Below are 207,871 nucleotides of genomic sequence, written 5' to 3' on the forward strand. Positions count from 1 at the left end.
GGAAAGAAGCTGAATCCCAGTTTTAATTACAGTCAGCAGGTTGAGGCATAATTCAAGGCTTGACAATACCTTCAATCCATAATAAAACTCCTCCTGCTATCAGTAAGAAGTTTATACCAAGACCAAGGAGAATTCATGACCTCCTTGCAGCAACTAAACCCTGAACATCAGTATCCCACTGTAAAATCTTGAACCCCTTGATATTGAAAGTATCTATTCCTTCAAAAGGCATCAATAGGAGCTGAACTAGTCAAACTGCTCTGATGATCAGAGTGAGAAAGATGTGCCATTGCAGCTTTCATCAAAGGTTCCTTCGGCTCAAATTAGTTTTGGGGAAAAAAAAAAAAAAGGAAAAAGAAACCACCGAGCTGGAATTGTGTGGGTGAACCCAGGTAAGTTGTATGGGCCACCCCAGGTCTCACAAGGTAAGGCTTTATCTGCAATCTCTTTCATGAGCAACAGCAAGTTTATTGAGCTCAGAGTTTAAGTTCATTATGTGCCTGAATAGCACCACGTACACCAATGCCCTGACCCAAACCCGAGTCTTTGAGGCCTTATGCTGATACATATAATAAAGAATCATATTCAACTACTCTATCTATTAATGATTCTGGGAGGGAGGAAGCAGGATGTGCGTGCTGGTGTGCTGAACTCAGCTGCTGGGGGCTGCTGCTCATAGGGAGGCAGAGGATTCATTGAAAGCCAGCAGGCAGAGCCTTTGAAGCAGAAGCTAATGATGCCTTATTATGTGGGAAAACACAGCTCTGGAGTCATGGGGGCAGCCACCACGTAGGGTTGAGGAGGAAGGTCACTGGAAAGGACACAGAGAGGCAGAGCTGCTGGGAGATGGAGGTTTTCTGAGCAAGGGAAGTGCTCGCTGCCTTTAGTGTGCTCAGGGAAACACAGTCTTGGAAAGCAAACTCCTTCATGTCAGAGGATTCCAAGACACCTGCCCTGTGCCATTCCTCAGCTGTGGCAGAGCAGCCCTGAACACCAGCCCAAAGGAGAAAAGGGCTCGTGGGGGAATGATCTTCCACTGGGTACCAAGAGCTAGGAACTGCCTGGCACCAGAGGAGTTACTTGAGGAGTTACACAGAGCTGGAATAAACTACAGGAATAAACCAAAACCACTGGAAGCACTAACTTTTAAAATAGCTGTATTTGTGCTGATGTAACCCACACATACAGATAAGCTCTATGTCATTACCAAAGATGGCCCCCACCAATGGCATTTGCAGCTCTCAGTACACAACACCTATGTCCTCACAGCTCCCCTGGCAGACAGGGCAAGGCCACGAGCCCCTTCTCACCAGCAGGGAACCTGTCAAACCTGAGGGACTTTGGCATGGTCACCCTGGAAGTCTGTTGCTGAGCAAGGAGTGGAGTGTGGGCTTTCCTCTGCAGCCGGGGGCTGCTCTTTGGTCAAACACCCTGCACTGCCAACAGCTCCTCTGCTCCATCACAGCCATTTCTGCTGTAAGCAAACAGCCACGAGCAGCGGGTGATGTCATCTAAGTCCTCACAGGCATTACAGTGATCACAAAACAAGAAATGGGAGGAAAAGAACCTGTGGAAAGACCAATCTGATTTGTAACCAAGTGCCAGTCTCAAATGCCTACCATATTCCTAGTTACAAATTAAGTGCATAAAAAAAAGAAAGTACTTTAAGAAAATGGGACTGTTTCATCCCCACCATCCCAGAATCACAGAAAACAGGGTTAGAAGAACCCTGAGGGGCTGCCAGGTCTTTTCCCAGGTTTTATGATCCCGTGTGGTTGGGTGCCCTCAATAGATGGAGCTTATGGTGCTCGCTTGGCTACTTGTGTCAGAGCTGTCCACTGTCACATCAGGACCCGTGTCTGCGCCATCAGGATCCTCTTGATCTTTAGCAAAGTTGATGAAAACCTGGAATTTCAAAGGAAAACACTCAGTCCGTGACAGCATAAATAATTTATAATATGAATGAATATGAAAAAGGATTGGCTGTTCATTTGACTGTGAGCCTGGAGAGCGTGCTTCACGCTGGATTTGAGAATTGCAAATGTTGGTCTTCCATGGGCTAATGTAAATAAATGGATGCACATTCCTGTACTGCTGAATCGACACCCGGGATGCAAAGGCAGACATTCCTGCATGAAGCCTAATTGTCCTGCAGCTCAGGTTCCAGCAGTGCCAACGAGGTAATACCCGTGTGGAGACTCCTTTCGATCACACGGTAACACAGTCCCATCATTGCTTTATAAACCCCTCTGTCTGTGTGTAATTGACATCTGTGCACACACAACTGCAGAGTGCAGAGATGGGTGTCTACAATCGCTCCTACAGTCTTCCTTTGAACAGTATCGAATGCATACACTAAGTATTCTTACTGGAACACTGCCTGCAATCACATTTGCATATTCACAAATCCAAGCTGCCATCCCACAAAACTTGGGGCTTCCTGCGTTTTGTCCGCCCGTTTCTCTCGCAGCCACTGCCCCCTATTACACCAACACTGAGGAACTTCCCCCAGATCACTGTGCCACAGTCCATAGGACTACAGGGCTGCTCCTCTCTCTGACACAAACCTAGTATTTCAGGTGCTGATGTGCAACAGGATAGTCCTTGTGGCATCCCTACAGCTGATGTGCTTCCTGCAAGATTTTGGTGCCAGTGGGAATGTTCTTCCAAGGGAAAACGGAAAGGACTTAACCACGAAGTTAAGTCTGGAGTAATGCTAAATGAACTTACAAACCAAAGAGTGAAACTAAGCAAATTTCCAGGACTGGTGGCAAGCCTAGCCCTGGACTCGGGAGTGATTCATAATCCTGCCCTTCATCCAAACCCACGAGGCTGCTGAAATCAGCAGTGACAGAGAGAAGAACAGATCCTTTATGCTACGGGCAGCTTTCCGTGTGCATTTTCCTCGCGCCAGCACAGGTACCTGGAGGCAGTAGTACTGATAAAGTACCCCCAGGAGGAATATAGATGGAAATCCCTTTCAAAATGTAGTCTATTGTGTGCAGCAGTCCATTATGTGTAACCATCAGTCTGCTCCCCTGTTGGCAGTTTCAAATGGATGGTCACACATTTTAATTCCTTACCTCCTCTAATGTCGTCTGGCTCACAGAGAAGTGCCTGATATTGAAGGCTGCTTTGCTGCCTTCCAGGAGATCAAATATATTTGCTACGCCTCCTGCAGAGACTGGAACGTGATACTCCACCATGTTGAAATGCCGATCCTGTGGGAACAGGAATGATGGGGTAACGTGAAGAGGTTGCTCCCTTCAAAGAGCCAACAGATTTGATGGACCATGGGATAATGAAGGGGCAGGAGGTGTCTTCTAGTATTGATCAGTGTTTCCCCATTGGAAGTTTCTCTGGGTTCTGTGGCTGGGAGAGGATAACTAAGCCCCAAAGCTGGAAGCTCCAGGGTGGCCATAGCGTTTTCCAGCTCCAAGTGAGCCATTTTGTTAGGGACAAGGGATGAGATTCGTGACTGAGTTAATCTGGTTCTACAGTTACTCAGTTACTGGAAGCACCTGACCATCTCATTACCCACTGAACCTGAAGTGGGTCTCCAAGCACGCCAGGCATCTCACATCCCTGGGGCAGCTGCCTTACAGGATCACTGCAGCTGTTTGGCTGATGTTATTTAAGCCACCAAGGAAGTGGAGTGCTCCAGCCCTTGGACTGTGTAGCTGACAGCAGTGGCAAGTGTGACCCTGAGGGCACAGGTCCATGTGCACCGTATGTTACAAGGTGTCCATCTTGCAAGATCCTCTTGGTTAATTTGAAGAGATTTTGAAGGCCTCTCCAGAAAGCACTTGTCCTGCTTACCTTCAGGCACGTGTTTGGAAAGTGTGACTTCATGAACTCTGTCAGCATCTCAGTGCAAACTGTGTTGCTATTTAGGTGCATCTTCACAGTGAATCCTCTTCCAAATCTAGAGGAAAAAGTAAATCACAATTAACAGTGTAGAAAAGAGAAACAGATAAAGAAAATCCTCTGAGAGTTCTTGCATGGCCTCTTTGGGGAAATCTAATCCAGGCAGAGTACAACTTGAATGGGGTCAGGGTTGTTAACCTGGAGTGAAACTTAATAAGAAGCCAAGCTATTGTTAGAACTAATAAAATAAAAGTTCAACCCTCATATGCATTTCACATTTGCAGCAGTGAACTGATTACTTTGGGGGACAAATTTCTGGGAAGAAAGGCTGTGAGAGAGAAGAAAGTGCATTAGTTAACAAAGAATTTCAATGGTGCAGTAAGAAACATAAACCAGAAAATGTCATTATTTTGATGCCCTGTTAACACAGGTCTCATGTTCTGAGCCCTCAAAGCTGTAGGTCAGTAACTCCATACATGGTTCAGCAAAAGTGAAATAGGTCCATTTTACTGACCTGCTCTTGATGTGCTGCAAAGAGCCAATGCATTGGAAACTCCCGTTCACCATGATAGCCAGCCTGGTACAGAGGGCTTCACACTCTTCCATGCTGGAAAACCAACCCAGAAACTCCAGTAAGTCATTGAGAAGGTATAAAAAAAATGGTTGTTTTAGTAATCAGAGAACATGACTGTTCTTCCCTAAAGTATTGTGAGTTTCTGTGGGCACCCACATTCAGCCACAACAAACCCTCAAATCTGTCACAGCTCTGGAATTGTGCAAGGACCAACAGGGAGTGCAAGGGATGGGCCTCTCCATACCTCCTGCCAACCCCAAAATGGGGGCAGAGCCACCCCAGCCCTACCTGTGGGATGTGAGTATCACCGAACACTTGTTCTGCACTTCCTCACTGATGATTTTCCAAAGGTGGCGTTTAGCATTCGGATCCATTCCAGAGCTCGGTTCATCCTATTGGGAAAGACAGGACTGAATGTAAATTCGCACTCAAAATCTGACCTCCCCAACACTTGTGCTGTTTCCAGGTTCATCCTCAGTGTTATATTTGCTATAAGGATGCACAGGAGAGCCTACGCTGGTACAGAGTTGGGACAAGGATTATCCTCAATTGCATTATGGATTTGACTGAGATACCCCACACCCCCCTCAAGCAGGAGCAGGTCAGCTTGACTGAGCTTCCCCTCCTTGCTGCCCTGTGGAGCTGCACAGCTCTCCTGGCGATTGGAGAAACTCGCAGCCTCCACTGGACACAAGGAACTGATGGGCTGTGACAGCTCCACCTTAGATCAACCCCTCTGTGCTTTTTACACCACAGTGTTTGAAACACCCAAAGCCCACAGCCACCACCCCAGATAAGGAGATAACAACAGACACGTGCCTCTTTATCCTATGCTGGTGAAGCACATGTTGCATTTCTCCACTTAGAGAGACAGCAAGTGAGAGATGACAGAGGATATACCATCTCCTGTCTTAGGCACTGCTGATGAAATTGTCAGCCAGTTCCTGATTGACAAGCTGCTATTGTTGAGGACAACAGCTTACAAGAGGCAGAAATAAACCAGCTCGGGTTCAGGGAGCAGGCAGTACAGAGGGAATTTCCCCACTGCCTATTTTTATTCAAATCTTTTATCTCACAAAAGCAGTAAGAGCACCAGTGTGTGGTCAGAAGCAAAGGCAGCAGTGCTGGGCTCAATACAAGTTGGGCCGAGGGAGATTTATGTCCACCAGGTATCAGACTTAACGTCGGGAATCCTGCTCACAGAGCTCTGCACACATTCAATACACAGCAAGTGGGACAACTGCACAAAAAGGTATGTTTTAGCAAGGGCATAGTTCACGGAAGAACTGGCATGCTCAAAGACAAAAGGGGAAGCCAAACCTAGAAAAAGTTTTATGTTCTAATCCTGAGGGAAGTTGCTCCTTTGCTCTCCTACAGGGGGCTCTGCTACACTGGCACAGTTCCCCTGCCAGCCCAAAGACGTGCTCCTCCTGCCCCCAGCAAGGCACTCATTCCTCACCAGCAGCAGGATCGATGGATTCCCAATGAGAGCCAGAGCAGTTGACAACTTTCTGTTGGTGCCATAACTGCACATGGAAGTGACTCTGTCCTTGTAGGCCATCAGATTCAGCCGGTGGAGAAGCTGGAGTACAACCTATGGAGCAAGAGTACTGCTTCCATAACATGTCCAGGTGTGAATTACCACATACACTTCTACTGAAAGACTAATGTAAAGGCTCTCAATAATGACAAATGCTGCAAGTCAAGCCCCAGTGTTACTCACTCCCTTGATGTCCCTCTCTGGGATGCCGTGCAGCCTGGCATAGTAATACATGTGCTCCTCCACCGTCAGCAAGTCATCCAAGGCATCTTCTTGAGGACAGTAGCCAAAGAGTGACCAGTGTGCCTCACTAATGTCATTCAAGGACCTGTGTAAGGAAGTTGGCAAGTCACTGTATGTGGACTGAACTGCCAATGCACTCTGGAATCAAACAGGAGTGAGAAAACCCCTTTCTCCAGCTTCCTACCCCCTTTCCCAACCCTTGAAGGAAAATGCTATGAATCTGCAGACCTCCAGCTTTCAGGCCCTCAGTTCTAGTATATAGCTCTCCAATTACTGCAGCACCTCAGGTGGCACAGCTGCCACCACACCTACGCCTGCTAAAGTGCGCTTTGAGGTGAGTCCTACTGGTCTCCAGGTCTAGATCAGAAGTGGGATCACACTCCGAGGATCTGAGCCTGATCCCGTTTGCAATGGAATGAAGTGGAAGAAACACCTCTGAAAACAGCACAGGCACGGCAGCAAAATGCAACCCCCTAGGAAGCAACCATACCACTTTCAAAGGATGAATTCCCTGCCTTATTTATTTTTGCTCTGTTTCGAATGTTTTCTTTTGTTTCAGACTTTCACATTTCCTTTCCTTTACCACCCAGCCTTAAAAACTGCTCAGGTTGATTTGCTTGTGTGCCTTCCCCAGAAATCACGTCTTCCATACCCAGAATGATCCTGGACCCGCAACCTTCCGCTGGATGCTCCGATATCACCCGTCAGCATCTTGAAGATCGTCGTCTTTCCAGCTCCGTTCACACCAAGCAAGCCAAAGCACTGGGTTGTGGGAAAGAGAAGCCGAAATGTAAGTGTGCTGTATTTCCAATGCAGAAATCCTGCTCTGAGAGGAGTGCTCAGTGCACCTTGTCTCCTCTTTCTCCAGCCCCCTGAGCAAGATGGATTGCGGGAGAGGCAGAGGAACTTGGCGCATACCAATGTTATAATGGAGGTTGTTTATGGTGCAATATTCCGAGCCTTATATTAGGACCGTTTGTTTAATATGGTGAAGAAGCAGGGATGTGTCTCTAATAGAGTCATTCCTTTTCCTGCAAGGTGCATTTCTGCAGGAGCAAATCCTGATTAACTCATTTGTGCAAAGCCTCCCCTTGACAGGAACAGAGCTGCTCATGGGAATGAGGCGAGTGAGGTTTGGGCTGTCACTGGTAAAACCTTAATGTGACACAAGATTTTTGTCAAATAATCTCAGTAATGCACTGCATTAATAAGATTAAGAACTGGCTCCCTGTAGTGCAGTTCCAGTATCTCATGGTAAAATTCACGTTTTATTACTAAGGTTGGGTAAATGCAGTTATGTGTTGCATAAGCCATCACCATTGTGCTGATAATTACTATTATTTTGATATCATTAGTACAAACCATCTGATGTGAAAGTTCTTATGTGCTGGGCCCAGTGCAGATGCACAGCATCGACCCAAGGCTCTTCCCCACCTCGAGGTTTATGCAGAGACAGTATCTGTGCACGGTCTGTGGGCAGGGCCAGGGCTTCTGCTGACAGGTGGGGAATGGCGCCCTAAATCCCACCAGCAGCAGGTGAATTTTGCCAGAAGTCAGAGAACTTGTAGGAGAGTGGAGGAATGGCTGACTGGCTCCAAACAATCAGGTGGGAAGTGAGAGGGGAACAGGGCGAGCTGTGCAGAGGTGGAACAGGCACTGCTCTGGCACCCACCCCTTTTCGCCTCAGTGAGCTTTTGGCCCACACCAAAATGGTGACGGCACCGCATCGGCTGCCCCAAAATGGTGGACCATGGATGAGTTAAAAAGTTTGCTAAGTTAACATTTGTAAAGTGCCTTACTTTGTCTGGATGTTGTTTTAAAATTTGCCAAGTACCTTATTCTACCTCTGTGTCCTAATGTTTGTAATAAAAGTTTGTTATTGAACCTCCTGATAATTTTGTTGTTCCTCTGCTGCACCACAGAGTGAACCCAACTGCCTTCCCCCCAAACCCACCGAGCGGGACGGGCCATTACAGACCTCGGTGCCAGTTGTGGCTTAGAAAAAGTCCTCTGCCAGAAAGACCAGAGCCTCAGTCTTCACGTGAGGCTGCTGTCCTGCCCAGCGCCCTACATCCTTTTATCTCAGTGGGATCCAGGCAATTAAAATCAATCAGGTACCAAGGGTTAATGCCAAGCTTCCCCACAGGTCAGCTGCACAGCCTGAGGTAGAATCTGGTCTCCTCTTTCCTCTGGATGTCAGAGGTGCTCTGTGAGCTCCTATCTTTTCACTTCTCAGGCAGGTAACTGCGCTGACATGACCAAAGAATCATTTTTTCTTTAGTTTTAAGTCCTGATTCATGAAAATGTGTGTTCAGCTGAAGTGATTTGTCTTTCCCGATGGGAAAACACGATGGGCTGACTCACAATCTCCCACGCAGTTCAGGTGAATAATTTCAGCTGGACACATTCTGCTGTCTTCATTTACCACCTGGTGACCCCCAGTGACCCCACAAGATGTGCTGTGCTGGGTACTGTGCAAACACAGCGTGCAGACATTTTGCTCCATCAATTCCCATCGACTTCCTCTCTTTCTAGGGCCTTCAAACTGCCACTTAGTGTCCCAAATCCACAAAGAGCCTTTCATCACTACTGTAACCCCAAGAATGAGGCAAAGGGATGAAGAGGTCAGAGCAGGACAAACCATTACAGCTGTTCTGGGACAGCAGCAAGGGCTGGGAGAGAAGACAACAGTGACACTGGAAGGTGCCCACAGCCTTTTCCCCTCGCTCACCTCTCCAGCGGGAATCCCGAGGCTGATGTTTTTCACAGCCACGATGCGTTTGTGAGGAAGGTGGTAGATCTTTGTGAGGTTCTGGAGCTGCACCACGTCGAAGTCAGCCTTGCCAGCCTCCACCCGGCTCCTCTCCGCCTGGACGTCCCCGTCCTCCTCCACAGGGGGCAGGAGTGACGCTTTGCCGTGCACTCTGTCGAACAGGAACCTACGGGGAGGGCAGGGGGACCTTTCCCTCAGCAAGCAGACAGCAGAGGCCTCTGTGCTTGGGAGAGATCCTAAGAAGCCCTCCTGTGAGGTCCAGGGCATGCACAAAATACTCAGACAGGTTCTGTTCTTTCCTGATATTTGCTCCATTTAGGGAATTAAAAAGCCCAGCATTCTCTTTCTGCCTAATTTTTTTTTCCTCTTTTTCAGCAAATATTCTGAGCTGGAGCAAGTCCTGCCTTGTGGACACAGTGCTATTGCAGGTGACAGGAATGTTCTCACTCCTCTTTGAGAAGAGGGGGAGATTCAAAGAGAGGTTGTCAATGGACTGGCTGCTCTTACCAACCATTCACTGAACTACTGAACATCCACCCACCAACCCCAGAGCCCTGCAGTCCCAGCCAGCACAGAATGCCAAGGGACTCTGGTAACCTGCACCTCTGTTAGTTAATATTCCACTTACTGGGACTGCTGCCAGAGGAAACTTACTCCATGTTTGCAAAGTGTCTTGGAAATTTATGGGCTTCATAATTGACAATGATGGTGTGAGAGCCCAGAATGAAACCACTGAGCTCTGGCTTGGTCTGTTTTCATTGCGGGGCTCCAGATGTTACTTACTCCAGTATGTTGCTCCAGACTCTCTGAATCATCCTGTCGTGAACTGTAAGGCGAATGGCAAAAAACACGGTGCCCTGGATAAACATGGCAAACAGCTTGGATGTGGTCTTGTCCAGCTCAAAGGTTTTGTCAGGGTAATCCACTCCATAGGCTTTTAAGAAGCCCAGCAGTGCCTGATCCTGCGACAGTTCAATCAAGCCATAGCCAAAGCAAAATTGTGGGAACAGAAGGAACGCATGCCTTAAATTTTCAGCAAGATCACGCAAGCCCTGGTAAAAAACAAAGAGCAGCACAGTCAGTCACTGCTTTTATTCATGGAATAAATTCATAGGTTTTACTGTGGGACTGAAGTGTAACAATTACACTGGGATTTGCTTGTGTCTCAGAGCAGAGATAAATTGAGAGCAAAGAGCTCTGGAGACAGCTCGTTTCACAGGCACAAGGTCATAAAAGTCAACAGGCAGCTCTGAGGTTGTGATCACCCATAGTAAACAGCAGCCAGTTCCCAGTGTGGTCCCTCACTGCTGCTCCAGCCACCCGGAACCCACCCATGGGCCAGAGCTGAACCCTGCCACTGAGCTGCACTGTGCCCCCCAAAACTGTACGGCACAGCTCCCCTGCAGCACTGTCTGCTTCCCTGGAGCACTGTCCTATCTGTTTTCCTTGGACAAACATCTCCATAAAACAGATTTGTCTTTACTAGATCTAGAAGGGTTTTTCCAGCTAATTCATGGCAAAGCAGCCCAGTGCACAGTCCCACAGTAAAGGTTTGGTACATCTCTAGCAGAAGAAAGGATTAGTGCACACAGCAAAGTGGAGAGGCAGTAAATTAGCTTGGAAAGAGACCGACTCCCTGCCATTGGGGCACAGAGGGATGAAAGGTGATCATAACTGCATGTCCCTAAAGTCCAGGGAGTTGCTGAATAAGCTCTGTCCAGCTAGAGAGAAAAATCCAACCCAGCTATTGTTCTACAAAGTAATTGCCCTCGATAAAAAAGGAACCTAAGTGTAAGATGTACATTTTATCCCAGGGATATCTCAGTTTAAGAGAAGGCTTTACTTTAGGGAGTCATCACCATCTCTAAGTCATTTTTCATTCTTGCAGGGAGAAGATGACTGCATTACAGATCTAGATGACAGAGAGCTGGTGCTGGGCTTAATGTAGCACATCAGGCCCAGGGCAGTGACATTTAGTTGTCACTCCCCACAGTTTGTGCTGCAAGAACTCAGCAATGCTTTGAAGTGTCCATCAAAGATCTCCACCCAGCTCCTGCCCTTCATTTTCCATCACCAGGATAGCTAGAAAAAGGGTCCCCAGTTTTCTACCTCTCCTTTTGCGTTCTCCCCTCTGTCATCACCATTTTCTTCCCTGCTGGGGGTGCAGATTTACAGACAAGCAGAATCCGTATGTGACTTGTGTCCTGTCTGTAGGGAACCCCATCAAGTCCCGTGATTAACGTCCAGCTGCGAAGGACCTGATCAAAGCCACCAAACCCACAAGAAGCCTCCTGCTGTTTCACCAGGGGTTTAGTATCAGTAGGGTTCCTACCTGGTCCGTGGCCTTTTCCTGGGAGAGCAGAAATACAACCGAGTGCGTGATAATGGTATTGATGCCGAAGAACAAGTTGACACAGACATACACGATGAAGGCCATCCCTGTTTCCTTGAAGAACCCAGCCAGCAGGTACATCCACGAAAACGATGCGTACCTAGAAATTACCAGCAGTGCAGAGAACACCACAGTAACTCAAAAAGCTACTTGGAAAGCAAACAACTGAAGACATTAGACAATCATAGAAGGTTTGGGTTGGAAGGGACCTTAAAGACCGTACAGTCCCACCCCCCTCTCAGGGTCAGGGACACCTTCCACTAGACCAGGTTGCTCCAAGCCCCATACAACTTGGCCTTGAACTCTTCCAGGGATGGAACATAACAGTTCTGTTTCGGCATGCGACTAGATTTCCACATTACAGAGTTTAAAGAAGGAAAAATGACTTCGTGTCTGTTAGAATTTGGAGAAAAGGTTTACGATACATACTTTGAACATGGAACTCCACCTGAAAACAAACAGACTGGGCCTGGAGGATTCAAAGGCAGGGGGACAGTTTGACTAAGTCTTCCTGAATTGTGCTGCTGTTTATTTTGGTCTCTGATATTGAAATGTCTCTATCTCTTGAACTTTGCCATAGTTCAGTAAGCATTTGCTTACAGCTTGGGCTGTCACTGGGACCTTGAATATTTCCATATCCTCACATAGGGTTTGCTTTGAATAAAGCAGGCAGCAATGGTTCACCTCCCTGCTCCTGCAAGGAGTAACTTGTCACTGTTTGTAAAGTGTCAAAGGAAAAAGCCCATGTATTCCCCCCTTGGATTTCAAGCTGCAGCAGCCTGCAATATCCAGTTCCTCATTCTGTGCAGAGATACTTAAATAACTGAACTCCACACTTACCCAAACAGTAACAGCAGAAGAAATACTGCCAGTAAGTTACTGTTGTTGCAGAAAGCTGGGATCTGGAAGGCTGAAATAACTCCTACTGAGAGTCCAATAGGGACCATAAAAAGTACCTGCAAAATGATATTAAAAAGATGTTACTGGGACAACAGTTCTTAAACATTTCCCTAGAACAATGCAGAAGCAACAAAGCCAAGACTGAATTTGGTCCCACAAGTGCAGCTTGGGCGTCCTAAGGGAAACCAAACACAGGTGGGTCTCAGTCCTCCCCAGGCTTGCAAGTGAATTCCCACAAAGCCGCTTTGAATAGGCAAAGCCTCAACACTGAGGACCGCAGGCAGAAAATACCTTAAAAAAAGGTTGTGAATAAAAAATACTCCTTTGGGTTTTCTGTTAGCCTTGCAGTCAGACCACTTCATTGTGCCCTGTAAATCTAGTCTTTATAATGTTGAGCCAAGCCAGAGAGCTACCAAACGTCTGCCTTGAGAGCTTCCTCTCTTCCTCAGCTTTGGGATTTAGCAGAATTTACTGGCAGGGATTCACTGAGAAATATCAAGTTGCCGAGAGTGCTGGATTAGTTTCAGCCCACTGAATACTGATTGTGCAGGGACTCCAGGGATTTTTCCACAGGTTGATATACAAATATGCAGTGCTGGAGCGAGTGCCTGGATCAGGGAGGCAGGCACAGGCCTGCTCCATCCTCCCTGCTGTGCTGCCAAGCCAGGCTGCAGCCACGCTGCCTTCGGACCCTTTTTCAGCCCCTCCTTGTGCTGCTGACTAACCATACCAGCCCCTCCAGGCAGGCAGTTGTGATGCTTTGGTCACTGTCTGGTTGGTGTGTGTTGGTGTTACCAGAACACCCAGAAGCTTTGGCTGTGCTCTGCAGAAAGAGTCAAGGCTCCCATTCCCCACGGGATTTCAGCCCTTAGCCCTCCCTGCACCAAAAGGGGCTGGACACCCAAATGCCCCTGAAGATTCCCTATTTTCAGGAAGTGATGATATCACTGGGATTTTAGGCACTAGCAGAACTGCCTCAGTAGAAATTTGCTGGACACATGGAGCTGATCCCCATTACAGCACAGCTGGCAATGCCAAGGCTCATGAGCTGAGTTTGTCTGCGCTGGCTGTTCTCTGAGGGAGGGTCTGACCCCACATACAGGGGGCAACTCATAAGACATTCAGTCTCCAGACACTGTGCACATCCACCCTCTTAGCTAAGCAATGCTTTCCAGCAGGGCTATTAACCCACTGTACCAGGAGGAAATTGAACTTCAGGGAGAACAAGGGCATGCCCACACCCTGGAATGCAGCGCAGTTCTGGGCAGCTCAACAAGGAACAAACTGGTAAATCTACACAGCACCATGAAAAGGAACTTGCCCAGGTCCTGGAAGGCGTATACCTGCATTTGGATTAAAAACCTTTATAATACATAATCTTAAAGAGATCATTCCACCCAGAAATGGATTTTTGCCCAAGAGAGTTGTGTCAGCTGTAGGATGTGTGCTAATGCCCCACGCTGTACACCCAGAGTTCCCAAACACAGCTGTAGCCTTGAGCCCCAAAGCCTCACCCCAGATGTGTGGGGCCTGTGGGACAGCGGATCCAGCCCTGCAACTGGCAGAAGAGCAGCTGGCTGCTTCCATGTCAAATGGGAACCAAGCTCCAGCCTGTTCCATGCTGCTCTCCAACAAATGTGCAGTGCTTTGCACACACTCCAGAGAGAAGGAATGCCTTCGCTTGGCAGAACCCAGTGTTGTGGTTCGCACTTAATAGTCTTCAGAGCCCTGGAGAACAATCACTATGTAACACTCTGGGTAGTAATAATAATAAGTCTAGGAAATGAACTTTAAATAACGAACTTTCCCCCAGCGCCCCCTGCTGTGTAGTGCTACTCCTGGTGTATTTAGGAATGTGAATTATTTACCAGATCATAAACGAAGTTAGTCACCCAGTAGGTTGTCATCCCAATGCCTGAAATATGCTGCAGTTGTTTGGCTTTGGTTTGATGCTCTTTGACCATGTAGAGCACAAAGCTGGCTGTCGTGATAGAGTAGCCAACCAGAACAGACATGGACACTATGATGTCGAGTAAACTGTTGAGCCTGGGGAGAAAGTGGAGAAGGATGTATGTGGTGAGTCAGGGCGGCAGATTTCCCTCTCTGAAGAGGGTTGTTCAGAGCTCAGAAGCAACAAGGTCCTGTCTCTGAGCCAGCATCCTTTACAATCACGGAACGGTTCGGGTTGGAAAGGATCTCAAAGACCATCCCATTCCACCCCCCTGCCATGGGCAGAGACACCTTCCACTATCCCAGGCTGCTCCAAGCCCTGTCCAACCTGGCCTTGGACACTTCTAGGGATGGGGCAGCCACAGCTTCTCTGGGCAACCTGTGCCAGGGCCTCACCACCCTCACAGGGAAGAATTCCTTCCTTTCTTTCTTTCCTCTCTTTGCTGATGTTAATGAGGCCTAGAAAAAGGACTCACAGCACTGAGTCACAATGCTGTACCACAGCATGTAGTGGAAGGGCCCAAAGGAAATGATGGCATTATTATTATTATTATTATTATTATTGTGCCAAAGCACACAAATCTGGGATGCTGTAACTGCGGCCTCCAGATCTATATGGGATCCTGCAAAGAAACCCTCATGGGAATCAGCTCTGGTGGCAAGCAAGACACTATTCATGAATAGAGGGAACAAGAGAGAACAGTTTCATCATTTAGAGAAAGATATTCAGTAATTTAGGTTGGTTTATGGTTTCCAGGAAGCTGATTTGCTCCTTTTGAAGCTGAAGAATTCAGGCATCAGCCAAATGGATTCTCTTACATTACTTGCTCTTGACTCTGTCCTCCAGGATATGGATGAGCTGATAAGAAAATACCTACCAAGAAAAAAGAAAAACACAATAAGAAAAGAAATTGAAAATGTGTCCAATTTAAAGCTTTCTTCATCAGCTCCTGATATCGACAATAATATTGACAGTAATACAGAAAACTGTGAGTAGAGAAGAGAAGCAGATCAAAAGTGCTGCTCTGTCATCTCAGTGTGATCTTGGGCAGAATCTTGAGCACTCACATTTTTCCTATGACTTCCCTTTGCTGCACAGCAGATCTGAAATTCAAACCCTAGGCCTTGTTTGTGCATCTGTCTGGGAGACAGCATCATTCCCTTCAGCACTCCCACACCTAAAATTAGGCACATGCTTGTTTCAGGTTAGATTTTCAACACTGACACCTTCAAAACTGATGGATATGTTTTGTTTTAAAGCTGCTGTTTGATGATCTCCCCTCATTCCATTTGTTCTTTTATCATCAGAAACAAATCTTTCCTTACTGCCTTTCTTCACAACTATTACCTTCCTGTGACATATGTCTTCCTCAATATGGGAACTATGGAGATGTGAGCATAAACCCAAGTAAGGTACAGACACTTTTGTCCCCAGTGTGGCAGTGAGTAATTCTGAACTATTCTTTTTCTTAAGAAAAACAAAAAAAAGAGCACTTTGTTCAAAGGAACTAGTAAAATCTAGTTACTGCATTGGTAAGTCCCTGGGATTTGGTGTTGTGGTTTTTTTTTTTTAATCCTTTAAAATGGGTTTGTATCAGGCACAAACTGCAAGAGAGAAATTCTCTGCTGGTGTGCAGGTATCTTCAGATTTGGTGTAAGTACGTCTTTACAAGGAGAACACTGAGCCCAAAATATACTAACATTGTTCATCACAGTGATTTTGCTGTGTTTGGAGGCAACCTGTGCCTATAAAACCAAAGGAAGAACATAGTGGGGCTCTGGTGGGCCAGTTCCATCCTTCAGTGCAGGTCTCTGCTGTGGTCTCTAAGACTCCTGCACCTGAGAAAGGGTTTAGATGTTTGTGTGCCTAAAAATGAAGTTCTCAATTCATATTTAGGCACTTCAGTAAATGCTCTGGTTCTCAGGGAGAGCTGCTAGACAGATTTTCTAGAACATCCCACCTCTGGAGTTTAAGCTCCTTACAGCCAGGTGCCAGACGAGGAATTAGGTGATGAACAATTATTCTGGGTTATTTTCCCTAGGAATGAGCACTCTGACATGAGGATCAGGAAGCAGGAGCCCGTGGGTTTAGCTGACCAAATGCCATACTAAGCAAATGAATTTGAAAGGAGGATTTCATAAGAAATTAATTTTGGAGGAAAAAAAACTCCAAAAAACAAACCTCAGTCTTGTCATCAGGGAGAGAGATGGAATTAAAATCTTGGACTGCTGATAAAGACTCACAGACAGGAAATGTTTCCCTTCTCCAAAAGGGAGAGAGAGAAAGAAAGATACTGTCTGTCTAATCTGTTAATACTTCACTATAAAGCCATTTTCCTTTACTGAAGCTTAGGCTAGAAGTCAAAATTTCCATTTCAATGCTTTCTCTTTTTTGTTGGTGGGGATTGAGAGAAGAGAAAGCACAATATACATAAGTCAAAAGCTATTATGACTTGCTTAGTGACAGGGTAAAAAGCTTTTCATACATTTTTTTTTAAAAATATACACAATCTAAGTCAAACCTCCAAAGCAAGACTGGCACCTCTTTCCAGCTGTTGAAGTGACAACACACTTTTATCTGGCCATTTCAGTGGTTCTTAAACCATCATTTATTTGTCACAACAACAAATGGACTGAGCTGCCAGGACCGCACCCCGCAGAACGTCTGTTCAATTGTATTTCAAACTGGATTTACTCTACCTCGGGGGAGCCATCCTCATCCATTCACTTTATTTCTCCCATTCTATGGCCTGGATGATTAGTGGGATGCAGAGAATTATCTGTCTGGTCATTTACTACCAAGCATTTCTTTCCAAAAACACATAAGGAGCAGGACAGATGGAATAAAAACTGCTGCTATTCTTTCCCACTGAAAATCGTTATTTTGCTGGTGTAAAACTTTCCCTGTGCAAACTTCCTGGCTGTTCACACGAGCTTCCTGCCTTTGCTCTTGCTACAGCCTGTGTTGGGAATACCGAGACAGAGCAAGAAGCTTCTCTGCTTAATAATTCAGCTGCTCTGGGATGATCCCGCTGCTGGAAGAGCCTGGCTCGGCTCTCCTCTCTTCACAGCCAGGCAGGGGCTGCAGCTCTGGGATATCTGACCTGGGGGGCTCACTGCAAACTCAGAGGGGTGTTTTGGGATGGTGAGAGGGACCAGGCGTTGGTTCCACTTGTGAGGGGACCCTTGGTGCATTGGTGTGTGAGGTGGGAAGCAGGACATGCTGGTTTGGCTTGCAATCAGCATCTGCTGTTTCTTTAATTCATGGTGTGACACTCAAAGCTTCAGACCCGTGCCTGTTCCATTCTAGCTCAGTCCAGACATGTCAGTGAGGAACAGTCCTGTGAGCCAGGAAACACTGTCACCTATCTGTGTGTCCCCTGGGATGGCAGGACACTGAGGTGAGAGGGGGGCTGGGCTTGACCAGGACACAGCTGGAAGGGCACCATTTGTCCAAGAAAGCCAATCAGGAAGGCATTTCTGCACACAAATGCTTCCCTTAGCAGAGCAGAGTCCAAAAATTCCTGCATAAGATTTCTCAAATTGGCATCAGCATAAGTCTCTCTCTTGTCCCTGCAGCCCCTTCATGTCTGGAGACAGGCATGCACACACAGACAGGCTTTGCCCATGCTGGAAAGGGAAAGACAGGGTGCCCTGCTTTATCAGCAGGAATTTGGGTTGCTGCAGTACATTACCAAGCTACGAGAAGAGATAACCCCAAATGGGCTACTAACGCTCCTTGGGTCTGTGTATGTCGTGTCAGAGGAAAAATACAGCCGAAAATGATATTTCTCACTTAATCTCACTCTCCCCACTCTCATTCAGACACAAGTACACACATACCCACACCCCCTGAGCTGCTCTCAGCAGAAGAGTGACATATTAAAATTTCCTAATCTAAACCACCCCCGGAGATGACCTGAAGTAGCTTTTCTATGCATAACTAATGGGCACATATCAAGGACAGCTATTCCAGTGCCATGAGGAGAAGCAATAAATCAAAGAGCGACCACTGGCATTTCTTGGATGAAGTGTTTTATGTGGGAGCTGGGGTCCTCCCTGTCCAGCTCCCCTGAGTCTCTGACTAAGACAAATGAACTATGTGATCTATTCATGCTTTTCAATTCTGTTTTTAAAGGAATTGCAGAATTGTGAATAAAGAAATGGCCTCATTGAAGTCAAGGTAAATGTTGTCATTGATTTCAACAGAACCAGAATATCCCCCTCAAAGGGGAGAATTTATCTGCTCGTGTAAAGGAACACTTACCATATTTGGATGTCTCATTTTTTGGCAAGTTAGCTCGAAGAATGAAGTTGTTCAAGCTGTTGAGATAGGCTGGGAGGCTGTGATAACCTTCAGGATTGTACCACACCTGCACACAATTGAGAAATTGAAACAATTTGGGAGAGATGTTCCTGATAACATTTGGTTTGTTCTGCTTGCACACGTGAATCATTCCATGGTTGCTATCTAAAGTCATAAGCTCTGCAGGTTAAAGACCAATGATTAAACCATGTCAAGGAATAAAATAAAAGCAGAACTTCTCTTTCAGCACAAGGAGGCCCATCAGCTTCACCTGCCTTCTGGGAGAGAAGCAGCACCAACTCGAGATGTGACCACATGTACAGAAATTGGTTCCCTCTCTGTAATACGTTACTGAGATTTGATGAACATCAGCATGAAGGCAGCTGAGCAGCCCAGTGTCTAACACCCCTCAAAAACCAGGGGGAAAAAATTGCTTTAGGGAAAAAAAATAGCCAATTGTCACCTTCTCATTCAGCAACAGCCCTTCCCTTCCCCAAGACAACCTTTCTCACCTACAATAAACCCCTTTGTTGGAGCCCTCTCTGCAAACAGCTCTGCTTCTGCAGGGACACTCTCCTGGCAGCTGGGTTTTGCAGTGAGGGCACAGGATATTGTCAGCTCTCTTGCATTTCCCTGCTACCTCAGCCTTGGTGCTTTACAACATTTCATTGAGCAGAACCAGAGGAATGGGCATATCAGAATGCACCAGCCAGCCCTCGCTACAGTACATACATCCCCTCATGAGATAAAGGTGCTACTAATTGATCTTTTCACCTCTGTGTAATAAAATTATGACAGCAGAAAAATGCCTCCTGCTAGCAAGAGAAGTCAGACCAATAAAGAAGAATGGGGAAAGAAAAGGAAATGAATTGCAAGTCATCTCTGTCATGCCAAGCTGTGGATTTCAGGAGGTTTCTCTTTCTTTTCTGCAATATCCATGAATTCAACATCACTTCCCCTGGATCCCATGCTTCCATGACAGGAAGAGAGATGGAGATGTTACCCTTGGTCAGTGTTCTGTTGGGGGGCACTGGCTTGATATCAAACTGGAGATCTGATGTCAAAGGCAGCCCAAAGCTCCAGCCACCATACCTGGGTGAAAACCAGACGGAAATGCATTGCTACTCTTATCTAAACACTTTAATACCCTTGGCTGGTGCATGCCAACACGGCACTGCCACCCCAGGGAATTCCAGCTTGACTTCAAAGAACTTATCCCAGTGTAGGGCCAAGCCACCACTGCTGCAGGAACCCTTTTTTGGGGGGGGGAAGAGAAACAAACTTGGCAACACAATCACAAAACTGTGCTGAAAGCCTCCCTTTGAGAAAGATTCTGGAACTGTGTGGACTCCTAACCTGCATGCCTGCCACACTGGAGTAAGATGACTGCCTTCTTACCCAGGAGGTGTACAGCTCAGTTTGTCAGTGGCAGATGAACACACTCCTTGACAACCTTAGTGACAGGTTACTTTTGCCCTGCTGTGCAGCTGTGTGGCAGAGTCCAGACACACTAAGAGCTCCAACAGCCCCGTGGCACAAGGCAACATTCAGCCTTTGCTTTCACTGGAATGGCTGTGCCTGTTCAAGTGAGGCACACACCGAGGCTCTTCAGAGACTCAAACTTGGAGAAAAGTCTCTCCCAGGGTTTACTTCATGACAAGCTGAGTCAGATTTTCCTCTTTTTAAAGATTTCTGAGTCAGACAAAGCCTTGTCTGCAGATCCAGCCCCAACATATCCAGTGATTGACACGTTATCCCTGGGCTACCTCTGCTATGATCAAGCAGAGCACTTGCCTTTAATTCCTTGATTACAGGACACTTTTCCTCCCTTCACCAGATTCCCAGAGAGGCCCTTCTAACACCCACTGCACTGTCACCTCTCCAAGCACAGGGACATGACAGGTGTAAGAGGCTGCTCCCAGTGCAGTTCAGAGAGGGACTGGAGGTTTGTGCCGTACCGTTTCTGCAGGAAGTCTTTGGTGGTTGCCAGGATATAGGTCTCCACATTGTGCCCTGTAAGGTTGTAAAGTGTCCGTGTGGAGAAGGTCCTTCTGTGAGGGGGAGTGTAGTTCATCTGTGGACATGTCTGAGCAGAGACAAATGAAGAAAAATGTTAGTGTTTGCGTTTTAACTAAAAATTACCATATCAGGACAGGATTGAGAGCAGGCAATGGCAACAATCTGGTCCTGAGACCGATTCCTACAGAAGCTGATCCTTCAGAAAGCAGTGTGCACACACAGTACACATCCCTGCATACTGTCCCCAGCATATTTAGGGAGGTGCTTATAAACAACCTTGGTTTAAATCTACACTTCAGTTCTACTGACATCAGTGAGACCTTGAAATGTACTTCATGCTATGCACGAAGATTCTGGCTGAATTAAAGCTGATCCTACTTAGCAGAGTGACTGCACAGACAACTGCAGAGGGCAAAACAACTCACAGAGCAGAAAACTGTGGTGGCCTCAAACTCTCATCTTCCATTTCACAGCAGCTACACTGTACATTTCTGCTTTAATGTCAGTCACTGGGAAGGTTTTCCTGGGCTTCAGAGAAACCTTGAATTAGTTCTGAATATATAATTTAATATGGTGAGGGTCAAAGTCACATGGACTGTTTCATGAGGTTGAAGTGTCCTACCAGACAGCACGCTGGCTGCTTCCTTCAGTTCATCCATAACAAAAGCTCTGCACTCCCCCATTGTGCATGTGTTCATCAGAATACATAGAACAGTTTCCCCCATGCTGAGGAACACCTGCCTGTGCCCACTGGAGGTGAGAATCAGATTTGAATATTATCCTGACTTACTGGAGAAATTATGCCAATACTTTAATGATGTGAAATTAAGTGTACGTCCAGAAAACTGCAGAAAATAGCTGCATTTTAAAGAATGACGAAGAATGTCAACTAAGTACATCCTTTATCTACAAATAGCTTCACACTGTGCCACAAGTCTGATTTTCTACTAGAAAAAAGCTGAAGACAGGTGAACAGCACTAGAGGGAGGAGAGCTCAACCCCAAACTGAACTGTAAAACTGTAACACCCTTGGGGCAGAATCTGCCTCTTCCCCACTAAGCCAGCAGTGCCCTTATCTGGCTCTGTATGTACCATCATAATGCAAATAATTAATATTATTAATCATAATTTTTTATAACAAGAAGCAGATCAAGACTTTGCATAAAGTTAAATTCTGAAGAGCAAGCAGCAATAATAGCTGTGCTTTTATATAATGACAGTGCTTGTATAAGATGAAATTTTCCTCTTGAATACACACTCACCTCTGCTAAATGGGACAATCAAACGACATTCAAAACACCATTAACCTTTTTCCACCATGGGGAGTGAGGCAGGTACATTAGAGTGTGAATCTTATGAGGATGCCACTTCCTTTTCCTGGCCCCAAGCTGGTGCAGACAGTGGTTATCCAGTGTACAAAATCAAAAAGGCCAAAGAGAGACAGGAGGATTCTGAACGCTGAGTCACCCTTAGCATCATGCCTGCCCATAAAACCACTCCCAACATACAAGGCCCCCCAAAAATCCCCCCAAGCCCCCTCACTTTGGGTTTATCCAAATTACCTGGATGCCATTTGTGCAGTTGCAGGCAGAATACTTAGTTCCCTGGTCTCCACTGGTAATCCCACTGGCCAAGCATGTCCTCTGTCAAACACTGCCTGAAAACGAACACATTTTCCTCTGAGGCTCTCCATGCTCAGGTGTGCAAACGAAGCTAATTGCTGTCATGTTTAATGACAGCGAGGCTGCCGTTGAGCAGCTTCAGCAGAAAAGCAGACCTCCTTGTCAGCTCTGGGCACTCAGGGAATACCCCTCCTTCTGCTGCCATGCCTCTCGGCAGAGAGCCCTCCGCTGCTCCCTGTGCCTGGACTCGCTCAGTTGCTCAGAAAGAATCCAGACACCACTTTTCCACAGTAGACAGTGCAAGGAGTTTGGCACACAAAGGCCAAAAGCATCTTAAAAGAGCCCAGAAATAAGGGCTGTTGTCCTGGCAATAGCTGGGCAGTTCTGTGATGGACTCTATTGCCCAGGGTGTCACTGTAAATTCCCAGGATAAATATTTGCCAGCAGATACATGGCACACACAGGCATGCAAGTCTGCCCAGGATCTTACTACCAGTTCCTTGAGAATTTATCTGCAGAGCCAAAATGAACAGCCCTCATGGCACAGCTTTTTAGCTATGAGGTAACCAAAGCTCTGCTCAGAACTTGCTGTTTGGGCTCACGAATAAAGTGGTATTATTGGGACAGCTAGGACCACTTCCCCAGAGATGAGCATTGCTTGATTCATCTGCATCCTGCCACCACCATAGCTGCTTCCTCACTATTCATAGCAATAAAGGAGTCCACTTGTGGTGGGTGGAATACTTGAGGCAAGCAAAGAACACCAGTGTCAGGGTCCTGGGGCCATGTGGAACTCCTAAGCACAGTGTAGTTTTCCTGTCTTTAAGAAACATCTACAGTTCTGGGCTTGGCAGACTCAAGCCTTCACTCCAAGCTCTCAGCAGGGCTGAGGCCTGCTTTACACCAACCAGGTCTACAATAGCTCCCTTGCTCACAGCTCACTCACATCCCACAGCCCCAGCCTGTGAGAGCACAAGCAATATGGCCAGTGAGCACCTCTCAAGGAGGTGAAAGAGTCTGCAAGCCAAGCTGGAGGACAGGCAGAGCCTTTCCTCTGCAGGTGGCACCAATGCATGAAAATTCTGAAGATGATCAAAGATGGGTTATTAAGGTCTAATGGCTAATAATGTCATGCAATTACCTCGCAGATTTGGAGTTTAAGTGGGAAAAAGCCCAACAACTACTTACGAATGCTTTCGTTCATGCACGTGTATCGTTTCCAGGGAAAGCAAGCATCGAACAAGTCGAAGCAACTAAAGCACCTGTGGTCTCATTAAATTCCTAAGATTTTGACAAAGAAAAAGAAACAGGAAAAGGTTCAAAGAGCTTCCACTATTACTAAGCAGAGGAAAATTGTTTGAATGAAACAGGATTATTTAGGTGTTCAATAAATATTTTGTGGAAACATCACTGAAAATACATGCAGTACCTGAGGACAGTCACACTGGTTAAAGGATTGCCCAACACCTGGAGCTACTCCAGTGCCTTTAGATCAAGCAAGATACTGATGAACTTGTGGACAATCAAGATTCTATTTCCAGGGAACAATGCAACTACTGCAATTTGCATGCACTTACTTCCAGCCTTGTCTCATCAGCTCTCTCCTCTGTGACACCCATTTGGCTTTGGTCATTCATGAAGCTCCTTGGTTTCTGCCCCAGCTCTCCAGCAATGATCCATCAGGAAAAGCTGGGAACATTAGAACAGAAGACTCGGACATGCAGCTCTGGCTCACTCCCCATCTAGCATGATTGAAGTAGAAAGGCATGAGCAGTCCTGAGAAAGGACACCTAGAGCAGGCCACACTGCTTTAGAGCTAAATTTTATATTTCTGACTTAGAGCTGAGAACCACTGGAGAAAGAAAGAAGTTCACAACACAAAAACAGGATGATACAAAATATAATCATTTTGGTAATAGGATTTTTAAGCACAATGAAGTAATTCAATGGTGACATCTTAATCACTCTGGAGAACCACATGCTCTTCAAACTGCCTGGTGGCTTGGTCTAGCAGGGCCTAGGCAGGAAAGCACGTTCTGTACTGACAGAGAGGAGGGTGATGCAGACAGCTCACAGCATGGATAGAATTTTAATCCCAGAGTTGTAATGTGTGGAGACAACTGACGCAGGGACCTCCATTTCTCATTGGGGCAAGAGTGTGTATATATTAAGACAATCCCTATGGCTATCAAAGGGCCAGAGGACTCCAATGGAAAACACCAAGAATATTCCTCACACATTTCATAGTTAATTCCAACTGAGAGGTTGTTTCTCCTGGAGCTTTTTAATTGCTGGGTCTGAACCAGCCATCTGCCCCAGAGATCCCTTAGGACAGGATTTCTACATAACTGCATAACATAACTACACTAACACTTCTCCACTGGCTATGATTAGAAATAATCCTGAAGGCAAATCTGTCTCATTATAATGCAATGGGTTTAGGAGTCACCAAGACCACCACTCACCCAAAGAAGTCTGCCTGGTCAGATGTGCCATACAGAGAGGGGGACAGCAGGAGCTCGGATATTCGGTCCTCCTTGGTTCTCAGTGTCCCAAGTCCCATGGCATCCACCACGAAGAGGACTGGGAGGATGACCTGAGCGATGAAGCCTCTGCCATCCCGCCGGGGTGTGGTGGAATCTCTTGATGAACAAAGCTGAAGTCTTCTTCAGCAGCAGTGGCAAACCCTGCAGGGCTTTTGGATCTGATCAGGAGCTGATCTGGGTACAAAGGAAGGCGTTTTGTCATGGATCAGTATTTGTGCAGTGCAGGGAACTGATGGTTATAGTACTCTGGGAGTACATTTCCCTTCCTGCACACCTTTAAAGATGAAAAATCAAAACTACTAATCTGGAACATGCACAGGGTCAGGCTTGGACAGGACTCAGATTCTGGCTTGAGTCTTAAGCTCATGTAACACCAGTCTTTTTTATTTCATTTCAATGTGTACATGTACTGGATTTTCAGTTTGGGATCTTGCAAGAGAAATACAGGCTTCCAGATGCTCTAAGTTATCTACATCCTTCCTACCCAGCTACAACTTACAGGGGAAGCATATTATTCTTGGATTTTACAAACTGAAATTTTTCATCATTTAAAAAACAAGTCCTCAGACAAATCTATAACAGAATTAATCCTGAAATAAGAAACCAGCACAACCACTTGACCTTGTGCATGGACAGATTGTGTGGTATACTGAAAGTAGAGCCAATCCTGTGCAACCTATTCCTCTTCATGAAATATTAACTATATAATACAACATGAAGCAAACCCTTCAATCTTCTGTTTAAGGGTGACACAAAACACTTCTCTACACCTGTGAATGACTGTTTACAGTAACATTTACAGTGCAGGTCAGCTTTGAGAACTGAGTACAAAAAACCCTTTGGATGCCTCCCTAACTACAATGATGTTAAGTAAAAAAAAATGTTTCTACCCCAAGAAAGCATTCAACCAGGTATTTGGCCATTCTGGGGGTTGTGCCACCTTTAGCAGCTCTCAGGCCCTCAGGGACAGTGGTGTAGCTTGATCCTCTTCTGAATGTGAATTTATTGCACTGTCTGGTCCTTTGGGCTCCTTTACCATACAGCAACATCTGGGACAGCAAAAAGTAGCAAGAAGGAGCCAGCTCAGAGCTGTGCTGCTTTTCCAACAGACTAAGGGGTTTCCACAAAGTTTCTTTCCAATTCTGCTAGTTATGGAGAAATAATCCGCTACATCTATTACAGCAATTACTTTCAGAGGTACACATTTACTCTTTCACCCACACGCTGTATTTGATTAGCTTAAAACCTGGATCAATTTAAAGAAAGGCAGACGCAAACAAACCCCTCTGTAATTTATCCTGTGATTCAGACCTGTTCCAAACAGGGGATCTAAAGAACTGATGAGTGCTGTATTTCCAGTGATTTATTGGTTTTCTGATTCCTGGTTGGATGAAATGTGGTTTTCAACAAAGAAAGAAGACAGGGAGCTCAAATCAGTCCATCTGTCACTGTTTGCATCTGTGATAGATCTGGAATAAACCCCGGAGGTAATTGAGTACCGTCTCTGTCTGTGAAGGTGTCTGTGCTCACAGACATTCCGTCACTGCCACTGTGACCATTGGCTCCAGGCAGCTGGTGGGGCAGTGCAGCATATTCCTGCTGGTCCTTTACCAGCTCTTTTGTCAGATTGAGAAACACCTAGAGCAAGAAAATATAAAGGAAAATTCGTCCAAATGACTCCATATACCAAAACAATAACCAGAATCCACTCTTCTGCTTCATAGCTGTAGTTGGTGTAGCGATTGTGCATTACAATCCTCTTTCTATTCCATTTGTGCTCTGTTTTTATCAGTGTAAAATTGTTGTTGTCCAGCTCCCTGTCACCTCCTGTCTCTCTCTTCTGCTGCAGCAGTGGAAACTCAAACCTTTGCAGCTGCCCCCTGAACTCACCTTGTCCTAGAACCACCTGCTCTGTGGCCAGTGAGTAGGTGTGAACAAGGCTACACTTCATCTCAGGCCCTACATAACCCTACTCCCTCCACACCCACACAGTGAGCAGCACACAGAAGTTCTCTGCATGGCACCAGGGAAGAAACAGGGAGAGCTGTTTCCATGGAATATTTTCCCCTCTAGCCTCTAACAGCCCCACTGCCTCCTGGCTGGGGACTGCGCAGCCATGGCACCCAAGCTGCACATGATGTATACTTATTCTTGCTGCCTAGGGAAAACACCTGAAAAGCAAGAAAACCATTTCTGAGTAGAAACAATAACAATCTCCCTTCTTCCTTTCTGCAAGACAAGGGTCATCACTGCTCATAATTTACTTTTTGTTTCTGATGCAATTAAATGTGTTTATTTGACCAAAGATTTCCCATGGGAAGAAAGGTGCCTATGCTAAGATGCCCCAGGTGACTCACTTGTACAACACAGTGATTTCAGCATTCATGCCTAAGTCCAGCATTTAGATGGTTTGCTGACTCCTTCCCATCTCCAGACGCATGCAGGCCAGGAGAATACTTCCAGGGGAAACACATCATTGCCCTCTCTCCTTAGTCTAACTCCAGTATCTCATTTTCTGAGCTGTTAGCAAGGTGAGACAGTGGCAAACTTTGTGCATTAGTATATGTATAGATTTATGGATACACCTACACACTCATGTGTTCCTAAGTGTAACTTGCTGTACAACCAAACCATTTCTTCCCTGCCTGAAACTCCCACATCCAAAACGTGCCACCATCTAGCCCAGGAAGCAGAGCTACAGCAGAGCTGTGAAATTAATCTCCATAACATTTCCTTACATCCAGTGGATCCTGAGCTCATACCTCTTCCACAGTCCGTGTTGAAATCCCGTAGCAGCCAAGGTGCAGATCATCAAGCTGCTGTCCAGGGCTCTGAGAAGTGCCTGGTAGGCCCCGAGACTGTGGACTTGAAGGGGGGAAGCACATACACGAGCTCTCCACCAATATCCTCCTTGAGATAAGCCTCTGGAAGATGGGACTGGATCAAGGAGGGTCACTGCTGAGGTGTCATACTCCTCTATCATGTTCTGAAAAAGGAGGAAAACAATCTGTGGTCACTGAGAGGGCTATGAGGTCAAACTTCCTCCTGCAGGATGTAGCCCAAATCCTGTCCCAGAGCATAACCCAGAAGTGATCTCAGACCAGGTACTCAACACTCCAAGGTAAATAGCAAAAGCAGATGAAAGGGGGTTTCTGTCCCTTGAAAAGGGACGTGTGGCACTGAGCCCATCTTGGTCCATCCAAAACCTTGCTCTGCCTACAGGGATTGAGGTTGGGCTCAATCAACCACTCTGCACTGGCTCGAGCGTTTGTGGTACAACAGAGAAAAAGCCTGGCCACCAGGGAGCTGCCACCTGAGCTTGGCTGCCAGCATACACACACTCTCTTTCCCAAGAAAAACAAGGCTTGCACATGGGTCTTTCTTCCTTTTCCCTATCTCTACTGCCAGCAATTTGGAAGAGGGACTGGTCTCCCATGGTATCTGCTCATTATTCTGTGTGCTGGGCCCACCAACAGCACTGTAATGAACACTGTCAAGAGCAAAGTTCCTCACTTCTTGCAAGCAGAACACTTTGCCTCAGGCCAGACAGTGTGGATGGACTCTTTCCATCTGCTTTATTCCTCTGAACTCCAGAGTTCACAGTCTGCATCCAGCCTTGTCTTTAACATTCAAGGAGACACTGTTCTTTTCAACAAAGCAGAGCACTGACATTCCTGTTTCCAAGAGCCATGGAGGCTGTTCCGGTGGCCTTGCTGGAGAGCCTCCCTCTGCTTTGAGGAAAGCAGGGACACATGTTCTGTGGGCATCTCTCACTGAGAAGCAGCATGCCCACATCCAGATCCTCAACAGTTCTTTGGTACTGCTATCCTTGGATCTGTCACTCAGCTGCTGTCAGTACAGCTCTAAGTGCCTACATCCCTCAACAAGCCTGGATGGCTCCCTCAGAGACAGAACTCCAGCTCTAAGACCAGCTCAGACACAAACCTTCTTTTTGGTGAGTGTCAGATGGTATCCATCACCAAAGGTTTCCTTGAGGTAGAAAGGTGAACCACAGCATTTAAGCCCTCCATGCTCTAGGAAGGCGATTCGGTCGCTTAGAACTTCGGCTTCATCCAAGTGATGTGTTGAGAGAATGATGGTTCTGCCTGAAAAACACAAGGCTGATGTCAGCCACCACAGAATGAACACATGTGGTCACCTGAGACAGGTGGAAGCCTTGAGAGTGAGGGGACACTGAGTATCAGGTGAAAATCAACTGCATTTTTTTGTAATTATTAGTCATATTGGATGAAAGGCGACAGCAGAGAAAAGCTGAAAGGTACTGTATTGTAAATTGTGTGTTATGGTAAAGTTACTTTTCAAATGACACTGAATTTACAGAAACCAACCAGGATGCACCCTCCAGACCTGCAAAATCCCAATCTCCCACAGTTCTTTCTCTGTGCCCTCCAAAACCCACAGTTCAAAGCCACTGATCCCGTATTTGCAAAAGTGACACAAAGTCCCTTCACCACTGGGCAGCATCTCATTTAATCAAGGTACCTTTTTTATTCTTGGAGATAATTTCCCAAATACTCCTCCGGGAGCATGGATCAACCCCTGTGGTTGGTTCATCAAGTATCACCACCCTTGATCCACCCAGGAGAGCAATGGCTATGGATAACTTCCTCTTCATCCCCCGGACAGAGTGCCAGCCAGCTTGTGACGGTGGCTGTATAGCCCAGTCTCTTCAAGGTCCTTGAAAACAAAGGAAAAACAACCCCGAAAGGTTGTCCTTCAGGTATCTTTTGAAAGCAGGGAATCTGAAAATACCCAAAAAACCCCCATAACTGCAAATGAAAAACTGCTCAAGTGTAGTCTACTCTACTGAGTGATCCAGAGCAGGGAGACGAGTCACCCTGTAGCTCAATCATCGGGATTTTAATTTAAAACATTTTTTAGGATGTTTTCAAAGTTTCCATCTGACAAGTCAAGGTTAAAGGCTCAACCCCATCAACTGAGACATCAAGATTCAAACTCCCTGGGATGTTCTGGCTGCTTCACTTCTCTGCAGAACCAATAAAGCCAACATCATCTTTCTGACTGGTTGATTAAATCTTTTTTCAGAGGAAAACTGTAAAGCAGCAAGGACTAGACCCTTACCCCTATAAATTCATCTCCAAAGATTACCACAGAAGCTTGTAAACCTCCTGGAGAGGAGACACTGTTTTCTTACAGCCACAGGTATCAATATATTCCTGTAGTCAGACCAAGGTATCATTTGAACCTTAAAACTGGATCTGCAACTCTCCTCAAATCCATTAATTGTGCTTTGCAGTGACACTGACACTACAACACAACAATTTCTCTCTCTTCTCCAACTCTGCTGTTTTTATACCTCTTCACTTCTGGTAGAGCTCCTCTTTACTCCAGTGAGGGACTTTGATGTACCCGTAGAGCAGCAGGTGTTCCTTCGTGGTGAGGTAGTTAAAGAGCCACGTTGTTGCTGCATACACACCCCATGTTCTTCCTGATGACCTCCTGGTCAGTCCTGATGTCTTTGCCACACACAAATGATAGTACCTGACGACGTAGGGAACAATCCAGTCAAAATAGATCTGAAGGAAAAACAAAGAGAGAGGGGGAGTTAGAAAAAGGAGAAAATCATAGGTAATTTTTTCACGTGTCCTGCACCTGTCATCACTGTTCAAGGTTCCTTGTACACCATCCCACTCTCCTTCCAGCCAGAGGCCACTGCCCACTGTGTCTCCTGCTGCCTCACCATACTCTGGCAGAGTGGTGGCCCATTAACATCCATGGACATCCCTGTATCCTTCTGTGGAAATGTGAGCGCAAGCACCAAGCTCACCCGCTGAACCCTGGCCACTTCTATCTTCTTCAGCCTTCCTCTCCCTACTCAACCACGCATATTCCATGCACCAACACTCACGAATGCCCCTCAACTTCCAGTGTAATTACTGAGAATTCACACAATGCAGTTACACTCCATTCTTTGAGGTTTGCCTGCAGCACCCAGACAGCCTTATACTGTAACCACAACTGAGACTGAAACCCACCTCTTCATTTACTAACCACGTCAGAGATGGAAGACTGGTTTCACTGCCATTACTAATGAGAAATGGGAGAGGACTTCCAGACAAGACACCTCACAGTGGGCAGCACTTTCATCTAGTTCAACCAAATAATTACCCACTGAGAAGTGGCCAACAGACCTGAGTCAAACACCCTCTGCTCAGAATAGCTACTTGCACATTACAGCTCATTTTTGGAGCTGTCCTGGAGGGACTACAGGGATGAGATGCATGTCAGACTGCCCTTCACCTTCCCAGAGCTTCTCTCTCTCCTGGGACTTTTAACCATCATTAAAAAGCAGTAACTTGTGACCTTACTTGGGATTTGAAGCCTGCACTAAGTTTCAAGAAGGTTTTATACTTTTCTGCATATCACCTTTGCCTACACTTTGCAAACAGAATATGAGATGAATTGATAATAAGCTGAGATGAAGCACACATCTGTCTTAGTGGTTTTGGCTCTTCTGAGGCTTCTATTTATCAGCTTAATGTTGCTTTCAGAGATATGCACATATATATCAGTGGAGAAATCAAGTTCTACAGGTCTGTTTCAGTGCTGTTATCTAACAAGTCAAATAATAATTTATAAACAGCAAGGCTGAAAGGCCAATGCATTAATCCCCTGCCATTCCAGCCCAGCCAACACATGAGCCTCTACAACTGAAGTGTATCTTTATTAAGTTTTCTTGCTAGTATCACTTCAGCTTTGCTACCCACAGCATCCAGAACAGCCTAACCCCAGGCACCAAAGTGCCATGGAACAAAACACCTGAGTAGTTGCTGTGCTGGGTATTACAGGTGTCTCACGAGATTAAAAAGCGTGTCCCTAAGGAGCAAAGAATCTTTTAGAATCTGAAGAATTCAAACAGATACAGGAACTCCCGAGGTCATCCACGAACCAGATAAAACTACATGAGTGATTTGGCCTAATACAGTAACTTTCTCAGTCTCCCATCACTGCCCAGCCCCACTTGCTCTCTCCTTCACCCACTCACACCCCCCAGTATAGAAAAGAGCTGCTTTAAAGGGCACGCACATGGTTGTAGTTTTCCCAGCTCCATTGTGACCCAGCAGGGGAAGTGATATTCCCTTCATAGAAGTTGAGGCTGAGGTTGTCCACTGCATGCTTTGGATCCATAAACCTTGGTTATGCCATGGAGAGAGACTCCCAAGGGGAGATCAGTGGGCTCCGGTTCCATGTGAGGGTGGGGGGCACCTTTGACATCGAAGAGAAGGGGCAGAGGTCAGTTACTGCACTGCAGCAGCTCTTTGTGCTACTTTTCTCACCTCAGAGATAAGCAGGGCTTTTAAAACCAAAATACAGCCAAGGCAGGTGCCTTTCATCCAGGAACATTGAGAACATGTCACCGGATCTGTATCATTTGAGCTCTCTGGCATTTCTCCTTTTTACTTCTGCAGCTTCTAATCGCTTCTGACAATAGGCATTAATCACTTCTGAAAAGGTCTCATATCTAGTGTTTCAGAGCACCTAACTTAATTTACACTAAGCAAGCACAGAAATTAGAGACATACAGCAAAACCGCTGAGGTATTTTCAGCTGGGTACAATCAGCAAGCTTTTCTGTGCGAACTCACAATATTTTACAGGCTAACATTTAAGAGATGAACAAAGAAGCAAACGTCCCATTTGCCAAGTGGAAACCCATATTTGCTTGCACAAACAAAAGTGTATTTCTACACAGAGTGTTGTAGACAGAGATAAGCGTGTAAGGTAACTGCCCAACTACAACATACATGAATATGCATGGGACAAGCAGTACTGGATCTCCACACCAAATAGGAAGAAAAAAATATAATTTAAAAGCCAAATCTCCATTCATGTAAGTATCAGCTTCCAATTTTTCCTGTGCTACAAAATAAGGATCAACAGACAAATGTGTTTTCTGAGTATGGTGCCCCCTTAGAAATTCATCTCTGTTTACCTAAAATATAAGTTATTATTGCTACCCCATGTAGTATCCACATACATATCTTATTGTTGAGGGTGACTTCTTTCCTTAACATCAGCTTGGAGAAGAGAAGGCCTCTCTGTTTCTCATTCCAGAAGGGGAGGTAACCGTTGTATTCGATCCAGTAAGATGGAAGCAATGGGAAATACCAGGGAGCAGCCATGCCATATCTACCTGCAGGAAGAGGAGTCTCATCCAGGTGTCTGTTCCCCAGAAAGTATCACTATTTGGGGTGCACTCAAAATAGCCAAAATGAACTTCACAGAGATCTCTCTCCCCTCTTATGTGCTCGTGTGCTACTGAGACTTGGTAGAGAGTTGCCTGATTGGCACAGCAGGGAAGCACTCCCTATTTTGCTATTCTGAGTAACTCCATAGCTGGAGGGCAGGAGTACTATACGTTTTCCACTGGGTAGACTTCCTTATGCCAGTGGACTGCTTCATTAGGTGGGGAAGAAAAGCAGAAGACAAATGTACTGGCTCTTGCCCAAGGCAGGAATCACTTTTTGAAATCAAATGATGTAAGTAACACAACTCAAAAATCACTCAGCTGACAAATACAGGCCAATGTGCTCTGTTCTCATTCTCACCCACCAGACTGCAAATGCATCCTCCTGTGTCCTTGGCTTCAGCTTCTCAGGAGACCCACCTACCCATGTGATAAGCTAAGGAACCCTAATTCTCCCCTGCTCTGCTCTGCCTCAGTGTCATTAACAGCTCAGACATCCACTAAGTCATGCTCTCTTTGATCTAGGACAGAGGTATCCTGTGTGTGCAGACTGTCTCACTGCCTGAACCACTGAATCAGCCATTGCTGTGTGTATTGTTTTCCAAAAGAGATGGTACAGCACCACCCTCAATGCTTTTTATCCTTACCTGGGAAAACATTCCTTATATACCACCCCAGGATGAAGTAAATGAACGAGTCTATCAGAATGAGCCAGCACATCCAGCCAAAGGAAGTGTTGTCTCCAATCATGGGGGACTTATACATGTTGTCCCACTGCAGACCTGCAGAAAGGAATTGGGAAATACAGTCAGAATCCGTGTTAGCCAATGAAATGTCCCCACAAGGGGAGCTCAAGGTCTAGTTTTATCTACAATAAGCATACCTATGCCCTGTGCCTCGTAGCGAGCAATGTATTGACTTGCATAACTGAAGGCAGTTGGGACAACAGGCTCTGGGAATAAACAAAATTGAAAACAAAGAACTTATGAATTAGTCTCAAAGATAAGTCAAGTCATTAATCAATCAGGTCCCTCATTAGCCAGGAAAATGAGTAGAATTGTTTCCCAACAGTCACAAAGAGCGCTGGACCAGCCTTATGATAAGTACTACTGGTGACAGGCTGTACCTCTCCTTAGAGTCTGACCTTCTTTTGCTTCCATATTCAGGACCCAACTTCCTCCCTCATGCAGGGCTTTACTTTTGGCTTTTGAAATAGAGCACTGCTTGAGAATTACCTTCTGGTGCCATGTGGTTAATTATTCCACCGCTTGCATTAATAGATGACCTTTCCTGAATCTGGTGACTCAGAGAAAACAAGTCTAACTTCTGAAACCCAATACCTAGCTATACTGACCCTTGGTAAGAAACAAGGCTTTACATCTACTTCCATGGCTAGGAACGTTATGGAAAAGCAGAACTTACCAGGAGGCTCTTCACAGAGAAGCTCAAGTGATTCTCGATGACGAGCAGCACGATGAAGGGAAAGAAGGTGAGGATGTACACGAGGCTGCCCACCAAGGCTGCTATGTTGGTGTTATTGAAGAAAACACTGATGAAGTAGCTCATGGCTATGATGGACAGGCTGTAGTCCATGAGGTACAGGAACAGGAGTGTTGTGTTTGTTTTGGGTAGGATGTCACCCACTTTTAGAACAATAATGAGGAAGGTGACAGTGATCAGAAGGAAGATGGCACACTCCACGAACCAGGCGATGAAATGGCTGCTGGCATTAACACCCATCATCTTCATGTACTACAGAGAGAAAGGTGGAAAAAACAACCACAAAAGACATTTGGGAGAAATGAAGATATCTTTCTGCTGACATTAAATGATTTGCTTTTTCAGCAACCAGACCATGCTCTTTCCCACTGTGCCATCTCAGTGTGTTTCTATCCAGGGAGAAACCACACACTCACATTCCTGGAATGCCCAAGGTTTGCAAAGCAGTCTATTGCAAAAGAACAGCACAGACAGGATCTGCAAGTATCAACTGTCACAGCTCACAAGCTCCAAAGCAGCTTCTGGCCTCAGTTTGTAACTTTTCTAAGGCATTTTGGTTATTTTTTTTAAATTATCCTAATTGGTCCAGTGGCTTGAGTGTAAAAGTTCTCACCAAACCATTTCTTATACAACCCCAATTCAACAAATAATAGCTGAATTACCATGGTTACAAGGAAGCAATACTAAGTTATTAAATTAGCTGATGATCAAGTCCCCAGGACTTGCATAAAACTGCAAATTTGTATTGATAAATCCAAAAGAATGTACAGGTGCTAGTGTCTTCTTGTAGATTATTACAAAGCTAAAAAGATGACTGACACCCTGGTCCTTAGAGACGGGGAAAATGGTTCCCTAAACTTGAGTAAGGGGTTGCCAGGGAGTCCCTGGGATTCACTCATTTTCCATCTCATCACAGGTCACAGAGTGCCCTTTTTGGGAAATGTTTTTGGTGAATCAGCATTTGTTTCCATGGTGTCGGATAAAACCCAAATCTGCTTGAGCTTTTGTTGCTTGCTGAAGCTTAGTTTTACTAAAGTTCTCTGCTGTTCATCTCTGTTGACAGTGATCACACTGAAAACCTGAGTTAATTTAATAAATTCCCTATGCCTCAATGTCAATTCTTTTCCAATAGGCAACCTGAAGAACTTCATTTCAGAGGAGCTGATGTCATATGTAGCACCTTCTGAAATATTAAGAATAATAACTTTAAGGATAGGAAATAAAGTCACTTTTCATGTCTTTGTCTCCAGTAGGTATGACTCCAAAGTCATTTTTAGAGAGCTTTAAAATCTTCAGAAAACTTGTAATTTTTGTGAGCTGCTCATGTTTCCACTGTTCAGAACTGCAAAGCAATATTCCCTCCACTTGAAGGGAGTTTCTGTGGCTTTGAGCTTGGTTACAATGTCAGAATTCAAACACTGCAGGTCAAACAATAGGTATTTGGACTATTTTCCTTAATGCTTGTTTTGCTCCATTTAATACTGAACATGAGACACAGTAGCCACTAATGAAGAAAATCGTTTATAATTTTGCACGCCCTAGAAAGTTTCACTGTACCTCATAAAGCCTCAGATCTTTCTCTTGAACAAGTGTTTTAACAAAATCAGCTATAAACAGCACCCAGGCAGCCATCAGAGCAAATGGAAGAGAGTAGGTCACGCTGGTTAAGAACCTGTAAAAGGCAAATGCAGGCTTTAGCTGAATACCAAATGTTCTGGGGATTAAGGCTTTATACAGAATATATTTTCAGAACAATACTTTGGCACAGGAAAAGACATGCTTAGATTTCAAAACATGGAGTAAAATTAATAATTACCAAAAAAAAAAAGACTCCTTTGCCATTACACCTGGATTTCTATTCATGAAACCCCTTACTGCTCAAAATCTTTTTTTTTTTTTTTTTTTTTTTTAAATTTCAGAGGGATTTCCTGATGCAGTCTGGAAGTTTAGCTCAGCAGCACCACTGGCAGGAGCAGAAAGTGCCACAGGCAGTGGCATCTCCTGGCTCTCTGATGGGCTGTATCCCATCTGGAAAGATCACAGCAACCAGCCCTAACTCCCAGTTCTGTACACAGATATAATGGCCAAATGTTGTTGTCAGGCCATATTTCCTGGTATAGATTCTTCCCTTCAAAGTGTCTGTTCTACTATCCCAAAGAACAGGTTTTGAGGACCCAGGTCACATTTCTTGGCTCCTCACTTCAATTAAAACCTTCTTCCAGTGCCAAATGTGTGCAGAAAAAACCAGACAACAATGGCCAACAATAAATTTGTCCTTTTGTGATGGAAAGCAAGTTTTTAGAGCAGGAAATTCCCTTCATTGCATCTGCAGGGCCTATGTTTCCTCCTTAATTTCTAAACCTGGCTTAAAAAACACAATCAGTGTCATTACTGAAAAAAGCTTAATGTACAATAACAGTATAAAATTAACACTACATTGGTTTTTAATTCTTTTTTTTACCTGTGAAGCTGAAAATTTCCTACGAACCAGTGCTTCCAGAAATGCTTCCATGCAAATGAAGCCTTATTTTTAAAGAACCATGAAAAGGCACTTCAGTAGTTCTACTGGCTCTTTGTTGTTTGGGTTTCTTTTTTTGCTACCACCTTCTGCATAATCTCTAGTTATTAAAAATTCAGCATTTCCCAGCACCTTCTGTGTACTGGTATATTTATATTTCCTCCTTTTCCCTACAGGATGGTAACTGTGCAATAACAATTGATAAGCAGGCATTTTATGATGACTTCTACTGGATGCAAATCCAAAGCCTTTAGGTATTTTAATAATTGAGCAAACTCATGTCCCTCTGAACCTGGGGTGGGGAGGGAAACCCGAAGGCAAGAGGTTTTCCCAGCAGGCCAAGAACAAGGAAAAGGAGCAGACAGCACTGTAGCAAGTGCTTCCAGCAGCCAGTTAATCATTGTACAAAACTTTCTCTCAGCAATAATCCAGGTATTTGCTGCAAAACTTGGTTTGGATGCTCCCTGCCTGCACTTGTGGGCACTTTGCTTGTAACTACCCCGCAAAGAGGTTATAGGCCTCCAGCTCTCCTAAGTGACAGCTGGGACAGAATATTCATGGCTCTGCTAGAGCTCCTAAATGGCACCTTATAGCTCTCAAACAATCTTTTGGCTCATGCAGCTGACATGGAGGCTTTTCAGTACACACTGCTCGTAGGTCCAGTCTGTACTTCTGGTCCAAGCACAGGGCACAGCAACCACCCAACCTTCTGATACAGCTTGCCGAACATCCTTCAGTGCTCTCTGACAGACACTGAAATCCCTTCCCTGAGTGTTTTCCACCCAGTTTGGCCACCAGCAGTGGTCAGGGTAATAACTCTGAGGCAGTGCCATGTTGCCAGCTTTCCCACACAGACCAGAACTGCCTTGCCAGAGGGGCAGCTCCTCAGCTGTGAGAGATTCACTTCTCTCTGCTGCATTGGCAGAGATGCTGTTCATACTGGCTGCAGATCTGGCTCAAGCTGAAGAAAAAGGAAGATGATCCAAAACTTTTTGACCTGCTTCACCATCCAAAACTTATTCTGGTCCTTACACTGCTCTGTTAACAGGCTGTTAACCCAGGCAACTCGTTGCAGCAAAAGCCTCTCTGTCCTCCCTCATTCCTGCAGAGATGAATGGTACAATCTTATCTTCCCTCTTATTCTCCTTAAAGCATCTGAGCGCCACCTGATTGAGAGTTACTCAGTGTACACTGAACATTATCCAGAATCACTGGAATTAATAACAAATACCACAGCTGGACAGCAATCTCTAGGAACAAAGCTTACAAACCTAGGGATGCTTTTTTCCCAATAAATCCATTTTCTAAGTTCTGCTGCATTATCTGCATGTAAACACCTGCAGAACAAGCCAATGTTCATATTTAACCCAAGTCCTGTCAACTCTCAGTTCCACCGTGGGTAGTAAAACAGGAACAGGAAATGTTACCTCCTGTAAAACCTATAGTTACCATGACAATTCAGGTACATACAGAGCACTGAAAACAAAAGATTAGGCAAGCCAAACATAGACCATTTATACTAAAGACCAAAATTCCCTCTTTTGTTCAAACCTCTGGGGAAAAAAAAAAGCCCCACCAACCAAAAAACAAAACCAAAAATCATTTTTATAGGTCAGACAAGATGAGCTTACAAGAAGCATGAAGACAAAAGCCACCCAAACTTACATATCCTTGTTGTAGCAGGGGTAAGGCATGGCCTGGACTTGAACAGCTATCTCCTCTGGTTTCTTGCCAGTCTGTAATTCAATCATGGCCCTTTCAATGCTGTCCTGGATATAAATAAAGGCCCGGCTGTAGATCTGGCTCTGGGAGGTGGAATTGTGTGGGCCCACGGTCCAGATGCGCTCCCGTATCCTGTTGGTGGTCTGTGTGATCCTGCTGCTCATTCGGATCGTGTAGTTGAGCACAGGAGGGAGGGTCAAGGCCCCAGAAATTGAGGATCCAGGGCTGCTATGGCTCGAAGGCAGCCTGAAAATGATACCTTGGAAGAGAAAGGGAAAAGGCTTTCCTTTGGAGTTGACAGCACAGGAGCAGTACACACAGATACGTAGGAATTCCTCATTTTTGTAAGCCTTTTCTACATTTCACTTCTTTGCTGCACAAATAATGCTCAGATGGGCTGGCACTTGTCATGACCACGCCCAAAGGTGCTCCCTTATCAATACAGCTCATGTCTGGATGCTGTAACATAAAAGCCTTAGGAACCCAGTGCCGACAATTGTTGATGACCTACACACATATTTTTGGGCCCAAACAAATTCCTGCAAAGCTGAGAGGTCTAAGACTATAAAATCTTTGCACGTTCCTGTTTGGAAATTGCATTTATGTACAGCTTGACAGACAGGAAATTTTTTGCCTTTAAAATGTCTGTTTGAGTAGAGCCAACACCACAGAAGTTTTTCTCTCCACAATACCTTTCCTGATTATTCCATACATAAAACATATGATGGGATGGAATGGATGACAAAGGGGGAAGAAAACTGCTTTTATGGGAACAGACAAATATTATTAGGGTTTGAAGTTTCAAGAAAAGCAAGTTTCTATCTATTCCTCAGTTATGAAGTATAAAACCAAACAGGTCACAGGAATTATAAGTAAATCCTAATTGAGGAGATATTGGCCATTGTTTAAAAATTAATATATATTTATATTATTCAAATTAATGTAAGTTCCTATTCCCTGTTCCCTCCACTGCTCTCTGCAGTCTGCTCTGAAGCTGCAATCCAATCTAACAAATGTGAAGTGTGACTGAGAAGACCCAATATAACATTATGGTGCTTGGCTGGAATATCTCAAGCACTTTATGACTTCCTAATAAATTGAACTGTCTCATATTTGGACTTGATGATCTTAAAGGTCTTTTCCAGCCTCAATGATTCTGTGATATCTTTCTCAATTAAAGCATCTTTTTCCAGGAAACCTTGAAATAAATTAGTTTCATGAAGATCTCCTTAGGGCAGCGGAATTTTGTTCAAACTGAGAATTAACAAAGAGAAGCCACCAGTTGGCCAAGCAGAGGTGTAAGAGGAGTTATAAAAAGGAGAGTGTAAAACATTCCATAAGGAGGTCTCAGGGTGCAGGCCCCACACACAGGCTGGCTCAAAATCAATTGCTGTGCAGTGGGAGCTGTGACCATAACAGTTTGTGGAGAAAAGTCAGATTTCTTACGCTGCACTCCCACCCTCTATCAGGCTGAAATTAATTTACAGGGGGATTTGAGACTGTCACATACTTGCAAATAGCTCGTTCTTCAGAAAGAGCTCCTTAGCCACCCTTTCCATTTCCTCTAAGTCCTTGACTGCCTGCACACGATTAAACGAGACGCAGGAGGACACGTTTACAGCAAGGGTAGCAAGAGTGTTCAGCTGATCAACAATGTCAGTGTTGTTCTGTAATTCCAGCCGAATATCATCTGGAAAAAAACCCCACAGACAAAACCATCAGCATCACTACAATAGCAAAAAATCCATAACATCATTTCACCCTTTACACTAACGATGACACCAGAAAGGAAGAATAAACTCCCCATCATAGTAAACATTAAGTGTAAAATACATTTCTTCATTCAGCAATGCAATGAAGGCATGTTGTTGACCCAGTTTTTATGTTAATCATTTGTAATATGCTCGTGAGTTTGTCTTTGGGAGGATGCCAGCAGTGGGATGTGACAGCCATCCCAAATCAGAAGTCCCTCCTAAGCTGCTGGAGTTTCAGACTCACACACGATGCTCACCATTCCTTCCACACCTTATGGTTCTGGGTAATCACCTCACCTGTTGAGCTGCTGTGTCTCAGGGGAGCACAAGCCCATCAAGGCAGAGCTGTGTGTTTTGTGCTGATGTGTGGACTGAGCCTGATAATGCAGTTAATGAAGACACTGCTGTTTGCTGCCAGGTTCCAAAGGTGACTGTGTAACACAGGGAACTAATAGGGAACAGCTGCTGCTGGCACCACAGCTTTTGGGGAGTTAAGACAGGAATCGTTACTTATGGATTAATGCAGGGGTCATCATGATGTAAATGCCCTTCTGACTGCAAGAGACCACAACCACTCTTGGCTGCTGCTGGTTTTGCTGGCATAGCCCAGATTTATGTTGAGACGTACAGTCACCCATTGAAAGAGCAGGAAGGGACAGTAGGACAGGGAGAAAGGGACTGGGATCCCCGTGCTGTGCACTCTCAGGAGGTGATGTATCCACCACCACTGTTAGCTGGTGAGTCTCACAGCGCACATCAGCAACTCCCACATTGAAGGACCATGCGAGACCACATGAGAACAGCAAATTCCAGCACAGCTTCTCCTCTGGCTCCATCAGCCTGGGTACCTTTATTTGATCCCTTGCTGTTCTGCTCTGGAGAACTTTTAATTTGAACCTTGTTGCAATGCAAGTGAGCTGTCCTCAACATTCTCCAGCAGTCCCAGGTAACTCATTTGAAGTCCTAATTACGGCTAAACAGTGTCCTCCAGTGGCCACACACAGAGGCAGAATCTCCCATCCCACTCTCCCTTCAACACCCAGGAGAAACATCTCTTCACAAAGCCTCGTGCTTTCTAAGAGTCTTTTCCCACAGACCACAAGATTCCTGGATCAGAGCTGAGATTGCCTTGCACTAGAGCATCCAACACTGGCCAGAGAAGAAAAGTACTATGGGATGGCTGCAGTTTGGTGCCTCAAGCTCCCAGACTTGAAGCACAAGGAAGAAAGAGGGCAGCACATATGAACACACACTTACCCAGTTCATTTATCTGACTCAGCAGTTCAGCTGCATCCAAATCCACCATCATCTTGATAAAAACCTGCACAAAGGGATTCTGCAGAGCGTTCTATCAACAAGGAAAAAAAAAGAAGTCTCTTGAGCTTATTCAGTGTATTTCTAAAATGTAGCAGACTTCATTGAGCATTTGTACAACCCCCTCCTACTCCTTTCCTGACCTTCCATATTTCACTCAGTGTATCAGGATGGAGAAATGCTAGCAACAAAAATGTCATACAGAGCTCTTTGAGTTCAAGTTAGTGCTTCTTGGAGTCAAGAGAGGACACCTACTGAGTCTCCCCCAGGTACCAGTCCCGTGAAAAAAAACCTATATTGTTCTAGAAGCGCAGTAAACATCCCTCGGGTATGTTTTAAGTCCTGTGAACACAGCCAGAGCACAATGGGTAGGCAACCAAAACTAAACTTGGAGATCAGCACAGATTTTCGTTTGGTTGAATATTTCATTATTCTACCAATGAGTGCAATCAGCAGGGGATATTTAATTTCACTTTTGCATATTCCACTCTGGATTTTTGTCTTGGTACCATGGAAATTAGAACGAATTCCAGCCCCTGAAATTAACTTCTAATGCTTTAGGTTTTCAGGGGTCTCATTTTCTTAGTTTGTAAGAAAAGGAGACAATTTTTACTAGAGAATGGGAAACAAGTGTGTGCAACATTACAGTCTACTGCTTTCTCTATCCAAGCAAGGCTAGGCTCCTTAGGAGGGGAAAAAGAAATTTTATTTACATTCAGTGAGGTACAAAACATCTTCCAGTTCTTATGTGTGTACCCAGAGCAACATGCTTATTATAGATACTGTTTCATTTTCTGAAAAAGTCATTCTGCCTGGTCTTGGCTGGCTGGATCACTCCATCAGCAGAAAGTTAATTTACAAACTGAAGAGCATTCCCTGCTCATCTCAGCCCTCCAGCAGGCCCCAGCATGGCCAGTGTCAGGGAGCATATTACAAACAGATCATTTGAGACAGAGGATGTGCATGGCAAGGTGAGTCAGGAGTGTTTCTGTTAAGGGAACAGGCAGGCACAGGAACTGGGAAGTCCAGGACAGAAACCTGAGAAGGGCCTCCCCACATGACTTCAGATGTCTATGGAACTGCAGTTCATTTCAGTGAGTAAATCCATCCTCCCAATTCCCTCCTGGCAAGAGAGATAAGGGAGGCAGGATCTCATACCTTGATCATTGGAACTGTCTGGTTTAACTTAGCCAGGGAATTAATGATGATAGGAGACTTGTCCAGCCACTCTTGGGACTTCAGGGCTAGATCAGCCATCTGCTCCAGGGTTGCATTAGACTATAAAAGAAGCCCATAACATAAAGGATTAATTTATTCATTATCTTACAGATTTTAATCAATAAATATATCAATAAAACAGCTGAGACCAAATTTGGTTTCCTCAGGATTTTTCTTAGCATCCTATCCCTGTTTGGCAAAATGCCCTTTAACACACTGAATTTGATGCAAGTACTTAAAATACAGCCCTATAAGTGCCATTTAGAACATGTCTTGGATATCAGCTTTCCTTCTACTGGTCTGCTTGTGAACAAGCACTGGTTAGAGCATTTGTTTTGGGAGACATACCTCTCTTACTGGGTGAAAATATGGGGGTGAAACTTCCTAAACTGGAGGCCTTATAAAAATTGTATTATAAATATTAGACCAACAGCAATTTTCTGGAGGTAAGATGCATTCAAAGACAAAAGATGACTCATATATCAGCAAGGAAACCAGAAAAAGAAAGTTGGATTAACACACCAAACAGTGAGAAGAAAGCAGGCCTGTGCTTCTCAGAGAAACAAGCCCATGCCAGATAAATTACAACCCTTTGGAGTGGCTGTACCCTGATGTCCTGGAACAGAGCCATACCTTTCTCATGATTGCTCGAGTTGCTGGGGTATCTGGTGTAAAAAGGATCTTCCCAAGCACCATTGGTTTTAAAAAAGACCAAATTAAAGCTCCAGTCGGGGTCTTGACCAGGTCCAGGTAAAAGGATAAGCAAAATGGTGCTGCAAGGGGAGAAAAGCAAACAAAATTGCACAGAGAACAAATAGACCAGACACAAGAAAGCTACCAGTGTATTTTTCCCCATCTATCCAGTTTGTTGCTGTGTCCAGAGACTGACTTCAGGGCCCTCTTCACTGACTGATCTAATGCATCTTGACAAAAGCAATACACCCCCAAGATCTCCTATTGCTGAACTCAAGACAACAAGAGTCTCACTGTTTAAGCCAAGATTATCTGCTCGAAGGTTAAATGGAGTTTTGTGAACTCAGAGGAGCTAATAATGTCAGTACAGTCAGAAAAACTACATATCAAGAAAAAGCAGTGACCTGTCGAGCCCTAAGACCAGATCATCAACAAATGGGAGACAGTGCAGTGTCAAGCACTGCTCTGCTGTACAGGCAGTTTTCCTTTGAACATTTATGGAAATAAAGCTCCAATAATTAGGGCAGTGCAGATCTTCAGCTAGCATAAATAATGAGTGCTTGCAGCCCTCAGAGACACATAGGAGAACAGCTCAGCACTATGTCTCTCTGGAAATAGCAGAGAAATGGTTTTGCCCTAGGGAAAAGCCAGACTTACTGGAGTCTTGAGGAATCCCATATTTCCTCATCAGCTTTTGGACATAGACATCCTCCGTGTAAGAACTGTTGTTTGTGGGGTCTCCAAAATCTGGAAGCAAGGACTCAAAGAACAGGGGTGTGATCTCCTGGTTGCAGAGAACTTTTGACATGGACTTAAATGAGCCCCGTGTTATCCTAAATGTGGCTGGTTTAAATAATGCCTGCAGAAAAGACAAAATGCAAATAAATCCTGCACACTGAAAGGACCCCACTCTGAGAGAAAAGAGAAATAACAGAATGAGAAGGCAAGGATTGAACATGTTTACACTGCTTTCTTAGGAGAAGTTTGTTTCTACAAAAAAAGGAATTGTCCATGGAAATAATGCATTTTTTGGCTAACCTCTGCTATGACAGTGGTGGCAAATTCATTTCCAGGTGTGAGAGCCAATGTAGGAAGTGCCTACAATGTGTGCAGAGGAATTCCCTATTATTGACACAGATAGGCCCTGGGTTACAATACAGAATTTGTCACACAGATGTGCACATTCCCTAGCCCCACCTAGTCCATGAATGCACGTGGCTCTACAGTGTGCAGGCAAAGTGATGACCAGGAGCGATTCCTTGATCTGTGTTCTCACTGACTATGGATCTGAGAGGGACTGGACATGGTGCTGGATGAAGGTAGTGCGTGCTGAAGTTACTGCAGCTGCCAGAGCAGTAATATGTTTGTACTGAATGTTTCGTGCAGGCTCGAGGCTTTGGGTGTGATCTAATGCACAGTAAAGCCAGAGCAATGTTTTGCTGTTAACTTACCGGATTTGCCTTTACTCGGCAGTTCCCCAGAGGTTTTCACCAGCTGACCCTTCCAGTATTTTGCTGGAAGTCCTCCCTCCTTCAAGACAGTTGTTCATCCCCTGTATTTTTGTTCCAAGTGTCCCTCCCACAGCATGTGTTCCTTGTATCCCCCTGTCATGAGCACATGATGGTCCCACTGCTCCAAATCAAAGCTTTCCCAGGAAGGCAGCACACCATCACAGAATGGTTTGGGTTTGAAGGGACCTTAAAGATCACCTAGTTCCACCCTTCTGCCATGGGCAGGGACACCTTCCACTAGACCAAGTTGTTCAATACACCACCCAACCAGGCCTTGGACAAGTTTGATAGAGATTTTTCTTGTTTTAATGTGGTTTAATGTGGTTTCCAGGGTAAGAAATTACTGTGGAAACTGTTCCAGTGGTGTTTTGCCTCCGAAGCCCATGCAGACTACACGTACCTTAGTCAGTGGCATTTTCCTAGACTGCCGGAGCTTTTTCAGGGAATGAATAGCTTGTAGCAATGGATCAACACCAGATTCAACCTGGTGTCTGAAGTATTTCATTTTTGTCAGAAGGCCTAACATCTTGTCCATGGGTTGCTGAAGTTCCTTAGGGAAAAACATCTACAAGAAGCAGGAAGGAAGTCAATTACGATTAGCAGGAATCTGTGTGCACGTGCATGTTCACACCTACATTGTGTTACTTCAAAGATAAGGAGTGTGGGATTTCCAAAACTGTTAGGAGGCTTAAAGGATGGATGTCCTATGGGAAATGAATGGGATTTGTATTTCTAAATCCCCAAGTGCTTTTGCAAACCACTCCCCTGAATTTTACATAATCTGAACAGTGCACATTTCCAAACACCCACAGTTGGGAAATGTGTGTCAGCTACTGGTTGGGATATAATCAGGTCTCTAAGTGGTAGCATTTCACAAAGCATAGGTGTCAAACACTACGAGTAACTTTTGACCTGAGCCCAACTTCATTGGCATTCTCATTTAATAAGCATTTTTAAATATGTACTCATTTATCTGTGGATGTTCTCTTCCCTGCTCTTTCTACAGCTGTGTCTGTGGGATATTTGAATCATTTAATAACTTTGTAGTTCCAAATAGATAGGAAAAAGATATTGTATGAGACTTTTTCCAGGGCTTTCCTCTTCAAGGAATAAAACTACTCAGCCCAGTGCCTTATTTTTGGGTCAGTTGGGAATGTTCAAGAGGTTGTGACAGCACATAAATGATACTAGCAGATAGGGAGGCATTTAGAGTAGGTCCAGTGCCTTTAAATGAGGTTTGCTGGTTTACACCAGCTGGGATTCTCATTTATATCCACACTGTCACAGCATGGATATGCAATAAAAATTACTGCATGAGCAAAGCCTGATCTTTGGCTTGTGTAAATCCTCATAGCTTCTGGCCACTGCAATGATATTTTATGACCTTTCAGCCACTGCGTGCAGCAAAGACTACAGAAATCACTCTACAAAGCCAGCACTAACCTTGTACAAGAAATTGTAAACGTCTAAGTGCCGTAACAGCGTGACCCCCAGGATGTAGGTCCCACGAGTCCTCTCTGAGAGAGAGAGTTTGCACAACTCCTCTGCCACCGTTCGCAGCTGCGGGTCAGCGGGACCGACACTACAGGACTCCAGCTGTAGGAGCTGAGAAATGAGCTGTGTTTGCACAGAGGGAAGATGGATTTGTTAGGGGTGGACTGCATGCTCCACTATGCACGGATTAATCTTGCTGTGCTGTTGTTCTTTCCACAGTGTCATATTTCAACCCCGAGAACCAGGAAATGTCTACCCATTACTCCCTCTCCCAGGGACAAATCCTAAGGCCTGTGTTTTACCACCCAGCTTGCACAATAGTAAAATCTTTTGTGGCTTCAATTTCTCATTGACTGATGCATGTGAAGCTTGGAAAAGAGCTCGCTCTTTGGGGCTCAGTCCAGAGAAGATGGCTGGGAAGGAAAAGCATCTGGAGCTCTGCTTGCACAGGAGGCTGAGGAAGGCAAGCTCATCTCTCATTCTGGGAGGCTATTTTTGGACCCCGAGTACTCCCATGAGATGTGGTTACAAGTGTATTTTCCATCTGGACTGCGACAACTTCTGAGCACTGAGGACCCCACCGAAGGCGCTGCCCAGCCCTCATTAGTCTGTCCCAGTGAACCACATCCTGCCACGGATCAGAGCCATCCCTCTCCAGTCAGGGCCCGGCTGTGCACCAGCCACTGCTGACAGCCAGAGGGACCATATGGCTCCTGGTCCCCAGTGGAGGGACTGACATCAGTGACTGCTCCGGCCACATTCCTGGTGGTGATTCCAATCCATAATGTGCTCTGCTGTCTATCCCTACAGGATCACCCACCCCTCTCCATGCTGTCACACATGCAGTGATCTGCTCAGCTGCATTCACTAACTAATTCTGGTGTTAATGGCCTGAGAAGTAGAAAGCAACAAGATCTCCCAACAGGATGACAGCAAACTTACCTGACTGCTGTTTTCTGGGAGAGGTGTTTCCAGAAGAGCATCAATACTGGCTGCAGACATTCCTGTTGCGTTTTTGAGATCCTCCTTGAGCTGGTCCACATTTTTAAACACATCTCTTAACTTTTCTGTAAAGAACAAAGAAAAATTGACATAACAGCTTTCTCCAGACACACAGCAATCTAAAGCATACAGAGAGGACTTCAGGTGAAGTATGGAAGTGTGGTACCCCAGATAAAGGATCCCAAGGGTCATGGGACATGGGGCATTGTTATTTCATTAATATCACTTCTTCCTGACAGTTAGGCAATTCTTTGGACTTCCAGCAGAAAGTATGGTACCAGTGATGGTGTACCAACACTGTAAACACAGAAAAGTACCTTGCTTGCTAGAGTTTTTTAAACTCTCAGTGATGTTAAACATGGAATTCAAAGTCGCCATATATTGAGGAATCTCTTGAAAGAAAGCAATTTCTGGTACATTTTCTTGAAGCCTACATTGGAAAAAACAAAACAACAAACAAAACTGAGAACATGAAAAGAAGGCAAGAAGTCGTTTCCTAAACAGAATACTAAAGCAGTCTAACTCTGGGAAGAGCCTCACCAATTCAGCTGTGTCTGCATGTTCATGGCATCCCCAATGAGTACATTCTGAAGCTCTCGGGAGATTCTCCTGTGATTCAGGACATCGGTCACCACGTGACTGCCCAGCTCCACAGCGCGAAGGAGCTGCTCGTGGGATTGGCCTTGCTCACACAGCTCTCCAAAGCCAACCTCGGGGAGGTGGCAGAGCTGCTGGACTGACTTGAAGCTCTCATAGTCACACAGAAGGGTTGTCAGATCCCGTAGGCGAGAGATCTTCAAAGGAGGTTTTGACGAAAGAAGACAAATGCACAAATACCAGTTAGATGACAGAATTGTAAAAGGCAAGTTTTAAAGAGTCCAGCTGTCCCTTTCTGTTTCTCCTTAGGATTAAGATTTTAATATATATATTTTTAGGTTCATTCAAAAGATCTTCAATAGGAGAGTTCATAACAATTGTTCCTACATGAGTTTGTAGCAGACCTGGCTGGATCTAATAAACCTTGCAAGCCCTAACATATCATTTCCCCCACCCCACACACACGCATAGCAATACTCCATCTGGACTTACCCATTTACCAGTTAATCTTCCCAGAGACCAAATAAATCTACCTTGCCCAACAGGTTCAGTCTTTCGGATACCACCTGGTCATCTACTACAGCACAGCAAGGAGACTTGGCCACAAGTCAGGATTTCCACATCTGCCAACCCGTGTAAAATTATAATCCTTTGCCTACTCTGCTATTATGGGCTTCCCTCTTGTCTGACATCATTATTTACATTATCAGGCTCTTATGGGAAGAATTATTTTCAGGTTTATGCCTCTGAGTACCTGTCACACTGAGGTTCATCATATTATTATTACAGATATATTGCACAGCAACAGCATTGTATACTGTTATATTTTTTAAAAGGACTCTTTAATACTATTTCTCATATGGAGCAATAGACTAAAGTGCATGAATGCTATTAGTGCAATCATGTGTGCATGGGGTAAGAAGTGTTTTATTCAAATGAGGCATTGCCAAACCCAAAGCTGGTGAGGGAACTCCATCAGTAAATACTTGTGCTTAATCTCAGAACGCATTCTGGTGTTGTGAGACATGTAGGGCTAAGGGAGCATGTGGGGACTTGACTCCAGCCATGCTGGTGTTGGCACAGCTCCTTAGGCACAGCGGTAACCAAGTCAGTCATGCTTATAACTGTCAATTAGGGATGCACAATTCCCTGATCTTCAGCAGGGCAGAGATGTCTAATCCCTACTTGTGCCTTTGAGAACTCCTCCCTACCCACTTCTCAGCTGAAGCAGAGGCATCCCAGAATGATCGCAGCTCTGCAAGGTGCTTCGCTAAGTCTCAATGAACTTTAAAACCAATGGTGCACTGAGCAATATGCTGCCACTGGCAATCTATGCAGCACCCACCCTTTTGGGATGGCTGGTGGAAAACAGAGCCATTCTATCCAACAGGCTAGGAGGACAGGAACACCTTTACCTTCTCTGAAAAACAGGTATACACTCACTAACGACTGATACAAGAACAAGTTCCTCAACCCAGTTTACTGGTGACCTTCAAATATAGGCAGAACACAGAGTTTCCGTCCTAGTTTTTATCAGCTGTTCTTTTCAGAAACTTTTTTCCATGTGCTGTTTTTCTAAACTACCATTGCACATTCATGTATCACTGCGGGATGTCCTTCAAGTCAGCATTTTAAGCAGACTCACTTTTAGCTTCAGGAGCTCTGGTATGGATGAATGTTTCTCAGAGGTATTATTTTGCATAAAAGAGTTCTTTTTCAGATGAGTTTGCTTCAAAAGCAGGGTGATGTTTTCTGTGCAGAGAAAAAAACAATAGTTACTCCAGACAAAAATGCCAGACTTGCAGAAACTTCACAGGTAGGAACATCAGCACTTTTATTCAGAGGCCTACTGAGCATTGCTATTTTCCACCAAATTCACATGGCCAAGAACCTGTGAAATCCCAGAGGAAGGCTTAGGTGGTAATCTGAATTATAATGCATCCAGTCCCAGTAGGTGCTCTGTTCCTAGGGAAATCCATCCCACCCTGGTAACAGGATTCTGGCAGTGCCCTTCAGAGTACATGTGGTATCCCCACTCTGTGAGCAGGTAAAGCCTCAGGTGTTACAATAACCTCATATGATCAGTATCTATGTGAAATAACAGCTTAACTCTCAAAAATAACTGCTGTCATCCAGGTACAAAGAGCTGTGAAGGGAAACGGGTTTCTATTTGTAAGATTTCTTTATCTGAGTGTCAGCAACCTGTCATCACATAGTGAAGAGTAGATGTGCCTTCTGGATAGAGTGGGATAGAAACTTATAATCACAATGTGACATAACTCAAACATAAAAAGGAGTCTGGCTTCCCAAGGTCTCACAGCCCCAGTTAATTACCAGCAGATGAAAACATGCAGCACCATTCCTTCCTACCACTAGACAAAACACTTTGAAAAGACAGGCATGACACATTCCAGCCGAGGTCCCACAGCATTAATGAAATCATGATCACCTGTCAATTCTCTGTCCTCAGCTTCAGCAGCATTTATTAAACACTTCAGGTAAGGGTTACAGCTGTTATTCATTGTCACCTGCAAGAGCGTGTTTTCAAATTCCAAAAACAGAAATCTGAAAAATAAGATAGGAATTTAAATCAGCTTCTCTTTCAGAAACAAGATACTTCAGCAAGCAACCTGTCAGCTGTGTAGATGCTGTTCCTTGACAGTGTAAATAAGAATTCCAGATAAAAGCCATCTCTCCTAAGTGGGTACCCTCCCAGTTTTATTTCATCAATTCTTTTTGCTGTTATCTCCCAAAGCTGTCATTCACTCTCAAACCTTATGTATAAGAAAACATACTTGAAATGTTCACCGTGGATGCACGATATAGAGGGAAAGGCACACCCAGGGGAGACTGAGGATCAAACCACAAAAAAGTTGTTTCCAAAGAGCCTACCACTGGTGGCAAGACTCCTTAAGGACTCTGCTTCCACTGTGAGCTGATACATGCCAACAGAAGATTTTTGGAAGTCTGACTTTCAGCTGTATGTTCAACTCAAGGAGAAGTCTTCTTTTTTTCAATTTAACCCACATTGCACCTCATGTCCTAAATTGTGGTGATTGCAGGCTTAGGTTGCTCCACGGAAGAAAATTACATACTTCTCATGTAGAATGAGAATGGTGGTCACTACCCATAAATGCAATTACAATCCCCAAAACCCAAACTCACCGTGTGATCAAACTGGTTGGTGACAGAGTGTGGTCACCCTGAGACCAAGGAAGGGTCTTGTTGTAGAGGGTTTCTGCCACAACTACGAAGTGATGAGAGATGATATCAATCACACTGCCAAAACTAGTTTTGTTGGAGTGAAAAGCTGAGCCAGAACTTATATTGAATTCATTTAGCAGATCAGAGAAGTTCAGCCCCTTGAGAATGTAGAGGCTGGCTTCTGCGATTTCCTGAGCTGACATCTCGTTGGCAGAGTTGTTTGCCACTGCTCTCAACAACTTTCCAAAGGCAGCTCCTTCAGTTAGATTCCTTTTGGTGTTGAGGAACCTGTCAACCACCTCCCAGACACTTGTGTAATAACTCCATTTGGGAAGGCTGAAGGCGCCGTGCAGTCTCTGCAGCAGGTTGTTCATGTGGAGCTCATCCTGTGCCACACTGAAGAGCATGGACAGGTTATTCCAGCTTGCTACAGTGTCAGGGAAATTTAGGGAGTCCAGCACTGTTTCATTCAGCATGGCAGGAATCAGCAGGCTCAAAAGCTGAGATGGGAGCATATCGTGGACTGGGATGGGGCAGGAGACATTACTCTGCAGCAGCCCCTCTGTGACAGCAGTCAGAGCTCTCGCCTTCTCCTGCACCCAAGAGTTTTCCAGCTCAGACACAAGGTTTAATTTGGAAAGGAAACTCAGGGAAAAATGCAGAGATTGGGTGATGCACGACAGTTCCTTGGAGAAGCGTTCACTGCTGTTCTTGTAGAGAGCAGAAAACTGTGGAGACAGTTTCAGGTTTCTTATGGCAAGCTGGAACACTTTGGCAAAGCTGTCATTGTGCACTGTTCCACCCTCCATGCCCATGGAATCAAAGAGGGCCTTGCAGGGGCTCCTGGCTAAGGACTCCCTTAGAGTGGCATTTTCAAACAGCATCTCAAGTGCTACGTGGAGCACGTTTTCAAAAGAGCAATTCTGGAGGGTCCCGTCACCATTGTTGCTGTTCTCAAGGAAAGGACTCAAGGCTGAATGCAAGAACTCCCAAATTTTTGCCTCTAGAGAAGCATTGGGCTGTAGGGAAGACTGGCTGAACTCCTGCAGCAGCAAGTGTGAGAAATCATAGACAATGTCCATTTTTTCTGCAAATGTTTTGTTTGAGTTGGTGTCATGCAGAACTTTCATCCCTGCTCTCCCTATTTCAATCAGTCTCTGGGTATAGTTACTGTAAGTATCAAATAATAGGATGATAATTTCAAGCTCACTGATATTATACCTTTTCTGCAAACCTTTTAAAATTGAGATACTCCTTTGCATGGCCTGCAAGTACTTGGAGATGTTGGTTCCTCTGGAGTGTTCTTCCCCATACAGCTCAAGCATGGAGGATGTAAAGTTTAGCAGCTCCTTCAGTTCCTCACCAAAGGGAAGACTGGAGTACTTTTCCACAATACTGAACTGATTTTGCAGCATGTCCAGAAGTGACCGGGGAGTGAGACTGTCTGTACTATTCCAGTTGACAGACTGGAGACCTTCAGCAATTTCCCAGAAAGCCTGCAGTTCATTTCTCTGCCTTAAATGAGGGAAATCCAGGAGTTTCTGCATTAGCTTAGACAAAGAAGAGATCAGCAGATAATGATCACTGGTATTCACCTCTGCCACGACACCAAGAAGTTGCTCAAGGGACAAGAGGTGTTCTGCAAAATTTTCAGACTTTCCAGAGGCCAACAAGAAGTCAGAAAATAATGATAACACTTTTTCATCTGTGCTGAGATAATTTTCAATGTCTTCAAGCGAGATTGCATCAAGTGCAATCATTTTGATAACCTCCCATGCATCCTCTGTATTAAAATGAGTCCTGTTCGAAATTATCTCATTCCAAATCACTGCAGCCATAGTCAGAACATCCTGATTTTCTTTTCCATAGGGATTAGAGTACAAGAATTCTTCACCACCACCTTCATACAGAGGAAGTATTTCCTGAAATATTCTTTCAAAGTCCAGCGTGCTATCCATGGAAGAAGTTGAATTGAAAAAGAGTTTTGATGAACCATACAAATCATTCAGATCTGAGGATTTCATTCCTTCACTGGAATGATGAAAGATCTGACGTACTAATGTTGTTCCAGGAGCTACCCCAAAGTCCACAAGGATTAGAGCTTTCTTCATAACTTCCAGGAGTTTCACATATTCACCCACTTCTGTTAGGTTCCATTTGGAGGTCAGCACGTTGCCAGTGACGCGCCACAGCCGCGAGAAATGTCCCCACTCGGACTGCATGGAGGCATCTCTGCCCACCCGGAGCAGTTCATACACGCTGCTGTTCCTCATGGAAGCAGCAGGTAACAGATGGGAGAACACAGGCAGCCTATGCCAGTCTGCTGAGCTGTCAGAGAAATTTAGGGAGTCCAGCACTGTTTCACTCAGCATGGTAGGAATCAGCAGGCTCAAAAGCTGAGATGGGAGCACATCTTGGACTGGGATGGGGCAGGAGACATTACTCTGCAGCAGTCCCTCTGTGACAGCAGTCAGAGCTCTTGCCTTCTCCTGCACCCAAGAGTTTTCCAGCTCAGACACAAGGTTTAATTTGGAAAGGAAACTCAGGGAAAAATGCAGAGATTGGGTGATGCACGACAGCTCCTGGGAGAAGCGTTCACTGCTGTTCTTGTAGAGAGCAGAAAACTGTGGAGACAGTTTCAGGTTTCTTATGGCAAGCTGGAACACTTTGGCAAAGCTGTCATTGTGCACTGTTCCACCCTCCATGCCCATAGAATCAAAGAGGGCCTTGCAGGGGCTCCTGGCTAAGAACTCCCTTAGAGTGGCATTTTCAAACAGCATCTCAAGTGCTACGTGGAGCACGTTTTCAAAAGAGCAATTCTGGAGGGTCCCGTCACCATTGTTGCTGTTCTCAAGGAAAGGACTCAAGACTGAATGCAAGAACTCCCAAATTTTTGCCTCCAGGGAAGTATTGGGCTGTAGGGAAGACTGGCTGGACTCCTGCAGTAGAAGACGTGTTAAGTTATAGACAGGGTTAATTATTTCTTCCCTGGAAGCTTCACTGTCCCTTGTATAATGAAGGATTTTCATTCCTGTCCTCAGAAGTTCAGACAAGCTCTTGAAGGTTTTATTGTCAAAATGAAAGAAAAGATCTATAGATTTTAATTTAGTGACATTATAATTCAGCTGTAAGTCTTTTAATATGTACAAGGTCTTTTGGATGGCTTGGGTGACTAGTGAGATATTGCCTACTCCAGAGCTTTCCCCAAACTCTTTAAACACGGCTGTTATAAATTCTGACAGCTGATCCAACTGTTCACTGAAGACACCACTTGAATTATTATTCAGCTTTCGTAAATGGCTCTTTAATACCTCTAAGAACTGCCCGTAGGCGATGATGCCTGTGTTGTTCCACTTCATCGACCTCAGTTTCTCCCCGAGGCGCCAGTAGACATTCAGCTCATCCCACCAGGCTTCCCCCAAGGAGCGCTCCACTTCCCGCATCACCTCAAACACAGGCAGCAGTAGGTACTGATAACCCACGTTCGTGCCTGTCATTACAAAAAACATCCTCTGCAGAGCTTGGAGCTGCTCTGGAAAGTTCCCGTAGGACACAGGCTTCAGCAGATCATCCGAAAACAAAGATGCTGTTTCTTGCATTCCATTTAAACGGTCTCTGAAGTCTTCTAGAAGTGATGGCATACTCGTGGAGAGCAACATTTTGAGAGCATCCTTAGTCTGTAATGTACTAAAATTAGAATTGTTTAACAAAACTGGATTCCAAATAATTGTAGCTAATTTTAAAGCGCTCTGAATTTCTTTCCACTGGGTCATTATATCAAAGATGGAAGTCCCATTAAAGTCACTCAGTAATTGCAGTGATGTGAAGTTATAGATTTCATCAATTATTTCCTTATTATATGGTTCCTTTAATTTATAATCATGATGTGGATTCATTCCCAGTTCAAGAAATGCATACAATTTCTGTAATGTTTCATTCTTCAAATTTCTGAATAGATTTAAGGTTTTTAATTCACTTCTATTCATTTTTTCCTCAAAGCCTTTTAAACGATGTAGATGCTTTTGTATGGCTTCTAAATCATCTGAATTAATGGACCTCTTGGAGTCCTTTCTACCAATCTCTGGTGACTTTATTTTTCTGGAGGGGAACAAAGAAGTGTTTTAGTGAATATGAAATCAATGCAAGTGGAAATGTAAGGTGATTTAGAGCAAAGATCATAGATTTGAATTACACTGTTAGTAATATCCCTTTAGCTAATGTCTTACCTTAGAACTTCCTCCAATTCAGACACTAAAGTCTGCTTGTCTTTCCAGTTAACAAAGGAATTACAAATGTATCTGGTCACCAAACTTTTTTCTTTATCTACAACAAAAATGTAAAGAGTATATTAGTAAAGATCACATAATTCTGGAACCTGGAAAGAGCTGTACAGCAAATCTGTCAAGGATAACATGCACATGTGAAATTAGGCTCCTACCACAAGACACAATATCCGGGTTAGAAATCTGAGTGCTCTTTTGGGATGTAACTCTTCCTGGCTCTCTGAAGGAAGTGAAGGTGCTACCTGGCATCACAGAAATGATTTCCCATCTCAGGAACAATTCCATGCCCCTGTGATGTAGGTGCTAACAGAACTCTCCTCCTGCTTTAGGAGCACTTTGCTATCAGTAATGCAGGATAAGGTGGCCAAGTACGGTTTCTTTCCCTTCATTTAGGGATGCTTTTAAACTCCTCACACATAAGCTTTGTCTGCAGCATCATTTATGTCCCCCATAGCCATTTACACTCATCTTGATATCCCCATGTGTCCAGCCCTCTCACTAACCCCATCTCCATGTTTTCTCTACTTGCACTGCATTAATCTTTCTTCTTTCCCATCTCAACTTCCCCAATCTCCATGAAACAAGTAGAGAATGGACAGTATTTCCTGATCCGTCTCTTGTAGCATTTAGATGCTGGACTCTTCCCTTGCCTGCTCACACACTCTCAGCCAGAGGGGGATGTCCAGGACTGCCTCTGCTCTAAGTGACAGGGATTTAGAGCAATGGCTAATCTGGATGTCAACAGCTTGTTGTGCAGCCCAGCCCCAGCCCCTGCCTCGATACAGAGGTGATTTTGACAGAATCCACAGCTAGAGGCAGAGTTTGACATCACACCTCAAAAAAGAAAATCTAAGTAAAAAATTACAGCTCTCTGCTTCCGCTGAGACTGCAAACTCATGTTAATTCATTGTCTCCTGACAAAACCAAGCTTTTTTACTTCCCTGTTTGAAATGAGGTATTTTATTTGCACTTGCAAAAAGCTGAAAGAAGACTCCAATGTGCTGAGCCCTGAACAGTGTGCAATCTGTGTGGTTACTTATTAGCCTGCAGTTTGCTTCTCCTCAGCACCACAGGTTTTCAGCAGAGATACGACTCTGTGGAGGAGCCTTACCTTGCTCCAAGCAGTTCACTGAATATGGAAGATCTGTAACCCCATTCTGAACAGTTTTGGATCTATCATCAGTCAAAAGCGATGCAGAGACATTCTGAGCTGCCAGCACAACACTAAAGGGGAAAAAAGCCAGGAAAAAAAATTGTAGTTACAGGTTTATGAGAAGAAATAAAACAAGTGTTCAAATAGGAAACAGCTGGAGTACAGCCTATCACTCTTAAAATGTCTGACAGACATTGCCCCTACTTCTAATTATTTGTTTGATCGTGCACAAAATACAAATACCAAGGGCTTGGATGGGAAAGCCAGAGAAGTGTATTAGCACAAACATATGTGTGGCACTCATTAGGTGTACTTATTTAGAGAGTTATGTAAAATCTATAGACCACTTAAATCCTCCCAGCAGGTCTCAGAAAACACCCAGGTGATGTACCAGCCAGGTGATTCACTGCTGTGGGGGAATTTCCTCCTAAAAGACACCAAGAAACAAGTAGACAAGGCTCGAGGGAGAGCAAGGATTCCCAGGGGACAACATCTGTGGAAGGAAGAAGCAATCACAAATAACTACTACCATTGCCAATTCTCCTTCTTTCCTCTTTCGTACTTAAACAGCCAGGCAGCCAGGGAAGCAGGGAATATTTTTCAGTCTTAGGAAAGAACAAGCTCATAATCAGGCACATTGTGTCACAGAGGAAGTCATTTAAGGGACTGTCTGTTCAGGTGTGTGGGTAACTGAAAACTTCACAGTGATTATTAGTCCCTTTTGCTTCTCCTGCACGGTGAGCAGCTCTTCACTGCAGGCGTAGGGTCACCGTGAAATGCACAATCTCTCGCCTGCCTCAAGTTCTGCAGGTGATACACAGAGAACCTGGCTGAGCTGATTTCAGTGCCATGAATAAATACATCCTGATTGTTGGGAACAGACTGCTGGTGAGAACAGAGCACCAGGGATCTCTTTTCTCCTCATTTAACATAACATCTCCATACAGGTTTCGTGAACTTGGTGCTCATCATTTTTGTTCTGCAGATGTGCTTGCTAGTGAGAGTCTTAGAGGGGGAAGAAACTCAGTTATAAATGACATATTTAGTTGAGCAACAGCAGAGCTGAGGAGGAGGCAGGCACAGGCTTGCCAAAAGCAGATGCACGTCATGTAGATCAGAAGGCAGCAAACACGGAAAGAAGTGTTGTTGTTGCCCTTTTATTTTAGTCTTGCAGGGCTTTTGCAGACTTTGTATTTGGAAAAAAAGTTCAGCTTACATACTTAGCTGAAAAACTATCTTAAAGCAACAAACAGGAGCACTTGTGAATTCAGTCTGCAAAACAGGTTTTTGTAGATAATAAAATTTGCTCCTAAACTTTGTACAGAATTCATGACTTGGAAGTTACTGTTTCACGGTGGTGGCGTTTATCATGTGGTTAATACAGATGCCACAATGAGCAAAAGTTCTTTTCTTCTATACCTTCATCTCCATACAGCAAAAAAATTCCCTGTACAGCACATCTTTAGAGGAGGTCAGTACTGCCTGAGTAAGAGACATGGCCAGGCTCGCTGAGATGTGCTTTTGTAAGCATTATTAAAAACACTATTTGTGCAATCTCTTTGCAATAACTCTTTACTCACACACTAACAGTGCCAGATGCCAGGCATAAAAGCACTGCACAGTTCTGGTGATGAAATTCTATGTATCTCTTTGTCATGCCTATGATAACTTTGCCCAGCTCTGCAGCTGTAGAGCAAAGCAGAGTAGCACAGTAAATATTAATTCTCCTTGGGCACTCAAATGGGGCTGGTTCTCAGGCTTCATTCTGTAAAGGCAAATGCAATAATCCTGTGACTGAAACAGCAGCATGAACAAAACATTTCTGAATAAAATTAAAATTCTTGCCACACTGCTACTGACTCCTTTAAGGATAAGGACATTACAACTTACAAATAGGTCTCACAATGCAGCATGGCAAATTACCTAGATATTAAATGTGCAGGGTTTTAAGTGCCTTGGCAACACACCAGTCATGAAAAGTGAGTCCCTCTAAGCCTGGGTGTAATCGAAGTGGCAAAGCTTCTACAACCTCTTTTGGCATCTTTACCCAGCTGTTCATGTATGCAAGATAAAACCAAAAAGCTGCCTGAAGACGCTCAGTTTCCTGCTGTCCTCTATGTGCCATAACAACTGGACTATTCAGAATATTTTATAGCAAGGTCAGTCACATATCCAGCAGATGATTTGGAACAGAGTCCCCTAATCTCTTGAGTAACTCGAGTCTTCCACAGATCAGTGAGAGGTTAGCCCAACTACAGACCAGGAAAGGGATTTCAAGGCTAAGACCATTTTAGAAGAGTTTTTATTGTCCTGCATCAAATATTTAATCACAGCTCATTCCTGCAGTTAAGTCAGGTCTTTTTTTCATATAACCATTGAGCAAGTACATAACAGGTGCTTTCTTCTTGAAGTCAGACAAGCTCAAAGCCCTATATGCTAAAAAACCAGGCTCCTTCTCTTCTCTGCTTTCTTGGGACCAGTTTGGAAAGATTAAACCAGCAGTAAATCAGGAAATCCATTTAAAAAAATAAAATTACGTCTCCCCTACAAGACCTTGAGGTGTTCCAAAGCGACTTGAATTTGGTTCCATGCATTTTTGGAAAGAAGCAGCCAGCTGCTTTCCTTGTCCAGCCAGGAGGGCTTTTCTTCAGCCAAAGGCAGTGGCTGAGGCTCACCAGCTTTTCTCTCTGCACAAGGGCCTGACAGTGCCTCTAAGCAGGCTGGAAGAAAACTCAGAGTTTTCATTTCAGCTTCTATTTAAAAAGTGACACAAGAGTCATTGAGAATCAGCACACTGTTCACAGTCCACAGAGATGTGTTAGTGTGGAGCCACATCATTTCCCAAACAAATCATTCTTTTAAACTAATACCCTCTTTTCAAGATGAGAGGTGATGTCCTTAGAGGCCAATACATAAACCCCCCAACTTTCAGTGCCTCTCCTGGCATTTTCTCTATTTTACCTGCTTGGATTCTGAAGGAAATCCATTATGTCTCGCAGTTGCATGTTGTCCTGCAACACATCTGGGGCCAGCAAAAGGAGATGCCACAGGGAGGTGTCATTCTGCACTTGGGAGATGAGTGTCAGAAACGAGACCATTTCACTGACAAATGTCTCCTGGTACTGTGGGTTGTGTTGCACCTTAACAAATAACAATGCAAGAAATTATTTAAGAAAAGAACCCTTGCTGCTCGTGGGTCCTTTTATGTTTTTCAGCTTGCACTGCACTTGCATGCAAGTCTACAAACAATACATCCAAAGTACTCTAGTGACAGGCAATAACTGAGAGAGTGACTGTGCTTTACCTTCACACTCCAGATTGTACAATAAATTCTCTGTTCAGACAAGCCTTACAATTCACAATGTCCTAAAGAGCCTAAAGACTAGGAATTCAAGAAAAAATAATATCAATCCTTACCTTGGGGGAAAAAAAAAAAAGAAAGAAGGCATTACCTTTACAGGATTCATTTGCTTTAATTATATTGCTTTCCCAAAGACAAGTACTGCTTCAATCATGGATTGTTGGATCAGATGCAGGAGTTACTGGATGAAGTTATACAGCTGAGGTAATACACAATTAAATTTATTGCCCTCCCTAGCTTTAAATATTCTTATTTACACCTCATCCTCAGGCTGTTCTATCTACCTGTCAGTGCAGCAGGGCAAATGAAGAGGAGAAACAAGGCCCAGGCATGGTGATAACCCTCAGCGGGTGGATGATCCTTGGCTTTCCGAGCTGTGTACTCAACTTGGAGGTATTTGGGCTAATCCTATCCCCAAGAACTAGCTCAGTCTCATCATGCACTGCGTACACTCTGGTATAGAGATGAGTTCCTAGCCAGGAGGGGCCCTGTTCTAGCTCCCAAACACTGCACAACGTGCATGAAGCACCACAGCTCCCAGCTGCATCACCAGGACAGGTCCCAGGCACTCACCTGAGAGAGTTGACTCCTGAACTCCTGGGCAAACGACTCCAAAAGTGACGAGTCAGTGAAGCAGAAGGTGTGGTGGATGTTGGCCGCCATCCTCTCTCCAGTGACACTGGGATGTGCCACATACCGCGACAAGACCTCACACAGCAGGACTTTGAGAGTGGCTGTAGTTGAATGTTGGGTCTGGCTCTGAGAGAAAGGCAAAATGTTCAAGGCAGCTGTAAAGCAACATTCTATTTGGGATGGTTTTAAATGCAGTGGGGAGACTTTTTTTAAGGGATAGTAGTGCCATCTGAAAAGCATTGTCATTACAAGCACTTAGACAGGATTCCAGCAGCTGAACGGTGTCACTAAAGTCCCTCAAACTCCTCATGTGGTATAAAGAGAAATGTGTGTGTTTGTATGCCTTAACACAAGAACATAAGCATAGCAGCATCCATTACGTTGTACCAAGTTTCCCTTACAAAGGAGTTGTTCCTATATATGACTTATACCTACAGAATGAACACACAGTTCCTCTGATGCCACTGAAAGAACTCATGGGCAAATAAATAATTGAACTGAAAAGCCTGTGACATGGTATCTTTAATTTCCCCTGAAAAAACTCCACACTCTAAACACCTTAACTCAGACAAGTTATGAACAAAATATCTCAGGGTATTGTGTGTGTCCATATTTGGCATTTCATGGCATTATGTCCCAAAGGTGTATGGTTTACCTGGTTTCTGCTTAGAGGATAATAAACTTACCACAAAGCTTAAAATTCCACCCACAATCACTGCCTTCCCAAAATAAAGCACATTCATATAATAGGGGAGATCCGGAAGTAATAAAAGCTCTATGTTGGTACTTTGAGTTTCTAATTCTTTAAACACAATGATACATAAAGGTTCACACTCAGCTATTATGCAAATACAAACTTACCTTCCCAAAATTGAGGATTTTGTTGAACGTGTTGATGCTGGAAGTCAAGTTGGATGGTGATGAAATATTCCCAAAGGTTTTTTCTCCATGAGATCCCAAATCCCCAAATGCTGCAACAACAGTTTGAAACGCTGTATTTTACTTAATGTCTTTTAACCTCTTTGCTACGTCAAACCAGGACACAGTTCAGCCATCTGCAGCTTTGGGCACCTCTGCATTGTTAATGTGTTTTCAAAGGTACAGCCAATGGCACCCTATTAGTGTTTAAGGAGTTTTTTTCTGATGTGATTAAATCCTGGATGACATTGTTTCCTTCTGTAACGTGTTACATGGGGCCTGACCTATGATTTTTCTTTCTTTTTTTTTTTTTTTTTTAATAAGAGGTATAGCTGAGTTCCTCCTTGACCACCACCATGAGTCAATAGTTCCCAGAACTGTTCACTGATTTGCTTTTTCCCCCCACACCTCTGTGTTTGGTCCCTTCTGCATTCTGCCTTTTTCTGTCTGTGCACCACAGAGTGCAGGCATTGGGAGGAATGCTAATTGGAACAGTGAAGGGTTGGAGCAGAAGAGGCAAATGCAAATCTGTAATCATTCATTTCATCGTGAGCTCCCTGGAGAAAGGACTATCCATCACGATGGCTTGTGGACTGTACTAGCCATTACCATCAATAAATAATAATTGTAACGATTCTATGGAAAATTTCAGTCTGAAAGTTCCTTCAGGAAAGAGAATCACATCAGAGGAGAACATCACCAACAATAAATATGCACTGTGGCACAGAAGACAACTTATTTGCTGGATAACTGTGAATAAAAACACATTTGAAAAAAATCATAAGCTGTTTATGGTGAATTTGTGGGCAGTAAAAGGGCAATATTCCATAAATAGCCAGGTCTTTAATTAATGTCCAATCAATCTGTGATCTTGCATTGCTTCTGTGAAGTGCAACCATTTAATCCTGGTTTCTTGGCCAAGTTCCAAAAGTCTTTTCTACAGACAGTTACTTGCACTTATTCCCAAGAATTTGCACTAACGTCATGGCCACGGTCATGTGCCTGTGTAGAACACATAAATCATTTTAGCAGTGCTGTAAGAATTGCATCTCTGTCCAGAGAGCTTCAAAAGGTCAGCCTTCAAAGAGCAGAACCTTGTGGAGCAGTGAATAACCTACCCAGCGAAGCGTTCCCACTTTTAGGAACCTCTGCACTCCATGCTGATGGATGGCTGTCCTTGGATACACTGGATGAGCTCCTCCTCTTACTGGGGAAAGAAAGAACAAAAGAAAGAAAAAAAGCCAGCTGTCACAACTCACAGTTTCTTATAATTAAGCTTACACTTTACTGCATTGCCTCAGAATGTGTCTGTAGCTGGATTTCATGGCAGGTGTGGTAAAATCTGGGTTGTGCAGAAGCCTGGTTCCTTCTAGAGGCCTGGTACATATTTTGGGGAAGCAAAAGTGCAGAACTCCATCGCACTGTAAGCTGCATGCCCTTACCAAGAAATCCTTCCAGACAATGGGATCTTAATTCATCCTTCCCAAACATTTCACTACAGGAGTAAAGAAAGGGTGGGAGAAGTCGGTGTTGAGTTTGGCTTTCAGACTTAGTTCCATTTTAGCAAGGGAAACCTCAAGCAACCATGTCTTGCACACCTTGGTAAATGGCTCTAAGGAACAGAATCAAAGACAAGAACCTTGCCCATCGTCTCTGCTGACCACTGGTACAAAACAGTTTTAGGGCAAGTTTAATAAGAGCTTCAGTGAGTTGCAAAATGGGAGAGGAGAAAAACAGCCCGGATTAGCTGAATATTACAAACTCTAGAATATTACACAATAATATATCCAGACAGTGAAGGGCCACAGCTGAAACACTTTGCCTTTGTGACAAACTCACCCAAGGTGATTCTGCTCCCGAGGCAGAGCTGCACCTATTCATCTGGAGCTTTCCCTTTCCCAGGTGACCTTTTCCCAAGGTTTTAGACTCTGCTGTATCCACTGTTTTTGCTGTGGCTACTTAACAGTTGGTGTTGTTTCTTGTAGAATACAATATATTTCTAAGGCTGACATGACCTCCAAAGGGTGGCTGTGGCCACATAGCTGCAGTGATACTGCACACAGCCAACTCTGAGCATCAACAGTGGTTAAGATGTTTATTAATGACTCATCTGACTTGATCTATAGTTTGGCCAAATCCTTTGATTTTCAGTTGGCACGGAAGACCAGTTATTTCCTAAACAGCTTTTCAGAAACCAAAAACAGAAAGCAAGGAGGATTTGTAGCTATTGAAACCCATGGAAGACCTCCAGCTTTGGCTCTGGAAGCTCCCTTTTCTTCTTTTCAATACCCCAAATTAACCATTGTTTAGCATACCCAGGGAAAAACAATGACACTGAGGGAAGAAGAGCTGTGAATCCAGGCATCCAGTCTCAGTGTGGCTTTGCCTTCCCCCTTTTCTTCTGCTGCACGACCTTGAATTTGATTAGGATTCACCTTGTGTAACTTCAGTCGCCACATCCTTAGTCATCCTTCTACCCAAAGAGAGAGTCTGACCACTGACTTGGCCTGGAAAACGATGGCCCCTCTACTCTAAGGAGGACTCACCAATGCCAAGATCTTGCCTGATGGGCTCTCCGGTGGAAGGCATGGGGCCCACCTTAGCTCTTCAGGCTCCCAAGCTCTGGCCAAGGGGGATTTTGAGGCTCTGACACAGCCACTACAGAGCAGCCTCTCACCAGAAAGCAAAGATGAGCAACCAGGGATGCTGTGAGATGCCCAGATTTTCAGCTCTCCACGAACCAGCCAGGCCTCAGAGTGGCATGTTCCCCAGGGGTGTGTCAGAACCAGGCAGCCAAGATGTAGAAACAACCCTGGCTGGCAAGGCTCAAAGTAAATGCTACTTGGCTTCAAGTGAAACATCAATAGATTGAAATGCTTCCGCTGAACATTTCAATTTCAGCAAAATGATGTTCCAACAAAACATGCCCAGCCAGCTCCACACTGCGAATGTCCATTGTGGGCAAAAATTGTGTCTTCATTTTCATCTGTTTCCCAGCATATTTGATGGCCTGCAGAGAGGACACCCATTCTGACTGGCACCTGGAGGATCTGCTGGAAGAACAGTCACTCCAGAACAAATTTATCTCAGACTAGAGCTGTTGGGGAACATTTGCCACTTGCAGCCAAAGTGTCCTGAACCAATCACTAGGGTGGCAGATCAGTCTTACCCACTGACCTGACCCACAGTCATGCACAAAAGTTTCTTTGCTCTGATCTGGGTGAGCAGAAGCCTTTTTCTCAAGGAGTAAAATTCTCTTCAAGTATCAAGTGTGAATCAATGGACACATTACTGAGAGCTGTCTCTACTATGAACATTTTTGAAGTGTCCATGCTGCAGCTCATATTCTCATTTCTAAGTGTCAGATATCCATTATAACAGGTATTTGAGGTACAGCTGTTGTGGACAAACGTGCACACACAGACATGCATGGCTGCTCCCTCCACCTCAAAGCAAGTCTTGCTTTACAGATTCTAACACCCAGAAATATTCAGATTCCCTTACAGTCTGAGAGATGAGACGTCACTAAGTCTTGGCAGCAAATCTTCTGGTGTGTATGGTGTGCCTTTACACCTGGCATCTGAATCACACAGCACGGTTTGCAAGAATGGGAAGAAGCCTGCACTAGGAAGGTTTCGGGGTGCAAGATAACCTGGAAGAAGGAGAAAGAAAATGCCATTATTATGATGTGGACATGCATTTTTTGCCATATGTTTCTATCAGGATGTGCTATTTTCCCTTCCTAAACCACAGGACAGATTCTCAGCTTCACTGAGGCTCTTTCACTCCACCTTGGCAGCCCCATCTGCCAAATCCCACTAGAAGTGCGTTCACAACACTGACAAAGCCATCGTAAGCTATTTAATCACAGAAACATAAAATGGTTTGGGTTGGAAGAAACCCTAAAGATTACCTTGTTCCAAACCCCTTGCCATGGGGAGGGACACCTTCCACTAGACCCACTTGCTCTGGGTCACAGTTAATAGGAAAAGAGTCAAACTATTTATTTATAAGACATATGTCAGTCCTGAAGCAATTGCAGTATTTCCCACCTCCACTTCAAAATCCAAGAAACAGGTAAGAAATCAAAAAAAAAAAAAAAAAAAAGCCTAGGTTTAAGATATCCTAATTCTGCTTTTAAAGAATAAAATAAAATAGAAGTAGGCAGATGGTCAGAGTAACCTGAACCACCCATAAGAGCCTGTTCTCCAGGGCTTGATTGGAACAGTTTCTATGCAATGCCACAATCTTCATTTCCAAGCCAGGTTGTTAAAACAAGGCTCTGTCTCAGCCTTCACCACAGGAAGGGGTAATGCATCCAGGCCCAACAAACCTCCCTTGCCTTTTATTCAGACCTGCCCTGGGAAGGGAGAGGAGCAATCTATCACCACCACCCCCCTGTGTCTCCTCCTGCCTCAGAGCAGCTCCAGCACCATCTGCACCACCTGGGATGCTGGCAGTCAGTGCTCAGGGACGAGATGTATGTCCCTGTCTCTTGTTTCTCCAAACCCAGAGTGGACCTGAGCAATGAGAGACTTGAGTATTTGATGTGCCTCTTGCCCCGTGCTGCTCACTGCCAACCCACAGAGTTCACCGCCTGCTTTTCCCCACAGTGACAAACGCCCTAATAAATCTCCAAACTCTTTTGCTGGATCACAGCAACATATTATTTAAAATAATCATTTGGAAAATTACCTGGCAAAGGACATTGCTATTATTTCTGCCCTGGAAAGCAGCCAGATTTACTGAAGGCCTGCAGGCAGGCCTGTGGTAATTGATTACTTGCTCTTTAGACTTCAAAGATGACCTGTGACTCTCACCCAAGCACGGTTTTATCTCTCACCCCTCCAACAAGGACACATGCAGCACATGTATTTGTACTAAATTTATTCATGATCGCACTGGGCAAACCCCAGATGTTCCCACAGGGATGGCAGTGCTAGGCTGCCATCGGATGGCTGCCCATCTCCTTGATGAAGACTGGGCTTCCCTGAGCTTCCTCAGCGCAGCTGGTCACAGCCCATGAGTGTGCACTGCATTTTTGGGGGCAAAATGCAAAGGCACAGGTTTAGCACAGGAGTTCCCACTACTTTGGCAAGACAGCAACTGGCACAGACGACTGCTGAGAACTGAGAGGTAAAGTACCCACTTCGATGGTGTCGTGATTTTCTTGTACACCTCAGTAGAGAGTCGGCCTAGAAAATTAGAGGACATAGATCCCCAGCCAGAGGAGAAGGATACCTGTCTGGGAAGCTCTCCAGCACTCACTGTACCCCTCAAGCCAGCTCAGGAGTTACATCCCAGGCTGAACCAGCTCCCAGTAATCACAGAATACCAAGGAGAGTAAAAGATTTCTCTTATCCCTACAGGCAGACCTTCTGGTGTTGGGGCCACAGGACCAAGCATCCACCACTCTAAAGGTTTTGAAGCATAATTAATCTGCTGCCCATGAGGGAAACTTTAGAGTAGGATACTTTAATCTGGGAAACTTTAGAGTAAGACACTTTAATCTGGGAGCATGCTTGTGTGAAGATCCCTGCTGTGTCTGTGATGTTTGCCCTTGGGATCACCAATTACAACCCTGCAGAATGGCATTTTGCACACACGGGCAGTTTTCTCTCATCTTCCTTCTGATCTCCCACACCCTCATTCCATTCAGGGAACTGACTTGCACACCAGTCCAAAAATGCACACCACAGACCTCACTTTATCAGTGTCCCAACCAAAATGAAGCTTCAAAGACGTGGGAAGCCACGAGGTTCAGGGTGGAGAGTGTGCCCACAATGATGTGAGACAAGCAGGAGGTTGGAGGGAAGCAGCTGCACCTTTCATATGCCCCACCAACAACCAGGGCAAGAACTAAGCTCATGTCTCTTAGCAGACCTGGAGCAGCTGAAGCTGTGTAACTCCTGGGGAACAGTAGAGTAGGGACACAGGGATGGGTCTGGGAGCTTGGTCTTCTCCAGAGCCATGTGAGCTGTTTACAGGGATGATTATACAAGAGGTCTTGATGAATCCAGAGCAGAGGAAGACACTTCCTTGAGGTACAAGTAGCAATAACAAATGTTAAAATTGGATTGAAAGGTGGCACACTTTGAACTAATGGACAATTAAACAATCAGCTGCTCTATCACAAGCGAGGTGTTCAGTGTAAGAACACAGCGATGATATCAGCTCTTTCTTTTCTTTTGAAACAGCAGCCTGGAATATAAAGGGACAGGAATTCGTGGCCTGAAGTTTGGAAGAGCTGCTGCTTGTGGTGGTGGCACAACATCTATGAAGACATCGTCAGCCCCTGCAACTGAGGTACCCAGTGAGGCTCTGCCAACCTGCAGCAGATGCTGAGCAGTTTGCTGGCAGCTGGATCTAGCCACAGGGCCTGATCCACCCCTGAGTCACTGCAGGCCTGAACCAGAGTAACCCCACCATGCTCTTGGCACAAAGACAGTGCAAATGCCAGAGAACTCTTCTGGAAGAGTCTTCTGGGCTTGGACAGCAATTAGAGAATGAAGGAAGTTTTTCACAGAAAAATCTGAAATGCCTGTGGCAGATTTCCACTTGGTGTAAGTCAGACCTGTTCTGGTTCTCAGCCCTGAGTATCCAACCGTGCTCCATGTCAAGCACACAAACAGCACACGGGCTCACCCAGCAGGATGAAATGAATGGCTGTGTTGGCTCTGCTGCCTGCACTGATGAGACCTCCACTGACTCCAAAGAGAGTTTACAGACCCAGTTTGGATGCAGCATCCCTTCCACAGACACATACCACTGGGAGATGGATCCCACCCTTCCTTCCTCACAGGGCAGCCACTGCTGAAGGACCCACACCACACACACTGCCTTCTTTATGCACTGATCGAGGCAGGAATAGGATGGCCAGGCTGGTGACAGGTCTGTCACTCCCAGATAACAAGCTGTCAACCTCACCACCACCAGAACCACCAAGCCCCTCTGTTCACACTGCCTTGAAGATCATGTCCTTCAGGGGCCACAGAAGCCAACAGCTTAGTTTAACACAAGCTGAGAAATACAGCCATGGGAAATTCAGCTTCTGCCTGTGCTGCCTCTGGCCCATGTGCCTGAGATCAGAGCAGGGCCAAAGCGTAAGGCACCATGGCAGGAAACGTGCCTGATTTGGGAGCCCAAGCCCTAGAGAAACATGGCATAGCCTCAGAGCTCTTTCCTGTAACTCCCTTTCATCCTGCAAATGAAAGAATTTACTGATGAGAAGAAGATGAGTCAAGAGATTAATGTGCTCCCTGCTCCATCCTCCCACTCTCCATCTCCCCGTGCTCGTGGTGAGGAGACGTGACTCCAGGGAGCCACACGGGCTGTCCTGCCCACACATCGAGGTTCATTGTTGGCCCTGTAACCACTGCAAGGATGGCCTGGGATGCAGATTGCTCCTGACTCCCTCCAGTGCTCCAGGAGACAGGTGTACATAACAACCTGTCCCTGCCTTAGTGACATTTCTCCACCACACAGTGACATCAGTACTCAACATAAGCACCGGCCATGGGACATTACAAAAGGAAAGTTGTAAACACTTTGTACGTTTTAAAGGACAGTCTTTGGCTGACTAGTGACAATTTTTCTCACTCTCCCCAATGCCTTTAGTTCTAAACCTACTAATTTCCTAAAACTACAGTTTGGAGGGTTCCACTGCACTGTCTATGAGTCAAGAGGGAGAGATCACTGCACTCACTGAAGCCCCATGTTGAGCCGAGAGGTCACATTTCTGGTCAAATTGACTTGTCTGCAACCAAAATTCAAGTCCAGATCTGTATCCTGCCAGTAAAGTCTGACTTCTGGGTCTGCCAGCAGCAGAATCTCAAGCATAGAGCCTTCTGCTGTCCCCTCTGACTGAGAGCTTTGATTTTCTATCCCCACTGAAAGAAAGGCCCCAAAACTGAAGCAAAGACAGGCATCCCAAAGGGCAGACAAGGCCAAGGGCTCAGGGCTGCATGGGCTGGCTGGTTCTCCCTGTTCAGTAGCATCTAACCAGGCCAGTCTCATCTCCAAGAGCTGGAAAGAAATAAGGCATGCAGAGCAGTAATAATAAACAGAAGAAACCCTTAATATATGCATGCCCCTGGAAATCCTGGCATTTCCCCATTTGCTCTCATTCAGAGTAAAACGAGGCAAATTAATTTCTCCTCCCTTCCTGAATGCTGTAAATTCCAGCACACTTCCCTTCAACACGAGCAATTTTGTTTTCTCCAGGTAAAGGCGCTTGGTATAACAACAATGAAAAATGTCAGGGTAGCAATAAATGTCACACAAGAAGGATGGAAATGACTACTGCACTCTGATCTCCAAGATTAATTGAAATGGGCCAAAATGCTTAAATCTGAATGGACCATGTTTCACGTTGCCACATTGATTTTCCTGTTCTCAGCGCACTGATGTTTCAGGAATTTGCATCAGCTGAGCCCAAGCATTTGCTGATCCAAACAAGAACTGGGCATTTCAGTGGATTGCAGGCACAGCACCATGAACACGCAGCCCCCAGCTGAGGTTTTCTGTTCACTATCCACCCATAGTTTAGTGTTGTGTCACCACCACTCCTTGGGCATGAAAAAAATCCCTAGGCTTCAGAATTCACATACTCTGACACTGCACATACCTTATGCTCTAAGTCCTTTCATATTCCTTCCATAGTTCATAAAAAATCCATACAAATCTCAACTCAAAATTAGAGGCATTAATGAGCAAATGGTTTCATTAGAAAGTATTGTGTTTAATTGAAAATTAATTCAATCATTGCCAAATCATACAAGGAGATGTAATAACTGGGACTTTTCAGCTAAGAAAAAGAAGGCCACAAAGTGGTTTGATGAAGAAATAAAATCATGATCAGTGATGAAAAGGGTGAGAGAACGATCATCCCTTGCAAGATAGGGACAGAGAAACGTTTTGAGATCATGAAGTATCAGGCAAAAGGGACTGAAAATACCTTTTTTAACAAATATCAAAATGTTATGGAACTCACTGCCACAGGGTAAGAGGAGAAAGGTACATGTTCATTTAAAGAGAATTAGACAAATTCGTAACAACAGATTTGTCAGCAGCTACTCAACATGATCACTTGGATTCAACCCCTTCAGCTTCTGGCTGAAGAAACCTTAAACCTTTCAGCATTTTTGTAGTGGAGGGAACACGCTGTGCTATGTGTTCCCACACACTCTCTCTACCACCCCTGAGCAGTGGGGGTCTAACCCAGAGCAGCAAAAAACCCCAAACCAACTGTTTATCAGCTGTGATCCTCATTTATCTAACAAATCCCAAAAACATCTAATGAAAATATTTCCTGCTATGGGGACCTCCTCCCAGCTTTCTAATGTTTAAGATATATTTGTGTACACACAACCTTCTCCCTTCCTTTCTAGTCTTTCCCATTGTCATGCAGCATTACTTTATTCCTTTGCCTTTTTAAACAATCAAAAAACCAAACTTGCCTCTTTCACGACACGACGATACTGTTTCTCTTCAGCCACAGAACTGCCCATTTCCAGCTTTGTTGGCATCTATTTATCAATAAATGCCTATTATTTTGGAAAAGCTTTATGATAATGCCAGGATTTTTGATCTCTCTCCAAAAACTAAACCAAACCATCAAATCTATGAAATAAGATTAATTTTGAAGCAGGATATTTTTTACACACACGGAGAATGGTCCAAACAGCCAGCTGGCCTATCCCTTACCTATTAAAAGAGACTATTTAATTGCCATGGCTCTTGTGTTTCTGTGACATCCATGCACTCAAACTCACATCTGACCTTGAAGCTGGAAAAAGGGACCTGTGTGTTCCTAGTTACCTGGGAATGAGGACTTTATTAGGGGCAATACCAGGGCACAAACACCAGCTGAGACTTTACGTTTTTCACATCTCCAAGATCAGTGCCCACAGCAATCCCATACTTGTAAAAACTGGGGAGAGGACAGTAAGTGTCACAGTTCCTGGCAGTACAGCCCAAACCTCGTTCAGTGTGTCCAAACACAGCACAGCAGTGATCAGCCCTGCTGATTTTAATGGGATTACTCACACTGCAGATTAAACACATATTTAAGAGCTGTGCTGGATCAGAGCTAATGGTTTGGGATTGCACTCCCCATGGCACTGCCCCTACACTGCTCCATTCCATATCACAGACCCCATTTTTAAAGCCATTCTGGAGCTACCAGGTGATTCCCTTCACCCTATTTTTGGCCATCCAGCAGAAATGCCATTTATCTTCATAATTTCACCTGTTGAGCAGCCCTGAAAGAAGAGATTCCCTGAGCTTATCCCCAGACTGCAAGACACTCAACAGCCTCAGTATTTACCTTGTCAGTGACAGTGATTCCACCACCTCCCTGGGCAACTTATTCCAATGCCTGACCACTCAGTGAACATTTTTTTTCTAATATCTAACATGAACCTCCCCTGACACAACTTAAGGCTGTTTCCTCTCATCCTTTCACCTGAGACAATGCAGAACAGGCCAACACTCAATTCACTATAACCTGCTTTCCCAGCTCCTGTTCTTTTGACATGAAAGCACAGCAGGACCCCAGATAACTGCACTCAACCCCTCCAGACATCCAGTATGGCTGGGTGAGAGTCACAACGTTGCACTTTTCATCTTTACAGCAACAGCATCCTTATTGTCTCCACTGTCTCAGTAACATCATGTCCTCAGCTGTCTGCCTATGACAGTGTGATCAAAGCAGCAAACTCACAGCAAGACTACCTCCTCCTTTGGTGGCCTCAACAGAGGAAGCACTTCATTCCATTGCCTAATTCTGCCCTCAAGCACTTCAGGCTCTGCAAATAGGACCAGCCCAGAGCAGACAGCATCTACTTCCATGCTTATTAAGACTAGGCAAGCTAGTTTTGCTCGCCCACAGACCTTCAGCTTCCACCCCCTTATTTAATAAATTAAAAATCAGCACTTGGATCCAATTGCATTTGGTTCATGTACTGATAAGGGAGATCATAAGGACCGGAGAGAATAAAAATCACAAAGGAGAGGAAGAAGCAGCAGGTGTAAAGGGAGGAGAAGGCACCCCTGAACTAAAGACAAAGAACAAAGGAGGGAGGTGGAACCTTCTAAAAGGTATTGCAAATTCAGGTCAAGATGGGGAAATGCCAGAGCTGATGTGTGCACTGAGGGGCAGAGCTGAGGAGGAGGGACACCAGATGGTGTGGAAGGATGCTCCACTACCTAAGCACAAGCACAGCAGGGGAGAGCAGGAACTGTACACAAGGCCTTTTCCTACAGGGCTTTTTTTAAGCAATATTTAATGCAGCCAAGGTTAACCTGGTGTTGTAAGGCAGCCAACTTGCTCTTGTCTGTATGAGCAGCAGGGCATTGCACAAACAGGATCTGAGAAGAGAGTCAGAACATTTCCCAGCAAGAAGCTGGGACCTAAAAGCTTAAATCCATATCTAGACTCTTGAAAAAACATCCTGCACAAAAGCTGTGTTTACCCAAACAACATCTTTCAATGCTGAGTGCCTCCAGAGTCCAGGTTTAGATTCCTTTCCAGAAACATAGACATCAACAACTGCTGACTTCAGTTCAAGCCAAACTGCTCAGCACCTTTGGAAAAATACTTCTGCCTTTTCAGAGCCCAGCATCTGGATTGAGATGCTTCAAGAAGTCCATTAGAATTAAGTGACTGCCCCAAGGTCCTGCTGTAATTCAGTGGGGATGGAAAAAACATAGTGGTTACTCCGGAGTTCCCAGCTCCAGCTCTGAACATCCCTAAGTCACACCCCACAAGGCAAAGAGTCTGTGGAAAAAAATGGAGGTGTGGAGATTTATGGAAAGAGTGGCATTATAAACATCACAGTGTCTGTTTAGGTAATGGGTCTCCACGCTAAGTAGAGGCTTGGACAGAATGCAGCAAACTGTATGGCTGGGCACTGCTTGTGTATGTAAGGAGACCTGATGGGACTATTTTGCTAATGACTGCAGATGAGCACAGACAAAAACCTGATGTAGGAGTGTCTAGAAAAGGGGAGAAAACTGACAGAAAAGCAGGGGAGGAAAATGAAGCAATGTAATGGAAAACAAAGAGTGGAGCTGCTCTACCACAGGCGAGTGGTGAAGGAGAGCTGGAAGTCTGGAGTGTGCTTTTGTCTGCGTACAGAGTAGGCTGAACCCTTGGGGTGGGTTATGCCTTGCATAAACACCCATGACTTATCCAAATGAATGGAGTGGCCCCAGCAGCTGAGCCACCATCCCAACTCTCTGTAATTAGCATGGGAACCTATTAATTTTTCCACTCTACTGGGAAAATAGATGAGTTCGGGTCCCTCCAACTATGAGGCAAATTCCTGTATAAAGTGCAGCATATTTTCTGAGCTTTCTCAGCTCCAAGATGGGATCTCAGAGGAAGGGCAGTGCTGTGGCCCACCTTGCTCCACGTTACCTGCCCTCACATGTGTCCTGGCAGCCACAGTGATCACTCACATTGAGAACTAACCCAGCTCAGGGGCTTTCTCTGTTAACCATGGAACAAAATTAGTATAAGGGCTTCTGCATTTGACTGGGATTGAGGCAGGGAACTGTCAGAGCTAAAAGTGGTTCAAGTCTTTATTTACACAGACCCACAGGGCAAGAGCCCCCTGAACTCATCTACCAGCACACTGCTGCAACAGCCAGAGGGGCAGAGACTCACATGGGTGACAAGGACGGGGGTGACAGGCACTGCCTGCCATGTGCTTGCCAGAACAGACCCATCACACACAGCTGCCTTGCCTGCTTTCTCAGTCATATGGGAAAGGGGAAACTCTGCATGTACCCTTTTAAGAAAGACTTTTCATTTGTTTTTTCTGATACTGCCCTGACCAGGATAAGTCATGCCTCACTTAACTCTAACATGGCAACAATGTTCAGCACAGAAGTCACAGGAAAGGTGTGTCTGCACATACAAACCACAGCCTCCCTCCTAAGGCATCTCAGATCACTGCTCAGTGGCTCATATTGATTTTTCCAGACAATTCTACCTCCATTCAAATCCTAGCTACCGACCACAATAAGACTGAATGGGATGTAGCTCAAAGACTCTCCTATCCTGGGCCTTCCTTCTGGAGTACTGGAGCCAGGAATGAGAGCAGAGTATGAGTATCTGCTCCTACATAGTGTTGTGCCACACAGCTCTGTCTCTAAACTAGACCTAACAGCGCTGCTGGCACTGGCCAACAGACTAGTGATCAGTTACCATGATACTCCCCCAGAACATTGGCTGTAAAGAGCAGGAGGACTCTGCTCCTGAGTCTATGACAAATATCTGAGTGAATGCAATACACCCTGCAGACACCTCCACAACAGTGGTGAAACCTGGGTGGAAATTCTGGGCAGAGGTGAAGGGCAAGATGTGCCTCACTGAGAAGAGTTTGGGCAATGAATTCCCTAGCACAATTTGGTGGATTTCAGACCAGACCCAAGAGCACAGCTCCTTTCCATGAAGAAGGAAAAATACCTGTGAATGAGGCATGGCTTTCGCAGCACAGGAGAGCAAGGTTTCTCCCACACCTTACCCGTGGAAGAGCAGGGTTTCTGAGTGAGTGTTGGACTAACCACACCCAGGAGAGCTTCCACAGGGAATACTGATGAGGTTGAACTGACAGGAGAAGAGAGCAGGCCAGCAGAAAAGGAAGAAAGCGGGCGGGGAGGGTGTGACGGGTGTGACAGGCTCGTTAGAGCAGGAGTGTAATTGGGCTCCTCTGCAGACTGAGTGGGTTGAGCCCCGAGGGACAGATTGTATCTCACACAATTCCCATACCTTGCAAAAACCTGCAGGATGGAAAGGAACTTCTGTCCCTGTTCTAGAAAACAAGTGATACAGGCACAAAAGTCTGGACAATACAACCAGAGTTCATGGCTTTCACCTGCAGGCTTCCAGTACAGAGCTTCCTATCCCACACCTATGCCACAAAACACATTCCAATACCTTCTAGCAAAGACAAAGGCTGAAATAAAAAGGTCAAAAGCCCCAGCTGTGATGTGTATATTAAGTTGGATGGGAATTTTGTTTGGTTAGACTCTCAGAACATCACAGGAGCTGGGTATGCACAGAGAGTGAAATATCTTTTTCATTTCTCCTGACAACAATCTCTGCTGACCTGGAAACACATCATCAAACAGGTGTCCAGAATAAAGAAGAGTCTGTGGTTTGTTTTTTTTACCTCCTAGATACAAGATGCTTTAGTTGTGAAGAAAATTACATATTGGATAGATTTCAGCTCCTTGTTTTCCTCAGTTCTTAGTTAGCCCATGAGCATCCTCTTCCCTAGTGACATTTATTTGGCATGTCCTTTCCCTCTGAAGCTCAGCCTGGCACAAGCTCCCATGGTGCTACACATTATAATTCAACACAAGCAGGAAGCTCTTGACACTTGTTCATTCTTGACTGATATTTGCCAGGTAATTCTCTACACAATCCTCCATCAATTGAATGTGTATCAGATGTCCTTCAGAATAACTTATTGTCTCGAATTTGAGCTGTTTTAATTGAAAAAATAATAGATTTCATGATATTTCTGTGAGAATACCTGAGATAAGGTTACAGACTGAGATTTCCTCTGGGGTTATCTCTAAGGCTCCAAACCTCAGCATCTGGGTACCTTATTCTACCTCTGTGCCATTGATTCTGTGCTTCCTGGCTTTTGTCTACCTGCAATAATCCCTTGACAGCAGAACTGGAAACAGCTTCTTGTCACTACTCAACGATTCTGTCTTAAGGCAGGCACTGGAACTCAGCAGAAGGTGGATTTTATCCCTGTTGAAAACAAACAAACCCCTCTCCTGTAATAGTTTTCCTAGATGTGTCCACCCCCACCTGCCTTTCTTTTCTAGCAGAAAAGGAAGTTCCCAAGTGATTTATCTTTTGCTTTTCAAGCAAAAAGTTGATACATTTTTTCCAGCTGTCAAAAAAAGAGTAATTGTCAAGCAACTGTTCTTATTTAACTAGAAAAGCAGTGGAAACTGGCTGTTTGATGTCCTGGTAACATTCTCCTCTATCCCCTCAGGATTCTTAGATGATCTCTGAACATCTGGATCACAAGAATTACACCCAAACCATTATTTCCAGCATAAAAACCTCTCTTGCAATAGAGAGTTCCTATCATCCACTTCTAAGAGAGACAGACACCTACTCACATACTTAGTGAGACTTGTACCAAAATAAAAATGATCTACAGAGGAAAAGGGAACTAATCCAAAGATACTGCCTAGTCCTTCCCTTTCCTGCAAAGCACAACTGATGGAGCTACTTGCTCTTCCTAAGATTATTCCTGCTAATCCATTAATGCAGAGATGTGACCACGCAGAGCAAAAATGCTCCAAATAAATATATATTCAAACTAATAACCATGCCAAATAAAGGAATAAATATTTCCTCATCCAGCTGGCTCTCTTGACATCCATCTTATCAGGTTTATCAGGGACAGGAAGTACAACCTGGAGCAGTGTGGGAGGACTGCCATCTCCACACTTGGCAAAATCTGGGGTTTTCACAAAGTACAGCATGTCCCATCTTGCCCGCTCCAACTGGTTCAAGGGAATTTGGGAGAACCTGAAACATGTAACAGGTCTAAAGAGTCTTTTGCTGACAGCAGATGGGCTTGGGGTTAAAAAAATGACTCTAACACATCAAGAATGTCCTTCTCCATTAAAGAATTCTTATGATACCTTCAGAAGGTCACTTGCTCTGGCTTTCCATCCTGGTCTACAAAAAGAGGGACACAAACCTGCACCCAGATTAGGCTGCAAGCTCTCTGGGACAAGGGCTATCCTAGTTGTATGCCTAACATTTGTCACAATATGGCCTTTTCTCACACACCACACAGACTTTTTAAGCAGAGAACGACACCTGTCACTGACCAGGGCAAACATTTCCCATGTGCACACATGACATCAGGAGCAGATCCCTCAGGACCACATCGTACACATCTGACAGCTGTAAACCTTGGAAGCCAACTGCTTGTCCTCTCTGCTGCCAGACTCTGCCTCCTCTCCTCTCTGCCCCAAACACAGAAACCCAACATTACCCATGCTGTGCTCTTGTGCAGTCAATGATGCCCTGATGTGGGTCATTCATGGTGGTGTTACAAATCTTTTACTACAGTAATTTTTGAGACCCTGTGGTGGGGCTTGTGCTGGGCAACTATGGCTCCCTTCCAACCCAAACCGTTCTGTGAGTCTATCATTTGATCCAACTCAAAATTAACACTGTGGAAGGGAAAAAAGGCTTCCAACTGGACAAACTCCTTGCCCTGCTTTACTTTATAACTTCATGAACAAACATGCCCTGGGCTGGGACACGCCAGTCCTGGTGGCAATAAGGCCTCACTAACCAGTGGAAGTGTTTCAGAGCAGATTCAAGTGCATCCCTGCCCCAAGATGCACACAGGTTCTCCTGACACAAGAAGCAAAGCTGTAAGTGAGAACCAGCTTGTGCAAACACTTCACCCATTTGACCCCAAACAACTACTCACCCACCCAAAGAGCTGCTATTTTTATTAGAAAGGGCTCACAGACACCACCAGCTACCAGTCTCCAGCTGAGCTTTCCAGCAAGATGCTTAAATATGCACATTTTGCCTGTAGCACACACAAAGTAAAACCTTTCATGTTGACCAATCTCATGTTTGTTACCCCACCTCCATAATCACACATGAAGCCTCTGACCTCAATTTACTGCCCTCTTCTCTCTCAGTTTCTCCTGTAAGTTTATATTCCTGTCTACAACAGCAGTATCTGAGTAAATCTCAATGAGACAGTTCTTTAAAGTTGTTTTCTAATTATCAAGCTAATTTGAAAAAAACATGAGCAGAAACAACCTCAGAGGAACACACATATTTTATTTACAGCATTCTGCATCCCAGGAAATCTCCACTGGAAACTATAAGGAACCAAATTTGTAAAAGTAACAAAACACATCAAATGAACACATCAGTCACTGAAATGAGAACTAAACCCCACAGACATAAAAACAAACCAGTTACTTACAGTTTTGCTGTGGTTCTGGAGGGAATTTGAGACGGATAATGGCCAAGATTATGAAAACAACCACAGGCCAGGAAATTAAAACAAACGACCATACCTATAAAACAGCAATGAAAATATATGGGTTACGTTTGTCGTGCTGATGTGTCCCAGAGCCCGTCTGGAATGTACAAGTAGTGCCCTAAATGAGTTATAGGTGCATTGTAAATCACACCTGTCTCAGTATGCATACAATTAAAGCCCAGGCATTATCTATGCAGGAAGAAAAACTACCTCAGATTTTGAGAGCAAATAACAAGGCTGAAAACAACACAAGGCTTCCTGTCTTTCAGTTTGGCTGATAATTACGGGGGACAGTGTTTATCCAGCTTGGAGACACTGCTATGGAATAGTAAAGGCACGCTGGGAAATATAGGGCTTTTGGACACACCAATGGTGAGATAAAAGAGCTGAGGTGTGAAAGGCTGGTTTCACTTTCAGTGAAAGACGCTGCTCAAATAATAGGTAAATATGACTTTGATTTACTTATGTCCCAGAGTTTGAGTGTTTGATAAGTCTACAACATTTCTTCCCCAAAAATTTCAGTGTTCTTCACAAATCATTGAGCCTTGTGGTTGAGCTGAAGAAAGGATTTGGTCATTTACAAAATGTGGAGCCCGAGAACAGTGAAGGAAGGGGTTTATGGAGCTGTGCAACCAGTCAGCCACAGAAGTCACATTTGAACACCAATCACCAAGATCCCTCATATGAGCTTCTGACCCCAGCAACACAAATCCCTGGCCCCTCTCCATTTCCAGATTGTAGCAGTCCATATACATGAGCTGAGATGAATCATGGAATGGTTTGGGCTGGAGGGGACCTTAAAGCCCATCTCATTCCACCCCCTGCCATGTGCAGGGACACCTTCCACTAGCCCAGGCTGCTCCAAGCCCTGTCCAATCTGGCCTTGGACACTTCCAGGGGTGGGGCAGCCACAGCTTCTCTGGGCAACCTGTGCCAGGGCCTCCCCACCCTCACAGGGAAGAACGTATTCCATATATCTAACATAAGATGGAAGAGAAATTATGTAGAATTGGCCTAATACGTTGAAAAACACATGAACATCTATAGAACTCTTGTGTTTAACATAAGGGTTGACAGTTTCAATGGATAAGAATTAAGAAAATACAGTCTGGTAATCATCTACTGTAGTAAACCAATCTAGGTAGGAGGCCCAAAATCTTAAAGCTACAAGCCTTGGAGTTTAGTGAGCCAGGAAAATGCAATTATTCAAATAATCAACAGCTTCTGCACTAGCTGGCTACCTTGCTCCCATGCTTACTAGATTAGAGCTTTCCATCCATCAGTAGCTAAGCTCAAGCTACTCTGTGCTGCAAAATTGCTATGCCATCTTCATGCCAATTTTTGTAACTGCAAAGATGTCTTTCTTCAAAATAATCCCATTTTTCATCGTTGTGCTACTATTTTTTTCAGATCAGCACACATTACCCACAACTGTTTTTCCAAAGTAATTCCAAGCCCATAACCATGTTTTCATTTCCTGTAACACTTACTGGAACATAAAACCAAACAGACAGACAAACAAATCCTGCAGAGCAATTCAGCTTGAAGATGGTTGTTTTACAGCAAGTCCATCCCTATTAGCCCTGATGAGGTGACAGAGGCTTGAAAGCAGGAGCAAATTCGTGCCCCAAAATAGTCAACTGACAGACATCAAATCACAAGGCCCCTCCCCACACATCCCTTCACAGAGGGCACTCCTCTAATTTCAGCATTCAGCAGTATCTTAGCTTTTACAGACAGTTCCTGCCTTTCATATATACACTGCCAACTTGTAACAGGATCCATCACTGAAACTACCATCTATTTATAATTTTTTCTATCAGATGCTTTCCCTATAATCACTCCCCAAACACGCAGTTTAACTGTGATTAATTCCCGTGCAAACAGTATCATTAACGCAGCCTCCTCGTTTAGAACCACACAGGCTAAAGGAAAATTATGGGGTAACAGCACAGAAACTGATATTAGTCAGAAGCTGCCTGAAGGAAGGGCCAGACATCTGTCACATTCTTGGGACAATGAATGAATACTGATAGTTTCTACTCAGGGAAATTGTGGTACGTCCCCATTTTGAGCTATAATGTTGCTTATAGTCCCCACTTTCCACACAGCTCTTCCCTCAGTATCTCTGTCCTTTGATTTAATTGGATTTAATAGTAGCTGGGCACATCAGTTGCAACATCACAGCATTCTCTCTGTCCCAAGCATTTCTAGCCAAAGACAACCACCCTGGCCAAACGGCTTGCAGGTGGAACTTGTTGACTCGAATGGAACCATAAACAACCTCAGTTTGGCTCTGAGGACATTAAGAACTGTGATGTCATTGCATAATCCCTTGGTTGGTGGATTATTTCACTGATAAAAGTTGATTTAATCGCTCAGACCTTCTCTAGTATCTCTGGGTACAGGTACATAGAAATACAGTGTGGAGCAAAAGGTAGAAGTAAAATATGTTTTCCAGCCCTGGAGAGGCTGATGAACAGAGCAGGAGAGCACTGAGTCTGCAGGGGTGGGATGGTGGGATGCCTGGTGTCAGACCATCCCATGGCATTCCAGTCATTCCCAGAGAGGGCAGCCAACATCACTGCAGCAGCAGGAACCACCTTCACTCCTTACCAGCAATTGAAAAGCACAACAGAACACTTCCCTCCCTCCCTCCCAAAAAAAGCTCTCCAACAGCCTGGTCTGTAAGTGAAGGCAGATTACACAGGTAAAAAACATGCAAGGAGGAGGACAGAAATCAGGATGTGCTTGGGAGCAGAGGTCTGGCTTTACCTCCTCACACCCTCTCAGTCTGAGCAAGCTCCCTAATTTGGAGCAAGAGAGGGAAATGAAGGAGGGTTGCAGAGAATGGCTGCCATAAAATAGTCTGTAGTGGCCAGATTTTTATTTTAATTGACATTTCAATTCTACAGAATTGATATTTCAACTCCACAGGAAACCAGAATTAAAGCAAGTGAGACTGGTCAAAGCACAAGTAAGGCTTAGGTTGGCATTTACTCTGAGTACACAAGAGCTCAGAGACCCAGACCTTCTGCTTTAATGAGGCTGTTACAATTTCTCTTGAGAAATTAGAAGTAATTTATTGAGATTCTTCTGCATCTCAGAAAAGGTATATTTTGCAGCAGTGAAGAATACTCAGGTATGCAGCACATCCATAGGAGTCAGAGGAACTCAGCACCTCTCCAAATTAGGCTCCACAACTGAAAGGGAGAACACAGTAGGCAAGAACTGACCTTGCAGAAGAACGTGGTGATACTGGGCCTTTCACTCCATCCTCATATCACACCCTCCATGGCCACTTCCCTTCTGTCAGCATTTTCTGCACCTGCCAAGGCTTCCAGTCCACCAAGGCAAGTTTAAAACCCATCTTGTTTGGATTACTAGCAAGAGGACAGGTTGAGGTACAGGCCCATGAACCTCAGGATGCTGTATTTACTGTGCAGCTGCACCAAAACCAGACTGGGACAAAACTACTGGGCAGCCTTTGCCTGGCCGCACAAGACCACCCAAAGGAACATGCACCTCCCTGATGCTGCTGCAGGTCAGATCACCCTCTGGACATTGGTGGCAATGTTTTGTCTTTTGGGAAGAAAGACCATTGGGGTGTTTGATTTGCAGCACACTGGACTGCACTGGAAATCTGTCCTACCTGAATCTCTCAGAGCTACTTTTTCCTTTGTCCATCCTTTACAAATGGGTCTGTGTAAGGGCAGCCCCCACGACCCCCAGATCCCAGGGACTCCTTGGAGGCTGTACACCAACCATGGGGTCTGCTCCAGAGGAGTGGGTACAGAACTGCAGCTGAACTCAGGCCTGCCCGTGAGTTTGTGCATGGTTTTGTTTGCACAGAGGGAACAAGAGTGGCATCCACAGCACTCCATCTGGACTCCCGAGCCCTCATGCACGAGCTCCAACGCAAGACCCAATTATTTTGGCCTAAAAAGACCCACCTTCACTTCCATGCCATTCCCTTCCTTCCCTGTGCCTCTATCACCATGACCTTCCACTCCTGCAGTGTCCCCCTTGCTCATCAGCTCCTGCCATTCCCAGGTTCCCGCTCCTCTGTTCCCACACTCACCGGCTGCCTCTTGACACTCAGCCAGTTCTTCCAGAGCAGGATCCTCAGGTGCTGAGAGAGCGCAGCCATCCTGGGCTGAGCCAGCCACGAGCGAACAGCTGCGTATTCTTCCTCCCCGGCTTAGGAGGCAAAAGTGGAGGCTCTAACCCACAGGGGCATCCAGTGTCCAATATCCAAACCTCTGCCCCTTCCCCACAGCATAGCTCTGGAGCAGCTACTTCATGCACCGCTGGCTGCTGCGGTCCCAGTGAGCGTAGCTCTCGTCCTCCCAGCAATAGCTCCCAGCAAATTCAACAGGTTCTTCTTCCTCTGGCGGCAGCGGGCGGGCGCAGCAGCCTGCCTCCACTTGTGGGAATTACAACAGCCAGCCTCTCCTGGATGCTCCCTGCTCCAGCCCTCACCGATAAAATGGACAGCATTCCAAAAAGATGCTTCTGCTCAAACAAAAGGTGATGCATGCCTCCTCCTCCCCATGATGAAACCACCTGTCTGCCCACACACAGCTCCTGCTGGAGAGGCGTCAGCAGCGGCAGAGTTCGGCTGCTCGCCAGGCCAGTCTGACTTCCCCAGGTTCTCAGGGAATGCCTGGGAAGAAAGTATCCACACCATGTATCTTCCTGGCATTGCTGATTTGGAATTAGTTGTTTGCTTTTTTTTTTTAATTAAATCTACCCATCCAAGGAAATTAAATGAAAGCGCTGAAAAACATATATAAATGAAAATCTCAGGGACTGATCTAATTGCTCAGCTTCCTGTATGTTCCCTTTCCTCCAGGAGATCAGTCCTGGGGCTCTCAGTGACTGAATTCAAGGCAGCATACCCAATCCACTGGGAATGGATCACACCCCACAAAGATTTCAAGCACTAGTGTGGCTTGAACACTTGTTATTGAACTGATCATTGAATTTTCCAAGCTAGTGAAATCTAAAAACAACAGCCAGACATGGAACAGAAAAGGCAGTACAGGGACAGCTCATTGTACCAAGGAATAGCACAAATCTAAAATCCAGACTTGACTGATGGGCTCTGGTTATCCAGAAGAGCTGTGGTCCCTCTCAGAGAGGAGCACATACACTCAAGTATCCTGCTTGGTAACACTGAGATCCTCCACAGAGCACCTTGGCAAGCCAGGGAAGACATCACTGCTCTCAGCATATTCCATAAAAGATGAAAGACTGTTCTTGTACATGGTATTTCTTCCAACCACAAACTAACTTTATGCCTCAAAAATGAGTCCTTGCCAAACTCCACCCAGGGACAGAAGTAGAGGAGGCAGCAGAGGAGTTTTGATCTAAGGGTTGTTAAAAGCACCGAGTGAGAGGAAAAGAGAGAGAGGGGAAGAGAGAGATGTGGTACTCAGCGAAGAGAAACAGCTTCTCCAGATTGGTGAGGAAGTACTTTAAAGCTGGGAATAGCAACAGATCCAGAGCACTCCCTGCCCCACATACCTTCAGTCTAAATAGATCAGACATTCCAATGGTGGGAGTGAAGCTGGGGCTAAAATTAACCTAAAAGGCTTCCCTGGTATAGTTTTGATAGCAATGGGAAGAAACACAAATGTCTAACCTCCCAGTTTACATTCCTTTTTTTTTTTCCCTACCAAATGTCCTCAGGAGAGAGAGAGGGATCTGGTTTGGGTCTGTGGATCAAGAGCAAGCACTGCTCCTTGGGATACTGTTCTAGTTCAGCTCCATGTAAGAAGCACAGCCAGATTCACTGCACTTGGTCCAATCCATTTGCAAACTTTATTCACTTCCTCTCTGGGGCTGAAAAAAGAAATCCAAATATAGATAACTCTGCTCTGAGGGGGTAAGAGAGAAGAAATTTATAATTTCACCATTCACTGCCTTGCCAAGGTCTTTTAAGGCAAGTGTCTGATTGCTTCTTTTTCGTATTCAGTCAAACAACTGTTTCAAAAGAACACTATGATTTGGATAATAATTTTCCCAAGCAAATGCACATCCTTACTTCCTTTGTGAACTGAGTCAACAAACATTCCCCTTGGGAAGTACCCAAAGGATAATTTGTTCGAGTTCACCACTGTAAAATCAGAATAACTCAATGTCAGTTGGCTCTCAGAACACCTGCATTCAACTCCCTGAACACCACAGCGTTCCGGTTCCAGAACACAAGATGAGAACTTCATTAAGCCATTGTACCTTTTTGCTTTTTAATTCCTTTACTGAATAATTCCTGCAGATGGCACAGGAGGCTGGGGACAAAGTGACCAGAGCAGATAGATGTCCCAGTGTGCCAATGTACATATAGCCAGAGGAGGAGAGGAAGGAAAGGCCAAATTCCTCATTCCCCTAAAAAGTCCTCAGTTGGTTTATTCCTCTGGTTAGAGAACTAGGGCTCTTCTGGGCTGAAGGGCAAACTGGTGGTTCAGATCACTGAGAAGAAGAGCAGCATCTGTTTCTGTGGCCACGAAGCAGGGGAAATTCTCAGGGGAGCTCTGAGCTGTGATTTCATGCAACGCAGGTCCCTAGAGCCGTGATCCATCCCCTGTGCTGCAGCAGTGACTACAGCTCACACCACCATGCAGGGGCTGCAGCTTCCAGGGCAGAAAGAATCTCCCCATGCACCAAGAACTCACAAACTCTGAGGCCTTTCCTTGGGATGCTCTTTCAAGGAGAGGAGTTTTTACTTCAGTTACAAGGAATGCACTCATGCTTCCCAAGTATGCCAGTTACCTCTATGAGAAATGAAAACTTAGGGAAGTGATGCAAGACAAAACTGGTAAGAGAAGAGGATAAAGTCCCTCTGAGTGAATGATCTGCTTGCAGGATATGTCCTTATGGGTCCTGACATGTCAGAGCTGGCAGATGTGAGTGCCACAGGCAGCAGCAAGGGAGGGATGCAGGAACAGAGAACACTGCTGTGAAGGAGCTGCAGCACAGGGTCAGCCAGGGGTATGGGGAGCTCTCTCCAGCCCTAACACACTGGGAAGATGAGAAGAAATGGCCATCCTTTACAGTCAATATTTCACTAGTTGCTTGGCCAAAACAGCAGGTCCACACAGCACAAAGCCAACAGCACCATAAAATGCAAACAACTGTCTGCTCATTAATGCTCCTGGCTTAGCTTTGAAACACAAGGGGAGCTGGAGCAAACATGAGAGGGTAAAACATTTACCCCCTTGAAGCACCAGACAAAAAAACCTCTTCAGCTGGCTACCAGTAAAAAAACCCAAACCACAACACCAATCTTGCAGTAACTCAATGCTACAACTAACCCTCAGCAGACACTTCCAAGGCAGGCAGGCAAAAGGTGGCTGGGTGGCCCCAGGAGCCTGGGGGAGGAGAGATCCCACCAGGAGTGAGCAGAGATCTCAGCCAGATGAACTGCCAGGCCAGAGAAACACAGGCAGGGCAGAACGAACCGAAGGAGATGCACAAGGGAACGATGGGGTAACACAGTGACTCATAAAGAGCCAGGACTCTGAACTGGGTACTTTCCCCTTACAGAGCTTGCAGCGTCTTTAGTTACTGAACTGAGCTCAGGAGCAAGTCCAGACTGTGCAAGATGGGCTTTCCTCATGGCTTGTGTAAGCCAGTATTGACCAAATGCTTGACACACTCTCCTTAGGGATTGCAGAGATGCCTATGCATAGGCTTTAGCTGTGATCCCTTATTCACAATCCAAGCCAGGCCAAGGACTGCTGAGCAAGCAGCTTGCAGCCCCACACTGCTCTCTGCAAGCTGAAGGACACTCAGACTACTGCAGAGCAGACCTACCTGCTCAAAGGTAAGTGCACACTTACTCAGCCTGTTAGGTGGCACCTTGCCAGTGTCACATGCAAGGAAGGCCTACAGAATACCAGTTGTCACCATTTCTACCAGAACTCTGCAAGAAAAGCCTTCATGCAAGGAGTACAACTCATTTTCATGGCACAGCCCCATGAAAGGACAGGACATCAAAACAAGCCCAACTTTAGGATGTTCCACAACTAGAATGTGCAGAAATCAGAGAACCCTTTCACAGAAAGGGTTGTCAACCATTGGAACAGGCTGCCCAAGGAAGTTGTGGAGTCATTACCCCTGGAAGTGTTAAAAAAACACGTGCATGTGGTACTTGAAGACATGGTTCTGTGGTGAACAAGGTGGTGCTGGGTTCACATTGGACTTGATGATCTTATAGGCCTTTTCCAACACTAACAATTCCATCATTCTAACATCACATGCCTTTGCAGCACTGAGGAGGTCCCCAGCACATACTCTCTGGTTTACTCCTAATTCCTTCCAAAGGCATGGCAGGAGCCTGGAAATGTAAACTCCTACACATCTCCTGGGTGCCTAATTTCAGGCACATGAACAAGACACCGTTTTGGAAGAGATGCTCAGCATTTAAAAGAAAAAAAAAATCAGAGCCCTCAGAAAAACTAAAATGGGCAGCAATATTTTTAGTCACTACAGAAACTGCTGGTGATGTGGCATCACCACAGTACCACTCTGCCACCAAACACATTTCCACAATTTATTGGTGATTCCACCCACCACCCTTTAAAATGCATTTGCTCAACAGCCACTCCTGGAAGCAGTTTTCCCTTCAGTGATCCATTACTGCCATGAATACACGGATTTTGTCACACAGGGCCCACTCCGAAGAGTTCAAGGAGAACTGATTTTTGGCTCAAAGCCCTTGGATATTAACTCCTTTATTTCTACAGAGCAGTCTTGTTTCCAGGAACAAGCCCCCAAACCAAGTGAAGTTTTGGGATACTCTAATATTAGAGCAGTGAAGCACCAAAATTGAAATGTCTGAGCTTCTTGCAAATGAATTTAGAGGCACCGCAGGCTGAAACACTTGGGACAGGATTCTCAGATGTCAAAAACCTTCTGCAGAAGCAGATTTAGGGAAGGGCAAGGAAATGCAACTTTAGGTTCTAAAGCCACAGTGCCTCTGTTACCAGCCAGCCCTTCTCCCTTGCTCTCAAGGTCACCTTCAGCTACATCTGGTCCCAGCAAACCTCCAGGTCCATGAATCATTTCCCACCACACCCAGCAGTGAGGGCTTTATTTGAGAGGCTCCAACACACACCTACCTTGCCACAGGTTGTTTGCAGGCTTCACAATCCCCCTTTTCCATTGATTACAAGCTCCTGTGATACTATCCACACACAGCGCTGAATCAGGATTACAAGTTAGTCAGAAAGGAGTTGTGGGCACAAAATGGGCAGTGAAAGGCAGCTCCTACTGACAGACCCCAATCTGGGCAGCCACCAATAAGCCCAGGTCAGCCTCCCCCTGCTACAGCAGAACTTCACTAGTAGAGCCACACACCCCCTTCTATTCCACCCTCTTGCTCATCAAATAAGCACAACAACACAGAGTTCTTCAGTTAACTGAAGCCACTGATTTGGGGTCTGTTGTGCTCAGACCGTGTAGTGCCTCCATAATTAAAACCCTTTCTCAAAAGCCTTATTCTCAGGGCCAGGGCCCAACTTTCAATCTACACAAACCCACTGAATCCCAAGGCTGGCAAGTGGCCATTCCCTTGTCCATGTCCTCGTGTCCATACAAGCTTTGCTCAAGAGCCTGGCTGTGTAAGAGCAAGCAGATCATATCACAGAAGTTTCGTTAGTAGGGCTTTTAACCCTTCCTTGAGATTATTAACAATGTTAAGTTCAGATCTAATGCCAAGGCTCGCAACAAGACATGAGACAGCTCCAAGGGTGCAAATCCTGACATTTCTCATTTATCATTCTTTGTGCACTCAGCTGGTTTCCAATCCGCATGGCAACGCTCATGTCCCACCAGTGAACCTGGAGAGCTGACAGATAGACTAATTAGAGATCACACTACTTATGGCAAGACTGATAACAAGGTCAAAGCAAGGTCATTGTGAAAAATCAATTTGACTTTAGGAAGAACAATGGGTATTTCCAAGGCTGGGGACAATTGTGCTTTCCAAATCAACCTGTCAGCAAAACTGCCCAAAAAACCTCCAAGAAACCCGTTTCCAAATTAAGAGGCCCAAGGACAGACTGTGAGGATAAGGAAACAGAAAAGGCAGGATGCACTTGTGACAAGAACTATATCACAAGTGGGCTGTTCTGTATGCAATGGAAACATATATCTACTGAAAGATTAAAATTGTATTAACTTAAAAATTGACTACAGTTGCACATGATAGGAAGATAAATTCACAGTTATGTGAATTTAGTAAAGGTTTTTTCCTGTGTTTCATAATCAATGCAAGCTTGGCTTCATAGCAGGGTGACTTGAAAAAGTAGAAGGAAATAACAGCAAGAAGGCATACCCTGAAAGACACCACAGAACACAAAACCAGTATGAACACAGCAGTGATCATCAGTACTGAAAAAGAACACTCATCTTGCTTCTTCCTTATAAGATGTGCACCACAGGTAAAGCAAGAGTTCCGCTTGTACAGAGGGTTCCACTTGACTGTATTAATCTACTGAAAAGACAACCAACGAGACCAAAAACCTGCTCAGTGTTATAAAGACAACCAAGAAAAGCTTGGTTTAGCTCCTTGGCCCTTGGCCAAGCACATACCTCGAGAGCAGAGCATTTCAAAGCCCCAGCAGCTTCAGCAAAGACCACAGACTTGGCTGACACGCACTGAGGCCCACAGAAGCCTAACAAAATGGAAAACATCACTAAGCTGTTGCGATAAAAGAACTCAGAAGTAGCAACAGGAAAAAAAGATAAACTAAGATTATCATGGCATAATAAAACACCTACTTGTGATCTAGTTTGCTCATATTTAGTAACTGAGCTGGGAGCAGTGTTTTACCCCCCATAGCTGGGGTGCATTCATACATGCTCCTTCCCACATGGATTTTCTGTTACCTAAACAAGCACAAGGTTCTCAGTCCAGGCATTTATCATATTCTTTCTCTTCTACCTGGCTGCACATTTCAATGAAATATCTACAGATCCAATCATTTCTGTGGGATTCATCCACTAACAGGTTTGGATGCTATGGGGAAGGGTGGACAAGCAAACCCACAGACCACATTTCTAGAAGCAAACAGCAATCTCAGAGCACAGGCTAAGGATGTGGAGCCACTACACTCCTATTTAATAGGTTTCTAGGGTGACTATCCATCACCAAGTCACCTGGGTGTTATTACAGAATCAGCTAATTAAAACCACACCCTGAGATCTAAATGAGCATAGGGAGTGCTGATGAGTAATGACAAGTTGCACAAGGCCTGTCAGCCTCCTAGAGCTGGGAACCTGCTTGCTGTAGAGAAAAATAGGTGTTGTAATAATCTCCTACAAGCACTACGGTGGTGGAGGAGCACAGACAGGAGCAGAGAAGGGCTTGCTTGCCTACAGAGTAATTCTGAAAGCCCCTTCATTTATAGCAAAGGAAAGGTTAAAGGACTCTTTTCCCTCTTCAGGTTGTTGATAAAAGGCGGATGCTGCAAAAGAGGGTTTGATTCTCTGACTCACACAATGGAGATGGGCAATCTTTATTGGATGGGTGAGGGAGGGTGGCTCAGCAATGAGCCTGGGAGAGAGTGCTCACCCCTCCTGTCCCCGGTGACCAGCACCGGGCACCATTCCTGGGAGGAACCAGCCTGCTCCTTCAGGAAGGCCTCTGAGCTGATTCACCGAGCTGAGGCAGTGCAGTGCCCAGGAGAAAGGCTCATGATAAGGCTTGCCCTGAGTTTATGGACTGTATTTCAAAACCTGTGTGAGCCTGAGCACAAGGCACACAGGGTGATCCTTGGAGAGCTGGGGAGCAGGCATGGGACACGTGCTGGGGAAGGGCTCCCTGGGAGGAGGTGTAAGATGTGCTGCATCCACCTGGGCCTCACTGCACACACTGAGTGTGCAATTACACAGATCCTGCCACCTGCATGCCCTCAGTGGTGCTTCCATAGTGTGCCCTTATCCTGGGAGGTGTCTGATACACACTGAACTCTTCAGCTGGGAGACACCCATTCCTGGGTGACCAAAAGAACAGACCCCACTCTAGATTTACACCTCAGAGAGTTGTCACTGCTGGACTTATCCTTTCATTTTTCAAACAGAAATTACAGCAATATGAAGTCTAGAGTTGATATTGTGACTTTGGCATCACATGGAAGTTGTCTTGAGTATGAAACAGAGAAAGAGGGGAATTAATCACAAGTACTGTTGGATTGGACTTGCAGAGCAAGTCCAGCACCTTCTGGGTAGCCACAGATAGTCAATCACAGCCAAACCAAACCATGCTTGGTGGGCATATAGTGATCCACCACGGAGGACCTCCCCAGCAGGTCAGACAGGTCCTGCCTGTACTGGTCCTATTACATGTGCACTGTAAAGCTGAACAGCAAGTTTTCTAGAGCCATGACTCCAGGACCTCTGGATTCTGGCAGGCCTGGCAGAGCCCCCTGGCTGTTAGCAAGGCTGTTTGGTGACTTTATTCTGGGCTCCTTGATCTGAAGTCCAAGACATCCCAAATGTCTTGCTGGGTTTTGCAGCTACCAAGTTGCACAACTGGCCAGAATTCTCCTCACCTTCAGTCTGCATATCTGGAAATCTCCAACAAGTGACTTTGATATTCTTGGGGTTTTTTTCCCTTGCCCAAAGAAAATTTCTGTCTGAAAAAACTTTTAAATTATAAAATACTCCCCAGACCCTTGGGTGTGTGTCCTTTTGGATGCCATTACAACTGCCACATCAGAAATATATTCTGTGAGACATTTATAGCTGTGCAACACAGCTGGAGCAGTGGTAGGAGAGGAGCACAGGGCAGACATGTGCCTGTGCATGAAGATTAATACCTTTGGGCAGGAAGTTACAGTCTGTCTACAAAGGCCCCTGAAGAGCTTTATTATTTATGGATAGTATCATTATTTAGAGTCCAAAGGTTTGCCCTTTTTCTCGGCTTGTTTCAACAGACATCAAAGGAGGACTCATCAGTGTCTTCCTCTCCATTGCCAGAAGGTAGTAGAAAGAATTGTAATTGGGACTCTTTACAGTCAAAATGTTTATAAAAAACCTTCCCTAATTATTTAATAATGAGACACTTCATGATGCACTGGAAGCAACATTCATTTTCATCCAAGAAAACAGAAGTAGCATCAGATATCTGCTTGAGGAAAAAATGCCATGGAAGAGTACCCTCTGTAGACACTAATCCATGTAATCCCTTGGAAGGATGATGCCTTGTTTTCCAAAACTAGTTTCAAGACAGACTATGATATATATATATATATATATATATATATATACACATGTATCTCACTAGAAATGGGTGAACAAGCCTCAGTTTGTGCCATCCTGATAACTCAAAGACAGCAGGAAGGACTACTGAGGGCAAATGGGACTGTGTGTTTATCTGGGTTGTAGCTTCTGCCTAGAAGTTAAACCAGAGGATAAATGTGGAGATAACATCCAGTGTCAGTCAGATGACACAGCAAGGCATTAACCTTCTCACCAGTGCAAGCTGTTTGACTTGTATGAAGAAACCTGGAGTGCACAAATAACATATCATGTAATAGCAGAAATCATCAAGCAGCAGATCGATTGTCTCCCATCAGGAAAATTTCTCATCTCATCCCAAGAAGAGCAATACTGAGGACTCCATGATACCTAAACACTGGCTTGACTTTACTCCAGCTGTTGTAGAACCAACAGTTTATCTCCTGCATATGCATGAAGTGAGCTAGGCATAGATTAATTTGGGAAAAGGTTAGGCTAGCAATGGAATAAAATACTGCCAGCAATTCTCTGCTGCAGGACTATTTTCAGATCGCTTTGGGCACAAAGGTTACCCAAGAGTTCATCATTTTGAGGCAGGCAAGAGCCTTGGGGCTCCATTAATGTAAAACACAGGGTTCCTAAGCCACAGGTATTTACAGAGACTCTCCCAGTCTTGTATATTAATGCCACTTGGATACAATCTCCTACAAGTGTTCCAAATGGATGTTTTGTAACTGTGAAGTTATCTTAAATTTCATGGGAAATTTAAAACATCCTTATCTAGCATCTGTTAAACAATGGGTTTGGGAAGGGAGGTAGATTTTGGAAAAAACCCTCATGTGCATGTAAGAAGGTGGAATAATTCACATACACACACACACACACTCTGGTGTGAGAGCACAGGTAGTTTCAGCAGCAGGAATAATGTTGATGCAGCCATGGTGAGGGGCATGGTGTGTCAGGTAACCAGGGACACATTTCCACAGCTCAAGTTTTCCTTGGAGCATGAGCAGGGCAAACCCAAACCTGCCTGCAAAATCCCCAGAAGAAACCATCTTAATATTTATAGCCCTTACATAACCCTAAGCCCCAGTTGTACAATCATTTATACACATACTTAACTCCACAAACAACTGCCAAGTGGAATAGCTACCCACAAACAGGAAGGAAAGCCTGTGACAGCATCCCTGCAGGATTGGGGCAACAGCCTGTGGGAGCCAGAGGCCTCTCCTGGATGGCAGGAAGGCCCTTGGCACGCTGTGGGTGCAATGCAAAGCTCTGCAGCAGTCAAACCTGAATAGAAACATGGGTTAAAACTATTTCATTATTCAAATATCTGAAAGCTGTGGAGTCAAACATGTCATTTTTACAGGAGAAAATGTGAAAACCCCATACTGCCTGTTTCCTGGACTGGAAGCTGGGCACTTCAAACAAGTCTCTGTAGCACGCATTGCCTTTGAGACTTTTTTTTTTTCTCACTTTCATAAAATCATAGAATCATGGAATGGCCTGGACTGGAAAGGACCTTAGAGATCATCTGCTTCCAACCCCTACCCTGAGCTCCGAGGACGAACAACCAGCATCACTTGCAGTTATTTTTTTCCACAGACAACAATCAACAGCTCTAAACCCAACTCCCAGTGCAGCTTGGGTCAGGTTTCAAAAAGCCTTCATGTTCTCTGTGTGTGTGTGTGCACACTTTAATGTACTGTGGCTACAGAACTGCATTTGTAGGACTACATTTAAATTTTTTCTTTTCTAATCTCCCAGGCAGTTCTCTGTGACAGTGAGTGTGTCACAACACAACATCCCTTGCAGTGATTACACAAGTTAGGCTCCAGCCTCTTGCCTTAGCAAGCTGGGTGACCCAGGGATCTTCTGCACGACACTCCTCATGTTTTATTGCCGCCTGCAAAGATCTGCTTTGAGTCTCTTCCAGTGTCAGAGGTCTTTATTGCTAAATAGCCCTGGCTGTTGAGTAATACATGAATTTAATGTGCTCATCGTGCAATGCCTGCTTAGAAGGTCGTGGAAATTCAACTTAAAACTGCCATCAGCTCTTTTTTTCCCCTCTTCTTCATTCTGTCTCTGAGTTTTCTCTTTGCTGTTTCCTATGCTGTAGCAGCCTCTAATGAAGCAGGCTGTCACCTCAGCGCTCAGGCACATGAAAGAGATGATCTGGAGGAGGGAGGGGCAGTGGCAAGTCTCATAAAAAGCAGCATCCAGCTTGTGCTGCTTTGACAAGACGTGAAATAGTTCCATTCATCCCGACCACCTTATTAATAATCAAAATCCAGGCACAGAAGAAAGCATTGCTGGTAACACTTCATCTGCTTGTTTGGCAAGAGGCATGTGGGGAGAACATGGAAGAATCTTCTGAAGAAGAGCACCAATGCCCATGCAGGACTATTTCATATCTGGAAGAGGTCAAGGAAAGTTTCTGGGAGCCAGGCTTTGGAGAGGAAGCAGAAATCATGCTTTTGAACATTCTGTATCAAAGCTCTCTCAAACGTGCCACTGTTGCCTCTGGTACTTTTTGCTAGGAAACAAAAAACTTCCGTGACAGCTCCCAGCAGTTACAAAAGTGGAGCTACCTTATTACTGGGGAAAAAGTTCTAAGTATGTAAATGTGTCTCTAAATTTTTAAGCAAGTCTGGTGCCTTTCACAGAGCTTTTCAGCAGGCACTCTACACTTCCAGCAGGAGCCCCAGCAGTTTACTGGGAGCAAATCCTGGGTTTACTCTGAAAGAACATTTGCAGGTTTATCCCCTCAGATATTTCATTTTTCTGCCTGATGCTCCCAGTGCTGGGATCTGTGGTATGAGTGAGAGTACCCTCTTTACTTGAAGCAGAAGATTCATTTTCAGCTCTCACAACTGAAAAGAAATGCTGAAAACCATAAACTCAAAAAAGATGTGGACATGTAAACAGCCACCAAAAGGTTTGAGTGGTTTGGGGCAGTGAAACTGAACTTGTGGTTGTCCCTCTGCCTGTTGCACATGAGAAATCTGATTCTAAGAGTTATGCTTCCATGATCAGTGAAGAAAAGCACACTAAGTACTTACCTATGCAGTTAATGCTCCAAATTTGATCATCAAATACTGCAATAAACTGCTCTCAAACAAGTTCCAGATTCAGTACTATTTGCAGAAATAGTAACAACCAGCATTTGGCAGCCACTGAGAAACCTGTTATTTTCTAATGGGCTGTTCACGATGACCCCAAATAGACAAAATTAACCTAATAAGGTGTTCATTATGTATAATTTACCAGCTTGTGCAAGTGTCAGTCCAGAACACAGGACCACGCCTGACCTTTTAATAGACACGTTTTTCTAACAACTACTTTCCAGCAGGCTGTGTTGTAAAGCAGCTCAGCTTTTATCCTGGTGACTGATCAAAGTATCCCTCCTCCCCTCTGGCACTGAGCATCCCGCTCCATTAATGCTCCACACTCTTATCACACCTCTTCAGTCCTGTTCCTGTGATGAAGGGCAGGAGCTGCACTGTGTCTTCTGGGCACTCTCAGAACATCTCTATTGCAGGTACAGGCCACTAGAAAAGGAAAATAAAAGGCATCAAGCACAGAAGCAGAGGGGCGATGACAGGAGGTGGTGTGTCTGGTAGGTCAGCATGTGTTGGGATGGGATGTTATCCTGGTGAGCCTGCTCTACGTCAGTCCATGGATCGATGTGAAACATCCCCAGGTCAGGGCCCTGACTCTCACACTGATGCAAACAGCCAGAGCTGCTAAAATGTCACAGCCTGTCCTGCCCCTGCACCCCATGTGACCATCCCCAGCAGGCACAGCAGCAGTCTCTGTGCTAGCGCAGCCCCAAACCCGTGGCACCCAGCTCTGCTGGCAGCACACACACACCAGCCAGCCTGCAGATCAGGAGCCAGGAACACTGGGATGTGTTCCCCGCTGCAAGGCTGGTCACTCTTGGTGGCTGCTCTGTCAGCAGCTGGGACCCCCCCACTCTGATCTGCCGGGGCTTCTGTGGTGCAGCGAGTTCAAGATTCACCCCTTCACCTCAAACCCGTTAAAGCCAATCTCAGCAGCAAAAGGGGTTTGCAAAGGGACAGTGCCAAACCAGCTGCCTATGAAAGGAATCATCATACTGCATTGAACACTGGCTCCTGAGGCAGAGCACCAAAGCATAAAGCTATAACCAAAGTCTGCAACTACTCAGCAGCCCTGAAAATCTCAGGGCCTGTCCTCAGCTACAGTGAGTGCTTCGGGAAGTTCCTCTTCTATGGCTTTGATGTGGGGCTCAAAGCACCTTCCCCCCAAGGTGAGGAAGAGGCAGCTGTCTGCTCCAATGTGGTGAGACCCCACCTGCAGTGCTGCTTCCAGCTCTGGGATCCTCAGCACAGAAAGAATGTCATCTCATTGGAGCGAGTCCAGAGGAGGCTACCAAGTTGATCAGAAGGATGGAGCACCTCTCCCATAAGGAAAGGCTGAGAGAACTGGGGTTGTTCAGCCTGGAGAAGTTCTGCAGTGACCTAACTGCAGCCTCCCAGTATCTGAAGGAGCCTACAAAAAGGATGGAGAAACACTATTTACAAGGGCCTGGAATGACAGGAGGAAGGGGAATGGCTTCACACTGAAAGAGATTAGGTTTAGATTGGATATTAAGAAAAAATTCTTCCCTGTGAGGGTGGTGAGGCCCTGGCACAGGTTGCCCAGAGAAGCTGTGGATGCCCCATCCCTGGAAGTGTCCAAGGCCAGGTTGGATGGGGCTTGGAGCAACCTGGGCTAGTGGGAGGTGTCCCTGCACATGGCAGGGGGTGGAACAAGATGAGCTTTAAGGTCCCTTTCAACCCAAAGCATTCTGTGATTCTGTCTCAAATCCAAGAGAAAACCACAGCCCCCATCTGAAGTGATGCCATGTGGTGCTCCCACTACCTGTCTGGAACCCCATGGGCTCCTGCATCTCTTTCCAGGTGTTCCCTGTCCCGGTGTGCCTGCCTTCACCTCTGCTGGTCTGTGAGGTGAGGAGGACCCAGTCAGCTAACTCCTAAGTCCTTCTAACCAACACAGGTGCAGAATGGTAGCCAAATCTATCTACATTAAACACCAGCCTATGTAGGCTGGGGGATTTTTAATATGGAAGGTTCTTTCCTTTGGGGTACAGTTTCTTCTCACTTGAATCAATGATCATTTGTTACATTAATTCAGAGACAGAAATCAGCTACACAGCATTCATGCTCTTTAATTGTCCAGCCCGAAAAATCAATGCTTTTATTGAATTAGCCAGTTGCCACAGCAAGTTTCCTTTGATTTCTATGGCTCCCATGAATCAATAGGAGTCTGTTATTGCCTCTAAGCAGAGCAAAGTCAGACCCCAAGTCACACTGCTGGATGAAAACACAAATCTTCCTGCAGAATTCTGTGCATCAGGTGGGTATGGGACCACCTGGCAATTTGCCAAAAAAGTATCTCCAAAGTCTTCCTGCCCTGCCTCAGCAATTGCTCTCAGCTCATAGCTCCAGCCCTGCTTAACAATTCTCATCTCCCACGCTCATGATCTTCTGTTTTCCTGCTTTCTTATCATGTTTTCCTCTGCCACAGGCAAGACCTTCAGCTGCTGTCTCCAGACTGTCTTAGGTGTAGGTGTCTGTGCCAGAAACACCTTTCCCTGCGCAGGCCCTGTATCTGAGAATCCTAAATGCCTGTATCTGAGAATCCTAAATGCCTCTCCAGGACTCCCTTCCCTGTGCTGGTGGCAATAAGTCATCTTTAACTGCTGGTCCAAATATTTAGGTGTTTGGTTTTTCTGTTTGGTGGGTTTTTTTGCTTTGGTTTTTTTTTCCCCACAAAGGTAATTTTGTTGTTGTTCTTTTCCAGCCTTCCCATAAAAGTAGCCATTTTTTATCAGCACAGCTGGCTGGGAAGCGTGACTCATACATAAATTACCACTTTTACTGCACTCCTGCCCTTTGTCAGCTCTTCTGCTGTCAGCTAGGTGGGACAGCACCATTATTCTTCAGTGTTTAGCAAACACTCTCCACATAATGGGCGGTGCTGCAAATAAATGAAAATAAGACCTGAAATGAAACGCAAGCTGACTGACAGGGCCTTTGTGAAGCCATCTGAGCTTTGCAGGGGTTTAATCAGCTGTGCTGCACTGTTACATGGCACTTACAATGGCTCTGCCTCACTTCCATAGTGTCAGACAGGATCCCAAGGGGATGGCCATGGAAATCAGGTCTTTAGCTCTTTTACCCGTGGCACACTTGGGTTGATTAAGAACGATCTGTGCCTTACAGGCTGAGAAGCACCGTGCGACTTGTGCCTGGCATGAAATGATGGATAGCCCAGCACTCATTGCCTAATCAGAATTTCTTCCAGGAAAATCGGGGGAAGTGGTAGAAATTAATGCTAAGCAATGGCAGGGCTGCAGGAAATGTCAGAACTGATGGGGGGAACTTCCAAAGAGAAACTGGCCCTTCGTTAGTGAGGGCAGAAGCTCATAAAAATCCTGTGCAAACACATTTTGGTCATGTTGTAGAGAAGAGAACACAGGGGAAAGGCAAGGATTGCAAAGATGACTCAGTGCTAATGTGAGCACGAGTGAAAATCAGGGGGAAACCATAAAGCAAGCTCAGGAGGGCTGCAGGATTTCAGCTGCCAGGTGGAAATAAAAGAAATTAGTGCATTGCTCAAACTGGGGCATCAAAGTGGTATGAATAGTATTCCATGATATTCTTTGTAGGAGGAATAGCAGTGTTTTCACAGTGCCAACAAGAGGCTTCTGAATGCACAGTGTTGGAAGTGGATATTATTTGTGTAGTACTGCCTACCCCAAACACCCAAACTTTCAAGTTAGGCTTGGGAACTGTGAAAGCGGCTTGAAAATTGACAGGTGTATTAAAACACTCCATATATTCTCAATGTTTGCCTTCTAGTTTTCAACCTTCATGCAACTTTCAGTCACAGCTTTCAGTTTTCTGAAGTAAATGAATTAGAGCTTCATTCTCTGAATGAAAAAGCAAACAAACAAACAATGAAACCAAACCTCAAACCACCAGTGGCTCATCGTCATCAGAAGAAAACACCCAAACCACTAATTATTCCAAGATCTGCAGTGAAATTATGTGATCAGCTACAAAGCAAGTAGCAATGAGGCTTTAGGTAGAGGAGAACACAAATACTGCTGGCAGGGAAAAGGTGAAATCAGAAGGTGGGAAAGGACTGGAAGGAATCAATCCAGTCCTGCTCACACCAGCCACACCAGCAGGGCCAGGCACAGCCTCTGACCTGGCCCCGTGTTAAGCCAAGCCTGGCCCAGCCAGCAATGTTATATGCTTTGGTTAATAATGTGGAAACTTCTTTAGGGTTAAACTGGGAAGGCTTAATCTACTCCCTGCTATAGCTCTGCCTTATTTCTGATGTGCTAGGGTAGGATTTGTTCCAGTTGTCACACTGGGAGTCTGCAACAGAGCTGGAGAGCAGACTTCAAACACCGGACTTGCCACAGCCTTGGCAGTTATCCCTGCTTCTTGGGAAGACAAGGAACTCCATGAAATTCAACATTCAGGGTCTTCCCAAGATGCTTACAAGAGGATCTCTTTAGCCTAAAATGTCTCTGAAGAACAGAGCCGCCCTTTTTCCAGGTGGGATGATGCTGATGACTCAGTAAAATTCCAATCAGTGGGCCAGTAAAGGACTTTGGCAAAGAAACATCAGAACTGACCAAAAATACAGGATGTGAAGAATTAACATCCTTTCCCCAAACTATAACATTAGGCCTGAGTCACCAACATTAATCCAGGAGTCAAAAACATTTCACAAGGTTCAGTAACATGGGTTCTTCACTCCGAGTCTCAGTGTGCTCCTTGCCACAGCTGATGGCATCAGTGGGATTTGATGCTGCCTAACACTGGGATTTAGGTCCCTTGCAGTGCTCAATCTATGCAGGAAGAACTCTCCATGTTCTATTTGAAGGATTTTTATCTGACCCATTGGATTAAGCTGCCTCTTGCCTGGAGAAATCATTCTTCTCTCCATGTGTGTGTTATGATGCTGATGTGCGCTTGTGACAGGGGTTAAATGGACACAAATAGACCCAAGAGAGACTTTTTCCAGGCCTGACAAGGTGTGTATTTATGTGGAAAATGGTGTAAATAAAAACAAAACAAAACAAAACAAAAAAGTCCCGCTTTCTAGCTCTTCAGAAATAGCTAAATATTGCATATTGTCAGCAAAATTTTATGTTTTGGGAATTCTATCCCCAGTATGTTTTGCTCCTTTTCAACTGGTCAATAAAACACAGCAAAATAAACTGAAGTGTTACCCTGTACTTATTTGTCACCCAAGTCTTAATAGAGAATGGGATGAGGTCATAATTATGTGATTGATGATATTACAGGGTTGGAGAAAACATTAGAGAAAACATTAGTCAGGTAAATTGAAGAACCCTCCTGAAAGTGTGTAGCTGTGTTTTGCAGGAAGTCCCAATAAATTCCCTCTGGCCCTGCTGCCTTGGCCTGAGTCCCACGCTCAGTTCTTCCCACTGAACTCCTACAGGGCCAAAATTGTCCCCCCCATTTGTCTGGTAATTTAGCCCAGAAAAACAGCTCCACACAATTAAAGCAGGACTGAGAGCTCCAGGGATTCCAGAACAAGAGCCACGGAGCACAGATGGGCACAGGGACACAGTTTCCATGCCTGAAACGTATGGAGACAGCCAGAAGCTAATGTGGGGAGAGGTACACCACACAAAGCCATGCTGATCCTGCCCCAAAAGGGTCAGGAATCAACAAGCAAGTCAAGACCCAGCTTGAATACTGGCAGGAGCCATGAGCAGCACCACTGCAGCTCCAGGTTAATTAGTACCTGCCTCAGCTCTGCCTGGTGAGGGGTGGTGTTTGTCATCCCCATCCTGAAGGCCCCCTGCCTCTTCCAGGTGGATGTGCCACAGGAACACAGGCAGTCTGTGCCCAGGATTGATGGAACTCAGTCCTGCCCAGGGCTTTTCACCAATAGATTTCAACTGCACTGCAAATACAGACATGCTGTTGCCCCATTTCATGCAGGGAAGTGCCAATACCTCTCCCTGAATTCCCACAGGGTTACTGTAACCTTGCATTTCCCAAATCTGGAGTTGTGTTTACCTGGGGACCCTGGTTAATGGAATAGTAGCTACCTGATTCAATCCTAGTTTTCTGAAAAGTACTATCTGGAAAATGACATTGTTTATTCTAGAACCTGGAAATGTTCATTTTATGGCCTTCAGAACAATTTCAAACACTTGGTTTTTAATTAAAAGCTGAGAAACTTGGCTTTGACTGAGGTGAAAAAGTAAAGGTTTGTTTTAATAATGTTTTCTGTGTAAAAAAAAAAACAACAAAGAAACAACGCTTCCTTTTCTAGTCATTCCTACCCACAAAGCTTCTGTGAGATGATTCTGAAAAGCCAGAATTTGCTCTGTTGCAACTGGAGACTCTGAGCAAGGAAGGTCAGAAGAGAAAGAAAGAGCCACAACTGATTAGGAATGCAGGGCATACAGGATAACAGCATTTCAGAAAGCACAAAAAACTCCTGGGGAATCCAAAGCCATCGAGTTTTGAACACAGAAAAGAGACAACATTTATTTTCTTTTTTTTTCTCCACAATTTTTCATTAAAATGTTATCCATGTTTCTAAGGCCAAAACAGAGTGATCTAGTCCAGTTACTTAGGAGTAAAAAAAGGAAAAGAATAAGAGATTTATGAAAAAATGTTTCTCTCTTTTCTTCTGTCATTAAAATTAGCCTGTGTAAAATCAGCAAAATCTGAAAATGGTTGATTTGCTGCAACTAAACTCATCTTCCATGAGGATAAACTCATCTGCCAGGCAGAGGCTGCTCCAAGCCTCGCTGGCTGTGGCCCTGGCTGCTGTGTGATCTGGCCACATCTGCTCACACAGCCCTGTCTCCGTTTCCATCCTCCTGTTTAGCCACGATTTCTATTCCGCTCACAGGGGCTTGCGGCAAGCCCTGTTTTTATCCCGTATCCCGGCTCCCGGGGGGCCGGATCGCAGAGACCTCCAGTGTAACACACAACCACCCACCTATGGCTGTCCTTCCAGGAGAGCCTCCCTGTGCCCCCTTTGGCAAGCTGCTGTTTTTTCAGGCATGCTGGAAAATGGCAGTTCTGCCTGCACTGGCTGTCAGGTCTCCTGTGAGCCTGTTAGCAACGGGACAGGTTTCCTGGGTCCCCCGGAGAGCTGGAAATGAATACAGGCTCACAGCATTCCCTTCCCTGTTGGCCAGCTCCTGGATGTTAGAAGGGTGAGTTTCATGGCGGGATGGGGTTTGTGCCTAAAGCCTTCAGAGCCAATGTGGGCTAGTCTTCCACTCAGGGAAGTCACTGTTTCCTCCCTGTCTCTTCCCTAGAAAAGTGTTTCAGGAAGTGTGACCCAAAGATGACTGGGGCTGGATTGCTGTACAAAATGCCTGCGTTCCTTAATCTGTTGCAAGTTCTCTTGCCAGGCTTCACCGATTTCCAGATGCTTCTCAGCCACCAGAGCTGTCACTCTGTTTGCATTGTGTTCTAATAAAAACTCCTCAATGATGATTTTTGCTCTGATTTTTGCTGTAGATCCCCCAACAGATGATGCCTGGTGGACAGCAAAACTGTGTCACCTATCGCTCCAGGCCCTCACTGGGACACAGGAGAACACCCCGCCCATGGAGCATTTCATGAGCTCCCAGATCCTGTCGGAGCAAATTCCACCTATCTGGGGAACCACAATGAATTAAAATGCAAATTGAATCCTGAGCCAAGATTCATGTCACTGTCATCTTTATGTATTAGACTGTAGATCATGAAAGGAATTATGCTCCAGCTGGCTAATTAAGTAAACATGAAGCAAACGAGGGTGGCAGACGGGGGTCTGAGAGCTGGGGTTGCGGCAGAAAATCCTCGTGTTACGATGGGCAAGTTTGTGAGGGGCAGCTTTGAAAGGCACTAATGACAACAGGAGACCATTAATGGGACCTTGAGGTGGACTCCTGTCCATGTCCATGCACAATTTCCACTTCCTCTGCCACAGAGGGCAGCAAACAAAGGGACTGTGGGATGAGACAGGGCTTGAGAACAAAGCTTCTCTCTGCCCTCTGTGTACAGGCTGGGGTCTTCCCAAAGGTCTTTGCCAGCACTTGACTCAGCCCAAACCTCAGTGCTCCCAGGCAGCTACAGCTGGCTTTGCAGCACCCTTCAGCCTCATCCAGGGAAACTGCAGCCAACCGATGGGGAACCCCGCCAGATTCCCAGTGTAAAAACAGAAGTGCCCTTTCTTGCATAGGCATCTTTGATGGCTCCCCCCCGACGCCAGAAGAAAACCATCCCCATTTTAGCTGTCATAGCGCGCTCTAGTGGGAGCCGGTTCCCTGCACAGCTCGGCCGCATCCTGGATGGACTGCTCTCCCAGCAGCATCCCGGCAGCACTGCTCTCCCGGATGCATCCCAGCAGGACTGCTATCCCTGCTGCAGCCCTCTCACCCAGGGACACAAATGCGTGTCCAAAGAGCTGGGGGCAAAGGGAGACAGCTATAAAACCAGCTCCTCTGGGAAAGAATCAGCGATTTGAATTGCCCAGAGAAGCTGTGGCTGCCCCATCCCCAGAAGTGTTCAAGGCCAGGTTGGATGGAGCTTGGAGCAACCTGATTTAGTGGAAGGTGTCCCTGCCCAGGGCAGGGGGTGGAATGATATGAGCTTTCAGGTCTCTTCCAACCCAAACCATTCCATGACTCTATGGTGCTACGAGAAGCTAAAGCAGCCTGTTATTTGCAGATAATGCTGTTTCTTTGCAACTACATAAAAAAAAAAAAAACCCAAACAAAATATTTCCCCCTCTTTTCTTTCTCCCAAGAATCCTTCCTTTCACACAAAGAGCTCGAGAAGGCACACAAAGAACCTCAAAGTGGGTGAGATTACTTTTTTTACTGCAAACCCCACATTTACAATCACAGACAGAGCTGTTCACTCACACCCTTCAAGCATCATCTTCCCCCACGCCGCCTGTCAATAACATTCCGGCACCACCGTGTCCCTCCTGCTCAGCTGAGGGAGCTCTGAGGCTACATGGCCCTTCTGTAAAACACCTCTTTGCCCTTTGCCTGCACCTCCCAGGCTGCTTCCTCCCCCACCAACACGGGGCTTCCTGCTCTCTGATTCGTTCTGCATGTGGGTTTCAGACCATAGAGTGGGCTCCAAGTCGCCAAGAGAAGACACTATTTCTTATCTTTTTGTTATTATTATTCTTTCCATGCTTGGATAGGAACAAGCCTCTGTGAGGAAGGGAATGGGAGCATTCAGAAAATAAATCGTTGTTCACTTAATGCACCTTTGGGTCTCATTCATAACCCAGAGCATTAGGAGAATAACTCAGGTTGAAATCTGCAATATTTATTCCATTACAAGGGAATTGTTTCTTTTGCAGGAAAAGCACCAGACATTGATATCAAAGGTGTGGGAAGACTGACCACTTGTGTTGGTGAGTGAAGAGGGGATGAGACCTTCACACCCCAGGTCAAATTGTCCAGGCAAAGCTCTTTGATGCCCCTGAACTTTAGTTAAGAGGCTCATTGTCATCTCTGCAGCTACGTGGGACCCTGAGCAGCGATTTATAAGGACAGGCTGGCACACAGCGTGCCATGGATGTGATTTAGCTGGGACCTCTGAGGAACACAGTAAAACAAAAGCTGCTCCAAGCTGATAAGGGTTGAAAAAGAAACTCAAAATGCATCAGGGCTCTGAAGCCTCTCTGTTATTGTGGCATTCTCCAGGATAACCTGTTTGTCAGCTCCGCGCTGAACCTACCCCAGAGGTCTGGCAACTGTGGCAAGCGGCACAGGCAGTGCAAGGCAGTTTTTGAACAAAGTTCAACAGAGCAATACTTAGCACCAAAAAGATTTTACCTGCAGTCCTCATGAACCCTGAAAGGAAAAGGCAGATAACCCAAAAGCCTGGACATGGCACTAACCATCGAGAAACAGCCTAGATTCAATTCCACTCCCACCTCTACTGTTGTGCAACATTTGAGACAGGCCACTTGAAGCGTCTTGAGCATGCACCTTCACGAGAACTCAGCTTTGCAGTAAGCAATCCCATAATACTGGGGATTGTAGGAGTGTGGTCTCTGTGAGACTGGAGAAACTGAGGCCCAGTGCCTGACAAACAGCATCCTGAAGGAAGAGAACAGACACCAGACCAATGCAGACAAGGCAGTGCCCCTTGTGAATGTAACACCTTCCTCATCTATACTTCCTTGCTTCCCATTTCAATAACTGCCAGTGAGGAAAACAGAAAACAGGAGTTGGTGTAGGACAGAGATGTATTTCTCTTGCACCATGCTGAATACCATCATGCTGAGACATCACAACCTTTGCTTGAAGGCAGCTCAGAAAGAACATAAAGGAGTCCAGGGGTTGTTTGCATATGATTAGGGAGATATTTAAATGAAAGCAGAGCCTGGTAAAGGAAAATAAACCTGATATGATGCAGCATTTCAAAGCTGAAGATTGTTTTCATACAGGCAGAGATGCCCCCAACACCATGCTTTTCCACAGCAGCCTCATGGCTATGAGACACCTCACTGGGGTAGGGCAGATCCAGGTCAGACACTGGTGTAATGCTCATCACTGATGACACTTCATCTCTGAAGCCCCAAACCAGACCAGCCTCAGACTTCCACTTCGGATGAAAGTCCTACATTTTCGCTGGGTCTTCTTCTTTGTCCACTGCCAGGCCCAGCCCACCCCTCTGCCAGCCTGCAGGCAGCTGCAGGATTAGCTGGAGGATCCCAACTTGTTCGCTTCCTACCCAAACAAATTAATAGACAGCCAGATTAACCTCATGCTCTACACTCCTCTTGGTCTGATACATGAAAAAAAAAAACCACAGCAGAAAACAGACTTACAACAGGGGCTCAGAGCCAGGCTAAAAATCATTGCTTGCTCCCTACAGTCTCAAAAGAAGGGAATCTAGGGTACTGCCAAACAACAGCCAAACCAGGAACATCATCCCTTTTGTATGCCTCTATTCAGCCTCATCCTCTTTTTACTTCTCCTTATTAAAACAGCAGAGCACAGTGCTAATTAAGCCTGATTTTTCTTTCTTGGATGTAGGCCCTAATATGATTTAAAAATAACCTTAATGTGGTATTTGTAATTCTAGCATTTACCTCTCCCCACGATTTCCAGTATGATGTGACTGCATTCTTGGCTCAAGAAGAGCTTCTGTAACGCTTCAAAACACCAGGAAAAAGCTCCAGTGAGACCTCGTTCCTATTGAATAAATGATGGGACATGAACAGAGCACAGGATATTTGAATATCCTTTAAACATCACCAAAAACAGTTAATTAGTTAAGCTCTACAAAGCAAAACTGAACCTCTGGGGAGGCAGACAGCTTTCCCTGCATGGCCATCCCCAAATCAGGACAGATCTATCACGTCCAAATCCTGACACCCCTCTAGCACACAGCCAGAATGTCCCTTCTTGGATGTCAGTCATAGAGTCATGGAATGGTTTGGGTTGGAAGAGACCTTAAAGATCACCTCAATCCACTCTCCTGCAGGGACACCTTCTACTAGCCCAGGTTGCTCCAAGCCCTATCCAACCTGGCCTTGAACACTTCCAAGGATGGGGCAGCCACAGCTTCTCTGGGCAACCTTTGCAAGGGCTTCACCACCCTCACAGGGAAGAATTTCTTCCTAACATGCAATCCAACCCTGCCCTCTGTCAGTGTGAAGCCATTCCCTCTTGTCCTGCCACTCCAGGCCTAAATAGTCTCTCTCCCTCTTTCCTACAGACTCCCTTCAGGTCCTGGAAGGCTGCAATTACGTCACACCAGAGCCCTCTCTTCTCCAGGCTGAACAATCCCAGTTCCCTCAGCCTTTCCTCATTGGAGAGCTGCTCCATCCCTCTAATCATCTTGGTGGCCTTCTCTCGACTCACTCCAACAGGTCCATGTCCTTCCTGTGCTGGGACAGGGGGAAAGCCCAAACCACCCCCTGCCACACCAGGCCCTGCACAAACAAAACCCCAACTCACGCACCAAGGGACAACGAACCGCTGGAGCCGCAGCAGAGCCAATGCCACTGTTGACAGTGATAATGTCCCTCTGACTGTTTGTCCCAAGGCAGCAGCGTCCCTGTCCTCTGTGCACAGGCTGACAGGGCCAGCAGCTGGAAAACACAACTGCTCTCCAGCCTGGATAAACATGCAGAGCTCCCTCGGATTGTTCATTTGCACAGACATTAATCACCACCAGAGCCCACCTCAGCTGCACTCCTTGTGCAACTTTTATTCTCTCAAAGGTGTGTATTTTCATAATGATGGTGCTCATGTACCACTTAACAGTATATTTCCATTTGGCCCCAGCCACCTTCCTGAGCAGTAATTTATTACTGCTTGTCACTGGCTGCTACTGAGAGTAAGGCACAAACTAGGTTTATTTGGTCTGCTTGGTATTTCTTGCTTGACTCTTTCTTGCACAGACAATACTGCCGAAGGCCAGAGAGTCACAAATCAAAACAGCCAAGTTTCTGGGCCTTCCAGTTGCACTTGTGTTGTACTTCCTAACTTTTTGTCTGCAAGAGCGAAAAAATTTCATTTATTCCTTTTTTTTAATGGAAGTAGGGACTGCTTTTTAATGGTAGTCTGACTGCTCTAGGAGCTGCAAGTGTACAGTGAACACCTGTGTGGACATGAAAATGTGAGACAAGTACTCAGGGCCTGCCCATGCTGATTTTATTGCATAAGAACCTGATTCAATATACCAGATATGGCCAGGGGTTGTGCTGCAAATTAACTGCAGAGCTCTCTACCTGCAAAGCAGCATGGGGCTGCTGCTGTCCCAGTGCTGCACTTTAACCCTACTGGGGTGTACACGGGCACAGTTCAGATTTTAAGCAGCCAAAACTAACAGTCAGAAGCTGGAATAAAAACAAGAAAAGCTCTTTTGCAGGGAGTATTGGGAAATTTGGAGGCCCGCAGAGAACAAAAGCTCCCCCATGTTAGTTTCCCCTACAGAGAAAAATAAAAACTAAATAAAGGAAGAAAAGCATGATTTTACTATTTGCAAACAATTTTTTACCTCAGACTTGGTAAACAAGTGTTTTGTCTCTGCCCCTCTGTAAGCTCCATGAGAGGATTTTCCACAGATGAAATTCCAGTGAGTATTCCTGTGAAAAATTAATTGTCCTTATTGCACCACCTTTCACTGCAATGAGGCATTGCCTCACCTACACCTCATTTTTCACCTGTGTACTAAGCTGGGTATCCTATCACTCCTAGCACTGAGGAGGCCCCACAAAACCTTTTACCCTGGCCTGAAGGTGCTTGGCCTGAACACACCAGGCTGGTGGCCACCTTCCCTGTCCCCACGGGGACCTGGGGAGCAGGGTCACCACCAGCTACAGCTCAGGTGGGGCCCAGGGGGGCTGTGCCCCCTGCTCACCCCAGCACCCCTTTGCCTGCCTGTCCCCCGTGCCCACAGGCTGTGCACCCACACACACGTACATACATATGTATGTGTATATGTACACATGTATGTGTATACATATGTATATGTGTCCAGCTCTGGGCTCATCAGCACAAGAATAACAAGGAGCTACTGGAGAAGGTCCAGAGGAGGCCACAAAGATGATGAAGGGTCTGGAGCATCTCTCCTACGAGCAGAGACTACGGGAGCTGGGCCTGGTTAGTCTGGAGAAGACTGAGAGGGGATCTCATGAATACACATAAAATCTCCAAGGTGGGTGTCAAGAGTAGGGTGCCAGACTCTTTTCAGTGGTCCCCAGCGACAGGATAAGGAATGATGGCCATAAACTAAAACAAAAGTTCCACCTCAACATGAGGAAGAAGTTGCTTCCATGGAGGGTGGCAGAGCACTGGAAGAGGCTGTCCAGGGTGGTCGTGGAGTCTCCCTCTCCGGAGATATTTCAAGCCCACCTGGACATGTTCCCGCTCCAGGTGACCCTGCCTGGGTAGGGGAGTTTGACTGCAGGATTTCCAGAGGTCCTTTCCAACCCCGGCTATTCTGTGATTCTGTATGTGTGATGCATCCCTGTCTGTGGCACATACACGCACTGCGCACACGTGTAGCGGGAGCACCCGCGGGCACACACGTGTCGCACACACAACACATCCGACTACGGGGCATTTCCACCGCACACCCTCTGTGGCGCACCGAGGACACGCGTGTGTCCCAGACACACATGCCCGCACCCCCGGCCGGGGCACCGCCGCCTCTCTCCATTCCCCGCCCCGCCCGGGCCGCCCCCTCCGGCTCCCGCCCCCGTGCACCCAAAGCCCGCCAGGCCGCCACTGCTCGGCCCTTTCCTGCCTCCCCGCCCTCCTGCACCCACCGACGGCGCCATGGCCGCCCGGCAGCAGCTCGGTAACGCGGGGCGGGCGCGGCCGCCGATGGCCGCGGGGAGGGTGCGCGTGAGGGCGATGGGGGGGCTGCCCGCCCGCCGGCCCCGAAATGGCCGCCAGTTCCACTCAACAGGGCGGCCCCGGAAGGCGCCTCGGCGCGGGGCTGCCGCTTCCATCCCGGTGGTTCCCGGGCTGTGTGTTTGCGGGGCGGGAAGGCACCGCTTTCCCCTCGGGCCGGTTGTACCTTGTTTTGGGCGCGGGGGGATGAAGTTCGGGCGCCAGCAGGCGGGAGGACCGGAGGCGATGGTGTCCCGCGCTTTCGGCTCCCTGAGGCGCGGGCGGCAGCGCTGCCCCAGCCCGCCCGCGCCCCCGCCTCAGGGGTCCCGCCTGAGGGGCGGCTGCCCCGAGAGGGGAACTGTGGGGCTCTGGTGCTCCCCGTCCCCTCCCCAGCCAACTCGCATCACGTAGGTTCCCTACATTACAGAAGTTATAAAGGCTTCACTCACTTAATCCTGTTGTTCCCTCTGTTCCACTTTTAAAACCCAAATACTCGTGCTCTTCCCACCTGCCAGCTTTGCTCAGTGTCTCTGACAAGACCAACCTGGTGGAATTTGCGAGGAGCCTGCACGCACTCGGCCTGGGTTTAATTGCCTCCGGAGGAACAGCCAAGTCCCTGAGAGATGCTGGCTTGCCTGTCAGGTACACACGCTCCCCTGGACATCTCCACAAAAAGGCTCATTTGGGCCCTGAGGTTGCTTAAATTGTTTTCTCTGTGAGCAAAAATGGCCTGAAAGCAAGTCTTCCCTTCAGAAAGAAAAAAAAACCAAACATGCCCTAAAGCAAACTGCAGAGGCTTTTTGGCCAGGAGTTGGTTTGCTGAGGCTGAAGAGCGTTACTGTGCAGGTCAGCACACAGAGAAGTGTCAGGAGCCTTGTGTTGGAGGTGATGCCTTGTCTGCCTTGAGGCAGCTTTGTTTCCGTGGGAGAATCTGTTTTCTTGATGTTCGTAATCTGACCCTAGTGCTGCTCCTCACAGCCAGGTGCAAGCTCATCTTTGCCTGGTCTTGCTGGAGTTCATTTGTCACAAATAATTTTCCCAGCACAGTGGTCCACTGATCCAGACAGAGCACTTAAGTGTTGTGCATCCACCATTTGAGAAGGTGCATGTGCAGTCATGCTGGTTTGGCCAATGATTTGGGGGAAATTCATTCTGGTTTCTTCCATGCCGTGATTAAAAACCTGTTCTGGCCAAATAAAAATGATTTCCAGTGCAGTGATGAAAAACCTGTCAATTATTTGGCAGGACAGGTGACCGTGACTGTTTTGGTTCCAATGAATGTAGTGGTAGGCCTCTGGGACACATCAGCACGAGTATACATCACCCCCAGTGCTCCCTGTCCTCGCTGTTACCCAGCACTTGGTCATGTCTCTCCAACTGCTTTACTTGGCTGTGCTGTCAGTGAAGTCTGAAGCAAAGATGGCCACATTTCCACTTCCTTCTCCTTATTGTTCCTTCACCATCCTAAACAGTCACAAGGAGTGATGAAATTTTAATTAATGTCTTATTTAAGGTGAGAAGAAGAGCACTGAAGTGTTGTATCACCTTAGCATGGCCTTCCATTCTCTCTGTAAACCACGTTGACTTGGGATTTGCTTATCTTGGTTATTCCAGTGTATGTATTTGAGAAATAACTGTGCTGCTTAGTTGAGTGTGACCCATTAACTTTATTTCCATTCATGGGAAAAGCAGTTGTTGCCCCTTTGGCATAGGGAGGTTTTGTAGTGAAATTTATACAATTCTTTTGGTTTGATTCATTCAGCCTATAGATAAAGTCAGTATGGCACATCTGTTACCATCTGTTTTCTCCCTGAGCAGAGATGTTTCGGACCTGACAGGCTTCCCTGAGATGCTGGGTGGACGTGTGAAAACCCTTCATCCTGCAGTCCATGCTGGTATGTTTCTGCTATTATATTTTTCAGTCTAAAAGAGAAATGGGCAGTGAGGGTGGGAAGAAGGAGCTGACAGATGTCTTTTTTTAAGGGTTGTGTGGAAGAACCGAGTAATGAGAACAGATTTGCTGTAGGAGCTGGAGGAGAGGTGAAAAGCCACGGGGTGGAGAAGTGCACAGGGGTGGAGAAGTGCACGGTGGCTGAATTACTTGCTTGTTGCTGTGCTGGCATCTGTGCACAGCATGTTCTCCTCGGGGCTATAAGTAACAGAGCTTCTCTGTAAAAGCCTTAGCACATCCTTTGCAGAGTCAGTTGCAGGCGTGTTAAGGCAGAGAGCTCCATGGAATTTAACCTGTGGATGAGTCTGATATACAGCATAAGGAACACGACAGCATAGTCTTTAGTGGGTGATTTCTGCATACTCTGATATTCTCTGGCTCCTCTTCAGCAGAGATCTCTGACAGTTAGTCCATCTGCACATTAATCCGTCTGCTCTTTTGTCTCCTGTTCCTGTGCTGGAGATCCCTGGAGTGGAACTTGTTGTCCATCATACCTGGGGGCTGGAGACAATCTCTGACCGCCTCGAACCCAGGATTGTGCTGTTGCTCACACTGTGCCAGCTTGCCATCTGCCTGTTTCTCCAAGTTCCTAGACCCAAGCCAGCCACCTACACTGCTCAGCTAGAGGCACAGCCTCTCTTGCTTCCCTTGTGTCATAGGGCAAGTGCCCTTTTTCTTTCCCATGAACTCCTTAATGACAGTTTTAATGTTTTAGGAGTAGCAACTGCGTGCTTACAAAGTACATTTTTGAAATTGCTGTTCAGTAGTTGGAATGGTCTAGGAATTATCATTAGGGGAAAAACAGCTGTTAGTGTGGAATTGGAACAGCCAAGGAGTCTGTAAAATGGAATAAAGGAGTAGGGGCTGAGGGTGTTTTCTGAACTAGAATGAGAAAGTTTATGATAGAAAGTCTCTGAGGAAAAGCACAGTCTTAAAGGAGATGTTGAATTAAAAAGCTGGTGGTGATGTAGCTCTTTTTCAATGAAGATGTGCTGTTTTTTGTAACTAGGCATCTTGGCTCGCAATATTCCAGAGGATAATGCTGATATGAAGAAACAGGATTTCAGCCTCGTAAGGTAAATGTTGGGGGACGTGATGCAAACCATCAGTAATCAAAAACCAACACTGGAGACCAGGCAGCCCCAGGGAATGGGAGCAGTAGGGATTGTAACATCTGCACACTGGAAGATCCGCAGTCTCCTTCCTTTTCCATAGCTGGAGATACTTTGTATTTAAAATTGTAATCTAAAGATGCATCTTCATCACTTGTAGTAAGAGAAAACTAAACCAGGAAAAAGTTACATTGTGGCTTCCACAGGGAACCGAGGTTTTGCTTTCTTCTGGTTCTCTGGGAATTTTGACACCTTACATTCAGTCAATGTAGCGCCATATTACACGTGTTGCAAAGCTGAGTTGAGTAGTTTTGAAGCTGGCTCCTCTCCCCTCAGCTTGGCTCCACATGTCCCATCAGATGGCAATTCCTGATTTTGAAATACTTGCTTAGTAAATATACCCTTTGATATTTGCATAATGTTTACTGAGTTTCAACACATAAATAAAGAACAGACAGGAGAAGTGGGTCAGGAACACGCAGCATTTGTTTAGCCAGAAAACACACAGATAAGAGACAAAAAACTTAAACTTTGAGAGCTATCCGGGGAGCAAGTGAGCTGCAGCCAGAAACTGCAGTAAAACAGTTTGTGCACTAATGTACCAAAGATGGTTTCTCTATTTTTGTTAGAACCTGGTTCATTGACATGGGGCAGTCTGGGACTATGTGTCACTAACTGATGTTAACATCTAACCAATGCTTGTGAATAACCATCTGCATGTCAGTGAGTAGCTCCTGGTTTAGAAACAATGGTTTAGCTGGACACAGTGAACTGTAGGTATAGCCAGGATGAGAGGTACAGTATGACTGTGGGGCCAGAATGCATCCTAAGTTTTAAAATTACTTTTAAAAACTGATGGATGGATTTCCAGGCTGAATTTGAAAACCTGAAATTTAAAACCACAGGAATCCTCATAGATGGCTCAGCAGTGGTGGCTCTTCAGAGCAAGCTGCATATTAAAGCAGGCTCTGCTGAATTGCAGGGGGAATAACATGCCCTTACATCAGTGACTTATAGTGCACTTGCATCCAGAGTAATAATTTGGATTCAGGTTCTCTTACAAAAAGCAGAAGTAGCTGATCCTCAGCAGGACTGTCTTTGCATAGCTGCATGAAATTTGCACATCCAAGTCAATGTAGGAAGGCTTGATATTGATTATCTGGATTTCCACAGATAAAAGCATTAACAGTGTTAAAGTCCACAGATTCCTGATGGTTTGCAACAGGTTAGGAGCATGAATAGATTGAGGGGAAAGGGGTATTAGAAACAGAAGAGACAATAAAAGACATTGTAGGAAATTTAGGGACATCGGGTGCTCTGAAAGCCATACTGGAAGCTGATCATCCCTTCTGCTGGAGTTCACACCGAGTGGGAACAAAGGATTATTAAAAGTTGAACATGAGGGTACTCATCTCAGCAATTCACTGCCAGTACTGGGTACAAGTTGGAGTTCAATACCTTCATGTATTCAGATCAAGAGAGTAAATTAATTCGCTTGGATTAAAAATCTTATTTGTGAAGGTCAGAACAAATCCCTTCTTTTGCTACAGTTCATGTGGCAGTGGTAGGATGGGACAGGGCAAGTTATTACTTCAGGCTTGCTGGAATACAAACCTTCTTCCAGATCAGATGAAAAAACTAATTCCAGTAAGGTCCAGTCTTAGCTTGAGAGGGAAAAATCAATTTTCCCCCCTGCTTTCATGTGCTACAGAGGCTTTGTGGGATCTGGGTGGCACGCTCAGGTTTAATATGTTGTTGGTATTTTAAAAGTCCAGAAGGTGATATGTAGGTCATTTTCTGCTCTTGGAAAAGTTGTGGAAAATTGGATTGATTGTACTTTGTTTGCAATGGCCCTTGCCCTGGGTGCTTACTGGGTGCCTGTTTTTAGTACTGCTGAGAACTCACTTTGAAGTCCTTTGAGATGGCTCAAGTTGTGCACCAACATCACTGAACATTTAAATACAGGCCCACCTATTCAAAGAATCTTTTCCTTTAAACTGGCTTTTGTAAATTGTGGTTCTAGCACTGTTTGATACACAGAACCCAGTTAAATGTCAGAATACACTGTACCATCACTTGGCCTTTGGCTGAGCACCACCGTATCTTAAGTCTTTTGGAGAAAGAAGCCTTGGCCACAGGATTTTAGCTGGTCCCTGAGAAACAAGACCATGAAAGCACTGTTGGTATCGTGTGCTTTCCAAGCTTTAATTTGGCATTTTTATTTCTTGCTGAATAACTGGTTTCCCCCTCAATTCTCAGAGTTGTGGTGTGTAACCTCTACCCCTTTGTGAAGACTGTTTCTTCTCCTGGTGTAACTGTTCAAGACGCGGTGGAAAAGATTGATATTGGTAAGTTAAAGGAAGAGCAGATCTGTTTTCCAGACAGACTTGATGCTTCTGATCTCTGAGTGGTCTCGGTTCTTTTCCTTTTTGTTTGGTGGCCTTGCACACCCACAAAGGAAGTCTGCTCAAGAGCTCAGGAGCTGCAAGGAAGAGACTGAAGGCATAGTTGGGTAAGCCTTGTTGCTTTTAAGCAGATCTGCAATTAAAACGGCAAGGAACAGGCTGGGAAGGCACACTGCATGAGGGGCAAGTCGTGCACTGCCCAAGAGAGGGCCTGAGGTGCTGCAGAAAGCTGTGCTAGGAAAGGCCAGGGGGAGCATGCTTCCTACTGAAACACAGGGAGCAGACTAAACCTCTTTTGCTGCCTCTGGCAGTGTAATAAAAACTTAAAAAAACATGAGCTCTGGAGAGAAAAGGCTGAACAACTGAAAGTGCTCTGGGGATGGCTGAGAACTTCACTGCAGGAAGCTGTTACAAGGAAAGGGACTGGTTTGCATGTGTGGGAGAGTACGTAGGACCTGACTTTGGAAGCATGGACACATGTATTAGCAGATTGTCTCTTCCTAGTTATTAACCCCAAGAGGCTTGCTCTTCACTGCAGCATCTCTTCTTGGCATGTTGTGAACAGTACAGGCGCAGTTTTGTGCCATGCAGTTGGATTGGGATTGAATTTTCCTGCAGTAGTTTAGTCCAAATGATGCCCAGCAGAGCTCTCTATTAAATGTTTTATGGAGTAATACTTGCTCTGCATGAAGCAGTGCCAGCCTCTCCTTTTCCTTTGCAACAGTCTACTGTCTTGTGTGATTTAAAGTGTTGCAACAGCTGTGCAGAGTCAGACTTGAGGGGTAAGTGTGGCATTTTCTCTCACACAGAGGACCTGGGCAAAATTCAGTATTATTTGCAGAGAGGTTTGGGAATGTTGGTTGCTTGGCAGGGTAGAAATAAATCTTTCTCTAGACCACTGCCCACCCTGGTGTTGCAGAGCATGGTGCTTAAGCCATGTGTGGCTACAGTCATCTTTGGGATGTGGCTACAGCCATCTCTGGGATGTGGCTGTGCTGCTCGAGGACATCCTTGCCCCAGTTGCTCATCCTGGCCCATGACCTGTTTCCTCACCACTGCAGCTCTGCCTGGGTCTGCGAAGGCCAGTCAGTGTGCACCTTCCCCAGTGGATTGAGTCAAACTCCCCAGCCTTGTGCATTCTGAAGAGCACCCTCACCCTGCTCTGTGCTGGAGGGAGGGGGCACGTTCGTCTGGCACAAATGATGGGTTGGTGCATGTCCCTCCTTGGCCTCAGCTGTGGCTCCTGTGCCATGTCCAGGAGGGAAGCGCTTCATGCCCGTGCCCTTGTCTTGCAGGAGGAGTTGCCCTGCTGCGGGCGGCTGCCAAGAACCACGCCCGGGTGACAGTTGTGTGTGACCCTGCAGACTACTCTGCAGTAGCCAAAGAGATGGCAGCATCAGGGGACAAAGACACTGCCATGGAGACCAGGAGGCTCCTGGCACTGAAGGTTGGTTGAGTTTGCTTCCAGTGAAGGGCTGGGCCTGACTCATTTGCCTTTCGTTCCTCACCTCTTCAAACACCAAATCCTTTGTAAGCTGATGTTTGTGAGTTGACAGGTGTCCCCTGTTGTGTCCCCAGGCTTTCACCCACACTGCCCAGTATGATGCAGCCATCTCTGACTACTTTAGGAAGGAATACAGCAAGGGGGTGTCCCAGCTGCCCCTGAGGTATGGCATGAACCCTCACCAGAGTCCTGCCCAGCTCTACACCACAAGAGCCAAACTTCCCCTGACAGGTGAGCTCAGCCATGCTGGCCAAAAGGGAGCTGTGGGACGGCTGGGAATGGAGGTGGTTGGGCACATCTGCTGGCTGTCTTTCAAACTGAAAGACCATCTTGTGCCTTAGATGGCCTGCAGTGCCTTCACAACTGCTCTGTTACTGAGTGGCACTACCAGGGCAGTTAAAAGGTTGAGCTGTGTGAGACAGAAAAGTTTGTCTGCTGATCCCCACAAGACTTACTGTTGGTCCATATTCTCTGTTGCTGTAGGACTGTGTGTCCAAGATACTTTAAACAGATTTATATAGTGTACTTTTTGCTTGACATTAGATCCAGATTTTGCAAAGGAAAACCTCATCATCCTTTGAAGATGCTTTTCTGCTTGCCGTTTGCCTTGTTTAGTATGTTCCCCATCTTTTTGTGTCGCCATTTAATCTGTCTAGAAACCAAGCTTTTCTTCTCTAGGTCTGAATTGGTTTTGTTCTTTTTTTTTTTAATTTCTTTGATGGTTTTGAGCAGTGGTTTATTACCTTAGTTTTGTAGAATGCTGCTTCTGCTGATGGTGGCAGAGGGAAGGGGTACTAGTCTCACTTGCAAGTTTGGGACAGGTCTGGTATGTCTCTCTGCCGTTTTATGGGGTGTGCCACTCACCACAGCATTGTTGCAGTGAGAGAAACCCCTGTTTTGGAGAGGTCTCATTACTCTTGTTCTTGAGACTGCTTCCAGTGTGTGCAGGCATTGTCCTGTTGAATAAACAGTGAAGCTTTGTATTGCAGCATTTCCCAGTTTCAACTCTTGGACCTCTTTAGAAGCTTTTCCATTCCTGCACTGGAGATTGATTTGCTTGCAAGTCTTCCTTCCAGAATGGCAACAGAACAGCACTGTGTTCACTTGCCCTGGATGGGGGTTATTGTTAAAATGATCTTTCCCCCACTCTCCTGAAATGCTCACAGTGCTGCCATATCAGAACAAGCAGTTCTTCTTTCAGGGCCAGAGCAAAAGGTTTTGAGAGCAGACTTTTAAAAGGCCTTTACTCTTGCTGTGGATTGCTGGGCACTTAACCAGTTGCTGAGGAGCCTCGGTCATTGTACAAGAATGACTTGTAGTGCTTTCAGCTCTCGGTGGGAGAAATCTTTTGTGCTCACTCTGCAGGCTCTGGGGAGAGGGCTCTGCCTGCTTTAACGTGTCTGTGTGCTGTGTTTGCAGTGGTGAATGGCTCTCCAGGGTTCATCAACCTCTGTGATGCCCTCAATGCCTGGCAGCTGGTGAAGGAGCTCAAGCAGGCTCTGGGCATTCCAGCGGCTGCCTCCTTCAAACACGTCAGCCCTGCAGGTAGGGTGGCTTCTCCTTGGACACACTCCAGCTTTTGGCAGGCCCTGCCAGTGGGGTGTGTATCCCTCACCCTGGCAGTGTGGGGAGATCCCAGGGACAGGGTTTGAGTGCCCTGGCTCGTGTTTCCCACTAGGTGCTGCTGTTGGAGTTCCGCTCAGCGAGGAGGAGGCGCAAGTCTGCATGGTGCACGACTTCCACAAGAGCCTGACGCCCATGGCCTCTGCCTACGCCCGGAGCAGAGGTGAGGGTCTAGAGAATCTCAGGAAACCAGCGTGTCCAGAGGGCTGAGCTCCACTCTCAGCACTTCCCAGGCTCTTCCCCTTGCTCCATGCTCCTCCTCTGCGGGGCTTTTCTCCATAAGGATCTGCCTGACTGCCTGTCAGAAATCGCTCTCCAAGGGAGCAGATCTTGTGTGCTGTTTCAAAGGGCTAAAACCATTTTGGATTCTGTTCCTTGATGTATATAGAAGACCTGTAGAGATTATACACATTTAAATTAAAAAAAATACATACGGTCATATATAAATCTGTGGGGGTTTGGCTACAGCATAGGGATAAACGCCTGGGCTGATAGCATACAGCCTAGGAGTACTCGGAAATACTTGAGTAGAAATGTTTCTGTATGTGGTATTTGGTTGTTTTTTTAATGCTTTTCTACTGCAGAGCTCACAAAAAAAAAGCTAAAAAAGTAAATAAAACCAGTTTCCTCTACTCAGCTGAGGAACTTTGCTACTCCTCTCCTTTTCCATGGCAGTCCTAGAAAATCTTCACAGATTATGGAAAACAAAGCGAACTTGATAAGGAGCACATTGGCTTGAGTTTATTTTTCACAGACCACCTTTGAACGTTGGCCTCAGAAAGCTATTGCAATGGTTGGTAGAAAAACAAACATTTAGAATGGCAGGGATAGAAGAATTGATCTTGTTAAATAGTGAGGCGTCTGTGATGGCAGCTGAGTTCACCTTAGCTATGCCATTAAATATCAAGAATATTTAGTTTTTAAAAAATGCAAAAAAAAATTGCTTTTAGCTGCATTTCCGGCTGTGGTTTCTTGCAGGAAAAGCCAGGTGGAGCATAGGCATCTAAAAGCTTTCCTGTTTTTCCAGCTTTCTCTCATCTAAAATCTTCCTGTGTGATCCTTGCCTCTGCTTGTCCTCTTGTCACCACTGGGTACAGCTGAGTTGCTCGTGGTCACAGAGGTAGTCATTACAGAGTTAGAGCTTTGACAGAGGCAGGGAAGGAGGAAGAATATCCGAACAACGGGAATATTTAAAGGTCCATCTGTTTGAGGTAGGATTTTTTGTCCTTGTTGCTCTGATATGGCCTTTTTTTTTCTTTTTTTTTTTTTTGCTCTTGGATTAAATTATTAGCTCTTATAGAAGCTGACTGGGCTGTAGAAGCAAAGACTTCTCTGTGTATGATGCTGTAGTTTGATAAATTAGTAAAAGCAGGATTTTTCAGGTGCTGATCGGATGTCGTCTTTCGGTGACTTCATTGCCCTGTCTGACATCTGCGACGTGGCTACTGCCAAGATTATTTCCAGAGAGGTTAGTTAAACCAGCACATCATTCCAGGGTAAAAAGGAGAATCACACTGGATGGAGTCATTGGTTTGCAACAGCCTTTTTGTGTGAATTTGACCCGTTTTACTGAGGAGTTTTATTGGTCCATTTGGGTAATTCTCTGATCTGGAGTGCAGAATTGACACCAATCTTTTGATGCTTTTTTCCTAGTTAAAACCTGGCTGTGTGCTAGAGCCTGGGAAATAGCAGTGTTTGCAATGCTGCTTTCCAAGAGATGATTGCAGACCTCTGAGCAGGCCTCTGGAAATGACCCCTGATTATGCTGTCCCAAGTGTCTGGTTGAACAGCTGTAATGGGAGCAATAGAGGTCTGGAATGCTGAGGGACAGCCTCTTGCCCAAGCTTGGAATGTGGATATGGGTTACCACCTGCCTATGTGTGGGCTCAGCCACTTTCCAGGCTGCACTTTATACTTAGAATCACAGAATCATTTAGGTTGGAAAAGACCTCTGAGATCATTGAGTCCAACTGCCAAGACCACAACTTTTCTGGATCCAGTGTTAATTCCATATCTGTCTGCATTGCACATGTCATGGAAGTGTTCAAAGCCAGGTTGGATGGGGCTTGGAACAACCTGGTCTAGTGGAAGGTGTCCCTGCCCATGGCAAGGAGGTGAAATGAGATGAGTTTTAAGGTCCCTTCCAACACAAACCATTCTGTGGTTCTCGTCAAACAGGTGAAAGAGTATTTGACTGCTGTGTGAGGATAACATTTGGTACTTAAAAACAAAAAAACCCCACCTACATTGTAAGACAGAAATGTGGAAGTTGTGTATGGCTTTATGGCACTGATGAATGTAAACATCTCTGTTTCAATGCTGTTAGCAGTTCTTTTGTCAGTATTTTTGTCTCATCAGGAGTATCACTGTTGAAATGAGGATTTATTGGGTTTTAAGCCGTATTTACTGTTAGGGTTGAAAAGTGGGGATGTCATGGTTGAGCTGTTTCCCCCTGGAGAACGATATTACTTCCATTCTGCTTAAAGTTATGTGGGGTATTTTTTACTAACTCCTACCAAGAGATTATAGTGCTCTGCAATTTTTTGTTTCCAGGACTGAAACCAATATTGTAATGGTGCTTTTGGTATTGTATTGTTGGGTACACACAGACCTCAAGAGGTGTGTCTTCACTGCACACTGTGAAATGGTGGGCAGAGCTTTCAGTCTGAGCCCCCTTTCATTTTTTGTCACGTGGAAGCTGAAATCTGTGTGTTGCAGGTGTCTGATGGTGTGGTGGCCCCTGGCTATGAGGAAGAAGCTCTCAAAATCCTTTCAAAAAAGAAGAATGGTGCTTACTGTGTCCTCCAGGTTTGTACTCCTGGTCCTCTCTAATCCTCTGCTGCTCTTCCCATACTTGCTTCTCACAGATGTTGGTGTCCAAGTAACAAGGGGACTGATTCAGGTCCCCCTACAGTGGATTTAAAGCCATTAAATCTATGAACTAGCAAGAGTACTTCGAAGAAACAGCATTTCTGTGCTCTTTCCACTCTTTGCTGGCTTTCCTCTCACTTTTACTGACTTTGTTTCCTCCCTGAATTCTTTGTATCTAAAATATAGTGCCTGAGTGATGTTGTGAGTCTTGGCAGTGAGAAGCAGGTGTATTAAACCCCTGGGAGAAGCCTTGTGTGGGCATTGGTATTTTCAGAGCAGTCTTTAGTACAGTCAGGGATGAGGATGGCACCACAGAGTTTTGAACTGGGCTGAGAGCAGAGAACTTCACTGTAACATGACAAAAAGAAAATCCAAGGCTTAGCTGAAGTTGCAGTTGTAGTGTTGCTGCCCAGGGAGCTGTAGAAGGTGGCTCAGGTGCTTTATGCAAGAAGGAATGAAATTGCAGGCAGTCTTGGCAGCTGATTACCTCCTGGAATTCAATTAACTTTGCAAGGATGAGGTCGTATTGGTTAAGTCTGTATCTTCGGGGCCTGTGTGCAGAGGAATGCTGAGGAAAGTTGATCTGAAAAATTTAAATGGATTAGGGAAACCACATAAAGCATGTGCACACTCCTATTTTAGAGCTGGTCACCGTAGTCTGGTTTGTTTCCTGTCTCAGTAACCTCAGCTGGGGATACCAAAATTCTGAATAAGCCCATGCTTGGGTAGACCTGAGTGCAGTTCAACAGTTCCAGTTAACCTGATCCCTGCATTGGTGTAAATTAGTTGTGCTTCTGACTTGTGTGGAGATGTGCCCCAACAATGCAGCTCTGGAAATGATCACATTTACTCTTTCCTTGAATGTCACAGAGAACTGGGAGTCGTACCTTGAGGAATGTGTGAAGAGCTCCAAATACTTCCCCGTTCCTCTGGAAGATTCTTTGTGTGTGTTTTTCTGCTTTCTGTGGAAACTGGAAGACTTTGTAGATTTTGGTGTGAAGTGTTTTACTGGCCTGTTTTTGGCTTTTAGATGGATCCCCACTATGAGCCAGATGACCTGGAGGTTCGGACCCTGTATGGGCTGAACCTCATGCAGAAGAGGAACAACGCAGTCATCGACCGGTCACTGTTCAAGAACATTGTCACAAAGAATAAAGCTGTAAGTGTCGGGAGATAAATGAGCCAAAAGACAGATAGAGTGAAGGAACTGGGGTGCCTTCATCAAGGAAGGCATCACTGCTATTTTAAGAGCTCTAAAAATTTTATAATAAGATTTAACTGGATTTTATGAAACAATGGAGCAAACTTTCTAGACCAAATATACTTGGGTAAATCAGGACAGTTTTCCTTTGTTTTGATTCCTTGAATAAATAAGAGGACTTTTCCCATTATTTCAGACTAACAAAATGTTTGTATTTATTGTAATTAAGAAGCTACTGTGTGCAGTTTCTTGTGGTGAGACAGCCATGTGCTAAGGATCTATCATGATCTCTTTCTGACTCACTGTTTACATCACCTTTCTGTGTTGTATAAACTCTGGCCTGGCTGATGTTGCTCATCATTGAGAGTTCAACATCATCAGAAAGTTTTCAGTTATTTCTTTGTCTCTGATCTCGCTCTCATTAGAAAAACAGATGTTAATGAGTATATGATTAGTCATGGGCTCAGAAGCAAGTTCAGACATTGAGGTAATAAAAGTCGTTTTAATAAATTAGGAATGGAACTTAAAAATCATACTTAATGCAGATTTTGGGAGCTATTCTAATTGCTGTGGTCCTGCTTTTTGCCTATGAGCACATCTGATGAGAGTGAGTAAGGACAGAGGACTTTGCAGGCTTAGGGCCAGTGGTCGAGCCCTCCTGACCCAGTGAGATCGAGTCTTACCCCTGAGAGCTGAGATCAGCTGCAAAACCAACCATTTATGGTTTTTAATCTAAACCAAATTTGCTGGTAATTGATATTTTTAGCTACCTTGTTTCCCTCTCCCTGGTTCAGAAGTTGTGGAGGCTTGGGGGTTCAGCAGCTGGCTGCTGCTGGCCATCAGGATGGTGCTGACAGTGGTGTTGTGTTCCAGCTGCCCGAGGCTGCCATCCGAGACCTGATCGTGGCCAGCATCGCCGTCAAGTACACCCAGTCCAACTCCGTGTGCTACGCCAAGGACGGGCAGGTAACTGAGCCGGGCAGCTCCCACCTCCAGCTCGGGGCAGGCTGGGAAAATCCTCCAGCACACAGGAGGCTGAACAGGCACGGAGGAGCTGCCCCAGACAGAACAGTAGCAAAGCATTTGTTTCTTAGGAGGCTGCTTCAAAACCACGGTGTCGTCTTTTCATGGTAATGGCAGGGCTGGCTCTGTCAGTGATGGGGTTGGAAAAGCTCTTACCTGCTTCTACAACTCTGGCCTCGAGTCATTTCTTTGGCTACTCTGTTCACATCATTTTTCTGAGGGCGTGTACATATGTCGTAGTTGATGTAGAGCCTTAGGAAATTACAGTAGTTTCAACAGCTGGATTCTGTCTGTCCAAATGCTTCTTATTTTTAGTTTCATTTTTTACTTAAGAAAGATGTGATATGTTTGGGGTCTTTTAGCCCTTTGGGGCATTTTAAATGTTCTGTCCTCCCGGAATTTTTTTTAAAGGTTATGATGAATGCTGGAATTTATGGGGGCATTATCAAATGTGTAATTGAGATTATGAATCATGGAATAGTTTGGGTTGGAAGGGACCTTAAAAACCATTAGCAGCCCCCTGCTAATAGGCACTGACACCTTCCACTGGACCAGGTTGCTCCAAGCGCTGTCCAACCTGGCCTTGGACACTTCCAGGGATGAGGCAGCTACCGCTTCTCTGGGCAACCTGTGCCAGGGCCTCCCCACCTTCAGAGGGAAGAATTTCTTCCTAATACCTAAGCTAAATTTCCCTTCTTTCAGTTTGTATCTTGAATTTAAAAAAAATCCTTTCTTTCCACTAGGTGTTCAGCCTAAATCACTTATTTGAAAGTTGTTGTAAATATACTGAAAATTGTATTTTTGCTGAGCAGCTCATTCTCCTAATGCTGCTGTTTAGCTGGTTGTCTGCTCTCCATGTTAATTTTTCCATAGGCCTGGATTATTTAACAAAAAATACAGAAGAAAAAAACAAAGAATGTTTTTGATCTTGAGCTTTAGTACATCATAAATCAGCAAAGTGGATCAGAGTGAACCCTGCAGACAGAAACTGAGAATGGGCTGCAGTGCTCTCCTTGTTGCATTGGTTCATCTGCATTTGCCAGGCTGTTGGTACAGCCTGGAAACATTGCAGGGCTCTCACAGAACTTCCTGGGGTCATGTGCTGTGTGGTTCTTCAGAACAAGTCTCTGGAGATCTGGCATTTGTCTGCTATTCAGCTTTAGGGGTTTTTTGCTTTGAAATAGTTCTCTGCACTCAGGAGTGTTGGATCTCCCAGCCCCAGAACAAAGGTGTCACTCTGCTCCTTTTCCCTCATTCCAGCGATTTCCCCAGTGCTTTTGCAAGTCTGGGCTTAATGTGGTGCTGCAGATGTGTCTGAAATGTGTGTGGTAATGCCTGTTCCATGTGGAAGGGAGAGGGCAGGACAGGAGTGGGAAGCAGTGTGGGCAAGCAGGGCTTCGGTGTGTTTTGCATATTTGCAGGTGTAGATTTTAATCAAATACAAATGTGGGTTGTCTTGGTTTGTTGTGTATGTGATGGGGAAGGCCAAGGTCAGAATCTTGTACTAAAATATGAGTGACTGTTAATAGTAAAGGGCAGCAGCTGTTACCTGCTCAGGGAGGTGGTGATTTCAACACTGGGAGACTGAAATCAAAGCTCAACATCTTCCTTAAGAAGCTCATTACAGCCCAGGGATGGAAGGCAGCTTCCAGATTAAATAATTTTCCAGGATTTGACCTGGTTTGGGTTACAGGAGCCAAACCTGGGCAAGTCCATCCTGCTTTCAGTTCCATTGCTTTTGGTTTTCCAGGGGTTATTTCAGCCTCACAGCATCCCTGTTCCCAGCAAAACTCTTGTGTGTGAGACATCCAGAATGTTTTTGCCAGCTTGACTTTGTTGGATTCATGAGTGGATCAGCCACTCCAGCAAGGCAGTTGTGTTGGTGAGTTCTAGGGAAGTGTGGAGTGGGAGGAAGCATTTCTTCTGGACCTGAGTGTCACTTAATTTGCAGGAAGGCAGCTGCCACTAATTGCAATAAACACTTCCACTTGTTCTCTCTGACTTACAGCCTGTAACATGTTGATTTACCCTTGCTTTAATGATACCATCATGTTTTAAATTAGCAATTTGAAAATATTCTTTCTTTATTCTCTGCACAGTATGATAAAACAAAATTGTTTATTTACCTTACACTTTCCCAGTGACTTCATTGTTTGTTTGTCTTCCCAATTGTCAAGTCCTTCATTAGGTTTCTGTATTTCCAAATGTATTTGGAGGTTTTGTTTTCACTCATTATCCAGGCTAAATCTGAGCAAACCCAAGCCAACGTGGATCATTTTGCAAGAATCCTTTGGGCATTATCCATCTCATGTTGCACAGCATCCAGCTATGGACTATGTTTGACTCTCTTACGAACCAAAATGTTTTGAAGTAGTTCTCAATTTTCACCCAAGATTTTTTTCTATTAAGTGATTTATTTTTTTTTCTGCTGACCCTGTATTGCTGTCTCCTTTCACTGCTCACGCTTAATAGGCTCTGCTTAAGCACTTTGGGATTCCCAGGAGATGAAACTCTGAAAGCAACATAATTAATTTTTGTGTAGAAAACAGGGGGAAAGATTGCTTTGTGGAGGGTTTTGAGGTTTCAGCTGTGTTTTTTTTCTATGGGGGAAGGGCAACATTTGAGGTAGGGAGAGGAGAAGGTGTAGGAAGAAGGATTTTTCACTCCACATGAAGTGGAAAAGGCAGAGAATAGGTACAGGCCAGTGTGAAGGGAGATTGAGGTACAAGTCTATAGTTTGCATTAAGCAGAAGCTCAGCCTGCTGATTTCTCTTCTTTAGATCAGAAATTCCAGGCTGGGTTGAAGAATCTTCCCCAGCACTGTTGCATCAAAGCCTGTGGTTTCAACAATGGCTTTAAGCTGACAGAGGGCAGGGTTAGACGGGGTATTGGGAAGAAATCCTTCCCTATGAGGGTGGTGAGGCCCTGGCACGGGTTGCCCAGAGAAGCTGTGGATGCCCCATCCCTGGAAGTGTCCTAGGCCAGGTTGGACAGGACTTGGAGCAACCTGGGATAGTGGAAGGTGTCCCTGCCCATGGCAGGGGTGTGGAACGAGATGAGCTTTAAGGTCCTTTCCAATCCAAACTATTCTATGTTCTATGTCCATATTTTTCTACAAAAAAAAAAAGGATTTTTCTTTCCCTGGATCAGCATTTTCCAGTGAAGTGCATCCTACCAGCATGTTATTCCCAGGCTGTAACTGTGAACTTCCTTCTGGAACAACAGTGCTCCTCAGAGGGAGGCACAGAGAAGCAGCTTTTTTCTTCCCTTGCCTGCTAAGTTGTTGTTATAAAAAGAGGTCCATTTGTTGCAGATAATATCTCTGTTGATTTGGGGATGCCTATGAAGACTTTACAGGATACATCACTTTGATCAACTGAAGTACAAAGTTCCTGCCATTTTGGAGTTGTTGGATACAAGCCAAAGTTCAGTTATGCATCTTTTGACAAAATTTAGGTCACAAAAAAATGTGAAATATTCTGAGTGGCTCACAGGGAAAAGCAAAAGGCTCTTTTTGAGCATCTACTCGGGTACTGACCGGTGGGAGAGCACCCTGTTCCATCACAGGAGTGAGGCCACAGCTCATGAGGACAAGAGGAAGACGAGGCATCATTCTGGATAGGAAAGGGCCCAGGACATCACATTTTTTAGAAACTTGGGAATGTTTTGTGGTATTTTGGCCCCTATTACTCTCTGATGCCAGACTGTTACTCTCCACCATCTGCATCCCCAGCTAAAAATTCCTGCTTTAGCCCAGCCTGGCTTGCTAGTCCCACTCTTAAGGGCTGAGTGGCAGTTAATGGTGTGTCTCTCTTCCTTTGTCCAGGAAGAGAGGATAAACCTCAATGGAAGAGGGAATACACCAGTATGCAGCTGGTATTGAGCTGCTTTGAGGTGCAGAGTTCCCTACAAGTTCAAGGGTTTAACTGGGTGGATGTGAGAGCAGAGGTTGGGCATCAGGAGTGTTTGTTGGGGGGAAGGTGCCACTAACCCATAAGAAACTGTGCATCTGTTCAGTATTTATGGCAACACCAGCGTGCCTGTGGGTTTGTTACACACTGATGACCTCAGTTATGGCTGAGCAGATTATGTTTGATAGCAGCCCAAGGCTTTCGTTTGCTCCTTGGGGGAACTGCGTCCAGCAGCTTGTTTAATGGTTCTGGTAAGAGGTGAAGTCACTGTGTCTTGATGAATGGGAAGACAAATGATACATTCCTTTGAGGGCAGCCTTCCACTTACAGCTTTACCATCTGTCCCAGGCTGAGCTGGAAACTCTGAGGCAGCACCAGCAGCCTCAACACCATGTCTCTGGAGCAGCCCCCATGAGAACAGTCTGGCAAACAGTTCAGCTGTGGCTTCACAGGAGCAGGAAGTGAAGAGAGAGACTTGTTTTCTGATTACCTGAGCACTAAAGAGCCTCCACGTATTTTAATCTATACTGTACCTGAAAAAACACATCTGATCAGAGACAACTCCAAAGGAAGTGATCTGATAAAAGCAAATAGAGGCTGAGCAAATACTGTATTTTCATAGCAGCTTCCTTGAGGAAAAACCACTGTGTGGATTTTGCTTCCTGAAGCACTAGGTCTGTTTGATATCGAGCACAAGTGCTATTAGATAAGGTTGGCAACAGCTATTTTAACACTCCTGGACTCTGGCAGGGGGCAGTGTGGGAAATGTGTGGTAGCCCCCGGGCCCTGACAAGTCCTGGGATGTAATGGTGCCGCTGACCAGCCTTCCTGAGTGAGCAATGGATTTACTTTCTTACCAGCCTTGACAAATTGCCCCCTCACCGCTGCTCTCTCAGCTGACCTGTTTGAGCTGTGCTTGCCTGGCTCACCAGGAGGGGTGGTGGTGTATGGGTGACCTGGGCTCACACATTAGTGCTCTGACTGAAGTGCCCTTTTCCAGCTCTTGGCAGTCACATTTGTTTCTATGACCTACAGGACTTTGCTTTGCCTTAAAAGCCATAATTGTCTCAGTCTCCTGAGGTTAACGCTGTGACTCTGATGGCTGAGGTTGTGTTATTTAGAAGGGTGAAAGAATGTGGTGGTTTGAGAGTGACTGTCAGCTCAGCAGAGCTCTGGAAGTCAGCAGTGCAGGGAGTTGGCCCTGTAACCAGTTTACAGGATTGGGGATGCAGGTATTTCCCAAGTTTTCCTCACTAATTACCTACACTCTTTCTCCCCTTTGGTGAGGAGCAGCTGATTTGTGGGATGTCTTTCCTAATGGCTTGGCTGAAATGCAGCTCTGACTGGTGTCTGTGCAGCAAGGTGAGGTTGTGCTTTGCTTCCCTGTGCTGCAGGTCATCGGGATCGGGGCCGGGCAGCAGTCCCGGATCCACTGCACTCGCCTGGCCGGTGACAAGGCCAACAACTGGTGGCTGCGGCACCACCCGCGCGTGCTCTCCATGAAGTTCAAGGCGGGAGTGAAGAGAGCCGAGATCTCCAACGCCATCGACCAGTACGTCACCGGCACCATCGGAGAGGTGAGGGCCGGCTGGGAGCCTTCCCTGCAGCTCCAGCCTCTGCCAAACAAAGGCTTTACACAGGACTTTAACCTGACCTGAGTGTCGTAATAGAAGATGGCTCTTCCCAGCAGCGAGGATGGGTTAAATCTTCAGTTGATGTTCCAACCCTCCCTGCTCTTTCAGTGGCACCTTCTCACATGGAGCTGTTTGCTTGTGTGGCATTTTGGATTCTCAGAATCCCTCTGACCTCCCCGTTACAGGCAATAGTGAAACAAGAAAACATTATGTCCTTTTTAAGTATCAAAAGCCAAGGGCTGGATTAGGGACCTTGTGAATCATCTCTCTGAGCAATTTAAGGGGACAAGAATTGGAGCAGTTGCTGTTTCAGAAGGTGAATCATAAACCAAGCTGCCATTTGCCATGTGTTAAGTCATCTACCAGACCCTGTTTGTGCATGCTGGCATTTACCATGCTGCTGGCAGGCCAGACAGAGCATCTTGGAATTAAAGGGGGGGAGAAGGAATGCTTCAAGCCCTGGGGTGAGGAGGGGGGAGGAAAGGAGTTAAAAGGATGCCGAAAGAGCTGATGGTGGTAAAGTGTTCCCACTTTGGATTTTAAACTCCCTGGTTTGAAGTTCCCAGCAGCAGAGCTGTGGAGCACCAAGTCCAGCTGAGCTGGGTGTCAGGGGATGCCATTGCTTATCCCTGTGTCCCTGGCAGGGGAATGCTGGGAGCCCCCGGCTCTGAGGCTGAGCTGGGTTTTGTCCCTGCAGGATGAGGACCTGGTGAAGTGGCAGGCCTTGTTTGAAGAGGTGCCCAAGCAACTCACAGAAGCGGAGAAGAAGCAGTGGATTGCCAAGCTGTCCGCTGTGTCCCTCAGCTCCGACGCCTTCTTCCCTTTCAGGGATAACGTCGACAGGGCTAAGCGGGTAAGTCGTGGCAGGGCCAGGGTGTTGGGGGCACTCCAGGCAATGGTTTTTCCTTTTAATTTTGTGTGGACTGCTGAGGAAAGTCCTCGCAAATCCCTTTTGTGGGGAGTGCTGAGGAAAGTCCTGCACTGCTGGCTAGGATAGCAAATCCTGGGAAGAGTGTTCCTTACAGTTACTGGCCTCACGTGGACAGTAATTATCCAGCCATTGCTCAGTTTGCTGATTTAGGATGAACAGAGGATTAAAGTTTATTAAACCGTTTAAGAATATCAAGACAAGGCCTGTCACTTTCAGAGGAACCCTTTTAGTCTTCTTTCTGAGCAGTGGACTTCCTGCTCCCTTGAGGAGCAGCTTTGGGCAATGGAAGCCTTTGTTTGTTCAGTGGGATGTGGATGATGGACTGGGGCTGCCAGCTCCTTCCAAGGGGGATTTTGGTATTCCATCCTCCACCCCTTGCCCTCACCCTGTCTGTGTGCAGAGTGGAGTACAGTTCATCGCTGCCCCGTCTGGCTCGGCTGCTGACGACATTGTGATCGACGCCTGCAACGAGCTGGGGATAACCCTGATCCACACCAACCTCCGCCTGTTCCACCACTGAGTCGGGGCTGCCCTGTCCCCTTTGGTCACAGCCTCACCAGCAGCAGGGATGGAATATCACTGGCTTAACTGGGAGGCACTGGCAATCTGTGCTTAGCAGGGGTTGGTCAGCTCTGCAGAGAGGTCTCTGCCCATGTTACCAGAGAAGGAAGTACAGGAATTGCCTTCTCATGTAGAAAATCAGTGTCTTTTGCAAATAAACATACGGTTGTCAGCTGTGTGCAGTGGTCTTGTGTCGTCCAAATACTGTGTCCTTGGGGAAAAAGGTGTATTTCTGCAGTAGGTTATAGTCCAGCCTTTACTAATTCATTATGTGGCCTGGGGGATGGTGTGAAAGCCTGGCTTCTGCTCAGCTTCTCACTGAACTGATAAAAACCTGTGTTACACTGAACTGCGTTGGGTTCTTGATTTTTTTGAGTCAGCAGGTAGCTTTCCCCAGGTGCTTCTAATCCATTAGCCCCTTTCCCTGGGAGGAGAGGGGAGCAGGTCCTGCGTGTCATGCAGTCTGGGGCTCTGTGCTCTGAGCCCTGCCCCAGACTGTGTGTGCTTTGGCAGGGTCAGGTTGCTTTCTCCAGGGTAAAAGACCCATTGACAGACTTGTCCCCATACCAGGAGTTCAGATCAGAGTTCACCCAGGAGAAGTAGAGGATTCTACTATTTTTTTTATACTTTGAGAGTTGGGGTTTGGACTCTTTCTTCCACAGAGAAGTGAAAACTGTTCCTTACATGTCTTTTCTGTTGTGCTGTTTTGGGTGTAGCTGGCACATCCCCTGCAATGAGGTTCTCTGGGGAGTCTCTCAGTCCATTCTTTACCTGCATCTTCGAAAGCATTGGCTAAAACAGAGACTGGTAATAAGAACCTGGCAGCTCCTGGTCTGTGTATTCCCACTGATCCTTTGTTTGCTGTCCTTGGGGCACTGTTTAATCTCCTGATGGAAGTTAATAGGTACTAACCTTCCAGGTGAGATCTCTGCATGAGATAGTAGATGTCTAACTAAGGTGATGCCTCTTTAGGGCCTGTGTGAGCCTGTGTAGCAGGGTGATTTTGCCTCCTGCTGTGCCTGTGGTAAGGATAAAGGACATGTAGGAGTTGTCCAATGTCTCAAACCAGTGTCCTTGATGACCCTGCCTCACTCTGGATGAAGGCTGATAAAAACCTCTGGTCTAGTTCCAGGTGTGAGGTGACTTTACAGGAATGCCCAGGGAGTGAGTGCCTTGTCACCGGAGCTGCAGTGGCAATTTCAACCAGCACAAAGCCTTCCCCGGAAGGAGGGTTCCCCTGAGGCTCTGAGAGTGGTTCTCTGTAAGAAAGAGCTGTCATGGGCCGTAGAGTCCCTTAGGAAGCTCCCTGATCTGCTGGATGAAGGAATGACTCCTCCCTTGGATGGTTGCAGCGATTACAAGTGAGCTGTGTAGCTCTCCTTGGTATGTTTTCCCCAGGATAGGGAATGTCCCTTCCCACAGGGGCAGGTTGCCACCTTCAGCTTCCGTGTGCTGAAGAGTGAACTGCTGCCAGGCTTGGATCTGCACCCTCACCCTATGGCACCTTGCCCATGGCAGGTCCTGTGCTGGCACAACAGCTCCCAAGGCATGGAAGGAAACGAGAGCAGGGAGGGATCATTCTTGCCCTTGGCATGCAGTAGTAGATTTTTTTTTAACTTATTTATTTTTTTCCCTCCAGCCACCAAGGAACTCCTCCCTGGAGTACAGAACCCTGACTCTGGTTGTTCCTGGGCTAGTTATCTTGGGGCTCAAGTGGATTGTGGATATAAATCAAGCCCATTTTAAGGTCCGGCTGCTGTTCCATGGCCACTCTACGCAGTAGGGTCTGGGGGAAGGATGGGAACCCTCAAAAACCTTGGTTCCTTGTGTTGCTAGTGGTTTCCAGAAGGTGATGTGTCGTTGAGACCTCGGATCTCACAGGTACCACCAGCCCTCTGTGCTGCACTCTGCTAGTGCTTTTCAAAGGGGATGAAAATAGATGTGGCTGTGACAAAATACCCAGACTACTGAATGTTAAAAATAAATTATCAGCAATGTAAAAATATCCAGAAATTATCAACAGTGTAAACCTTTGTGTGTTTAAGGCATGGACAAGCCTCTACAGGGAGCTTGGGAAAATGGGCTGTTTAAACCATTTTATCTTGAAATGGTTCCTGTGGGGAGGGGGAGGTGTTTGCTGCTGTTACAAGAGCTGTGACATTGGAGTGCAGAGGTGAGGTGGACTCCTTTTCTGCTGGGTAATTCTTGTGTGCCCATGAAGTGAATGAATTACTTAGTGACAAAGTGACTATAGAGGGATCTTTGCAATTGGTCTCTGGTCCAAAATATGTAGCCCTCACTTGGGAAAACCAAATAGCAATCTCGTTTAATGGGAAAGTATTCTTCTGTGCATCTCTGTCTAGGCAGTTTTAGATCTCCTGTATTTTAGGGGCTCATTTGGCTCTGGAACACTGGTGGCACAGCTGATTGCTGCTGCAATCATCACACTCTGTAAATGTTTGGGTTGTTCTATGTATAGCAATCCCTGAAGGCAACTGCCATGTGTGTTTTGCATGTCAAGGAGCCAAATTCTCTTTTCATGTGATGCTTTATTCAGTGCAGAGAATCCCATTGCCTTGAGCAGTACAGTGCGTGTGCAGCCAGGCGGGAATGGGGCCGAGGAATCGCGGCAGGACCTTTCCTGACCCTGCTCTGCGTTTGCAAAGGCTGGACAGGCATGGGCAGCATTGGCAGCACAAGCAAAAGGGACTCGGTGCTGACTTGGTTCACTCTAAAGAAGACTGGCTTTGTTTTAAAAAGGGTTTTGAGGGGAATTTTTCATTCACCTCCCTCCCTGTCCCATGAGGTAGAAGCACAGGAGATGTGAAAGGGGCCCGTAAGGCACAGGCAGGGACGAAGGTGCTGCCTGTCCCCTGCTGGGCTCTGAATCCTTGAACACATCCAACATCACAGGTTTGGACGGTCTCGCTCCATTTGGCAACTCAACCACTGAAAGCTTATTTAATTCTAGGTATGTAGGTGTCTGGCTGGATTAGAACCATTGCTACATCTCAGTTCACGTGCAAAGCAGGGACTGTTTTCCTTTCCCTCCCTTCCCGCTGTTGCCCCAAAGCAAGCCTGTACCTACTCACTGTCTTTGCGCTCTACAGGGGCAGGGGGTGCAGCTGCAAGCCTTTAAGTAACAAGCTGCTCTACCAATATTCTCTTGAGGTTTACTTCATGCTTCCTTGGGGTGTTTGGTCCATCTTGTGTCAAGGCACTCTTACTCCAGCTCTGAATAATCCCGCTCAGAATAATCTCGCTCTGCATAATCCCGCTCTGCATAATCATCTTCATCCTAAATTCCATGGTAGCAAAGAGAATCACTTAAACTATATGTCTGGTTTGTAAATCTTTTTATTAAAAGAGTTGTTTTTTTCTTTTCCACAGTAGTAAAGCTTTGGCACTTACAGTATAAAAATAATCACTGATCATAATTACACCAAATTCCTCTTTGTCAACTGCATACTAAGTGTCTTCAATACATTTTATTCCCATATAAAAACACTTGAAGGTCAGGGGAACAAAACTGATAAATAACGGTATGAGATATAAAGATACAGCTAGAAAAATACTAGGATCATTGAGAAAGGATTAGGACTGTGCATATTTTAAATATCACAGTGATTGGATTTGCTGTTCCTATCTTATTGCTGGCTGCACGCTTATGTGAAAGCAGAAGTGTTTGGTGGACTTTCCTATCCCTAAACCTCAGTAATGCTGTACTCAAATGTTCTTTGCATAGCACGGGAACCTTGAATTTCTACACCCTCCCTCACCCTCAGTATTTTGATCCCCCACCAAATTTGTGATTTAGAACCTTCCCCCCCCCCTCGCTTTTTTTTTTTCCTTTAAATTTGAAAATATTGACTGGTATTCAACACCTTGGGCAGAACCAAGACAATCACTATCAATCATGAGAAAAGTCTGAAACACTCCAAGAGTGGCGCTTGGAGAAGCTGTGAGTTGAGCTTAAGCTGGGAAAATGGCTCCAGAGCAGAGGGCCATTCTCAGAAGATGCAGATTTGCTAGCATCCCTCCAGTTTGGATGGTGACCGTGGCACATGGGTATTTATGCTTTGGTTTGTCTGTTGCCATTGCCGCCAGGAGTGTCGCTCGCTGTTACTTTCCCCGTGGCTGCTGTGTGTCTGCCTGTACATCTAAGGGCATGAAACACTCAATGGGGCAGTTCACGTTCTGTGGGGAGGGAAGGAAATCGGTTAGTGCTCCATCCTGGGAGGACGGACACGGCCCTGCCGTGCTTTGGGCTGGGAAGTGTTGCTGTTGGGTTTTCCCAGCACAAAGCGCACGGTTGGCTCACGGCAGCAAGGGAAGGCTTGGGAATCTCTCCATGCACTACCACCTCGGAGCATGCAACCGGACCCTGCACTGAGTGTGTGTGGAGGGTGGGCTCATGCAGATGTGCTGTGCAGTGCTGGCTCAGTGCCCTCATGCACCCCTGACCAAGCAGAAGCTGCAGCTCCTCTCACCCTCGGCTCTGCACGGACCCCCCGGAGCTGTGCCAGAGACCAGGCTCACGGTAAAACAGGGCAGAGAAGGAAGGGGTACTCACGGTGTTCGTGGCCTGGTGGTATCTCTGTGTAAACTGTGTGTAGGTGTGGCCAGCAGAGCCCTCAGGGGCCACCTCCACGCTGGGTCTGCGGCAGTTGTCACAGCGCCAGCCCTGCAAGGACACAACATACCGGTCACACCCCACTGGTGGGAGGGCCAAGGAGCTGCCAGGACTCACAGAATCACAGAATGGGTTGGCTTGGAAGGGACCCTAAAGATCACCTCATTCCACTCCCCTGCCATGGGCAGGGACACCTTCCACTAGACCAGGTTGCTCCAAGCCCCGTCCAACCTGGCCTGGGACACTTCCAGAGATGGGGCATCATCCACAGCTTCTCTGGGCAGCCTGTACCAGGGCCTCACCACCCTCTCAGGGAAGAATTCATTCCTAATATCTAATCTAGATCTACCCTCCTTCAGCTTAAAAGCCATAAATTCATCCACATTCATACATGTGCCTACAGAGCCACCAACACCAGTGAGGCTGCTCCTATGTTATACCACACAGCCCCTGATAGCAAATACTTAAGCTCTCCTCCTAATTATTGTTCTTACATGGGCCTGTTTTGGCCCTTTCCATGACCTAAAGCCCAGCAGTCTTAGAACTGCACCCCTGCACAGCCTCTCTCTCCCTTCCCTATGTTCAGCTCACCACATCCCTGCTCCTTACCTGCTGTCCTCCATAACAAGTGCAGGAGCAGATGGCCCCAAAGTACTCCTTCTGCCACTGCTCTCCAACTTGGTACATCTTCCCATCGTCATAGCACGTGGTCTCATCTGTGGAGGAACAGGCAGAGCTCACTGTGGGGCCTGTGCTTGGCTTTAAGCATTCTTAGAGCAGTTTGCTGATGAGAGGAAAGCCCATGGCCAGTGCACTCTCCGTGTCTGATCAGAGGCTCACGGACTGGCAGGGGAACATCAGTCATTTTTATAGCTCCAGAGACACTTTTAACTAGAACGTGAGGCTATTGGCCTGACAAGAGCAATGCACTTTAAATCACAGCATGAAGTCCAGAGGAGCTTCAAGCCACAGGCCCTGCAGAAGAGTCCACCTGGGGTGATCCACACCACTCAGTGCAGTGACATGTCCCTGGTGTGCAGCTCCAGGGCCACAGGAAGGCAGGGCTGAGTGTGCTGTAACCTGAGCTCACAAGAGAGAGTTTTCTTCTTTTCAAGCTCAGGAATATGAGATTTATGTCTTCAGCCCTTGTGAGAACAGACTGAAGGTGTCACCAGTCCAGCCTGAATCAGACACATTGATATGCTGCTTGCATATCAGGACAAAAAGTTAATGGGGACAGCCCTAAGATGCTGAAATTTCCTGAATGGGAGCTCAAATGAACATCACAAAGAGACTTACGAGGTTCACACTTGAATTCTCCTTTTCCATTCCCCAGGCAGGTGCAGCTCATCATCTGGCCGTTCTCCCCTTGCCGGTCCCACTTCTCCCCAATCTTGTAGTTCACTCCATTGTCGTGGCACCACTCTGGGGGAGGCAGAGCAACAAGAAGCAGGAGTTATCCCACATGCTGCAGTGGCACAGCAGGAGGGAAACACGTTGGCATTGTCTCAGGAGCCAACAAAAGGGCAAGAGAAGGAATCTTTTCGCCTCATGTAAGTCCCAAGGAGGAAATGGGTTCAGATCCTGCAGTTTTTAACTGCTGAGGACTGCTTCAGCTCTGGGAAATGGCTAGAGGCTCTTGGGAAAAGAGTAGGTAGGATGTGACAAAGAGTGGGGAGAGGGAGAAGGAGGGTTGGTTAACAGGGAAGGAAGAGAAATGAAAGGGAATTTAATAGACATGGGGCAGGAAGAAAGAGAAAAATATTTTAAATACTTTTTTTTTGAGAAAATACCCAGTATAAACTGTATCACAGAGGCTGCAAGACACAATGGGTAAGCCATGTGTATCATATAATCACATATAAATATTAATCCTGTAAAATAAGAGTCTTTCCTGCAGTCACTCCTCTGAGCCTATGCAAATTGCAGAAATATCCTCTTTGCTGAGCTTATCCCACAATTTAAAAGCCTAATTTCAATTAGTTGGGTATGTGTTGTGTTAAACTGCTTAATCACAGACTTTTGTTCCATTCCCTTACATCAAGTTTGACACTTTTCCATGTAAACCACAGTCCTACAAAGAATAAAACTTAGTGCCCTGGGCAGAAGCATTAGAAAATTAGAAAACTGGTTTTGCAAGATGCTTTGCAAAGGCTATCTGCACTGCAAACCAGACTGGCTGTAACACCCACTGAAATCCACACCACTTCTGTCTGGCCCACTGTAACAATGTGTACAATCAGGAGATGAAGATCCAACCCCAACTTGATATTCAAAGCTGTTGTTTCGAACGGTTACTCGGACACTGTCACTTGGGTGTCTTGCCAATCTCACTTTTACATATTACCTTGCCTGGCAAGGGTAGGGAAAATAAAACAAACATTTAACTTGAGTGAAAATTAATTTATCAGTACAATGTTGATCATTGCTGGTGCAGTGAATGGCAATACTAGATAAGCTGCACAGCTCAGAGGCAACCAAAGTTTTCCATCACTTCCCGTGATGCAAAACATTGCTTTGGTTTAAATACTTCAGATCCTGCATTCCTTTGCCTCATGTTTGGATCAGGCTGGTTCTGTCAAAACATGCCACTACTGCTCAGGGAGAATGGAGATGGGGGTGGTTAAAAGCAAGCTACTCACTAGAAGAATCACATCTGAAATGGCCACTGCCAAAGCCTAAACACTGGCACCAGAGTTTAAAGCCAGTTTCAGATAAGCGCTCCCATTCCTCGCCAATGGAATAGAAGGAGCCAGTGTAAGTATCAAAGCAGGTGTCGTCAGCTGGCTGGTTTAGTCCTTCAGACACTGAAAAAAAAAAAAAAGAGAAGAAACATTCATCACACTCAGCAATAGGAACTACTGAAACACAGAACGATTTTCACTGAATAGACACTTTTTTTCTTCTTACTTCCCTGACAGTAATGGAGCTGCCCCATGGGCATGTACTTGATGGTTCTGTCAGCAGTCCAGACTCCCTGGGATTCGTTTTCCATTTGCATGTGTCACAGCAGTTGAATGATTGAGAAAATAGCCTTCATGCCAGTTTTTTTATTTGCCAAATCTCAAGCAAGTGTGAGTTTCTGCATTTGCTGCTGGAGAGCAACAACCTGACTCTGCCTGTTTTTAAGAAAAATGTGCTGTCTGATGCTGGGGATAACAAGGGTTGGTAGGTGCATGTGCACTTTTTTGGGGTGCTGCAGGTTCCAGCTCTTGGCAGGGGCGTGGGAGAAGGAGAGCAGACAATGTTGTTGGACAGTCATTTTTCACCTTAGGTGTGTGCCCTGACTGGCAGGTGGGTGTTTTACAACCACCAGTTCAGCGTGTGATGATCAAGAGTTAATGGTCTTGGTTCAGTCTAGGACAGACTGGGGTGCTGAAAGCAGAAAAACAGCTTTATTTCCAAGGGAGGTGGAGGCAGTAGGAAGCTGCATGGGGAGACTGAATGGATGGAGAAAATAAACCCTTATCTCTTCGTTTCCTCTCCTCCTCTTCTTTTTCACCTCAAAATACACACAGGAGGAGAAGAGGGCTGTTGACCAGTCCCAGGTCCCACAGGGTGTGTGTGGGCTCTGGGCTCTCCAGCTGCGGGAAGTGCTGTCTCAGACCACAAGTACTTGTGGTTGGTCACATGGCTTCTAAATGCTCCCTGTTGATGCTTAATCAGCATCTCTGTGGGCAGCCTGCCCTGCTGCCAGACCTGCCTTTGGGATGGTCTACAGGGCTGCTGGATAACAGCAGCAGTGGGAAGTGACTTGACAGGGCAGTTAAGCAGCCTGGCAGGAATCTGCGACTCCAGCGTGATCCCAGACTTCCTTCAAGAGGAGCAAATACCAGCTCTCTTAGTCTCTCTCTTGGGCACTGAACCTTGAGGAGTTTGTGGAGCATCAAACACCTTGTTTGTGATTAGACAGCAGATCAGAATAGCTCTAGTCCCACAGTCAGTTATCCCAAACCAGTGGACCTCACAAATCACTTGTCCCAGTGTCCTGCTACAGAAACTCTCCTTACCAGAAAAGTTTTCCTTTCTGATCTACTCTCAAGCCTGGGCACCAGGTAGGTTGCCTTGAGTAAAGGAAATGAGGTAGGGACAGCACAGGTTCACCCAGACTCTGTAAGGCTTTTCCTTACCAGTATTGCCAACTGTGACCACCTCCTCCAGCACCTTCTGTCTGCGGTGATCCTTCAGGGCTTCCACTATGATGTTGTAGGTGGCCCCTCTTGTAAGACCCGTGAGCGTGGCACTGGAGGAAGTGCCAGGAACCCTGAACTGCAACAAGAGACAATGCCAGGTCACTGGAAAGGGAGGAGTGAACACCCTTTAGGCGCTACACTTCTCTCACAGGAAAGAGAGGTTTAGACTGACCTCTATGACCATCTTGGAGCCAGACCATTCCCCTCAGACATTCTGAGAACTTCAAACAATACCAAGTTAAACTTGCCTACTCTGGACTATAGATCATGAGGGGTATGTTATTACTGCCATTTCAGGGAAACAGAAACCAAGGGAGACAAGGAGGAGTCTTTGGCTTGGAGAAGCAGCACCTCAGTCTTTGAAACTCCCACTCAGCTCCCTGACTGCCCCCTTCCCTGGTGAAATGTTTGTGCTGACAGCATTTCAGGACTTTCTGGTTTAGCCATTTTATCCTGTAGCCTTTTCCATGAAGGAGAGGAGGGAGGCACTTATCCTTTCTGGTCTCAGCAATGTGTTAAAAGAAACTCTTCAAGCTAATTCTGACTGGCACTCCCTTAGCACAGCAAAGGGACTGCTCTCCCAAGGGAATGTGCTGCCACAGGCAAGGCTTTGCCAGGACAGCTCAGTTACCTGCAGCGTATCCTCATCCTGGCTGATGGGCTGACAGGAGATGATGTACTCAGAGCTCTCCAGCAGCGGCCTCCAAGAGATGGTTGTCTGAGAAAGAGCTTCTTGGCCCGTGGTGTCGTTGCGCCGGGGCCCGCGGGAGTGAGGGTAGGAAGGCTCCACGATGATGGGCACCTGGTAGCCCGGGATCTCGATGGCCTCGTCCACGTTGGGCAGCGGCCGCCTCGAGCCCGGCCTGAGGGGAGTGGCTGTGGTGGGCACAGGCCGCCTGTAGCCGTGCTCCTCAAAGAAGACCTGCTGGCCCTGGTGTCCTACTGTCTGTGGGTGCCCAGAGGTGCCTGGAAGTTGGATACCATTTCCATTGTCATACCTATTGTTTGTGATGTAGGGGGTCCCCTCGTCAATGGAAGGCACGTCCAGGATGTCAGGCTGGTTGGGGTGTGGTCTGGTAATCAATGTGGGGAGGTCATCTGGCCAAAGAAAAGTTGGAGTCATAAAGCAAAGCGTGCAAATCAACAATGGCAAACTAAACAGCTGCAGTGGGTGCTGTACACCACTCCAAGCAGCAAATATTAGCCATCATCCCAGCATGCAACACACTTTTTATGACCTCATTGTGACTGTAAAGTTAATTTCTCTATATATTTATATACCGTATATGTACATCTTTCATACATAGGCATAAGAAGTGTGTCGGTATGAAGCTTTTATACAGCTGAGCAACAATTTTGAACACTGGAACCCAAAGAAGCCACCACCACTGCTCAAATTGAGAAGAAATTATTACACATGATTACATATGATAGTCACAGGTTATCAGTTTAAGAGGAATCACTGGTATGCAGGAAGAAATTAGCTCCTTGGTCACATTTGGATACCTAGCTGGTATTTTGCTTGCTACAGGTACCTCAGTCTCATACTGTGAAGGCTGCAGAGTAAGAAATGCAACGGGTAACAAATGAATGGTTTCTGCATTTGATGCCATCATGTGTTAGGCAGTAATGTGAGTGTCAACTCTAACTTAATTATCAAGTAGGTACCCAGGCAAGAATCCAGCACCAAGCATATTGTTCTGCTCTTAGCGTTCAAGCACAGCTAAACACAATTAATGTAATTTCAGAATTGTACCTCCTGCATCCTAGAAAGAAAAACCTTCTTACAAAGCCTATTTGACTCAATAGAAAAAGACATGGTGTGAGTGGTGTGAACAGCATATTTTAAAAACCATTATCATTTCAGTCCTGACATTGTATTACACAACTGGAAAACATCATCTCCTGTTGGCACACACCAATCCAGAGCTTTGTTTTACCTGTCCTTTTTCTGCCAACCAGTGGTTCACTCTTCTGAGTGTTCTTCACTGCAATGATGTAGATGATGTATTCAGTACCTGGTTCCAAACCTAGGGAGGGAGGAAGGACATAAAACCATCTTAAAATGAAGAGTTGCTTTTCTTTTATGATTATGTGTGAGATCTGAGGCAGAATGAGAGGTGGGTAATGGCTACAGCATGGGTGTGTGCATTTTGGATCTGAGGTTTTCGGGAAGGACAAGAGAGTTCAGCCTCCTGTTTCTCAGAGCAAGTCTGAAATCTGACCATGTCAGCTGGGATCACAGACCCAAACATAATGAGCCCAGCAGGTGTGACTGGCAGGGTGCCACAGTCAGAGCCTTTTTTCCTTGAAAGGATGACAACTGTGGTGACAGTAGAAACGAACATCTGGATTGTTAGGTTGTGGTGGCTGAATGATCAGTGAAGACTAATGTGTTGCAGGACAGGTGTGTTCATAAAACCACTGTCTGGCATTGGAAACCACAATAAGGGAACAAAACTGTCTCTTTCTATTATCTGACCAACAACACATTTTATAATTCTGCCTTCCCTTTCTCTTCAAATTTAGCTGTTTCAGATGAAGAGCTCCCAGACAAAACAGTTACCAGTAATAGTGGCCTCGGTGGTGCCGGGCCGAGGGCGAGGCAGAACCTCCTTGACAGGTGAGCCAGGTTTCTCATATCTGATGATGTAGCCGGTGATCTTGGCTCGGGGAGCCTGCCAGGTAAGCAGGATGGAGTTGCTCGTGGTTGTAAGGAAGCGCAGGTTAGAAGGAGCATCGATAGCTGGGGGAAAACAAAAGGAAACAAGTCAAATTTAGTAAAGACCAGCAGATTCTTTACTATCTGCTTGACACACTTCTCAAACTCAGGAGTAAAACCTATTGCTCTAAGTCACAGTAAACATTGAATGTGATCAGATACAGGCAACTCCTAATTGACCATATGTGGTTACTATGTGTCAACATGAGCAGAAAAGTCAGACAAGATCATTACCAGTGGAGGCATCAAGTACTACTGGAGAGCTGCGTGCATTCTCGTTCAGAGTGTAAAGGTAGATCTTGTAGTCAGTGCCAGGCTGCAAGCCTAAAATGAGATTGAAACATAAACGTTAGCTAATCCATCCAAAAGGGCCATCAGAATGTCTTTCAACAATCTCTTCTTGGAGACTGGTCTTTATAACTCATATTTTTTCCTTCCTTTTGTTCTTGCAGTATTTCTCCTCAAGGAAATTCAATTACAATCCAAGAATCTGATGTGCCCGGGTAGGGCTTGCACCCGCAGAAGCCCCCACTTACCAGTGATAGTGTAACTCCTGACTTCAGGGCTGATGGTCCTTTGAACGGGGTTCTGGCCACTGGCTGGGACAGCTTCAACCAGGAAGCCAGTGATGGTCTCAGTCTTGGTTCTCCAGGTGATGGTGATGGTTGTCTCGGTGGCATCTGTCACACGGGGCCTGCGAGGGGGACTAACATCTGCACCAGGAGGAAAAGATGCCCTGTCAGTACAGTGGGGACTGTGAATCCTATCAGCCAAGTGCTTGTAGAGCTTTGTACTCAGCCTGCTTCCAACACAGAGCAGGATCCTGGCCTCTGCATCCACACAGGACTAACTGGTCACTGGGGGAGGGTCACTACTTACTCTCCAGAGTGGTGACCACCCCCTGGGCTGGCCGGCTGGTCAGGGAGTCCTTCAGGGCATACACACTCACTTCATACTTGGTTGCTACCTAGAATGAACAAGGTTACACAGTGTTAGAAGGAACTAGCACAGGGGAAATGCTCCTGCCCTCCTTCAGGGTTTGGTGGAGCCACATTTCTCAGTCACTGAAGTATGAAACCTTAAAATAACTCAAATCAGGGATGGATTGATGGGATAATTCTAATTATTTCCAGCTGTAATAAAAGAGTAGACATGGACCCTGATAAACAGTGCTGCTGGTAATACTAGTAGTGCACATGAACACACTCAGGAGCAGAAGAAATCCTGGAAAAAGCTTATTCATCATCCCTCATCTTGGAATCTGTGCTTCAAAGATGATTCCTCAGGAAAAAAAAACAATGTAATTTCCCTCCTATTTTTCCCAGGGTTAATGGATGCCATTTACAATGATAAGGTGGCTCTTGCTGTGAATAAAAGAACAGTGGAAGTTATAGCGTGGGGTTTTTTTGTCCTTGACTCCATCAGACCATGAGCCCACTTAGATTAGAATGTTTTTTAAGGCTCATTTTTGAAAATGATTCATAAAACTCCTTAAAAACAGATCAGTAGCTTTTTAAGATTGCAGGAACCATAAAGCAGTGATTTTCAACCTTTTCCAGTTCAGGAACTCCTGAAATGTTTCCAGTGGAGAAGATGGCTATATAGCAAATTTAAGCCTCACAAAAGACCTGCATTTTTAACTTACATTTTGCAGATGTCTTAAAAATAGGAAAGTGACTGCCAGAGCTCCCATATCACAGCTTGAAAACCCCCGCCTTAGATCACTTTACTTGACCTCTTTTGTGAGAGATGAGTAAAAGCATTTTACTGGGTTACTCTTGATTGTGAACCTGGTAATTTGCATTTGATTAAGGCATCCAGTCTCTCTGTGCTGGGAGATGAGGAAGAATGCAGATCCAACAGGCCAATTACTTGCCTTTTACAAAACTACAGTGAGGAGTAGTTGCAGTCTGACGAGCCACCAGCTTCAGTCAGACCCTTAGGAGTTGTAATGTTCTGCTCCAACTGAAGTTCCTGACCCAGGAATTGGAAATTGCTTCAAGTTCTCCTAACACCTCCTCCTCCCAACACAAAGAAAAGAGTTACCATCAATCCAGACACGACTGCGGATGTGCTGTCTGGAGAAAGGTTGATTTCTTTCATAGGCCCAGTCTTTTCCTTGGGGTTCACTCTGACTCTGTAGCCAGTGAGGCGAACGTTGGGTGCGCTCCAGGTGGCCGTGAGACTGGTGGGAGTTACCTGAGTGAACCTCAGGTTTGTTGGAGGTGGAATTGCTGCAAAAATCCAAATTGGCACACGGTTAGTTTAAAAAAGACAGTCTTGGATAAAACAGTCTTCTCTCCCGAACGTGAGACAGGTTTAGGCCAGGAAAGTGGTGTGCCTTCCGCAAGCACAGGCGTAAAGCACCACGGAAGGGGACATGGTATTCAGGAGGAGACTCTCAAATCTACATAACACTTTCCAGCAGAAATAAGGAGATATTGATGCTTCAGGCCCTGAAGTTAAGAGAGCAATGACATTTGCTGTGATATAACCTATAGGCTTTGGGAGGTGTTTAAATCTACAGCAGGCCAGTCTGTTTTAATTATTCCACCAGTCTCTGCTTCTCAGCCCACAGCTCATAGTTTAGTCCTGCTTTACTTGCCCCTATCTGTTCATGATGATTTACATAAGTAAGTAGGAAGAAGGCTCAGGAATTGCAGAGAGGATATAAAAATACTGCAAATGTAGAGGGGAAGCATTTTACAGCCACTTACACAAGTGTAAATTACTACACAGAGAGCAAGGCAACGGAAAAGCAGAGCTGTGGTGGCCATAAGGCTCATCACACAAGAGCCTGTTCATGAGCTAACATATCTGATATCCTTATAAACAAGTGTTTGCATAAAAGAAGGAGCATCCATTGAAGTGATTTCTTGCCTTACTGTTGGTAATCCATGGGCTGCAAACAGAGGAAAGATATCCCTTACCACAGTGCCCACTACAGCACATTGCTGTGAAGTTTTCCAGTTTTATAGAGTGGAAATACAGAACGTCTCCCTTCTTGCTTTGCTCAGAACTCAATCTAAAGCCCATGAGAGTCAATGAAAAGTCTTGAATGACTTCAAATACGCTTTTGAACATCCCACAAAAGGTAAACCACAGAGGGTGGATTTGAAGAAGTCCTAGATTTGCATTTCTAGCAGGTAGTCAGCCAGCTGTTTCATCAATACAGCTCTTTGCTGCAGTTTAGCATAGCAATCTGTACACTGGGAAACACTGTCTTCATTCCACCTCTGGAATTATAGCACCAACTTTTCATCCACAAATGAACAGCAGACCTTTATTACACAGGTGCTACCTGTGTAATAAAGGCACATCTGGTAATGCTGGAAGCTTGGCAATGGATTCCATATTGCTGGAAACAATTTTATTGCAAGCAATTAGCTTCCTTTTCCTTTTTCACAAAGAAATTTTCAATGCATTCTACATGGGGTGGGATCAGCCTGACACAGAAGGGACTCTCCTGAATGGAGCATGTCCTCTCCTTGTGGAGGTGATGTGAGCACAGGGTGTGGGCATGCACGTGGGCCGTGGTCCCTAGGGCAGTGCCAGTGAAGGAGCTGGAGGCTCTGTGAGATCTGAGGTTTAGGGAATCTTCTAGCTCTTCCTGCTGATCTTTGGTCCCATCCAAGATCCCTGGGGGAGGAAGCTGCCCTCATCTCTCTGTTGTTGGCAACTGCCTCTGATTCCAGGTGCCCCACATCCCAAAGGTAAGACAAGAGCATTGTGAGAGGGCGGGTCACGACAGATTTGACTCCATGACAAGGAACAGGACACTACTGGACACACACCCCTCCTTTCTCCAGAGTCTACTCCTCCAATCCTACTATCTTTCATTCCTTCTCAGTGTGTCTGCAGGCTGACCCTGCTCTCAACCAGCTGGCACCAACTGAGCCATGTCTCAAGAGCAATCACATCCCCTCGGCTGCCCCGGGGGTTCCCAGGTGCACATGGAAGCACACGTTACCCAATGGGGCAGAAGCCCCTGCTGCCATGGCCTGCTGGGGGTAGTGGAAGGTGTACCTGTGGACTGGGTCCCAGTGAGGGGCAGGCTCTCCATGTCATCGTAAATGGCAACGATACTGATAGTGTACTCAGAACCTGGCCTGAGGCCATGCAGCTCAGCAGTGTCTTCTTCGCCCCCTGGGGCCGGCAATAGCTCATGGATTCCATCCTCAGGGCTTGAGTAGGTCACCCTGTACCTGGTGACTTGCCCCTGTGGGCTTTCCCAAGCAATTTTGATGGAATCAACATCCACGTCAGTGAATGTTAGTCCTTTAGGGCGGTCAATGTCTGTTAGGCAAATTAACGGTAAGAGGTTATGTGATAAAAAGCAGGTCGTGTGTGAGCAAAATAAAAAGCATTTCCATTACATGCAAAGCAGTTTTCAGTTTTGCGTGGCAAGGGGGTACTTGATTCTCCTCTGTGCTGCACCTTGCACACATGTTCACACCCATGAGGCTGAGTTTGGGGGTGCCAGACAGCAGGAAGGTAATCATGGCCTTGTTGAAACCAAAAGGACTTGTACTGCCACCTTCAAAGCAGCCAGAACACCAATCCTTACCTATTTTTGAGTCCCTTTGGCACCTTTTATACAACTCTAAAAGCATTAAGCTACCTTAAAGTAGACAAGACTAAAAAAGAAATGGGAATGTTCAGGCCCATTTCTCCCATGTAAGTGGCTGTAAGTGCTAAAGGCAGCCAGAGAGCCCACCTGACTAAGTTTGGGTTCACGCTGCACTGGCCTTTCACTGTCGTAAGCTGCTGTGCAAAGTGCCAGCCCAAGGAGAATCAGCCCCACTGTTTTTCTTTCATAAATTAATACCCAATTAACACACTAATCAAGAAAGCAAAATTACTCAGTATATTATATTTTAAAATCAGGTGGGAACAAGCTTTTCAGTTTTGCATTGAGTGCACAGGGAATCAATGTCCACAGGTGCAGCTGGGTGCTAGGCACACTTCCCAATTAGACCAATTAATCAGATTTTCCCAGCAAGGTGGGAATTCAGTGCTAGACAGCAGGGTAAGTGAGCCTTGTTCACAGAAGCCTGGAGTGGCTACCACAGAAATATATCCACCTGTTACACAAAATGGGAGGATCTGCTATATTATTTTTATAGTGGATCAAAATTATGCTTTTCTATAAGGTTTCAACTTCCTTATTTGCCAAGTTGTATTAGTCTTCAATTTTCTACATTTTCTAGTTGGCAAAGGTGATTTTTGTCGAGGAATTTGTTGGTTTGAAATGGATGTGGACTCTCTTCCCACCTCTGCAAGGCTATGGAGAAGCTCCAGTTGTCTTTAGGAAAATTCTGTAATGTTTGGGGCTGAGTTACAGTTTTGAATACAAGCCTGAGAAAGGGACTAACATGCAAGCAAATCCCTAGCCCAGAGGTGTCCCTAAAAAGGCACTTCACATCAGTGATATCCCCAAGTTACATGTTTCCTCTTGTGTCCTCTTTGGGACCAGAGCAGTTTCATCCAGGTAGACACAATAATTCCAGGACTGACCTGCCCTTTCCTCTGCAGTGCTTCATCCTAAGTTCTTGATACAACTCATATGGTTCCCCTTACTTCTTCATGCAGGGCTGCCAAGCTGAGCCCAGTCCCTCAAGAGCAATCACCTTTGCCACCTAGCTCCTCAAAGGAGATTTTTGCACATTTTACCCACTGATTGGCTGATGGCAAACGAAACCCCAAACGACTTCATGGCTTTAGTGAAAGAAAATCAGAAGCGCAGCATTTTGAGGGGGCAAGAAATTGCATTTTGCCAGTGCTTGAGGCAGAGGGACTGTGTTTGTGCCAGCATCTGCAACTTAAGTGCACAGTACTTCTCACAGGGCAGACCACCTTGCATTCTCCTGGAGAGCAGGCCCCTGCCTTTTGCTTTCCCTGGGACTGTGGTGCTGCATGGGAGGTTCAGACTTTGACAGATAACACTTGTTTTGCTCCCATGAAGTGAAATACGTACTGGTGACGGCTGTCTCAACCAAGGGCAGGCTCTCCCCGTTCTGGTTCTGAGCGTAGACACTGACCATGTACTCCACTGTGGGCTGCAGACCTTCAATAGTGACCTGAGTTTGATCTGGCAGGAAAAAACAGCATTACTCAGAAAGAACAGCAAAGAACTGCCCTCTAAGTAGCCTTGAATGAAGGTCCTGTAAAAGCCATACCATGAATAAATGTCATTAAAACAAGATGGGATTGACAAACCAAATTTGCCTTCAGCTTGCACCATGCTGCTCTGTAGGGCACAGCAAGGCACCCGCTCAAAGGCCCCACAGCTGAAAGGGCAGGTTAGCACAGGAGGTACAACACAGCTTTCATCGTTTTCTGGGATAAGACTGGCCATCACCCCAGCTGCATCACAAGCATCCCTGAGTGCTAACCTCTGCTAATCCCATAAAATGCACTGTGTTCCCAAGAGCTGACCTGGCAGGTTCCACAGTAACGAGCTCAAGCCTGTAGTGTGTGTGACTGAGTCCATGCTATGACCAAGGGTCACATTATGTGGCCTTCAGAAGGATTTCAGAGGAAGCTTTGCTGGATGCTAGAAAATCCAGTGATATTTCTTTGAAATGCAGGTGCCTTTCAGAGACACTGAGATTGCTAAGAATAATCCCTTGCAGCCCAGTGGTGTCAAAGAAATAGAAAGCTTTTGGGGCAAAAAGTCTGCCCTAGCTTCTTCTGAATGAGACCCAACTGAAGGCAGCAGGATGGCAAAAAAAGCTACAAGCAGGTGAAAGATTTTAGTGTTCATTTCTTATATTCTAACAGATCTGGTGAAGGTGACATGCACTCTTACCTGCAGGGACGTTTTTAGTTTTTGTGGGCCCATGTCCTTTCTTGGGGACAGCTGTCACCCGATACCCTGTGACTGGGGATGTTGAAGGCTGCCACCTGATGCTGATGCTGTTGTCCTGGACGTCGGTGACTTGCAGCTGGGATGGTGTGTCTATTTCTAGGCAATAAAAATATTTTTTCTGAGTATGTTGGTAAAGGAAACCCTCCCCCCACTGTTGTCTCTGACTGAATTTTACTCTGCTCATTCTTTTCTAGGCTGCACTTCTTAGAAAACACATGTTGCTACTTATTTGTCCCTCATGCTAGCCCAGACCGAAAAAGCCTTAACCATGATGTGGGGGTGACTGACCTCGAATCAATATTAGTTGAGGATTTTTGCTGTTTTAAAGGCTACTAAATGCCTTTACCTGCAGCTACAGCAGGATTATGATTAGGTTATATCTAAATGAGGAGTGAGATGACAGTCTTGGAGTTAGAAAGTCAGGTCTCATCAGGATCACAGCACACCAGAAGCACCAGCGTTAGGCCCGCAGTGACTCCATGATATGAGAGCCCAACAGGATTCCCACTCAGCAGTGAGCAGTCAAACATTGCTTGTATCCCCATTTGGACTCCACAGGATCTCCCTCCTCCAAGCCCACGATCCCCTTCCGTGTCATGTCATTGTCATGCTGGGCCACCAAGATCTGCAGCTCCAGTGAAACTGATGGGCTCACAACACAGCCCATGGCTTCTAAAAGAAACCAGGGATCAGCAACACATTTGGGGGGATAAGCCAACACAAAGCTGTAGGGTTTGGGGGCTTTTTGTGTCTTGTTTGGTTCAATGAGGTCTCACCTGTTTTGTAGGTGACAGTGACTGGCTTGCTGCTGGCAGGGCTGTCTCCACGGCCAGTTACAGCATACATAGTGATGGTGTATTCCACACCAGGTTTGACACCATTGATGGTGGCAGTAGACATGGTGCCGGGCACTGTAAACTCCTGTACAGGGCTGCTTCCACCTGTGGAAAAACAAATGTAATGGATCTACAAAGTATACATTTTAAATCATTACAGAAAGCAGGACAATCCTATATGCATCAAGTTGAAGGCAGGACTCTGTTGATTTCAATGGTTGTTGGGTCAAATTCCTTTTCAGAGATCCCAAGGAAAAGAATGAAGTATGCACGCAGAACAACCTCTCAAACCACTAGAGAGTTCCAGATACTCTTTTTGGTAGATAAAAAATTATTTGCTCTTCTTCAAAAAAGACACCTCTGTGTCTGCTACAGCCAAAGTTGCCTTTGCTATTTGCTGTGGCTTTCTAAGGCCTCAGAACGGAGTTCCTGGTCTGTGCCTGGCTGCCCTCACCTGTTTCACCATACGTGATCCGGTAGTATCTCACTGTCACTGCAGGAGCATCCCAGGAAAGCACAAGGCTGGTCGGGCCAGCAGGGGCAACTTGCAAGTCCCTTGGAACATCAGACACTAGAAAAACAAGAGAATTGAAAGGAGAATTTAAACACAGTTTACATCAGCTACATACTCTACCTACCCTACTGTGCTCCTCTGCTACTCATCTGTGTGTCTTTTTAGCCGTGTGCACACACACCAACAAGTGATGTATCTGGTTAAAAACCACCTGGCATTGGACCAGATTTAATGAAAATAGTTCTGCTAACTATTGGTCTGACTTGGTCTGAAAGTAGCATGGGTCCTCCCACCTCAGCATCACATGTACTTCCTGGTGAGCCGAGTTTCACCAGCTGGTAGGAAAGATCTGTTTTAACGGTGACACCTTCACTAGAGGACACTCAAACCCCTCACTGTAACTTTTAGGCAGCGTTCTCTCAAGCTCACCTGTGGTTTGCTGGCCGACCAGGGGCATGCCCTCCTCCCTGCCGTTGATGGCGATGACGCTGACCACGTACTCGGTGCCTGGCAGCAGGTTGGTGAGGGTGATGGAGTTCCGTGAGGGGGGCACACGGTCTTCCTTGGGCCTGCCACCGCCCTGCTCCGGCTGGTACCGGATCTTGTAGCCTGTGGTGGCGGCACGCGGAGCCATCCAGTGCACAGTGAAGGAGTTGGCAGTTATATCCGAGAAGTCAAGGCCAGTGGGGGAATCGAGACCTGGGTGCCGCAAAGAGACAAGAGACTGAGCTCCACGAGCTACTTCTCGTAATCACCACTGCCATGTTTCCTTAAGCTCTGTACCACGACACTGCCAGGTAAGAAACCAAATGCTATTCAGCTGTGGAACTAAACAAATGTGTGTTCAGGATCCAAGTGAGATAAATAAGTGCTGGAATGCTATAGCAGGAAAAGTGTGTGTGGCACACACAGACAACACTGTGAAAAACAATGCACATGACCAGTTATGGAACAAGACAGACTAAGTGACAGATACAACATGCTCTGCCTGGGCTTGTTCTCAGGGTACCTTCACACCAGGGTCTACAATTTAAAAACAATGGCAGTTACGGCTCTCAGATAGAAACCACAGAATTTCCTAGTGTTCTCCAAGATGTGCATCTGCACTGCTTTTGATGATTATCATTTGATGATCATCTAGCTGATGACCCCTCAACAAGGTGGCAACACACAAAAAAGAGCTAAGAAGTCTCATTAATGAATTCTTAAAGGATGACATTAAGGATGTCCTGGGATGCATCCAAGTACCTGTTTTCTGGATTCCATAGAGAGGTGCACTCTCATGTTGCTCAGAAACACTGTAGACTCTCACCAGATATTCAGTACCAGGGAGCAGGTCTGTGGAGTTTAAGAACAGGGATTTAGACATATTTCTTTGCTAATAACTACAAGTTGTTCAACCTACACAATTTTAACTGTATTTCTTAAGAGAGGTTATCAGGTTTTGTTTGATGGAAGATCTGAGCCTCCAGGCCAGTCAAAAATTTAAGCCAGTTATTTTTTTTGGTATTACAGTTGCCTGCAATGCTTTAGCCTGAGGGAGCATGGAATTCTGTATCATTGCTTCATCAGTTTGTGGAGACTGACTAGAAGCAACTTGTTTTCTACAAGATCCCATCTAGTTATCTTGTTGTTTAGTTATGCACCAGGCCAAAGCTTCAGCTGATATAAACTGGAATAGGGCCAAGGATTTCCAACACAGCTACTGGAACTCAGATGAGCTACAGATTTGGTCTCTTATTCTGAAAGTGGGTATTATCTCTCACTCAACCAACCTGATTCTAGGGCAAATAAAAAAAAAAAAAAGCCCAACTTTAAATACAACACAGCTTTTGAACCAAAAATTAACGTCAGCTTTTTGAAAATGCCTGTGTTTTGTCGTCATGTCCTGTAAGGTTCCAAGCAATATGTATTTTCTGGTCTGAGCATACAAAGCCAAAAGGAGCAATGACCTTTTGCACATTCTGATCATCTCCCTGAACCTCTGCACTGCACGTCCTTGGCAAACCAGGTGAATAATATGTATTTACTCTTAATACCTAACCAGACTGCAAATCAATGCAATTGCCCAATAGCCTGATTCATCATTGTCCTTGGATTGATAGGAAAAAGCTTTCCCGTGGTTTGGCTTTAACCTGAGTAAAGCAAGAGGCCAAAGCCCATTTAGTGTGAGTTTGTATGAGGCTACTCGAAACATCAGCTTAGACCAGCTGAGAATTTGGCCAGCTACACTTAGAGTAAGCAATTTTTCTTTTGCCTCCTCCTGTGTCATGTGGACCTTCACTCTCTACAACTCCTTGAAAGGAGGGGGTAGTAGCAAGGTGGGAGTTGGTCTCTTCTCCCAGGTAACAATACACAAGAAGAAAAGGCCTCAATTCACACCAAGGGAGGTCAAAGTTAGATATTAGGAAAAATTTCTTCACAGAAAGGTTGGTCAGGTGTGGAGTCACCATCCCTGGAAGTGTTCAGGGGTGTGTGGATGTGGCACTTGGGGACATGGCTTGGTGGTGAGCATGGTGATGCTGGGTTCATGGTTTGACTCAAAGAGGTCTTTCCCAGAAGACCTCATAGAATAAAAATTCTATGATTTTGTGATAAGGGGCCTCTTATATTTGCTTGACTTACGTAGGTAACCCACTTACTTGTTAAGATCACCATGTTGTCTGAGGGTGAAACTGTCACCTCTGCAACGTCGTCCTCCTTCTTGGCGGGTGAGTAGCGCACCAGGAAACTGCTCAGCACGATGGAAGTCGGGGGAGTCCAAGTCACTCTCATGGTATCAGGCCCCACGTTAGTGAAGCGGAGATCAGTGGGAGGAGGCACAGCTACACAGCAAAGAACAGATCTAGCTCAGTCCTCTGATTCATAACAGTTGATCAAGATGCATGTTCAGGGAATCACCACAGAAAGTATCTCATGCACAACAGACTACTGACTACTGCACCAGACTCATGCAGACAGACTTCTAGACTACACTTGGTTCCACTACGGTTAAGAGAAAAATGTGTCTGTACTACTGTCAGGCCGCTTTAACCTCTTGGCAATTCCTGATACCTTAAATATAGCCCATTGGGCTAATTTGAAAACAAGGTAGCAAGTTTCAGTAATGTGCTTCTAGCAGCTGGATTTCATATCACAGATGTGGTGCCAAGAGAGGTTTAAAGTTGCCATACAGCAGCTTACAGATGGAAAAGTAATCTCATCTAGAATCCATACATGCACACACAGGAGAGGAGAGGGTATATCACTAATTTCCTATGACTCTACTTCTACTTGTGTTGAAGGATTTACAGCCTCAGGAATTTCAAACACATCAGGATTTCATGCAAGAACCAGTTTCCAGCTTGCCCTCTGCTCATGCACTATAGAGACCCTTGACAGTGTAGCACGGCTGTCACTGGCATGTCCTCAGGGAATGGTGTCCATCTGCACCCCTTGGGGCATTGTGGAAAGAGTGAGGCCACTACAGAAATGGAGTGCTGGAAGCCCAGACAGCAGGAGGGTGTGTTTGCTGATCTGCTCTGCCCTTTGGCACTCTTATTTTGGGGAATCACAATTTAAAGGCTGGTGAACACACACAGGCTCCATTCCAACTGGATCTTGGAAATCTGAAGAGCAGAAGGTGAATGAGCCTGGCAAGTCTGCAGCCATTCATGGTATTGAAATGCCTCAAATTCAGAAACTGAGCAGCACATACCCATCCCCAGCTGCCATTTGGAGAAAGCAGCGAGCTGCGTCTGTCTGGCATCCCCACAGTGAGTGGCTCAACTCCTCTTTTGACAAAGCCCCATCATCCCAACAGCCAGTGCCAGCAGGGAACACGCCCACGTCCCAAAACACGGAAGTTTTCAAGATTCACCGTTTGCTGTGTCAGAGTGGTGGGGGCGCTCTCTCGCCATTAATGAGTGTGATTACACTGATGTCGTAATCAATGCCCGGCTCCAGGCCTGTCACTGTGTAGTATCCTACTGAGGAGTCCACAAAATCTTCAAAAATAGGGACACTCTCTCCTGCTGCAACTACTGTGATGCGGTACCCGATAATGGTGGAGGCATTTAACGGGGTCCACCTCAGGCCGATGCTCGAGTCAGTTATGTCAACAAAGCTTAGGTCAGTGAGTTGGGGCACCTCTAATGAGTTAAAGAGCAAAGGGAAAGGCAGAGACACACAGAGGCAAAGAAAGACAAGGGAGAAAAAAGCAGTGTTCATCACTATTAACATTACAGACCTTTGGAAGCAATTGAGGTGATATGCAGAATTTCTCTTGGGGGGAAAGGAGGGTTTCCGGTGGGCTTTTAGGTTTTGGTGGTTTTGCTTTTTCCTTTTTTCATTTTGCCTTTTAATATTTACCCTTCAATGCAGTCTCCAGCTGCTTCCCTGGGCAGACAGAGGCTCAAACCCTCAGATAATGTGCTTCTACTTTATAGAGATAACAATTTTCAAAAGCCCTACAGAGGCACTTAACTTGCAACACATCTAGTTTGAGCAATGATGAGCCATAAGACCCGCATTTTCTGATGAAAATAGAAACAGAAAAAATATAGCCCCCCCTTTTTTTTTTTTACAGGTAGACTACGAAAGACCAAATTCTATTAATATATAAATAAACACAACTCTGAAATAATAGTTGATTGACCCTCTAGAATTCTTGTCTTTTTCAAATGGTGAGTCTAACTTTATCACTGGGGTCATAAAAATATCCAACTTATTTGAAGGGGCTAAATCAGACTAGACCCTCAGCTAGGGAGAACCAGCAAGTTTCGGGTAGATCATTCCACTGTCTGAACCACTTACACTGGACTTGGAAAAAAAAGCCTCAAACCCCTGTAATGGCTTGAGGATCTGGGCCCAGAATTCCTCAAGTTCTACTTACCACTACCTGCTGCAATATCTGTGCTAAAAACAGATGATAGTGAACAGTGAGTAATAAAATACTTTCTTGGAAAGATGGTAAAATGGTTAAGAATGACCTTTAGATGATAAGAATCCTGTCAGTGACAACATCCCCATATTCAGAGGTTATGTCCAGCACATGCTGTGGCCAAGTACCTGATATTGTTGGCTAAAGTGTTGAAAATCTCAGATCTGAGCCATTCAATAAGGATGCTCTTTAATTACCTTCCAGATACTGCCTACATTTCTGTAGGGAAAACAAGCAAAGCTGCGACTGTTTCCTCTATTGATATTACTATTATTAAAAGTGCTCATTTCCTGCATGGTAGGACCAACAGAACTGGGCAGGGAATTGGGCAGATGCATCTTTAATTGACAATGGCCAAACCCTCAGTTGCTCAAGTCAGAACATTGGTATTGATTTAAGCCACAGGATTTGGCTGTGTAACTTTAGCAAGGTGATCCTGTGGGAAGTAATGGATGCTTTTCCTCAGGATCAGACACCAGTAGGTGAGTCAAAGATGCAGGACTTGGTATCCATCCTGTTGGATCATTTCAAGTTAGTTTGAAAAGGACTTACGAGACAGAAATATTGTTTTAATTGTATTGGTTATGTTCTATTTTAATGTCCTTCAAGGAAAATACTTATTTTACAGAATCAATGCAAAAAAATGCCAGTTTTCTGTGAGATCATGGTTTATCCACATGTACCATATCACCTTTAAAGAGTGCTAAAAGCCAGACACATACATTCTTAGCTTTCCCCCACCAGAAGATGGTGAAGGGCTAAAATTATTACTGCTTTAATTATGACGTATCACAGTATTAGTTCCCCCCTGGGGAGCACACAGCACTTCAGTGAAGCGTGGAAATTTTAAAGCAGTGTTATAAGAGCAAGCAAACACAGTAGCTGGCATCATTTCAGGGTTGAGCACAAACAAAAACACACAAAGCCCCTCACACAGGAAAATGAAACCATTTGGGGAGATGCATTTTGCTACTATGGCTACAAAGGTGGTTTCTGCAGTCATCCCAGCACACCATGTGAGGTGGCACACACCACTCTGTGTCTCAGAAGTGCTACAGTGATGGACCTTTCAATCCTGGCTTTCCTCTCCAATGTGCTCAAGTGATTTTCTGTCACTATTGCTGCCAGAATTGCTCCTGTGCTTGCTTCCCACTCTGATCACCTACTTCCTGTTCTCACCAGCTGTGAGAGGCACTTCAGAGCCAAGTCAAGTCTTTGCTGCTCTCCAGCTCAGTGTAAAGATCCACCTCCTTGCCACCACCCTGTGACAGACAACCTAGGCTGCCCATGTAGAGAAGTAGAGGGGTGTAAGAACTGCTCTGTCACATGTTGGTACTTGGCTATTCTGCTTCTTGAGACTAAATGTAAAGCCTAAGCCCTCTGTCATCAGACTAGTAGGAGTTGTGCATGCAGAGCTCTTGTGCTCAGCCATTGGACTTTGAGTAGCTAAACCTGCTGCTCATCCTTTCCTTACCTGGAGTGATGGTTTCAGAGATGGGGACACTCTCCTGGTCGTCCTTGACTGAGTAGACACTGACATTGTACTCCACACCGGGGTTGAGGTTTTCAAAGGTGCAGGTGGTCTGATCTGCACCCACAACCTCCTCCAAGGTGGAGCCCTGCTGCCCGTTGGTGGGAGTAGTGGTCACACGGTACCCACTGATGCCTGAAATACAGAGAGACCGGTGTGCAGTGACCTCCTGCTGAGCTCATTTACATCAGGGCTCAGCACAACTGAGGCAAACACATGACATTTTACAAAGTGATTTTGCCACCCTGAGCCCAGCAGGCAAGAGGTTGCTTTGTCAGGCACCCCAAAATGAGCTTCCCAGGAAGCAGCCATGCCATTCTCACAGCATTTCAACTCCTCACCAAACTGAAAGTCTCAGACTCCTCAAGAAAAGGTTCAGCTACAAACAGAGAGGGGTTTTTAAAAGCTTTCAATCCTCCATTTATGGAAGTCAATTGTACAGCTCCCATCAGCTATTGTGGGAGAAGAGTTTACCCTGAACACTGTCAGAACTTCCATACTTACTCTTAATAACACAAACTCATCTGTCACTTCCAAAATCTCTGTGGTGCATTTTGCTTTCCTTCCCTTGGACTATTTTTAAACCCCTGGAGATATCTGAAGAAATCCTTCAAATCCTTAAAACAGCTGAAATATCTGAACACATTCAAACTCCAAAATAATAAGTTACCTTCAGTGCAAATATCTAGAAATATGTACATTTTTTCTTAAATTCCTCAACAACAAGTTTTCCATTGAAGTCTCCTTACTGAACAGCAAGGCATCAGAGAACAAGTGTTACCATTCTGCTACAACAGATTTGGGCATACTGTGAGTTCACATAGTTACCTGGAGATGTGCTTCTATCCCAAGAGACAATCAGGATCCCAGTATCAGGACTGGACTTCAGGCGCAGTCTGGTTGGTGGAGCCAGTGCTGCAAGTGTTCAGACAGACAGGTCAGTGGTGCACTGGGAATCATGCTGGCTGCCTCAGCACCCCTTCTCCCCACATTACACCCTCACCCTTTCGGAATTAGCTACAAATATTCTCCTGAAGTCACGGCCCTGCACCACATGAGACGTGCTACCACAACAGGAGGAAATGACTCCCATAAGGCAGCCCGGGGAGCACAGGGGAAGCAAGTGGAAGAGGGAGGAATCATGGAAAAGCAAGTGTTCCGTACGTGTGGTCACTCTGCGGATGATGGGGGTCTCCCTCTCCTGGCCGTCCATCAGCACCGTGAGGCTGTAGGTGTATTCCACCCCGGGGGTCAGCCCGGAGATGACGATGCTGCCGCTGTCCGAGATCACCTCCCGCGGAGCCTCCCCGCCCTGGCTTGGGCGCACCCCCAGCTGCAGGGAAGACACGTTTGCTTTTCAGTCTCAAATGCTCCTATCCCAGCTAACCAGCAGCATCCTGACTTATCATCCCACATGAGCATCGTGGGCCTTAAAGCCACACACCAGCTGTTAATCCTGTAACGTGTGTTTCAGATGAACTTCACCTAAGGCCCCATGATTGCATTGACCTCTGTCACCTAAACCCACCCCCTGTAAGCAGCAGGTCTTTTGCACCCCTTTCCCTTGTGCTCCAATCTTCACTGCAGGCCATAGGAAACTGCTTCAATCCACCTTCCCCGCCACAATGAAGCAAGAGGAAAAAGAAACACAAGCCTTAGTTTCTCCTACCTTGAAACCAATCCTTGGGGCAGGTGTCCAGGTGATGACTATGGAAGTCTCAGTCACTTCTGTGTTAAAAGGAGGAACAGAGCCAGCAGGCTGATCTGTGAAGGGAATTGGCAGAGTTGAAGCCTATCTGCTATGATGGCTCAAAACAGTCAGAAAACCTGACTTACAGCAGTCCAAAGAGCTGGGGTATGTAATGATTGCTGAACTACAACACTTCTGAAAATCCAGGGATTTGGGAAGGATCTGACAGGTTATTTTTGTCTGCTGCTGGGCTTGACAGACATGGTATGCAAGTGGTCTGATCATAGGGACTACTTTTGTTCCTGAGGAAAGCGAAAATACTGAACTGGTTCTCATGATCCTCTATGCATCCAATCCCAAGAATTTGGGGATTATTGGTTTTTTTGGTACAATACATAAAGTGTTCCTAAAAAAAATAGCTTTTTTTTCCCTTCACCTCCCATATGCCTTCCAATCAGCAGAACCCCACACCCTTGTCTGTCATCCAGCTGTCCCAGTAAGGACCATCTTAACCCTCATCAACACCTTCAACTCTTTTGAAGTCAGCAGAAAGGGAGCTCAAAGTCAGGCTGAGGCATCTGTGGTCTCATTGATATCTGTCAGGAGCATCACATGGAATCCAAAGCCTTTGTGTATCCCAAAAATCAGCCTAAATAACACCACTGAGTTTAGTCTGAAATGACCTTGTTCTCAGTGAAAAGACTTGGTTCAAGACTACAGTCTTGAACTGGACTGATTTCATTCAGACAAGCCAGAATTTGAAGGCAATATTAACCTAAGATACCAAATCATATCCTAATTGAGAAATATCTCTAGATAAGACTGACTGTCAGCAAAAAGTATCTTGCCAATGTCAACAGTGTTATTCTGATTCAAAGTCTGAAACCTTATTTTTAGTTTCACATTGTTCTAAAAGAAACCACATTCTCTTTTGAAAAGAGGATGTGGTTCTGGGCTTGGATGGCTTTGAATTTTGTTAGTTTATACGATGGCATCATCATTATTTAAACATTGAATCTATTTGTTCTTTCTAGAATTATGTGTGGGTTCTTATAGGACTCCATTTCCTCCCTGAATTTGCTCAATATTTCTTCCAAGCCAGCAGCACATGTATATATGACTGAAATGTAAAAAAAAATAATAATAAAAAAAAAGGATAGAATGCCATGTTTGTGTCAGTTTGAGTAACTGCAGTTGAGCTGCCTTAGATGGTATGGTTGGGCTTGAGAAATGTCTGCTTTCAGCTTTATACAAATGACAGACTAATTATTCCTTGCCCATTTTAAGGGAGCTGTATGCTTTCCTTAACTCATCATGCCAAAAATCAAACAATTAGAAAGATCAAGTAAAATTCAATATCTTTGACATTCAGCTAAACAAAAACTGAGGTACCAGTAGTTAGTTTTCCCTTTTTTTTTTTTTTTAATACAATCAGAAAAGCCGAAATACATTTTACTAAAAGCTTTTTGATGCAAATAACTCTTTTTCCTGCCAACTAGTTCAGAAAGAAGAACAAGGACTATTTCCCAAGCTGTTGTGCTGGAATGCTACTTCAAAAGGCTGCTTCTGTAAACCAATTCACAATAGCCACTTTGAGCACAAGTTTTGAAGAAGGGCCATGGCATTACGTGTGTGTGTCACTCACAGGTTGTGAAGACTCCAGTCGCTCTGTCGCTTTGCAGGTCATCTTTAACTGCCACGAGGTACACGGTGTCGGTCAGGTGCAGGTTGCAGGTTCCTCAGGAGGTACTTGCTGGCAGAGGGTCCCACGTTGTAGGTCCTTGGCTGCCCTCCCCTCGTGGGACCTGCCGTCAGCCGGTACCCTGTGATCACCGCCCGGGGCCGGGTCCACAGCACCAACACCGAGTGCTCCGTGGTGTTCAGGAACCTCAGGTTGGTGGGGGCATCAAGCTCTGGGGAAGGAAAAGAGGAACATCCCTCAGCTTTCTAGCTGAATCTCTACTTCACCCCCACTTCCAAAGCACGTCTGTTCCCCCGCACAAACCATGGGTGTACAAGGAGGTTGGTGAGCCTGTGTTTGTGACTCACTGTGTGAGGGCAATAGGAGGGAACAGAGAAGGTGGGGACCATGGGAGAGCTGGGAATGGAAGTGAAAGAACTCTATCCATGCCTCAATGCCAGCCAGTAACTTGGTTGGCCAGGCAGACCTGAGCATTCTGGGCTGCACCGATTTGGGTCACTGCCATCCATGGCATCCCATGGGGAAGGCAGGCTGAGGAAAGACAAATGAACCCAAGCACACTCAGGAATTTCAGTAGTTTCTCATGAATGCTGAGCATTTTTTTAAAAATCAGCTCAGTTTAGACTTGTCAGCATAAGTACAGAAACCTAACTTTAGCCCTTTTCCATGAAAAAGATTTATTCTTTTAAATCCTTGCCCAGTCCTGTCGAAATCCCTTCCCAAAATAAACCACCCCTACTTTGTCATTTGAATGTCAAAATAAGTAATAGTCAGCAGCTTCTTGCAGAAAACCAGTTCCTAGATCTACGCAAAAACAACCACCCCATGGAACTGACCAAACAACAATTCCAAGCATGCTCATCTCTCCCATGGGACTCAGGGAACAGCTTTTACCAGGCTTCCTCCCCTTTTTATCACTGCCCCCAGGAAGCTGCTGAAGCTGATAACCCACAGAACTACGTACACAAGAGGCTGATGCAGCAGTGCTCACTCAGCACCACTCTGGAGCCCAGTGACAGGCAGATGTCACTACCTTTGGCTGTGACAAGATGAGGCTCAGAAGGGGAAAAACACCTGAGTAATTTGCCCCCACAGCAGGCAGGGTAGCACTGGCTGCAGCAAGGGATTTATGGTGTCCGCATGGCAAGTTTCTCCACCTTTTCTACATTCCAATCATATGTTGAAATTAAGAACAGTGAGAAGAGGTTTCATCAATGCTCTTTTTTGATGGCAAATGCTTTTTTTCTCTTCCAGAAGAGATAACATTTGGGGGATAAAAATTACTGTTTTCATCACTCTCTCAGTGGAGAGCAGTTTTTGTCCTTTTTGTTTTCTCCCCAGTTGTTTTCTCCAGGGAGGACAAAGGAAGAGGGACTTTTTTCTTCCACCATTTGAAAAAACAAGGGAAATAGTTCTAGAAGAACAAGATGAGTGTAATAGTCCTTAGGCCCATCTCTAGGTACTTAGACCTGTGCTAAGTCTCATCTATCAAGGATTGTATCTTCCCCCAGTGAGCAGCCTAAAGCCAGTTCCTTTCTGGACAGTTTAATTTGCCAGCTCTATCAGGTTTTATCACCTCCTCTCCCATAGTAAGGGGAAAACGAGGAAGATTAAAAAGCACACACACTCCGAGTTTATTTGTAGACTTTTTAAACAGAAGGCCAAAAAGAGAATCACATTTACACCGTGGGAAGAGACTTTTGCTGCAGGGTTTTCCTTGGGAACCCTGAATGATTTCTGTTTCCCAGGACTTTCGATTACAGGATGCAATTTATGTGAATACTTTCTGAACTGTGGTTTAGGCAAAGCCGTTAAGCGGATGATCACAGCCTATGGAAAACGATCCCAGACATTTGTAACTAGCCCTGTGCTGTCTGAATTAAATGTCTCTCAGGTACACCTCTGTGTGGAGTTTCAGAGGGGCTCTACACATCGCCAAGGCTCCTCAAAACAGACACAAAAAATTACAGATCCAACTGGGAACTGAGCCCTTCTTGTTCTAAATGCTTCCAAGGGAGTTCAGATTATTAACTCGCATCCTTGCTTCTGAAAGCCTTGCTTGAAAGAGGAGGGAGAGTGTTCACACCATCTGAGATTAGATACCTATGTCAAAGGACAAACATAAGGATCCCTTTCTCCTTGCGTAGCCAAGGGAAAGGTACTATTCATGGTTCATAACTTATTGGATATAAGTAAGGATACTTTTCAAAGAGCATGGCTATATTCACAGATAATCCCATTTCCTTCCCTTCCCTCTCATCCTTGTAAGAGTCAGGCTAGGTCTGCCAAACTTTCTCTCATTCACTGAAAAGTGTCAGAACAGCAGCACATGCACATAGCTGAATTCTGGTTCTTTGAATAAAGCAATCCAGTCAAAGAACACCAAAAACACCTAGTCACCCTTCTATTGCCCAATAAACAAGATCTGTTCAAATGAACCATGGCCCAGGTTCTGTCTGATCAGCTCCTTTTGGATCAAAAAGGGAGATAACCACCCAAACCCAGACTAAACTTTCCCTTCCATGTGAAAATCTCCATCTTCCTTGCCTGTGCAGGCAGAAGTGCTACTGCTGAGAGTGGAGCCAGATAGGTACATAGCTGTCAGAAGGGAGATAGGGATTTTCAGAGCAATCTCAGCAAGGTTCCTCAGTCATGCTGAAATCTGCCCTAAGGTATCCACACACAGAAAAAAATAAAATTATAAAAATCACAGGCTGTGATCTGTGCTGTAAAAGAACTGCAGGGCCCATCAATTCTCAGTCAGTAATAAAAAAGTTGAATTCCAGCCATACGAAATTGTTTTAAAGCGCCATGAGAGTTAAACTCCATTGGAAAGCCCTGGAGGAGGATAAATCTGCTGAAGAGATCATTGTTAGACTGACTGAATTCCCAGCCCTGTCATTCTACTTCTGGGATACCTCCTGGGCTATAACTGTTGCACTTCAAGTGCTCTGTTTATACATTTCTCTAAGCGACAGACAAATACGCACTTCAAAAGGCTGATAAAAGCACAAAGGAAAGACACTTACTGGTGGTTTGCTGCCCAGTCAAAGGTTTGCTCTCCCTGCCCTGGCTCACAGCAAAGATCTTAAAGAGGTAAGTGGTTCCTGGGAGCAGGTCAATGACTTCAGCAAAGGAGCTCCTGGTGATGGGCAGTCTCTGGCCGTGCTGGCCGGGCCGATTGACAGGGATCACCTCCACTCGGTAGCCAGACACTTGGCTCTGCGGGGGGGTCCACATGATGGTGATCTTGATGTCAGAAACCTCCACAAACTGCAGATCTCTGGGTGAAGGAACTTCACCTGAAAAAAGAGGGATAGAACAGTGTCATAGGGAGTCAGTCCTTAGCCATTAGCAGAAGCGACAGGTTTTTATGGAAGGCAGAAAAGTTAATTTTGATTGAACAATGGCTAGCCAAAGAATATTACCAAACTGAGAAGTCGTGGTAACCTTACTGTAAACATGTCTACACACATTCCCAGACAATATTCAAGCTGATGACAATTCCAAATGTCACTACTTAGTTGTATTTTATGCCTTCACTCACAGAATGTACCTTGCTGTGACAGAAAGAGGAGTGAAAGACCAGGAGTAATATGCTACAGAACTTCAAATATATGCAGAACCAAAGCTTGAGGGAAAAAAAAAAAATACTCCAGGGACTGGAAACAGTTACCTCCTTTTCAAATTAAAAGAGAGGGTTTTCAAAACCCACAGCATTTTCTGAGTGTCTATAATTAACTTAAAATCCATCTTTTATAATTTAACAAATACAGGGGCTGATCTGGCCTTACTGTAGTCAAAGACAAAATGCAGTTCCCTCTGTGCTGGTCCCCAGTACTGCACCCTTGAATTCCTATGTTTAGATTAAGTTTCTTCAGATTAGGACTGATATTGCTCTAAGGTTAACCAATGCACATTTGTGGAAGATACAGATGCCAAACCATAAAATCATTGAGCTGAGTTCATTCCTGGTAAATTCCCATTTGAAAACATATGTTTCCAACTTGCAGGACCATCAAATTCCACTGCTTACCACATCAGATCCCATTCTTTCACTATTCTTGCTTTTGGTTTGGCTATTCAGTCCATCTGGATACTTAGGAGAACCCCAAAACCACTACTTTTTGAAACAGTGGGTGCCTGCAGTTGAGATTGTATGGTGTTGTTTTGGCACATCATTCAATGCTAAGGAATCTCCCATCTTCACTCACTGCAATGGAAAATAATGGATAGGATGGAAAGGAGAAGGATAAGTCAGGTGAATTACTAGAATTCGTGTTGTGGTGTCCAAGTACATAACCTTGAATATCCGCAGGCCAAGTACTGAGGCAAATGATACCCCAGGCTCTTCAGATGATCTCTTGGCAGAATTCCCCCTAAGATAACTTGGGAAACTGATCTCTTTTCTGCCTGCAGTCCAATCCCTAGGAATACCACCCTACTGATGCAGAGTGGGGGCCTGTGTCAATAAGGAGTATGGATTTACTATAAAACTTCAATACCAGCGGAATTACAATCAAAAAACACAATGAGGACAAAACATAATTGAGTTCATTAAGATTCATTTAGCTGCTAACAGAAAACTCAGGACTGATAGATTAGTTCATTTAGCATTAGTGCTAACAGAAAACTCAGTGACTGATCTCCAGAACACGGGCATTACCTGTGCGTGGGACACCTGTGGTTTCCTGCTGGATGAAGATGGGAGTGCTCTCCTGGTTTTCCTCCACGGCATAGATGCTGATGTTGTACTGAACTCCCGGCATCAGGTCACTGAGCGTCACAGAGGTTGCAGTGTCAGGCAGGTTGAGCTCTGTGCTGCTGCCTTCCACAGAGGGGGTGTAGATAATTCTGTAGCCTAAAGCAAGGGAAATTGCAGTCCTCAGCACAATCAGTAATGAGGGCTAAACTGATCTCTCTACTGAGGTTTGACAAAAACAGTCCTCAACTTCAGCAGGACCTGTGGCTTGTCCATGCTCACGTCCCATCTACAGACCACACACTCATAACACCTTCCAAAGCATAATCTGACCTGGGTCAGAATATTTCTGAGGTTTGACATGTTGATTTAGGTCTGTACAGTTCTCATGCTTGCTATGGTAGGATCTGGATGACAGATACAGATAGAAGGTCATAGGGTTTGTTTTTATTGAACACAAGTCCAGAAGGAATTATGTTGTATCCAGCCTCCTGAATTGCTTGGTTCAGACACTGAAACCCAGCAAATGCTGAACCGCCCATGTGCTTTCCAGCTGGTCTCAGACTGGGCAGAATTCTGCACTAGCCCTTTGTCACAGAGTTATACTTCAATTTCTTTTTTACCTACATTTCAGATTCTACCAATAACACAAAACAGGTGCACTCCAGTGGGACCAACCTGTGATGGGAGCCTGTGGTCTGCTCCAGCTGATGACAATTGATGTGTCATCCACACTTTCCACTGTGTGATCGGGAGGTGCATCAGGAGCTGTTTAAGGGAATAAACAGAGGAGAACAGCAAGTGTGAGGATGAGAGATACTGAAACATCATTGAGCAAACAGTGAAAACAGCTTTCAAAGTGCAGCAACATCCTCCCTCACATACCTGTAGTCTGTGAAGTAGACAGGATCAGATTCTGCTCTCCTTCTTCAGAGATTTGATAGACGTTAACAATGTACTTGCGACCAGGAAGCAAGTCAGGGATGTTGACAGAAGTGGCTGTGCTTGGAAGATCTAAGGAAGGCAGGAAAGAAAAATTTGCCTTAGCAATTCCATCTTCTTGCTTTCTCTCCAAATTAAATAATTGAGACCTCTGTTCTAATCTGGGCTGAATCACAGTCTGCCTGCAATAAAACAGCAGTTGTTCTGCACTGTCTTTGGTTCACCTCAGAAAAGCTGTGTGGAGAGTTGGGACAAGTCTCCTTACTCAGCAAGCAGCCACCACCTAGGACAGCAAGGCTTGATGTGTGACATGGCAGGGCAACTGGAGCAGCAGCCCCTTGCACACTGCTGGCACACAGCCATCTCAGCTGAGTACTCACTTCATACCCTGCCTGGTGTATTTTCAGTACAGAAATGTATGGAAAAACTTTCACACGAATAGGTTATGTGGAAAGACTGACTCATGAGTGAAGAAGAATGATATTATGAGGGCTGGTGAACTTCTCTCCCCACTCCCTTCTCCCAGATGTCCACCTACGTGCCAGATGTAAAAATTCCCCATGAAGCAGCTCCTCACTGGCCAGACTGAAGCCAAGCATCTTAAGGGAAACTGGGAATTGCCTTTCAATTTGCCTGTAAACCTCTGTCTGTAGACAGATGAACTCAGGAGCTGCTTCACAGCACAGCTCAGCTGTCTGGGCAGACAAGAAAGGTGGTGACAGTGCTGGCAGTCCCCATGTGAGCCAATTCTGCTCAGGAGTCCAAGCCTGAGGCTTCAGGGGAGCAACAGACCAGGGAGAATTTTTAGGTCAGGGGATTACTGTTCTTTTTCTCACATTGCTCTTCTGTCTCACTCATATCCCAATACCCTTTATAACCTCAAATCCTTGTGAGATATTGCTATTACCATTGTTAAGACAGGAAATTAGGAAAAAAGTTAAGATGAAATTACATGTGTTGACATAGGCTCCACAGTAGGTATCGGAAAAAGGATTTCAATTCCTAGATCTGAGTCCAGTGACTTTAACCACCTTCCCAGCTCAACTACACTGTCACATTACCAAAGATGAGGAAGATCAACCCAAAGAAAACAACTGATAGAGCAGACTGGAACAGACATTCATGAGACAACAAGCAGCCAAGAGGAGGCATTTGGGAATGATTTCTCTGACCATTCTGGTGGAAGGACAAAGGTATGGCAAAGGAAATTATCCAGGAGGCAGGTTCAGAAAACAGATTTGGTTCTCTTCTCATCTGCACTGCTGCTCACTTCAGGATGCTGTGGGAGCCAGTAACCCTACATGATTTCAAAGTGAAAAAAGCCTGGACAAATTCATGGAGCTGAAAAGAATAAATATATCTACCCACAGTTATTGCAAATCCACCTCTCCTGGCTCAGAGAGTTTTCCTTTGCAGGATCCTGGGACAGTATTCTGAGAGGGCATTGCTCTATACTTGCCTTGTTCTCCTACAGCCATTGATGGAGAGAGGACAATGAACTGAGTGAGTTTTTAATCTGAGCTGGTGCTGCCACTCCTGTATCCTAATGGAATCATTTGAAAGACAGCGAGATGCTCACTGTTTACACCAGCTGTACTGACTGCCACAAACCAGGCATGTGATGCACTGTTAGCAATGCTTTGGTCTGGCAGACTCAAGAGTGTCTCACCGAGATACTGCGGCTCATCGCCCTCCTCACTCAGCTCGTACTCAACACGGAACCCAGAAACTGTGTCAGAAGCAGAAACCCAGGAGACAACAAAGCTGTTGGCTGTGATTTCAGTGACAGACTCTGAAGTAGCAACCACGGGAGGAAGAAGAGTTGTCTCTCCTGAAACAGTGTTGCCTGCAAGAGAGAAGAGAGGTTTAATTAACCATTGCTACTTTTGTGTTAATGGAACGCACAAAGCAAGGACTTGGGTGAAGGAGATCAGGTTTTTCTGGATGGCCCCCTGTTCAACTCACTTGTCACTGCTGTGGTGCTGGTTGTGGTGAAATCAAAGCGAGTGACTTCTTTGTGGCCATACTGCTGAACACTGATGAGCTGTCCTTCATATATCACACCGGGCTTCAGGCCTGAGATGGTGTAGGAGTTCTGGTAGCCAGGGATGGTGGCTTCCTTCCACTGCCTTCCAGAGTTTTTCTGCAAAAAAGGGACACTCAAATAGAGGAATCTAGTGACCTAATGTGCTGCACGGTTCCTAATCACTGTAATATTTAAACACAGGTATGACTTGAATGGCTTTAATGCACAGACAGAACCAAGTGAAAACGAGATGAGAAAAGTACGCCAAGAAGCAGGACTAATGGCATTTTGGGAGGTTAAGTGTTACAGTGGTAAACTTAAAAACAACCTAGCTTTGACCTTTTTCCTTTAAAAAGAGCATTATTTGTAATAGATATATAAAGTCAACTCATTTCTTTATCAAAGTGCAGTAAGGGGTGAAGGAATGGCTGGAAAATATATATTTGAAGGCTGTTCACAATAACACTCTAAGCCATCATCTGAAAACAATATACAGAAAAGTTCTTCCCTTCTACCCTGTATTTGAACTCTATGGGAAGCCCTAAAATAATGCTCCATCCTCTGAGGTTTGTGTGCTTTAAAGTCCATTTCTTTCAGGCCTTCATCCAAGATACACTGAAGTCAGTAAAGAGACTTGAGTGCCTTGAATGGCTTTGGATCAGGGCCTTTATTGTTCTCTTAATAACAGGCAGCATGGAGGTACTAATGTTCTTAATCATTAAGTGGTCTTTTGTGAAGCTGCACTCAGGGGACCTGTAACACAACTCATCTACATTGGTTAAAGTGAATCATTCCTCAGATAGGAATGAAACACCAAGCAATGGTTAACCAGCTTTGGCTTACACTTTACAGAAGATGGGAGATGACTGTTTATTTAATCCTACACTAGCTGTTTATGTCTTCATATCCTACTCATCTTTACCTCCTCATTAATAGGCTAAAATGTATTCCAGCTGTCTCTGGATATGTACATTACTAAAACAATGTTTCTTAGGATAAAGAAGCTTCCACAAGAATTTACATTCCTTAAGGTGAGGAAGAATATAAACTTGTCTGCTTGCTGTTCTAGTGCTTTGTTTAATAAGATACTTAATGAACATAGTGACCAGTAAAATTTGGGCAGGAAAACATTAAATGTTTATACAGCGCTGGCTGTCTTTGATACTCCAGAGTAGCTGTTGACCTTGACAGGGTAAGGACACAGAATTAGCAAATCAAGTTTGCTGGAATTGTCAGTCACTATTTTCAGACACCAGAAAAAAAGCCAAATACAGTATTTTTGATCAACAAATGATGACAAATGTGGCACTCACCGGTCTCCAGCGCAAGATGTACTTGGTGATGTGAGATCGTTCAGGAGCATTCCACTGGATGGGGTGGGAATTTGGCTGATTTGCACTCTCTGTGATGATCACCTGAACGGGCCCAGTTGAACCTGAAAGGAAGAACTGCAGTTTTTAACTTACTGGGGATGTTTTTCTTCTGCCTTTGTTGTGGAGTCACGAAAAAGCAAGGAAGTTGCATGGCTCACACAATATTGCTATATGTGGGAAATGTGTTACATTGTTGTTGTATCCCTAATGCTTCACTGCTCCTTAGAAAAATGAGGAATTAGAATATATTCGGGGGGGGGAGGGGGAGTTTAACATGCCCTGTTTGACTTAATTTCCTGTGAGTTATGAACGAAATAGAAAATGAGAGGTCCAGTACCGAAAAAGTCTGAGGGAGGGAACTGCTTTTATCAGTTAATATCTTCTGCAATGGGAGCAGGGAAGCTGATGAGAAATGTCTGCCAAACCCAAATCTAATCTTGCAGCATGGTTAGGGAAAATTCCTGATCTGACCTTGAATACAACCTGAAAAAGTAGATTTCTTTATCAGTTGATTTGAACCACTAATTTTGTGACTCTGTGGAGCACTCCACAGATAGTGAGGCTTGTCTTCTGCACACAAACCCCCCCAGAAGGGTTGGTGGTAGTCTTGAGACAAGTCAGGCCCAGGAAGTCATGGAAATACAAGTTCAGCAGTGCTCTAATGCTTAAGACTATTTTAGCTAGACCAGGCTCAGGCATATTTTCTCCACAAAGCTCTCCAGTGGAGAAGGAAAGGTTTAATGATCCTATGGTTCTCCTTTCAGCCCCTCCCAGCCCCGCTGGAGAGGTTTCACTGAACACTCAGCAGCACTGTCCTCACATTAGTTCTCAGAAAATCCCAGCAAAGAGATCCCTGGAATCTGCAGAAAAGTGTTTTAGCCATTAAATACCTTCACCCTCACCTCATTCCCAACATTTCTAATAATAATTTATTTGGACAACCATGTAATATACATAACTGCTCCATATTTAACAGGACTTCTAGGCAAACAAACCTGTGCCCACAGGCAGAAAATTTCAAAAGCTCGCCTAACCCCAAGACTACACTCAGAAACATAAGATTTGGGTTATTTACACATTTTCAGTCCCTCTTGTGTCTAAAGCAGCCCAAAGCCCTGGTCTCCAGGCTGGAGGCATGCATATTTCACATAGCTTAGGCAGATGTTTGTTTAAGCACTCTGACAGAAGTCAATGAAGCTCGGCAAGCCTTAATATTTCATCTTATTCAGAGGAAGACAGTGGCAGTTGCAACCTTAAACAGGAAAGTAGAGAGGTTCCCCTTATCGTGTTCTGTTCAGGGAACTGAAGCTGAACAACCAACAAACAGGCATTGCCCATACCTATGAAGAGTTCCTGGAACTGCCTGGACAAACAAGAGTTCAAATATTTAGTTTCTTTGGGGAACTGATCAGGCAAAAGGTTTCATTCTGTGATGGATTCTGCTTCTGTAGTGAGTGGCAGAGGAAGGACCACACATGTATGATTTTTAAGCAATATCAACTGAAGATCACACATGTGATATCACTAAATACCAAGAGGCAAAATAAAACCAAGTTGCTGTGTGAACCAACAGCAATTCTCTAATGTAATCCTGGCTTCAGGAATAGCTGCAAACAGCCTGGCCCCCTCTTTATAATCATGACATCTTCTTGTGTCTGCCAGGGGATGGGGGGAAATTGGCTCCGTTTGAAAAGGAAACAAAAAGGCACAATGTACAGAAACCTGAAGGGGTGAGGGGTGCCAAGTTTGCTTTCCTCACGTCTCACTGAGCAGAAAGGTTCATCATCTGTGGGGTTCCTTACCTGGGTAGGTCTGCAGAGGCTGGCAGTGCCATTCCCCAATCCCACGCCCATAGCAGTAGCACTGGTATCTGACCCCATGGACGTACTTCTCCCAGGAATCTCCGATTTGGTAGAAGGTCCGGGTTTCTGAATCCTGGCACTGGTCTAAAGGCACAAAAGAAACAGTTATCCCTTCATGTTGCAGAAACTACACTGAAAAATCCATGCTGAACTCAGAAGAGTAAGTGACAAGAGACCTGTATACAAAGAAATGCAACACCAATGTTTATTTGCAAACATGTGATGTAAAGAGAAAGCAGCCACGGAAATTAAATCTCAAATCAAGGTTCTTGATATAACACTGGATGTATTCAGTTAGAGCTTAGGCAGCTAATTCAGCTGTGATGCATGTGTTAAGATACCGTTAATTCCAGGCTGTCCCCCTGGCAAGCTTCCCAGGCAAGTCAATGGGGTGTTCCTTCAAGAAAGGATTTTATCTTCTGTGGATCCCAATTCTGCTCTGGTCAGGTAAGTTCATTTCTCATCCAAAGCTAAACCATCCTGCTCTCAAGGAGATCAGTGGCAAAATTCCTCCTGGCTTCAGCAGAATTTAGTTTTACTTTAGAAGTCCCGTGAACTTTCAGCAGAATCTTTCCAGATTTACCATTGTATAAACCAAAGGACAGATCAGATCCTGAAATCAGCTTAACTAGTGTAAATACAACACAGTATCAGCACTGCAGTACACTTTCTAGTCTGACAACTGCCTGTGTTCCTGGCCCAATGGAAATTTTCAGTGAAAACTAGCATTATGCTTGCTTGGATAAACAGGAGCCTTATTTAGAGAGCCAACAAAATTAAACTTTGATTGTACCTTTATGGACGGCTGAACTTTCCCCTCCCTTTCTTTCAAACTAGCAATTTTCAGGAGCTTTACAATCCAAGTTCCTTCAGTAAACATGCACAGGTATTACTGTAAATAAAGCAGAACTTCACCACTAGTAATTTCTAATAGATTTTCTTGGCAATACTTTGAAGATCTCTTCGATTTAGTAATTGCAAACCAAACTACCAGGTCTTATCTTCCAATCAAGGAAGTGGGGGGAGGCAGAAGAGATGAAATCTCATTCCTGCAGAGAACCCGGATGGTTTTGGAAACCTCCAGAGTACTGTTTAACACGTGTTCTCATCCTGAGCTTTCTCTCTCTGCCAGAACAAAGGGCAGCCAAAAAACTCAATTCAGTCCAAGGTAAGTTAATATACACTGGTGTTCCTTCCTAAGTTCACTGAGAAAACTCCTAAAGATTTTAGGATAAAGGAAAGAAAACTGATCCTATCATCAGTGCCCAGCTGCAAGTTGTTTTATCAGTGTTCAGTCTCAGAGCCCTGTCAGCTAAGATGACAGCTTTGGTACCAGAATTCAGCCAAATAACCACAGCCAGGGACTAAACCTGCCTCACTACCACAAGCTGCTACATTTTAAGACACGTTGCCACAATCTGTTACTACTGTATCAGAAACTTCTTCTGTGGCATGTGTGATAACCCAATCTTATTGGGTTAAAATTCCAAATGCCCTTCCCACTTATCCTCCAGCAAACCCAATATTAATTCTATTTTTTTGCCGTTGTGGAATTCAAGATAAAGTGGGCAAAGACTGGGCCCAGATTCACACACCAGTTTCACCATCCCACAACCAGATTCTACACAGCCACAGAGTGTGTTTGGCAAGTGGGAAGAGCTGGTGACTTACCAACAGGGTCACATTTCCATCTGCCCCGGCCCTGGCCAAAGCATGTGCAGTTCAGCATGTGCCCCTCATCGTGACGCTTGTGGAAGGTCTGGTTCACATCATAGGTGATGCCGTCCACGATGCACTGGTCTGTGGGACAGACAGCAGAGTTTGTCAGCAATAGCTCTAAGTGTTAGGACAGAATCCTTCTGCTTGGCAGATGGTTCCCTCCGCTTGATCAGTGCACAGAGACTGACCATGACAAGCTCCACTCAAGCAAAAGGCAGCCCTCCTGACATCTGTGACCATCACAGGTCAGTGCTGCATCCACACCACTGCTCCTGAGTTCAGTTATCAGCAGTGTGTAAACAAGCAACACTTGCAGAAAATACGTCTGTAGGATGCAATCTGAAGTACTCCAACTACAGAACTGCCTTGTTCTTTCTCACAGATTCCACGTGTGAAAGACAATCTAAGCCAGCACACTGACTCTCCAACTACCTCCTCTGGGGAAGGTCTTGACTGAAACACCTCAGTGAGCACTGCCTCAAATCATTGGAATTACACAAGGAGAACGGATCTTCCTCCAATTCATGAAGACAGCATGAAGAAGTACAAACAGTCTCATGATGTTATTCTCTTGGGTATCTCTGCTCCACTCTGTAGGAATCCGAAGGCAGGAGCAGATCTATTACACACACAAGATGCTACTGGCGCCTATTGCTCTGCTCTTCTTTCAAAATCCAGTAACCAGACCCCCTGCTTAAGTACAGTGGTATCAATCTATGAGGTTCAATGTCAATCTAGGATCTGGCCCAGAATTCCTAACTCCAGTCTAATCACAGCAGGAGCAGAAAGTCAAAACAAACATGAAAACCACCCCAGAAGCATGTTGTTTTGTTAACAGGGACCCAAGAGACCCAAGTTCAGTTCCGGAGTCAATCCCAGACCATCTGTCCTTGGGGAAGCGACTCCAGGCTTTCATTCCCCATCATACTTTCCCACACCATGGGCACAGCATCAGGATAAACCAAGGAGTGCTCAGACTCTCCTGCGGGCGCCAAGGTCTGGCTGCTCTGTTTAAACAGCTCTACTTAGATAACCTTTGCCTCTTGAAAAAACAAAGCATCTCTACTCTCCTCATCAAGAAATTCCCCTTTAAGTCCAGAATGAAACTGCAGAGAACCAGCTGCATAAGTGGAAAAAGGAGTTCCACAGAACAGAACTTTGAGCAGTGCCTTTCCCACTGTTCTGAAGGAAACACATTTAAAAAATCCCTTCCAAAGCCCTTGGGTGAGCCTTTCCCTATAAATTATATCCCATTTCAGCAGTGGTGTTAAGAGTCCTTTCTTGGCTGTTTGACAGCAACCCCCCTGCCTTTTCCAGACATGAAGCCAATGCTGTGAGCTAGCTGTAGGATGATCAAATGTCTGTGCTTTTAAGTCTTCTTTTTTTGGTATTGCTTAAGCACTTCTCCACTTGGACCACTCATACAAATAAGTAAATAAATAAGAGCAATCTCAGTGCTTTCCTGTCAACTTTTCATACAGATTAGCCAGCAAAGGGCTAATCTAGCACAAAGGAATTGAAAATTTCACGGCAGAACAATAAAACAGAACGGCTCTGCATTCAAACTTCAGACTAGTCTGGAGTTTTGTCTGTTCTTGAGGGGGGGAGGTGCTTCTACTGAGCTCTCCATAAAGTCACAGCAATACCGATTCTTAAATGTAGACAAAAGAAGGAAGGAATATCTACTGATCAAGCTAATCAAGGTTTGTCTCTGCTTGCTAGTCAGCAAAGGTTGGAATTTACTTTTCCAGCACATAAACACGACAAGAACTTCACAGCTCCTCTAATTCCCTTCCTTCTCAAAAGAAAAGCTTGATAATACACAGTTCTTGAGCAAGGGCTCAAACTCAGAACGATGGAAAAGAATACCCATTTCTCCCATCACCCCCTTTAGACTAAAGTGGTGATACCATTGTGCAAGTCAGTACCTCTGAGCTGGGAATAGGCAATGCAGGTCCACTCTCCACGGCCGTTTCCAACACAAGTACATCTCATCATATGGCCCATGTCGTGCTGCTTGTCCCACTGGTCCCCAACACGGTACATGACACCATCGTTGGTTGTGCAGATTTCTTCATGGGCTGGGTGAGAAGAAAGCAACAGGGTACTTTACATGGCAAGAATTAACAAGATCTTGAGAGCTGAGATCGTCTGCAATTCCCCTTCACACCATGTAGTGGTTTCTGCATCTTAACAAGAAAGCTTTAGGCACCCCCTCAGTTTGGAATAGCTGGGTGATGACAGTGTCTAAGTGGAGACCCCTTGCAGGAGACCCCTAATTCATTTATTTCTCATTTGAAAGCTACTAGAAATAGCTCCTGTATCATGTCCAAGGGGTGCCATGTGAAAGAATCAGTTCTTGTTCCACACATGCCTTCCTATGAACTCGGCCATTTGAAGACCTATGTGTTCCACAAGCTGTTTAAGGACACAGATTCTACATTATATCAGTTACATTAGTTACCAAAGGCCTTTCACTTCAGAATTGGTAGTCACATTCCCTCTCATATGTACCCTGCTGACATCATGGAGATGAGCATGGAGGGTCAGAATGGACCACAGTCTTTTGACATTATTACCATTTTCAGGGTTAACACACTGATATTATAATTCCAGACTTACTCCTAACCACAGGTCAGGCAAGAGGAATTGGTGAGCTATGAGGGAAAAGCTTTGGCAGATGCCAGATAAAAACCTCACTTGCACAAAGCACTGCAGTCCAATCCCCTTGTGGCTCTCAGCCTTACCAGCCATGGGGCAGAACCCAAACTTCTGGTCGGCGTCGTAGTTCTCGGTGGTCCCACACCACTTCATGTTGTCCCTCCGTCCCTCGGACGTGCAGTCGGTGTAGTTGCGGTTGTTGTACAGGAAGGGGAAGTGGCACAGAGCACCATTGGAGTTTCCACCCCGTGTCTGCACCAAAACTGAAAAGAAAACAGCTGCAGATGAGGCCTGCACTCTCCCCTCACAGGCATGGGGGAGCTTGGAAAAAAAGCCACTAGCACTATTTTTTCCCATGTGCACCCTGTGTATTATCCACAGGCCTCTTTTCTTGGCTTTAATTAATTCAGATCTGGAAACATAAGCCTTGCACAAGGTCAGTTCAGTTCAAGCATTGCTTTGGAAGGAGCTGCAGAGTCAGCCATGGGAATTCCTGGGGACCAGGGAAAACCAAAGCTTAGTGTGTTTGGGAAGTAGCTTTGCAGACACTTTGTCCCAAGGCCTCGCAAATGAAATGAACTCACAGTTCCCAGCATACCTGTATTACCTCACTGAGGCAATTTCCCTTGGGCTCTGAGGAAAATCTCTGCCCTCAGGGAAGGGTTACAGTTCAGTCATGTACAACAGGACAAGCCAAAACCTCTCAGCAGGTTGGAAGCTTCATGTTTTGCAAGCAGCAGTGGAAAGAGGGCTGTAATCTACCTGAACTAATCACCTCTTGGGCAACTCTGCTTTACAAATAACGGGAAACAAGGAGGCATTTACTGAGGTCTTTCTATATTGACATTTCTCTTTTCCCACAGTGTACCACAAGCAGCCTCACTAAAACTAAAACAAGAATGTGTGTGTGGACAGAGTTTTTTGTGTGTGGACAGAGACAGTGATTTTTGGGTTTTCGTTGTTTGGGTGGTTTGTTTGGTTTTTAAAAAAAACAAAGAATATTATATGTGCTGCAGAGAAAGGCTTGACTTTTATCAGGGAAAAAAAACAAACAACTGAAGTAGAACAGAATTTTTAAAAAAAAGGACTGTGCAGTATAAGCAGCAGCATTTTCATGTGGCAACATGAAAAATTCTGTCCCGGGGCAGACCCCAGAGAAGCTGCCTGGACACTGTTCCATGGATGCCTGACAGGCTTTCCAGGAAGTGCAACCACACAGGTGGATCTGTGTTGGGAAGGGAACGCTGACCATGCACAGGCAAGAGGGAATGCTGCTGCATTAGTCATGCCCCAGCTCTTGATCAGAGACCACAAATCACATTAAGATCACTGCTATATATGGCAGCCTGGCTAGATAGCCAGGATGGAGGGAGTAACAGGACTGCACAGACTGTACTCCATGGATATCCCCTTCTTCACAGCCTAATATGGGCATTGCCCTAAGCAAGTCATTCAAACAAAGCCAAAGTCCTTTAGACCAAAGCTCCACCCTGACAAGGTACTGCCATTCTAAGGTCAGCTCAGAGAAGAGAGAACAGGACTCAAAAGGTACATCTGTAGCACCCTGAGCACCCTCCAAAGATGCCAAGTGCACACAAGTGCTCTGTCATCAGGCAGCCCTTCACTCACAGCACTGCCCTGCTGTGAGGCATGCTCAGAGTCCCTCCAGACTGCTGGAATGGGTCAGGCAGCCTCTTCCTATTTTCTCTGCTCCTTCCTCCATCTCTACACAAGGGTCACGTGCCCATGAAGATCCTCTGAGAAGCACTTACCATTCTGCTCAGTGCAGAAGGAGTATCTCCTGTCCTGCTCAAAGTTGGAAGTGGTGCTGCACCAGAGGTGCCCATCTGTGCGGCCTTCGGTGGTGCAGGAATAGAAGGTCCTTCCATCGTAGGTGAAAGGCAGAACACAGGGCTCTCCATCAGAATTGCCACCATACGTCTGGGTCACAGCTTTAAAACAAGCAAATCACAGCAGTAGACTCTGGTTTAAAGTAATCCCCAAATCTCAGGGCTCTAAAACAGCAACAGCCCCTCTAGGCCAAGTTACTGGCTGCTGGGAACCCACACTGACTGCCATGGACCTGGGCCAACACACACCAACAGACAACTTAACCCCACAGCTGTGTCATTCTTTTACATTCTTTTCTGAACATATATTATTGCAGCTCCATTGGAATAAAATTATTAATGCTGCTCCCCAAGGGCTCTGTTTTCCCTCAGAAAGTTATATATAACTCAATGGGAAACATTACTGCCCCAGAGAACCAGGCTTTAGATAACCAAATCAACCATTTCTTCACCCCCTGCACCCTTCTCCAGTATTTCTTCAGATGACGTTTCTAATACACACAAAAGAGTCTACTTCAAAATTAAGCCACGGGGCAGTCCTAAAGCCCTCACTGGGCTGGACAGGCTCCAAACACAAAGTCATACCTATCTCCTGGCAGCTGACTCCGTTGCCCAGGCAGGTGCAGAGCATTTGCTGGCTGCCCTGTGTCTTGAGCCACTGCATCCCCACAGAGTAGACCACCCCGTTGTCAGTGATGCACTGCCCGTAGGGCTGAGGTTGGGGCTGCTGGGGCTGGGGCTGGTACAGGGCGGTCTGCACGTTCGTGAAGCTGGGAGAGCCAGATCCTGCAGGGCACGGGAGAGAAGGGAGATGTGGGATGTAAAGCTGCGGAGCAGAACGTTCAGTTAAACGCTGGGGTAAAAAAAACCTCAGGCACTCCGTCAAATGGAAGGCACAACTCTCTTGGTGTCCCGAGACACATTCTAATTATTCCACTTAGCAAACTTCAAAATTAGAAGAATGACTCCCCTTTCTGTTAATGATAGCCTCTAGTTTCCAACACTGCGGAGTGGCCTCAGAGAGGATTTAGAAACTGCTTTTCACAGGAATTGTTTAGAAGCTGTTTATTTTTGGGGAAAAAATAAAAAAAATTGAGCTGAAGGAAATGTAAAATAGAAAAACCTAGATCGATGACAAGACAAAAAAAATTACCATGGAAGTAGGAAGGTAGGGCAACAAGGATTAATTTTGAATTTTTCATTGAAAAAACCCCCAAACTACAAATGTATTCATTTACTCTGGAATTTTTAAGCTTTGTCTCTCACTATTATTACAAATAACATGCCAAAAACTTTTAGTCAAAGAGGCCTGTTGTCTACATCATGTAAATTTTTGTTAATGATTCCCACGGGAACCTCCACAAATTCAGCTCTGCTGAAATAGGGGAAATAATAATGGAAACAAAACACTGGCACCCTTGAAGTGTTGTGCATTGTGAAGTTTAGACCTTATGAGAGTTTGAAGTTAACCTGCAGGTACCAAACAGCTAAAGGTCATTTACCAAGAGAAATTTAGTGCAGGTACTGCAGGAAAAGAGAAGTCTTACACTGCAGTCACCGATAAGAAACCTAGATACTTAAAGTGACAAAAAAAAGAATTTAGAAGCTGAACACTTAAACCTTGGGCACAAAAAATACGCTATCTATAAACTAGGTAATATTTCATACCAAAATAACAAACTATCTCATGTGCATGTATCAAATAGCATTGTATACGTTCCTTGACATTTTTTGGTTTTTAAAGCTTAGCCATTAGTAGGTGTATTTATCATGTCAAAGAAACCAGATGGTCTCTGGGATTTAAATTAAAGACATTTCAGGAAAGCTACCCTGAGGCGAATACATAAAGTTCAAATATTAACTTGGAGTGCCACGCTTCTAAGACAAAGATAGTTCCTGTGGATGCAGGGCCCTAGCTGTGATTTACTGCACTGTGATTGTGCAGGGAATCCCATCTGCACATGCAAGCCCCATTTGTGCACAAAAACACGGTAAGAATTAATCTTGTCTCCACACGCACAAACAAGGAGCATCTCCTGAACTCTGATCCTCTTTGTTACTGACCTTTTCCAGACAATTACATATCTAAATTAGGCTGGAACAACTCAGCTCCAGGTCCTAGCCATTCAAAAGGTGCCATTCCCTGTCCCTTTCCCTATGTTACACGCCATGATGCCCCACTTACCAGTGCTGGTTGTGTGCAGGGACGTGTCTTTCTTTCGCATTCCCCCCCTGCCGTTCCCGGTGCAGACGCACTGAAGCAGGTTCCCACGGTTATCCTTCTTGCTCCAGTTGTCTCCAATTCTGTAGGAGGTCTTGGTGTCATGGTCATTGCACCGATCTGTGTAAGGAATGTGCCTGTTAGCTGTGTCTGCAAGGGATGGCTTCACCAGGCAGTTTCTAGCACTGAACCACCAACACTACCAAACGAGCGGGAGTTTATAAAAACCCACCGCATTTTCTGTAGCCCTCTATTGCAAGCTCTTGATGCACTAAAGCCTGCACTAAACTGCACAGGCTGAGAGCATCTGAAAATCCTGGTGCTTTGGCCTAAGGGAAATTTCCCATTTATTTCCAGAACTGCACTTTCACTTTGTAGTCATTGTCAAAATGAGCATCATAACATTCCCAGTGAGAACATGGTAAGCTGTGTCCAAAATCAATGTGAAAAACCATGTACTATTGAAAACATTCCTGATAGTTATTTAAAAGCCATTTTAAACCCATTCTGTCTAGCATACACCTTTAAAGCCTAAACTTGTTTTAATGTCCTTATATTCTTCCTTTTTGTGTTGTTGTTTTTGAAAACAGAAGTGTTTCAGCTGGGTCATTTCATACTATACATAGTTCAGGGCTCTCTTTCAGCTGGAAGAAACTAAAACCTGTTTGAGGGCAGTATGTTAAATTCCATTTCTTCCAAAAGAAGTATGCATGAAGCTGAAGTAAGGTTAATATAAGCTGCTCATGCCACACCAGAATACCAGACTTCCTAAATCTTGCTGTTGTCTCTAATAACCCACAGCCCCCAATGAATTGAGTAAATGGGTTCAAAGGACAGTGTAACAAACTACTTTTGTCTGGATGCCAGATCCACATGGATTAACTAGTTCTTCTTCCATTACAACATTTTACCTACTCGTTCAAGGGAAACTTGATACAGTGGCTCAAATATAATCATGGATCAATGAACATGGATTTATGAAGAACTGTGGAAGGACATATGCATTAAGCCAGATTGCTGAGAGAGCACACGGGACAGAATATGAATGTAGAAAATATGTTAGTAATTTGCAGTGCTAAAGTGACCAAAAATCGAGTATTTGCCAGAAGAATGGTAAATTGGTAAGGTATTCCTCACCAATTTAATTTATTCAGATATTCCTCATGATGTCATTTAGTAAATGTGAAAAAAACCTGTCTTAAGGACACTCTTCTCAAGTTCGACAATGAAAAGTTGAAATGTCTTCCAAGAAACCAGCTGTGATTCTGGAAAATGCTGGCCATAAAAGATAAACAGCAGCAGCATAGACTGAAGTGTAATGCCACTTTGTGGCCTACAGGTATCATTTTACACATATAAATTTGAATTTCTCTATTTGATTGCAATTGGAAAACAAAATGAAAAATGAACAGGTCATTATATTGCAATTTCCACTACAATACAACAGGGCAGACCTCAGTTATGGGAAGAAAGCTACTGCCAAATACATTTTATTAGTAATAATAACTCCTCCAAAATTCACAAACAACACACTCTGTTTTATTCATTCCCATTTGACAGGTAATGATTTTTTTCCCATGTGTTTTTAACAGATTTAATATTGTCAAGGCTGGTTTGATTTTTATAGCTTATTTCTTGACCAAGTCTCTCCAGATCTTCAGTATTAATCCCAACCCTCCTCAGTGTTTTAGTTCTTTACAGGTCTGCTGTTTCTATCAGCAGAAAGCCATTATTTGTGTACCTTGAGGCAACTGAATATGAGGCAATTGAAAGGCTACAGAGGAGTTTCTCAAACTTTGCATAACCAAGGTATAAGGTACAAAGTTAAATTTTCTTGAGACAACTGGTATAAAACAGAGATAGCTCCACTACAGAGCTTGCTCCTAACAGAACTGGAACAGAAGGTCAATAAACAAGCAAGATTTGGGATTTTAAAAGCCCTGTTTGCTTTGCAAATACAAATATAATGGAATATTTACAGTAATGTCCCTCAGTGATGCAAAAAGTGGGGAGAGGTGGGAATTACCTGTGCTGCAAACAGGGGAGGGAGGAGAACTGACAGATGAAAGGATAGGGCAGACAAAACAAACCCTGGTTTAGCTAACATGAATCAAACAGTAACAGAGAAAAAAAATACACTATTTTAATCTGGCAGACTGTGCTGATGGAACAGGAATGGAATCTTTAAAAGCACCTAATTGTTCCTCAGGAGGCTCCTGAAAAACACAGAAATGGAGCTACCAGGTAAACCCTCTGCCATTTTGTGGTTCGCCCAACTTCCTGGGAGATGCCTGACTGTGACTCAGCTGACACACACGTTCCTTAAACATTTCCCTCTAAATGAGATTAAACACCCAAATAATCCAGCCATCCTGCCACCAGCACTGATCACCAGCTCTGGGGTATATTCCCAGACTCCAAATGGTGACTGGGGCACCACACACTCCCCTCTGCCCTCAGAAGGGTCTGTTTCCGGCCACTTCTCAGGGGGTGGCCATCCCTTTAAAACTACTGTCACTTGCACAGGGCAGACAAAGCTAGCAGGACGAAAATAAATAAGAAAATAAATGAAAAATAAATAAATAAAATGGAGCAGCTGGCAGTTGCCAGGCTGGCACTTACTTCTGGAGGTGCAGGTGATGCGGCCACTGCCCTCACCCAGGCAGGTGCAGTCCACCATCATCCAGCCCTGGTAGGGCTTCTCCCAGGTCTCTCCCACCACATAGGATGTCCCGGCCGTGTTGTCGTAGCATCGCTCAGCTATGAGAGGGAAGGAGATCAGAGCCCACGCAGGGCATTCCCCCATGGGGATGCCTCAGGGAAGACAGGGAGGAAGGTGCCACCCCGACTGTGTTGAGGGAGAAGGAAGGAGCAGCCACTCACCCACAGGCTTGCAGGTCCACTCGCCCTTCCCATTGCCCAGGCACACACACTCCAACATGTATCCTCCTGTCTCGTGGGGTCGGCGCCAGGTATCACCAATCTTGTAGGACTGGCCGCCCTCATGGCAGCGATCTGTGGAGGGAGAGAGGGGAGCTGAGGTGAGGGACACACCAGGGACAGCATGGCAGTGACAAGGTAAGGGCCACCTGGTCAGGGGCAGCTGGGCTGGAGGGAGGCAAAGAGAAGGAGTGGGGCAGTGAGGAGAAGGAGGTGGACAGGCTGTGGCTGCCTCCTCTATCACCCTATAAAATGGCACTCACCATTTTCCACAGGCACTGCCATTTTCTTTGACTCCCAGACCCTGTTCCCTCCTTTCAGCTAACCCCCTCCATGTTCCAAACCACAGCCGAGACCTGGCTGGTGAAAGGGTAATGTTGGGACCTGAGGAGGTGCTGTTTCTCCCTCACACCCCCCTCTCAGGCTGAGGGCTGGTGAGGAAGGGTTTGCCTCCATCTTATTAGCAGTGATGCCACTCGGGCTTCTCTGTGGCCACCCACGAGGGACATGGTGGCCAGGCCGTCATGTGGAGTATAAGGAGGTGCTTGGTGTAAGGGAGGGAAACACACGGAGGGCTGTTTGCAAACACAGGGTCTTCTTCCACGGAAATGAATAAAAAAAAAAAAAAAAAGGAAAAAAATCCACATCCCATCTTTTATTAGGAGCCACTAAAATGTTCTGTGGGCTCATTTATGAAAGCAGGGAATCTAGGAGCTCTGAAGATTGATTTAAAGCCAGTTGCAGTCAGTGAGACTCTCCAGTGAGCTCTAAACCAGGCTGATGATGAGGAAACGAGACTGCTCTTTTGTTTGCCATTTCCTTACTGACTCTTTCTTTTCTTACAACACTTATCATCCCTGCTCAATAAAACGCCATTAAATTCAGAAGGGCTCCACTCTACTTGCTAGATTCAATGCATTATTTTTTTTCCCATGCTACAATGATGGCTGGTTTTTCGAGTCCTCTGTGGCAACACTATTATAGGATCAGTATGTGTGTCTTAAACAAGAAACTGGATACTTTTAAGAACAAGACTTTTCTCAAAAGGTGCCTCAGAGACTTTGAAATCTCAGTCTAGAAGTCCTGACAGTGATCTTCATCTGTGCTCACAGAAAGTGTAATTATGAACTGAAGGGAAATTGTGAACAATTCAGTGACTCAATAAGGAAAGGATTTCCAGACAGAGACGTGAAAGGGGAGCTGGGGAGAAAGGACCAAGGGAAGTAAGGCGAGATCAAAAGGAAAGTATGGCTCAGGGTAGTGAAAAAGGAGTTGCAGAAACATATTAAGCTGCTGTCTGGATATCCAATCCCCATTCCCTTATGGATAAGTGTTGGATGACATTTTTGGAGGATGGAGGACCGACTCTCAGGTGGCATTTATTTATTATCATTTATTCTGAGTAGTCCCATTAATTTTGACTCACTAGCTACAGAGCAGACTCCATCCTTTTTTCCAGTCAGAAAAACTACTTCCAAAGGTGTGCCTGTGAAGATGCAACACATCTTGTATGTATAAATGTACTAACCTGTATGGCTGGACACTAGGAGTAAAATTTGGCCTATGTTTTTACACACTTTTAGCACTTGACCTTTTTAAAAGAGGAATTTGCTTGTGCAAGTGTACGTACACAGGGCAAGGACTTTCAACTCCAAAATTTTGGCGGGCTTTGGATCAACCTCCCCTGCAACTTTCCAGCTAATAGGCATTGGGAATATTGTGTAAATTGCTCTGGAAAATATGACACCAAGGAACAATAGCTCTAGTAATAGGCTTTAGTTACATACTGGCAATGGTGCAGCTGATTCTCCCACGTCCAGCTCCAATGCAAGTACAGTCCCAGATCATGGAGTCCTTGGGGCGCTCATAGGTCTCCCCTACCCGGTAAGTGGATCCCGTGTATTTGTCAAAGCAAGTCTCTTCAGCTATGGGGGGGGGAAAAAAAAAAAAATCAGCTTCATGTAACCACACCAGTAACATGTACAGTCAACAGCAACACACATTCCTCGCCTCCACACACAGATATTCTGTTTTTCCTGGGGAAAAACACCTATCAGTCTCCTTTTTCTTCCTGGGATGAAGCAGCACAGAGGAAGTTGGGTGAAATTTGCCTCCTCGAGGTCCCCATGATGCTGAATAACCTCTTCTTCCCTCCCCCAGTGAGCCAGAAGTTGCTGCATGGCACATCACAGGAATGCCTGAAAGGATCAATCCCAGCTGTTTGAAGCCAACAGTACAGAAGACAGGAGGGAGCAAACATCTCCTGGAAGCTGTGTGCTTTGTCATGCTAATCCTCTTTGTTCTGACTTGGCAAAAACTGAGTGTATTAATCCCAAATTCTGCAGCAGTCCCACCAAAGTCAACAGCAAAGTTCACTACTTGTGAATTGTTCACACTCGTGCATGAGTAAGTGACTACAGAATGTCAGTGTTGCCACCAGACCCAAGATCTGCAACAGCCCAACTTTCTTCACAACTGGACAGATAAAGTTCACTGTATCATAAAGACAAACTTGCTATTGGACTTTGAAACTCTAAAACTTGGGAATCTCTGAAGGGGAAGGAAAGGCAGATTGAATCCCCTTTTATGGAGGAACAAGGAGACTGAGTACTCCTTAAAATACTCCAGCCCTGAGGCAGGCAGCACACGAGCCTTGCAAAACAGATGGCTGGGACGCTCCCATCTGTCTTACGTGAACACTATCAGCCAGGAACCAGTTTTTCTCTCTTCTATCTGCAGAGCAGCATAAAGGAATTACAGCAAACCAGTGGCTTCAGACCAATAAGTACAGATAGATTGCATCTGATAATCTGAACTACACTGTATCCTGGAGAGACGCATCCTCCAGCAGACCTCACATTTCAACTTCTTTCTGTTACCTAAACTTTTTCTGCACAGACTAAACAATCTCATTTTACACTCAATTATAGAAAGCTCACAGCACGGCCGGGGGGCTGTGGAAAGTTGTAAGCTGAAATATTTTTAAACAAGCTGACGACACCGCACAGCTATGAAAAGTTGGGGTGAAGCAATCAAACAGCGCAGAGCCAGAGCTGCAAAGTGACTCCAGATTTGAACTTCCCCGTGCGAGTCCAGGAGTCAGTTCAGTTCATTATAAAGAAGAGGTTTGGCTCCAGAATTAATGTTTAGATCCAATCCTCCACAGAGATGAGTGATGTTTGGCTCAGGATTCTGGTGGCAGGCCCATCACTAATGAAAAGCATTTCTTAAAATCCCAAGCCAGATCTTCAGTGTAATTGAGTGTAGATCCCATTACTGACCCTAAGCACCAAACTTCAGCGGAAAACCCAGGCTGCCAGCTCTAACTCGTACAAGGCTTAGCTTACTCGGCACCAAAAGCCATGCCGGGGTCTCGATGCAGACAAAAGGGGCCACCAACTTACGTTCGGGCTTGCTCTCGCAGTTGAACCCTCGGCTCCCACCGTAGCAGGTACAGACCAGCGTGTTTCCCAGGTAGGTGCGCTCCCACTGCTGGTTTATCTGATAGTACCTTCCATTGTCATAGCAGGTCTCTGGGGGGAGAGGAGGAGGAGGAGGAGGGAGATGCAGAGGGGGAAGAGAAGACAAAGTTCGGCGTTACCGAGGGCAGCAGCCGAGAGGGAAGGGGCGCGGAGCGCACACGTGTGCGGGTCCCGCCGAGCCGAGGGGCGACCCCAGGGCGAGCGCGGGGGGCACACGAAGCCCCCCGGGGCCACCGGAGCTCCCGTGGCACGGCCCGCGCCCTGCCCTGCCCGCGGGCGGTACTCACGCTTGCCCTGCGCGGGGGTGCCCTGCGGCACCGACGTGGTTTGGGTCTGCGCCTGCCGCCGGCTCTTGCCGCCGGCTCCGCGGCGATGTCCCCCCGCCGCCGCGGCCCCCAGGCAGAGGGCGAGCAGCGCCAGCCGCCACACGGTGCGGCCCGGCATCCTGGCACGGCTGGGCTCGGCACGGCTCGGCTCGGCACGGACAGCCCGACGGACGGGACGGCGGCGCCGCCCGGGCGCTATATAGGGCGGGGCGGGGGGGGAGGCGGCCGCCGCCGCCCCGCCGCCCATTGGCCTCGGCGCCGCCGGGGGCCGGGCGGGGGCCGCCACCGCCCCGCCGGGCTCGCCGGGGTGGGAGGCCCGTCCCCCCTCGAGCAGAGCGGCCGTGCCATTTTGTACAACATCTGGCTGAACAAAATGGCCTTTTTTGGGGGGAAGGAGAGGCAAACTTTTCTTTTTTCCTCTGAGCAGCGCTGCCTGTAAGCGGATACTGCTCCGTGCAGGAGGAATAATGTTCTGCACAGGGCAGAAGGTGAGGTGTAACATACGGGTTGGAAATAGAAACCCTGAGTGATGTTTTATCTACTGCTGGGGACTCAAGGTTAAAAGCTTTCACACCTCACTTGGAAAGAACGGTGCAGTGGCATTCCATTCAAAATGAATTTAATACCCTCTTTCTCTGACTTTATTTCTTGCTGTCCAAAGTCAACTTTGAGAAGAAAAGAAAAGTGAAAAAAGAAATGCTAGGTGTTGAACCTTTATTATGTAGAAGGGTTCTTCAGTGTGTTGAGCTAATGTAACTCTGCTGTGTACAAATTTTGTCAGCCTCTTCCATCTATCTTCTTCCCATAGCCATCTCTGCTGCTTTGGGGGGGCTCTCTTTTCCCTAGTTAGAAGGAATACAGCAAAGCAGAGAGTGTGCACAGTAATTGTGACTCTCAAGCTGCCACTGAGCAAAGCACAGTGCACATCCCATTCTGGTGCAGCACCTGGGCCAGCACTAAGTTCAGATCATACAGGAAGGTTGTGTTGCTGACCACTTTCATGCCTCTCTAGAACACTCTGTCTTGGCAAAGGGATTACTAATCTGAAAACTCTGCTGTGGTTCCTGATGTATTAAAGCAACTCTTCAGAAAAACCCGAGTGTGAAGTAGTTGACAGTATATTGAGACATCTTAAGCTGACCTTTCATAGGTCTCCATAAGAGTTCTTCAGCATGTTAGGCACCAACAAGTTGTTGGTTCCACTTACTGCAAACCCACCGTGTCATCTTTACTGGAATGCAAGCAGTAGTATCTCACAGGGGATGAAGACTGTTTCAGCGGGCAGAGTGTGGATCCAGCACGAGCTCTGTTCCAGGAAAGCACGGAGTTGTGACGTCAGGTGTCTGTTTGCAAAGACATTTCTTTTCCTCTGTGTGAGGAGTGCCCACAGATACATTAACACAAGCTTCCCTGATGAAAACTTACTGGAAATTGAAACCTGACCTGGCAATTGAGGTGAGCTGTGGTGAGCTAATTCCCACCTTTTGATTTATTTTTAGATCCACCGCGCTGCTTTTTTTTTTTTTCATTTTTTTTTTCTTTTGAGTTACTGGACACACGTTATCCCTCAAAATAATCACAGAACTAAGGTGGTCACAGTGAGAGGGAGCATTAGCTTTTGAAGGAGGACATGTCATCATAAACTAGCAAATACCCAGTTTCTTAAAATGAGAACCTGCTTTCAGAAAGTGTTCCCGCTTTTCTGAGACCTGAGATATGAAGTGTCAGCCTCACATTCCAGCTCACAACATAGCTGGAATTCTCTGATAAAAGCCAGGTGAAAAGCACATTGTCAGAAAATGTTTCTATGTGACCGTTGGATGTACTTTACCTTGCCTGCTCCAAAGGAAGCATTACCACGTGGAAATCATTGGAAAAGAACAGTTTTCCTTCCAGGAAACATATATGTACAGTGCAGTGAGGAGGCAATTTGAGGTAATTTTTCCAGTTACTGTGTAGAAATCCAGTGAGTATGTGAACAGGTCCTACTGCTGCTACTGGCTGCTAATTGAGCTCAATTGACATGGAAAGGGTAATGAGAAGTCTTCAAGGACAAGAAGATTAGGATACATCAAATTGGCCAGGGAAAACCTACTTAAATGTAAATGCTAAGTACAGGTAATCCATAAGGAACAGGCTGTGGTGGAATAAGCAAACATGAGGAAGAAACCTCTGCTTTTAGTGACTATTTGCAAATGGCATTTAAAAGGTTCGTATCCCAGGTGTCGTCCCCATGAAGGTTAAATTATTAACAATGACCTCATTTCTGTCTGCTTTGAGTCCTGTTCATGTCATTTTGCACTGCACTGAGGTCTTCAAGGGCAGTATAAGTATTTACAGAAAACTGAAAATGGAATTCAGCCTGAAAACTGAATGAGAAAATACAGTGTTAGCAAGCGTGTCACTGTGTCTAATTCTCTCCACAGCATTGGTTACACAAATGCAGGGACAAATGTAAGACTCTTGTTTAAGAAAACATTACTGGAAGCACACAAAACAAAATTACAATTTTCAATGATTTTCAAATTAGTTTCTTGCATAGCCATCATTTATTAGTAGCCAGAAAGAGTCTTAGGAGTCATATTTCAAGACAATTTGGAGCAGCCTGGTTTCACTTCTAAAGGAATCTCTGACAGTAATTCTGACACAAACATGCAGTAATTTTTATATGCATGTTAGCCTTTGTGAGATGTCTCTTATTTATTTTGGGAAATGGATGGAACTCCTTGTCTGTCCTGCTGTCAGTGCATCCCTCGAGCCAACAGGAAATGAAAGGAAGAGTCACCTGAAGTCTTCCTTCAGATGACATCAGTTTGAATTCATAAACCACCCATCCATGGTTTCCTCATCCAAATAAGGATTAGGAATGTCCCAAACCTCTGCTTTAGCCATGGCTATTCTGATTCATATTCTTGGTCTATTCAGATTTTTTTCCTACTGAAATCCTACCTTTTGGCTCTTGGCTAGGAAAGGCACATGCCCTTATAAGGTTCTCCTGACTTTTGTTGCTCCATTGAATTGCTCTGCAGATAAACCTCTCCACTGGGTCGACTTGATTTCCTTTACTGCACACGCTCATGGGGAGCCACACGTATGACTGGGAGCACGGTCTGTCCCCGTAGCCATTCCTCTGCAAATTCCAACAGCAAAGAGGGAAGATGAATCAGTACAGAAAGGACCATGCCAGGTCACTTGTTATTCTAGAAGGAACCTTAGAAAAAAGGCCACGTGGGCTTAATCATCTCCTTCTAAAATTATCACTTATGAGGAACAAGAGTCGTAAAGAGAAGAGGTCAGGATTCCTCTCCTTGACAAAGGGAGACCATTAAACACTTCCTGCAGTTCCCAAATATTTTGCAAGAACTCCTGTTGCGAGCTGAAAATTTCTGAATCATCACAATTTCAAGTCTGTGGTTTTTGTTAGGTCACAGCAAAATTCACTTCGAGGCTGCTGAGGCTCTACTGCACAGTGCTCCATTCACTGCTGAGTGTCTCGTCCAGGAATCCGGAACATCGTTCTTTAAAGGAAATTCATTCCTTCTGCTGGTGAACTGCAGCTTCAGTGAGACGTAACTTTGTGCCGGCTCTCGGAGCAGGAATGAATTTCATCGGGTATAAATGCTTCATGACAGAGCATTAATTAGATCTTTGGCACTCTCAATGGAAATTCCCTTCTCTTCTCCCTCCCCCCTAGTCCTTCCTAATGAAATGTTCGGTGCCATGGACGCAGAAAAGCGCATTTCTTTTCTCTAGCTGTCCGTGGATTCTGATATTTAGTTTGGTCTACCTGAACTGTTGTAGTTTGCCAGCAATGAGAAGCTCACAGCCACAGCTCTTGTTTGGCATTAGGGTCTGCAGTACTGTTTAACCCTTGTGAACCACTCCCTGCAAAACTGGGGGGGGAGGCGGAAATCAGCTTTGGAAAGCAAAGGGAAAGACATTTCCATTCTGATCCAGGTAGAGGAGCTCTTTTGGGGCTTTGGGGTTGTTTGCTTGTTTTCCTGATTTTTTAGGAGGTGTTTACATCGCAAGGGATTTAAGAATGGAAACTGAGACCCTACCCTGCTTCCTGATGCCAGCTTGTCAAGAAAAATGAGAACTCTCATGAGACTCATGACAATGGGAATCAGCAGGCAAGTGGCATGGGACAGTCCTTTCTTCCCAGGAGAAGCTTCTGGATGGGAAGCTTCAGCTTGAAAATAGCTGAAATAGCACCAGCTTGAAATAGCTGAAAACCCATTCTTCATCACATTTTGAGATGTTTCACAGATGCCTGAAGCCTGTTCATGTTGCCCCAAACCCTTTGGAACTCCCATCCTGATGCCCTCCTGGGGAAGTTCTGAGGCACTTCTGAAAACTTGTCAGGGCAGCTCTGGGAGTGAATCGGTGTTTCAGGATGTGTCACGAACACCGTTGAAACGGGACTGTGGGACCTGGCTTGGAACACCAAGCACGGTGGGGCCAGCTCTCCAAAGATGTTATTTTAGGCAGAGCTGGAACTAGTTTGTCCTGAGGGCCGTTCTCCCAAGTTGATGTCTGCCCTGCTCAGATTCTGGTGGCTGTTTTTATTTAGTCATTATGGGTTTCTAACAATAATTTGACTTTTGAGTAATAGAGGGTTTTTTATTTTAATGAAAGGATAACAGTTAGTTATGTCCATGTTGTTAGGATCACTTGCACCTCCCTCAAAGCCCAGAAGCAGAGCTGAAACCCTCCCTTTTTCCACAGCAGTTTTAAAAGTACTAAAGCAAAGTGAAATAATGGTGATATCACCACCACCAGCATGAGGTGAACTTGGCCACAAACTCTGGTGTTTGAGTGCAATTCCTTTTATTCTCTCCCAGTGAATATGGCAAACCACATTGAGTTGTGTTTGATTTTAGGCAGGCCTGGTTTAAATCCAGAAATAAATGTTAGTGCTGGGTTGAGCTTGGCTTGCTGTGAGGAAGTTGAATACACTGAGCAAGCAAACAGCCATTTATTATGATTATTATGGTGGACTGTGTAATGGGTTGAAATTGAGAGTCACAAAGGGCTGAACTAAGCCAGGAGCATCCAGAAGGAAAATATTTTGGCTCCAAGCTGCAGTTTGTCCTGTTTTCTTCTTACCCCTTCCACCCAGTATTATATGGAGCCAAGGACTGTGGACAGTTCTTTTCTGCCAATCTGGAAGGATTTGCTTTTGTTTTTTCTTTCTTCTTCTTTTACAGTTAGTAACCTGATTTTTGGCTGCACTCTCAGAGATGAGAGAAGCTCTCACTTTCACTTGTTTTTCAGCCCTGCCCAGAAGTTCTCATTGGCCTCCTGTTTTACTTTCCAGCTTCTGGGGAAGAACTTGAGTCTTCTCCCTGTCTGTATTCTCACTTTCTTCCTCCTTCTCTTCCACCCTCTGCCTTCCGGTAGCCCAGCTCTCCTGGCCAGCAAGATGTTCCTTGGTTTCTGATGTATTTATTTTAACTTGGCTGTTTCTATGGCCCAGCAATAGTGTCACTTCTCCTGGGATTTTCACAACTCTTCTCTTCTGTGGGTGGGAATCCAGCCCAGAGAGAGGCCCAGAATAAGGCAGAAGGGCTGTTTCTCACTTATTCAAACCCCTTGTGGAAGACGAGCTTCTAGCAATAAGTTTTAGTAAAGCAGGCTGGAGTTTCATTCTGTGTCAATCTGTCAGCTCATATTTAGTCTGAAGTCAGGGCTCCTTAAAGGTATGATCCTTGTAGGTGGAGCTTTGCCAAGGGAGAGTTTTGGTTCTATACAGGCATAGGTTTTGTCAAGATTTTTCAGCTCCCAAGTCACTTCCATTGGAAATCTCCAACTGGAGTCAGGCTGAGAAATGGAACTACCTTGGTCCTATGTCTCATTGCTTAACTGTTGTTGGTGTGTGGCTATGTTACATCCTAGTTGTGCTTTGATTAATTTTCAGTTGAAAGCTGAACCTCATGGCAAAGGACTTCTTATACTGATTCAGAGAACTTCTGCTCTGCCATTAATCCCTTGAATTAATTCCTTACTTTCAACTGTTGATTACAGTGGGTTAGACTTTTCTTTTTCCTGGCACTCAAAACTGATAATAGTCTGTATATATTTTTTGATTTTGTTCCGTGTTCTGGTTTTGGGATTTCTTTGCATCTTGGGCTGGCTTGGAGTTCGTATTTTCAGCCTGTCCATGAAATCTTACAGATTTGGAGCTGATGTTTTTCCAACAGCCATCATGTACTTCATTTACCTTCCTGACAATATTTATGGAGTTTGCAGTGTCCTCGCTCTTGAGATGACTAATTATTCTAGTAAAAGTAACTATACGTGGTTTTCAGTGACCATTTCACATAACTCCTTCTGCCATCTATCCTGACACAGCCACACCACAGGAGTTTCTTGTGCAAATGGATGTTTTATCACTGATAGGATTTAGCCATGACGTCTGTATGGTTGGCGGAGCTGGAGATGCTGCAACAGGTTTTCCACTGGGACATCACAAGTGAAAACAAGTCAGTTTGCTCAAAACGAGGAGCCCTGCTCATATTCCAGGAATCCATTTCACTACTTCCAAGCGTTTACATACTGATTTAAAGCTTCAAAGTGTTTTGCAGGAAAGCTGGTGATTCAGATACATCTCTTCTCGTGCAGAATTCTCCTCTCAAAGCCAGCCAGCACCTTTGACTGCTGGTCAAAGGGTAGTTTAATCTACCCTTGCTTGGCTATATCTCTCCTTTAATGACACAGGAGCAGTGGCCAGGCAGGCACTTAGGAATGTAATGGATGGAAAACTAAATCCCTTACCTTACAATAAGGTGATTGCAGTCCAGCCTGTTGAACTGAAGAATAAAATTCACATTAAATGGAGCAGGATTTAGGCCTATTAGCAGGTTGATCTAAGGTAATTATTATCATTTCCATAGACATGGAGACAGAGGGGAAAAAAGCCTCTTTCAAAGGAAAAAAAAACAAAACCTAAATAGTTTGACACAATCTGGAGAGGAAAGTTTCTCATTATGTTGTCCAGGATAGCTTCTGGCAACACCAAAAAAGCTGAGCATCATTTTTAAGTGAAGTAGGAAGTTTTTCAAAGCTGCATCATATCTTGTGGTCATATGCTAAAAACAAATATCCCAAAGCTCTTGATGATGCATCTGGTATTTGTACTGACTGAATATGTCCCAAGCCAGCTCTATTTATTGGAGGCACATTTTTACTTAGCCGGGTCATGCAGAGATTGAAGTAAACATTACCTAAATATGTCTCATCAAATCAGAGCATTAATCTGGCTACACTAGTACAAACCCACTTTCTGTCCATTACACATCTGAAAGATTTATAGGTGAAGGTAGAAGCTTCAGAGTCTGGAGATATACCTTGCTTCTGCTTTTGATTATACTCTCCAGATTTATACACAATGCTGGAAGAGATCATAACTAACTTTCCAGGAACAGCATTCACATTTTCCAGAGAGTGCATTAATGTAAAGTGAAGATTACATGCACATAAAATGAAGGGAAAGTTTTTGACAGTAGGTTGCTTCAATAACCTTATAATCAGAAATTTCATGTGTAATATTGAAAATAAGTGTTACACACGGCATTTATCTCCTGACAGACAGTTCCTTCTCCCTGTTTTCCAACTCTATTTCAGTGGTGCACAGGGACATGGAAATGGAAGGCTGCAAAGGGCCTGTATAAATCTCATGTCTTTAGAGAATATTTGCCTGAAATATAACTTTTAAAAATTATTCTTTTTCCCCCTCTATCAAATAAAACAGACTGAGACATTTCTCATATGGAAAATAAATGGGGAAGAGAGAGACATACCTTTGATAGGCCTTTTTTATAGAAGATGGATAATCTGTGCATGGGAAAGAAATATTTAAGACAAGAGAATTCTAAGGGTCCCAGGAAAATCAGTACTATTTTCCCAATGTTGTTGTAAGGTGGCTCTGTGGTAAAGCTTTGGCCTCTAGAGCACCAGTGTTTAAGCCCCTCTGAAACGCCTGGTGCTCAGACTGGCCTAAGAACATCTACCTCCCGTGTGTTTGAGACCTAAGATTGTTTGACAGGCCAGGTCCAAGAGACTTGAGAGCCTGAGCCTTGTTGAAAGACAGCACAATTTAAGTTTCTTAGTGCCTGAGTCCATAAGGCCGTGTCATTCAGGCCCCTGACTCCTGCAGGAACACAGAAACATTGGCAAGGAGATAGATCAGCTGGGGGAAGCAGTGCTAGGCAGGAGGCCACTCAGTGTCCTGAATTCCCTGCTGCTGTTGGCTCACGGGAGGTTTTGCAGCTGAAAGGCTCAGATGCTGACCCTGCAAAGCCTAATTGAAGTGTGCAGCTTTACCTGCCGCAGTAATTCTGCTGTTTGATTTCCCTTGGCTGCCATCCCAACAAAGGCGGGCGTGTGCTCGGCCCCTCCACTGTGAGCAGCTTTTAGATACCTCGGTATCCTCAGCATCCACACTGGGAAAGTGTGGAGGAATAAGCTGCGTGACAGGGCCATAAATTACATGGAGAGGAGAGGAAATCTTGGCAGTAGATCATAGCTGCTGGAGAGATGAGAGCTGTGGCAGACACATGAGGAGAAAAGGAAAGGAAGACTAATATTTGAGAGGAAGGCAGAAATTTTACTACTAGACTTTGTTCCACTGAAGTGAGACCATTTCTGACCTTGGTTTCTTTGGGAGCAGGCTCGGTCTCCTAATTTCTGTGTAATGTTTTTCTTTTTTGTCTACCCTCTCGGGGGAGGATTGATACTTTAAGACCATTAGAAACCTGCCTCCTTTATAGAAAAGCCAAAATCCATAAAGTGCAACTGATTTTTAAGCGGGCTGGAGCAATCCCACAAAAGCATTCCTACTGTGTGTGCCTATCCCCAAATCCATGGACTGCAGCTATATCCTTAAATTTTTGTGTCAGCCTTCACAGTGTATGGGCCTAAATATTCTTTCCACACCTAGTGTCCATCACAAAGCCTACATTTGCTGTGTAAAATGCATTTTTTTTTCCTTTGAAGTTTCATAACCCTTTAACATCCTTATAAATGTGTTTAAAAACTGTGTGACTTTAAGACGTGCTTGGAAAACCTTCAAACAATTGCAAATATGCACACCAAAAAATCTGTGTTGGGGTGAGGTAATCCACAAGAGGGTTTCCAGTTGGCCTTTTGAAAACCAACTATTTTATATATAAATGTCAACGTTAATTAAAAATCAACACAGAACAGGAAACAAAAACCCATAATGCTTATTGGTTATGATCTGAATACACTGATTAGGTATTTCTAAGAGTTTATTCCTGCTCTTGGAAGCAGTCAAGTTTTTTAAAAGAAACACCCCCACTGGAGGATGCAGCCCATCAGATGATTTCACACTGAAACCAACACGTGGAGAACAATTTTCAAAGATATTGTGGGTCCGTAATAATGAAAATGCAGCATCCTAATCCTTCTGGCATCTGTAAAAATCCCTCCCATGATTTCAGCATATTGGCCAAAGCCCCCTCCCTGGAGAGCTGCTGTTGTCTGCGTAGGTTTATACCATGAATCAGTGAGACCTCAGGAGTTAATATTTGTGTGCTTATGCTCTTAGTTGGCTTTTATGAGTGGTACTAAATGGCTTTTTAGATCCAATTCTCAGATATACAAAATGTGCCTTCCAACACTGCTGGTAATATCCAAGCTGCAGGAGGGAACAGGAAATGGTCTGAGCTTAATCCATCCTCAGGACAATCTTAAAGTGATTAATTTGTGGTTGTCCTCAAGTGCCACCCAGCAGGTTTCAGTACTCCTGAGTTGTTCCAGAAATCTGTTTATTTATTGCTGCTACATACATTACTGCATTTTTTTAGGGATGGAAGAATATGCCAGAGCATCCCAGGCATACTTTACTACCTTTGCTGTGAAAAAGTTACCAAATCATAACACTTTAAATTAGGGATCATATACAGATCAAATCAATTTTAAAACCATGCCCCATGATGTGTCCAGTGCTATACACACCATTTCTTTTTATGAATGCACAGGGCCACTCCAAACATGTGACTGCTTACCTCTTTAAGTCCTTTTAGGTCAAATTCTCTCCTAAATGGTAGAACATAAATAAAATGGTGAACTCTGCTCACCTCCAGGGAAGGTAACACATTAGATATCACTCCCTGATTTGTTTTGCCTTATTGAAAGACGAGACTTCCTTTGCAAAACTGCTTTTTGATGTTGATTTTAAATCCAAGCACAGCTTCGGGGTGCTTTGATCTGGGACTTTAAAATTTAGATTCATATTCAAATTTGCATTTGTGTGTCTACTAAATATATATTCAGTATAAATGAACAAATTACATAATGTTTATTAGGTGGGAACTAGAAGACATGACCTTGTTAAGCTGGTGGCAGAAGAACCAGCAGCAAGGACACCATCACAAACATCACCTGTGAGTGGTGGCTTCCCAAAAGTAAAGGTTTTTTGTAGGGAAAAGGCTCAGCAAATGCCCATCACTTGCGCTGGAAATGCTTAGAAATCAGTCGTTCAGTCTTTTCCTGCTGCAAAGGAATCTGAATGAGGCTGCAAGCAACTGCTGAATCCTGCAAATGAGAAAGGAAACTTTTCACCTGTCACCATTTACAAGTCACCAGAGGCACTGAAAGTATAAATACAATAACTCCCTGCAGTAGCTATAGCTTTGCAGTGAACTGAACTGGCACCCCAAACCCCTGGGTTAGATTATATGCTGTGCATGATGAATGCTTCTGGTTTAAAATATTCCAGAGAGGACATTTTTTATCTCTCCCCTCTTCCTGACTTCTACCAACATCTAATGAAATCAGAATGCTCCTTGAAATAAACTGTAGCTACATTGGACCACAAATTCTTTTAAAATTAAGGTTGTGGCATTTTTAGCAAATGCTCCCTTTGCTGCAGTGGACTCGGAGCAGGAGGCAGTAGATTTTATGACAGTGAAACACAGACAGAAGGTGTTTATTTATCTGCTAACTGTGGTATATTGCTCCATGGTGCTCTGGTGGACAGTTTCTAATACAGCTTGGATCTAATATTTATAGACAGGTAGATCTTGGAAAAACTTCCCTGAGAAGCAGTCGGATTTCTCCTAAGCTGTGTACAGTTACCTGTATGCAATGACGTGGCCTGAGGAACTAAGACAACAGCATGCACATGGAAATTGGAGGCATACTTCCAAGGAAGACATTTGGATGCTGTGTCAGGGAACGCTACGATGGCATCGTTGTGATGGTTTGTGACAAGTTTCTGGCAGAGAGCCAAGCCAGACAAAAAGTGAATTTATATGACTATTATGACTACAGTAATAACCATCTTTATGCTGGTATGACAGCCTGTTTTCATTTGGTTTAAAAGAGCAAAGGCTTTTTTGTGCAACCTTGGCTTGCATATCTCTGTCTTAAATCATCTCCCCCACCACTATGGTAAAATACCTTGACTCCCTGTGTATTTTGTATTGTCAGCCATCCCTGGGCACAAATCCCTCTTCCAGCAATCCTCCCTTAACCACACCTCCATTATGTGCACATTGTCCCTTGCAGTATTAAGAAATGGGTTTCCTTTTTTTAAAGAACTGAAATACTCAGATTGCAAGAACTGTTCTCTCTATGTCCACAGGAATTCATGTGTGGCCCAGCTGCTTCTGAAAGCCTGTGCCCTTTCTGAAGCAAATGCATCTCAGATAATCACAGACTGCTTTTTCCTGGGGTCAGGTGCTACATGGAACAACATGATGATAACTGTGTGCTTTTCAAGTTCTGAAATTCTTTTCAAATTCAATTTTCAAATTCTTTTTCAAGTCAGAAAAATCTGGGAGCCCTCCCTTCGAAAACCTGAAAGTTAACAGGGAGAACATCAGTTTTCAAGGTCATCTTTGTTATTTTGAGCAACTAAATATATCGTTTATGCAAAGGAAAAAGTTAAATAAATGTTTCAACTTCAATGTCATGGCAAATTCTAATAATAAATGGAAAAATAAACCAGCTTGATACCCATTAAAATTTCTAGATATGCTGATACTGACTTGAAAAACAATACTGAGGGAACTCAGGGAGGAAAGATGTTACTGCAAGGATTGTTTCCTGAAAAGTATACTAAGGCGTCATCAAACCAACTATTTTGGGATGTCGTACTGGAAATGACATAAAGTACAATAACTGAAAGAAAAGATGGAGATCCTGATATCAACCACTTAGGCTGCAGATGGGTCTGTGTGTATGAAACACACATTAGTTTGTTTTGAAGGTATTACTGTACAGAAGATAAGGAACATTCAGTGTCTCTAGTGTATTTAGACTGATAAAAATCTTACCCTGAGAACAAATGCAGAAGACAATTTGAGTCAACAAAATAGTGCACTGCATTAAAAAAAACAACTATTTTTGAAGAACTGTCATTTCTGTCTCCAGTTTAACGTGTGCTGGGCCTCACTGGTGAAATGCAGGTGTGCACAGGTGTGCACAGGTGGGTGGGTCACAGCTTGGATTTAGACCAGCCATGCATGTGGCAAACTGAATCCGAGAAGTGTAGGATGGACACGAGTCCTTTGCAAGGCTGTAACAGAGAAAAGCCCTCCAATTTCACTGCTTGTTGACAATCACCTTCCCAGTGAACATGTTGGGACTCAAAGTTTGACATCTCGGCAACTTTCAAACTCATGGCAGAACTCCAGCAGCTCTAAGAAGTTCAAGACTTCAGCTATTAATCATCTTGCCTGCAGAGAGGAATTGGATGCAGACTTGGTTACTGCAGGTGCTTGTACTCATTGCAAAGTAAGGGTACAGGACTCCAAAAATCACCTGCTCCAATCCTGGGCTTGGATATGCCAGAGGTGTAGAGCGTTTCAGAAGGCATTGGTCTGACCTCGGCTCGGGTCCCTCCTGTGAAGGAGATTGCTTCAATAATCCTTCTCAGGGCTGCACTTTCCTATTGCAGAAAGGTTTTCCTAAACCACCAGAGCTGAAAACTGTGCTAAATTATTCTCCTTGTTGACATTCCCCAGCAGCCTCCGAGAGTGACTGACTTCCTTCCTTCCTCCCTTTTCTCTCTCTTTCTTCCTCCCTTTCTCTCTCCTCTCTCTCTCTCCCTTTTTTTCTCTCTCTCCCTTCCTTCTTCCCTTTCTCCCTTTCTTTCTTCTTTCTTTCTTTCTTCTTCCTTTCTTTCTTTCTTTCTTTCCCTTTCTTTCTCTTTCCTTCTTTCTTTTCCTTTCCTTCTTTCTTTTCCTTTCCTTCTTTCTTTTCCTTTACTTCTTTCCTTCCTCCTTTCCCCAAAGAAGGCTCCCTTCATGTCTGACCACCTTTTACAGCTTTCCTATGGCTCCCTCCTAGACTCTTTACATTTCTCCCTAGACAACGTTGTTGAAAGGCTTCAGAATAACGGATTGGCATCACAGCTGATCAGGCAGAGGATGGGAATCATCCTCTGAGTCTTGCCTATATTATTCCGCTGGTTTTCTCCCTTCCTACAGCCCCAAAATGAGAATTATAATTTTTGGCACCAGCATCTCACTGATTTTTTTACAGTCTGAGGTTTTTCTTATCCCTTAATTCTTTGCCTGAGTTCTGATGGTGAGCCACATAAGCTCCCTTTATCACTGAGCAATCTCCACTTGTCTCTATCAGATGGCAAGTTATTGATTTCAGACATGATGTCAAGGTCATTTTGGATTCTGACATTTTCACCTGAATTTTTTAAGTTTTAGTGACTTTTGGCCACACACAAATGCCCTAGTTATGTTCTTTTTCCTGTACAGGGAACCATGTTTTAATTGGAATAATTTGAATTTTTAGCTTAGCGTCAGTCCCTGAAAAAAGAACATTCAGGACTGAAAAAATTCTAAACAATATCATATTTAATGCAATCCTTACCCTACCTTATCTCTTCTTTCTTTTGATTTTTGAGAGAGATCAAAGAAGTGATTTATTGATAGACTTTATAAGTGAGCACCAGCAGTTGAGTTCAATGTGCTAATAATGTGCAGCAGCAAAGGAGGATGGAGACTGGATTATGTGCAAGTGTCTCTCTTTTTTCCCCATGCATTCTGATTACTTGCTGTGGACGTAGCATCCCAAGAAATATAAGAAGTTTACATGCAGAGTGACAGACAGAGCAAGTTTCAACAAGAATTCCTTTCTTTCTGGCTGAACTGCACAAACCCAGCAACTCGGCTCCCAGCGCTGCAGTTTACGTGCCTCCTGTGCACGTGTTTGTGTATGTGGGGCTTTTGAAAACAAACTGGGCTGAATCACACTAGGAGAGCTTCACAGGCTCGTGTTGCTGGCCCAGCCTGGAATGGCAGACTCCCAGAAATCCATTGCCAGCAGGCAGGTAGGGGTGGGAATTGTTTTCTCACTTGCATGAGTCAGGAGTGTTTTTTCCCTTCACTTTGTATTCCCATATGGTGGTGCTTTTTCTGATGAGCACGTTCAGCCTCTGGAAACGCAACGGCATCTTCATGGAAACTGCCTCCAGGGACACATCCTCCATCCTCTGACCCGCCCCAGCCGCCTGCGAGCACGAGATCCTGCTCACTGCTCTTCCCTTCTGGAGCCACACTCATCCTGCCTGTCCTGTCACCCCACACTTCCTCCCGATTTTGTGTCCTGACTTTGAATCCTGGTGGATGTGCCGGAGTTTATGCTGAGCTCTGAGAGACAGAGGACGTCCGCCTCACTCCTCCTGTTGGCTGAAGGATTTGCCAAAGCTTAAGCTGACTGGCAGCCCTTTGAGCTGCACAGAGGTGTCAGTGGAGGGATTACAGAGTGTAAAACGATGCACAATTAAACACCCAGGGTATTTATTGGATCTAAGCTTACAGCAGATAATTGTCCTCTACATTTTTTTCTTTTTTTTTTTTACTAAACCATTAGGTGCTGGCCTAAACCCAATCTCTGGAGGAGCAGATTAGCAGGACTATTATGCCATCTTGCCTAATACCCCTCAAGATTTATTCCCTCTGGGAGCTATAAAATATATTGTGTAATCTCCTCCAGGTTACAGACACATTGGCAGTCACACCTCCCTGATATCAGGATTGCCAGTGGATGATGGATGATACTGTCGGAACAGAGATAAACTTGGCCCTTGGTGCATCATGAGTCTGATTTCAAAAGCAGCAATTTTTTTGCATAGAGATTTAATGTATAAGCTTGCAGTTTTAGGAGACATTTGTTCAGGGATTCCATGCTCTGGCTGTCTTGAGCATGTGAAACCCCTCAAGAGAGGCTGCACAGCCAGACTGCTGCTGCCCTAATTAATCCTCTTGCGCATTGGCATTTACAAGCAATAATTTGACTCTCTCTGTTTTATTAAAACACATACTGTAAAGTGCTCAGCTGAGGAGGAAATTAAAATTTCCTTTCACACCCAAGACTTTCCTGGTAATGCAAATACCTTGACATTACAACAGCCAGCATGTTGTGTGGACAAAGCAGGGCAAGATGTACCTCACAGAGGGCCTGATCAAGGGTGTTTGTGGAGGTATGAAACTCCTCTTGCTACAGAGCTGGGAAGAGAGAGGGGAATGAGAATAACCCAAGTAGATCTTTAGCTGGTGCAGTTGGGAGTAATTTAATTGATTCCAGAGGAGCCACCCTCCCTGACACAATGTGGGTGGAAACCCTCAGAAAGGCTTGTGTTGAGGACCTCAATATTCATAAGTGTCTCTTAGAGAGCTTTGTTCTTACCACAGGCAGCTCTGAAAGAGCCTGGAGATGAAAGGGTCAGGAGAGAGGCCAAGGGTACAGCTATTCCAGCTGTTCCGCAGTTGGGATGGGAGATGTGCTCCACAGCTCCATCCTGTAAGATCCTGAAATGCTTTTACTTATTCACTAAGAATAATTATTCGGTGGAAACACTTAGTCAAGGGAAATAACTACTCAGGAGAAAGTAGCCACGATCAGGAGGAATGCATAGCAGCATTTACAGGAACAAGAGGGAAACAGCAACTTTTTCTGGTTGAAACCACAAGTGAAATTGTGGCGAAACCCCAGTTGACACTGAGCCAGGGCTGTGGGCTTTCACTCCTACGCTCGTGACAAGTGCGACGGAGTTCGTAACAACGAGAGACACTCAATGATGCAGAGTGATGCCTCCTGTGAGAAGCAAGAGGATGCCCTTCCACTGGCATTTCCTACCTCCTCAGTGGACTTTATCCTGTAGCCTTGCCATTAGGTGGCATCAAAAGGGCTGGGCAATGTCTTGGATGATTCCCCTTAGGAATCCGTATCTTTGTTTTCTGTTTAATTTGATAGCTACTACTTCTAATTCATACATGACCCAAGGGCACCTGGATGGTCAGTGTACTCCTGGGGGAGAATCTGTGGGACTCAAATGCCCTCGTGGAACATTGTTCTGTTGGAAGGTACTGTATCCTCAAAGTCAGAACTTTGGAATTGTAAGCAAAATGTCTACATGATTCATAGACAATCAGATCCAGCATTTTAATAATATCAAATCCCCCCAAAATTGCAGAAAAATTTTGGTAATTTTGAAATTTAAAGAAAATTTTCTTTAAAAACCTGGTATGAAAGTCAGATTGCTTCTGTTTTGATCAGAATCTTGAAAAGGAATATTCCTGTTTAATTTGGAATGAAAATAAATGTTGAAAATGCAGGGCTTTTGGCATGCCTTGGATGCAAGTCTGCTCTGATGAGAAAGATTGCTGGTTTATTACCTCAAACACAGCTCTGTGCTCAACCTCAGTGACACACAGGAAATTCTGATGAGTTAGGGCTCACTTCACCTTTCTGCACAGGTATGTCCCTGAATCTCTTAAATGCTACTTCTGTGTTACAGTCTTGGGAAGGCCATCAAAAAAGAGCAACTGTCTCTATTTTTTCAGTATCTTTAGAGTGGCAGAAACATGAGCCTCTCCAACATTTTTTTGCCCTGCTCTATTAATTAGGAGTGGTAAAATGTGGGATGGAGCTGCTTCCCTTGAAACCCCTACCTGTGTGGGGTTCATCAGCTCCTCATGCATTTCCTGCGTGGTTGGACTTCTGTCCCCCTCGCAGAACCTGCTGTATTCCCTGCTTAGGGAAGCAGCTGGCAGTTCAGGAGTGGGCTGACTTGAAAAATAAGGATGGAATGTGCTCTGAGCTGGGGTGGTGGGAATGGTGGTTTGGATAGAAGGGAGAGCAACTTTACCTTCTTAATCATCCCATGTTTGCTTAATTATCCCAAAGTATGTTTTTCATTCCCCTGTCCCGTCACAGAATGTGAGCAGGGCTTGTTGTGAGCATCAGGAAATATGAAAGGTGAGTTTCCCTGTAATCCCACGTATTTCCGAGTTGCCCACTCTCCCCTCAGAACAGCTGCTTTGACTGCTGCTTTTTGTTTGCTTTTCTTCCAGCAGTCCTGCCTTTCTTTGGCCTATTTTTCCATCCTCTCCTCCTCCTCTTCTGAGTCATATGTTGACACAGTTCAGTGTTGGCCCTGGTTGTTAGAAGGGGGCATTGTTGCTGCATGTAGGTACAAAGAGGGGTTATTTTCCTGCTTGCCATGTGAGTATCAAAAGTCCTGTAATTTCTATCTCTGCAAAGTCAGGTGTTCAGTGTCCAGATGTTCAGCTGATGCCAGTTCCCTTTCACAGATCTGTTCTGGGGGGCACCAGTTGGAGCTGATGAAGACCAAAAGACTTTTTTCCAAAATGTCCTCTCTCTCTTCCACAGCCCTGTTTCCAGTGCTGCAGGAATACCAAGTGTTTCCAGCAACATGCAGGTATGGAAAGCTCTGCCCCGTTGTCAGGTTGTAAATGGTGATGAAAGACAGCTGAGAACTGTGACTGTGTTGTGGCATGACCAAGGCGCGACACTGATTCCCATCTTAGGATATCCCAGCTGGCAATCTTGTCCTGATCCATGGACCTGCTCATTTTGGAAGACCTTATTACCTGTGGCCCCAGGAATGCAGCTTTATTAGGCCACTCCTGTACCTTGGGATAGCCTCTCCTCACTTCTTCCCTGCTGCCTTTCTTACTGTCCTTATTGATACAAAGGCATCACTGGTGGGAGACTGGACTGAAGTGCTGTTACAGAACAGCACTTCAGATTTTGAATTAAGAATAGTTTTTAATTAAAACCACTTATTAAATGACAGAGATCCACTCTTCCTGTGGGAAAATAATAGACTAGGGAGTTGTTGCACTGAACATTTAACTGGTGTCAGGGAAATCAGTGCCTTTCATGTTCCCTCTGCTACAATTCTTTAGGGCCTGGATTTTCTTTGCCTCTTGCCTTCCACACTGAAGCAGTGAATGCTTCAAGGCAAGGAGTGTCTCAGTTTGTTTTACAAAACATCTGCATTAACATTCTCACTCATCATTTTAAGCCTTGTGGTGCTAACTTAAGAGGGGATGTTGCTGTCTCAGATAGTACAGAATCTTATGTTTAATAGAAGTTTTTTCTCCTCTAACGGTGTGCTTTGTTTTCAGAAGGATTTCTGGCCTTTATATTCTAGTGTTATTCTTTTCTCTGTACTCCCCCTTCTCTAGGTGATGGCTCGTTGCTCTTCACCCTGCTCAGAAGACAGTATAGCAAACATGGGTTGTGCTCACTGATGTAAAGACAGATCAATCTGTATTTATTCTGTAAGAGAAACTGGGAGCCATTTCTCCAGCTTAAAACAGGCTGATTTTGCTTTGATGGGCTGTGTGACCCCTTCCCTTTGTTTTCTGCAAACGTCTCCCCGACCATTTTTATTTACAACAGTATATTCATAGAAAAGAGCATGTTTCAAATATGGAAAGGAAAAAGTGTGACACCCTCTGAAAGCATTTGCTCAGCTGTTTTGGAAGTTCTTTGTGGGTGTTGGAGTGTTTTAATCATTCAGTAAAAACAATGCCATGTAATTTAGCAGTTCAGAGGCCATTTAAACAGCCTACTCAGTATTCTAGGGTTGGAATACGTTCAACTGCTCTTGACCACCAGAGATCTACTTAATGCCTCAAAAACTGACTTTATGAAGTTGGGTGGTTTCGTTAACATGATTTCTAAACGGAGCCCTTGCTGACAAGCAACTTGCACTCAGAAACACTGTCATACAGCAGTTTTTCTCCTCTGGGTCTTTTAAAGAGAATGTTGTAAAATGCTTTACCATCAGTTCTTATACAGCCTAATTTAAAAATAGAGTTTATTGTAGAGGAAGTGATTCAATAACAGGAGAAAGAATCCTGAAGAGATGGACCCACACAAATGAAACAACAATCCTCCACTGGGGTGAATTAGGCAGAGCAGAAATACAAATGAAAGTAATAAGATGAGTCTCTGGTGGACCAAGATAAGATGAGACCAGAGCAGTAGGATGAAGGAGATCTTCAAAATCCAGGGAGTGATTCTTAATTATATTAAATGCTGGATAAATGGTTAGAGGTATAAAGCCAGTCAATGTGTCTGAAAATGGGGGATATTTACTCCATTTCTTGCAGCAAGAGGTTGTTCTGTTCATGGATTTGGGACCCTTACAAGTTTCTGAGAACAAGGATTTGGGAATCTGTCTTTTACGTTGCAAAAATAATTGCGAAAGGTGGGGTCAAGATAAGGACAAAAGTTAAATACTTTCCACAGAGGAAGAGAATAAAAACAGGCAATAATATCTTGCTTTCCAACCACAGGACATTAAAGACAGTGCTTAATTAGATAGCTAGTGATTAATAGAAGCAAATAGGGTTTTATTGGAAAGAGAGTAAAGTGATCAGAGAAAAGACTGGTTTTCTCATTCTTTGTAGAGAAACATCATTCAGACACGAAGGGCAGAATTGGTAGCAGAGACAAAAACGGGGAAAGATTTGCAGGGAATTTTGTTGAGACAAATGGGTGGTGAGCCCAACACTCTGAAACAAGTATTGTTTAAAACATGACACACCAGCTAGAATTAGATGGCTGCTTGTGAAATGCTACTTCCTTGGAAACCTCATCACAAGTGTCTCTTGAGCAACAGGGAACCAGCATATAAATCATTGCAATATTTATTTTTTAATTCGGTAATACATGGGGTGATCTGCTTTTAGAGCATGCCTGTATTTAATGTATTAAATCAGTGGTCGATGTTTTCCATCCCTTTCACTCCCTAGGATAAAACATTACATTATCTCTTTATACACCTCTACAATAATGCTGAAACATAACACATTTCACATTTGAGCCTCCTTGTGATAAATTCTGCTCTCGGCTTCAGCCTTGCTTTGAGTCTTTCCACGTTGCAAGCACAGACATGTGAAGAGGGAGTCACATCCCTAGAAAAGACCAGGTTGGATTACAAACCGTGAGGTGGTTTTAGCTGCGCTGCCTACGCTTTGTTTCCTTACAGGATCACCCTCCTCTCCCCTCCCTTCTGAACCCGCTGACTGATGTCAACCAACTTCACCAGAAGGGCAGAAATGTCAAAGATAATTTTGTCGCTGTAAGTGTCGGCAATAAATTGTTGAGTAGGAGAGAGAGAGATCTTGTGACTGAAAGGAAGGATTGAAGTGTGAGCTCAGGCATGAGTAGGGCTGAATGTGCCCAGGAGAGATGTTATGAAAGCTCCACTAATGGGGAGATGATTGAGAATCCACATATCCGATGTGGCTCGGTAGCAAACCAGCTTTCACTGCATGTTGAACCAGCAAAATTAATTGGGGGAGCTTTTGACTTGTGGCCTTTGAATTTCTAAGGTTCTCTGTTCTGCTTTCCTCTACAATCTAGCAGGGATACTTTTCCTATGAAAGTCAACATTGTTCTACAGCTCTATGTCTTTAGGAGCTGAGCTGTTAAGAAAATGCCAAATAAATTGAGATTAACGGTAAAATTAAAGGTGTTGACAGCATAGCAGGTCTTTGGAGAATCTTGGATTATAGCAGTATGGAGATCCAGAGGCGATGTGCCACAGGAACTCAATGAATCCATAAACCCTCTGGAAACAATTTCATGGTCATTATTCTGGACAGAGTTGATAGGAAAAAATATACTTCTTATATACAATTCAGTCCATTTCCCTATACTTTTCCATTAACTCTGCTACCTCCCTGGATTAACTCTGAGATGTCTTTGTGCTTCCTGAAATAGCTGAAGTGGCTTTAGAGATATTAAACCTTCCCTAGGCAAGGCCTTGAAGTGTCTGATCAGAGCAGCCCCTTCTCTGAAGGGAAGGCATGTTGCACCAGATGATTCCCAGAAGTCCCCTCTGATCCATATCGACCTGAGTCTGATACTACTCTTGTGACATTGCTGGCTCAGGAAATCCTGAATGTCTTTAAAGATGTCAGATTAGACTCAAACTTTATTATGTATCTTAACAACAGGAACAGGAATTTAACAACAGGGCCAGTATTTTGCCATGTTATGCAGAAGCTGGGCAGTTTAGGAAAGTAACCAAATGTTGAAAGACCCATTAAAATAGCAAGAAATGGTAACTTGTTTTGATAGGCATTTCATTCTGTGTTTTATGGGCAAGGATGTCTGTGAGAAATGTGACAAATTGGGTTCCAGAGTGTCTCTTTTTCTGACCAGGGCCCCTGATGTTTTGATTATAATTGAGAGGAAATGCCTGTTTCCAAGATAAACTTCACCTCTCTTCCATGGGGTGGTGGGGAGCATTACTAAAATCATATACCCTCCAACCAAGCTGAGGGGGACTGGGGGATGAGGACACACACCAAGGTCTTTGTGAGGAAAAATGGTGATGGACAAAACTTGTCTGTGCAACTTCATTAGACACAAAGCACCAACTTCTGCAAATCAGCACAACTGACTTGACGGTGAAGTGGTGGGCGAGGCCATGCCCGGTCAGCGGTGGGACTTGGTGATCTTAAAGCTCCTTTGCAGCCCAAATGGTCTGTGACTGTGAAGCTGTCATTTTGCCTTGCACCAGGTGAGTCACTG

General features: G+C 45.2%; 3 protein-coding genes and 2 long non-coding RNA genes across 5 annotated transcripts in view; 2 read left to right on the forward strand and 3 right to left on the reverse strand.

The window, feature by feature from the left end:
- Window positions 1-477: 477 nt before the first annotated feature.
- Window positions 478-83,049, reverse strand: ABCA12 (ATP binding cassette subfamily A member 12). The gene is given in 66 exon segments (XM_032693397.1): window positions 478-1,905; window positions 3,084-3,221; window positions 3,820-3,925; window positions 4,382-4,474; window positions 4,730-4,833; window positions 5,901-6,035; window positions 6,165-6,309; window positions 6,877-6,986; window positions 8,956-9,163; window positions 9,781-10,049; window positions 11,330-11,489; window positions 12,230-12,345; window positions 14,158-14,335; window positions 15,059-15,113; window positions 18,507-18,611; window positions 19,549-19,637; window positions 20,504-20,631; window positions 22,127-22,186; window positions 22,188-22,221; window positions 23,371-23,398; window positions 23,401-23,467; window positions 24,648-24,812; window positions 24,814-24,885; window positions 24,887-24,906; window positions 26,232-26,370; window positions 27,495-27,544; window positions 27,547-27,588; window positions 27,591-27,681; window positions 27,683-27,718; window positions 28,678-28,838; window positions 29,236-29,367; window positions 29,370-29,430; window positions 30,060-30,167; window positions 30,169-30,243; window positions 30,245-30,290; window positions 31,801-31,838; window positions 31,840-31,887; window positions 31,889-31,980; window positions 32,752-32,907; window positions 33,609-33,743; window positions 33,845-33,911; window positions 34,384-34,713; window positions 36,019-36,133; window positions 38,645-38,960; window positions 40,212-40,391; window positions 41,713-41,803; window positions 42,928-43,047; window positions 43,621-43,760; window positions 44,338-44,539; window positions 45,592-45,756; window positions 46,635-46,808; window positions 47,628-47,752; window positions 48,005-48,117; window positions 48,228-48,481; window positions 49,930-50,036; window positions 50,734-50,849; window positions 51,450-55,586; window positions 55,715-55,811; window positions 56,883-56,995; window positions 59,886-60,064; window positions 60,859-61,044; window positions 61,780-61,889; window positions 62,955-63,043; window positions 65,341-65,488; window positions 78,840-78,933; window positions 82,981-83,049. Coding segments are annotated over 66 exon segments (11,952 nt in total). The 3' UTR covers window positions 478-1,785.
- A 12,308-nt stretch (window positions 83,050-95,357) lies between these two features.
- On the reverse strand, window positions 95,358-109,854 carry LOC116789498. Its single transcript, XR_004358056.1, has 3 exons — window positions 109,763-109,854; window positions 108,236-108,323; window positions 95,358-95,701 (listed from the first exon to the last, which is right to left on the reverse strand). It is a non-coding gene; the product is annotated as an uncharacterized LOC116789498 (long non-coding RNA).
- ATIC (5-aminoimidazole-4-carboxamide ribonucleotide formyltransferase/IMP cyclohydrolase) lies at window positions 109,432-130,480 on the forward strand. Its single transcript, XM_032693396.1, has 16 exons — window positions 109,432-109,540; window positions 110,091-110,217; window positions 111,394-111,470; window positions 112,536-112,602; window positions 114,898-114,986; window positions 116,339-116,490; window positions 116,622-116,778; window positions 117,967-118,092; window positions 118,226-118,333; window positions 119,553-119,638; window positions 120,889-120,978; window positions 122,072-122,200; window positions 123,116-123,208; window positions 128,571-128,753; window positions 129,508-129,663; window positions 130,142-130,480. Exons 1-16 carry the CDS (start codon window positions 109,519-109,521, stop codon window positions 130,259-130,261), a joined length of 1,782 nt encoding a protein of 593 aa, XP_032549287.1. The 5' UTR covers window positions 109,432-109,518; the 3' UTR covers window positions 130,262-130,480.
- Window positions 130,481-133,641: 3,161 nt separating this feature from the next.
- FN1 (fibronectin 1) lies at window positions 133,642-186,161 on the reverse strand. The gene is given in 47 exon segments (XM_032693395.1): window positions 133,642-134,499; window positions 134,876-134,986; window positions 135,545-135,651; window positions 136,235-136,360; window positions 137,578-137,742; window positions 139,066-139,204; window positions 139,760-139,991; window positions 140,127-140,226; window positions 141,069-141,158; window positions 141,695-141,874; window positions 142,085-142,174; window positions 142,387-142,563; window positions 142,730-142,817; window positions 143,897-144,084; window positions 145,877-146,146; window positions 147,828-147,941; window positions 148,662-148,817; window positions 149,498-149,662; window positions 150,012-150,128; window positions 150,501-150,770; window positions 151,320-151,409; window positions 152,714-152,896; window positions 156,467-156,658; window positions 157,352-157,438; window positions 157,688-157,856; window positions 158,193-158,287; window positions 159,859-159,925; window positions 159,927-160,126; window positions 162,945-163,217; window positions 164,582-164,776; window positions 165,296-165,385; window positions 165,503-165,631; window positions 167,229-167,405; window positions 167,525-167,702; window positions 168,899-169,020; window positions 170,761-170,904; window positions 172,492-172,620; window positions 174,468-174,620; window positions 175,287-175,463; window positions 176,973-177,152; window positions 177,636-177,836; window positions 179,236-179,391; window positions 181,894-182,031; window positions 182,155-182,286; window positions 183,999-184,136; window positions 185,616-185,744; window positions 185,981-186,161. Coding segments are annotated over 47 exon segments (7,041 nt in total). The 5' UTR covers window positions 186,138-186,161; the 3' UTR covers window positions 133,642-134,424.
- Window positions 186,162-203,677: 17,516 nt separating this feature from the next.
- LOC116789559 overlaps window positions 203,678-207,871 on the forward strand; it is a 6,278-nt gene continuing 2,084 nt past the window's right edge. Inside the window, exon 1 of the long non-coding RNA XR_004358082.1 lies at window positions 203,678-203,732. This is a non-coding gene — a long non-coding RNA (uncharacterized LOC116789559). The remainder of the gene's footprint in view (window positions 203,733-207,871) is intronic.

Source organism: Chiroxiphia lanceolata, chromosome 7 (assembly GCF_009829145.1).
Source record: "Chiroxiphia lanceolata isolate bChiLan1 chromosome 7, bChiLan1.pri, whole genome shotgun sequence".
NCBI classification, from domain to species: domain Eukaryota; kingdom Metazoa; phylum Chordata; class Aves; order Passeriformes; family Pipridae; genus Chiroxiphia; species Chiroxiphia lanceolata.

Bases quoted from the DNA above. Each gene is read 5' to 3' on its own strand.
- ATIC (XM_032693396.1), top strand. From the start codon at position 109,519: ATGGCCGCCCGGCAGCAGCTCG. The intron at 114,987-116,338 runs GTAAGTTAAAGG...CTTGTCTTGCAG, and splicing joins GGTGGAAAAGATTGATATTG to GAGGAGTTGCCCTGCTGCGG. The intron at 129,664-130,141 runs GTAAGTCGTGGC...GTCTGTGTGCAG, and splicing joins ACGTCGACAGGGCTAAGCGG to AGTGGAGTACAGTTCATCGC.